General features: G+C 40.0%; 1 protein-coding gene, 1 long non-coding RNA gene and 1 pseudogene across 5 annotated transcripts; 2 read left to right on the top strand and 1 right to left on the bottom strand.

Annotated features, from left to right (window-relative positions):
• Nucleotides 1-36978: 36978 nt before the first annotated feature.
• On the top strand, nucleotides 36979-45886 carry LOC122218533 (annotated as a pseudogene).
• A 7450-nt stretch (nucleotides 45887-53336) lies between these two features.
• Nucleotides 53337-187732, bottom strand: ADGRA3 (adhesion G protein-coupled receptor A3). The gene is made up of 19 exons (XM_042936795.1): nucleotides 187488-187732; nucleotides 150970-151041; nucleotides 139558-139629; nucleotides 133669-133740; nucleotides 126497-126568; nucleotides 124507-124667; nucleotides 121192-121405; nucleotides 115835-115999; nucleotides 113204-113405; nucleotides 112118-112273; nucleotides 91587-91748; nucleotides 88132-88335; nucleotides 79568-79781; nucleotides 79148-79356; nucleotides 69065-69189; nucleotides 67862-67985; nucleotides 58634-58779; nucleotides 55054-55149; nucleotides 53337-54914 (listed from the first exon to the last, which is right to left on the bottom strand). Exons 1-19 carry the CDS (start codon nucleotides 187730-187732, stop codon nucleotides 53672-53674), a joined length of 3954 nt encoding a protein of 1317 aa, XP_042792729.1. The 3' UTR covers nucleotides 53337-53671.
• A 4675-nt stretch (nucleotides 187733-192407) lies between these two features.
• Nucleotides 192408-232799, top strand: LOC122218575. Of its 4 annotated transcripts, none has more exons than XR_006202010.1 (6): nucleotides 192408-192876; nucleotides 195768-195863; nucleotides 209909-210167; nucleotides 211691-211757; nucleotides 219149-219293; nucleotides 232342-232799. It is a non-coding gene; the product is annotated as an uncharacterized LOC122218575 (long non-coding RNA). The 4 variants fall into 4 exon arrangements; XR_006202009.1 differs by lacking the exon at nucleotides 232342-232799 and adding an exon at nucleotides 220814-221093; XR_006202008.1 differs by lacking the exon at nucleotides 232342-232799 and adding an exon at nucleotides 220778-221093.
• The last annotated feature ends 29996 nt before the right edge of the window (nucleotides 232800-262795 follow it).

Raw genomic sequence — 262795 nt, 5'->3', positions numbered from 1 at the left:
TGTGCTGCCTTTCCCAGATGACCGGAGGCCTCTGTCACCAGAGGAGAGAACAGGCTTCTCCCAAGAGAAGGACCCTGGACTCGACAGCCAAAGTAGGGCCCCAGGAGTGGGTCTTCCTCGCTGTTGCCCACTCACCCAGTTTGTGATGGTCCCAGGAGGGTCATACCTCCTCCCGGCAGCAGGATCTGAAGAGTTGGCATGGATTTGGGTCTGAGTCCTAATCTGGTGGCATCTGTTGAAAACTGGGCGCCCAGGTCGCCTCCTCCGGGCGGGAAAGTTCCCATCCCTCTCCCACAAGTCACACCAATGAGGCCCGGCCTCAGGCCCTGACCCTCTGTCCGTGGCACAGCAGCTCCTGGGGGGACTTGTGGCAGCTGTCACCGCCCTGGCTCCCCCCTGAGTGGACACTTGGCCAAGAACAGGGTGATTTAAGGCCCACAGGGTTTTCTGATTTCCATAAACAGAGTGCAGAGAGGCAGCTAGCAGCCTGATCTTCCAAAGTGGGAGCCCCTGAGACAGTGTGTGGCCTAGGTGTGGCAGCTCGCAGGGGTTGAGGTGCCTCAGGGAAGCGGTCTCATGGAGAAGTCCACCGGGGCCTGCTAGGTGTCGCAGGGATATAGAAACACTCATTTCCGAGTGACGTTTGGAGTTTCTTGATTCCCTTTGGTTTTGGTTTTCAGTCTGGGTGACCCAGCACCTGACCTGTGCGGTCTGGTTCCAGGCAGAGGGTGACCAGAGGGCCATTTTTCATAGATGGCTCCGCAGCCACCGTGTGTGAAAGGGTCTGAGAGGGCGTGTTTGCTTCCTGAACATTTCCAGTGGTGACTTTTGTGTCTCTTCTTTCTTCTGTCACCTTTCTGTTCTTGCCTTTGACTTGTGGGTATGAAGACCCCATCGGGCAGCCTGAGACTCTTCCCCCAGGGTCCCAGGCAGCCTGCGATGACTATCCTGTTGGGTGGGCTTCCCTGATCCTCTCCTGGACTTGTCGGGTGCCCAGGCTGGGAAGGAGAAGCAGACCCGTTTCAGGGAGACGAGGTGGGGACCCAAGGGTCCTCAGGTGAGAGAAAGCAGCAGGGGCCAGGGGTCCACTCCAGGCAAGTGACACCAAATGAATGGTCTGAGCCACAGGCTGGGCAGCAGAGGAGAGGGTTCCAGGTCCTGCTGGCGGGGGTGTTCCTCCCCAAGGTGGCTCCCAGACAAGTGGGCCTCCAGAGCACGCCCATCCTCAGCCCTGCACACAGTGGGGCTGTGCCCTCTGCAGTCACACGCCTCCCACTGGTGTCCCTCCTGATCTGGAGTAACATTTTGATGCCATGAAGACACTTTGTTTATATACTTTAAAGACTGTTTCTAAGAGAGTATTATTTAATATGAAAATGACCAAAAAGAAACCAAAGAAAGAAAGAAACTCTTGGGGTTTTTAAGCAACTAAAAACATTTAGGTTTTATGGAGTGCAGCATCCTGATTTGGTCTCTCTCTCTCTCTCTCTCTCTCTCTCTCTCTCTCTCTTAATCTCTTTGAACTAGTCAGGACCATGATGAAGAGTAATGATGGGAGTAGGGATCCTCATATTATCAAATGGTATTACATAATGTTTGTAGTAGGCTTTAATCAAGTTAAGTAATTTCCATTTATTTCTAGTTGTCCAGATTTTTTTTTCAATCATAAATAGGAATTGGATGCTATCAAATGCACTTTCAGCATCTATTTCGTTAACATGTGATTTTTCTTCTTTAATCCATTTGGTGGAGTGAATCTCAGTTATAAACCATATTTGGATTCCTGAGATAAACCCTACTTAATCATGATACATTGTTACATCGTAGGATTAATATCTCATTTGCATTTAGGCACTTCTATTTGCAAGTGAAAAGGGTCTATAATTTTCTTTCTCATTTCTTCATGTTTGGAAGAATGGTTTTTCTAGTCTCATAAAATGAATTGGGTCTAAACAAAACCATCATTCTATACACCTTCAACCTACACAGTGATGTTTGTCAACTATTTCTTAATAAAACTGGAAATAAATGAATTGGGCATGTCTTTCCGTTTTCCAGAAATAAATCACTAGGATAGGAATTATCTGTTCCTTGGTAATCTGCTGAAAGGCAATGCAAAAATTAAAAGATCTTATTTATTTTAACATTTTTAAATAAACTATTTTAGTTTTTGGTTTGATTAATATTCTTTATTACTTTGACTCAGTGATCTCTGCATGTATCTTTATTATTGTGGATCAAGTGAGTTAAGCATCAATAACAATGCCTGGGTCAATAAATGTTGTAATATAAATGTTAACTTATTGTCATAATTTTTGTTTTATTTCCTATCTGGGTCTAACATTGCACATCACTAATTCTTTTTTAGTTGAACAGTTTACTTGACTTCAGTTTTTACTATGGTAAAGATCTTTAAAGCTATACATTTTCCACTGAACACTGCCTTAGCTATATTCCATAAATTCTGTCATATAATAATTTGGTAAATCCATTCTAGTTATTTTATCAATTTATCATTATTGGTCCTTTCCCCAAGGGTTATTTAATATTATGATTTTAGTTTCCAAATCTGTGCCAGCTTTCCAGCTTTCCTTTTGTTACTGATTTCTAATGTGATTGAGTTTTCCTGTTGATTCTTTTATTGGTTCAAACTTCTTTGTCACATAGCATTTTTATGGCTTATGAGTGTTTGATGAGCACTCAGCAATGCTAAAAAATTTCTATGTATATCTTATATTTATATTTCTGTATAAGTCTATTATCAAGGACATATTAATTATGTTACTCAAATCTTCTAGTACACTTAATTTTTTGTCCATTTGGTCAGTAAGTTTCCAAGAAACGTGCTAAATCACTACCCCACTGTCTTCTTATAGGCAGTGTAATTGGACTCAGCTCCTTTGCCTGCTCCTAAAGTTCAGTGCTCCCCAACAAGCTAAATGTTAGCACCACTTAACATTACTCCACAAAGCCTGGCCAAGGCTGAGCTGAATCTGTGGGTTTGGGGCCTCACCGTGACTCAGGCATAGACAACAGACCACCAAGGAAAAATGAGTACAAATTAAAAAGATTCCCCATGCACGGTACTCTGTGCTCTTCCTTAGATCTCCCGGGAGATTCTTACAATTTGACATGAGCTTCCCAGTTCCCAGTACAACCTGTGTTCCACAGACGCTAATGTTCAGCGGGTCACAGTTACATCCCAATAAGCATAGAAAGGCCTAAACGGTGATTGAACAAAGAACTGAATACATTCCTCCAGTACGTACTCACCTCTGTAGCATCCCCAGATTTGAGATCAGGTTAAGAAGGTACCGGCGCAGGTAGGGTTGACGTTTTGTCAGCTAGGACACTTTGTAAGTCTTTGCTCCTTTTCCCCCGTTTTGGTGTAACAGGTGTCTCTGCTGAGATACCATGATGCTTCTCCGCTCTGGGCCTTTGCTCCAATACTTAGCCCCTTTGCTTTTCTTTGTATCATAATTTTCTCTGCTGGCTTCATCTCTTCAGCCTAAAAGCATGTTCAGTATCCTTGTACCAACCTTTTTGTTTCTTTCCTTTCCTTTCCTCTGGGACTTCACTAACTTGTTTTTGAAACACTGACTCTACCACATCACTCCTAGCACCTTGTATTTGGACTAGAGCCCCAAGATGGGGCAAAGACGAAACAAAGGGGGAATCACCTTGGAATATGGTATTTCAATGGTCCAGGGGGGAATGGAAGCACCTTTGCACAGGGATGGGGCAGTGAGAGTTGAGAAAGACTGGAAAGGCAGGAGAAAGAGAGTCTAGACAAGGCAGAAAATGTATAAAATACTTATTCCAGAGAGTTAGTTATTAAAGAAAGCAGTGCTGTGTATCCATTTGAGTTTGACGAACAGGATCTATCAATATAGCAATCTGCCCCACTGTGTGATTTCCTCAAACAAATCTCAGATGTGTGGATACCGCCTACCAGGAAACTAATAAATGATCTGTGGATTCCTGATGTGCTACCAACTCTCTAGATTAATCTTCTTAAATCAGTGTCAGGTTTACTTTACTTCTCTGAGGAAATATGTACAGTGGCTATCCATTGCCTACATAATAAAATTTAAAGGGGCACTGGGGGGTCAGTCAGTTAAGCATCTGACTTCAGCTCAGGTCATGATCTCACGGTTCATGAGCTCGAGCCCTACATTGGGCTCGTGTGCTGACAGTGCAGAGCCTGCTCAGGATTCTCTCTCTCCCTCTTTCTCTGTCCTTCCCCGGCTCATGCACAAGCTCTCATTCTCTCTCTCTCTCTCTTAAAATAAACATTTAAAAATTTTAAATATTTCTCAGGCTGGCATTCAAGGTCTCTCCATAATCTGGCTAAAATCAAACTTTTAAGATTTACCGACTCTATTCCATTTTCTTCCTGTAATATTGAACATTTGCCCTTCTCAGAACACATTTTGTTTTGCTTTATATGGCTTTAGTATCGCCTTTCCATACACCAAGAAGACTTCTGTCTTCTCTGTTCCCCAGCCTTACCTCTCAAATGTACCTTTAAAATCGAACTCTAGTCCCAATTTCTCCAGCAAGGACTCCTTCTCTGACTGCCCAACTGGTTTTCACACCTTCACATGCTTCTTTTTTTCTAGTTGTCTGGGTACTTGGCTTGGTTAGTCAACATATCACCTGGTAATACAGGGGCAAGAGATCTAATGTTTTGCCCTCTTTTCTCCTAGAGGCCATCATCTCCCCTCTCTCTGGCAACTGCATTTAGATGTTCCCTTGGAAAACCACCTCTCCTATACACTTAATCCATATAATTTTGGGAGGCACACCCTTGGGCAAGGGATGCATAAATAACCCAGGCCTACAAGCAGTGACTGGCTCAGGAAGTGGATACATCACTGAATCCATGGAAATTCAAATCTGAGACCATCCTGGAACTGCTTCTAGAAACATGGAGGTGGAAGAGCTCATTACTGGGGGTATAAAGCTGGCAGAATGTACTCCTGAAGCCAGTAGGGGCAACCTGGCTTGCATGAAGAGAACTTTGCTGAGAATTATGCCGACAGAAGAAAGGAAACCCAGAAGGAAAGACAGATACTGTTGATATCATCATTTACACCTTGGGATGCACGCATGCCAGATGCACTCCTAGATTTTTCAGTTAGGTCACCAACGAATGCCTTTTGTTCCCAGAAGTTTGAGCTTGAGTTTTGAATCTTTCATTTCCTATCACCTCTCCAAATAGCTACATACAAGCTTCTCTCCCTGGAGCCATACAAGCTCCAGGCCCCCGAGTCATCTACTATGTAGAACACTAATTCAATATTTAGGACAAAGTGAGTTATATGGTCATTTACACGGTTAATGCATTTCCTACCTCTCCACCCAACAGCAGATTATTTGAGGGCAGTTTTGTGCAGACCCTGAAGCCAGACTTCCTGGGCCTTGGATGCTGGTTCTACCACTCACCTGCTGAGTGACACTGAGCAGTGAGCTGGTTCTACCACTCACCTGCTGAGTGACACTGAAGCATTTCACCTTCTTGTGCTTCAGATTCACCATCCACAAGATGGGCATTAAAATGGTAACAACTGAGAAACTAAAATAAACAAAAACAGTGGTTACACCTCAAAGAGTTGTAAGGAGTTAATATACGTGAAGCCCTTAGAAAAGTATCTGGCACGTAATATACACCATACGAGTAAGCCCTATGTAAGTGTAAGCTATTTTTATTACTATTATTATCACAATGATGCTGATTATCATTATTATTATTTGTAACCTCATTGCCTACTGCAGTGCCCCTCAATTATAAAGAGTGAATCACCCTTAACTATTATGTAAGAGGATTTTAATATAGTACTTGTTTGCCTGGTCCCACAGTTTTAACACAGATCAAAACACCAAGGCATTGAAAGGAAGCCCTTGCCAGCTCAGCTCAGAATACTGCAAAGGTCCCAAATCTTCCTGCCTCATTTCTGTCCCTGTCTCACCTTCCCTTTCACCCCTGCCTGTGCTCACGTCCTGCCCTATCAGTTTCATCTCTCATGCCTGGCATCCAACAGGCCCTAGAACCTGACAGTTTTCTCCTTGTTCATTTTTGGGTATCAACTCTCTTCCCTTAATCTGCCTCTCCATCCTACAGTGGTTTCTCTGCATTAGCACACACTGGGCCTTCGATACAGGGGGCATCAGCTAACACTTTGTACGACAGCATCCATTCTACTGTAAGACTTTATTGTATGTAACCTCCAAGATACAGGAAATAACTAATACTATGTGTTTTGAAAGGACTAAGAAAGAAAATACATCTTTTCTTCCACTAAAATCCCCCAGCCTCTGCCATGTCTGTTTTCCCTCCAAGTTCAAGGAGAATTTCTAGGTTAGGTAACTCTATCCCAAGTTAGTCACCTAAGCAGGACTAGGATGTTGATGGGGCCACATTAATCACATACAATGCAGTAATTTACAGTCTAAGGCTGGAAGGGAGAGGAGCCAGTTAGTTTTCAAATCATGAGCACTACTGAGCTCTATTTAAAGTGTATTTATTATGACCTGGCCATTTTGAGAGCCGAACATCATCACCAGTCTGGAGGCACAAAAACTGCTAGCATTCAGAATGTTACCTGAAGCAAAGTGGGAGATAAAGTTAGCAAAAGGCACACAAGCCATAAAAACATCTATGATTTAAACATGAGACATTTCCAATGTGCTAAATTTGGAATGATTTGCTTATCCATGGTCCTGTTGGAAGAAATAAAATGCGCAGCTTGGGAAATGAAGGAAGAAAACATATCAATGTTTTGCTCATAATGCTGGAAGAAACAGAATTATCTGAACCATGTGAATTCAAAATGTACCCATTTTTAAAAAGCACATTGGCTATATTTGGAATACAACTTAAGAACTTAGATTTTCAAACTCCTAAAAATTCAATAGTGGAATTTTTAAGGCAACTTCTAGTTTCCATTCAACAAACACACATAAGCTGCACTTTTGTACATGAACACACTCAGCAGAAAACTTTTCTGCATTGTTTGCTACAAAAAGTACCAAAGGTCAAATAAAATCTCAGAAAAAGTCGTATGATAAGAGAAGGGATCCTAACAAATCACTGCATGTGATGTTGGTCACTGATTCTTACAAAGACATACACACCATGTTAAACAATGAAAAGAAAGAGGAAAAAAATAAGCAGACTTATTAGATTTTAACGTACAGTTTTCCCAGGTCAACTTCCCCAGAAGGCAGATCCCGAGATGAAGGTTCACCTGCAAGGGATTCACCAAGGGGAAAAACAACAACAAAAAAAGGCTGAAGGAAAAAGGACAGAGAGGGGAAGGAAGACAAATAAGGGTCTGATCTCAAGCAAAATCACACAGCCTAGCCCCACAGAGAACTAAGAAGAAAAAAATTATCCCTGAGAGTTTTCCTGAGTCAAGAAAGCAGGACTTTAAAACTCCATTGGCATTAGGTATTGCACAAGGGTCAACCCGGGGCGGGGGAGGGGGAGAGGGGGGCTACGTTCCCACGTGTTCAAAGAAGTGTCCAGTAGACCGAAGAAAATCCTCCCCCTAATTGCTATAGCTTAGGAATGATGGGAATAAGAGCACACTGAAGTCTGGAGACACACAGAAACGGTGAAAAGGGAATTATGGGATCTAGGTAGAGCACTGACATTATTTACTATCTGGTTCTTTCATGATGTTCATTCATATAAGTAATACTTCCTACCACTATTATTAACTTTATTATTTGAAAATATTAGATAGACACATGTGTACAACTCAGACACAGGATATATCTTCCCAATATGAATGAATATGTTTACTGCCTATACAAATCAAATCAAATCAAAACAATTTATTTTGTGACCCACCATTTTTATTTATCCAATCGTTCAAAAGTATGTGTTGATTGGCCACTATGGAAAGTCCATTTAACAATGTTGTTAATAACTTTGGAGTCACAAAGAACTTATTTTGAATCCTGGTTCCACTGGTTACCAACCATATGATTTGGAGCAAAGGACTAAGTTCTCTAATTCCCTGTTTACACATTTATAAAATGGGGACAATCACAAGGATTCAATGAGATAGTACATATCATTGACTTTGCATTAGTGTCTAACACATAACTGCTCAATCAATGTTAGTTAATAACAATGAAAATTATGATAATGTTCAAGGCAGGGTGATAACTTCTGTGTATGTGATAGTATGCTTGAAAGAAAAACAAGATGTGTCCCCTGTCTTAAATAGTTTATCTTGGAATCCAAGGGATAAATATTTAGCACAGAAGAGATACGTAATCCAAGAGGGCAATGTATGATCGATGCTGAATGAGATACACAAGAAAATAAACAGATATCCCACCACCAACCTCTTCTACCCACGAACGTGTTCTCCACACTGACACTAGACCTCTTTTTCTAAAACATAACTCTAATAGTGACATTCTCATGTTCCTAAATTGTGATGGCTCCTTTACACTATCTACATAAGCCAGTTCAGGTTCCATAGCATTCACCCATGGTCTATGTGCCCCCTGTCCTCACCAATCTACTGTAGTTCATATCTTCCATTTCATCCCTGTGATAGTTCAACCCAGAACAGTTAAGAACATATAACATCTTCTATTTCTGGGTCACTGCTCAAGCAGTTCGATCCATGTGGAATCTTTTCTCCACTTCTTGCCAGTGAAATTTCTCCATCCTTAGATCTCCATCCCAAGGGTCATCTCCTGTATAAAGCTTCCGCATCTCCTCCATTCAAATTACTTCTCCTCTGTCCATGCTCTTATAGTACATTTATTTACTGCTTAATGGGTACTGCTGGGCTTTACACTTATTTACTAATGGACGTGTAGAAGGAAATGGCTGGGGAGAAGTGGTCTATGCACTGAGATTGGGCCAGCTACTTAGCAATGTCTGCCAAAATGTTGGGCTTGGCACTAGACTGTAAGTTTCTTGAGGCCAAGGATGACCCCTAAGATATCATAGATGAATTATAAAGAAGGGAAATTAGCATGCTGAAATATTATGGAAAAATTTTTTAAGTTTATTTCTTTATTTTGAGAGAGAGAGAGAGTGGGGAGAGGGGAGAGAGAGAGAGCGGGGGGTGGGGGGGAGGGGAGATTGAGAATCCCAAGCCCCAAGCCTGACGTCAGGCTCAAACTCACAAACCATGAGATCATGATCTGAGCTGAAATAAAGAGCTGGATCCTTAACTGATTCAGATACCCTGCAATATTGTAGAAATTAAGGAAATATAATTTCAAGAAAGTAGACAAGGGATTTGTTGTCAAATACTTCTGAGAAGTCAAGGAAAACAATGGATGAGACTTGTGCAGATAAGGTCATCAGTAATTTTGGAAAATGCAAATAAAAGTTATGAGACATGGTAACTGGTGGTGGGAGGTTGAAGAGATTTATGTCATGAGAAAGTAATTTGTAGGAATTTTTTAAAAACTGTTTTTGTTAAAGGATAAAGGAAAATGATTCATTTAAGAGGGACATTAAAAATTCGTGAGAGAAGAATTACTTGAGAAGGAACTGATATTTTAAACCATACTCAAAACTTTGCTCTATAATTAAATAATATGGTTGTGTAATTCCTATAATTCCAGAATGTGGTCATTAATACCACCCAAACTCTACATTGACCTTTTTCCAATTTAGCATGTTCCTATTATGTAGAAAGATTCACATATTTGAATCACAACAGCCATTGTATGCCTACTGCTCCATTCCTAGGGAAGTTCCCCACTGATTCTACACAGTTCTACCTTGTCTGCAAGTTTGACATTCTCCCTTCAAGGTCCCAAACTCACTTAGGATGACCAGATTCCCCAGCCTGTGAGCAGAAGCTTCTAGGTGCTCAGGACTGCTGGAGAGTAGCTTCTCTGTCATGGGAGGTCCATTGATGGGTGAACACACTGGATGGTGTGCTTATCACGGGTCATTTCCAGATGAGGGGCCTTTTCTTTCCCTCCCTTCTTCCAGCTCTTTCCCTCCAGAGTCACCATCCTGCCTTTCCTTTCCTCTTTCCCAGCCCCAAGCCCTCAACCTTATGATCTATGAGGAAAAGAAGACAAAAACAAAAACAAAACACAGACCCAAGAATCTCTGTTTAGATTTAAGTCAATAGTTAGCTTGAATCTTTTTTTTTTTTTTTTTTGGCATTGTGTGGGATGAGGGAGGAAAGATGAACCCTCAAGAGATCCTGAGAACTTGGGTGCCTGGGTGGCTTAGCTGGTTAAGAATCTGACCCTTGATGTGGAGGAGGATGTGGAGGACGCTGGGCTCACCGCCTCCTGCTGATCACTTAGATTCCACCCACCCACACCTGCCTAAATAATCCAGAAAACCACCAGAAGACTAGCAGAACGGATTCTCTGGAGCCAAGCGTAGACAAGAGGTCCACGGAAGAGGGTGGAGAGGCGGTGCATGCTACACGGACTGGCGGGAGGGAGCCGGGGCAGAGGGACAGCCCGCTGGCCAAGCAGAGCCCCCGAGTCTGGCTTGTAAAAGCGGAGGGGCCAGACGGAGTGTTTTGGGACAGCAAGCGGGACTTGACATCTGGAAGGTTATAAGCTAACAGCTCTGCTCGGAGAGTGGGAGGGCTGGAGGACAACGGGAGGGAGAATTGTTGAGCCCTGGATGACAAAGCTAGCTTGGCAGGGAACAAAGGCATTCGCCCGTGCCATCACCCTCGCCCATCCCCCAGCCAAAATCCCAAAGGGAACCAGTTCCTGCCAGGGAACTTCCTTGCACCCAAACACCCAACGCTGTACTTCTGCAGATCCACCCCTCCCTCAGGCGGTGGGTCTGACTCCCTCCAGTGCCACAGGGCCCCTCCCGAAGCAGATCACCAAAGGAAAAGCGAGCTGAGCCTACCCCTCCCGCCCCCGTGCATCTTGCCTACCCACCCAAGCTAATACGCCAGATCCCCAGCACCACAAGCCTGGCAGTGTGCAAGTAGCCCAGACGGGCCACACCACCCCACAGTGAATCCTGCCCCTAGGAGAGGGGAAGAGAAGGTACACACCAGTCTGACTGTGGCCCCAGCAGTGGGCTGGGGGCAGACATCAGGTCTGACTGCGCCCTGCCCACCAATGCAAGTTATTCAAGACAGCACAGGGGAAGTGCCCCGCAGTCCCGCACCACTCCAGGTACTACCCAAAATGACGAAACGGAAGAATTCCCCTCAAAAAAACGTCCAGGAAATAACAACAGCTAACGAACTGATCAAAAATGATTTAAACAATATAACAGAAAGTGAATTTAGAATAATAGTCATAAAATTAATCACTGGGCTTGAAAACAGTATAGAGGACAGCAGAGAATCTATTGCTACAGAGATCAAGGGACTAAGGAACAGCCAGGAGGAGCTAAAAAATGCTATTAATGAGCTGCAAAATAAAATGGAGGCAACCACAGCTCAGGTTAAAGAGGCAGAGGAGACAGTAGGTGAACTAGAAGATAAAATTATGGAAAAAGAAAAAGCTGAGAAAAAGATAAAAAAAAAATCCAGGAGTATGAGGGGAAAATTAGAGAACTAAGTGATGCACTAAAGAGAAATAATCTACGTATAATTCGTATTCCAGAGGAGGAGGAGGAGAAAGGGAAAGGAGCTGAAGGTGTACTTGAAGAAATAATAGCTGAGAACTTCCCTGATTGGGGAAGGAAAAAGACATTGAAATCCAAGAGGCAAGAGAACTCCTTTCAGACGTAACTTGAATCGATCTTCTCCACGACATATCATAGTGAAACTGGCAAAATACAAGGATAAAGAGAAAATTCTGAAAGCAGCTAGGGATAAACGTGCTCTAACATATAAAGGGAGACCGATAAGACTCGTGACAGATCTCTCTACTGAAACTTGGCAGGCCAGAAAGGAATGGAAGGAAATCTTCAATGTGATGAACAGAAAAAATATGCAGCCGAGAATCCTTTATCCAGCAAGTCTGTCATTTAGAATAGAAGGAGAGATAAAGGTCTTCCCAAACAAACAAAAACTGAAGGAATTTGTCACCAGTAAACCAGCCCTACAAGAGATCCGAAGGGGGATCCTGTGAGACAAAGTACCAGAGACATCACTACAAGCATGAAACCTACAGCCATCACAATGACTCTAAACCCATATCTTTCTATAATAACACTGAATGTAAATGGACTAAATGTGCCAACCAAAAGACATAGGGTATCAGCATGGATAAAAAAACAAGACCCATCTATTTGCTGTCTACAAGAGACTCATTTTAGACCTGAGGACACCTTCAGATTGAAAGTGAGGGGATGGAGAACTATTTATCATGCCACTGGAAGTCAAATGAAAGCTGGGGTAGCCATACTTATATCAGACAAACTAGACTTTAAATTAAAAGCTGTAACAAGAGATGAAGAAGGGCATTATACAATAATTACAGGACCTATCCATCAGGAAGAGCTAACAATTATAAATGTCTATGCACCAAATACAGAAGCCCCCAGATATATAAAACAATTACTCACAAACATAAGCAACCTTATTGATAAGAATGTGGTAATTGCAGGGGACTTTAATACCCCACTTACAACAATGGATAGATCATCTAGACACAGGGTCAATAAAGAATCAAGGGCCCTGAATGATACATTGGATCAGATGGACTTGACAGATATATTTAGAACTCTGCAATCCAAAACAACAGAATATACTTTCTTCTCGAGTGCACATGGAACATTCTCCAAGATAGATCACATACTGGGTCACAAAACAGCCCTTCATAAGTATACAAGAATTGAGATCATACCATGCATACTTTTAGACCACAATGCTATGAAGCTTGAAATCAACCACAGGAAAAAGTCTGGAAAACCTCCAAAAGCATGGAGGTTAAAGAACACCCTACTAAAGAATGAATGAGTCAACCAGGCAGTTAGAGAAGAAATTTAAAAATATATGGAAACAAACGAAAATGAAAATACAACAATCCAAACGCTTTGGGATGCAGCGAAGGCAGTCCTGAGAGAAAAATACATTGCAATCCAGACCTATCTCAAGAAACAAGAAAAATCCCAAATACAAAATCTAACAGCACACCTAAAGGAAACAGAAGCAGAACAGCAAAGACACCCTAAACCCAGCAGAAGAAGAGAAATAATAACGATCAGAGCAGAAATAAACAATATATAATCTAAAAAAACTGTAGAGCAGATCAACGAAACCAAGAGTTGGTTTTTTGAAAAAATAAACAAAATTGATAAACCTCTAGCCAGGCTTCTCAAAAAGAAAAGGGAGATGACCCAAATAGATAAAATCACGAATGAAAATGGAATGATTACAACCAATCCCTCAGACATACAAGCAATTATCAGGGAATACTATGAAAAATTAATATGCCAACAAACTGGACAACGTGGAAGAAATGGACAAATTCCTAAACACCCACACACGTCCAAAAATCAGGAGGAAATAGAAAGCTTGAACAGCCCCATAACCAGCGAAGAAATTGAATCAGTTATCAAAAATCTCCCAACAAATAAGAGTCCAGGACCAGATGGCTTCCCAGGGGAGTTCTACCAGACGTTTAAAGCAGAGATAATACCTATCCTTCTCAAGCTATTCCAAGAAATAGAAAGGGAAGGAAAACTTCCAGACTCATTCTATGAAGCCAGTATTACTTTGATTCCTAAATCAGACAGAGACCCAGTAAAAAAAAAGAACTACAGGCCAATATCCCTGATGAATATGGATGCAAAAATTCTCAATAAGATACTAGCAAATCGAATTCAGCAGCATATAAAAAGAATTATTCACCATGATCAAGTGGGATTCATTCCTGGGATGCAGGGCTGTTTCAACATTCACAAATCAATCAACGTGATACATAACATTAATAAAAGAAAAGATAAGAACCATATGATCCTGTCAATCGATGCAGAAAAAGCATTTGACAAAATTCAGCATCGTTTCTGAATAAAAACCCTTGAGAAAGTCAGGATAGAAGGAACATACTTGAACATCATAAAAGCCATTTATGAAAATCCCACAGCTAACATCATCCTCAATGGGGAAAAACTGAGAGCTTTCCCCCTGGGATCAGGAATACGACAGGGATGTCCACTCTCACCACTGTTGTTTAACATAGTGTTGGAAGTTCTAGCATCAGCAATCAGACAACAAAAGGAAATCAAGGCATCAAAATTGGCAAAGATGAAGTCAAGCTTTCACTTTTTGCAGATGACATGATATTTATTTTACATGGAAAATCCGATAGACTCCACCAAAAGTCTGCTAGAACTGATACATGAATTCAGCAAAGTTGCAGGATACAAAATCAATGTACAGAAATCAGTTGTATTCTTATACACTAACAATGAAGCAACAGAAAGACAAATAAAGAAACTGATCCCATTCACAATTGCACCAAGAAGCATAAAATACCTAGGAATAAATCTAAGCAAAGATGTAAAAGATCTGTATGCTGAAAACTATAGAAAGCTTATGAAGGAAATTGAAGAAGATATAAAGAAATGGAAAAACATTCCATGCTCACAGGTTGGAAGAATAAATATTGTCAAAATATCAATACTACCCAAAGCTATCTACACATTCAATGCAATCCCAATCAAAATTGCACCAGCATTCTTCTCGAAACTAGAACAAGCAATCCTAAAATTCGTATGGAACCACAAAAGGCCCCGAATAGCCAAAGTAATTTTGAAGAAGACCAAAGCGGGAGGCGTCACAATCCCAGACCTTAGCCTCTACTACAAAGCTGTAATCATCAAGACAGCATGGTATTAGCACAAAAACAGACACATAGACCAATGGAATAGAATAGAAACCCCAGAACTAGACCCACAAAAGTATGGCCAACTCATCTTTGACAAAGCAGGAAAGAATATCCAATGGAAAAAAAGACAGTCTCTTTAACAAATGGTGCTGGGAGAATTGGACCGCAACATGCAGAAGGTTGAAACTAGACCACTTTCTCACACCATTCACAAAAATAAACTCAAAATGGATAAAGGACCTGAATCTGAGACAGGAAACCATCAAAACCCTAGAGGAGAAAGCAGGAAAAGACCTCTCTGACCTCAGCCGTAGCAATTTCTTACTTGACACATCCCCAAAGGCAAGGGAATTAAAAACAAAAATGAACTATTGGGACCTCATGAAGATAAAAAGCTTCTGCACAGCAAAGGAGACAATCAACAAAACTATAAGGCAACCAACGGAATGGGAAAAGATATTTGCAAAGGACCTATTGGACAAAGGGCTAGTATCCAAAATCTATAAAGAGCTCACCAAATTCCATACCCGAAAAACAAATAATCCAGTGAAGAAATGGGCAGAAACATGAATAGACACTTCTCTAAAGAAGACATCCTGATGGCCAACAGGCACATGAAAACATGCTCAACATCACTCCTTATCAGGGAAATACAAATCAAAACCACACTCAGATATCACCTCACGCCAGTCAGAGTGGCCAAAATGAAGAAATCAGGAGACTATAGATGCTGGAGAGGATGTGGAGAAACGGGAACCCTCTTGCACTGTTGGTGGGAATGCAAATTGGTGCAGCCGCTCCGGAAAACAGTGTGGAGGTTCCTCAGAAAATTAAAAATAGACCTACCCTATGACTCAGCAATAGCACTGCTAGGAATTTACCCAAAGGATACAGGAGTACTGATGCATAGGGGCACTTGTACCCCAATGTTTATAGCAGCACTCTCAACAATAGCCAAATTATGGAAAAAACCTAAATGTCCATCAACTGATGAATAGATAAAGAACTTGTGGTTTATATACAAAATGGAGTACTACATGGCAATGAGAAAGAATGAAATATGGCCTTTTGTAGCAACGTGGATGGAACTGGAGAGTGTTATGCTAAGTGAAATAAGTCATACGGAGAAAGACAGATACCATATGTTTTCACTCTTATGTGGATCCTGAGAAACCTAACAGAAGTCCATAGGGGAGGGGAAGGAAAAAAAAAAAAAAAAAGAGGTTAGAGTGGGAGAGAGCCAAAGCATAAGAGACTCTTAAACACTGAGAACAAACTGAGGGTTGATGGGGGGTGGGAGGGAGGGGAGGGTGGGTGATGGGTATTGAAGAGGGCATCTTTTGGGATGAGCACTGGGTGTTGTATGGAAACCAATTTGACAATAAATTTCATATATTAAAAAAAAAAAAAGAATCTGACCCTTGATCTCAGCTCAAGTCTTGATTTCAGGGTTGAGAGTTCAAGCCCTGTGTTGGGCTCTGGGCATGGAGCCTACTTAATAATAATAATAATAATAATAATAATAATAATAAATTTAAAAAAAGAAAGATACAAATATGGATGGTTACTAGAGGTAGGGGGTATAAAGTGGGCAAAAAGGGTCAAGGGGTCAATAGGTATACATTTCCAATTATAAAATGAATAAGTCATGGGGAGGTACCATACAGCACAGTGACAATAGTTAATAATATGATACTATATTTTTGAAAGTAGCTGGGAAAGTGGATCTTGAAACAAGTTCTCATGATTTTCAAGACTGGCAAAAAATTGTAACTATATATGGTGATAGATGTTAACTGGACTTACTGTCGGGATCCTTTTGCGCTATATACAAATACCAAATTATGTTGTACACCTGAAACTAATATAATGTTATGTCAATTATAGCTCAATTAAAAAAAAAAAGAACCCTCAAGTTACTGGTGAGAGCAAAAAGGAGTACCAAAACCAGATGAATGACCTGGGACACAATTCTGGCATGTTATCAAATAGATTAATAATAATAACGGCTGGGGTGCTTGCTAGCTCAGTCACCTGAACATCAGACTCTTAATTTTGGCTCAGGTCATGATTCCAAGGTCATGGGATTGAGCCCTGTATCACACTCTGCATTGAGTGTGGAGCCTGCTTAAGATTCTCTCTCTCCCTCCCTCTGCCCCTCCCCTGCTTATGCTCTCTGTATTAAAAAATAAAAATAAAAAGTAAAATAATAATAATAATCATGGCTAACTTCGAGTGTGTTATTACGTACCAGACATTGGTCTCAGCCTTTACGTATATAACTTATGTAATCATCCCACAAACCAATGAGAGAGGTGCAATTATTTTGCCATTCTACACATAAGACAACTGAAGCACAGAGCAGTTAAATATTTTGTCAAAGGTCACTCGGCTAAGAAATGGTAGAACTGGAGTGGAGTGTGGACTGTCCAGTTCCAGAGTCTACACTTGTAATCATCACACCATACTCCTGGGATATAATGTTCTTACTTTCTTAGTTTAGCTTAGCTTTCTTAGTTTCTCTAAAATAAAACACCACCACTTTTAGATAAGATTTCAAAAATAGATCTTGTTTTTATATTATTACCCTGTAGAGATTCTTTCATGCAAGTCAGGGAATTAAAAAATTAACACTCTTTGGTTCCTATGTTGGTCCAGCTATACAGGTACAAAGTATAACTGTAGGCGTCTAGTGATTGCAATACTGAGAATATTATCTGTTAGATTCTAAGTAGAGTGACAGTAACTGGTTACATTTATTACTCTAATTTACACTGATGGTTTAAAAAACCGCATATAATTTGCCATGAGAGTATGTAGGTGGTTGTTAGATATGTAGAGAAATGTGGGAATTGACAAAATAGATTTGTCTCGGTTGTACGATTCCAGTTAAGTTTTCATATAACTACTTTACGCATTGCTTGAGTAATTTGAAAATCATCTGCAGGTATACAGTATGGTCATGTCATATGGGTCCTCAGGTAGGTAATTACAATGATCCCCATAAACATACTATAAATAATCTCAACACCCAAATAAGCCTTCCTAAGAATCACCTATAGACACAAATAGAAGCATTACTAAGGAAACATTAAAAACCGGTAATTATCTTTTGGTTTCCTATGAAATTTCCATATAGAATTCATTCCCATTAATGTTAATGTCTAAGACAGTAGTTTTCACTCATTCAAAGTGGCTAATTGTGTCTTTAAAATGTAGATTCCCGGACATCCCCAGAAATTCTGATTCATTAAATCTGGACATAGCCCCAGAATCTGTGTTTTAAACTCTGGGAGTTCTGATACAGATGATCAGCCTACCACACTTTAAAAAACACAGATCGGAGACAAACGAAGTCAGGGCAATGTCCGGCTATGTCCCAAAGACATGTATGTATGCTTTGCTCAGGTAGCACCTGGAGTGAAGGCCTTTCACCTGGTCTGATCCACAGCCATTGCTGAATGGTCAGTTTGTATCTACACAGTTGAGATACTGCCTTTGACCACTGTCGAGGAATTCAATGACTTGGGATTTCAAAAACTACTACAAGGAGGAGTTGAAACTGAACCTGGTATAGAATGAACTATCTGCTACTTACTCAATAGTTAATGTCAAGTTACTATTTGCATTATGTAAACATAAATACAGTAAATTGTTACAAGAGGTTATTAATATCTAATCCCTCCTCATCTAAGATATATAAAAATTATATCTAGATGAGGTTAGAGGTAATGTTTTTGTCCTGTTAATGCACAAATCATCCCTTTTCATTGTCTTCGTTTAATGGAATCTGCTGCTTGCCTTCTTGTCTCTTAGTTAATGCTGATTCTTCCACCTACCTATTTAAAAATATTTTTATATTATCTGTAATCACTCATTAAGGCCATCACCAATTACACATCTATAATTGTGATTATTCCTTCTTGGCTACTGCACAGATCTGTGTAGAATTGAAATCTGTTTCTCCTCTGACTTAGTGCACATGTTCCCATGTCCAGTTATGACAGTATGGGGACAGATACCATCTTTGCTGTGACAAAGTGAAAATAACAGAGACAGCCTCACCCTTTCACAAGATAAGAAGGGCTGCCAAACTGAGAAATGTCCAAAACAGTTTCCTACAATGGGCAGAAGGTTTTACTTTTTCAGTATGTGTTACATAATCCAATGCCCAAATGGATGCTGCTATTTAAACATACCATTTCCTCCTCTGTGTGGGTTTTACGAGTTTAGTTTATATTACCATGTTGGTTCTTTTGTGACACAGAGTTGCATCAAAATCTACTTGTTGGGGTTGCAGTTTGTAGTGGAAAATACATTTTTAGTATCTTTGGAAAACTTGGAATTTTACCGAGTAGTTTGTTTTTTTTTTTTTTAAGTGGGTTTAGGAAAAAGGATAGGTCTTCAACATGCCAAGACCTAAGAGAGACAGTTGATAATTTTTTTCCATTTATTTGTCCAGTGATCATTTCCTAGGAAAACAAATGAACCTCAGGATAAAATCTTTCTTTATATACTTCCTTGTATAGTCTTTAATTCTAAAACTTCTTAATTTGTAAAGACTATGAAAGGAAGAGTCAGGAAGTTACTCATGTGCTTCTGCACCAGGCACCTTTTTTAAGAAAGTGGGGGAAGGAACACCTAAGGGGCTCAGTCAGTTAAGCATCAGACACTTGATTTCAGCTCAGGTCATGATCTCATGGTTTGTGAGTTTGAACACCACACTGGGGTCTGAGCTGACAACCCAGAGCCTGCTTGGGATTGTCTCCCCTCCCCCCCCCCCCCCCGCCTCTCCCCTGTTTGCTCTTTAGCTCTCTCTCTCAAAAATAAAAATAAACTTAAAAAAAAAGTGGGGGAAGAAATCATGTTATCCTTAGTACAAAGAAAGCAAAGTAAAATCTGTCTTTCCCATTATGTTTTTCAACCAAAACAAACATTCTGCTCTAACCTTAAATTCATTCTAGTCACATTCTGACTGATAACAGAGTTTCAGAAGCAGCTGTCTTGTTTTTATCCCCTCAGACACATACTTTATTCCTTAAATTCTACACTACTTACTATTTTGAGGTATCTGCCCATTCTCAAGATTCTATAGCTTTTGTTCTGCCCACTTGTGTGAAATTTGGGGAGTACATTTTTGCTTTAGCCTTGAAATTTCTTTGCTCAGTTGAAAGTTTCAGAGCCAACATTTGTATTTTTGACAGTTATTTTCAGAGCAAAGAAACACTTCAGTTTGATTAAAGACAAAATAAAATTGCAATTTTTTCTAAAAAACAAAAAAAGGGTTCAAAAGATCAATGGAATATTGGTTCATTAGTTATGACAAATATGCCATAGTAATGTAAGATATTAGTATGAAGGAAAACTGGCTGTAGGTTTAATGAAACTATCTGTACTATCCTTGCAACTTTTCTATAAATCTAAACTTATTCCAGAACAACAATCTTTTTTAAAAAGCTCAGTGGGTACAGAGAGCAGAGATAAGTGAGGTAGGAATTGTGTGAGACTTTAAAGATTATCTAGGCTACCAACTGCTGAGCATTGAAGTCTAAATTCCATTTGACTTTAATTACCTGTTTAAAGGCCTTATTTCCAAATATAGTCAGATCGGGGGGTGGTTAGGGCTTTGACATGTGAATGGGGTGTGGGGATGGTGGGGCACAATTCAGTCCATAATATCCCTTTTAAACACTAAAGCCCTTCACATATTGGAAAACTGTAGTGAGATTTTACAGTACATGTTAGGAGTGTGGACCTGGGATTAGTCCTGGGTTCAAATCCCAGCTCAGGCACCAGTTAGGAACATGTCTAAGTGCCGCTGTTTAACCTTATGGAGTCTTCATTGTCTCCTATGGAACATGACGAGAATAAGGGTAATTACTCGATATGGTACCGTGAGAATTTAATTCATAATTCATGCAAAGCACTTAACATGATATCTAGCATATAGTATAGGGCTTTACGAATAATCCATCTTGATTCTCCTCTAGCCTAAGAAACCCTTACTTTTTAACGTGTTTCCCATCTCCTGAACCTAAACTGTCTTCAAAGTGACTGTTCAGGTGTAACATGGGTTACACTAAGCATGTCACTATCCATGGGGTTGGAAACATACATCCTAATGCTAGAAGCGACCGGCCTACGTACTGTTCTGACTCTCAGATCACCATACATTCACACTAAGCTATCCAGGAAAACCCTCGGGTCTTTTTGACTCACCAGTGTTTTTCTTTGGAGAGTTCTGCTAAGCCAGGTCCCACTCTCACCGAACTGGAAGGCCAGTTTCCTAGAACAGAAGTCATGATGACACATTCATTCATATCAAATTTGACCTTGTCAGCATCACATCTTCAACTCATTCTCTCTTTAGATGTTCATAGATCATCTTAGTTTTCACATCAATGATCTGTTTAAGAGTTTTGTTTAGATCCACCCAAGTTTGCCGATTCACACAGGGGAACAGCTCCCCACTGGTGACCCTGCAGGCATCCGGATAAACAAAGCCCGAGCTGCAGCCTGGCAGGACACCATCCTGAAGCGCAGAGAGGCTGGGCGGCCTCTAAGGAGCTGGTAGGCAGTCATCTCTCACCCACCTCTCTGTCTCCCTGCACGGATGTTACGAGACAGTGTCTCATCATCTCCTGGGTTCTGATGGACAGGCAGCTCCGGACAGGTCACCCGCAACTAATCCTGCAATCATTGTCTCTTGTTTGGATGTCATCCTTTTTGGTGAGTAGAACAAGGAGCCAGCCCCTCTGACTTCTTCCTGTGGTTTATAACGAACTGTCTAAACCTAAAAGTGGCTCATTGTATCTCAACTGGTTGACCAGTCAAGATTTGGCTTATCTTCTAAGGGTGGGTATGCCTCACAGTGTATGGAGGCTTCTCATTCTTTTTTATTTTTTATTGTTATTATTAAATAATTTATTGTCAAGTTAGCTAACATATAGTGTAGGCAGTATAGTCTCAGCTTTGGGAGTAGATTCCCATGATTCATCACTTACATACAACACCCAGTACTCATCCCAACAAGTGCCCCCCTCAATGCCCATCACCCATTTTCCCCACCCCCACCTCCGACCCCTACCCCCATCTCCTACCCCCACCCCCACCAACCTTCAGTTTGTTCTCTGTATTTAAGAGTCTGTTATGGTTTGCCTCCCTCTCTGTTTGAAACTTATTTTTCCTTCTCTTCCCCTATGGTCTTCTGTTAAGTTTTTCAAATTCCACATATGAGTGAAAACATATGATATCTATCTTTTTCTACCTTATTTCACTTAGCATAATACCCTCCAGTTCCATCCATGTTGTTGTAAATGGCAAGATTTCATTCTTTTTTGTCACCGAGTAGCATTCCATTATGTGTGTGTGTGTGTGTGTGTGTGTGTGTGTGTGTGTGTGTACACCATCTTCTTTATCCATTCATCAGCTGATGGGCATTTGGGCTTTTTCCATAATTTGGCTAACATTGATAAGTGCTACTATAAATACTGGGGTACATTTACTCCTACAAATCAGCACTCCTGCATCCTTAGGATAAATTCCTATTAGTGCTATTGCTGGGTCATGGGGTAATTCTATTTTTAATTTTTTGAGGAACCTCCACACTGTTTCCAGACTGGCTGCACCAGTTTGCATTCCCACCAACAGTGCAAGAGAGTTCCCCTTTCTCCTCGTCTTCACCAACATCTGCTGTTTCCTGAAAATTTACCCAACTCTGATTCTCCCAGAGTTTTCTATTCCTCAGAATTGAGGACAGAAGTTACTGCAGACAACAGGCTATAGCTTATAGCAGCTGTTTGTTGCTTGTTGTCTTATTATCTTTTCATCCATTTGAACTTCCCTTTCACTCTTATCTGAGTTCATGTTATACTTATGTTTGTTTTTGTTGTTTTTTAATCTGGAACAATATGGGCTCCTTTAACTCTAAAGATTCTTCCTGTTTGTCCAAAAAGCTCTAGCCTTCTACATTTTTACTTATGAGGGGTCCACTATTGCCAAACTCCATGAAAACAGGATTTCTATACTAAATATGAAAAGAAACATAATTTCTAGCAGGCTCTTTGATTTCTCTAAATAAGTGAATTAATTCCAAATCAATGTCCCCTCAGGGTCTTTAAATAAAGCTAAAGAAAGAAAAGAAATCTGTATCACTTCAAATTATAAAAATTGATCCAGAAAACTACGGGTTTCTAAAAGCTGTGTAAACCAAGAATTAATAGCTCTACAAAATATAATCAAGTTCAGCCTTTTGAAAATGATAAAAATCAGTGACATTATTACAAGGTATATGGACAATGAAAAAAAAAAGTTCTGTCAAATTCAGAAGAGAACAAAATTGCAGAGATGCACAACAATGCTTCCTCAACCGATCTAATGGTCTTAATTATATGGTTTTGTCTCTTTAACTGAGAAACATGCTTAATAGCTACTAACAGCTCCGTTTCTACCTTAAGAGCTGTAGCTTTATCACAATCAGCTCTTCTAATTTTCAAAAGAGTTGATAAAATTTGCATTTCATGAATAGAAAATATATTTTGAGCAAACAGTTGAATATACCTTGGCTACCTCTAGAGGGACTTAACAAACAACATTATCAGCTGTCTTAAAAACTAATGGAGTAGAGGGCTTCCCTTCAGCAACACTAGAGTAACAGATCAGATTTGTCTACCCACCATAAAGAAGTAGGGACATGGACAAAACATGTGAAACTGTTTATGGACATTATAGAACATGTAGCCAAGGACTACAATCTCTAAAGGAAGAGAAACATCTAGAAGGGTGATACAGTCACCACAGCTTTCTGCCTGGAGGCACTTCCTAGATTATGCTGGAAAAGAGAACCCCAAGCAGAACACAGGTGTGCCACTTTGTTCATGAAGACTGGAAGTCAGCAAAGCCATGTGGTTGCATTTGTACAGAAGAACCAGAGATGAGAGAAGCATACAAAGAAAGAGCTCCAGGAATCTGCATGGGGATCTGCTCCAAACTATAACTGAACACTAACTTATGTATGCATAAGGTTAAATTTCACAGTCAGGAAAGACCAATTGAGAAACTTTAAGACCCCTTTAAAAAAATATTTTATTTATTTTGAGAAAGAGCACACAAGTGGGGGGAGGAGCAGAGAGACAGAATCCCAAGCAGGCTCTGCACTGTCAGTGCCAAGCCAGACACGGGGCTCGAACCCATGAACCATGAGATCATGACCTGAGCTCAACTGAAGAGTCAGATGCTGAACCAACTGAGCCACGCAAGTGCCCCTGTAGGAGCTCTTACATAGACCTGAGAGATGTTTGAGTTTAAACCAGGCACAGCAGGGAGGTCTCAATACCCACCAAGACTAGAGACCTGAGAGTTATCACTAAATGGTAGGGGTAAACCAGGCTTACAGTGAAGTCTATGCAAGCCCTTAAATGCCAGCTTTTAAGTACCAAGAAAATCCACATGTATCTAACCGTCTGCTAGAAAAAAAACTCCAGTGCTCCTTAAGACAACAAAATCTAACACTCAACAACAAAGGATCACAAGGTACAGCCTTCAAGTAAAATCAACAGACTGAGAAGTCAGAAAATGCCACCCAGGAATGAGGGGGTAAAACTCAGTCAATAATAGAAAATACTTAGAAATGACATAGGATGGTACTATCAGACAAGGACTTAAAAGAGGTACTGTAAATATGCTCAATATTTTATTTTAAAGGAAAACATACACACAATAAAAAATATAAAGACTAAATTAAGTCCTGGAGATGAAATATACAATATCTGAAGTGAAAAACTTGATGGGGTTAATAGAGATAAGACTCTTTAGAAGAAAAGATTAGTGAACTTGAAGACATAGAATTAGAAACTATCCAAACTGAAGAGCAGATAGAAAAACAGGCAAAAAATGAAAAGAACTTCAGTGTTTTTAGACAACATTGTTCTAACTTACGTGTAAGAAAAAGATAAATCAAAGGAATAGCCTGCAGATTTCACAAATTTTATTGATAAAAACAATAAACACATAGATCCAAGAAATATATACACAAGGAAAAGCACAACACATAATGAAATTGTTGAAAACTAATGATAGAAATCTTAAAAGTAGTCAGACAGAAAGACAAATCTTTTATAATAAAATTATCAAGTCATCAACAGACACAACAGTCCTAAGTTTATATGCTTAGTTACATAGTTTCAAATACATGAAGACTATAATGAGAAAACAGAAAGTAGACAAATTCAATATTATCACTGGAAATTTAAACATCCCTTTCTGAACAAATAATAGATCAAGTAGAGAGAAATCAATAAGAATACAGACAACCTAAAAATCTGTCAATCTAACTACTCTAACTTACATTTATAGAACATTCTACCCAACAGCATTAAAATGTGCATTTGTTACACATGGTCATCAAACATTCAATAAGAGAGATCACATGCTAAACAAAGCAACAAATAATTGATAAGGCCTGAAGACTTACAAAGCATGTTCTCTAATGACAAAGGAATTGAATTAGGGATCAATAATAATAGTCATACCTGGAAAATCTTCCAACATACTTTCCAAACACCACATGGGACAAAAAAGAAATGAAGAAAATTAGAAAATATTTCAAAAGGACTTAAAAGAAAAAAAAAATTAGGGGATCCATGTAATGCAGAAGTTTGAAGATGAATTTATAGCTCTAAATGCTTACTGTAGGAAAGAAGTGAAATTTCCATTTAAGAATGGAAAGGAATAACCATGGTGAGATATCACCTCACACCTGTCAGAATGGCTAAAATTAACAACACAAGAAACAACAGGTGTTGGCAAGGATGCAGAGAAAAGGGAACCCTCTTGCACTATTGGTGTAAATGCAAACTGGTTCAGCCACTCTGGAGAACAGTATGGAAGTTCCTCAAAAAACCAAAATAGAACTACCCTACGATCCAGCAATTGTACTACTATATATGTACCCAAAGGATACAAAAATACAGATTCAAAGGGGTACATGCACCCTGATGTTTATTACAGCATTATTGATAATAACCAAATTATGGAGAGAGCCTGAGTGTCCATCAAGTGATGAAAGGGTAAACAAGATGTGGTATACATACACAATGGAATATTACCCGTCAAAAAGAATGAAATCTTGCCATTTTCAATGACGTGGGTAGAGCTAAATGTATTATGCTAAGTGAAATAAGTTATTCAGAAAGACAAAGATATGATTTCACTCATATGTGGAATTTAAGAAACAAAACAGATAAACACATGGGAAAGGGTGGGGGGAGAGAAGAGAGGAAAACAAACCACAAGAGACTCTTAATGACAGAGAACAAACCGGGGGGTTTTATGGAGGGAGGAGGGTAGGGGATGGGCTAAATGGGTGATGGATATTAAAGAGAACACGTGTTGTGATGAGCACTGGGTGTTGTATGTAAGTGATGAAGATTGCACTGTATGTTAACTAAAATTTAAAAATATGAATAAAAATAAAATAAAATAAAATAAAATAAAATAAAATAATAAAATAAAATAAAAGGGATTGGCCCATAATATATGTAGTAAGCCACTGGTCTTTACACATACCACGTCATCTCAAAGTATATCTTTATCTCATTTTGACAAGGTAGATTCGGGCTAATCTCCTGACAATTTTGTTAAATAGTTCTCTGAATGTGGGAATTAAATTTGCATGGCTGTGATTCCAATTATGAGTCCCTTGTAATAAATTAATCCTATACTGAATTTTCAAAAGAAAAAAGAAAAAAGAAAGGAATAACTTAGAGTTACTAAAAGGCATCCAAAAAAAACAAAAACAAAAAAACCCTACACCTAACGCCTATTTAATGGTGAAAGAATAAGTGCTTTTCCATTAAAATAGAAAATGACATCAAGAAAAAGAAAACACATACAGATTAGAAAGAATTAAAACTGTCTTTATTTGCAGGTAACATGATCACACATGCAGAAAATCCTAACAAATTGGGACACCTGGGTGGCTTAGTCGGTGAATCGTCAATGGTTTGTGAGTTCGAGCTCCGCATGGGCTGTCTGCTGTCAGCACAGAGCCACTTCAGATCCTCTGTCCCCTTCTCTCTGCCCTTCCCCCACTGGTGCACACACATGCTCTCTGTCTCTCAAAAATAAATAAACATTCATACAAAAAAGAAAATCCTAAAGAAGCTACAAGAAAGTGACGACCATAATCATCAGGTGAATTTAGCAAATTTGCAAGATCAATCCATAAAAATGTATTGTTTTCTATATGCCATCAATAAACAATTAGAAACTGTCACTTCTTTCCCTTCCTGTTAATCCTGTTTTGCTTTGTTCCATTACCAATTTCCAACTGTTAATTTGTTATCTGGCCTTTTCAAATGTACTACATTCAAAATAAGGCCCTCAGTTAATCGTACCTTGGGAAGAGCCACACATTACCTGTAGATTGCAAAAATGGCCACAAAACCTCTTCCCATCAGGAAGAGTCATACTCCTTTGAAGTATGACTCTGTAGCCCTTCCCATCAGGAGACAGAGTCCATTTTCCAGGTCCCTGCAGTTGGGCTTGCCCATGTGACTTTATTTTATTAAAAAAATTTTTTTTTAATGTTTCTTTGTTTTTGAGACAGCGTGAGTAGGGGAGAGGCAGAGAGAGAGGGAGACCGAATCAAAAGCATGTTCCAGGCTCTGAGCTATCAGCACAGATCCCGATGTTGGGCTTGAACCCACAAACCACGAGATCATGACCTGAGCCGAAGTCATACGCTTAACCGACTGAGCCACCCAGATGCTCCCCATGTGACTTACTTTAATGAACATCTGAGCAAATGCATCAGAAGCAAAGGCATGACAAGTGCTTGGGCAATGAAGTTTACGCTCAGCTTTCGAGTTCTCTGGAACCGTGGGACGACTGTCTGAGGAATCCAGAGCTAACCTGCTGATAGATGAGAGAACACGTGACACAAAGAGGTGATGCCAACTGAAGGCCTCTTGTGCCATCCAGCCACAACCATGCCCATCCAACCCTCAGAATCATGAGAAATAATGCTTGCATTATAGCCACTAAGTTTTGGAGTGGTTTATTACACAGTAATAGCTAACTGGTACGGGTTACTTCTGTTCTCATTTTGGCAGTGAAAGCAAATCACATGCCCACAACTCAAATCAATGTCCAGCGTACCTAGAAGGTGCGGGAAGTCCTCTCCTCATGAACAGTGATGCTCTGTGCCCCAGTGGTTAGGCTGTGTCATCTTTGTTCTTTACAGACATATATGGATATATTTAGAGATAAGAGTGACATGATGTCCAATTTTAATGTAAAATAATCCTTAACGGAAAAGGGGGAAAGGAGGAAGAAGGAAGAGGAACAGATGAAGGAGGCACGACATGATGGTGACATTTGCTGAACATGGGGGATGGACAGACAGTGCATTCATCTGCTTGGGCCGTCATAATAAAATGCCACAGACAAGTGGCTTCAACAACAGCTATTTATTTTCTCACCGTTCTGGAGGCTGGAAGTCTGAGATGAAGGTGCCAGCATGGTTGATTTCTGGTGAGAGTCTTTACAGCTTCAATATAGATGAATTTGGGGAGGAGGGAGGACATAATTCAATCCATCACAGGGGGGTTCACTATAATATTATTTCTAATTTTTTCCATGTTTGAAAATGTTCATAAGATTTAGAAGATGTTGGGGCGCCTGGGTGGCTCAGTCGGTTAAGCGGCCTACTTCGGCTCAGGTCACGATCCCGCGGTCCGTGAGTTCGAGCCCCGCGTCGGCCTCTGTGCTGACAGCTCAGAGCCCGGAGCCTGTTTCAGATTCTGTGTCTCCCTCTCTCTGACCCTCTGCCGTTCATGCTCTGTCTCTCTCTGTCTCAAAAATAAATAAACGTTAAAAAAAAAAAAAATTTTTTTTTAATTAAAAAAAAAAAAGACTTAGAAGATGTAAGTGTATTTTGGTGACTCTGTGTTTATACTTTATTTAGTGAGAAACAGAAAGTGCTGGAAGGTTCTATGGTCCCCTTTATACTCTTAAAATCTGTTGACTAGGTACTTAGAAATTGCGGCTCAAGGTAACAAAGCTGTGAATTTGCTTTAATGTCTGGTCGTCTGCTTTCTTCCAGGTTGCTGGTATTACTGTAGGTGCAAGTCTGCAGAGAGAAAGAGATGGTAACCAGCTTCTCCATCGCCGCATCTCGTCTCCCCCATTTATCTAGAAGTGGCTTTCACTTCGGTCAGAACTGACGTGCTGGGGGAAGGGCTTATAAAAGGTTTCACACGATTTGGAACTGTCCTTTGTCGGCCTTGAGCTCTCTGGGCCTAACGCTGCTGCAGCTTCCTTGACACAGACGGACGCATATGGTCACTTGGAATTCCTTCCTTGACAACAGAAGGTCTATGGCCTACTTCCAGACTCTTCTGGTTGAGACTCCCTATTCCCACAGAGGGCAGTATTGGACAGGCCTCACAGAAACCTCTTGCCAGCAAGGTCTACTGTGAGGTCTGTATCCAATGCACAGAAAATACTTACCCGTCTTTCCCCCCCCCCCCCCCCCCGAGTCTGTGCCTCTCAACTTCTATCACAACAGCAGCACTCAGCTCTGTCACCCAAGCAGCAATCTGTGTATTGGTTTCCTATTTCACGGTAACAAATTATCACAAATGATTATTATTTTACAGTTCAGGAGAGGAGATATTCAAAATCAGTTTCACTGAGCTAAAAATTAAAGAGCCAGAAGGGGTGCATTACTTCTAAGGGCTCTGAAGAAACAGAGAAAACCCATTTCTTGCCTTGTCTACCTTCTAGAAGCTATCTGTATTCCTTGGCTCATGCCACACTGGTCTGACCTCTACTTCCATCGTCACGTCACCTCTGGCCGACCATTGTGCCTCCTTTTCAAAAGGATCCTTGTGATGCCACTGGGCCCACCTGGATCATCCAGGATAATTTCACCAGCCCAAAGTCCTGTTTGCCAAATGGGGCAACATATTCACTAGTTCCAGAGATTAAGATGTAGATACCTATGGGGCACCTGGGTGGCTCAGTCGGTTAAGTGCCTGCCTTGACCTTGGCTCGGGTCATGATCTCACGGTTCATGGGTTCAAGTCTTGCATCGGGCTCTGTGCGAAGCTTGCTTGGGATTCTCTCTGTCCTTCTCTCTGCCCCTACCCTGCTTGCTCTCTATCTCTCTCAAATAAATAATCTTTTAAATTTTTTTTTTAATAAAAAAAAAGATGTGGACATATTTGGGGGAATACATAGTAGCCTTCCCTGTTTCCTCACAGAAGTCTCTCTCACCAGGCTCGAGGTAAAGAAGGTAGCACTCTACTAGAGAGTAAATTCCATCCCTCCAGGGATGGCAAGAGGCCTCCAAAGAATTCTCTTCTCCAGGCCCCACACAAAGAGCTATCAGACCTCTTCTTTGATCCTTAGTCTGTCAGACAGATACAGAGTTGTGGAACAGGTGCCTTTACATTTCTTTTACAGAGTTTGCATGCACTGCTTTCTCCCCGTTCAGTATCTTGATATTCACAGAATCATCACCTTAGTTGAAACCGAGGCATGGAGAGTTCCATTCTAACATCCTGTACATAACTATTTCCCTAAAGCAGAAACATGAAATTATAAATAGATCCTCATGAATTGTTAAATTCTTAAAGCTTGTCTTCTATTTGGTGACAGAATGTATTTAATGAGTCAAAAGGAATTTCAATATTCAAAGGTGAATATTAAATGAATAACATTCTGTAGAACACAAAAATATTTTTAGGAGAGTATTTTTGCTTCTGAAAAGCTTTTCAGTCAGTTTTACTGTGCCTTCTTGAATGAAGAACTATCACTCAACCAATCTTCTGTTCGTATGAAAAAGAGTAATTTTAGCTGGAGCACAAACGTCACCTGCAGAATAGTAAATGTGATAGGTGAGGTTGGCATACTCTATTTTGCCTAAAGAAATGTATTTTCTCATCCTTCAACTTCTCCCTCATAGTGTAATAGCTAAAGGCATTTATAAAATCCACAATATAATGGTGCCATAATTTATATAAATACATTATTAGGCATTTCTACTTAAATAAGGAGAATGAATCAGAGTGTTTACACAAAAATGAAACTGTAGCATTTGATTGTCAGATCTGGAATATCTCTTCCATCAAACATTCCATCAAAACAGAGATGTCTAATCCCTGAGAGCCCACAAAAAAAATGAGGTGGGGACTCTATTGGTATATCAGTTTGAACTCTTCTGGGATGAACTATAACCTCAGCCAAAGTCGAGGTAGGGGGAGAAGGTAGTGGGGGAAGAGGGAGATCCAATGATAGAATGTATGGCACAGAACTCACTGGTAGGGAATGCAGCTAAACTTGAAATTTCTAAACCCAGGCACTCACAGAAGCCTTTGGGACTCTGTTTCTTGTCTCCTCCCCCCTGTTTTTCTGCATTGTTCTCTCTGGCTGCAGGGTTACATGAATGAATATGTAACAACCAAAGGATCCTGAGTCTTTACATTACCCATCAAGTGACTAGAAGAGATTTCTCTTTAGTTCAAATTCCCCAAGAGACGGCCTGCTTTGGCTTGGGCCATGTACCCATTCCTGGAGTAATTAACTACGGCCAGGAGATCACACTACGTGAGGATGGCAGCCACTGTAGACGAGAGTGAGACGGAGGGGTGCAAAAACACAACTATAGCAGGTCATTCCAAAGTGTTGGGAGAGCACAGTGCTGAATACCTAAGAGACGGTTGACATCTGGACTCCTGAATCCTATAGGTCATTGAGAATGTGTACTTTCAGGCATGTATTATGTTAGCTTCTTGCATCCACTGGAGTGGCATCTAGCAAGGCCACATTTATTTTACCATCTCTGGCTGAGGATATTCATAGAAGGATGCAGGCAGTAAAGATTTAAATACTAACCCATGTGGTTATACACTCGCAGAGGAGATAAACCAGAGCCCAGGCCATGACTTATAAACTCCCCTGCTTTCTATCTCTAAAAGTTGGTAGATTTCTTCCTGTGGCTATCGCCCTGGGGGACTCAGTTTTGTGTGGTAATCTTGGCTGCAAATTCCTGTCTCTGTAGGCACCAAGGCCTTCTGTCAATAAAACCAACCAAACCTTCCAGGCCTGCCATGGTGTCAGCTTGCAAATGAAACCCTGAAGTCAGTACAATGTATGAAGTCTCGTAAAACACCACTTCTCAAACATAGTCTGCATTCAATGTTAAGAACTTTTAAGTTATAATGAAAAATCTGCAGTGCCTGGGTGGCTCAGGAGGTTAAGCGACTGGCTCTTGACTTGGGCTCAGGTCATGATCTCACAGTCCGTGAGTTCGAGCCCCACATCTGGCTCCATGCTAATGGTGCAGAGCCTGCTTGGGAGTCTCTCTCTGCCCCTCCATGCTCGCTCTCTCTCTCTCAAAATAAGGAAAATACACTTTAAAAAAATCTGACTCAAACCACTCCCTCTTTTAAAGTTTCTGGGTTTTCTTTCCCTATAATAATTCTAAGGCTACAAAGTTTTCTTCACTTTTTCATAAAACTGAACTATTTCAGGGGATATTTTATGAGAGAAAATCATCTGCACGTCGCCTGAATCATAGTTAGAACTGTGCTACGGCAAGATACTCTTGTAGGGTTTTGCCTACACTGAAGAGTCTTTCAGGCAACGTATCCTCATATGGAAGCACATTTAGACATTTAACCCCATGGAATTCACCCCATAAATGTCTACTGGCAATGAAAAAGAAGAAAAAACAGGCAAAATGAGAAGTTATGAAACTTCAGCAGGTAAGAAGATACTTAGCGGAAGGGTTAAAAACAGAAATAATGAAGAAACTTTAAACATCAGTTGCTCACTAGACTCTAGGGTAAACAGAAGTTGCCTATAATTTTATTTAAAATAAGCAAAAAAGAAAACATAAAGGTATTTATACAAAGTTTTGGTTCTCATTATTTCCAAACATTCACAGAGAACTACATAGCTCTAAGTGTAGATTTTTAAAAAATGTTTATTTATTTTGAGAGAGAGAGAGAGAGACAGAGAGAGAGAGAGAGAACGCACGAGCAGGGGAGAGGCAGAAAGGAAGGAGGGACTCTTGCCAGCACAGATTCCACCACAGGGCTCGAACCCACCAACCGTGAGCCTGAGCCAAAACCAACAGTTGCACATTTAACCAACTGAGTCATCCAGGTGCCCTTCTAATAGCAGATTTTTAAAAAAGGGAAGGTTAGGAACCTGTTTGAAAAAGTCAGAGAAAGAACAGCACCGTAAATCACAAAAACATGAGAAGATATAATGAAGAACAAAGGCAATAGCAGTAGGAAGCAAACAAAACAGACAAAATGAGCGACACCAGAGTTGGTTTTCTGAAAAGGTTAGCACAGGTGACAAACCTCGAAGACGACAGAATCTTTTAAGTGGAGAAAATACAAAGTAGCATTATCAGGAATGAAATAGGTGAGATTAGTATAATCTACTTTACGGGATGATGGATATTAGAAAGGTGAGATCTTTAGGACAATAAATTAGTCAACTCTGATGCAGTGGCCAGACTCTTTCAGAAAATAATACATCTTACACAACAAGAAAATAGAGACAAATTTTAATAGTTCAAGATCTTTCAGAAAACTGAATCTGTAACTAAAAACTACCCATGAAAGATAACTTGAGACCAGGATAATAACTTCACCCCAAAATTCTTTCAAATATTTAAGAAAAGACTAACCAATCTTACAAAAACTCCAAAAATTTCAGAGAATGACTGAAGTACCACAACTCGTTTTAAGTGGCCAGGATAATTAATATACATCTAAAACCCTATAAGGAAAAATCTAGACCAATTTCTCTAGTAAATGTAGATGAAAAACCCAAAAATTACATATGCACATAAAATGCAGTTTTATATAAAATATGTAAAATGCAGATATTATATGACCAAATAGCATTTACCTAGGAATACAAAGTTAGTTTAACATTCAAAATTCTGTCAATGTGCTTGACTATAGTAATGGAATAAAGGAGAACATGCATTTAAATACAACAAAAGGCACTTTATAAAATCCAAATCTCATTCATGGTAAAAACTCAGCTAACTTTGTTTAATTAAAAACTTTCTTCATCAAACTCAACACCCAAAAAAACAAATAATCCAGTGAAGAAATGGGCAAAAGACATGAATAAACCCTTCACCAAAGAAGACATCCAGATGGCCAACCGACACGTGCAAAAATGTTCAACATCACTCATCATCAGGGAAATACAAATAAACACCACAATGAGATACCACCTTACACCTGTCAGAATGGCTAACATGAACAACTCAGGCAGCAACAGATGTTGGCAAGGATGTGGAGAAAGAGGATCTCTTTTGCACTGCTGGTGGGAATGCAAGCTGGTGCAGCCACTCTGGAAAACAGCATGGAGGTTCCTCAAAAAACTAAAAATAGAACTACCCTATGACCCAGCAATTGCACTACTAGATATTTATACAAGGGATACAGGTGTGCTGTTTCAAAGGTACATGCACCCCAATGTTTATAACAGCACTGTCGACAATAGCCAAAGTATGGAAAGAGCCCAAATGTCCACTGATGGATGGATACAGAAGATATGGTATGCGTATACACATGCACACACACACACACACACACACACACACACACACAATGGAGTATTACTTGGCAATAAAAAATAATGAAATCTTGCCATTTGCAACTACGTGGATGGAACTAGAAGGTATTATATTATTCTAAGCAAAATTAGTCAGAGGAAGACAAATATCATATGATTTCACTCTTATGAGGAATTTAAGATACAAAATAGATGAACGTAAGGGAAGGGAAGCAAAAATAATATAAAAACAGGGAGGGGGACAAAACATAAGACACTCTTAAATATAGAGAACAAACAGGGTTGCTGGAGAGGTTGTAGGAGGAAGGATGGGCTAAATGGGTAAGGGACATTAAAGAATCCACTGAAATCATGTTTACACTATATGCTAACTTGGATTTAAATTAAAAAATAAATTAATTAAAATGTTAAAAAAAAACCCTTTCTTAATATCAGAGAGAGTATCTACAAAACACCTATTCCAATATCATTATTAAAAGGTGGAAGACTGTATGAGTATCAGTGCAAAAATACTTAACACAATACCAGCAACAAAAACTCAACAAAAAATTGAAAGGATTCTACACCATGACCAAGTGAGATTTATTCCTGGAATGAAACAGTGATTCAACATACGAAAAACCAGTGTCAATATACCACATTGACAGAATGAAGGGGGCGGGGAGGGGGGGAGACATGATCACTTCAATTGATGCAGAAAATGCATTTGACAAAATTAAGTACGTTTTCTAACAAAAAAAATGTAAAAAAGAACTAGGAACAGGGGCGCCTAGGTGGCTCAGTCGGTTGAGTGTCCAACTTCAGCTCAGGTCATAATCTCACGGCTCTGTGCTGACAGCTCAGAGCCTGGAGCCTGCTTCAGATTCTGTGTCTCCCTCTCTCTCTCTCTCTCTCTCTCTCTCTCTCTCTCTGCCCCTCTCCCACTCACTCTCTCTCTCAAAAAATAAATAAAAATATTAAAAAAATAATAATAATAAAAAGAACTAGGAACAGAAGGAAATTACTTCAACATAATCAAGGCCATCTACGAAAAGCCCACAGCTAATATCCCACCCAAAAGTGAAGAAAAATGGAAAAGTTTTTCCTTTAAGATCAGAAACAAAACAGAGATGCTAACTTTTATCACTTCTATTCGACATAGCACTAGAAATCCTAGCCAAAAGCAATTAGACAAAAAACAGAAACAAAAAGGCACCCAAATCTGTGCTCTGGATGACATAATATATAGACAAAACCCTAAAGATTTGAGGGAAAAAAATAAAAATCCCTGGTAGAATAAACAAATTCAGCAGAGTTGCAGGATACAATAATATCAGACACAAAAATCAGTTGTTTCTATACACTAACAACGAACAATCCAAAAATAAAATTATGAAGATAATCTCACTTACGATAGCATCAAAAAGAATAAAAATACTTAGGAATATATTTAACCAAGGAAGTGAAAGACTTATACACTGAAAACTAAAAAACACTGCCAAAAGAAATTTTTAGAAAGACACAAATCAATGGAAAGATACTGTGTTCATGGATTGGAAGGCTTGGTATTGTTAGGATGTCAATATCATTCAAAATGATCTACAGACTTAATGTAATCCCTATCAAAATCCTAAAAGTATTTTCTGCAGAAATAGAAGAATCCACCCTAAAATTCATATGGAATCTCAACGGGTCCCAAACAGTCAAAGTAATTGTTATCTGCTGAATTACGTACCTTCCCAAATTCATGTTAAAGTTCTACCCTCCCCCCCACCACATCCCTTCCAATATAGCTCAGAAAATAACTATATTTGGAGAGAGGACCATTAAAGAGGTGATTAAGCTAAAATGAGGCCTTTGGGTGGGCTCATCTGACCAATGTCCTCGTAAGAAGAAATTTGAGTACATACAGAGACACCAGAGATGTGCATACTGAGAGGAAAGGCCATGTGAGAACAGAGCAAGAAGATCATTTGAAAGCCAAGAAGAAAGGCCACTTAAGAAACAAAACCTGCACACACATTGATCTTAAACTTTTAGCCTTCAGAACTACAAATAAAAGTCTGCTGTTTAAGCCACCCAGTCTGTGGTATTTTGTTATGGTAGCCCTAGCTAACTAACAGAGTAATGTCAAAAAAAGAACAAACCCAGGAGCACCTGGGTGGCTCAGTAGGTTGGGCGTACCACTTTGGCTCAGGTCATGATCTTATGGTCTGTGAGTTTGAGCCCCACGTCAGGTTCTATGCTGACAGCTCGGAGCCTGGAACCTACTTCAGATTCCGTGTCTCCCTGTCTCTCTGTCTTTCAACCGTTCATGCTCTGTCTCTCAAAAAACAAACAAACAAACAAACAAACCTGGAGGTCTCACACTTTCTGATTTCAAAACTTTTTACAAAGGACAGTAATCAAAAGAGTACGGTACTAGCATAAAGATAAGAGATATAGACCAATGGAGTGGAACAGACAGACCTGAAGTAAACCCTCAGATTCAGGGTCAAATGACTTTCAACAAGGGTGCTAAGACATCCAATGGGGAAAGGACTGTCTCCTCAACAAATGGTGCGGGGAAAACTGGATATCCACAAGCCAAAGAAATAAAGTTGGATCCTTACAAACCACACAAAAATGGCTCTTTCATCTGGGCTGCCAACCAGACTGTGGAAGACCTGAAAACCGGCAGGCCGTGCAAGTCAAGGCCACGGCCGCCCATCAGCAAACACCAGAAGCACTCAGGAGGCCAGGGTAATGCATCACTATAGGATGAACTTTGACAAATATCATCTGGGTTACTTTGGAAAAGTTGGTATGAGGCATTACCACTTAGAGAGGGATAAGAGCTTCTGCCCAACTGTCAACCTTGATAAACTGTGGACCTCGGTCAGCGAGCAGACACATGTAAATGCTGCCAGAAGGAAGACCAGCGCTGCTCCTCTTGTTGATCTCGTGCAATCGGACTACTACAAAGTTTTGGGGAAGGGACAGCTCCCAAAACAGCCTGTCATCATGAAGGCCAAATTCTTCAGTATAAGAGCTGGAGAGAAAATTAAACATTTGGCGGGGGGGGGGGGGAGGGGGGGGAGGGAGGGAAAGGTGGGGGGGGTGCTGCTGTGTCCTGGTAGCTTGAAGCCACAATAGATGGAGGTTCATCAAATGCTAACAGATGAAAAAGAAATACAAAACTGAACTCAAAATGGATCAAAGATGTGAATGAAAGATTTTATTTTATTTATTTATTTTTTTTATGAAATTTATTGTCAAATTGGTTTCTGTACAACACCCAGTGCTCATCCCAACAGGTACCCTCCTCAATACCCGTCACCCACTTTCCCCAACCTCCCACTCCCCATCAACCCTCAGTTTGTTCTCAGTGTTTAAGAGTCTCTTATGCTTTGGCTCTCTCCCCCTCTCTAACTTATTTTTCCCTCCCCCTCCCCCATGGTCTTCTGTTAAGTTTCTCAGGATCCACATAAGAGTGAAAACATATGGTATCTTTCTCTATATGACTTATTTCACTTAGCGTAACACTCTCCAGTTCCATCCACGTTACTACAGGCCATATTTCATTCTTTCTCATTGCCAAGTGGTATTCCATTGTGTATATAAACCACAATTTCTTTATCCATTCATCAGTTGATGGACATTTAGGCTCTTCCCATAGTTTGGCTATTGTTGAAAGTGCTGCTATAAACATTGGGGTATAAGTGCCCCTATGCATCAGCACTCCTGTATCCCTTGGGTAAATTCCTAGCAGTGCTATTGCTGGGTCATAGGATAGATCTATTTTTAATTTTTTGAGGAACCTCCACACTGTTTTCTAGAGCGGCTGCACCGTTTGCATTCCCACCAACAGTGCAAGGGGGTTCCCGTTTCTCCACATCCTCGCCAACATCTATAGTCTCCTGATTTGTTCATTTTAGCCACTCTGACTAGCATGAGGTGGTATCTCAGTGTGGTTTTGATTTGTATTTCCCTGATGATCGCATTCACAATTGCACCAAGAATCATAAAATACCTAGGAATAAACCTAATCAAAGCTGTAAAAGATCTGTATGCTGAAAACTATAGAAAGCTTATGAAGGAAATTGAAGAAGGTACAATGAAATGGAAAGACATTCCATGCTCATGGATTGGAATAATAAATATTGTTAAAATGTCAATACTACCCAAAGCTATCTATCTGCACATTCAATGCAATCCCAATCAAAATTGCACCAGCATTCTTCTCTAAGCTAGAACAAGCAATCCTAAAATTCGTATGGAACCACAAAAGACTCCGAATAGCCAAAGTAATATTGAAGAATAAGACCAAAGCTGGAGGCATCACAATCCCAGACTTTAGCCTCTACTACAGAGCTGTAATCATCAAGACAGCATGGTATTGGCACAAAAACAGACACATAGACCAATGGAATAGAATACAGACTCCAGAATTGGACCCACAAAAGTATGGCCAACTAATCTTTGACAAAGCAGGAAAGAATATCCAATGGAAAACAGTCTCTTTAACAAATGGTGCTGGGAGAACTGAACAGCAACATGCAGAAGGTTGAAACTAGACCACTTTCTTACATCACTCACAAAAATAAACTCAAAATGGATGAAGGACCTGAATGTGAGACAGGAAACCATCAAAACCCTAGAGGAGAAAGCAGGAAAAGAGCTCTCTGACCTCAGCCACAGCAATTTCTTACTTGACACATCCCCAAAGGCAAGGGAATTAAAAGCAAAAATGAACTACTGGGACCTTATGAAGATAAAATCTTCTGCATTGCAAAGGAAACAATCAACAAAACTACACAGCAACCAACGGAATGGGAAAAGATATTTGCAAATGACCTGTTGGACAAAGGGCTAGTATCCAAAATCTATAAAGAACTCACCAAACTTCACACCCGAAAAACAAATAATCCAGTGAAGAAATGGGCAGAAAACATGAATAGACACTTCTCTAAAGAAGACATTCAATGGCCAACAGGCACATGAAAAGATGAATGTAAGACTTTATAAAACACTTAGAAGAAAAAAACTTCATCACATTAGGTTGGCACGTATAATACCAAAAACATAAGGAACACAAATCAAAATTGATCAATAGGACATCAAATTAAAAACTTCTGTGTGTCAAAGGACACAATCAACATATTGAAAAGTCAGCCTACAGCATGGAAGAAAATATTTGTAAATCATACCTTGTATGAAGGTTCACTATCGAACATATAAAGCACCTGCACTTCCACAACAAAAAAACCTAGTAACGCAATGAAAAAATAGACCAAGGACCTCCATATTTCCCCACCGACACATAAATGGTCAACAAAAATATGAAAAGATGCTCAATATCACTTATCATTAGCAAAATGTAAATCAAAACCCAAATGATATATCACCTCACATCCTTTTGGAAGACTACTAAGAATCAAAAATAGAAGTAAAGAAGTTTGGATGAGGATATGGAGAAACTGAAATCCTTGTGCAATTGGGGACAATGTAAAATGGTACAGGCTTCAGGAAAAAATATTATGGTGGTTTCTTACAAAATTAAAAATAGAATTGCCATATGATTCAGCAATTCCACTTCTGGATATAAATCCGAAAGAATTGAAAACAAGGCCTCAAATATCTATGTGTAGTATACTGGTCTTCATAGCAGCATCATTCACAAAAGCCAAAAGATGGAAGCAATGCAAACAAATGTCCATCGGCAGATACACACAGGTAAAGAAAAGGTGGAACATACATACGATGGAATGTACACACATGTATACACACAGCATACAGCCTTAGAAAGGAAGGAATTCTGACGCATGCTACAACATGGATGGATCTTGAGGGCATTATGCTAAGTGAAATAAGCCAGTCACAAAAAGACAAATACTGTATGATCCCACTTACATGAGGTACCTAGAATAATCAAATTTAGAGGAACAAAGTAGAATGGTAGCTGCCAAAACCGGGCAGAAGGTAAAATGGAGAGTTGTTTAATGGGTGTAGAATTTCAGTTTTGCAAGACCAAAAAGTTCTGGGGATTGATTACATAACAGCTGTAAATATATTTCAATTTCGGCAGAAGCGCCTTGCAATATAATCATTGCTAAATAAGAATATGAAGGACGCAGATCAGAAAGGATACCGAACTTCCCCCTATTTACTGAATTCTTTTAAAAATGTTGGCCATTCCTTTTGTAGCAATGTGGATGGAACTGGAGAGTGTTATGCTAAGTGAAATAAGTCATACAGAGAAAGACAGATACCATATGTTTTCACTCTTATGCGGATCCTGAGAAACTTAACAGAAGTCCATGGGGGAGGGGAAGAACAAAAAAAAGAGATTAGAGAGGGAGGGAGCCAAAGCATAAGAGACTCCTTAAAAACTGAGAATAAACTGAGGGTTGGTGGGGGGTGGGAGGGAGGGGAGGGTGGGTGACGGGTATTGAGGAGGGCACCTTTTGGGATGAGCACTGGGTGTTGTGTGGAAACCAATTTGACAATAAATTTCATATTTTAAAAAAAAATTAAAAAATAAATAAGCTTTCACTAAAAAAAAAAAATGTTGGCCATTAAAGTCCCCATATGAGTGAAGTCATATGATTGAGGGGTTGTGGGAGGGGGGAGGGGCTAAATGGGTAAGGGGCACTAAGGAATCTCCTCCTGAAATCATTGTTGCACTATATGCGGGGGGGGGGGGGGGGGGGGGGGGGGGGGGCTAAATGGTATGCTAACTAATTTGGATGTAAATTCAAAAAAAAAATAGTTGGCCATTACGTAATTTAGAAACTGATGTAAAATCTAACATCTTTGTTTGGAACTCATAATGGATCAGTGCTTTTATAAAAGTAAGATTTTCAACAGGTAGGAAGACAGGTGGGAATAAAGTTCACTGGTGTACATCCTGGGAATCTATTCCTGTGGCTGTCTGGTTATTTGTTCACCAAACCATCTCCCCTTCCTTCCTGGGCACACAGCTCGACTTCATTTCCCAGCTTACTCTGCAGGTAGGTGTGGCCACAACTGCACTCTGGCCAGTGGGCTGGGGCAGAAATGACATATGCCATCTCCTGGGCCTGATTCATAAAACCCTCCCCGGTGCTACCAACCATTCTCTGAGGAAGGACTTGGAGCGGGCAGAGCCTGGGTAAGAACCCCTGAGGAGCACTGCCAGGCTAGTAACATACATACCAGACCACTGCTTCAGCAAGAAAGCCTTACTGTGTTAAGGTACTAAAATGTACATTCTTAAAATACAAAATTTAAAAGGAAATACTTAACTAAGCAGTAAAAATTGTTAATCATGGTTGCCCGCTAAACATTTTTACTCAGTCTTATATAGGAATGGATACCAGTAACAAAACAAACCTGCTTAGTAGTGGAAATTCATTACTTTCGTGTAGAGTATCTTCCTAGACCCAATCTTCTTTGAGTCATGACTCAAAGTCCCCATGACTTTGGGAACTCATGACTACTCCTGGCTTTGTGACCAATCATATTCTGCATATCTATTTGTTCATACGAACACTCTGATTAGCTGGATTCTTTACACAGTGAATGTGTCTCAAGAACCCTCTAGAAACATTTTGAACTTTTAAAAACATGCCTGGAATATTCTTTTAAAAAAATATTTATTTGAGAGAGAAAGAGTGTGCACACATATGCACGTGACAAGGGAGGAGGGGCAGAGAGAGAAGGAGAGAGAGAATCCCAAGCAGGCTCCGTGCTGTCAGCAGGGAGCCCAACACGAGGCTTGATCTCACAAACTGTGAGATCATAACCTGAGGCCAAATCAGGAGTCGGACGCTCAACTAATTGAGCCACCCGGGGTCCCCAAAATGCCCGGAATATTCTGATAAGAATTGTCATCAGTACCTTCTCAAACTGGATAATGGCAGCAGTAATGGATTAAACACATGCACTCACACACACTTTTCTTCCACTGTTTTGTAGACATAACAATTAGAAGGACAATACATATTTCAAACAATATAAAGCTTGCTGAAAAAGTTTGCTGAAAAAAATCTAATGAGATTATGGCTAGGAATTAATTCTGAGCATCCAACTCTAAAAGCGTAGGTAGTGGTCTGTCACTGACTATAACGGGGGTCCTGTAAGTTCACACTTGGTATCCACCTTTGAGCCACTGGCATCCCCAGTGAAAAGAAGCTGAAGGAAAGCTACGTCCAAGGGCTGCTGGGGGTTTCATCACGTGTAGCACCAGGTTCACCAAGAAGGTGGAAAGACAGGGAGAGTCAGTCTACAGTAACTAAGTGAACACACAGAACGGACACTTACACATTTCTCCTTGAGGAGCTGGCTTCATTTAGCCAAAAAAAATGTACTGGATTTACTGTTACTTGCATTTCATTGAAAAATAGGTGAGTTGACCCATATGACAGTATTACTATAAATATTAGGAAGATATGACAAAATCTTGGCAAGAATAATGGAATGGCCCAAGTTTGGGAAACACTATCATAAGTAGCTATAAATAATCAAATCGCCTCTCAGATGAAAGCACTGGAATGAATATTAAAATAATTAAATGATTCTGGGAATCTGAAAAGAAAAAGACAATTAACATTTGCTTTAAATTTTGGATTGCTGTTGTAGGACTCACTTTTCTTGATGGTTTAGTTTAACTCCTAGATCAAATGCTTTCCGTTAATTTTTTTACTTCCTCATTTTTTATGGTCTCAACCAACTTCAGCTTAGGCATTCTGATCTCAATGCCTGAAACACATAGGTTTAAATGTTTTAACTTTCTTACTTTTCAATAATGAGCAAAATCTATGCCTAAGCATCTATATATAAGTTGCCATCTGTCTGTAACATTCTATCTATTTATAGAAATATATTGAACATGGATACAAAGTTACATTAAGTTGCATGTGCAAAAATTCCTGTTATCTAGAAATTAATTAGTTGCCACCGATTACAAGCTGAAATATTAATATATGTTTATACATGTATATAAATCTAGTCACACAAATACTCAAACACAAACCTGATTTCGAACTGTTACCTAAAATCAGAGGTTGGCGTTTAATACTAGCAAATAACATCATGTTATTATATTACGCAGTGTGTGACAACATGATTAAAAACCTTCCGTGGAATAAAAGAGTAAATCAGGTGTGTTTCCTTAATCAGAACACGACCAGTTATACCTTATTATGAAATTAAAACGCAAACAAAAGAACTGGGATGAGAATAAAGTTTGGGGAAACTACAGATCATAAGCACCGTGAGGGCATGAGTGATTGCCTCCAGAGAAGCTACGCGATGTGTTGCAAAGCATGGTGGCCGCAGCATGAGGAAACAGGTCATGCTCCTAGATGTGGCACAACCCGCCAACATGTTCGGCATGGCAGAAATTCTTTGAGCCTCACTTGCCAACATTTTTGAATCGGGAAAATGAATGAGCCAATTCTCTGAGAAAACTGAAACCTCTCTTAACAGTTTTATGCTCCTGTGAAAAATAAAGAAACCTCCACCAGCCACAAGCCATAAATCAAAAAGGACAAAGGTAAGGGGATACAATGTGTTCTTCATTTCCTACACGCAAACATCAAACGTTAACTCAGTCAAACACTAGGAGTATAATGCACAAAGTCATTGCTCATCACTTTCTACGCTTGGAATATCAACACATTCCAAATATTTTTAGTAGAATCTTCATTTTATTCCAAGTATTTGATGTTTTCTGTCTTCCACCCCTCCCCTAGGCCCAGCCTTCTTGTCTTCTGTTATCTACACAAAGTTATATTTAAATTAACAGATGCTTACTGAATGGTGAACGTTTCCAGGAGGGGAAATTCCTCACTTCCTGTGAGGTAGGAAAAAGCAGAGGAACAAAGTTCTTTTCCCTATGTGGAGTCAACCTATGGGTCAGAGAAAGACGTTACACATTGTTGATGCTTTACAAAATACAAGAGCAAAATTAAAATAGCAATAAAGAAGTAGGCATTATCACTCCATTCACTTCTTTTTAGTTTATCTTTACCATTTCTACACGTCATCCTGCATACATATATCAACTTACCAGGAGACCCTGGGCCAGGCAGTGGTCCAACGTGCAAGTGTTGAATCCATCCATTTGGTCAGGATCTATCCATTGGTTTGCTTCCCCCACCAAAAGAATGTCTCTAAAACTGACATTTGACAAAGGCTTAAACAGAACTACCAGTTTTATTATTGCAAAGCAAAATAATTTATTTCTAATGCGGTAATCCAATGACAAGTGAACACTTACCCTCTAATAAGTGATCTTGTGGTGTCCCTGATATTCACTCTATAGAAGTTAAGTGGTATCTCTCTCAGATTTGGGGTTTATCAAGCTAAACTTGAGTCAATATTTCTTGAATGTACACTTTGAATCTGATCTGATTCAAACCTTTAGGCAGTTGTCACAAACAGATCTGAGCTGTGCCTCACTTCTCAAGCATTGCCTCACCTATCAGAGGGACCGGATGCACAGAGTCAGGGCAGACCCTATCTGACCTTCAAAACAGTTCCAGAAATGAACTTTCATGGAAGATGGTGGAGTAGGAGGGCCCTAAGACCACCTCATCCCTGGATACAGCCACATCAGTGTAAATAACCCAGAAAAGGACCTGAAGGCTGACAGAACAGACTCTCCACAGCCAAATGTAGAGAAGAGGCAACAATCAAAGAGGGTAGGAGGGCAGAGACAAGGTCAGGAGCTAAATACACCCACAGGACTGTCCACAGGAGGGAGGGACACCACAGGTGTAGAGAGGGGCAAAGAAACACTCTCATACCAAGGAGCTTGCATGGGAAACATGAATCCCTATTTTTGGCTTTGAATACCAAGAGGCCAAATTTGTTGAGTTCTTACAACCAGCAGGGCTTAACACTCAGAACTTTAAAAATCAGCAGTCTGGGCTCTATGAGAGCACAGGATAGAATCACCACCCTTAAGAAGACAGAACTGCAAACAGCCCTACTGAGATAACAGCACAGAGGCAGTAGTCTGAAAAATTCCTGGGGCATACGGGAGAGATTTGCTTACTAATCTCAGAGCGTGACTAATCACAGAGGAGCAGGGATCTTTGGGAGACTTTCCCAGGAACAAAGAAGCTGGCAGGTGCCATTTCCCTGCCCTGCACCCCAGTCTAGATACATGGACACCTGTGAGAATCAGCACAGTGTCAACACTCACTACCTAACTTGCTAACACCATGCCCCACCCAGTGTTTTTCCCTGTGGACACACCCCCTGCAGCCAGGCCTCTCCGGCAGCAGACCCATACAAGGCTTGCTATCAGCACAAAGCCCACCCTCTGCCCCACCCCACCCCTCACCTTGTACTTCTGCAGATCCACTCCCTCCACCTGACCTGCCTCGATCCTTTCTCACAGGAGACCAGGGCAGACCTAATGGGCACCATGTGCCCCACCACCATGTTCTTCTGCAGATCAATCCCCTCCACTTCACTCTTGTCTGGAGTTCATCCAAAGCCGTGCCACAAGCCTGCCAATGGGCAAGCAGCTCTGAAAGGGGCCAGCACCACTCCAAAGTGACTCCCACCCAAGGGAGAGAAGATAACCACACACTAGTCTGAATACAGCCCCAGAGGTGAAGGCAGACATTTGGACCTGTTCTGTTGAACTGCGGGCCCTATTCAACAAGGAGAATTTCTCAGGAGATAAGACCGAGAAAGCACCCAGCAATTCAGTGCTATTGCATCTCTGGCAAATACTTGGTCCAACTTAAGCCCAAGGTTGCACCACACTGGCCCACTAACAACACAGGGACCAAAACCTGCCCACAACAGGCAAAGAGAACCATCGCAGATGACTGAAGGAGAAAGTGGCTCAGCCACAACATTGTGTGCGCATGCAACACAAACAGGAGACACCATTGAAGTGCCAGGTTCTGGAGACTGCACTGCAGGACAGTATAGGCCCTCTTCTCCATAAAGCCACTACTTTCAAGAGCAGAAGACAAAGCTGACTTTCCTAACACATAGAAACAGACAGAGAGAATTGAATTGGACAAAACAAGGAGACAGAGGAGTATGTCCCAAATGAAAAAAAAAAAAAAAAAAAAAAAAGGGACAAAATCACAGCAAGAGAGCTGAATGAAATGGAGGAAGTAATATGCTTAACAGAGAATTTAAAGTAAGGGTCATAAAGATACTCACTAGACTTGAGAGTGGAGGACTTCAGTGACACCCTTGACAAAGAGAGAAAACATAAAGAACCAATCAGAGATGAAGAACTCAGTAGCTCAAATTAATAATATGCTAGAGGAAATTAATGTAGACCAGGAGAAGCAGAACAGACTAGTAACCAGGTGGAAAGAATAATGGAAAGCAAATAAGATGAACAGAAAACAGAAAAAAGTAACAAAAAATGAAAATAGACTTAGGAAACTCAGTGACACCATCAAGAGTAATGACATTTGCATTATAGGTATTTCAGAAGGAGAAAAGAGGGCAGAAAATGTATTTGAAGGACTAGTATCTGAAAACTTCCTGAATCTGGGGAATAAAACAGAAATCCAGATCCAGGAGGCACAGAGAGCACCCAAAAAATGAACCTAAGAAGGTCCACACCAAGACACATAGTAATTAAAATGACCCAAAGTAGGGATGCCTGGGTGGCTCAGTTGGTTGAGGGTCCAACTCTTGATCTTGGTTCAGGTTGTGATCTTACTTACAGCTCATGAGATCAAGCCTTGCATCAGGCTCTGTGCTGACCACTCACCACAATCCCTGACTAGGATTTTCTCTCTTCCTCTTTGTCTCTCCCTCTCTCTTTCCTTTCCTTGCTCTCTCTCTCTCTCTCTCTCTAATAAACATTTAAAAATAAATAAAATAAAATGGCCAAAAGTAGTGATAAAGACAAAAATTTTAAAGCAGCCAGAGAAAAGAAAGCAGTTACATACAAGGGAAACCCCATAAAGCTATCAGCTGATTTTTCAGCAGAAATTTTACAGGCCAGAAGGGAGTAGTAGCATGATGTACTCAAAGTGCTGAAAGTAAAAAAAAAAAACTACAGCCAAGAATACTGTATCCAGTAAGGTTATCATTCAGAATAGGACAAGATCAAGTTTCCCAAACAAAAGTTAAAGGAATTCATCACCACTAACCCAGCTCTATAAGAAATGTTAAGGGAGACTCTTTGTGTGAAATGGAAAGACCATAAGTAGTAATAAGAATACGGTGCACAAAAGCAGTAAAAATAAGTATATCTACAAAAGTAAGTCAAGGGATTCACAAAATAAAAGGATGTAAAGTAAGACATCAAATACCTGAAATGTGGGAGGGGAGAGAAGTTAGAAAAAAATGGGTTCAAACTTAAGCGATCAACTTAATATAGACTGCTACATGCATATTATATACAAACCTAATGGTAATCACGAATCAAAAACTAGTAATAAGAGCAAAAAAATAACAACAAACTAAACAACAGGAGACAAAGAGAGAAAGGAATCCAAGTCAATCACTAAGAAAGCAAGCAAACCATGACAGAAGAGTGCAAGACAACAAAGGAACAGAGAAAACTACAAAAGCAACCATAAAACAAATAGCAAAATGGCAGTAAGCACATACCTATCAATAATTATTTTGAATGTAAATGGACTAAATGCTCCGATCAAAAGACCTAAGGTGAAGGGATGGATAAAATAATAATAATAATAATAAGTCCATCTATATGCTGTCTACAAGAGACAGGTCAGACCTAAAGACACCTGCAGACTGAAAGTAAAGAGATGGAGAAACATTTATCATGTAACTGCATGTGAAAAGAAAGCCAGGGTAGCCATACTTATATGAGACAAAATTGACTTTAAAACAAAGTAACAAGGAGTGCCTGGGTAGCTCAGTCAGTTAAGCGTCCGACTTCAGCTCAGGTCATGATCTCGCTGTCTGTGAGTTCGAGCCCCGCGTCGGGCTCTGTGCTGACAGCTCAGAGCCTGGAGCCTGCTTCACACATTCTGTGTCTCCCTCTCTCTCTGCCCCTCCCCTGCTCATGCTCTGTGTCTCTCTGTCTCAAAAATAAATAAAAACATTAAAAAAATTTTTTTTTAAAAAGTAATGAGACAAAGAAGAGCACCATATTATAAGGGGACAAATCCAATTTACGATTGGATATATCAATTGTAAATATTTATGTACCCTACATGGAGCACCCAAATACAAGAAGCAGCTATTACAAACATAAAGTAATAGATGGTAATACAGTAATAGTAGGCGACTTTACCACCACACTCACATCAATGGACAGATCATCCGAACAGAAAATCAACAAGGAAACAATGGCTTTGAGTGACACACTGGACCAGATGGATCTAACAGATATATTCAGAACATTCCATCCTAAAACAACAGAATACACATTTTTTGCAAGTGCACGTGAGACAGTCTCCAGAATGGATCACATATTAGGCACCCAAACAAGTCTCAACAAATTCAAAAAGATGCAAGTCATACCATGCATCTTTTCTGACCACAACGCTAAGAAACTAAAAATTTAACCACAGGGAAAAATCTAGAAAGAACACATATATATGGAGGTTAAATAACACACTACTAAATAATGAATGGGCCAACTGAGAAATCAAAAAGAAACCAAAACATACGTGGACACAAGTTAAAATGAAACTATAACAGCCCAAAATCCTTGGGATCAGCAAAAGCTGTTCTAAGAGAGAAGTTTATAGCAACAGAGAAAAGTTTACAGGCCTACATCAAGAAGAAAAACCTCAAACAACCTAACCTTACACCTAAAGGAGCTAGGAAAGAACAAACAAAAACCCAAACCAGTAGAAGGAAGGAAATAATAAATATTAGAGCAGAAATAAACTAAAAATAAGACAAGTATATTATTTAGATATTAGACAAATATATATAATATCTAAAAAACAAAACAATAGGGCAATGAAACAAGCTGGTACTTTGAAAACATCAACAAAATTGATACACCTTTAGCCAGAATCATAAAAAAAGAAAAGGATTCAAATGAACAAAATCAGAAATGAAAGAGGACAAATAATAACCAGCACCATAGAAATATAATTATAAGAAAATATTATGAAAAATTATATGCCAACAAATTAGACAACCTAGAAGAAATGGATAAATTCCTGGAAATATAATCTACCAAAACTAAACCAAGAAGAAATACAAAATTTGAACAGACCAATTACCAGCAATGATATTGAATCAGTAATCAAAAAACTCCCAACGAAGAAAAGTCCAGGACCAGTTTCACAAGTAAATTCTAACAAACATTTAAAGAAGAGTTAATAGCTATTCTTCTCAAACTTTTCCAAACATAGAAGAGAAGGGAAAGCTTCCAACTCATTCTATGAGGCCAGTATCACCCTACCAAAACCAGATAAAGACACTACATAAAAAGAGAACCATGGATCACTATCTCTGATGAACAAAGATGCAAAAAGCCTCATCAAATTATTAGCAAACCAAATTGAAGAATACATGAAAGAAATCATCTTCCATGATCAAGTGGGATTCATTCCTGAGATGTAAGCATGGTTAAATATTTGCAAATCAATCAACATGCTACATCACATCAATAAGAGAAAGGATAAAAAAACATATGATCATTACAATGGATAGTATAACATCAATTCAGGATAAAAACCCTCAAAACCAAGTAGGTTTACAGGGAACATACCTCGACATAACAAAGGCCATATATGAAAAACCCACAGCAAACATCATACTCAGTGGGTAAAAATGGAGAGCTTTTCCCCTAAAGTCAGGAAGAAGACAAGGATGTCCACTCTCACCACTTTTATTCGACATAGTACTGGAAGTCCTAGGCACAGCAATCAGACAACAGAAAGAAATAATAGCCTTCCAAATTGGTAAGGAAGAATAAACCTTTCACTATTTGCAGATGCCATGATACTAAATCTGAAAGATTCCACCAAAAAACTACCAGAACTGACACATGAATTCAGTAAGGTCACAGGACACAAAATTAACTTATACACTGCATTTCTATACACTAAAAATGAAGTAGCAGAAAGAGAAATTAAGAAAACAATCCCACTTATAATTGCATCAAAAATAATAAAATACCTAGGCATATACTTAAGTAAGGAGGTGAAAGATCTACAGTCTGAAAACTATAAAACACTGACGAAAGAAACTGAAGACAACACAAACAAATGGAAAGATATTCCATGCTCACGGACTGAAAGAACAAATAGAGTTAAAATTGTCACACTACCCAGAGCAAGCTGTAGATTTAATGCAACACTTATCGAAGTAACAACAGCATTTTTCACAGAACTAGAAGAAACAATCCTAAAATTTGTATGGAACCACAAAAGATCCCAAATAGCCAAAGCAATCCGGGAAAGGAAGAACAAAACTGGAGGTATCACAGTCCCAGATTTGAAGATACACCACAAAGCTGTAGTAATCAAAACAGTATGACCCTGGCATAAAAACAGAAATAAACATCAATAGAAGAGAATAGAGAGGCCAGAAATAAACCCACAATTATATGGCTGATTCATCTTCCACAAAGGAGGCAAGAATATACAATGGGAAAAAGAAGTTTCTTCAACAAATGGTGTTCAGAAAACTGGACAGCCACATGCAAAAGAATGAAACTGGACCACTTTCTTATACTATACTCAAAAATAAACTCAAAATGGATTAAAAACCTAAATGTAGGACCTGAAACCTTAAAAATCCTAGAAGCAGAGGCAGTAATTTCTCTGACATCGGCCATAGCAACATTTTTCTAGGTATCTCTCCTGAGGCAAGAAAAACAAAAGCAAAAATAAACTACAGGGACTACATCAAAATAAAAAGCTCCCACACAGGGGTGCCCGGGTGGCTCAGTGGGTTAAGTGACTCTTGAATTCAGCTTGCGTCATGATTTCACTGTTGTGAGATCAAGCCCTGCAATCAGGCTCTGCACTGGGCATGGAGCTTACCTAAGATGGCCTTTCTCTCCCTCCCTCTGCCCCTGTCACTGCTCCGTCACACCCTCTCTTGAAAGAAAGAAAGAAAGAAAAAGAAAGAAAGAAAGAAAGAAAGAAAGAAAGAAAGAAAGAAAGAAAGAAAGAGATAAAACCTTTTGTACAGCAAAAGAAAAAAATCAACAAAACTAAAAGACAACCTACTGAATAGGAAATATTTGCAAATGATAAATCAAATAAAGGGTAGTATCCAAAATATATAAAGAACGGATACAACTCAATACCAAATAAAACCTAAAAAACAAAAAACCTCCAATTAAAAAATGGACAGAAGACATGAATAGACATTTCTCCAAAGAAGACATCCAGAGGGCCAACAGATATGTGAAAAGATGCTCAACATCACTTATCAGGGAAATGCAGATCAAAACCACAATGAGGTATCACCTCACATCTGTCAGAATGGCCAAAATCAAAAACACAAGAAACAATCAGCATCGGCAAGGATGTAGAAAAAGGAACACTTGTGGATTGTTGGTAGGAAGGCAAACTGGTGCAGCCACTGTAGAAAACAGTATGGAGGTTCCTCAAAAAATTAAAAATAGGATGATCATATGATCCAGTAATTCAACCACGATAGTATTCACCCAAAGAATATGAATACACGAATTCAAAAAGATATATATCCCTCTATGTTTATTAGACCATTATTTACAATAGCCAAGTTATGGAAGCAGCCCAGGTGTCCGTTAATAGGTGAATGGATAAAGAAGGTGTGGTATGAATGTGTGTACATGTATATATATCACCTTATATACACACGGCTCAGGTTATGATCTCATGGCATGTGAGTTTGAGCCCTGCGTTGGGCTCTGTGATTATATTACACACGTATAATTTGATACTAGTCAGCCATGAAACAGAATGAGATCTTGCCATTTGCAACAACATGGAAAGAGCTACAGAGTATAACGCTAAGTGAAATAGTCAGAGAAATGACTATGGTTACCAGAGGGGAGGTTGGTGGGGGGATGGTTAAAGTAGGTGAAGGGGAGTAAGAACACACTTATCATTATGAGCACTGAGTAACGTATACTAATGTAAACTAATACAACACCGCACATGAACTATGCTGAAATTAACATTTTTAAAAATAATGCAACACATTAAATAACTTTAAAAAAAAAAAAAAAAAGAGTTCCAGGAATGGACTCCATTGAGACTAAGGACCAAACATGGTTAAGGACCGCAGTGCATCAATGACCAAGGGGAACATTTGGATCAGAGCAGCTTTTGCCCTCAGACTGTAATTTAAAGATCAGTACCTGAGGAACTTTATCTGAGAACAAAGTAACAGCCAACAGAACAGCCAATACTGAAGAACTCAGAGTAAGTGAATGTGAAGCTGACTTGTATGGTTGTACTTCATTTACATTCAAGGATAATGTATGTGCTGGGGGGTGGGGGGAAGGAATGATTAAGAAAACTAAACCTAAATATAAATCACTGAAAAGCCACAAAAGTGACAAAACAATATTAAGAGGACCAAAGTGATAAGACAAAGTAATTCAATGTAGAGACAGCTTTTGAGGCATTTCCATTTCAAAAAAAAAAAAATTCCGTGAGATCTTTTTACAAACTTGTAGCATTTAAAACTGTATTTATAAAATACATCAATCCAAACAAGTTTTGATTTATATGTCATAATCAGTGGAGTTAATTATGTAGGAGTCTGCTAATTGATTTACATAGAATTCTCATTAAAATATCCCCATGTATAAACACAATTAAAATAGAACTACATGCTTCTATTATAAAATACAAAAATGTATGGGGCACATGGGTGGCTCAGTTGGTTAAGCATCTGACTTCAGCTCAGGTCATGATCTCACGGTCTAGGAGTTTGAGCCCAAGTCGGGCTCTGTGCTGACAGCTCAGAGCCTGGAGCCTGCTTCGGATTCTGTGTCTCCCTCTCTTTCTGCCCCTCCCCCACTTGTGCGCGCATGTGCTCTCTCTCTCTCTCTCTCTCTCAAAAGCAAACAGTAAAAAAAAAATGTGAGACTGAAACAATGACAAACACCTATTTATTATATTAAATACAAGCCTGAAATGTTACGTAGATACACAGATTCCAAGAAATTACATTTCAGATGCTCAAAGTCCTGCTGGTGCTTTGACAATGAAAACGATGCTTTAGAGGGCTTTTCTTTTTAATTCATAAAAAAAGCAACAATCGGGGGGTATAAAATAAGACCCCAAACTTCAAAGTTTATTCAAAATTGTTTTGAATCCCTAAGGTGGCTGCAAACAGTCTGTTTTTACATAGTCCTGGCTTCAAGGAATGTGGACAACACGGTCTGTACGGATTTGTGCCCAGGAAGCCCACCGCCGCTACCCTACACAGTAGTCTCGTGTTTCCATAGCCCAGTCCTGACGTTGCCGGTGCTATCTGTACCCAGCAAGGGGCCCTCCTGCCCACTGCTTTTGATTGGTCCATTCTGGATGGCCAAGTTGAGTCCGTAAGACTTCTGCTGACTTTCAAGCTCAACTACAATTGGCTTCCTTAAGGCATCTTTTTTACTACTATTTGAAATAGGCTTTTCAAAATTTCTGCTGCTCTTGGGAAGCGTGCTACAGCCGTCGCTGCTATCGGGTTGGGGCGGGTTGTACTGTCTCTCTCTGTAGGCTAAATAAGCCCTTCGACTCCTCGAGTGTCCTTCATTGTTGCCCGGCCGGCTTTTAGGTAAGCCGTTCTGCACGCTGCCTTCCACGCTGGTTGGGACGTCATAGGCATACTCTCTTAGGACGGCGAGTCTGCTTGCCCGGTGTCCTTTACTTCTGTTTTTATGATGGCGGCTTGGGTGCACATTTGTTCGACACTGAACTTCTAAAGGTGCCACATGCATTTTGATATCATTGTCCATTGAATGTTCCGTCAGACTATTATCAAGCTGAGGCGTGGAGTTCAAAGGCAGGGAATTGGTGTGGCACTGAGCCGCCGCAGCCTGCAAGTTGGTTAACTTGCAGCCCTGGGAGGAATTTTTGAAGCTCGATGTACTCTTGTTTGTGCATGAAGATTCTGCACTACTGTTGGTGCACTTAGGCGCCTCTCCGTTCGCGCCACTGGAGCTGGGGGGCTGTACATTAACCTGCACGGAGTACGAGCTCCGGCCGGGGCAGCAGGTCATGATCCACGCAAGTCTAACATCCTCCCTATTGACGCAGTGGTGAACCACGATGAATGCGCTGAGACTCAAACACGTGGCTCCAAAAAAGAAGCTGAACACCAAGTCCAAAGGGTAATACAAGGAAACAGCCAAGGCCCCAAACATCCACAGGGCGACATATAAGAGCAAGGTAAGACTGGCCCCCAAAAGTTGAGAATGAAAAGTGTGCTCATTTTCCAACGCTGACGTCGAAATCAGAGACAGAGACAGGGAATCCTGATGGTTGACTTCGCCATTTTCATTGGCCGCCAGCCTCTGCTGCTCCTCCGTGGGCTCCTTCAGCTCATATTTGCGCTCAGGGTGTCTTTTCAACTGAATAAATATGCTCAGGAAGTACATACAGTTCACAAACGTGATGAAGCTGGCAGGCCCGTAGAAGGCTCCCAAGGAGGGTTCCCACGCCATCCAGCAACTAGGAAAGAAAATGGGAAACCAGTTCAGATGCTGCATGGCAACTAACTGTGCCAGGAACTGCAAGAGAGTCAGGGCCTGGGAAAGCATTAAAAGAGAAGCAACTGGGGTCAGGTACGCAGAGAACACAAAACACTCACTAGGGCGCATGTGGCCGACTGCCGTAATTCTTGATGTTCGCGGCCGCTGTTATACCACAAACTATGATGGGTATGCCACCGCCGATCAGGTAGAATCTGGAAGGAGGGACAATGTGAATGTCAGCTCATCATTCCCATTGATTAAGGTGCACACATCCCGGTATCTCGGTATTGCAATAGTCCTTCCTCAATGATTAATTATTATAAACTGGAGGTTAACTTTTGGAGGCTGCTTTGTTAACAATAACTTTTTAACAAATTTTTAAGTTTTTGTTCGGATAGGTTTTTTTGAGTAGGCTACCACATTTCCACTTGAGGAAAGCTGATCAGCTTCTGCCACCCTGTGGACAGGAAGAGATACTGCAGGTAGGGTTTTACCCTTTCCACGGGAATTCAGCAGGCAAACCAGTAAGTTAGTCCATTACAAAATGGACTTTAAGGTCTCGCTGTGCCATACAGTTCACACAAAATATGTAATAATATTAACTACTGATTAATGTCTGCCTATGCCTGCGTGTTGCAGGCCACCTCACTGCTGTGTATGCTTATCCCTAGTCACTGAGGCAAGGAAGGTGCCCCATCTCAGGCTCACACAGTGCCCAGGCCCCTCCTGACCTCCTTCCCATGGACTCACTGGGGACAGCAAGAAAAAGGATTGTGCAGTAGGAACTGAGGAGACAGAATGGCGGTGAGTCCTACCAAGAGAAACTTCTTTTCTTGACCAGAGCTTCTTTGAGCTCCCTGATTAGAGAAAATAGGAACTTTGTGCCCTGGCCGCATCCTGCTGGGTACAGTCAGAATCTTAACTCTGCATCTGCCAATTCTAGAGACACAGCCCCATTCCTGAGCTGGCTGGATAAAGGCAGTGCAGTAAAGCCTTGGATTGTGAGTAACCTGTTCTGTTGAGTGTTCCACAAGACGAGTAAACATTTCTAATAAATTTTAACTTGATAAACGAGTGATGTCTTGCAATACAAGTAGTCTGTGTTGCCGAATGTCACATGATCACAAATGGGCCAATGGTTCTCTCTCTCTTGCTGGGGGATTGTGGGTGATCATCTCCCATGCTCAGATGCTCGGTCTCAGGCTGCTGTGTTTGGCAGAGATCAGTGATTTTGCAGAACATCAGAAAGTACCCACAACAGGCCCAGTGTATTTTTTGTCATTTCAAAGCACTTACGGACAGTCCTTTGCTTTTCCATACAAGAGTAAACTTAGGAATACTTTGCTTCATTCTAAGTCAGGCTGCTTGCAGATATAGACCCCTTCCTCTGCTGCCTTATTGCCAGTTACATTAAATACAGTACATGACAAAAGTTTATTAATACTGTACTGTAGTCAACATCCGTTAGTGATAGTGAAAGTCGTCTGACACAATAACCCTCCTCTGGCTGGTCTCCCTCACACCAGCCACGAAAGTTCAGGTTATTTTATTTTTCTTTATATTTTGTATTTTATTATTTTGGATTATATTGCAGTAATGTAATCACTTTTATATGACTATTTTTGGGTTGTGGAACAAATCATCTGAGTTTCCATTATTTCTTATGGGGAAATTCACTTTGATATACAAGTGCTTTGGATTACAAGCGTGCTTCCATAATGAATTATGCTCGCAAACCAAGGTTTTACTGTATTCAAAACTTTTACTTAATGCTTGGGGTTATTATTTATTTTCTCAGAACCTAACAATAGGAAGGAATAGCTCTGAAGGATGGGATCCCTAAATCTCTTAATCAAACACCATCTCTCAGTTCTTTTAACCCAAGTGACAGAGGTGCCAACTCGCATCCTGTAACCTGACTCTGGTCAAGCACTCCTGTTTGTCCCTTAATCGTCCAGAGAACCATTCACTCCCTGAATCTTTTATGTTCTCAGGCATTCTCTTTCAGTTCTTCCCTTTACTTGCTATGGCCCATTTATTAAATATCAACATGGCCCTTGGGGCGCCTGGGTGGCTCAGTCGGTTGAGTGTCCGACTTCAACTCAGGTCATGATCTCGCGGTCTGTGAGTTCGAGCCCCACATCGGGCTCTGTGCTGACAGCTCAGAGCCTGGAGCCTGCTTCCGATTCTGTGCCTCCCTCTCTCTCTGCTCCTCCCCTGCTCACACTCTGTCTCTCTCTCAAAAATAAATAAAGGTTAAAAAAAAAATAAAAAAAAAATATCGACATGGCCCCAGGACCATTTTTTAACCAACTTCTCCCTGGGGGATTTGGTTCATTATCCTTGTCTTCAATCACCACACATGGAAAATGTCTCCTGTCCTGTCTGTAAAATGCCTAGCACGTCTTCCCTACTGAGTACCAGGTTTTCAAAAATGTACACTTCTCACAAAAAGTACTAGTAAGCCTGCCTCCCCTGTGCTTACCTGCCCCGCCCCCATTCTACATTTCCTGTATTATTTTCTCAGTTGACAGAAGCACCATGTGCCAAACTAAACTAGAGCAATTTGTAACCATCTTGGAATTCTCTCCCTCCCACACGTTTTAGATCCAGTTGGCCATCAACCCTAGAGAAGTTGCCTCAACTGTCTTCAACACACACACCCTCTATTCTCCATGATGCTGTTCTGGTTTCAGTCCTCATGGGGACTACCCTAATGACCTCAGCAGAATTCCTTACTCTCAGGCTCTCCAATTTTTACTCTATATTAATGCAAAGCTGTCCTTCTAAAGAGATAACTAGTCAGGCCACTCCCTTAGGTAAGTCTTCAATGGCTGCCCACATTTTAACATGGCTTCCAAAGGCCTGAAACGGAACTTTCACTCGGAATTCCGGCAACTCTCCACCACATACCGTAGGTTCCCGCCAAACTGCATTTCTTGAAATTTCCTCAGCTCACTCACCACATAATCCTGTATCTGGAGTGTCCCCTCTCCCCTTTGCTCTAATCCCTAATGAAGGATCATCACTAATGGTCAATACTTCCTAACACCATCCCCCCAAATTAATGGTGCCTTTGTTTGCACTTTCAAAAGACCGTATCTCCACTGTGCAACGTTCTTACACAGCCTGCAGCTGGTTTTTTACGGTCTCCTCACGCAGACTGTAAACCCCTCAAAGGCAGGACAGCTTAAGTCTCTGGTCCCGTGCCAAGTACACAGCCAGCATTCAGTAAACTCAATCACCATTGGTCAATTTTTACTCATCCAGCACGATAATCCATTATTTTCTTCTTATAATTTGAAGAAAGGTGTAACTCCAAAACTATGTTGTCCTTTGTAGGGAATCATTAAATTGAAACACACTTAAGTAGGTTAAAAATCTCTGACATGGCCTCAAGGAGATAAAAACAGTTAACATTTTCTTAGAGCCGATTAGATGCTGCTTCACACATTACGGCACTTAGTTATTCCCACTTTGTAGATGAGAGAGGAAGGCACGGAGAGGGTACAACCTCACGAAGGGCTTCCAGCTGGACGGCTGTGCAGCCAGTGCCCAAACCCAGGAAGCCCGGCTTCCAAGTCCATTATGTACTCCCCAAAACTTACTCAGAATTGTTTTGCTATGATGAAGCTTCAGCTAAACTGATGTTTCATGAACATTTACTATGAAACACTGAACAAAGATACCAAATACCTGAGCATTGGTCTTGGTGGAGGTGGTAGTTCATCAGGATCCTGGCATCTTTTAGCCTTTCTAGTGACTTGTTTGTAGATATTTCGAGCCGTCACTCCCACCCATAGTACTGTAGCAAGAGTGGAATAATGAAGAATTATTCCAATCTAGAAAGAAGATTGAAGACTATATGTAAGCTAAAAGGAAAAAAAAAAAATTCCCCAGTAGTAGCTGCCACCAAGGTTTACCAAAAATAACCGGTAAGTAACTTCCAAAAATATGATTCAAAACCAGTATGACAGTATCTTCTAAAGATCAGTTCCTCTACCCACGAATCAAACAGAGGACCCTAACAGACATGTGACAGAGGGTTATGTCCCCTAACAGACAAACCAACATTTGGATCTCGGAGGCCCACACACTACGTACAATTTATACCCAAGAAAACCCTTCATACACCACAGAATTGGCTTTTCAATATCTTTAAACCAAAGGTGTGTGTGTGTCAGGGATGCAATGTCATAAATTAGAGTTCAGTTTCGAAGGCCCGTTTTAAGGAAGAATGTAGAAGGCAAGGGTAACCAGAGACTGAAAGTCACAATACACAGAGAATAAGCTTTAGTGTGACAGAACAGAGTTGTTCTAATTCAGAAGTATTTACTATATACGGTGACGGTAAGACAGCAAGGTAATACACTGGTGGTTAAGAGGGTGAGATCTAGAATCAACAACTTCTGCCTGGTTTTAAAACCAGGATCCACCCCTTACCTGCTATGATACCTTAGCAGAGTCACATAACATCTCAAACATTGGTTTCTTCGTTGGTAAACGGAGAGAGATATGAAAGTAGCGGGAGACTAACTAAGAGAGCCTACATAAAGCATTTTGCACATTGCCTGGCATATGGTAAATAATCAAGAAAAATGGTACCTGTATTTTAAGTATTACTATTAAGAGTGTGCTTTTAAGTAAATAATGTCACCTCTCTAAATTAATTTTCCTCATTTGAAGAGTGGGAAGATTATCAATAACCATCTCTAGCAATTTTGTGGGGATTATATGGTTACAATATTTAAGACACAATAGGTACCCATTTAAGAGCAGGTAACTGTAGCACATGTAATGGTCACACTAATTATGTTTCTTCCCTCAGAGGGGTGATGGAGGGTATGTTTACCATGTGACTTGAGTGTGAAGCAACTCTAGTTGAAGATCAAATTCTAGGTGAGGCTATGTACTGTGGCTAAGAAAGCCTTAAAATCCATTTTAAGAAAAATAAGTGTGTCACTGGGGCATCAAGGACATAATTCAGCTTTCTTGTCTAACTACCATATTTTAATGTTTCCTTTTTAAACAATTATCACGGGTAACATCCTATTAATGAAAATCTTCAAGAAAAATTTTTTCATTCTAAAAAGATGGCTCTCCGATCTCAAGAGAATCGATCTGACTGCCATCACCAAACCTGTGTCAATAATACATGCATTTAGATTGTTGCCCAGAAATTTTAATGAGAACCAGTGAGCGCCAAAATCTGGAAAATGAAAACCCAATTCTTCTTTTGCAGGACAAAAACGAAGGTAGTCACTGTCCAGCCTGAACCTTACAGTGACTTGGGAAGGGCCGGCAGGCTGGATCCAGCTCGGCCAAATGAGAAAACTCAGATTGATTTTCTTTGTAAGGAGAGGAGTGGCTCCTTGGCTTCCATTAGTTTTACTGACTGTACTGTAAAAGCAAAATTTACAGAGGAAAGTGGAACAAAAAGCAGAAAATAAACCTTAAGCTATCTGGAGTCACACCAAATACTAGAAGTAAAAATAGTGTAAATGAATTTGGTACACAGACACCAAAACATTCAAGACAAATCACAATGGTAGGCTTTATGAGTGATGCTGAGGTCAGAAGAATAAGACTGAGCTGTGAAGTAAGTTTAAAAAATAGGAGTAAAAATGTTTTCAACATAGGAGGTGCAGGATGGAGCATTTTCTTGGTTTAGATCCAAGAGGGAAAACTCAACCTTTAGATTTTGAAGTGTTTTCTACGGCATTTCAAAATTTCCAGAAGTATTCATGCTGGAAATTACCGAAGCCTTCAGTCAAATATTACCAATAGCAGAATTTTAGGAGCCTGATGTCTCCTAGTAACCATCATGGAAGCAAATCTCCTGATATTCCACAAGAACTGGAATAAAGGAGAGACTGAGAACTGGCAGAGAGGGTATTCCTAGCTTTTGGAATGGGGTACTTCCTACTGTACTCTCTATCAGACCCTTGAAATACAATCTCACTGTCAAATTTCTTCCACTTGCGTTAGAAATGCATGTGGAGGGGCACCTGGGTTGCTTAGTTGCTTGAACGTCCAACTTCGGCTCAGATCATGATCTTGTGGTTCCTGAGTTCGAGCCCCATGTCTGGCTCTGTGCTAACAGCTCAGACCCTGGAGCCTGCTTCAGATTCTGTCTCCCTCTCTCTCTGCCCTCCCCCAGCTCACACACACACTCTCTCTCTCTCTCTCTCTCTCTCAAAAATAAATAAGCATTAAAAAAAATTAGAAATACAAGGGGAAAGTTTGTAAAGTTTGGGAATAAGTAATCTAATTTATAGGGCATGCAAATGATTAGTGAGGTCACCTGATCTCAGGATATCAATTTCCAAAGCTGTAAAATGGATATAAAATAATCATCCTAAAGAGTTGCCCTTGAGGGGAACCTGTGTGGCTCAGTCGGTTAAGTGTCCGACTCCTGATTTCAGCTAGGTCATGATCTCACAGTTTGTGAGTTCGAGCCCCACGTCAGGCTCCGTGCTGACACTGCAAAGCCTGCTTGGGATCCTCTCTCTTTTCCTCTCTCAAAATAAATAAAAAAATAAAACCTTAAAAACAAAGAAAAAGGAGTTGCACTTTATATATAGGCTACCTAACCACACTCACAAACTAGAGACCAAACATTATAACAACCATGCTTTTAACCACCAGTAAACCCAGTAAACCTAAGATATTACAGCATGTACAGCAAGTGTGCAAAAAAATTATCTTTAATATTCATATAATAATGTATGAATACATACGAAATAATAATAGTTTCCACTACTGAATGCCTGCTATGTGCCAAAAAACGTATTTAGACAATTTGTACGTGCTTCCATTTATCCTCCTAATGTCTCAACCACACCTGTTGGCTTCCAAATCCCATGCCCCTTCTATTGTGCTGTGTGTCTTCACTGAACAGTGAAGCACAGTGGTGAGGGGGGAGGGCCACCCGAGTCAAAGAGACTGGCATCTGAATCACACCCCTGCCACCTAACGGCCCTTGATTTGGGGCAAGCTGTTTCAAATCCCTACGACTCAATTTCTGTATTGATAAAATAGATGAGTAAGAAGTACCTCCCAGGGTTAACATGAAAGTTAAGATAACACATTTGCAGTAGTTGGCAAGTCGACTCTCTTAATATTCACTGATTAAATTTCCCCAATGCATTTCACGTGTCATTGCAGAAGAACTCTAGATAAGAGATACAAAAGGACACCAGAGAAGGTCAGCCAGCACTGTGCTTAATAGATTAAATCATGGATGGAATGGTAGAGGAACAAGGGGACTTAGGTAAGATCCAGCCAAATCTTTTCTAAGGAAAACCAGGGAAACCAAGGCCAGAAGATTAATTATCAAACAATTATCCGGCAGTGCATCATGACCCAGAACCCAGAACCTTTCCAACTGGGAGTCAATAGCCCTGGCTCCTCTGTCACTCAGCTTCTTATTCTCCTTCGACTCCTTCTGCCAAAGAGAGTAAAAGGCTGTAGAATGTACCCACGGTACCCCCTGGAACAGACAGAGTGGGAAGGACCTGGCTGGTGCCTAGTGGCACCTTGAATAACCTCAACCAATCACTGTGGGGTGGAACCTATATTAGAACCTGTTCTTGCAGCTCATAAAATATATGAGCACTAAAAAGGGAGATAAGAAACATAAAAGTACATTGATCAGGTACACATATCAAACTGCATGTAAGATACGTACACCTTAGGGTTCCGTTTTAGAACCTTAGGGTTTCCGCTGGAGGAACCTTGATGATCATTTAAGTTAATTAGCCCAACCCATTATTGTACAGAAGAAGCATTAAGTCCCTACCAGGTTAAGCGGGTAGTCATACTAGTCATTTGGCAGACACCGAATTTGAACCTACCTACTAGTGTCCAGAACCCCAGGCCAGTCCTGCATGCCTTCTACCAACCCCCCCGCTCAGCTGGCTTCTAACTGAACTATCACAACAGCAAAGCAAAACCAGGCATGTCTGAGTCAGAAGCAGCAAGAATGTCTTTCATAGAAGAAGGGGAAAACATTGTAAAAACAGAAGAACACGACATACGAAAACATCTAAAGACTTGCCTTTCCCTTTTTAAAAAATAAATAATTATGTAATGGACCTTCAGTGTAGAGGCCCCGGATAACTCCATGCAAATTCATCTCCTTTTCTTTCTAGAAATGGTATAAAATGTCATTCAGGGCAACGAAAGGCAGTCATCTTCACAAAGGCCTCTTTCTATTCATCTCCTTAGTGAAATAAATGTGTCTGCTTTGTGAAAACAATGACTATTTTTAGACAAAAGTGAGACTACCACTACCACCGCATGTGCTGGGCACGCTCCTAACAGCCCATGCTCAGGACGGCTCCAGGGTTGAATGTTTTCTACTATTTGTAAACAAAGGCCTTTTTCTGTTCGTTCACCCAGTAAGTACTTGCTAAGCATCTAGTATCACCTACTCTGGGTCAGGTCCTGGGCTGATCCCTGGATAAACACGGGTGAATCAAATCCAGGGGATTCCTGCCCCTGCAGAGCATCGCGTCCAGAGTCAGTAAACAGGTAAACACCAGTCGACTGCAAAGTTTCGGAGGCATCATGGAAATGTAATAAGTACCGTATGATAATGAGGGGAGGGGAGGGGAGGGACAGTATCTCTCAAACAGTAACAGTAAAACTGAGGCCCCCAAACAAGATGAAGAGAAATCAGAAGCGGGGAAGGACTGAGAAAACAGGAGACTATCTTCTGTGCATGGATTCAGTTGACCCAAGTCCCATTATCTGACCTGTCGTAGGCTCCAATCAGGTTTGTTTCTCAATGTATACTAATGGCCTACAACAGAAACATTCTGCACAACTGAGAGGTGATTTTGTCACTAGTGACAGCAGTAATAATAGCTACTATCTACGAGCACGTTCTGTATACCAGGTATTCCTGAGTTCCTTAATCCTCTCCATGATTCTTATACACACTCCTATTGTCAGTTAGAGGTCAGCTCTACAATACTAGATTAATTGCCAGCCTTAGGTTCAAGACACATTCTAATGACGAGACCAAGCATGGCCTGCTTTGATTTAATTAGTTACTGTTTGCAAGCATCTAGGAATCTTGATCAAAAGGTGAGACCTTGATCAAACCTGTATCAAATAACATAATCCCCTTCACCCCAGGTAACCACCCTATACCTTATGTTTACCATCTCTTTGCCTTCCTTCCTCAGCTTTACCACATCTACATATTTCCATTAAAAGCGAGCTGTTCCCATATTACTTTTTTCTTTACAAAAAAAGACGGCGGGGTGGATGTAATTTATGGGACTTAATTTTTTCACATTATGTTCCTAAGACTTACCCATATTGTTACACATTGTTGTCATTCATTAGTTCTGACTGCTGCATGATATCACAGTTTATTCATCCGCTCTCTCACCGATGGGCATTTGGGTTGCGTCCAGGTTTTTTCTATTGTGCACAGCGCTGCTATGAATATTCATGTGCATGCGTATACTCCTACACATGTACGTACACACGCGCACGTGTGCCTGTTGCCTACGGGCAAGCTCACCCTCTGATTCCAGGAGTGGGGCTGCTGGGTCTCAAGGTGTGTGCATGTTTAACTTCAGATGGCAAAGCCTCCCCAAATCATCCACTTACATTCCCACCCACTATGTATAAAACATGTGGACCCACATGTTCTTCATGACCCAGCAGTGTCAGGCTTGACTTCTGCTGACAGAAAAGGCATAAATATTACCGCATTGTCTTAATTTGCATCTCCATGACCACCCATGCTGCTGAGTACCTCTTCCCGTGTATACGGACTCCCTCAGTGTATACATTCTCCTCTATGAAAAGCCTGTCCGCTCTCACCACTTTTTCTACTGGGTCGGTTGGGACATTCTCATTGATTACAGTTTTTAATGTATTTTTTATCCTAATGTCCTTTCGGTGGTATGTATTAAGAAGAATGTCTTCCAGGTCTCCTAGGATTTCACTCATGTAGAATTTGAGAAACTCACCAGATGATCACAGATGAAGGGAGGGAAAAATAAGATAAAAACAGAGAGGGAGGCAAACCATAAGAGACTCTTAAATAGAACAAACTGAGGGTTGATGGGGGGGGGGGGGGGGGGTGGAGGCCAGGGGAGAGGGCAAAATGGGTGTTGGGCATTAAAGAAAGCACTTGTTGGGATGAGCACTGGGTGTTGTATGTAAGTGACGAATCACGGGAATCTACTCCTGAGGTCAAGACTAGACTGTATGTTAACCAAATTGAGAGTAAAAAAAAAAATTAAAAAAACCAAACAAACAAAAAAAGGAACAGTGTCTTCCAATTTGTTAGCTTGTCCTTCCACTTTCATTAAGGAATCTTAACAAAAGCTCTTATTTTTAATTCAGTTACAATTATCTCTCTTCTAGTCAATGCCTTTTAGTGTCATAATTAAGAAATCCCTTATCCCAAGAATGGGGATATTTCCCACTATGAATTTTAGCATTTTGGCTTGACCATGTTAGTTTTTAATCCACCCAGAATTGACATCTTATAAGGCACAACTGTAATGTTTTTCCACGTGGATTTTCCCAGCTCCTTTTTATTTTACTGCAGAGGTCTCTCTTTCCCTAACTGATGAGGCGTGCAGCCTCAGTCTCACACCAAAGTTCCACATGGGTCTGCCTTGGGGTCTCCCTTCTGCTTGCACTGGTCTGTGTCCTTCTCCCTACACCAAATGCCTCGGTGTTCATGACAAGAGCCTCACAAGCTCTGATGATCAGAAGGGCAGTCTTCTCGCTCTACTCTTCCCGTGCAGAAAAGTCCTGGCTATCTTTATCTTCGGTCCTTTGCTTTTAATGTAGATTTAAAAACCATCTTACTGAGTTTTGTAAAAAAAATTATTTAATGTATATATTAATTTCAGAGGAACCACCACTTTTCTGATATTAAAACTACCTTTCCTTCAGCCTAGTATATCTTTCCATTTACTTAGGTCTTCTTTTAATACTTTATTACTATTTTGCCTGTAAATCGCGAACATCTTTTATTATTTCTTGGTACCTGATATTCTCTGATGCCACATAAATGGCACCTTCACATTAATTATGTTTTCTCAGAGTTCTATTTCTGCAAGCTAGCATCAAACTCCTGCATGTTCCCCCTTGGCTAAACCTTCCCATTACTTCAAATAATTTATCTGTGAATTACTGTAGGATTTTTCGTATATAAATAATCACATAATCTGATAACTCAATTATTATCCCCAATTTATGGGTGAGAAAACTCAAACATAGAAAAGCTAAACACTGAAATCACAGGATCTTAAAGAGATATCTACACCCCCCACCATGTTCACTGTAACATTATTCACAACAGCCAAGAGATGGAAATAACTTACATGTCCATCAACTGGTAAATGGATAAAGAAAATGTGGTGCGTCCATACAATGGAATACTATTCAGCCATAAAAAGGAAGGAAATCCTATCCCATGCTACAACATGGATGAACCTCACTGAAAGACTTTACACGAAGTGAAATGAGCCAGTCAGTTGCAGAAGGATAAATACTGCATGAGTCCATTTGGATGAGGTATCTAAGTGGTCAAGCTCATAGAGGCAGAAAGTGAAACAGAGGTGGCCCAGAGCTGGGAGGAGAGGGGAGCAGGAAGTTGCTGTTTAACAGATACAGCATTTTAGTCATGCTAAAACAGGTTTCAGTCATGCAAGATGAAAAAGTTGTAGAAATCTGCTATACAACATTGTACTTATATTTAAACTGTACACTTAAAAGTTTATGAAGAGGGTGTATCTTTTTGTTATATGTTTTTTGCAATTAACAGACAAAGTTAGGGGTGCCTAGGTGGCTTGGTCTGTTATGCGTCCAACTTTGGCTCAGGTCATGATCTCACAATTTGTGAGTTCAAGCCCCACATCGGGCTCTCTGCTGTCAGGATGGAGCCCACTTCCGATCCTCTGTCCCTTTCTCTCTCTGCCCCTCCCCTGCTTTTGCTCTGTCTCTTTCAAAATAAATAAATAAACTTAAAAAAACAAACGTTAAATAAACTGTCCATCAAAACAGTAAACAGTAAACCTGAGATCCAAATCCAGGCAGTCTGACTCTTAATTACGATATGGCACCACTTGCTATCATGCATACAGAAAAAAATATGCAAATATAGGAAATACGGAGAATTTTAGGTCTATTCATATGTTGAATAATTTTGTTTTTTTTATACTTATCCTACAAGAATACTGTACTAAGCTTACATATAATAATTTACTTATTTGAAGTTACAAGTCGCATATTTTTAAACATGCTTTTTTAATGTTTATTTATATTTTGAGAGAGAGGGGGTGGTGCAGAGAGAGACAGAGACTGAATCTGAAGCAGGCTCCAGGCTGTGAGCTGATGATCCAGCACAGAGCCCGATGGGGGGCTCGAACCCACAAGCCGCGAGATCATGACCTGAGCCAAAATCGGACACCTAACTGACTCAGCCACCCGGGAGCCCCAAAAGTTGAATATTTTTTAAATTGTTCATATTTACCATACCTCACAAGTTTCTGATTTTTATATCTTCCAGTTAAATCTTTTTGAAGTTCCTATTTTTGTCATAAATAGGTGAAATAATTTTTAAAACTCTACTGTCAGAAAACATACTTTTCTCTTAGCTGAAGTCAGGGTCTTATAATTTTTTTAAATTAGATGTCTGCCACCATAACAGACATAACAAGTAGCAATGAATTCCCAAGGATAAAGAGACAAGCTCCCTAAGTCATGTGTTCAATTGTGAACTAAGAGTTCAAAACCTGAAATCTGGTAAGTGCCACTTGGCTTAACTTTCGTTAAAGAAAAATAACCTGAAGAAGCATTTTTTCCTTTTACAATTAATAAAACATGAAATTACTTTCTAATACCAGTATTTTTTTCCCATTCCAGTTTTTCATTCTGACTTACCGCTTGGCAGACACTGGCATTTCTGGTTTGGGTCACTCCTCCCACAAAGACCACACAGGTCAGGAAAATATGAAAGCACAAGTTCACAAGCATATGCCAGCCCTTGAGACTGATCCTAATCAGACTGTTGAAAGAAAGAAACATTAATATTCAGGCTAGTCCATGTGAAGCAGGATACTATGATATTCATCCACAAGTCAGCAATTCCACCAACACAAAAGGCCAGATGTAAAGGTTTCATGCTTAAACATTTTACTTAGAACACATACACTATCACACACACACACAGGATTTGAGACATTTAAGTCAATACAGTGTCTTAACATTTAACTTTATGACCAAAAGAGACAAGTCGTTTATGGAACTACTGCACCCACGAAAGGCTAAACAAATTCTCCATAATAAGAAATATCTGGGCTTCTGTTAGTTATGATGTCTTCTGACGGCGGGATTACTTGTTTGCTTCCTAGAGGTTTCTGCAAGGTGCCAATCTCTACTTTTTCTGACCTACTAGGATAACGCGTCTAAACGCCCAGTGCATTTCTTCCTGGCCTTTCGTAACAAAATGCTGAAATCTTTCTTTTTTTAACATCAAAATCTCCTTTTGTTTCTTAACTAAATGTCAAGAAATGCCATATACGTCCAGCTTAAAAAGGAAAATACATTCTGGCAAAACCTCTTGTGAAGTGAATTTCTGCTTAGCAAATCCCTCTAGTTCCTACCATAAAATAAAAGTTTCTGTAGCTCTGCCTCCAATTAACAGAAACCATATCCCACACTGAAATGCCACAAACTTTCTTACAAATGCCATCTTTAAAATAAAGAATATCGCAACCTGCAAAAAGTCATAAAACACACATACCACCACAGTCTGGAGCTGGACGACACGGCTACGGGTAAGAGGCCTCCGGCTCCCCTCACCCACGGTTGTCCCCAAGCCTCACCTCCCCGCCTCCAACACATCCCTCCCATGTTCTTTCCCAGATACAAACAGACTGGATGCTATAAAAGACGAATTTACCACTGCATGGACTAATTACTTATGTCTCAAACTGCGTGAAATGAAGGAGGCTTGATGCGTTCTCAAGGAACTGCTCTTACTTTGGAAGGATAGCACGGTGTTAAAACTCAGCTTTATCCTCATTCAAGGTGAAAAACACCCTCCAAGTCAAAGTCCTCCATTCACCAAGTTCCCCTTCTTACCTGCGATGGTATATGTAACTGACGATGACCGTCAAGAGGCTCAAGAGAAGAATGACAGCGGTGGTGTAAACCACGGGGTGCAGAAGACTGGCCGCCTGGGTGTAGAGTTCAGATCCCGTCAAATCCTGGGGGGAGAAAAGAAAGGACCATTCTGGGAGCACTGTTCTGGACACGCGGAGATGTTCTCCAGAGACTAAAACACTCTGACCTTTATGACGTCTTCATTTTATTCGAGGACCAATGTTTCATGCTGCTTTCCTCACACCTTACTCTGCCTGACTCCCACCGTGTAAACTACTACGGTGTGTGCACCTAGGCTGTGTTCGTGTATGTGTGTATGTGTACACACACACATGCATACATACATACACGCACACACGTACCTTGTTCTACGTCGGCTTTGCAAATCTGCATACTGACTTTGCTACAAGGGTGACGGACAGCAGCAGCCTTGTGATAAGGCACAGCCCAGCAGTACCTCTGAGACAGCCTAGCCCAGACAGACGTTCCCAACCTGTGCAGGCAAGCTTAGCTCCAAGGCCAGCAAACACAAGTGGACTAAACACCGTGTAAGGCGCTGGGGACACAAGGGTCAGACATGGGTCCTGCCCATGAAGAAATGCAAGTCACGGGGGAGAGGGATGCACGATCAGATCACAACAACGTCCGAGGACGGTAAAGGCAACACGGTTTTGGGAGCGAAGAGCTCAAAAATCAATACCGTAAAATAACGGCAAATCACTCATTTGGCATTTATGATAATCCAGGCACTAGGCCAGCACCTCACAGCAAGTTAACTCTATGAGGTACACAAATCACGGGCCCCATTTTATAGTTTGAACAACTGAGGAGCAGAGAGGTTAAGTTCCGTGAGGATTAGGTCCAAGAGAACGTGGCTGCCAAGTCTGTGTTCTCCAACACCATGCAGACAGTGCCCCCACTACAATGAAAACAGTAGACACATAAGGCTTCTTCCTCGTAACGGACCAAAACAGGCTGGGAACGCGGCTTCCGTGCCGGCCACAGCCACCATGCCAGACAATAAGGGTTGTAGAAGTCCAAGCTGTAGAGTCACCAGATCCCATCACCACATGATCCTTCTAGACAGACTCTGGAGGCTACAAAATGACAGCTGGATGCAGGAAGTAGTTCACAGGAAACACATCTTTAATCCGAAGGTGCCGGACACATCCAGAAAAGCTAGATGGAAAAGGGGGCAAATTTTCCCACAGAAGAATGGGAAGCCGACACAATACAATTATGGATCTAAAAAGATCTTATCAGAACACCTTAACAAGCCCCTCACCGTAACAAATGATGAACAGAGGCCTGACAAAAATCACAGTTAATAGGAAACTGGAGATGCAACAAGGGAAATTGAATTCCAGTCTGAGTGTTCCACTACGCTGTGATGAGTCTCAAACCTGCAATTCATCTATTTATTTGACAAACGTTAATTGGGTACCCGCCACGGCCAGGAGCTGTGCCAAACCCCGGGTATTCAGCGAACCGCGGAACACAGTCCCAGCCCTCAAGAGCTGACAGGCTGTAAACTAAGTACCAAAAAGAGAAAATACAAGAGAAAAGTCCTATGGCCACAAAGTCTGAGCAACCAGCCCTTGCGAGATGCCCACGAGATTAGTCAATAGCACAGGGCCTCAGTGTGTTCACATTTTGCCACAAGTCCAGAATATCAATGGGAAAACTCAAAAACACACTGGGGCAACGAGAGCCAGTTAGATGCTAGTAAAAGCAGACACGTTTCTTCTTCATTTCTACAGGAAACTACTATTCCAGTGCACGATGAATAACTGAAGATAAGCTTTCAGTAGCCAGGGTTTGGTCTTCAGACTCCTTCCGTGCACCACTCATTGTACGTTCCTCTAGGAAACGTTCAGTAACACGTCCCCACTTACGTGCTGGCTACGTGATTCCGGAAGAGTTACCCCACTATACAGTGAAGACACCACCAATCACCTGGCAAGGTCTGGGTAGGAGCCGGCGGGGGGCATGCAAACGTGCCATCCATGGGCCTTGTTGAGAGTAACAACACAGGTGGCTGCATAATAGCTAATGAAACTTTGGGGAGCCTGGGTGGCTCAGTCAGTTGGGCATCTGACTTCGGCTCAGGTCATGATCTCACGGTCCATGAGTTCGAGCCCCGCGTCAGGCTCTGTGCTGACAGCTCGGAGCCTGGAGCCTGCTTCAGATTCTGTGTCTCCCTCTCTCTCTGCCCCTCCCCTGCTCATGCTCTGTCTCTCTCTGTCTCAAAAATAAATAAAAACATAAAAAAAAAAAAAATTTTTTTTTTTAAATAGCTAATGAAACTTCAAACTTCGAATTCAGTTCTCAAAATATACCGTGTATAGTAATTACATTTAAAAGCCAGCACTGCGGAGCCTGGGTGGCTTGCTCAGTTAAGCGTCTGACTCTTGATTTTGGCTCAGGTCACAATCTCACGGTTGGTGAGATCAAGCCCTGCATCGGGCTCTGTGCTGACAGCATAGAGCCTGGTTGGGAGTCTCTCTCTCCGCCCCTCCCCCACCCTCTCTCTCCTCAAATAAACAAACAATATTTTAAATACAATTTAAAAAATAAAAGCAATTAGTATTTTCAAAAGCCAAGTAAATAAAACACAGTAGATGAAAGAAACTAGAGGCTGAAATAAAGGGCAAAGACTCTTATAATTCCAAGTTATAGCTAGAGAAAGGCACAGGTGCTACCGTCACCGGTTTCACAGGGCACTGCTTCTATTGGGGCATATTTACGCATCTTGAGAGACAGAGAGCCGGAGTTGGGGGTGTGACCAGAAAGAAAGGGAAAAAGAGAATCCCAAGCAGGCTCCGCTCATCAGCACCGAGCCCGACACAGGGCTCGAACTCACAAACTGCGAGATGGGGATCTGATCTTACAACTTAAATGACTGAACCACCCAGAGGTGCCCTACTGGGGCATTTTTGATGGTCACAATGAACTGACCTGCCCAAATGGAAAAGAACTCCTGCTGAGACACTGACCAAGGAAAGGGGTAAAGTGCCAGGCAGTAAACAGTTAACTTTAGGCTTTGAGGGCCAAGGGAGAAATTGAGGCTATTCTGCAGGTACTTATGAACCACTTAGTATATAACCATTTAAAAAAAGCAGCTGACTGCTCTGGGCCACCATGATTTACAGATGTCAGGTATAAAGGAAACAAAATAAGGTAAGAAATCCTCCTATCTTGATGGCATTAAAATCCAAGAATATAAGACTACTGAGACAACTGAGGAGATTAGGATAGTATAGAAGTTAAATATCTAAAGCAACAAAATACAAATCTGAATTAAAATTATTTTCAGTTATATACATAAGCTTTGTGATACAATAGCACAAAGATCACTAATACACCGCCCAAATATGACCACCAGGAGGTACCTGTGAGAGAAAAACTCAACATTTGCAAGTGTACATAACAGACCCTCAGAGTGATACTGTTCACTCTTTACGGTACAAATTTTAAGAAAATAATGGAGAAAGGAAGTGAAAAGTATAGTTTTTCATAGAAGCTAACTTTGCCAGAGCAGGCAGAGGTATCCAAACACCTGAAGGTGTTCCAAAAAAACAAAACAAAAAAAAAACAAGAAAAAAACCCCACACAAAGATGATGATTAAGGACCCAAATAAAGGGAAGAAGAAGAGTTTTTGAAAATCTTTGTTAACTTGATAAAAATAGATTCATACATTTGTATGTTACTTTTAGCCCAAGACTTACTAAATATAAAATCACTGGCAGTTTTAAATAATCCATTGTCATTATATTAATAATAAGAGTAATTATAGGGGCACCTGGGTGGCTCAGACAATTAAGCATCTGACTCTTGGTTTCAGCTCAGGTCATGATCTTTTTGTGAGTTCCAGCCCCACATCAGGCTCTGCGCTGGCAGGGTGGAGCCTGCTTGGGATTCTCTCTCCCTGTCTGCCCCTCCCCCACTTGTGTTCTCCTTATCTCCCTCATATAAAAAATAAAAAAGTATAAGATTAACTATCAATCTGTAATTATGTAAACTCACCATGATCTGAACAATGGAATCAAGTTCAAAGAAAATACCACAGGCTATCCCGTTTGTCAGACTACAAAGAAGTATTAAAAAGCTCACCAAAAATAAAATTTAAAAGTAGCTCTAAAATAAAAAATGAAGAATTAATAAAGGATATGACTTCTTTGCTGCTTTTAATTTTTCCCCTATGGAACAAAAAGGAATGTTACGATTTTGCTCCCCCTACCTCACACCATATACAAAGGTCAATTCCAGTCGAAATCATGGACCTATATGTAAAAGATAAAAAACATTAAAGCTTCTTAAAGAAAACAAAGAGTGTCTTCATAATCTTGAGATAGGAAGAGTTTTTTAAAAGAGGAAATAAAAAGCACTAACTATAAAAAGCAAAACTTTAGAAAAATTAAGAAACTCTGTACATAAAAAGACAACATTAAAAGAAAAAGGAAAAAGTCGCTTTTAAAGACTGAATGCTTGCACCCCTCCCAAATCCATATGTTGAAATCCTAATTCCCAATTTGATGGTATTAGGAGGTGGGGTCTTTGGGAGGTGATTAGGACAGGATCGTGGCCTCATGACTGAGATTAGCACCTTTATAAAAGAGACCACAGACAGCTTCCTTGCCCTTTCCACCATGTGAGACACCATCTATGAACCAACAAGCAGGCCCTCACCAAACACTGAATCTGCTGGCACCTTGATCTTGGCCTTCTCGCCTCCAGAACTGTGAGAAATCTGTTGCTTATATAAACAGTACTCTGTTACAACAGCCCAAACTCATTAAGGCATGCATGCCCTGGGAGAAAATACTTTTTTTTTTTTTTTAATTTTATTTATTTATTTTGAGAGAAAGAGCACACACACGAGGAGGGGAGGAGCAGAAAGAGAGGGAGAGAGAGAGAGAATCCCAAGCAGGCTCTGTGCTGTCAGTGCAGAGCCTGACGCAGGGGTCGATATCACAAACCATGAGGTCAGGACCTGAGCCGAAATGAAGAGTTGGACGCTCAACCGACTGAGCCACCCAGGAGCCCCTGGGAGAAGACATTTTAAACACATAAATCCAACAAAGAGCTCCTATTCACAATTCATATCAGCAATTCCTATAAATCGTAAGAAAAAAACAGATACCAAACTAAAAATAGGCAAGATTTATATGTAGAATCTTAAAAACAAACAAAGCAATATAAATGAACAAAATACAAACCAACCAACCTCACAGAGAGAGATCATTTTTGTGGTTACTGGAGACAGAGCATGGAAGGAGGGAGGAGGACAGCTGAAGATGGTTAAAAGGTACAAACGTCCAGTTATAAGATAACACTACTGAACAGTATATTTGAAAGCTGCTGAGAGAGTAGAGCTTCAAACTTTCCTTTCTTTCTTTTTTTAGTTTCTATATGAGATAACAGATGCTCATTAAGCTTACTGTGGTGATCATTTCATAATATATGGAAGTCTAGTCATGCTGCACACCTTACACAGTGTTGCATGTCAATTATATCTCAATAAAACTGAATGAGAAAAATAAAAGCCAAAGATAATGAAAACAAAGAGGCAAGATTTGAGCAAGAACTTCACAATAAGGGGATACCCAAACTCACAACAAGAAAATGGAGAGGTGCTCAGCATCACTAGTCAACAGAGAACGACAAATTAAAACCACAACGATATATCATAATACCCCCACCAAAGGCTAAAATTAAAGACTTAACACTAGCAACCACTGGCAAGGATGTGGAGCAACGAAAACTCTCATTACTGGTGAGACTATAAACCAAAATAACCACTCTGGTCAACTGTATGGCATTAGCTACCAAAGCTAAATATACGGGTACATACAATCCAGTAATCCCACTCCTGAGTGCCTCTGTCTGCCAAAAACCAAGTATGTGAATACTCGTAGCAGCTTGCTTTGAATGCCTGAACCTAGCAACAGCTCAAATGCCCATAAAGAGTAGAACATACAAGTTTTGGTATTTTCCTCCAAAGAACTATGTAGCATGAAAAAGAATACGCTGCTGCCATATGTAAAAACAAAGATGCATTTCATAGATGTAATGATGGGAAAGGCATCAGATATAAATGAGTACATGCTGTAAAATTCCCATTTTATGAAGCTGAAAAGCAGGCAAAACTGATCTATGGTGATAGACATAAGGGGGTGGGGGGATATTTCTTGAGATGATGGTGGGATTAGCTAAAAAGAAGCATAGAAGAGCTAACAAGTGCTCGAGCAAAAATCTTGATCTTGATGGTAGCCAAATGTGCATATTCACATAAAAATATCATTAAGCCAGACACTTCAGATCTATCTGTGCACTCTGCCCAATACCTCCACGGAACACAACTGGTCCCCTTTGATTACCAATCCCACTTTAGAAAATTTATCCTGCAGATTTTCTATTAAATGTGCAAACTAATATCGTGCACGGCAATTACTAGAAACAAAAGAGAGGAATACCTAAATAAATCATGGTAGGGGCATAAATAATATTCAACAGTAAAAAAGAATGAGGAAGATATAGAAAGATTTCTGAAAGGAGATTTAGTAGAGCGATTAAGAACACAGATTTCTGGACTCTGAATTCAAATCTCAATTGCGACACTAACTTTATCAAGTTGGGCGGTGCTTAACCTCGCTATGCCTCAGGTTCTCCATCTGTCAACTGGGGGTAATGATAATAGTATTAGACCTTGTGAGGTAGCTCTGATGACCAAATAAGTTGATGCATGTAAAGACTTCAGAAGAATGCCCAATACATGAGCACTTAATGAAAATTAGCCACCAGAATCATATCATCCTAAGGTATCATCATAAAGATATCTTTATTATAAGATAAATTGTTCCGTGGACATCATCATCATCATTAGATACACAGAAAAAAAGCATGGCCTGAAACAACATTTGCAGCATGCAGCCTTCATGTAAAAATGGAAGAAAAGAGGACTACCTATTCATTTTGTTTCAACATACATGAACATCTCTTCAACAACAGGAAAGAAACTTTTATTAGTGGCAGGTTACCTATTTGGTGCAGAATGACTGTGATGGGGGAGAGGGGTGGAGGTCAAGTTTTCACTCTACATTAATGTGCAGAAATAATCAAAACATTTGATCTGTGTGAATGTAGAACCTATTTAAGAATTATAAAGAAAAAAAACCCAACGGTGCTAACATTCACGTTCAGTTATAGAGTAGACAAAGCTGTAGTTTGCTTTCATTCAGCAAGTTTTATACAAAGATTCAAACCTGCACTAGAAAGACGTAAAAACAAATGAGTACTCTTTAGTTTCATGTATTTCTGTGTGAATACGGTAACAAAAAGGAATCAAGGCACTGAGGTTATTACACATTTTTGTGCCTATCACCGACTAAAGTATTAAGTGCTATGTAAATTGTCTGACCCTACTCATCGCCTCCTGGCTATTCAGGTTTTTTTGTCTCCTACTCACCCCAACTTCTAGGAATCTTCCTGCCTCAATTCCTATTTTTCGGATCATATAATTCCAACAAACCCAATTTCTATGTAAGTTTTTTCTCTCCCATCAAGACTGAGGATAGACACGATTGGTTACCACAGGACATCTACTAAATCAAACTACGGTATCTATTCCAGATTTGCAAACCAATATATTCTTTCTGTCTCATTTTTTTAAATACAAAGTTATTTAAAACCAGATCAGAAAAAAGATTTTTAATGCCGAATTAGGAATTTAGATTTTCTCTATAAAGCCATGTATTTTAAGACAGTTTTCAAGAAAAATAGGATTTTATCTATTATTCAAAATAGTGTCAGGTAAGGAAAAAAGATGCTGCCTTCCATTATTTTGAAGACACCACTTTTATCTTAGACATATATTTACTTAAGAATAGGTATAATTTAATTAGCTCTGCCTTTATGTTTAATTAGCAACTCTAAAAATCCCATATACTAACTTTATTATAATTTTGTCAATAATTTCAGATACATTTCACTTTGCAGCCTCTAGATGGCACAGTTATATTTTTAAAAAGCAAAAGAAAGGGATATTCTGTGAAAATAGAAAAATATCTCAATACTGTATTTTAGCTTTAAATAAGAACTGTGTATTACATTTTTTAAAAGATGAAAAGCATGAAAGATAAAATAGCTTATTCTTTCTAGAAAAGGATTATACCAATTTAAATAGTTTAGAAGAACAACTAAGGAAGTTAAAAATAGATGCTTTAAACTAGTATTAAGTAAAAATAAAAGTTTCACACGTGCAGTATCATGTCATTAACAGTGAAGCTTATAAAATGCCTTTTGTGTGTGTTTTGTTTCATTTATTTTACCCAACTTTTTCTGATTATTATATAAAGTTCAGACAATGCTGTATCTCTAGTATTTTTCCTCCAGTACTTTCTAGTTTCATGTTATTTTATAATCAAAACCTGAATGACAACACTTTCAAAGTGAAAGAAAATGCTTCATACGTTAATTAATGCTTCATGCTTTAATGTGAAAGGTTACTACAAAATAATAAAATGTGAACTTACAGACACCAGACTTACAGACATCAAACATCTTCTATTTGTCAGAAGCCTAAACTTATCAACAAGAACCATGCACAAGAAAAGGATCAATGACTTAAACAAATATGGCTGAGTCTGACTAGTGTAGACTCTATCCACCGTCAGCCAAGCTAAATAACCCACATATTAATGGAGGTCACTGAAAGACCATCTTTACGCCCTGCTGAACAATATAGTCACTCCTCTACGTGTCTGACCAGCCACTGGGTAAGTATATGCTTAGCAGAGGTACAAAGAAAAAAACAAAAAAGGAGTTCAGGAAAATTTATCCTACTTCAAGCTTGCTTCAAGATCACTTCTAGTGGTAAATGCACATTTGTTAAGAAAAGAAGAATTTACAAAAATTAAGATATATCATGTTTCGGCGTGCCTGGGTGGCTCAGTCGGTTAAGCATCCGACTTCAGCTCAGGTCATGGTCTCACGGCTCATGAGTTCAAGCCCCGTGTCGGGCTCTGTGCAGACAGCTCAGAGCCTGGAGCCTGTTTCAGATTCTGTGTCTCCCTCTCTCTCTGCCCTCCCCTGCTCGTGCTTTGTCTCTGTCTCAAAAATAAACATTAAAAAAAATTTTTTTTAAGATATATCACGTTTCGAGATCACTCAGCTTTGATACAATATTGTCTAGATAACAGATTCAGAGCTGGGGGCAGGAACATAAACATAAGCTTCCTCACTCCCAGGCTAGTCCTGTATGACTTCTTGGAAATGCCTTTCAGATTCGTAAGTAATTCCTTCTACTGTTCTCCAAATCCATGTGTACTACTCCATTTGTATACTGTAATATAAAAAATACAAATAGCATGGCTAATTTCACAATTATCAGCTCAGGAATCCGACTCACTTAGGTAAGTCACTAATAATAAGACCTGTTCCTACACATTCATATACACATCGATATACATCCATACATTTTAGTTTCTCTGAGACTAAAGAAACTGGCTACCAAAGACTGACAGGTAGGAACAGTGGTAAGTAACAGAAAACAACAGCAGCTTGATTAGCATTAAAAGTGAAAAGGCCTTAACTATGTCAATACCGTCAGTTACAGTAACTAAACAGAAACTGCCACTGTTACTCTAAATTGAAGAGTCTAAAAATTATGATGTATAGTGGAAGAAGGTGCACGATGGCAAAAAAGGAAAATCCCTCACTATCCACTGTGTATCTCTGGGCAAATGAGTCACTCTTTCCTGGTGAAGAGTTAGACTCTATAGACCCAAATGTCTCCAAATTTTCAGAAGGTCAAAGTTTAGTTGAACTGTCTCACTTATAAAGTTTACTGAAAATCCCTGTAACCAAATTCAATCCCACACACTGCATTTCGTAGTAACTTAATTTCCCTTTAAACTCAGAATTACACCAAGTATCACCCCTTAACTATAGGTAACAATTTATGTTAAAAGTTCTTTTTAAAAAATCTTCATTTAACTACGCATAGGGAAAAAAATGAGGAAATTTAGTGTTTATGTGCATAAAGTTAACAACTGCCGTACCATTAAAACTGCATAGTTACTAAGGGAGTTGCACTGCATGGTGGTGATATTTTCATCCGAGTAGAGTATATAGCACCCATCTGACTTCCAGCCTCCTTGTCCATTCAGCAAATCGAAATCCCACTGGGCGGCCACAGCATCTGCTCCGTGGGCGATTCGACGCAGTGTCACATTAACAGGGATGTGGTGGGTATCTACATTCACACCATCTGGAGGAAACGGGAAATAACAATATTTCTGAAACAAACTTCATAAACAATAAAATGTCAGCTTACACTCTAATGGGTACTCTGCAGTGTCTTTTTTCACTAGTGACTCATTAAAATGAGAAGGAACAGAATTAAGCACTTTCAGGTACAGTGTATCATTAAAGTCACATTGTCCAGCAACTCCAGGGTAACATATGCCTACGTAACAAACCTATTTTGGTGAGGATCACTGGGGTAACCACCGTACGCCGTTTTCCATCATCAGCCAAATTTGTTGAATTCCCAGTGGCTGGGAAAAGCTTTCCGTTGCGGAACGCGAGGAGTTGAAGCTTGTAGAGAGAGTCATCAGTTGGTCTGACTTCCCTTTTTTGCTTTGGTGAGAAAAGGGAAGGAGGAAGCTGAATGGAAGCTTCCACGATAGTATTCTGAATACACACAAAAACAAAAGCAAAGAAAGGTTGCCACATTAGCACGCAGAAACCAGGAAGAATATTTTAGACAGCTACGAATGTTTCCTATTTGTACACTGAACCATTTCTTAAAATGTATACATATGAAATTTAATAGTTAAAATAACTTATCGGTTAAGTGAAGTATCTGAACACCACACAAAAGCACAGAGGAAAAGAAGCGTAAAAGACAGAGAAATGGGAACTATAGTTCAAAGAGTTGAAGTAGTAAATAAGGAATTATTTCCAACTACAAAGTGAATTTTCCCATGATAACACATACTGCTGAAGTCGATGCATTAAACAGATCAGGGACCTCAGTGATCACTCTTTGCATCAATTTTATAATGATCAATTACAGAAATAAGCACCAATGCAGCATATCACAAATCTGAGTTTAATTAATTTGGACTTACGGAACTCTAAAGGTGATTTATGACGGATTCGAACTGTCAAACAACAACAAAAAAAGAAATTCTACAGACTTAATAGAAATAGATTCAAACAAACTCTCATTTTAGCAGAAGCATCCCTGAGACTAAGAAACACATCCTGTTGGAAAAAACACAGTAACAAATAGAAGAGCTAGTAATGCTGGCTGATCGTGGAGTGTTTTACAGGATTTTTAAATTATAAATTTCTCGGCATTCAATAAAAAATAAATTCATATGCCAGGCAGGCAAATAATTAACCATCTGAAAAAAATCCCTATTTTAAGAATTTATCACAAAGTTTTTCTCTTGGCATCAATCTCTCTCCAATCCAATGTCCACGCTATCAACAGAATTTCCTCTTAAGAAATACATCTCAGGGGGCACCTGGGTGGCTCAGTCGGTTAAACGTCCGACTTCGGCTCAGGTCATGATCTCACGGTCCGTGAGTTCGAGCCCCGCATCGGGCTCTGTGCTGACAGCTCAGAGCCTGGAGCCTATTTCAGATTCTGTGTCTCCCTCTCTCTGACCCTCCCCCGTTCATGCTCTGTCTCTCTCTGTCTCAAAAATAATAAATAAACATTAAAAAAAAAATTAAAAAAAAAAAAAAGAAATACATCTCAGGGGCGCCTGGGTGGCTCAGCTGGTTACGTGTTGGCCTCGGCTCGGGTCATGATCTCATGGTTCACGAGTTCGAGCCCTCTCTCTCTGTCTCTCCCCTGCTCACACTCTCTCTCTCAAAAATAAATAACATTAAAAATTAAAATATATATATACATCTGACCTTGTTATTTTAAAGAACACCTTGGCTCTCCAATGTTTAGGGATCACTGCCCCCAACTGTAAGTACATCATATAATTTGGCTAAAATCTACATCTCAAATTCACCTTCTAAAATCCCCTATATCTCCACCTTGAATTTTTCGATCTTCAAGATTTCATATGTGTTTTATGCCACTGTGTGTGCTGTACGTGCCAGGACCCCTTGCTGAAATGCTCTACCATTCTTTTGTCTGGACAACTCTTGAAGTGGGCAAATCTGATTTCTAGCAAGATCAAAGATGGCCCAGGGTTAAGAGCGGTTGACAGCCAGGAGAAAGACATCCTTAAAAGGGGGCTTTTTTGGATGATTAATTACATGACTCCCTATCACACTGCTTTTCCAGTTAGCTGCTCCCTCTTGTGGCCTCATGCGGGATTCTGCACACACATCTCATTGCTAGTATGTGCGCTTTTCACAGTGTAACTCACTGTCTGCCCCTTTAACCAGAGTAGCAGGATTTTTGAGTACAGATAATCTCCCTTATGTTTCTGGACCCTCTACACTAATAATAGTTCCTGGCACTTGTATCGGTAAAAGTAACCCATCGTTTGTAAAACTAACAAAAGTCTGTGTGGCATGATTGTATTTTTAAAAAAGGATCTATTTAAGCAAGTGATTAACTTTAAAATTAGTTTTTAACTGCTGTGCTTAGAACAATCTTGGAGCACACTGGACACACACAAATGTCTGTTGAATAAAGTATTTTGAAAAGTATGAATAATGGAAGTTTGAATATTTCTTTTGAATGGAAGATGCCAAGAAGGTATTTGGTAGAAATACTCTAAGAGGGGCACCCGGGTGGCACAGTCGGTTAAGCGGCCGACTTAGGCTCAGGTCATGATCTCACAGTTCACGAGTTCAGGCCCCGTGTCGGGCTCTGTGCTGACAGCTTAGAGCCTGGAGCCTGCTTCAGATTCTGTGTCTCCCTCTCTCTGTTCCTCCCCTGCTCATGCTCTGTCCTCTCTCTCTCTCTCAAAAATAAACAAACATTAAAAAAAAAAATATTTTGCCTAAGAAAAATACACAAAAAGGTTTCTACTGTTCTCACTTAAAAATATAACCTGATAGAGAAACAAAGTTTCTTATAAATTCACTCTCTAATCTAGTAAATTTCTACTATGTATGTAACTTTATCTTAAATAGGTGTGCAGAAAAAAGGGAAATACATCAACAGATCGATTAGTTAAAAGGTCAAATTCCTGATAAAGCGTTACATACTGGACATTTATTAAAACTTGAGAACTATAAAATTCAATAATATAGTTTTGTTGTGAACACAAAATGACTCAAAAAGCACAGGTCTCTGGGTAAGCATTACTTATGGTATATCAAATTAATTTTAAAAAGAAGACATACTGACATTTTCTGAAAGAGCTGAAAAAAAGGAAATGACATCTATAATTTCTAGCAGTGAGAAAATGTTTTCTATCCAAGTTTAAACTTGTAAAACCATCCAAACAACAACAAATAATAAAAACTCAGAGGAGTAAGAACAAATCGTTGACAGATGAAAGCTACATATTCAAGGCTGTACATACTGTAGCTTCTGAAATATCCTTTAAAGTCCAATAAGGAATATTGTTAAATATTATCACAGGTGACCTGGGATGGAGAGGGGACGGTTAGGGGTGCCCGAAAAGCTGTATCAGAATGTCTGGATTTTTATAGGAAGAATATAATATTTGTATATTTAATTTCCTTAAAAGAAGTGATCACTTATTATGGCAAAGCTGTAAATCTAATGAAAACAATCACTGAGAAACACTCATTTGTTACATTTACCATGATTTTTACCTTTTGCCGCTGACTGTCATTCCATTTAACCCTCTGTTCATTTTTAAATGTATGGATTGCAGCAATAGAAAGATATACACATGGGCAATTAGAGCTAATAAATTAGAAAAACCTCTCTTACAACCCTTTGGGAAATACCGTATATGTTTTTGGCGTCTAATTTTTATTACTGCAGATCATATGCCAACCCTGGGGAAAAGAACATAGGATCTGAAATAAGAAACCAGGATACGGGTCCCAGCCTCACCACTTAGTGGCCACTTAACACTGCACAATTTTGTTTATACTCTCTGGGTCTCATCTGTCACAGGCAGCTAATGATCTTTCTAACAAACGGTTGTAAGGACCACATGGGATCATGACCATGAAAAGCATAAGAGGCCACATCACTGTGGGTGGTATTTTTATTACTCTTACTACCGCAGTGTGGCGAATGGTTATCTGGAGTCTGGGGAAACAGAAAACGTCTTCAAGTAACTGACTTCCCAGCAATAATCTAGAACCTCATCATATTTTGACTTCTACAATTCACTTTTAGTATTAATACTAAAAATCGACCAAATATGAACACACATAAAATTAATGTTATCACAGAGCTCTTACTATTGTGTTGGCAAAATTCATGTATATTTCCCTATTTACAAGATATTAAGTCAAGAAGAACGTTAAGTATCATAAAGGATGTCAACTCCAATACTTCCATTGGATCTTAACATCTTTCCTTATGAAACAACCCGAACGTCTGCCACTGTGTAATTAGCAAGTTAAAATTTTCTGAAATCCTAACTTTGTTCAATTCTGCGGAATTCTAACACAAATTTGAATAAGTCAGAGAGGCACCACCTGCCTTAAAACAAGAAAATACTAATTGATTCATACTGTCTTAACTATCTACTCCCTTGATTTTAAAGATAGATATGATACACTCCAATTTTTTTATGAATAATTAGTTATTAACTACATACCACTTTTTGATTATCTCACTGCTAAAGATTAACAGGAATTATGTTTGACTTCAGAATGAAGTTTTTATTAACTGGCTTTCCTTGCTAATTAAGCTTTGGCTGTTAAATTTTATTCAACAGTATTTATTGGATATTTTGTTACTCTGTAGTGGGCACTGTGCAGGATCTGTAGATAAACAATGAATAAGCCACGGACACTAACTCAAATATTGATAATCGAACAGGGGAGAGATAACAACAATAAAACAATAATAAGAACTAACATTTATTAAGGGCTTACTCTGTGCTGGACACTACTGTAAATGTCTACATATTTGCCTCCTTCAATCCTCCAAGTAACCCTTTGATTTAGCTACTGTTTCCTGACGCCTATGTAACAAATGAGGAACTGACATTCAGAGAGGTGAAGGTGCTTGCTCAAGTTTGCACAGCTGTTAAGTTAGGGAGCAGAAAGACAACGTCTGGCTGCAGAGACCAAATTCTTTGTCACCATATCCCGTGGCTTCTCAGTCTAACTCAGCTCACCATAGTATCAGCTTTGAATTATTCTGGAGAACAGACGAAGCACTATGGAACAAACAGGCGGTGATGAATTCTCAGGAAGAGAAGGAAGGTACAATTTGCATGGAGTCTTAGAAACAGAGTAGCAAGGCTTTCACCAGGCAGAAGTGAGAAAGAGGGTGGGGTGGGAAAGGGGGCAGAAAGGAGGGCAGGGGGCCCGAAGACATACACCACTGGTGTGGAAAGTTAGAGAACCTCAGTTGGGGTCTCGGACAAGGGAAACATGGGATGCGCAAGAAAAACTGATTTCTAAATTCCAGTCGAGGAAAGTTTACAGAACCAATTCTTCCAGACTACATTACAACTGAATTCAAAACACCAGCAATTTCTAAAAGCTCTTAGCAGATTATCGAAAAACAGATACTGTTGGGAGAGCTAATATAATCTGTTATGGCACCGACAGGAGAAGGAAGCATTTGGTTAAGAAAAAAGAACAGATGTGGTGCTGTAAGAGTCCAAGGACAACTAATTCAGTCTCCACCTGGCCGGCCCGCATTGGTGCTCACTGGTGACTCAAGCACTCTGCCCTCAAGCAAGCTTCAGCCTCCCGTGTAGGAGGTGAGAAAACCATTTGGCCCCTGTGTGTAACATGCAATGACAAAGAGATGCACAGAATGTGACAAAGTACGGAGAAATAAAGGAGATAAGGGTGGGAGAGGATAGACAGGACGGTATTAGGGAAGATTTCTTGAAGGCAGTATTTCTGCATGCACAACCAAATTGCTGAGAAGGGGAAGGGGAGGAGCCAGGAATCCTAGCAGAAGAATTAGCATGAGACTGACCTAATAGGCTGGGAGAGGAACCATGGGGGGTTGGTTGTTAGTGGACAGAAGAAAGGAGGCAGGAAAAAAGATGGCGCAGGAGGGCAGATAAATGCCAGAGGATGAAGCTCCCTGGCAGCCAGCTTCCAGAGAGACATGAAGAGTATTTATCAGAGGATACGCGAGATAAATTTCCATGTTGGGTAGATCCAGGGATAATGCTAGTAACAACATTAACCAGGTGAAATGACACGGACACAGACAACTTGAACAGCCTCTGCAAACAGGAAGACTCCTGGAGACCCTCTGCTCTGCGGCCCTGGAACTTGTTACTAAAGGGTGGACAGACTAGGAGGTGTTCCCAGAAGGCCCAGCAGGGCTGAGGAGCCGCTCAGGGAACTGGCACGACAGCTCTCTGGTAGAGGGTAGGAAAGTATTTCAGTACTTTACTGTCATGGTTGAATTGCTACATGCTTGCTGAATGCCAGCCCTAGGTAGACAATCTATATAAGGAGGATGGATTTTTAAGGAAGAGCCTGTTGACCCAAAGACTAAATAGGAAGCCACAACGGTTTAGGTAATCTAGAAGTCCAAACCAGGCTGTGATGGTAGTAAAGACAGAAGGACAGCGATTGAAGAAATATATAAAAAGCAATTTAACGGGGCGCCTGGGTGGCTCAGTTGGTTAAGCGTCCGACTTCAGTTCAGGTCATGATCTCTGGGTCCATGAGTTCGAGCCTCGCGTCGGGCTCTGGGCTGACGGCTCAGAGCCTGGAGCCTGTTTCAGATTCTGTGTCTCCCTCTCTCTCTGCCCCTCCCCCGTTCATGCTCTGTCTCTCTCTGTCTCAAAAATAAATTAAAAAACGTTAAAAAAAAAAAAATAAAAATAAAAAGCAATTCAAGAAGCTCCTATTGCTAACGGAAAACTTCCTTGTTATAGGTTTAACTTTGTATGTTAGCATATTCTCCCATTCAAAAGTATATACATGGTATCTAGTTAGTATATGCAAGGCTTTAAAAAAAAAGGAAAAAGACATGCATAAAGAGTAAAAACCGCCCTAGTGTAAAGTTACAAATGTAGTTTCCTGTTACAGTCTAAAGCATTTTGCTCTGTTGACGTTACAATTTTTAACTAATTTTGTGTCACGAAGCACAGACTCCCTTTTCACTCGGTTTAATCATGTCCACCAAAGAAGCATGAATAATAGTGTAATGTGTCCTTGGTTTCTGGCCACAGATGATCTTAAAAGGATAGAATAGTATGAAATTGACAAATCTGAGTGTGTTCATTTAAAGCTTTCGACTTTGGCAGGTAGAAGCTCTCCTTACCCAGAGGGGTAGCTTGTGAAATTGATGAAATGTAGGGTTTCATCATTTGTAATCCCTTTCTACCAGCTCTGATCATCTAAGATAGAAGGGTTCATCAATTTTAAGTGCTCCTCAAAGGCACATGCCTTTCTCTCTCGGGTGTGTGTGCGATGCTGTTTCTCTGCCTTCTGTGGTATGTTTTACCAACGAAAAACACAACAAGGAAAGGAACAGGTCTGCAGAAGCAATGCTGGGTGCATTGAGTACCCTCACAGAACCAAGAGTAACAAATAAATCTTGCGAATTTTCCTCTGAGTATATTATATCAAGTAAATATATTATCACTAGACATTCTGGCCTGGTTGAGATTGTCCTGGGAAGTGGGGGAAGTTGGACTGCTTCTAAATTCAGCAAGCTGGCTCTCCTTATGGAGGTCACCAATAGCAAGGTGTAACAAAATACATTAATATTCTTTCTTTTTTCTTCTTTTCTTTGTTTTCTCTTCTTTTCTTTCTTTCATTCAATATTTACTGAGTGCCCATATTCATTCATTCATTCACTCATTCAATATTTGCTGAGTGCCCATATTCATTCATTCATTCAATATTTGCTGAGTGCCCATATTCATTCATTCAATATTTACTGAGCGCCCATATTCATTCATTCATTCATTCAATATTTGCTGAGTGCCTGTATTCGCTCATTCATTCATTATTTACTGAGTGCCCATATTCATTCATTCATTCATTCATTCATTCAATATTTACTGAGTGCCCATATTCATTCATTCATTCAATATTTACTGAGTGCCCATATTCATTCATTCATTCATTCATTCATTCATTCATTCATTCAATATTTACTGAATGCCCACAATGTACCAGGACACCTAACACCTATTTGATCAATTACTATGCAGCCATTAAAGTGAATGGAATATTGTTTGTGAGATAATTCAGGGACAAGCCAGAAACAAAGAAAGTCCTGTGTCATTAAAATCCACAGACAACACAGCTACACGTGGCCACGCAAAGCTAAATGAAAAAAATGTGGTTTCATTAGGGTGTTAGACTTGGACCTCCACTATTTGCTTCAATGTAGTCTTAATGAAACACATCTAAACCCCAAATTTTAAAACTCAATAAAAATGCTTTTCATTTTGCTTGCTGCAATAAAACACACATTTTCTGAAGACAGATCACATGTTTGCACTTCTTTGCCAAAACTCTTGATATACAGCTTGCCTGATTAAATGCCCAATCTCAAGGCTGGCTTTTCCATTAGGTCCAAGAGGCACAGAGCCAAGGACACACAATACTTTCAGGAGGTCTACGAAATGTTCTCATGTCTTTAAAATCAGGAGCATAAAAATGAACTTTCAGGTCAAAGAAAATGTTCTAATATGTATTAATATATCCATCTTTTTACCAGTGCAGTCATAAAATATAATTTTGATATTTTTGTATAGAGACAGGGTCCAAAGGGCAGAAGTGTCTAGGCCCATGAGAGGCATTACATGTCCCTTCCTGGTCTGAATTTCTTTCAAAACAACAGCAAAAAACAATACCAATACCTACCCCATCCCCAAAATAACTTCTAATTAGGTGATTCTTCAAAGCAAACCATTTTGAGCATTCTAACCTAACAATAAAGAGTCTTAAATGCTTATAAAATGTAACATACCTTTAGGGCCAGACTTGAAAACGTATTTGAAACATTGCACTTAAAGCTCAGTTGCTTATCCAGGTTTCCATCTGGATCCCGCCTCCCATACTCAGAGAGGCCTGTCCGGTCAGAGGCTGCTACCTTCTGGAACACGGTACACGTCATCCCAGTGAAGCCAGCAGCCTTGATGACATAAGCTTCCAGAGCAATATTGGGTGAATACTTCAAAAGTCAAAGAGGAGTTATGAAAGATTTACAGCATGAGGGAAAAGCACTTTCAAAGAGTCTTCAAACAAAAAACACTGTACATAAGCTAGAGGCAAAAAGCTCAAGTTCTTACATAACAAAGACACTGTGTAGGTAACTGGCACATAAAAAAAGATGCTGGAAACAAAAGGATATCCTAATCTAGAAAAATACCAACTGAGAAACATGCTTCGTGGGATGGAGCCCCACATCGGGCTCTGCACTCACACTGTGGAAGCCTGCTTGGGATTCTCTCTCTTCCTCTTTCTCTGCCCCTCCCCTGCTCGTGCTCACTGTTTCAAAATAAATAAACTTTAAAAAAAAAGAATTAAAATAATAAATAAAATAGGGACACCTGGGTGGCTCAGTTGGTTAAGTGTCTGACTTCAGCTCAGGTCATGATCTTGCGATTTGTGGGCTCGAGCCCCATGTCAGGCTCTGTGCTGACAGCTCGGAGCCTGGAGCCTGCTTCAGATTCTGTGTCTCCCTCTCTCTCTGTCCCGCCCCTGCTCACACTCTGTCTCTCTCAAAAATAAACATTAAAAAAAATGCTTAAAAAATAAAATAAAATAATAAATAAGTAAACTTTAAAGAAAAGTGTGTCTTATAAAAAAATCAGCTAGAGAAATCAGTGGACTCGCTTAGTAACACAAGAGGAGTGCTGGGGTTTGGGAAATACACTTTCAAAAGCTGCCTTGTTCTAAGGCGCCTGGCTGGCTCTGTCGGTAGAGCATGTGACTCTTGATCTTGAGATCATGAGTCTGAACCCCAAGTTGAGTGCAGAGATTACTTAAAAAGAAACTTAAAAAAAAAAAGGCAAGGTCCCATTTTAAGTCCCATGTATGGACAAAGTCCTCTTTTGCAGTTTTTTTTAAGCGTAAAACTTATGTGCAAGGTGTGTAAAATCTATCAGGAAGATAAGATACAAATTAAAAAATATAAAAGGCAAAGTAGAATTTGCCAAGCACCATATGTATGGAAGAAAAGAATTGGTGCTCCCTCAAATATTCAAGACTAACAAATTTTTGCATTAGCTTTTGCAACCCAGATGTCACATTGTGAAAACTCTTACTAAATTTGATTACATTTTTTTAAGCTTATTTATTTTTGAGAGAGAGAGCAGGGGAGGGGCAGAGTGAGGCACAAAATCCCAAGCAGGCTCGGCAATGTCAGCGTAGAGCCCAACGTGGGGCTTGAACCCACAAACCGTGACATCATGACCTGAGCTTAGATCAAAAGTTGAATGTTTAATCGACTGAGCCACCCAGGTGCCCCCAACTGTATTTGTTAACAAAGTATGCTCCATTTTTTTATTGACCAAAGACACAAATAATTAAGACAAATATGTGAAACCTCAGTTGAAAGGAAGAAAACAGCCATTTTGAGGTGCCCTGTAAGCTGTATCATTTGATAAGTAGATGCACCATTTCCGGGAACCTTTCCTACCCTTTGAAATGGAGGACAGGCCGCCTGGGGGGGTGCTCAGGTGGTTGAGCGTCCAACTTCAGCTCAGGTCATGATCTCACGGTTCATGAGCTCAAGCCGCAGGTCAGCTCTATGCTGACAGCTCAGAGCCTGGAGCCTGCTTCGAATTCTGTGTCTCCCTCTCTCTCTCTGCCCTTCCCCAATTTGTGCTCTGTATCTCTCTCTCAAAAATAAATAAAAAGCATTAATGTAATACTAAAAAATAAAATAAAAGGAGGGCAAATGCACTATGCACCTTTATTATATCCTTGAGTTCTCCAAAGAACCAATGAAGTTTAGAGAAAGGAAGAAGTTCTTTGAGCTTAGTAAGGCTCAGGCAAGGAATTTAAAATAGATCTAAATGACCAGGGAAGACCAAATGTGGTCATCGAAAATGGTGTGGGGCACCTGGGTGGCTCAGTCGGTTGAGCATCTGACTTCAGCTCAGGTCATGATCTCACGGCCTGTGAGTTAGAGCTCCACGTCAAGCTCTGTGCTGACAGCTTGGAGCCTGGAGCCTGCTTGGGATTCTGTGTCTTCCTCTCTTTCTGCCCCTAACCCACTTGCATTCTGTCTCTGTCTCTCTCAAAAATAAATAAATATTTAAAAAAAAAAATTTTTTTTTTTTAAATATGGCAAGCCAGTTTCCAGTAAGGCCATGTGTCTGAGAGAGAAATTACCCTGAAGTATGTTGTCAGGTCAGTAGCCATGGTAGGCCCACCATTTTATTTATTATTCAAGAAAGTAATCCTAAATTTAATTGAGCAAAAGGAACAATAAAACACAGTATCATCAAAAAGATCCCATCAACCTCTGGAAAAACAGTAACCCTGAATTGTATAAAATCCTAGGAGGAAGTAGAGAGTATTCTATGAACCGACTTAAAATAATTAGGAAATGAGAACCGTGGACCAGAGATCAGAGTATGAGTAGTAAGGGAATGACAGAGTATTTATCATATTTACCACATTTGTAGAAAAAGTCAGCAGTACACCAAGAAATTTAGAGCTGCTCAATTTAGCACAAATAAAATTTAATATGATGAGGGATTATTAAATATAAATACTCATTATTCCAAGAGTGAGACTTACTGGAAATGTCAACAGTGCACAAAGGTTAGAGGGCCTCCTTGTTCTCTCTCTTTTTCTGTTTCGATTTTTTTTTTTAGTAGTGTTTATTTATTTTTTGAGAGAGAGAGAGACACAGACAGACAGAGTGTGAGCAGGGGAGGGGCACAGAGAGAGAGAGAGACAGAATCCAAAGCAGATTCCAGGCTCTGAGCTGTCAGCCCAGAGCCCGACGTGGGGCTTGAACTCACAAACAGTGAGATCACGACCTGAACTGAAGTGAGACGTTTAACCGACTGAGCCACCCAGGCGCTCCCCAGTTCTCTTTTGAAATTGGAATCTGGGCAAACAATCACTTTCTCAGAACATCCTTCAGGGCCCAGAACAGAGTATCAGCTGGGAGGTACATGTGACAGTTACAGTAATCCTACAGTGTGCTTATTTGTCTTTCAAATTAAATGGCGATAACCATTCAAACTGCAAATTAAGAAAGTATTTTCTAATTACCAAGAAAACAGATTACTCAAAAGTGAAATGAGCTTTTAAAATGTTAGAGAACTGGAAATTCTGTAATAATCAGCAGGAACAGAAAATACCCACATCATAAGGAAAAAAAAACAAAAACTATCTTTTGTAAGTTCAAGATGCTTTCAATGAATTTCTTTTCTTAGAATTCTAGGACAGCGTTACACTTACTGTTGAATAAACGTGAGCTCCGTTTGCTAATCGGTACGTAGCAATGCGCTGTAGACACTGAACAATTCGACTGCAGGCCTTAGCTTCCCTCTGTGCCAGCCACAGAACACGCTCGTCAGCCAACATGATGTTGCTTGCAATGTCAACCATCACATCACCTAGCTAGCAGGTGTGCAGGAGAGAAGAGGAAGACCTTTAAAACCAATACAGGCTGTTTTACATAATCAAAATCACAATGAGACACCAAGATTGGCCTTCCGTCTAAATGTTCACCTGAAAACCCAACAGGCACTTATTTTTTCTGACTGAAACATTTTCAGATATGAATAGCACATTCAGTTATGACCGGCGGGTAACATTTAGCTCAGGGGCGCCTGGGTGGCTCAGTCAGTTAAAGCATCCGACTTCAGGTCATGATCTCACGGCTCATGGGTTCGAGCCCTGGGTCAGGCTCTGTGCTGACAGCTTGGAGTCCAGAGACTGCTTCAGATTCTGTGTTTCTGTCTCTCTCTCTCTCTCTCTCTCCCCCCCTTCCCCTGCTCACATTCTGCCTCTCGCTCTCTCTCTTAAAAAAAACACATTTCGCTCAAAACAGTATACTTGAATAACTACCAACTCATTGGTAAAGAATGACATGTGGTACTCATTTTCATAAGGGGGGAAAAAGGCAGTTAAGTTAATCAAGGAGAAGGGAAAGATATCACACGATTCCCAGAACAAAAAGATCTCAACTCTTTGGAAAAACATTTATAAAGACCTCTTTTTGTATGTTAACTCAGTATTATTAGTAAGAAATACACACGGCTACCTCTTTTGCATCCTGTGGTGTCCAAAACTCTAGGAATGTCCAGCTATCATGAGTTCCCCGCATATGCCAGGCCACTGGATGGGTCTTTGCACATGCGGTTTCCATGACCTCGAATGAACCTCTTCGGTTCCTCCCAGTTCAATGAATGCTTTACGATCCAGTGCCACGAAATACATGGATCCTAAGAGGTACTTTTCCACCACTTGTTTTATTTATTGAATTCCTTTTATTAAGTTCAGTCCATGACTTACAGATGTAAACATCTGTCAGGCAATGCCACCAAAAATGTCCATTAACTATGGTCGACACTGACTTGTATGTCCCATGTCAGAGAAATGCATTGAATAGCCCAGGCTAATGAGACATACTGGTGTCGAGGGGGTTTGCTATCAAGCAAAATGTTCCTGAGAGGGAGATCTATGGCAGAAACAACTACAAAAACATTCCAGAGGTAGGATCACAGGATTTACAAGCTGGCTGGTCCTCTAATCAAGAAACAAACAGCAAAGGCGTTAAGCCCCAAAGCCAAGCAAGAAAGTGAAGGCTATTTTAGCAAATGTCTTTTCATCATCCCAGAAGATCCCAGATGAGCTGTTCAACCCTGCTCTGCATCCGATACTCTTCCCAAGATGTACAAGATGTACAATTATGAGACTGAGGTGGGACTAGACAATGTTCAGTCCATCCCACCCACAGTTCACTTCACAAAGAAGACAAGCCTGTGGAAATGCACTGGATCCCAGCGCTGGAACACGATGGGTGAGGCAAGTGAGTGAGTACAGGGGTGAAGAGCAGGACTTCAAGTCCTGACCTCTAGCTGAGCTGGACACTTACCCTCTTATGCCTTCCTTTAATTGTAAAAGGCAGATAATAACAATCCTGTCTTTTCTGAATGTTGTGAAGATTAAGTTCCTATGATAAATACAAGGCTCCTAAAACCATGCCTGGTCAGGTGTCCTCATTATTGTATTTTATCGCTCCATTATTTGTTTAACATTTCAATTCCAGCATAGGCCCTTCTTTCAAGATAGCTCTAGGAGTGTTAAAGAGGGATGGTGCATTTATATGCAAAACTATGTAAGAACTCATATAAAAAAAAAAAAAATCTGATTAAAAATTCGGAAGAGGATCTGAATAGACATTTTTCCAAAGAAACATACAGACTGACCAACAGGTACATGTAAAGGTGCTCAACATCGCTCGTCATCCAGGAAATGCTAATCAAAGCCACGATGAGATGTCACCTCACACCCGTGAAAATGGCTATCACAGGGACAGCTGACGAGGATGTGGAGACGAGGGAAGCCTTGTGCGCTGCTGGTGGAAATGTAAATTGGCACAGCCACTTACTTCTAGAAAGCAGTATGGAGGTCTCTTGAAGAATTAAAAATAGGGTCTAGCAACTCCACTTTACCTGAAGAAAATGAAAATGCTAACTCATAAGGTTCTCACGCCCCTACATTCACTGTAACAATATTTACAGTAGCCGAGATTTGGAAGCAAGTCAAATGTACATCGATGGATGAACGATAAAGAGAACGTGGTGTCCACACACATGTGTGCATGCACACACACTCTCTGGAATTTTACACAGCCGTTAAAAAGAAGGATATCTTGCCATTTGTGACAATGTGGTTGGAACTCAAGTTGAGGTATTATATGCTAAGTGAAACAGGTCAGACACAGGAACACATATACCATAGGATCTCACTTCTATGTGGAATCTTCAACAAAACTGCCAAGAAGACAGACAGGGAGTTGCCAGAGGAGGGAGTAGGGGGTGGGCGAAATAGGTGAAGGAAGCCAAAAGGTACAAACTTCCGGTTACAAATAAGTCATGGGACGTAGCGTGGGGGCTGTAGTTAAAAATACTTATTGTATATGTGAAAGGTGCTAAAAGAGGAGATGCTTCTCATGACAAGAAAAAAAAATTTTGTAACTGTGCACTGATGGATACGAACTCAACTTATTTTGGTGATCGACTCACAATATATACAAATACTGAATCATTGTGCTGTACACCTAGAAATAATACAATGTTTCATGTCAATTACACCCCAACAAAAACCAAAAATTTAATTGAATTGAATTTAACTTAAAAAGAGGAGTGCCTTTTTAAAGTCTATGTTCAGGGCAACCGGATGGCTCAGCCAGTTAAACATTTTTTTAATATTTATTTATATTTGAGAGAGAGAGAGAGACAGAGTACAAAAAGGGGAGGGGCAGAAAGAGAGGGAGACACGGAATCCGAAGCAGGCTCCAGGCTCTGAACTGTCAGCACAGAGCCCGACGTAGGGCTCAAAATCACGAGCTGCAAGATCACGACCTGAGCCGAAGTCAGATGCTTAACCGATGGAGCCACCCAGGCGCCCCTAAAAATAACTTAAGTCTATGTTCATCTGTAAATAGCACAATGCATCCAGCAAAACTGTCTCTCTCTACTCTCTAAAGCACTGCTACCTCATCCAATTAAAAATAGTTTATGGGCTTCTTAATGCCTCTAACGTACTATATCACAACTCTTTCCTTATTTTATTTCCAATGTAAACATCTTAAGGGCAGAGACAACACAATGTCTTACTTATATTTATACCCTTATTCACTAGAACTCTTGGTATAAAAGCCAATAGCTACACAGTTCCATTTACTCACTGACTAAATATTTATTGAGAACCAAGGTGAGCCAGACACTGTGCAGAGCAATGGAGACACAGCAGTAAGAGAAACACACAAGGTCTATTAGGGGGCTTGTAATCTCTGAGGAAAATGCAAAACAAGTAAACACATGTTTTAAAAGTGACTAAGTTGTGATAACTGCAAAACTACCAGAGTGATATATAATGAAGAGAAGGGAATTTAATCCAAACACTCTATTTTAATGGACTCAGACATTCCCAAAGAGCATTTCCCTCCAAACCCAACACATTAACAAGATCAACGGAGAACCAGAAAGGCCTAGGCCTATAATCAACCCCAGTGCAACCCAGAGCCTATTCATTTTATACAATACATGGAACATTAGCATCCTAGTATATAGTCTATATATTCCTAATAACAAAGAGGTGAGGGTGGTGGATTTTATTCTAACAGAAGCTCTTGTTTCTGGAGCTATAAAGAAGGCAGTGGGGGGCGGGGGGGGCGGGCCTCGGTGGCTCAGCCAGTTAAGTGTCCAACTCTTGATTTCGGCTCAGGTCATTGACGATCTCATGGTTTATGAGATCGAGTCCTGTGCCAGACTCCACACTGACAGTACAAAGCCTGCTTGGGATTCTCTCTCTCTCTCCCTGCCCCTTCCCCCTCTCAAAATAAATAAAATAAACTTAAAAAAAAAAAAAAAAAAAAGGACAATGACTCCGATATGCCAATAACTGAACATGTCAATCAGCTATTTATACAGACAATTGGAATAGTAACTGCCAATTTTTAACAGGAATTCAGAGTAGCCAGAATAAATTGGCTAGGTTTGTGTCTCTTATTCTTACCTACTGTGGATTTTAAAAGATGCTCTATGGCTATCAAAAAATTCCCACTGGCTGCAAACACCTAAAAGATAATATGTAAGAAAACACAGACTCTAAGGTACTACAGAAATAAATATGGAGTATTCATAGATTAGCACCATTACAATTCAACTTGTCTTATACTTTTTTTTTTAAGTTTTAAACACATAGACTTTACGAAGATCCAACAGGAGACCTGACAGATACATCATCTCCACTGAGAAACTTTAATTATTGTGTGATCAAAAAGCTACTTACTGCTATGGCCACCAGATAATGCCAGCAATGGAATTTAGTGTGTTCTAATAACTGTAAAGAAAAGAAGTATCTTTAAGAAGGTATATAGGTAGCAAGAATGATTGCTTTAGCTGAGAATAATCTATCTTTCTCATTACTTCATTCCAAATGGCTAAGAACTCAGGAAAGGGATTTGTTGCCAAAATACTCCCCAGAGCAGGTGATCATAAAATGCTGTAAACTTCTGTAGCTTGGTTACAGAAGCAGTTCTGAATCCGTCACAGTGGCAAAAGAAGGACACAAAAAGGGTAACAGTGCATGAAAAATTAGATTGGATTAAAAAAGTATTCCTAAAATCTGACACACCAAGACAGTCTGGCAACTGCAACGAGCGTTAAAAAGCATTGGATCTCTCCTTGACCTCATTTCCTAAAGGCCACTCCAGCCACAAAAGGGTCAGAAGGAATCACACACCTGCTCTCCCACCTGTCACAGTGAATGGTTGAAGCTCAAATGAAAACACGTGTGAACGCACATTATCAAAGATAAAAAGGGTAAAGAAATGGAAATGCCACAATAACAAAGAAAGCATTAAATGTCAATTGTCATAAGAATATTTCATGTTCTCAATATATGTGTTTGGAATTCTGATCAGAATCAGACCAAATCACCTGTAAATTTCATGAATGTCTGATGCGTTAGCATAGGAAACACACGAGATGATGCATAACCTAAACTTGGTCTTTAATTGTAATGTAGGAGGACAGTAGGACAATGAAGGCAGAGTATTTATGTGCCTTCGAGTTACACACTCCTGGGTTGAGACTTCAAGTCTGTCACCTGCCAGTTAAATGCCCACGAGTCAGTTATTGAGCCTGCCCAACACTCAGTTTTCTCACTTGTAAAATGAGACCAAGAATTCTATGAGAAGGGCTCAGAAGGGTTCATGCCAGTAGGAAATTAAGAAAACAAAAGTTATCTTCATTAAGCAACTCACGTCATTTCTGAGAAAAGCCAAGGGATGTAGCCCTCCCCACCCCAGTTTGCATTTCCAAGCACAAGGAAGCAGGGGGTACCCGTTAAACCTAATAACCAGAAAATCAAGAATTACAGACTCATGTGTGGGACGGGGCAGCAAGATGGGCAGTTGTTTGGGGACAGCTAAGATGGTGACAGTTTGTAAAGGGATGACGTGCTGTCCAAACGTGACTAGGTAATAACAGGAATGAGGGCAGTAGCTGGTATTATTACTAAGTTCAAGAAGCCCTCACGATTTTCTCCTAGTTACACATTACGTATAAAACTGAGATCAAACCTATCTCAAAGTGTGTTACTGCCCTGCATACTTTTAACAAAGGGATTACTCCACTGTGAAAGCCAAGTTTTAAAGGTGTATTTACGTCCCTCTTAACTAGCTTCGGTGTCCTGAGTGCCTCGGGGTCCCACTGCAGGCTTCTCAGTTTGCTTAGTAAAGCGGTCAATATTCAGTGAGAGTCTCACTGTGATAATCATCAGGGCCTGTGGCAAAGATTAAAGATCTGATTTTATTGTGGTAAAGGAGCGAAGAAGATAATGAAGAGGAGGACGATGACCATGGGGGATCCGGGGAAACAGGTGAGAAGTGGGGGGGGGGGGGGGGGGGAGGCTGAGAATAATGTTATGTGGAATAAATGTCCCATTTATTCTGTTTCCTTACAAAACGGATTTGAGGTAGCTTAGCAAAATAAAAAGGATTATTCTTTTAAATTAAGAAAGCAGGGGCGCCTGGGTGGCTCAGTCGGTTGGGCGTCCGACTTCAGCTCAGGTCATGATCTCGCGGTCCGTGAGTTCGAGCCCCGCGTCGGGCTCTGTGCTGACAGCTCGGAGCCTGGAGCCTGTTTCGGATTCTGTGTCTCCCTCTCTCTCTGACCTTCCCCCCATTCATGCTCTGTCTCAAAAATGAATAAACGTTAAAAAAAAAATTAAAAAAAAATAAATTAAGAAAGCAAATAGTGGGAAATATAGACGTATAAGAAAAAGATACGCAAGTAAAAACTATGCATCAATGCACAGTTTCTATCACACGGGAAAAAATGGTATGTTTCTAGGCGAGGCGGTGAAGACCATACCACAATTATCAACACAAAGGGAGAATGCTTCCTCCGGGTCAGCAAAGCTGCTTTTATGAGGAACACTACTCAAGAGAGGTGGACCTCGACCGGCGGCCCCCTCAGCCACACCTTCACAACAAACGGAAGAGCCTAACTCCTCGGAGTCCTTCAGTTCTCCCGAGGGAAGCTCATTTTGTTTTTTTCTGATTACACAAACCTCTGTGCCTCTCCCATTCGGGGAGCATGGAGAACTAGGTACTCAGGAAGATTCCCCTGCTAACAGTGAAAACTGCTGAGCGAAAACTCGTCGACAGGAAAAAAAGAAAGGCACCACTGACCAGTCAGACAATAAAGACTGTTCCAGAGGCCCACAGCAAAACAGCAGCAGGAATCCAAGAAGCTCTGAGGTTGAACTCTGATGGCCGTGGCTTAGGTTTTGATTTCCAGGCAGGCCTACAAGGAGATCACTGCATTAAGCTGATAACATAAAGGGGACACCTCCAGGGTCAGGGCGAACCAGCAAGCAAAATTGAAACTGTCTTGACCTTGGCACAAAGTAGGAGGTGAAAAATCTCTTCCCTGGCAATTCGTAAACACAGCTGATCACACAGGACTAAGGTCAGGCATCACATTATTCCTGAGGTCTAAAAAACCTCAAGCTGAGAACTAATTTCAAAGCGAGCCCCTTACCTTGGTATTGCCCCTAGGCACTTAACAGAAGCAAACAAATATCACACTTCATAAGGATACATTAGACTATTCCCATGAAGACTCCTCGTCATCAATATTAATCAACATTGTTCTGGAGGTTCTCACTAACAGACAACCAGAAAGGGAAAAAATTTAAAAAAGGATACAATTTAAATAGGAACAGATAAACCAACTGTATTCACTGGTGACCTATGTCTAGAAAATCCCACATAACCAACTGCAAAATTAAGTGAACGAATTCCTTAAGGTAACCACACACATGATGCACATTTTTAAAAGCCATAATTAGGGAAAATTGAACAAGGACTAGATATTTGATGGTGCTAAGGTCTCAGAGCTCATTTGGGTAACACATTAACAGTATCACGGTTCTATTTTATCTTTTGTAACGTTTATTTATTTTGAGAGACAGAGACAAAGACAGAGACAGAGACAGACACAGAGAGAGAGAAAGGGAGAGACTGTGCATGTGAGTGCAGGTGGAGGGGGGCAGAGAGAGAGGCGGAGAGAGAATCCCAAGCAGGCTCCACACTGTCCACATGGAGCCCAACTCCCGGCTCGATCTTATGAACTGTGAGAGCACGACCTGAGCCAAAATCAACAGCCGAGCGTTTAACCAATAAGCCACCCAGGAGCCCCTCATAGTTCTATTTTAAAGTTCCTTTTATTTCAGGAAAATTATGGATGAAGCAGGACATCTAGAATTTGCTATTCAATGTTCCAGCACTGAAGAAGGAAAACAAGAAAGAAAGAAGAAAAAGATAAAGGAAAAGAAAGAGTGGGGGAATGGGGACAAAAGAAGTAGATAGATGAAACAAAACTGGTCAATACTGAAAAATGCTGAAGCCCGGTGAAAGGTAAAACACAGGTATTAATGATAACATTCTCTCTCCTACACTTTTAGAATTTTCCAATAAAAAAAGTTTCTGAAAAGTTTTTAGGAAGTTAAGACTAAAGTATACTTTTTTTTTTTTTTTTTAAAGCAAGACAGGGATAGAAAAGGAAGATACTATAGTGCTTCTCAAAGCTTGTGCCAAAGATAGGTGACTGGGCACAGTGTAGAAATGCAAATTTTCAGACCTCCTCATTGACAGACTGAATCAGAAACTGAGGGGGCAGGGCCACCGCTCTATTTCACAAACCTTGGGGGGATTGAGATATACACTCAAGTTTCAGAAACAATGTAACAAAGCCAGGGTAGCCATCTCTGAAAAGCTTAACAGTAAAGTCCGACAAAAATCAAGGAAAAAACATTAGTAATACTGAAAACAAAACAAAATGGTTAATACATAAGTGATTATATTTTAAGATAAGGAAGTGAAAGAACTTTACATTTTTAAAGATCTGGCCATAAAAACGTGCCAAATGAACTTTGTGGTAAACTAGCATTAGGGTGCATGCCTCGCTCAGACATTTAAAACTAGCTCACTGGGGCGCCTTGGGTGGCTCAGTCCGTTAAGCGACCAACTTCAGCTCAGGTCATGATCTCATGGTTTGTGAGTTCAAGTCCCACATCAGGCTCAGTGCTGACAGCTCAGAGCCTGGAGCCCACTTCAGATTCTGTGTCTCCCTCTCTCTCTGCCCCTCCCCCGCCCATGCTCTGTCTCTCTTTCCTTCAAAAATAAATAAACATTAAAAAAATTTCTTTAAACTAGAGCACACTAAAAAATTAAAAATTTTAGATATATATACATACATACATATATATAATTTTAAATATATAATTAATTACAATTTAAAACCAGAGCAGTAAAAGGACTATTATGCATAACCAAATCTGATCTTTATACATTCTCCTCTTCTGAAATGCACATATGTTTTCATAAGAGACATCACTAGTGTAAATATGGAACAGACACTTAAATTGCCTGACAGACAACCTTAAGCTGTTTTAAATTTTTTTTTTTTTAACGTTTATTTATTTTTGAGACAGAGAGAGACAGAGCATGAACGGGGGAGGGGCAGAGAGAGAGGGCGACACAGAATCGGAAACAGGCTCCAGGCTCTGAGCCATCAGCCCAGAGCCTGACGCGGGGCTCGAACTCACGGACCGCGAGATCATGACCTGAGCCGAAGTCGGACGCTTAACCGACTGAGCCACCCAGGCGCCCCTTCCTTAAGCTGTTTTAAAAAAAAACCCACCAAAAGGGCGCCTGGGTGACTCAGTCAGTTAAGCATCCAACTTCATTTCAGGTCATGATTTCACAGTTCGTGAGTTCCAGGCCCGCATCAGGCTCTGTGCTCATAGCACAGAGACCGCTTGGGATCCTGTGTCTCCCCTCTCTCTGCCCCTTATGTGCTCTGTTTCTCAAAAATAAAACAAATATTAAAACAAAAAAGAGTCCACTAAATACACCATTTGGATCTGACGGCTGGAAAGCTTTCAGCACCCACCTTAAGATCACAGAGCACCAGCCTGAGCTGCCTAGACTCAATCATAGGTTAAAAAGCAATTGCCTCACAATATTTCCCTTATGAATTATTCATAACAGAGTGACTTTTTGGATATAATGCAAAAAATCAATTTAATTATTTGTCCAACTAAGCCATATGCATTTCAGGATACCTTAGAATAATTTCATGGTAATTAACATAAAACGAAGCCCTTAAACATCATGATTTCTTTTTACTGTTCTAATAAATGGTGACAGCTATGGCCTATACTTTAACTTTCCAGAGAATCTGATAGGATGCCTGTCACGACCACAGGTGATGATAGTACATTTATACCTCAATTATTCAATCCTAAATATTTTTCTTCTGTTTCTCCTATTTATACTTAATAACTTGCCATCATTTGTTTCCAAAGTTAATTCACACTTTACCGCTAATGTCACCAGTGAAAGTGACAGTTAAGTAATTAAAGCATTCTGGTGATTTTTTTTTTTTTTTTTTTTTTAAAGAACCTACTTCTCAGCTTCAGAGATAAGAATGTTAAATTTCCTAACTTTATGAAAGTATAACATAGCTTTCAATGATTCTGCAAAACAGTTTCGCCTCTATTTTCTCACTTGTGCACACAAACACTGCAAGTTAAAGAGGGCAAATATCATCCCATTTCAAAAATAAAGAAAGGGCCTCAGGTTAATAAGTAACTCATGAAACCCTATGCACTTCCTGTCCTCAACAAGATGCATCTACCTGACAGCACACCAAAGTGGAGACGTTCACCGCACGCAGTGGGGGAATGCACACCTCTGGGCACCATGTGACTCCTCACGAGTTGAGAGGCGCACAAAGCTCCTTCAGGCCAAACAAGGACAGCATGTGAATAAACAGGGCAGCATGGGAATAAACAGGGCAGCATGGGAATAAACAGGGCAGCACGGGAATAAACAGGCAGCGTGGGAACAAACAGGGCAGTGAGGGAATAAACAGGCAACGTGGGAATAAACAGGGCAGTGAGGGAATAAACAGGCAGCGTGGGAATAAACAGGGCAGTGAGGGAATAAACAGGCAGCGTGGGAATAAACAGGCAACGTGGGAATAAACAGGGCAGCACGGGAATAAACAGGCAGCGTGGGAATAAACAGGCAGCGTGGGAACAAACAGGGCAGTGAGGGAATAAACAGGCAGCGTGGGAATAAACAGGCAGCGTGGGAATAAACAGGGCAGTGAGGGAATAAACAGGCAGCGTGGGAATAAACAGGGCAGTGAGGGAATAAACAGGCAACGTGGGAATAAACAGGGCAGCACGGGAATAAACAGGCAGCGTGGGAACAAACAGGGCAGTGAGGGAATAAACAGGCAGTGTGGGAATAAACAGGCAACGTGGGAATAAACAGGCAACGTGGGAATAAACAGGGCAGCGTGGGAATAAACAGGCAGCGTGGGAATAAACAGGCAGCATGGGAACAAACAGGGCAGTGAGGGAATAAACAGGCAGTGTGGGAATAAACAGGCAGCGTGGGAATAAACAGGCAGCGTGGGAATAAACAGGGCAGTGAAGGAATAAACAGGCATTATATATTGGCAAAATATTTCTCAATGTCCACATTCCAGAAGATATGCCATTTATTCCCGGGACTCAAACCATTCCCACTTCCATGAATGATTTCTCATCATGTAGCAGCCAACCTGTGATTATCATCAAAATGGAAAGCAGCACTACCACAGAGCCAGAATCCAGACAGCTTCTCCCACCACTGGAAAATTTACCACCGGAAGTAGGCTGTGGCCCAGAGAGACCATCAAGTAGCAAGACAGCTCTTAAGAAAACTGTGGTCTGAAGTTCAGAGAGCAACACTAAAATGTTACCTCATTATCAAATGGTCCCTTGACCTGAGTCTCATTTAAATACATGTAACTGTTTTTCTTCCTTTAGTAACTACATCCTATCAAATAAAGCACGTAGGGTACTGGGGCTGTAGTTCCAAGTTCCAAAACTTATCACCAAAATGCAAGATATTAATAAGCAGTGTACCAAAAAGGGGGAAAAAAAAGTTCCTTGGTTTAAATGATGTAGAAGAACTAGGGACAGTATTTACCTTTGAACATTATTAATGAATCTGGGAGGTCCTACATCAAGAAATACATTAGACTTTGTTCAGTCCAGTGTTTCTACACAGCTGTGTGCTGTGTACTTTGGAAAACCACACAGGGCAACACTACTAGAAAGTAAACATGAGGGGTGCCTGGGTGGCTCGGTTGGTTAAGCATGTTTCTTGATTTTGGCTCAGGTCAAGATCTCACAGTTCATGAGTCCAAACACCCCATCGGGCTCCAAGCTGACAGTGTGCTGACAGAGCAGAACCTTTTTGTGTAACTGACTCTATCACATAAGAGCCACTAGTTCTCAAGTAGCTTGAAACTTAACGTTTAATACATTAATCTGCATCTAAAAACTTACTTGAAACATTATTTTCTGCTCATTCATTCTGAAAATGGTGGTTGTCAATGTTTTCACATAAAGGATATCATGTTGACAAGCATAGTTTTAAGAACATGGCCCTATTAAAATATACCTGTTGTCTTTTCTTTTCTTTTTTAATATTTTGTTAATGGTTATTTATTTTTGAGAGACAGAGCATGAGCAGGGGAGGGGCAGGGAGAGAGGGAAGCACAGAATCTGAATCAGGCTCCAGGCTCTGAGCCGTCATCACAGAGCCCAACACAGGGCTTGAACTCACAAACCATGGGATCATGACCTGAGCCTAAGCTGGACACTTAACCAACTGAGCCACCCAGGTACCCCAAAATGTGCTCATTTTCAAAGTCACCAAATTTTCCTAACTTGCGTATTACAATCATTAGGAATTTCAAAAAAGTTCCGAAAAATAGTCTCCTATTCCAGGATATTACGAAAGAAATTAAGCAATATAACAAGATCGGGGTGACTAAAACTCACAATAAGGATGGCTCTCCCTGGAGGGAAGCTAAACCATGGCCCCACCTACCCCGGAATATGGTATCCAGTCCAGACCATATCTAGTAAGTCTGACCGGAGAATTCGCGCAACCACAAAGCCTCAGCAGGGTAGGCAACCAAGCCAGGAGCACAAGTCCCTGTACCCATTCTCAGAGCTCTAAGAGCCGCCTGGCCCAAAAGTAGATGATAATAGCAGGTCCCACTTGCCCAAGGCCATTACCAGCAGACACACCCAGAAACCCAAACAGAGCTAACCAGTGAAAAAACAAAACTGGTAAGTCTAGAGGAGAAGCCCCATTACTCAAATAAGGAATCAAGGAGCACAAAAAGTCACGTAAATATGACACCACCAAAGGAAACTCATCGAGTTCCAATAATGGAGGATCCAAGAACTGTCCGACAAAGAATTTAAAATACTCCTCTTAAGGAAATTCAGTGAGCTACAAGAAAAGAGAGACACCACTAAATAAAACTTGGGAAACAATACATGAATAAAATAAGAAGTCTGACAAGAAAACAGCAACCATCAAAAAACAAACAAACTGGGGCGCCTGGGTGGCGCAGTCGGTTAAGTGTCCGACTTCAGCCAGGTCACGATCTCGCAGTCCGTGAGTTCGAGCCCCGCGTCAGGCTCTGGGCTGATGGCTCGGAGGCTGGAGCCTGTTTCCGATTCTGTGTCTCCCTCTCTCTCTGCCCCTCCCCCGTTCATGCTCTGTCTCTCTCTGTCCCAAAAATAAATAAAAAACGTTGAAAAAAAAAAAAAAAAAATTAAAAAACAAACAAACTGAAATCCGAGAGTTGAAAAATATAATGACTAAAGAATTCAACAGAGCTTCAAAGGTCGCTTCAGCCATGCAGAAAAAAGAATCAACAACTAGAGAGAATAGGACACTGGAAATTCCAGAGTCAGAGGAGCAAAAATGTTCTGAAACAGAGTGAAAAAAGCCTACAGGAATTATGGGACACAATGGGGAAAAAAAAAAACAACAAAACAAAGCAAAACAATATTCACATTTCGGGAATTCCAAAAGGAGAAAAGAAAGAGAAAGTTAGAGAAAGTATACTTAAAGCAATAATGGCTGGGGCACCTGGGTGGTTCAGTGAGTAAAGCATCTGACTTTTGATTTTGGCTCAGGTCATGATTTCATGGTTCAAAAGATGGAGCCAGCATTGGGCTCTGCACTCACAGTGCAGAGTCTGCTTGGGATTCTCTCTCCCCTCTCTTTCTCTGCTCCTCCCTAACTCTCTCTCAAATAAACATTTTTATTTTTTTTTAAAAAAAGGTAGTGTAAATCTTACTGGTAACAGCAAATATATGGGCATTTTCTATTCTGCAATATGGTAATAGTGGGGCATAAGTTACTTAAAACTAGTTTAAAAGTTAAAAGAATATACTTAAAACAACCATAATGACAACAATCTGTTATAATTTACATTAAAAAAAATTGTTTTACAATACACCCTATGCCATACATGGGACTTCAACTCACGACCCCAAGGTCAAGAATCGCATGCTCTAGTAACCGAGGCAGACAGGCATCCCTATGTGTTTTTTTGTACTGTATAAATAGTAACAGAAGTAACCTAAAACGTGAGGGAGAGGAGAAGTAAAACTGCAAAGTTTACAAACTCTACTGAAGTTGCCGTCAGTTTAAAATAGAGTGTGATAAGTTTAAGATATTTTATGTGAGCCTCATAGCAACCAGTCAGAAAAATCTTATACTAATTACACCAAAAAATACAACAAAGAAGTCAAAACAGTATATACTGATACCAAGAGATATCAAAACAACAAAAAGGACAGCAAGATAAGAATCATGGAATAAGGGATCTACAAAACAACCAAGAAACAATTAACAAAATGACAATAGTAAGTCCTTACCTATCAATAATTACTTTAAATGTTAAGAAGATTAAATTGTCCAGGGCGCCTGGGTGGCTCAGTCGGTTAAGCATCCGACTTCTTCTCAGGTCACGATCCCGCGGTTCGTGGGATCAAACCCTGCGTGCACCTTGGGCTCTGTGCTGACAGCTCAGAGCCTAGAGCCTGGAGCCTGCTTTGGACTCTGTCTCCCTTTCTCTCTGCCTCTATCCCACTCATGCTCTGTCTCTTTCTGTCTCTCAGAAATAAACATGAAAAAAAAAAATTTTTTTTAAGATTAAATTGTCCAATTAAAAGAAAGAAAATGCCTCAGTAGATTAAAGAAAAAAAAAAAAAGATCTAACAATATGCTGACTTACTTTAGCCTTAAAGACAAACCTACGCTGGGAGAAAAGGATGGAAAAAGACATTTTAAGCAAATGGTAACCAAAAACAAAACAGACTTTAAAAGTGGTAAAAGGGCACAGAGATCATTATAAAATGATAAAGTGGTCAATATAACAAGATCTAACAACTGTAAATACTCATTCACCCAACATTGGAACACCTAAATATAGAAAGCAGAAACTAACAGAAAAGGAGACAAACAGTAAAACAATAGTACTTGCAGACTTTGATACTTGACTCTCAACAATGGACAGATCACCCAGACAGAGAATCAAAAGGAAACAGTATATGTGAACAACATTAGAGATTAAATGGGCCTAACAGACATATACAGAACATTCTACCCAACAACAGAAGAACACACATTTCTCTCAAGTACACACAGAACAATTTCTAGAATGGACCTTATATCAGGCCACAAAACAAGTCTTAACAAATTCAGGAAGACTGAGATCAGACCAAGTATCTTTTCTGATACAATGGCATGAAATCAAAAATCAGTAGCAAGAGCGAAACAGTAAAATTCATGAACATATGGAAATCAACACTCTACTCAATAATCAGTAGATCAAAGAAGAAATTAAAGGAAATTTAAAAACAGTTTTTGAGGGGCACCTGGCTGGCTGGCTCAGTCGGTAGAGCATGTGACTCTTGATCTCAGGGTTCTAAGTTCGAGTCCCACATGTGGTATAGAGATTATTTAAAAATAATATCTTAAAAAAAAAAAAAAAAGATTCTTGAGACAAACGAAAATGAAAACACAACAAACATACCAGAACTTGGGAGATGCAGCAAAAAAAAAACAAAACAAAAAAAACATTCCTGAGACAAACGAAAATGGAAACACAACAGACATAGCAGAACTTGGGAGATGCAGCAAAAGCAGTTCTAAAAGCAAAGTTAAGGGCAATAAGCACCTACATTAAGAACAAGAAAAATCCCAAATAGCCTAATTCTATACCTTCTGGATCTAGAAAAAGAAGAGCAAAGTGAGCTCAATGGCGGCAGAAGAAAAAATGTATATAATGATGATTAAAGAAGAAATAAATGAAATAGAGAACAAAAAAACAATAGAAAGAGTAACCAAAACAGAGTCAGTTCTTTGAAAAGAAATCAAAACTGATAAACCCTTACACCAACCAAGAAAAAAAGAAAACTCAAATCATCAAAATTATAAATGAAAAAGGAGACATTACAACCGATACCACAGAAATTCAAAGGATCTGGAGAAAACAATGAAAAACTATATGCCAACAAACTAGACAACCTAGATGAAAAAATTCTTAGAAACATAAAACTTACCAAGACTAAATCAGATAAAAATAGAAAATGTGAATGGACCAATTACTAGTAGGAAGAATCAAACAGTAATCTAAAATATTCCAGGGCACCTGGGTGGCTCAGTTAGTTAAGTGTCCAACTTTGGCTCAGGTCATGATCTCACAGTTCATGGGTTCAAGCTCCACATCAGGCTCTGTGCTGACAGCTCAGAGCCTAAAGCCTGCTTCAGATCCTGTGTCTCCCTTCTCTCTCTGCCCCTCCCTCACTCACACTGTCTCTCTCAAAAATGAATAAATGTTTAAAAATTAAAAAAAATATATATATATATTTGTGTGTGTGTGTGTGTGTATGTATATACACGTATAAGTATACATATATGTGTGTGTATATATATACATAAGTATACGTATGTGGGTGTATATATGTGTGTGTGTGTGTGTGTGTGTGTGTGTGTGTGTGTGTGTGTATTCCAATGAAAAAAAGCCCAGGATGAGATGGTCTCACTGGTGAATTTTACCAAATATTTGAAGAATTAAAACCAATCACATGCAAACTCTTCCAAAATACTGAAGAGTTCCCTCTTCTTCTTAAACTCATTTTACAAAGTCAGCATGATCCTGATACCAAACCAGAAAATGACACTCCTAGAAAAGAAAACTACACACCAATATCCTTGATAAATGTAGATGCAAAACTTCTCAATAAAATGCTAGTAAGTCAAATACAGCAGTACATTAAAAAGATCCCACCATTATCAAGTGGGATTTATCTCTGATCTCTGGGATGCAAGGATGGTTCAACATATATAAATCAATCAATATGATATATCAAATGAATGGAATAAAAACAAACCATACGATCATCTCAATAGATGCAGAAAAAGCATTGGACAAAATTCAACATCTATTCATGATAAAAACTCCCAACAAATTAGGCATAGAAGGAATGTATCTCAACATAATAAAGGCTATAGATGACATGCCCACAGCTAACCTCATACTCAATAGTGAAAGATTCTAAGATTATAAATAAGACAAAAGGACCCACTTTTACCACACTTATTCAATATAGTACAAGAAGTCCTACCTACAGAAACCAAGCTAGAAAAAAATTAAAAGGTATCACAATTGGAAACAAAGAAGTAAACTGTGTCTATTTACAGAGGATATAATTTTATATACAGAAAATCCTAAAGACTCAACAACAAAAAAAAACTGTTAGATTTATCAGGGAATTCAGTAAAGTTGCAGGACACAAAATTAACATTAAAACTCAGTAGTATTTCTACACACTAACAATGAATTTTATAAAAATGAAATAAAGAAATCAATCCCAGGGCACCTGGATGGCTCAGTCAGTTGAGTGTCCAACTTTTAGTTTCAGCTCAGGTCATGATCTCACAATTTGTAAGTTTGAGCCTGTCATCGGGTTCTGGGCTGACAGCACAGAACCTGCTTGGGATTCTCTCTTTCTGCCCCTCCCCTGTTCACTGTCTGTCTGTCTGTCTCTCTCCCTCTCTCAAAATAAATACATAAACTTAAAAAATGTTTTAATTAAAAAAATTTTTTTAAAGAAATCATTTCCATTTACGATAACTTCAAAAACAATAAAATACTTAGGAATATATGTAATGAAGTGAAAGTTCTCTACCTTGAAAACTACAAGACACCGATGAAAGAAGTCAAAGAAAATACAAATAGATGGAAAGGTATCTCATGTGCGTGGACTATAAGAATATTGTTAAAATGTCAACACTACCAAAAGATATCTATAGATTCAATGCCATCCCTATCAAGATTCCAATGGCAATTTTTACAGAAGTAGAAAAAAATACTCCTAAAATTTACATGGAAACACAAACGACCCTGAATAGCCAAGAGAATATTGAGAAAAAACAAAGAAGGAGGCATCATACTTGCAGATCTCAAGCTATACTATAAAAGCTATAGTCATCAAAACAGTATGGTATTGGCATAAATACAAACAGACCAATAGAACAGAAACAAGAGCCCAGCTTATACAGTCGACTAATATTTGACAAGGGAGCCACAATACTCAATGAAGAAAAGACAGTCTCTTCACAATGCATGGTGTTGTGATAACTGGATATTAAAATGGAAAAGAAAGAAACTGAACCCCTATCTCACATTCCTCACAAAAATTAAGTGAAAATGGATTAAAGACTTAAATGAAAACCTGAAACCATGAAACTCCAAGAAGACAGAAATAAAGCTCCTTGACATAGGTCTTAGTAACGATTTTTGGATATGACATCTAAAGCACAAACAACAAAATCAAAAATAAACAAATGGGACTGCATCAAACTAAAAGGCTTCTGCATAGCAATAGAAACCATCCACAAAGTGAAAAGACAACCTAGTTGCTCACAGAATGGGAAAAAATATGTGCAAACCATTTATCTGGTTAAGGGGTTAATATGCAAAATATATAAAGAACTTCCATAACTCAAGCAAAGGACCTAATAGACATTTCTCCAAAGAAGATATATGAAAGGCCAAGAGGTACATGAAAAGGTCTTTAACATCACTAGTCATCAGGGAAACGCAAATTAAAAGCATAATGAGGTACCACTTCAGACTTGTTAGAATGGCTACCACCAAAAAGACAAGAAAACACTGGCAAAAATATGGAGAAGGGGAACCTTTGTGCACTTGGTAGGAATGTAAATTTGTACAGTCACAATGCAAAACAATATGCAGGACCCTAAAAAATTTAAAAACAGAACTACCACATGATCCCAAAATTCCACTTCCAGAAATATATCCAAAGGAAACTAAAACCCTAGCTTGAAGATGGCTCTGCACTCCCACGTCCATAGCAGCATTATTTATAATAACACAACCTATGATCCATTGAGGATGAAAGGATAAAGAAGTTGTGATATATATATATACACAAAGGAATCATATTCAGCCATTTAAAAAATGAGGAAATCCTATCATTTATTCCAACATGGAGGGATCTTGAAGCCATTATGCTAAGTGAAATAAATCCGAGAAAGACAAATACTGCCTGATTTCATTTACATGTGGACAAAAAGAAACCTCACAGAAAAAGAACAAACCTGTGGTTACCAGAGGCAGAGGGTTGGGAGGACAGGGGGCGGAACTGGAGGAAGGTGGTCAGAAGGTATAAATTTCCAGTTTTAAGTACCAAGGATGTAGCGCACAAATGAAAACAGCTAACAGTGTTGCATGGTATATAGGAAAGTTATTAGAGTAAATCCCAACAGTTCCCATCACGTGAAGAAATTTGTTTTCTTCTTTTTTCTTTTTCTCTTTCTTTTCTTTCTATTGTATCTATATGGGAAGATGGATGTTAGCCTAACCTATCGTGATGGTCATTTTGCAATATATGTAAGTTAAAGCATCATGGTGTACACCTTAAACTTATGTACTGATGAGTGTCTATTGTCTCTCAATAAAACTGGGTGGTGGGGGAAGAGAAAGAGAAGGATAAACACATGCCTGTGTAGACAGGAGAAATCCCAGAATGCCTGGGAATAGTTCTAGCCAGCCCACAATGTGGAGGCAGGAAGTTGCTCTCTCACAGGCTGGCTCTGCTCTATCACGATACCTTAATTCCCAAGAACGGATTGTTCACCTCTGTTCTAACAGATTACTATAGTAAATGCAGCATACATTTCTCAATACTTTGGAAATTAAAAGGTATACTTAATTAAAATAGAGCAAACATAAAGATGCTTTAGAAATACAGATTCAGGGGCGCCTGGGTGGTTCAGCTGGTTAAGTGTCCAACTCTTGGTTTCGGCTCAGGGTCATCATCTCAGTTTGTGGGTTTGAGCCCCGCACCGGGTTCCACACTGACAGTATGGAGCCTGCTTGGGATTCTCTCTCTCCCTCTCTCTGCCCCTCCCCTGCTTGCTCTCTCTTTCTCTCTCTCAAAATAAGTAAACTTTTATTTAAAAACTACAGATTCAGGGGCGCCTGGGTGCCTCAGTCGGTTAAGCGTCCGACTTCAGCTTAGGTCACGATCTCACCATTCTTGAGTTCGAGCCCCGCGTCAGGTTCTGAGCTGAGAGCTCGGAGCCTGAAGCCTGCTTCGGATTCTGTGTCTCCCTTTCTCTCTGCTCTTCCCCCATTCATGCTCTGTCTCTCTCTGTCTCTCAAAACTGAATAAAAGAGTTTAAAAGAATTTTTTTAAATAAATACAAACTACAGATTCAACTCTATCACATGACTATTCATTGACATGCTATATGCTACAAATGTGAACCAGAAAAATACCTCTTTGGACTTCTCCTCTTTGGTAAATCTTCCAAACTTTTCTATCATCTCAGCCACAAATATAACATCCATCTTGTCAGAAAAATTGGCAGCTTCCACAGTGTAAGCCAGTAACTGTCGGGCTGTGGCCACAGCATTAGTAAGATTGAGAGGCATCTGTATTTAAAAAGGCAAAAAATCTGGCGTTTTATCTTTGCATTCAAAACATGGCAATGAATTCAAAGTCTTTATCATTTATCACCAGGACCTTCTAAAAATGCTTTTTCAAAGCGGAGAAAACTGGCATTATAATGGTAACCAACCTAAAGGCAAATTTTTTTTTTTTAACTTTAAATGAAACATAGTAATACATGAAAACACGTCTGGTAAACACACAACACCATCTCTTCTTTTCTGCTTATCCAAATTCTACACATACTCAATTCCAATTGCTTAGTAAAGCCTTTCCTGAGTATTCCAACTGGGAGGGATCAATAACTCCCCTGGAGCCCCAATGCACGAGAGTATGAAGCACTTACTAAACATGTATCTATACTGCCATGCTCTGCCGGTAATGTTTTACATTTGCTTATTTATTGACTTAAACACAACTCAGCACCAACCATTACACCAAGGACATAACAGCTACCAAGGAGCATAAGAAAATGTGTCACAGGGAGGCCATGTTCCCGCTGCTTACAACGTGGTCAGGTTTAAAAGGATGCACAGGAGAGAATACAAGAAAAGACATATGAGTACAAGTGTAACAAGGGATCACTCGTGACAAAGAGATTATAAAAGGAATCCAACAGGTGGCTTCCCAGATGGATTTGAAGGATGGCTGGGAATTCGGTCTAGTGAATATAGATGATAAAGATATTCAAACAAAGGCACTGAGTCAGGCAGTGACTGGAAAGGAAAGTCGACACCACAGAGGGCCTTGAATACCGGTTGAGGTGACAAAGCCTAATCCCCAAGACAGAGCAACTGAATGGAAACACCAAATCCTTGTGCTTTACTCGTATTTAACACACACACAAACACACACCTGGCATTTCAACGAAAATAAATTAACCACCTCAGTCAACGTGAAGACTTTCTAGTTACCTGATTAAACATATAAAGAACTCTAGTGACATCATTTGCATACTGGCAGCGAGAATAATCATCATCCGCCCAGAAGCCGCCTCTATCACATCTGCGCCAAGCCTTTCTCTCATCCTGCGGGTTTCCAGGGTAGATCCCACTGCCATGGATGTTCCGAGTACACTGAAGGTACGCAGTGATGCCTGCCAACGTTCTGGGCCATCTAGAGAGACGAAGACAAAACTGTATGAAAACACTCACGTGGAACACAAGTAATAGGGGGAGAAAATCAAGGATGACAACAGGTCACGTATAATCAGAGAGAAAAATCAAGAAGAAACAAATTCCTCTCGGAACGAAGACTTTACAAAAAAGGTTAGCATGAACTGAACTGTTTTAAACCATCAGCCACATATATTTTAATACCATAGCATACTTCCTTAAAATATTCTAAATATTGCTATAAACACACAGGAAAACTGTCTTAAAAAAGAAAATCCCACATACGGCACAGAGTCAGCAGATGTGCAGACAAGAGTCACCACAGCAGGGCCAGGATGGCTCTCCTTAGAAAGGCCTGCTGGGACAACTGGGGACTTGGGAGTATTTGGGACTTGCAGTATTCCCACAAACAGTGAACTGGAGGGCTGTTCACCGTGCCCAGGCTGTTGGGACACACCGCAGGGATTATGCTGAAACTTGCTTTCTTCCTGGGAGTCTGAAATTTTGGTACATGCCAGGCAGAGGGTGTCTACACGGCCAGCAATAAGAACTCGGCGTGCTGAGTCTCCCACGGGCTGCATAGAGGCTGCTGCCTTTTCATGGCTGAAGGAGGAGCATGCTGTGTGTGATCTTCATGGGAGAGAAAGAGCAGGAAGAAGCCTGCACGTGGATCTCTCCAGAATGCACCTAGGTCCGTCCCCTGGTTATCCTGCTATGTGTCTTACTACATCACTATAATGCATCTTAGCTGTGACCGCAATGACAAGCTGAGTCCACGCGAGTCCTCCTAGCAAACTTCTGCACTTGGGGGTCGCCCAGCAGACCTCCAACACGACACACGAATGAATTTATCTGGGAGAAACTGCTCCCTATGCAACTGGCATGGATTGCCACTAACAGCTAGGAGAAATCTTTGTCATTTGAGCTCCATTTCTCCAAAAGTGGGACTGAAGTGAATATATTTAATAAAAGTTACAGCTGACCTGTAACACAGGAACTGATAAATTACAGCATCAGTCATGCCGAAATATAATTCATCACCAAAATCTGCATAAACAGACTAAGCAACACTAAACTAAATCTTATTAATGCAGTGAAAGTCCAATCATGTAATATACTAAGGAGTGTTGAAAGCTAATTCATTAATCAGTTAAATAATTAGATTCTTCTATTTTTAAATTTGTAAAATACTCCAATTAGATTCTCCTATTTTTAAATTTGTAAAATACTCCAATTATGAGTAGGAAGAGAAAATCCACCATAAATAGAAAACACATCATGAGCACGTAATAAAAAATGCAGAATAGAACAAAATTCCCAAATGTTGTCTATTTTGCTTTAAAGTATACAGTGTAAATATTATCTGTTAACAGTTAATCTACATAAAGGACTTAGCTCCTGGCAATAATAAAATGCTAATTTCCACATACTCAGGTCAGAGAGATTTTTTTTTAAAGGACAAAAAGACAGTTTTTTAAAAAAGCCATGAAGAAGCAGCTGAGCTAAAGATGTTGCATTGCTTCTTCACCTTGGGTTTAAAAGACTAATATCCAAGGGTTTTCTTACCCTTAAAAGTTGGGCAAAAGGAGCACCAATCAAAGACAGTGCAAACTGGGTTTTCAACACACTATTTACGCTGCTTTCAAGAGCAGACATATTTCCCTACATTTACATCAACTATAAAGTCATTATTAAATTCCTGAACATAAAGAACATTAAATAAATAATATAAAGATGCTTTTTAAAAACCTTGAAAAGTTAAGGAGAGTCTAAGGTAAAAGTTGTTACCTCCCACAAATTCTAAATTTTGTATTTAAAAAAAAACTGTAATATTTAACTCCTTCTGCTTATCTCAACACAGAGTCCACCACCAGTGGCTCCCAAAGTTTCAGGCCATCTGAAAAGCTTTCATTCCCCAGTGTCCTTCTGGCTTAATTGTCAGAAAAACCAAATTGGGGAGGAAACAGGGACATGGGTTTCTCCTAATTCTCATGTCTACTAAACTGCCAATAGGTAAAAGTAACTTAGCAATATGAAGCAAAGTTCATCCATAAAAGAGCCCCTGAAAAAAAACAGGACATACCATTAGCCTGTCTGGATTTCATAGTTTTAGTAGAATTTCCAAAACGTTTCCCTAAAGTAGTGGTCCTTAACTTTTACAACAAACTATTAAACATGAAACACTCTGCCTGCAGAGGCTGTTAAATCCACATATCTGAGATAAAATGCAGGCACATTTTTTCTTAATCTTCATAAATGAGTCTGGAATCACTGTTCTAAAGGGTAGTCCTAAGATACGTAAGGATTATGTATATGAACATGCATGTATTTCTCAAATTTTCTTCTTCAGAACAGGAGACCATGATGCACCTTTAGGAATAAAAACAGATGTGGGCAAATCACTTTTCCAGCACTTTCCATGTCACTGACCTGAAATCACCTTTATTGTTTACCACCCTCTCGGGAGGACAGTACTGTGCAGAGCTTTCTAATACCACAATATCGACGGTTCTCGTATTGTTCCCGCGTTTGGTCTGGACATGACAGCCCCAATTTCCAGTCGATCCAGCCTGAATGTTAGAAATGGTGAGGGCACTGCATGAAGAAAGATTTTAAAAAGAGAGAAAATATGGTTAGACCAAAAAAGGGAGACAATCAGGCTTCTATCATTCACTTAGCAAATATGTCTGAATACACACTGTGGGCAAAGCACTTGCCAGATTAAAAACAAATTTAAAATGATCCCTCCAGGGGCGCCTGGGTAGCTCAACTGGTTAAGCACCCGACTTTGGCTCAGGTCACGATCTCGTGGTTTGTGAGTTCAAGCCCCGCCGTCGGGCTCTCTGCTGTCAGCACACAGCCTGCTTCAGATCCTCTGTCTCCCTCCCTCCCTCTCTCTCCCTCACATGCCCCTCTCACCATGCTAGGATAAATGTTAAATATTTATATATATATAGACACACATATATATGTATATATGTACATATATATGTACATATGTAAAATATATATATAAATGTTCCCTCCATTTAAGTACTTCAACAGCAAGTCAAGATGAACAGATAAAAAGCTCCTGAAAACACTAGGTTTAGAGCTGTACCAGAAGTATGAACAGGGTGCCTGGGTGGCTCAGTCAGGTAAGCAACCAACTCGACCTCAGCTCAGGTCATGATCTCACAGTAGTGAGAGAGAGTGCTGACAGCACAGAGCCTGTTTAGGATTCTCTCTCTCTCTCTCTCTCTCTCTCTGCCCCTCCTCGTTCTCTTTCTCTCAAACAAACATTAAAAAAAAAAAGCTACGAACAAAGTGACAGTGAGATGGGACATCATGCCTGACACTTCTTCCACCAGAAAGAGGAAACCAGGATGCAGCCAGGCAGGGCAACAGCCTAAGTGCAAAGGCAGAAACATGGCGGCACATTCTTCGGCAAAACTAATGGAGACGTTTCCAGGTTACATGTACCTTTCCACTGATTTGAAGGAAAATAGTCAAGCATGAAGGAAGGAGATTAATATTATGAAGTGAACAATTAAGAAAATATTTAAGGTAAAATACTTTGTGGGAAGAATTCATTAAGTCTCTACAAAGATTTAATAAATTACCAACTAATGGTTTCACAAAAGGAGTTTTCCATGTAAAGGTATACTTCAATTTATAAAACAGCTATATTTCTAAATAGCTGTCAGTAAATTCAATTTTCAAGATGAAATCATAACTCTCTACTATAAAACCTATTAATTAAAGAGCAAATGTCAGAACCTTCAATTAGCCTTTCTCCCCACCATATGACCCACTATGCTATGCTTTTATGTAAATAGAAAATTAAGAGATAATTAGACATAAAGGATGTATCATTTTAATTAACTGACGAAATTATGTCTTGAAGTTAATACACGTTTTTCCAGTCTCCTAAATCATTAATGGCTATACAACATCATATGTTCTAATAAAGACTTTGAGGCACAGTTACTCTGAATCAAAGAAAATGTTTATCATCTTTGTTAATTCAGTGAACAAACCAGCACACTGTAATAAATATATTCCAAATAAAGTACTAAAAGTACTAAATATACTCCAAATAAAGTCCACGAAAAGTACCTTACATTAAATTTAAATAACCAAATTCTAAAATAACCAATCACTCTCTAATCCAGAGGTCCCCAAACTTTCTTGGTTCACAGCACCTTCACTGACAAGAAAATGTTACGCAGAGCCCCAAGCCCAAAAGAAATACCTACAATGGTCCAATTACTAAATTAAATCCCAGAATTGTGGATCGATGTCCTAATATCTTAAGAGCCATTTGAAAAAATAATGCACAACAATCCGAGGTAAATATTTCATTCTTCAATGACCACAATTACTTCCTGATGGGTTGCGTCTGTCTTTTGAGCACTCCAAAATTAACCAAATGTCAGATACAGATCAAACGATACCCTTATTTCACGTTCCACGATGACTTTCACACAGTACCTGCTTTGCACCATATTAATCACCCAAAACTCGGTACCCTTAAAGTATGGCGCCAGAGAAAGGAATCCAGCATGATCGAATGATACTGTAACTGCCTCAAGTTGGTCCAACAAATGTCAAGTATCCCCACGCTTCTTCAAAACCTTAAAACAGGGGCGCCTGGGCGGCTCAGTCGGTTAAGAACCTGACTCTGGGTTTCGCTCAGGATATGATCTCACGGTTCGTGAGTCTGAGCCCCATGTTGGGCTCTGTGCTGACAGTGTGGAGCCTGCTTGGGATTCTCTGTCTCCCTCTCTCTCTGCCCCTCCCCGACTCTCTCTCAAACACAGATAAATAAAGTTTAAAAAAAGAAAAAACTTACAACACCCCACAGCACCTCTGTAAACTCACTGTGATGTCCCAGGGCACTTCAGCACACCCGCTGGGAGCGAAGGTCCTAACACATTCTGCCAACATGCTTTTAAAGATAACCTTTAGCAACACCTTCAATGCTTTAAACCAATTATCAGAATAAACTTTTCGGGAATCCTCAAGGCAGCATATTTGGAGATTTAAGGAGGAAGAAGCAGCTTCAATTTTATCTTTGAGGAAAAGTGCAAACTCTGATTCTTACCAAGAGAGAATGGATAACATGAGAAAAACCACTGAAGAACAAACAAGTATCTCAGGTTAACCAAATTGATAACCATCATTTCCTTTTCCTGCAACTTCTTTACTATTTGGAGGCAAATTTTGGGTAAAGGACTTCATATGAAAGATTTTCACATTAGTCAAGTGTCCCTCCCAAAAAAAACTATTAGGCAAGGATGCTGACCTTAGAATTAATTTTTGGTCCTGCTTACAAAGAATTTAAAGTATGACCTGCAGAAATAAATGTATAAAGTTAATCTAGTTACTTTATAATTGCAAAATGTAAAGAGTACTAAATGATTGAGAGCCTTTTTATTTAAAAAAAGGTTCTATATATTTTAATACATTATTGTTGCTATATCATATCTCATTTATTGTCTATTCATATAATAAACTGCTTAAAGCACATAACTCCATGAGTTTTAACATATGTACAATGCTTGTGAAATTATCACAACACAAGTGAGGTAACAATTAGAGTCTTCTCACTGGGACCTAACAAACTGTTTCTAACAGTCTCACTCCCTAAAAAAAACAAAAAACAAAAAACAAAAAACCTCTGATTCTGGGAAGAGCAGGGCAGCTCCTATGAAACTACCCTCCTTGCAGTTAACAATTATACACTCTGGACAAACTACAACATGACGCCTATCTCAACACACGGTCAGTGATCCAAGGCAAGCAGAAACCGGAGAGAAGCTGACACCTGGAAGAAGGGATCAGCACTGGGGAGTAAGACCGGGAAAGTGTTTTCAATGGCTTTTGCCCAAGGACAGGCCCCACTCACATAGAAATTCACAGTCTTACTTGTTGAAAAATCAGAGGACAGAGGTAGACAGGAACCTGGCTGGAAGCCCAAACTTCTGCATAGAACATCTACCCGGATCTCTAACTGGCCCCTGACAGAGTGGGCACCAACCAGACTTCAGATGCTGCCCAGCACAGAAAAGACAGAAGTAGGAGTTTGAGTTTAGCCAAACTAAATGCCCGAGGGAACAAAAACCAGCTGACTTCAAGCAAATGGAAGAGAACCCAGAGTCAGGGGTTTGTAAACTTTTTCTTCAAAGGCCAGACAGTAATTATTTCAGGTTTTGCTGGCCAAGAAGCAACATTGAAAATATTATATTGGTCCTTATGTAACTATTCACAAACGTTAAAAATATTCTTAGCCCACAGGCCCATCAGGCCAGGTGTGGACCATAGGCTGTACTTTGCCAGCTTCTCTATAGTGAATCATTCACACTGTCCAGGATAGAATCCAACATTACTAGACACATGAACAATATTTTTTTCTTATTTATTTATCTTGAGAGAGATGGTGCAAGTGGGGGAGGGGCAGAGAGCAAGAGGGAGAGAGAGAATCCCAAGCAGGTTCCCCATGCCAACCCAACAAGGGCTTGAACCCACAAACCATGAGATCATGACCCAAGCCAAAGTCAGATGCTTAACCAACTGAGCCACCCAGGCACCTCAACATTTTTTAAATAATAAAATATAAAACATATTCAAAAGCAAAGAAGACAGTGGTGATGATTCCAAGATAACCTAGATACTGGAAATAGCAGGCAAGAATTTAAAAGCATCTATTATAAATATGTTAGAAGACACAAAGAAAAATATGCTTCTAATAAACAGACAGGAAATCTCAGGAGGGAAACAAAAATTGTAAAATAGAATATTCTATCCCCGAAATTCTCAGACAGGATTCTCAAGTCAGAATGCCTTTATTTCCTTGATAATTTTTTTTTTGGCACCTCTTTGAATCTGCAATGATATTACCCTAAGTTGCTCTAAAAGAGTTTGGAAACTACAGACCTATTCTTAAATAGATAGAAGTAGGAAGAATAAATAGTAAGAAGGGTGGCTCAGTCGCTTAAGCATCTGACTCTTGATTTCAGCTCAGGTCATGATCTCTCACAGTTGTGAGACTGAGCCCCACGATGCACTCTGCATTGGGTGTGGAACCTGCTAAAATTCTCTCTCCCTCCACTCTGCCTCTCTCCCACTCACACCTGTGCACACACACTCTCTCTCAAAAAAAAAAAAAAAAAAAAAAAAAAAAAGGAACGAAATTGGTAGGAAGGAAAAAAAGAGAGACACAAGAGAGAAGAAAAAAGAAAATTCAATGCCTACAGGTTAAGATTTTACCAAAATAAAATATATAGTGATAATATCATATATTTTCACTCTGTTTTTTTATACTTTATAACACTCATTCAAATCAATGATTTTGGTGATCATACCAGTCATTGGGTTAACAGGACAGGTGTTAAAATCTTTTATACTGATGGAGTAGAGAAAGGAAATACAGTATCTTAAACTGTAGCATTAACCTACAGTGAAAATTAGGTGATTGCTAAATGTGAAAATCTGAGTTTAGCAGCAGTAAATGGTTAGAAATTAAGTTTGGCACAAAAAGTTTACATTTTTCCTCCTAAAACTTTTAACAAAAACAGTCTCCAACGTTTTAACAGTGTTTCCCTTTCTTCCTATACTTTTCTGCTCCACAACTGGATGACAAAGGTAGCTATTTAATTTCCGGAAATGAGTAACAATCAGGAAAAGGAAAACCAAATGTTTGTATTTTTAAGTGCAAGAAGATAAAATATTAGTTCAAATTCTAACACTTCAATTCTGAAATACAGAAAATCCACAGAGACGATTCCTCATCTAAAAAAGTTTACCTGGCAATCAACGAGCAGTTGTGAATCATGTTCTTTTCCACAAAGATACCTTGAGATTCATCAGTTTCAACTATGCGTCCATCCTGATACCACAACACTTGCATGTCCTGATCAATATATGAAGCCATACACTGGAAGGGAAGGCTGTCTCCTTCAAACACAACTTGACGATGAGAAGGAGTCATGTAGAAAGATGGTAATTCAAGGGGTGGATCTACAGACCATAAAACAAAGACTCAGGAAACAGATACCATACTATATTCACTCTCCAGAGTTAAAAGCTATTGAAACTCTTTTTTGGGGGGTGCCGCTGGGGTGGCGCAGCCAGTTAACCTTCCAACTTTGGCTCCGGTCATTCATGATCTCACGGTTCATGAGTTTGAGCCCCGTATCAGGCAATGTGCTGACAGCTCAGAGCCTGGAGCCTGCTTCAGATTCCGTGTGTGTCTCTCTCTCTTTCTCAAAAATAAATATACACAGAAAGAAAAAACTCTATTATGAAAACAAAATTTTTTTTAATTTATTTTTAACGTTTATTTATGTTGAAGAAAGAGAGAGAGAGAGAGCGCGCGCAAGTGTGCGCATAGCGGGAGAGGGGTAAAGAGAGAGGGAGACACAGAATCCAAAGCAAGCTCTAGGCTCTGAGCTTGTCAGCACAGAGCCTAACACAGGGCTCCGGCTCCAATTCACGAGCTGTGAGATCCCAACCTGATTTGAAGTTGGATGCTTCACCAACTAAGCCACCCAGGTACCCCCAAAGCGATAGAAATTCTAATTAAAATGTTTTAAATGAAAAAACAAATTTTCCCCAGTGACCAGCATTTTCATGCTAGCACCAACAAGGCTCCTACAGAGATAAGTGGCTCCTAAACGAAAACAAAATTAGTAAAATTAAAATGAAACCATTTCATAATCAGTTCTGACATTTAAAGTTGTTCCTGTTTTGTGGTATCTAAGCAATTACTAAGAAAACAAATTGTAAAATAATACTTAAATCTGGAGAATGGAGCTGGTGATAAGTAAATACTGATAGACATACAATTTTAGAATACATTTAGAAGACAGCATTTCCTTTGATTAAACCACTGCTTTCTGCTTACATAAGTGATGAATACTCACTGAGAAAACTTAGAACATTTAAAGAAAAGGGAAGGAAAAATCTTTTAAGATCCCACATATCATCATCATTTTAACAAGCTGATATGGGGTGCCTGGGTGGCTCAGGTGGTTCACGTCCAACTCTTGGTTCTAGTTCAGGTCATGACCTCATGGTTTGTGAGTTCAAGCCCCATGTCGGGCTCTACATTATCAGCATGGAGCCTGCTTGGGACTCTCTCTCTTCCTGCCCCTTTGCTGCTCATGTGCACTCTCTCTCTCTCAAAATAAATAAACTTTAAAAAAAAAAAAAAAGATTAAAAAAATAAAAGCTGATATATTTCCTTCCAGTCAGAAAAATAACAGGGAGGAATTCTAAATATATGTGCAAACTATACACAAATACCATGGGCTCATTAAAGGCCTTTAGAATACTTAGTCCACTGTCTACTACTTTTACCTGTATGTACTCTATCCTCTCTTTTATTTTTTTTATTTTTTTTATTTTTTTAAGTTTATTTATTTATTTTGAGAGAAAGAAAGAGAGAGAGGAGAGAACACAACGAGGGGAGGGCAGAGAGAGATGGAGAGAGAGAATCCCAAGCAGGCTCCGCACAGCATGGAGCCCAATGTGGGGCTCAAACCACGAACCACGAGATCATGACCCAAGCTAAAGTCAGATGCTTAACCAACTGAGCCACCAGGTGTCCAAGCTGTGGTCTATCCTAAAGAGTAACAGCACATATGCAAACAGGCATACAAAGAAATGAATCCTTGGAAATTATTAACAAACTAAATACGCAGTAATAAGGAAGTGGTCAAGTTACAGCTACATCTGTATCATGTACTGGTATGCATCTCTTTTATATGATGAGGAAATGGGTTTACATCATCTCCAGTTTTAAAAAGTTATAAAATATTATTAGAGTATGATGAGGTTTTGGTCAAAACACAGGAAAAGGATGAAGAAAATATACTGAGTTATCGTTGACAACAGCTACCTTTGGGAATGCAAGCATGGACTTTTTTGGGTTTGTTTGTTTTTAATTTTTTTAGTGTTTATTTCTTTTTGAGAGACAGAGCACAAGCAGGGGAAGGGCAGAGAGAGAGGGAGACACAGAATCCAAAGGAAGCTCTAGTCTCTACACTATTAGCACACAGCTCGTTGTGGGGCTTGAACTCACGAACCATGAGATCACGACCTGAGCCGAAGTTGGATGCTTAACCAACTGAGCCACCCAGGCACCCCATAGGTTTGCTTCTTAGTGTCTTTTCTCTTCCAGCTTTATTGAGGTATAACTGACAGAACTATAATATATTTTTCTGTTTATTTTATTCTTCCCACCCATGTTTAAAATTGTAAGATATTTAAAGTGTACATCATGATGATTTGATACATGTATATGTTGTTTCTTTTCACAAATCTTAATTTTCATCTAATGAGCATATTTTACTTGTGAAACTACAACAGTAATGATAATAAAGAAAAAATGTAAACAAGTATAGAACTGCTTATTTCCAGACACAAAGTCTGGAATCTCCTCTTATCATTTTAAGGAATATTTTCGGTTTATGTGTATTTTTTTTTCTTTTTCTTTTAATAAATATGTTGTATTTCCCTCAAGTCTTCAAATACTCTTCAAAATTATGAATTTTAATAGCTGCATTATTATAAATAGATGTGTCACAAGTAATTCAGTCAATCCCCTATTTTTGAGGATTGAAGATATGCTTATACTTAAATACTGACTAACATAGCTGATCATTTCCTAAGAATTACACCCTCCTATAGAATCACTGGATTAAACTGTATCAAATTTTTGAGAACACCAATACATACTGCCAAAGTATATGTCAAAAAGGCTCTATTAATTCACACTCCTACCAACAAGTAGTATGATTGCAACCTCAGATTTTTTTTTTTACTATCAAATTCCTGTTTTGCCAACTGATAGAAAATCTGAAGATTGCCTGAACTTGCTTTTCGTACAGAAAGCCGTTCAAAACCTAAGAACTTTAAACACCCATCCAAAACTGTTTTATCCAGTTGACTTAACTATTCACATACACTAAATATGTATTATCAGATCCAAGAAGAGTAACGGTTGTAATCAGTTCCATCACAGTGTGAAGAGAACTTCACAGTTTGTCAAGAAAAAGACAGTAGCAAGTAAAATATGGCAAACACTTTCTCTCTTTCTCTTTCTCTTTCTCTCTTACCACACGTCAACAGCTCCTGCTTCACACCCGTGACTGGCTGGGCCTGAAGAGACTTAGGATAAACACACCGCGTGTCCCGGACAGTGATGTTTCTCTCCTTTACCCAGCGATGCATCCACAGTATGTTACAATCACACAAAAGATACTCAGTCTGAAACTCTCTGTAACATACAAAATTCAAATTAGTGATTACAGTGAATGTAATAGAATGGCATGTTTGCTTTATATGCTGGCTTCTGCTTTGACAAGCACACCAGTGCTCACCCTGGGATGCCTGGGGCACAAACCACCCACCGGTTGTGTTCTCCTTGCTAATGAGAGGACAGGAGGAATGGCTGACCCCAGCCCTCCCCCCCTGCTAATCCTGAGACTGACCGCTTCACATCAAAGCTGGTATGCAAACAAAATCTACACATCATCCCTCTTCTATGTAACAGGCTCCTGAATCTCAGGGTCTAGAATAGCAAACCTCCACCTTCTGGGCCTATCAAACTTCTACCCATTCCTCAAAAAGCATGGGGACACGAACACATTACGTAGTAGGGGGACAAAACATAGATACAACTAACACAGAACCTAACACATCCTGCCCAAATAAATCAAAGTGCAAAGAACAAATATAACATGTGTGTTCCTAGCACGGACCGTGCATCAGCACAGGCTTCATCTCATTAATTCTGGCAAAAAAAAAAAGGAGGTGGGATGAGTGATACACAAAAGAGAAAGTAAATTTTAGAAAACACTACGGAAGGACGACTGGACTGACTTCTAACTCCTAAGCACCACTTTCTGGTTGGTTTCCAGCATGCGGAGGTAAAAACACTAGCCATTTTTCCCCATTTTTGGATAAAAATACCTCCTGCATTCCTACTGCCCAAGGTCTCAAAAGCCAGATTACTCTCTGTAGTCCTTATTTTCTAAACTTACAGAAATGGTTGACTTGAGCCTACTACATATGCCAAATAGAGATGTTTTCATTCACTAAACAATGGTAATGGCAACAAAAAGAAAGACGAGACAGACTTTGATCCCCCGTGGCTCTTCAAGTGGATACATGTGTCCATATCTATAATGGTGAGGAGCCAGACGAATGCCTAAATATTAGCTACATCTCAGTGAAAACTGCTAAACAGTACACCTAGAAAATTAAAGGAGAAGAGCAGAGAAGAGACAGGGAAGGAAAGGTTAAAAAAAAAAAAAATGGAGAAGACAAGGCACAGTAGGGAAGAAGACAGCATACACCAGATAGCATCTGCAAGAGAAGACATTTTTCCCTGGAAAAATAATCAACCCCATAAATTATACGCAATAAAGATTTGAAAAACATTATATTTAACTGTATCTCCAATAGAAATTAGTATAACTTACAGTTTGAAATATATTATGGTTTAATGTGGAAATACAATTACTGTCAAAAGGAACTCCCATACAATCTCAGTTAATAAAACTGTTTTGGGAGGAAAAAAAAGATCAGCTAATTCTAAAGCTACAGAGAGCTATGTCAGTATGATCTTATGTTGGTTTCATAAAGCAGGCATTCTACATAAACAATCCTAGAAATTTCAGTAATTAGTTGTGAATTCAGTTTGGGGAAAGGGTTACAAGATAAAAGTAAAACCCTAAAGTATAAAATATTCTTCACAATAGACTTTCATAGGGAAGGATATTTTATACTTTGAGGATTCAACTAGTCAAACAATCTTTTCTAATTTGAAAATAAAGTGAAAGAGAATGAATTGCCCATTTATTTACTCTAAATATAGAGAGAGACAGTATTCTAAGGAGAAAATGGCTGTCCCAGTCTGAAACACATTACTCTGGTTTATAGTATGCTTTTCAATGAGAATTCATGCTCTCAATTGAGAATCTAACTTCTGCAAAATTTCACATTTTCCCCATGAAGTCTCTTAAACCATATAATAACTGTTTTTAATTCTTAAAAAATCAAGATTTATTTTTCAAAACAGGAAAAAAATTTTTTCTTACTTACAATGACCGTAATGAACCAAGATAATCAAAAGTTCCTTGAGATAATGAAGAAAACAAATTCCCTGAAAGGTTTCTGGGAAAGAAAAAAGAAAAAAAAAAAAAGGAAACAATTTCATATAAAAAATACAATTATGTATCATTTTATACAATTTTCTAAAGTGTCCTATAATCACTGAATAATGTTATAAAGAATTTATGAAAGTTGTTTTAAATCTTATAAAAAGGAGCAAGTAGTAAATACTTTATCCAAGGATGAATAACTTTGTTCTCAGCCTATCTCAAGTAATAAAATTAAAGTTATTACTATCACATAGGATTTTCTACCAAATACCAGGCGAATCTAAAAGCTACCTTACCAATAAGGTAGAGCCTTAGTCATGCTCTCATTTTAAGTAAATCAGTCTTCGTGTGTTAACTCCGCATCATGTAAGAAAGCAGAAATTTAAAAACCAGAAAAGGACAAGGACAAGGATGATCTGAATAATTATCAGCAGCAACCCACAGGAAGCGGATAAAAAATGTGAACAGAGTGGAAAGAGTCCAGGGTTTAAGACGGACATAATTCAGTGTGGGCCTTGGGCAAATTACTTAACCTATTTTGTTTCCTCCCCTTGTATCAGATGACTTTAATAAATACCTAACCCTTGCTGAGTTTTGTATGACTTAAACCCAGAACGTCCCATGCTACAATCTGAGTGGTTTGGTAAACCCAGAAGGATTCCGTGCTTGACCATAAGCTCTGGGAGCAGCAGGACTTGTGCGTCTTATTTATCAGGGTACCCCTGGCAGCTAGTAACAAGCTGTGGTACACAGTAGGTGCTCCGTGGTGGTGGCTGACTATTCGGGATGTGGACTCCACTTCAGGAGGCTCTGAATACTACATCAGGACTGAGGGCTCCGGAAAAATGGCAGGAAGGTCAACCCCCACAAGATCTGAAGATCTGTTCTCTGTCTATAGTACTATCAAGAATAGATACAATTTAGACCTAGAATTCTCAAAGGAGATGCCCTGAGACTTGGGAAAAAGCCTGCCTCTCACTGGGGTCTGGACTGAATCCCTCCTGTGTGGACAATCAGGTAGATGGATTCCCTGGTGGGGAGAGGGAACAGAACTGATCTGGGAAAGGTCAGCCATTCCTGTGACATCTGCAGTCGTGTATTCCTGGATGGGAAGACTTAATATGACACAAATGCCAATCCTTCACAAATTAATATACAATGAAATTCAGTAACAAAAACAAAAACAAAAAAAAAAAAAAAAAAAAGACCTCCCTGGATTGGCTTTTAAATATAATATACGAATTTTTGATAGAAAAGGCCTGGATAAAAGGGTTCAGATTCTCATAGGAGAGCTGCCTAGGAATGTAAGCAAGCAAACAAACAAAAAAGGAGATTTGCCATTAAAAGAATGATGAAAGAGATGCCCTTCTCTTTTTTGGCCTATCAGAAGGGATACTGAATGTGGATTTTGAAAAGGGTATTACAGATGGAAGTGTAAATCATTATTATATTTTTAAAAAGTAACCTAGGGGCACCTGAGTGGCTCAGTGGGTTTAGCGTCCCATTCTTGATTTTGGCTCAAGTCATGATGTCACAGTCCTGGGATCGAGCCCCACACAGGGGTCTGCACTGGGTGTGGAGCCTGCTTAGGATTCTCTCCCCCCTCCCTCCCCCACCCGCATGTCTGTGCTCTCTCTCTCTCTCTCCTCTTGAAATTAACTTAAAAAAAAAAGTAACCTACATGCAATTAAAATGAACAACAGTACCTGTATGAAGCTACCCTATGTGGAATTACATGATTACTTGGATCTGTTTAAACCAATATAGGCAGGAAGGCAAAAGAGATGGGAGGCATAACTAAAACAAGACTGGTTATGAAGTTGCTAAGTGTTAAAACAGGAGGAAGGGTACGTGGAAATTCCTTACATAATTGTCTCTAATTTTTTTTTACAAGCTTGAAAAATTCCTTAATAGTAAGTTGGAAATAAAGCTCTATCCTGTAAATATAGGATTTAAGTATAAACAAAATAAAAGCACCTTACAGGGATCATTAGATTCTAATTATTAGGTAATTTTATTCTAATTATTAGTTATTATTAGCGATTTCCTCTTGGAAATCACAGAGGAAGGAATCACACTGGGGTGAGACATGCCATCCTTCCAGTAAATCCCAACACAAACCAATTTTTCCTCCAGCGTTCAAACAGACTGGCTGAACACCAAACAGAGTGACTGGCTTCGGTTTGGGGACCATAAAAACTTACACGTGTTTTAAAACACTACAATCACACTTCAGCTCTGAGAGGCTTACACAGAAAAAGCAAAAGGGAAATGAGAATGACAACAGCACAGCAAAGTCATTGCTCCCCAGTCTATCACCTCACTGAATGGAACAGCAGGTGACTTATCCATCCATCCCCCACTCCCACCCTTGCATTGTTGTTTCTTAATGTCTTAATTTTTATTTACTTACTTTTTGCTAACCAGATACATCTGAATTCCTATAAGTTAAATATATACATCACCTGTGTATATACAGGGATATTTACCAGGGCCAATGGATTAAAGCAAGGGAAAATGCAATCAAATAGAATCTCCTTCAACAGAAGAACAATTGACTAAATTATAATCAGTTCTACACTAGGGATATTCTGTAACTATTAACAAACAAGGACTACGACAACATGTACCCCCTTGAAAAGAGATTAATGATATATGGGTACTTTTTTTAAGTAAACTGCTGAGTACAGCACACATTTAAAGCCCTATATGCATGCCCGTACATTTGTGGGAGCAACAGAAAATATGAAAATAAGACAGCCACGTAGTGAGTACAGGCGACCTCACAGTGGTATGTCTGAGGTGATGGAAGGAGGCTTAACTTTTCCTTCAGGTCTCTAAATGGTTTTATTACTTAATGACATCACTAACTGTTCAGTTGTATAAAGGAAGTTTTCATAAACACCACTTACCAATTATTTCTAATAGAAAAATATTAAATGTGTAATTCTTAGGAAAAAAAATATCAGATTTAAATTGATCAAAATTCATAAGAAAGAAAAAAGGAGAAAGCTTTTGATTTGCTGATCTCCTAACAATTTCTCTGGAAATTAACCTCCTAAATGAAGGAGAGAGACTTATAATGAAAATATACAATGCAATTCAGAGAAAAAAAAAAAAAAATCTCTGGTTTGGCTTTTAAATATGGTGTCCAGGGTGCATCTGGGTGGCTCAGTTGGTTGACTGTCAGACTTCGGCTCAGGTCATGATCTCACAGCTCGTGAGTTCAAGCCCCAGGTTGGGCTCTGTGCTGACAGCTCAGAGCCTGGAGCCTGCTTCGGATTCTGTGTCTCCCTCTCTCTCTGCCCCTTCCCCAGCTCACGCTGTATCTCTGGCCTTCAAAAATAAATAAGCATTAAAAAATAATTTAAATATAGCATCCATTTTCAGCTCCTCATCTTCGGTTTGCCGGTTATTTCCACTGTTGAGCGGGATAGGGTGGGAACCTCTGGGAAGTTAAGCCCTCACTTCTCTGAGACGGTTCTCCCCAGAAATTCTCCATCAACAAAGGCTGAGATCCACAGACAGAATTAATCAATTTTACCCTCCACATCCATGTCCACTGAAGCCTCAGACTATTTAAAGTTATTTTTGAATTCTTAACCTAAGCCTCTAAAGCCACAGCTTGTTTCAAAACAATGAGAAGCCAGGGCAAGAAGGCTACAGTCTGTGTGCCAAGGTCTCATCCGGCCTCCCTGGCAAGAGGCCTCCATTCCAGCCTCCTTGGCTAAGAAGCCCAGCCAGTCCCAGATGCCAAGTTCCAGGGCAACCCAGAGAGTCCCCTGAAGCAGCAGCAGAGGAAATATCTACAAGAGTGATCCACTGGGGATTCCCTTCTTCTGTATACCTGGTCTTTTGGGGGGGAGACAGATCTTATGTAAGAAATGCACTATGTGCCCCATTGCCAATCAAATTTTTTTTCCACTTGTTACACTAAGAAAATACTATTTTGGGGTGCCTGGGTGGCTCAGCCAGTTAAGCATCCAACTCTCAGGTCAGGATCTCTTGACAACGCAGAGCCTGCTTAGGGTTGTCTTTCTCTCCTCTCTCTCTCTGCCTCTCCCCAGGCTGGCGTGCTCTCTCTCTCTCTCTCTCTCTCTCAAAATAAATAAACATTTTTTTTTTTAAATATGTTTTTCAGGTGCCTGGGTGGCTCAGTCGTTTAAGTGTCCGACTTTGGCTCAGGTCATGATCTCAGAGCTCATGGGTTCAAGTCCAGCATCAGGCTCTGTGTCAGGCTCTGTGCTGACAGCTCAGAGCCTAGAGTCTGGAGCATGCTTCGGATTTTGTATCTCCCTCTCTCTGTCCCTCCCCTGTTAGTGCATTCTCTCTCTCTCAAAAATAAACATTAGAAAAAAAAAATTTTTTTTAAGTATGTTTTTCTTCCCAGGGGGAAACACAAATTGTTTTTAGCCTTCACAACCAGCACACAGGGTGGCTCAGCCTAGAAACAGGGAAATTGCTGTTGCCCATATAGAATACTTGTCCAAAGTTTCTTGATCCACAGCTCTAGACCTAGGTCAACCCAAATTATTATAGGCATCTCCATTACAATGCATTTCTGAACATTAAGAAGCTACCTCAATTGCCAATTTTTCTTAGAACAGTATTTAAAGGATGTTAAGTCAGGTTTACTTCTGTATGTGCCATCAACTGTTGCATTTAAAAAAGCCACAAAGACCTATTACTACATGGGCTACAAAATTATCTCAATCAAATCTCAAAGTAGGAGACCTGGTAGCACTATTCTTCTGTTTGAATAATTCACCTGAATAAATGTCCTGTAAATTCTCACAACAAGTATCAAAGAATTAATTAAAAATCTAAGAGATGTGCCCGAGCTTTAAAACTTCAGCTTTTGAGGCAGAGGACAGGACAGGACAGGACACGAAAGGAAAAGAAAGGAAAGGAAAGGAAAAAAAGGAAGAAGGAGAGAAAAGGAAAAAAAGGAAGGAAGGAAGGAAGGAAGGAAGGAAAGAAAGAAAGAAAGAAAGAAAGAAAGAAAGAAAAGGAAAGAAAGAAAGAAAGAAAGAAAGAAATACAAGGAAAGAAAGAAAGAAAGAGAGAAAGAGAGAAAGAGTGAAGGAAGTACAGGGAAAGAAAGAAAGAAAAAGAAAGAAAGAAAGAAAGAAAGAGAAGGAAATACAGGGAAAGAGAAAGAAAAGAAAGAAAGAAAGAAAGAAAGAAAGAAAGAAAGAGAAAGAAAGAAAAGGAAAGAGAGAAAGAAAGAAAGAAAGAAGAGAGAGACAGAGAGAGAGAAAAAGAGAGAAAGAGAGAGAAAGAAAGAAAGACAGGAAGAAAGAAAGAAAGAAAGAAAGAGAAAGAAGAGGGAGGGAAAGAAAGAAAGAAAGAAACAAACAAACAAACAAACAGTAAGGAAATAGTAAGGAAAGGCCCTAACATAAAGACTGCCCCTTCTAGTTCTTTTGCCGAAGCTATAAATCCATCTGGAACCCAAGTCAATGAAAACAGTAGACTCCAGACTCTTTTTTGTTACTTGAGTCATAGCTATCCAAAAATATAACAGATTTTTCTCCATAAATGCCTCATTTTGCCAATTCCTGCACAGTCCTCAAAAACCAAAAATACAAAACCCTCAAGAAGAGATAATAAAAGCACTGAAATAAAAGTGCTGTGATACAGCCTCAAAAAAAGAAAAAATGCAATTGGTTTCATTGATTTCCAGTTGTGAGTAAAGCTGTACACCAAATCAGTCTTCTATTTCAACACAGGAATATTGGCCATATACGTCTCCCCCTAAATTAAAGGGCTCACTGAAAAGTATTGAGTTTGCTAAGAAACAGGAATCCTCTGTGGTCTTCTAACAGGTGATCCTAAGTCCCCTCCCTTCCTGCTACGGTGAACTCATCTCCCTGGGGAAGCCCCCTAACAGCTTTTTCAAAGTTAACATGAATGAAGTTGTAGAAACATTCCGAAAAGCTACAAAGAGACAGAACCAGACACAGACAACCCTCGTAACTAGACCTTCTACTGTAAATCCCGAATTTCATCCTGCACCCTATTCCCAGATTACTATTCTCTAAAATAGGATTTTATGCCATCTTCCCAGATAAATGTCCTTCAGTGCATTCCTATTGTTAAATCGGATCTAAGCCTCTATCTGCTTCTCATACGCTCCCATATAAAGTTCTATTATAAGGGCGCCTGGGTGGCTCAGTTGGTTAAGCACGTGACTTGGGCTCAGATCATGATCTCGCATTCATGGGTTCAAGCCCTGCACTGGGCTCTGTGCAGACAGCTCAGAGCCTGAAGCCTGCTTCAGATTTGGTGTCTCCTTCTCTCTCTGCCCCTCCCCTGCTTGCAGTCTATCTCTGACTCTCAAAAAATAAAATAAAAAAAGCATTAAGAAAAAATTAAAGTTCTATTATTATAGGCCTTACTTCTAGTTATTCCCAAACAGAACCTCTTCTTCATTTTAAAAAATAAAAATTAAAATTAAAAAAAAATGCATTTGAGGGCTTATACAAAGTTCTTCTGCATTTATATCATGTGTAAATTTTGAGATAGATACAGACAATTCAAATTTTAATTCATCTTTGTAATAACCTTGAGGTATATTAACCTATATTAACAGATGAAAAATAATCGAAAAGCTCACAAAAGTTAACTCACCCCAAATCACAAAGTCAGAGGCATCACAATTCAAATGGCTATTTTATTCTTCACACCAGTGGCCTTCCCCTTGACAATGGCTTTGCTCCTATTTCCACTTTCATGCATCATTTGTTCCGCTTCTTTTCCTTTCTAACTAACCAAATCTTTACAATCTCTGGGCCATCAGCTCACGTTTTACCTCTTCGAGGAAATTTATCCAGACTGGCAAAGCTTCCGACCATCTCTCTCCACACGAACATGTCCTCTGAGGCACATACCACATTGTGTGGCTCTGTGTGTACATGTGTGCGTGCGCACAGTAACAGAGTATTAAGTTCTGAGGACAATATGTCTCCAGGATTGAATTTCCAGCTATCTGCTTCTCCTTCTATAATCCCAACAGTTGCTACTTTACTATTAAACATGTCACGGGTATCTATAAATATCTGAGCAATAGTTCACATGCTTTCTTACATTTTAATAGAAAAGCGTACTTACAGCCTAACCAGATTGGTGAGTCCTCGAAATATGTCTGCATTCAGACATCCTATTCGATTGTTTGTCAGATCCCTAAGGAGAAAGGGGAAAGAAAAAATATCTTCAGTGTGTTCTCTTGGTTAATGAAGATTTCATACATTCAATATTCAGGAACAGCACCCAGGTAACATACAAGATCTTTTCAGCATCTCTGAGAAGTTTACCTACCTCAAGTGAGTTAAGGGTAGCACTGAGAAAAACGAAGTCTTGCTTTCACTTATTTCTGGCACTTACAGACTACATGCTGTCTAATTATAGGTGCCCTCTGTATTTCAAGCATTTACTCCTATAAAATGACTCAAGATAAAACTGGAGTGGTAAAAAGGAGACTCCATCTACCTTACTGTCTGTGATAGAATTCCTTAGATGGCCTACACAGTTCACGACGCTGGAGAAGTTAGGGACAGAGCTCAGTCTCAGCGAACATCTAACAGACAATAAAGGGGCAAATAACCAAAATATTTGAACTTTTATTTCCTCAAGAATACCTGAAACTTACTGCTTTCTAATGTCATTCCTTAAACAGTCAGAAGTTTTGAGTGTATTGAGAAAACGGAATTAGCTCTTACTCCACGGATCTATCATTCAGTCTCTAAGCCAAATTACTTCAGCAATAGCTAGGTAACAGCCTAGTTATTTTTTCCCTTCACTATTAACTAATAGTTACGGTCGAATACTACTTTCTAAATATGTTTTTCTCCTCAGTCCATGAAACGTTTTCCTTTTTATCTACGTAAAATGTTTAGTAGATATTGTTTTCTTCTGCACTGTGTTCTTTCCTCACACCACAGTGAATACAATTTTACATTTTAATCAGATTACATTTAAAAAAATTATTTTTAACATTTATTTTTAATTTTTTTTAATGTTTATTTATTCTTGAGAAATATAGAGACAGAGTGTGAGGGGGACAGGGCAGAGAAAGAGGGAGACACAGAATCTGAAGCAGGCTCTAGGATCTGTGCTACCAGCACAGAGCCCCGTATGGGACTCGAACTCACAAGCCTTAAGATCATGACCTGAGCCAAAGTGGGATGGTTAACTGACTGAGCCACCCAGACACCCCAAGCATTTATTTATTTTTGAGAGAGAGAGAGAGAGACAGAGCACAAGCAGGGGAAGAGCAGATAGAGAGGAGACACAGAATCTGAAGCAGTCTCCAGGCTCCAAGCTGTCAGCACAGAGCCCGATGCGGGGCTCGTACTCACAAACTGCGAGATCATGACTTGAGCCAAAGTCAGATGCTTAAAAGGCAACTGAGCCACCCAGGCACCCCTGGGAAACCGCATTTTAATTGGGAGATAATAATTGACAATTTCTGTAACCTTCAAATAACATAGCATGGCTTTCAGCATTTTTTCCATCACAAGACTTAGTAAACTATATACAAGAAAACCCTAAAACAATGAATCTTAATTTTTATCAGTTCTTAGATTTGGAACCATTCATCCCTTGGATGTTGACAAAAGGGTTTGAACAAGGTTCTAAACCAAACTTCCAGAAATATTTTTAACACATTTTCTTCAATGTCTGTCTTATTCTTTGTAATGGAAAAGTACCTATTCTTTGAGCCACACTCTAAGCTACTCTTTAGAGAAGGAATCTGCACCAGCCGTTTCTAAACTAAAACTGTTGGATTCTCAACCGTATGCTTGGTAACAGCAGAAACTTTATTAGCCAGACTAGAAATTAGAAATGGTAAGGATCTAGCATCTGAACCAGGTACTTACTCGCCAAGTGTCTCCCTTAGATAGTCCAAAAGCTAGCTTAGGTAATCCTGAGGTTCCCTGACTTTACAGCTTTGCCTTCTCTTACAGCAACTTTTGATAAAAGAATCTTAAGCAGTTCAAAACTAAAACTTTATCTGTGCCTGCTGGGCTCCAGGACCCTGCTCCTCACAATGTTAAAGTGAAGTATTTAATCCTGTGGGATTTTTTATTCCAGCCGATTTTCCTTTTATTTCTGGGTTTTACTGTTTAAGAAAATTAGGCATCATTTTGTGAATTGTTGCTTAAGCAAGCATTTCTGGGCTCTATTCATTATCTTGTCTCTCTTCTGAGCTTTAACTGGTGTAATTACCACTGATTCTTTGGGAAACAATTTCATTATAGCTATACCTATTTAAAATAGTATTTAGGTATTGATAATGGGTTTCCATTTAGATGGAGAATCAGCCTGAATGTGTTGATAAAGCAAAAGACAAACTGAATGGGTCTGGGTTTTACCTACTTTTGGTAGTTTATTCTTCAGAAAGCCACTTAATCTTCCTGATTCAAATTATCTATAAAATAAAGGCAAAGGCACGGTACACTTACAAAAACACTTTATGTGTGGCTGTCGAGGGAGATGCACAATTGAAATGAATGATTTAGGGCCTCATAAGAAGCAGCGCCTGTATCCATAAGCAACTAGCAAAAGTTACTAACACAGAATATGTTTGTTTCTCATTGAGTTTCATACAGGATGCTCTCAGCCAGCAAACCGTATACCGTAAGTTCCATTACAAGTCAGCTGTTTGAAATTAAGAATGTATCTTCTAGTGGGAAGATTATTATAAATGGCAATTACCTTCCTGGGCAAGAACACAAGAGACTACTTAATGTGTAATGCAATAAAGAAATGCTCAGGCAATGCAGGGGGCAATATTAGTAATTAAATGCTACCAATCAAGAAACTTATTTATTTATTTTGGACGGAAGTACTTGAGAAATTATTTGCTAAAGGATAAAGAACTAGACAGAGAATCTAAGATATTCTGCATTATCCTTAAAACAGCCTGATGAAACTGCTTTTTTATTCACAGTCAAGTTCCCTTCAATTCCCATCTCTACATGGAGATATTATTAGCATTTATCTTCCTAAAAAAGAGCTTCCCTCCCAAAAGGCTGGGATCCAGTGGTGTCAATCACAGAGGGAGAGAAGTTGTCTTATCTGGCAGTATGAGGTCACACCCCACCCGCAGAGGGAAAAAAAAGCTGGAGGGAAAGCTATTCTAGAAGTTCCCCAACTTTAGCATCAGAATCGCCAGGAGGGAAAAATAAAACAAAGATGGTTCAGCCTCCGCCCCAATTTCTGATAGGGTGAGTCTAATACCAGCTCTCTCGCTTCCTACTTGAGGACTCCCGTTCCTACACCTGGATTCAAACTGACCCATCCAAACATGGTGTCCGTGTGCACCTGGTAAGAAGCACAAAGAAAGGGCCTCAGTAATAAAACAAGCGTATTAAGCTGCTGCTCCTCTCCCCAGTGACCGGTTTAGAGGTGCCTGCAGCCCTTCAATGGCCAAGTTCCACACCCTCGTCTGGGTCGGAACGGCTGAGTCCTAGAAGCTCTTGGAGCTACACTGTAGCTACTGCTCCAGCTCTCTGTAAGAAGATCCCAAGCCCACATCCAGGCTCCTGGTCGGTGTATATGATTCCACTAGTCTGCCAACCTCTCTAGGGATTCCTGAGTTACCTGTGCATCTCGGAGCTGGGCTCACTGTTGAGCACCCACAACATACTCCATTTTTGTTTAACGGAACTGATGGTGGTCTCTGTCTCACCACCTGATCCACTGCTGTGCTCAGTTACTACTTTTACTGGGCTGGAAACCTAACTCTACACCTTGATCCTCTGCAACTCTGATGCCCCACGTAATGCCCCTCCCCTCCAATGCTTATCTTCCTCATCCAGAACTCCAGTCTCCATTAACACCACTGACCTACTCCAGAAGGGCCAGTTTTTCTGACTTGTCTTGTTAAAAAGCCTTAACTGGAAAATAATGGAGAGCAAAGTGCACGAGGAAGAAAACTGATCAGGGGCAAGACCTCCTCCAGACATCCCTGGGCGTCCTGAGTGCACGCATGGCTGATAAAAACAATGAACCACCATCTAGGGCCCTCAACGAAAACCATGGTAATAAAATTTCCTCCTACAGAGTCTGACTGAGATTTTAAACAATTTTACAGAATGAAGAAAGAGAGAATCCTTTAACTCCTACTATGCTTCATCTTCCAGAATTCTGAACACTAAGAAACCCAAGAGAGGAGACTGAGAGGAAGGGTTTCAGAGGATACGTTTTAGACGGAAAAAAAATTTATTTGTAAAAGTAATTTTTTTAAATATGCAAAAGTAGCATGGCCAACTCTTACAACTGGCTCTGACTGTAAAAAGGAACGAGTTTTGAATGAGAGAATGATAGATACCGAACGTCAAAAATATTGGGAGGGAAGGTCACTGCCAGCATTGAAGTCGTGACATGATTCAACTAAGAACAAACAGAGCTGATTTTACTATACAAATAATATGGAAAACAAAGACATAAAAAAAAAAAAAATGAACAGGCACCCTCAATACCTTAAAAATGTTAAATAATAAAAGAGTATGATAGGGGTGCCTGGCTGGCTCAGCCCGTAGAGGATGCAACTCTTGATCTCAGGGTTGTGAGTTCAAGACCCACATTTGGTATAGAGATTACTTAAAAATTAAATCTTAAAAAAAAATAAAATAAAAGAGTATGATAAAACCAAAAAAAAAAAAAAAAAGAGAGAGAGAGAGAGAGAGAGGGACAGAGGGAGGAATGAAAGCAGGTCTCATCCCCAATATCCTTTGTCCCCACCACTCTGTGCTTAACCGGTTTCTCCTTCGGGCCATCAGAAATACGATGTCAACTCTGTATTCAAAAAGTCCTCCTAGCCCCACACTTTTTTTTAATGTTTATTTTTATTCTGAGAGATAGAGAAAGTGCAGCAGGGGAGGACAGACAAGAGAGGGAGAGGGAGAGAATCCCAAGCAGGCTCTGTGCTGTCAGTGTAGACTGGGCACGATCTCAACCGTGATGAGCCAAAATCAAAGTCAGACCGAGCCACCCAGGCACTCCTAGCTCACCCTGTCTGAAGAGATTCAGAGTTCTTTAACGTGGCAGGTCATCAAAAGCCTGACAAACTTAATCCCTCCATGACCAGCCCAACTTCCAAAATTCATCTTTTCCTGCTATATACTTCATGCTCTGGCCAAAGAACTCAACCCCAAGAGACATATTCTCCCACATTGTCCATTCTGCTTAGAACACCCATTTTGTTATTCCTCAGTATGTATTATTCATCCCTCAGGAGCCAGGTCAAATCTGAAGGTCAACTGCTCCTGTGACAGGCCATTCCCCTCCCAGGTGGCCGCTCCTGTCATTGGTGGATTATTATTGCTATAACTTTATCTGTGACAGCTCACATGTGCCTGTGTTAGGGTATATTTTCATTGTCTAGTTGCCCCCAAGAGTCTGTGAGCTCTTCCCAGGAAGTCAGACCATGGTAAGCAGCCAGTACTTAATAATAATTAAGCTCATATGCTCAAATATGAGCTCACGGGGCAGCTGTGAAAACAGCAAAATAAGGGGTGAGGGGAGTTATTTAGCCTCAAAAGTACTAAAAACCTGCTCTGTAGGTTTTGAAATAATAATACACAGATAAAATATACATGCTAATAGTAAGACTTTGAATCATTAATAGAAAGGGGCCTCAACTGATACGGATATACAACAGACGGAGCTTGAATGCAGTTATAACTTAAAATCCTTCCTTCACATATTACATATTATGATCATTGGCAAAGCCAGTAATCATTTTATTAGCATATGAAGGACACAACCATCTCCCATGAAACAAATCAAATTACTGTACAAATTAACCACTTTTTACACGACTTCTATTACTCTTTTCTCCCACCACCCCCCCCCCCCCCATCACGGTCCTGGCTAGTTAACTAAAAATTGTTAAAAACCCACCTTTTTTAATCATGGTAAAGCTTAAAGTAGGTTAACAGTTACTTTAAAAAGAAGAATTTAAATTCATAGGCAAACAATTCAAATACTTACAATCTTTTTAGCGATGACAGTCCCCAAAAGGCACCTGGATCTATGCTACTTATAAGATTGTTTCGGAGGTCCCTGTTAGAAATAAAAGTTATTCATATATCAGCACTGCAACAAATAGTTAGGCAAACTACACTTACCTGCTATACAGAAAACAACAATGGGAGGAAATTAACGCCAAAAAGGTTAACCCCAGCAGTAAGGAGTAGAGCCAGAATTCAAATTCAAGAAATCTGGTTCCAAAATCACTTTTTTGGTGAATACAATAAAGGCATATGTCAAAAAAAGATATGTATGTCCTTACTACTATTCAAATTCAAAGTTATGACTAAGCTACAATCCTATACATTATTTCTACAATTTCTTCCTTAGTATGCTATACTTCAGTTATCGAAAGAAATCAGAGATTATATGTGGGAACATAATTAAACTTAATTTTTAAAAACCATTTTCAAAAATACACACTCTAACGTTCATGTCATTTGGTCTTTCAGATTTTTCCCTCCCTGAGCTTCTATGGTTAGGATTCCTGTAAAATAAAAATGTGATAATTCACAATATGTATCTCAAAGCAAAGATCCACCAGCCCCCAAGGCAATGAATGGCAGCTGATGGCATGCACAATTTACTCCCAGGGTCAAGTGCACAGCCACGCCATGCCAGCGCATCGCCACTGGGGGGCCGGTGGTGAACGCCACAGCCACATCCCTCCACCCGAGGGGATCTGAGCCACCTGCTAATAAGGCTGCTGCTCTCCAGTGGGTGCCTGGGCCCAGCTGGGGACTCAAGTTGCCCCCTACAGGTGTTCACACCGACCTCAAAGACAGCTGACAGTCAACTACAGGAGGACTTAGAAAAGCAGAAGAGCAGCCCATTTTTCCTGACCACATTCCTGCCAGTGGCTGGCCCACACTGGAGCTTTGCCAGACCCTCGAGCCAGACTCACTCATAACCTTGCCCACTGAAGTCCCAAGTGGTTTCCAGTCATCTCTCAGGGCACCGGATGTCAGACTAAGGACAGAAACTCTCTGCAACTTCTCCCGCCCTTCCCTTCTTCCTTCTTCCCCTAACAATGGCAACACTGCCCTTTGCACATGTGACACAATTATACGTGGCACAGGGATGCACACAGAGTTAGGGAAACAAGACAGAAATGCAGAGCAACACCAAGATAAAACCTAGCAGGGCAGGTGCCACCTCAAAGGATCCTTCAGTCCCTTACTTACTGGAGATTTAAAAGGCCTTCCTGGAAGTAGATCTTGGACCACTGGTGCCACCTGTTATCATGACACTGAGGTGACAGGTTTCTGGGACCTTTATGACTATTGCTCCATCATGGGATTTTAGCCTGAGCCCAGGCAGTCTATAAATTAGAGGAGAACCCTATGTTTGACTTTTCAAACTGCTCTAACTCAGAAAGCGTGTGACTTCCCTTGCCTGCTTGTGTTTAAGAAAAGACCCCCGAGGAAGTCTTACTGTATGTAGTGAACGCTGAGCCACGGATTTTCTTCCATCCAGTGAAGGAAGGCACATTCAATTTCACTGTCCCACCAGCTAATGAAAACTGGTATCTGGCCTGCTTCATAACATGCTGGGTTTTTTTTTTCCAACAGCTCATTCCAACTATTGCCATATACCAGTTACAAAGCTGGGGTTAGTTTCTGAACACGTTTTCTGGAAATTTCACAAAAACATCCTGATAAGACTGGCCCTATGCACAACATGGTAGTAGTCATTCACTTACTCTAAGCCCGCCATTCTTTTTTTTTTTTTTTTTTTAAATGTTTATTTTTGAGAGAGACAGAGTGTAAGCCAGGGAGGGGTAGAGAGAGGGGGAGACAGAATCCAAAGCAGGCTCCAGGCTCTGAGCTGTCAGCACAGAGCCCAATGCGGGGCTCGAACTCACAAGCCGTGAGATCATGACCTGAGCTGAAGTCAGATGCTTAACTGACCGAGCCACCCACTGGCCCCAAAGTCCGCCATTCTTGATACGTCGCTGACACTGGCCTCCCACACTCTCCGTGCTGTTTAATATGGGGTGACAGACACTGACCAGAAACTCTCAGTAACGCTTCTCTGGAAGTGCAGTCTGTGAATTCTGGGAGCAGCATGCTCTCCAGCAAATCCTGTTCTGCCTTTCTTGGGTCTTAACTCCCATTGTAACACATCAGGTATTCTTCTGGAGGAACAGTTTCAATTCCACCCTCCTCCCCAAATCAGAGCCAGGTTTTTCTAACTAAAACTGAACCACCACCACCACCCCAGTAATCCGCAATCTTTTTAATTTATTTTTTTATTTTTTTTTTTAAATCTATTCATTTTAGAGAGACAGAGTGCAAGCAGGAGAGGGGCAGAGAGGGAGGGAGACACAGAATCCAAAGCAGGCTCTGAGCTCTGAGCTGTCAGCACAGAGTATAATGCAGGGCTCGAACTCCTGAACTGTGAGATTACAACCTGAGCTGAAGCCGGATGCTTAACTGACTGAGCCACCCAGGCACCCCTGCAATCCCTTTTTAAAAAATAACTATTACACATAAAATCTATGCTTGGATTACCATTACTAAGTAAGAGTATTTCATTAATCAGAGCTCAGACGTTATATTCCACAAGAAAACTGCTTTGCCAAAGCAGGCAGCTGACCTTTTTGGTTTTTTGCACCATAGCCTCAAAGACATTTTTTTTGTAAATAAAGTAACCCAAAGTATCTGAAAAGGCCAGGTAGCTTCACAAAATGTAATTGGATGATAATAAAAGTTTCAAAAGATATTCAGGTCAATTCACGAATCCTACCCTTTTCTGGAACTTCCAACCAGCTTTTAGGTCCTCTAAACTAGGAGTGAAAAAGAGGTCTTTGGTGCAACGATTTCCACAGAAAATCAGGGAGAGAATAAGTTCCAATTACAAACGCCATGCCCCCACCATCCCTTATCCCCAAACTCCTGCCCAGGGCAGACGGATACTAAAGCAGATTGTGACAGCAGGGTCCAGACCTGTACCTCCCCCCACACGCCTCTCTGCCCTGTGGGCTCTCTCCTGGCTAGCTCCTAAGGGCCACTCCAGGGAAGTCAGAAGTGAAGGGTGTGACTGGCCCGAGAAGAGCTCTTGCCCCATGAGAGAGGCGAGTGGGAGAATCCTCTGCCTCCAGGGGGATGAGGGTGACGTGTGTCCGTGCAGCTCCCAGCGGGCCGGGTCCAGGCTCAGTTCCCTGCAACAAAGCTGCTCACAAAGGCACCAGGCGTTGGCTTCCTCCCTTCCCTCCCTAATTTGTGAGCTTTCTGGGACCACCTCTCAAATAAACCACCTGAACTCAAACTTCATCTCAGGACCAGCTTCTGGAGAAACTCAGGTTAAGATACTGGCCCAATGGGAGCACCAGGGAGGCTGAGTCAGTTAAGTGTCTGACTTGATCTCAGCTCAGGTTATGATCTCACGGTTTGTGGGTTCGAGTCCCCCATCGGGCTCTGTGCTGATGACACGGAGCTTGCTTGGGATCTGTGTCTCCCTCTCTGCCCCTCCCCAGCTTGTGCTCTTTCTCTCTCTCTCTCTGAAAATAAATTAATTGACTAAAAAAAAAAAAAAAAAAAAAAAGATACTGGCCCAGTAATGTGAAACCCACCAGTACTCGGCCAAGTGTTAACATCAGTGCAGAAACCTAAGGAGACACTCTACCCATCTGCTCCATTTTGAGGGCACACAGCAGAAAAGGAAAGACTTAGTCATTCAAAAATTCAAAAACTTAAGTTAAAAGAAAAAAATAAAATTCATTCCTAAGGAAAAAGGAATTCAAAAACTTTGGAGTAGATGGAGGTGAGAAAGGAGAGCTAGCATGAAAGGTCCCGGAATTTAACAATGAGAACTCAAACTATGACTGCTATCAATCATTTAATGTTTAGTCATTGTGCTAAACATTTTTTTGGTTTTTGGTTTTTTGGGGTTTTTTTAGTTTTGGTTTTTTGGATTTGTTTGTTTTTTTTTTTTTTGCTGCCTTCTCCCTTGCTCTTCTCACAGACCTACTTCTTTCACACACCATATAGGACGGACAGTGCCCCAGAGCCCCCAATACCACCCTTCCAGGTATGGCACTTGATCAACCTCCATCCAGATTCTTCAAACACTGTGGTCTCAGTAAATGGTATGATTACATGACCCTGGTCCAACTAAACCTAGGGCCTGGGGTAGGGAGGAAGAGACAGACGGGGATTGGGAATGGCCATTTCCAGTGGTTTGATTAGAGGTCAAGAGGTAACCTTAGAGCCCTCTTGCTTCTATGATATAAGAGCCTGGCTAGGGGGTGCCTGGCTGACTCAGTCAACAGAGCACACAACTCTTGATCTCAGTGTCATAAGTTCAAGCCCCATTTGGGCATTGAGACTATTTAAAAAAAAAAAAAAAAAAGTAAATAAGAGCCTGTCTAATGAAGCCAAAAGATAGGAAAAGAGAATTAATGCTGAGCCCCTGGATCCAGTTAAGCCTGAAGTCCAGCTCTAACTCTCTGGGCTCCTCAGTTACACAAGTCACTAATTTCAGCAAGTTGTTGTCTGTCACCTGTCATCCCATTAAGAATTCACAACCAATCCTAGGACACACGACAGTTGCTACACGACTGTTGCTACAGCAAAAAAGATTATGAAACCAGGCCAAGTTCTTGGTATTAATAAGTGGCCAAGCCAGAATTCAGGATTTAAACACATCTTTCTCATTGATACAGTGGAGATTTTCTAAAGGAACTGAGTTAATTTACACCTAGAGCAAGAGGGAGACATATAAAGCAAACATGCCAAAAAGTTGATAATGGTTAAATCAAGGTGCTGGACATAATGTTCCTTCAAATTCTGGGTTTGATAAATTTTATAATACGAAAAAAAGTTATCAGATGTGCTATCGTCCAGCCTTCCAATGACGCACAGAGCCATGCACCTCTCTCTCCTCCTCTCCACTGTGACCCCCACACAGTTCCGGCTGGTGCCCTGGTTTCTCTCATCCACTCTCCATTTAAAGTGATCTTCCTAAGCATAAACCTGAATGTGTCTCTGTGCTGGAGAAAACATCTGAAAGCTCTAGTTCCCTCAGAATGAAGTCCAAACTCTTTAACTTCCAAGGTCCTCCATGGCCCTGGCCCTCTTTCTTTCCTACCCTAACTCTGACTTCCCATGCTGTCCCAGACGTTGCTTTAACCCTCATCTGGCCTCTCTCTCTCTTCATATTACTAGTCATATTTCAAGATGTTTCTATGAAGAGTCCTATTTCTCTCACCTCTAGACCTTGGCACGTGGTTGCTCTGTCACTGATACACATCCCAATAGCCCCCAACATCTACCCTTACCTCCATCCTGGTTTTCTTGCATAACTCCTACTCATTCTTTACACCTTGAACAGCATTCCTGTTTCTAGAAAAATAATTGTGAACAACAGTGCCCTGTACTTGCCCTGATGTGGCCCTCAGGTCTCTCTACTGATTGCTTCAACCACCTTCACTGAGAGACCAGAAGTTCCACAAGGGCAGAGTCCACGTCTGTCTATTCAATGAGAGGGACAGACACACAATATAGAGTATAGATGGAATTGATATGGTCTGAATGTTTGTGTCCTCCAAAAATTCATATTGAAATCCTAACTCCCAAAGTGATGGAATTAGGAGGTGTGGCCTCTGAGAGGTGATTAGGTCATGAGGGCACAGACCTAATGAATGAGATTGATGCCCTTATAAAAGACACCCCAGAGAGCTTCCTCCTACCGTTTCACCAAGTGAGGGGACAGTCAACCAAGAAGCTGTCTCACTAAACAATAAATCTGCAGGCACCTTGATCTTGCACCTCCCGGCCAGCCTCCAAAACTAAATGTTTGTTGAAAAATAAATCTGTGTTGTTTGCAAGCTACCCAGTTTGTGGTATTTTGTGATAGCAGCCAAAATGGACAAAGACAGATGATAAATGGATAAGAAAAAATTTTTTTCAAAAAGTAAACCATAGCTGAGAGACAGAATTCCATTAGCTGACCTTCACTATAAAAATCTTTTTGGTAAATTACGGTTAGCTACAGAATCATTATGATATTCATAAACTCAGGCAACAGAGAGACGGCTGCATCGCATTCATAACCACTTACATTTCTTAATACAGGCAGAGGGTCATGATGCCTGCAATTGACCTTCAAGTAATTCAGCAAACATGTCTATGTGTACACATGTTCCAGTATAAAGAAAAAAAAAAAAAAAATGACAGCAAATCATTACTTCTTCTCGCATGCAGGTTAAGTGACTTGGTGATATGGGAGATTACTACATGATTCTTTAAATTTTTCTGTATGATTATAAATTTTCATTATAAAAATCATTTTTTATCCCCAGAAAATACAATTAATCATTAGGCCCAACTTTTTAGTCCCTATCTCCCCCCAGCCCAACTGTCCACAATCCTACACCTCAAAGAGAAACAATATTTCGGGAGAAAATTCGATCGGCATGTTTTTGTGTTTTTTTAAGCATTTATTTATTTTGAAAGAGAGAGCACTCGTGCAGGGTAGGGGCAGAGAGAAAGGGAGAGAGAGAATTCCAAGCAGGCTTTGCACTGTCAGCACAGACCCCTAACACAGGGCTCGAACCCACAAATAGTGAGATCAAGACCTGGGCCAGAATCAAGAGTCAAACACTTAACACACTGAGCCACCCAAGCGCCCCCAATTGGAGCTAAAAAGCTCTGCAAACAAATATATGTCAGTTTCATTTTTTAAAAACATAGGTTTCCCTTTTCATATTTTAAACCGCATCTACAACAAGTACTGATTTAGCTACCGCAGTACATAAATTTGTGGTCAATGATGTACTACATGTGTTTCTACATTATACCTCTCATGAATAACGGAGTACTGTAATATGATTTAAAGATACACTTTTCCTTTAATAATAAACACGCCTTGACATATTATATAATACTTACTAATAGTCATATTAATCAGGCATTGCCAAACGATATTTATAGTCAGATTCTCTCGTTTAACATCTCTCCTCTTTCTTACCAAACACAGCTTCCCTAGGGAACAGGAGTCTAACTTTAGGGTCTATAGCTAAATCTAAATATGTTGGGTCATTAAAAAATAAATGAAAAAGTGCACAAGAATTGCTTTAACAAAATCAAAGGAGTATTTTAACAGTGCTTGGAAAAAGAACACACTTCTTTAGGAAAGAATGCCAAGCGTATCAGAAAAGATGCTTTTTAACTGAAGTATCCGAAATTTCTACTCAAAAAGGCCTCAGCAATAAAGGAAATTCTCTGGCATTAAGGGAAATCAAGACACAGGACAGGCTAAGTGGTCAGTTCCAACCACCTCTGGAGTCTGCCCTTCTCAGAATGTCAACTTGGCCTTCGAGCTGACCCTCAACCATGATAGGATATCCCAAGGTCCACAAATTATCTCCAAGCACAAAGTCATGAAAAAGAGTGAATTCTTTCCTCCTGTAATTCCTTAGGAGCCATACCTCTTTCTCACAGCTAAATACCCCTCATCACTCTTACTGGCTCAGGCTAGCTCTAGCAATAGCTACAAAGAGATGCCATCATGACCTGGACCCATCTTTTGGGGTGGAATGGAAAGTGGGGAGTTAAACACATTCCCTGGTATGTAATTTTAGTGTCAGTAATTAGACTATAGAGGAGTGTCACTAAATAGTGGCAAATAAGAAGAATCACAATACTCTAAAATGAGTATGTGTACCCAGGCCAGTTTTAATATATCAGAAAGAGAGAGAGAGAGAGAGTGAGAATTAATCCTCTTAAGAAGCTATTCTTCAAACAGGGGCGCCTGGGTGGCTCAGTTGGTTAAGTGTCCAACTTTGCCTGAGGTCATGATCTCACAGGGTTCGAGCCCCACATCGGGCTCTGTGCTGACAGCTGGGAGCCTGGAGCCTGCTTCAGATTCTGTGTCTCCCTCTCTCTCTCTGCCCCTCCCCTACTCACCTTCTGTCTCTCTCTGTCTCTCTCTCAAAAATAAACAAACAAGGGGCGCCTGGGTGGCTCAGTCGGTTAAGCGTCCGACTTCGGCTCAGGTCATGATCTCGCGGTCCGTGAGTTTGAGCCCCGTGTCGGGCTCTGTGCTGACAGCTCAGAGCCTGGAGCCTGTTTCAGATTCTGTGTCTCCCTCCCTCTCCCCCCCCCCCGCCCCTCCCCTACTAATGCTCTGTCTCTGTCTCAAAAATAAATGGTAAAAAAAATTTTTTTAAATAAATGAATAAAATAAACAAACATTAAAAAAAAAAGCTATTCTTCAAAAGAACTGTCAGGGACAGCTTGGCCTGTAGGTTTCCTCAACCTCTGGGGCATATCTGCCAGTCAATTCAACCCAGCCAGCCCTTAATGAGAAGGAAGCCAATACAAGGGGCACTGGTGAGGAGATCTCCCCTGGGGCACAGCAGAGAGCATCACCCCTTCTGAGAGGGGAGGTGGTCAGGTGGTTACCCACCATCTACTCTCGGTCACTGGTTGAGGGTCCCTGGGGCAATGGCTTTCCTTCCAGTGCTGGCGCACAAAAGGCTCTCAGGTTCACAGGGGGAAGACACAAGGAGAGATGCACCAGGAATGACCAGTGAAGGAATAAAATCAGCTACACTGTATTTTCGAGTAACTCTGAAAATTTTGAAAATGATGTCATTCATAAAGACCTTAAGTCACTTACGTGGCTAGCTATGTCTTAGGCTGAGCTCCCCAGAAGTAGCCCAAATCCTTCTACCTTCTTTTAGAACAACCCATCCCTGTGTTCAGCAAGGGCCATTCTGCTGTTCCCTGGGAAACTCTAACAGAATGACCTAGCCCATGTGCCTCAATGGCTGTGTGACCAGTTCTGCTCCTAGATCACACTGGGTCCTGGGAAATTTGGGGGTTTGCTTCCTCTCCAGGAAAGAGGACTCAGAGGCTCTTTGCCCTTAGATTCAGAACCATCCATTCGTTTTATATGGTCATTTTCCCTGTCCTTCCCCTAAACCTGGTAGGGGTGGGGAAGCAAAGACAGAGACCCTTCTCCAGGACCCGCCAGCATAAACACTCTTTCTACATTCCCTCTAACTCTCCACTGAGCCCACAGAATGTGTATCTAGGAAAGGAGGAAGTTTCTCTTATGTTATCTTTTCCCAAATCTCTTTTCTATACTGGACTAGGACTTCTGAAACTCAACATCCAAACACTGAATCCTTTTTTCTGTTTTGTCATTCCTTCCAAGGCAGAGTAATTAGTAAACAGGCAGGGAAAACACACATAAGTAAACTTACAAAAATGCTACATCATTGTCACAGGATGAATCGTGTCCTCCAAAATTCCTATGTTGAAGTCGTAACCCCTCTTATCTCAAAATGGGACTTGGGATTTGGAGATGGGTTCTTTAAAAAGGTCATCGACTTACAATGAGGTCACTGGCATAGGCCCTAATCCAATATGACTAGTGTCCTCGTAAGAGGAGGAAATGTGGACACACACAAAGGGGAAAAACCATGGGAAGACACAGGGAGAACACAGCCATCTACAAGCCAACAAGAGAGGCCTGGAACAGATCCTTCCCTTAAGGCCCTAGAAGAAATCAACCCTGCCAGCACCTTGATCTTGAACTTCTAGCCTCCAGACCTGGGAAGAAATAAATTTCTGTTGTTTAAGCCACCTAGTCTACAGCATTTTGTTATGGCAGGCCAAAGACAACCACTGCACTCACACAGCTTGTGTGTGAGGCACTGAGAGCCCAAGACAAAGTCCCAAAGTCTCTGCAGAGTCTGAGAAGAGAAGCTACCTAGATACTTCACAGATAGCATGAGGAGAACCCAAAGCAAACCAGAGTCCATGAGGAGAATCTTACAGTGAAGAAAACCACAGAAGAATACAAGGTATAGCTGACAGACATAAAGGAAGGGCAAGATATTGTTTGGATTCCATCACAAGGAGGGGGCAGTGACACACAGAGACAGAGGACATTACTTAGGTGTTCCAGAGTCAGTTAGGTGACCTGGTAGAGAGGGAAAATGAGAAGAGCTCTAAAAACAGTAGAAAGCAAGAATCAAGAGATTATTCAAGGAGTTGGTATGGAAATTACAAAAACTATAGAGGTTTTAGCTTTAAAATCAGTAAATCAGGGCACCCGGGTGGCTCAGTCAGTTAAGCATCTGACTTCAGCTCAGGTCAGGATCTTGCAGTTGGTAAGTTCAAGATCTGGCTCACTGCTGTCAGCCTGTCAGCACAGAGCCCACTTCAGATCCTCTGTCTCCCTCTCTCTGCCCCTACTCCACTTGTGCTCTCCCAAAAATAAATATTAAAAAAAAAAAAAAAGACACATGATGAATGAAAAGAACAGACACTTTTAAAAGGACAAATAAAAACTCTAGGTATATGTGTAAATAACACATCAGTGACCAGAGCAATAAATGTCCTGTGAACGTTTGACCGTAGAAGCTACTAGGTAAAACGGTCAAGAAAGACCACACAGAAATAGAGAAAGTAAAGCAAAGAGAACTAAGAAAATAAGGAAAAGTCTATTATTCAACAGAAGTGGAGAGGTTCACGGTCCAACTTCCTTATAGATCTATGCCTTATATTCATCTGAAAAAATGTTATCCCAGAAGTGCCTAGCAAGCTCAGTAGGTAGAACATTGGACTCTTGATCTCAGGGTCGTGAGTTCAAGCCCCACGATGGACATGAAGCGTACTCAAAAAAAAAAGAAAAAGAAAAAAAAATGTCTTGAGATGTTATCCTAAATGTATGAGTAATAAGGGAATTTGAAACAAGAACCAAAAATATTATTCATAATACACACAAATTAAATATTCACTGTGCAAACTCCAAGGCAAAAAAAAAAAAAATTAGTGCTACTTATATCTGATCATAAGCAAAACTAGACCTAATTTCTAAGCAAAACAAAATTACCACATTCAATAAAATATCAAAATTTATCCAAAAGTTACCCCCCTTGATGTATTTTTTAAATTCTACTTATTTTATAAGACATCCACGTCATGAAAGAATTTCAAAAGAGCATCTATGCTCCAAAAACCAGTGATCAGCAAACCATGACCTCAGCCTGCGTTGCAAATAATTTCGCCTCCACAATGATTCGTGTATTTATTGTCCCTTGCTGCTTTCCCACTACGATGGCAGAAAACGAGGCACTGTGACAGAGACCATATGGCCCACAAAGCCTAAATTATTTACTATCTGGCCCTTTTTCGGCAAGTTTGCCAACATCTAATTAACGAATTGTTTTCTGACATTAAATTCTTGAAATTTTTTGAAATAAAATGCTGGGAAAACTCAAGTTTTTAGTAACAGTCTTATAACGAAAATGCACTTAGTATTATCTTTCACTCAAGTAAAGCTCATAATAAACAGCAAAAAAAAAAAAAAATGCAGTAAGTGAAATAACAATAAGAGATAATAAACAATACTCACAATCTTTCAAGGAGACTTAACCCAGAAAATGAGCCATTCTTCAGCTCAGATATTTTATTGTTACTCAGAATCCTAAAAATGACAGGGAAAAAACAAAAGACAAAAAAACGTAAGTTGTGGAATATACATACACCAATAATATCAAAATAATTTAGTTCCCTATGTTTAAACCTATGAGAAATTCTAGAAAGTCATTTATTACCCAAATAATCTTTGAGATGCCTGAAAAAAAACAGGACCTTCTTTCTCTCTGAGAAACTACCTAAAATAACTTGCGCACACGTCTTGTTGCCTCTTAAATTGTTCCCATCATTTTAAAGTAAAAAGGGAGAGAAGTGAACACAAAATAGCTCTAAAGTTCAATATGAGAAGAACAGCACATACGTTTATATAATTAAACCAATTTATGTAAGTTGAAGGCTTATTTAAAAACTAGAAACTTAATAGAAAAACGTGTAACACTCTATAAAATACTGATCTTACAAAGAAATAAAGCAACCTCTAGATATTATTTCAAAGCTGAATATTATTTGTAATTTAACGGTATGCAAATGTACTGCGCCTCTGTGTGTGAAAATAAGCTTTCTGCACATCCTCACATACAGAGGGCACAGGTACCTGTATCACAGTATTCTATGTCATGTATCAGGTACAACGTTCATAAAAATACAACCTAAAAACAAGAACTTATTGCAAGAAGTCAGTCAAGCCACCCCCACAGTAGGACTTGCCCAAGAAGGCACTTGTGTGTACACGATCTTGCTTCCTCTCCAGGCATTGTAACTGTGCACCGTTGGCAGCTAAAATACCAATAAATATTTTCCATAAAGTGAAAATGCTAAAGCTACTTGATTTGGAGGAATGGGGACATCAAATAGTAAAGTGAGAAAACCAAGGTAGAGACGAATTAGTTAGGTTAATGACCCAAAGTTACACCAGCAAATGCCAGAGTCAGATCACAAACCCAGAAAATCTCTACTCTACACCCCACATTCAACACACACCAACATAGGTCAAGAAACTCACTCTTGGCCTCATGGACAAGAAAGTTCTCCATCACACACTTCACGTCACGCACATCACACACATGCCGCACTTCAGGGACATTCTTCACAATGGGCACAAGGTTGAGCAGTGGCCCCTCCCTCCTGGAAAGAGCAACACAGCAATTCTGTGTACATACAAATAACAGAATGCCTCTGGGTCATACGATTTCAGGCATTCATTTTTATTTTATCTACTTTTATTATTCTAAATGAAGAATTTTTTTTTTTTTTTTTTTTAGGCAGGCTTCCCCTGCATGGAGCCCAGTGTGGAGACCAACGCAGGGCTTGAACTCATGACCCTGAGATCAAGACCTGAGCTGAGATTAAGAGTTGGACGCTTAACCCACTAAGCCACACAGGTACCCCTAAAAGAAGCAGCTCTGAGTATTTGTCTTAAAACAAACAAAAATAGCCATTTGACATCTGAATTTCTTTTGATGTAAGTGGAATTAAAAAAAAAAAAAAGCCCTGTTCATGTAGATTCATATTTCAGAGCCTTTTTTGGGAATGATTATTAGGAGCTTCTCAAGTCAAGGATACCCATGTTTAAAACTCAGCTCTACTGTTTTCAAGTTACACTGATCTTGGGGTAAGTCAGTCCACATCTCACACATAAAACGGGAAGAATAATATCTACTCATAAACACCAGAAGGAAATCAGAAAATGCACGACACACTCAACGAGCATTCATCAAATTTCAGATTCTGTTCCCTGCGTCTAAGTCGCACATCCTCCTTCATTTTTTTGTTTCTGGTTGTTTTTTTTTTTTAAAGAGAGAGTGCAAGCTGGGGAGACAGGTGGGGGAGAGAAGACAGAGGGAGAGGGAGAGGGAGAGGGAGAGGGAGAGGGAGAGGGAGAGGGAGAGGGAGAGGGGGAGAGAGAGAGAGAGAGAGAGAGAGAGAGAGAGAGAGAGAGAGAATCTTAAGCAGGCTCTATGCTCAGCGTGGAGCCCAACACGGAGCTCGATCCCACGATCCTGGGATCATGACCTGAGCTGAAATCAAGAATCGGACGTTCAGCTGACTGCACCCCCCAGGCAGCCCCTTCCACCATCGTTCCAATATTTCTTGCAATCCAAGTGTATTACCATGTAACCTCTTGCTTCTCAAAGCTGTTCCTAAAGCAAAGACAAGGCATCAACCATCGGGACCAAGAAAACATGGTGGTCAAATAAACTGCCATTAAAATACAATACCATTTTCTCCAATCAAAATTGCAAGTGAGGTGGTTGGCTCGAGCAAAAGCAAACTAAGTCTTGCCCACCTTTGGCCACAAAGATCACTGAAACCAGCTTTCTCAAGCAGCCTGGTGGTGCACCTTGCTCTCCAAAACATCACTCCTAAACATGTCACCAAATCCAACAAGAAGGATATCCATCCAGCGACCTCATGTCAACATTATGTAAGAGGAAGAGTTAAATGATGGCACATCCAAACAAAATTTCATGCATCCATGAAAAAAGAATTCTTTCAAAGGAAACTTGATAAAAAGGAAAATGCTTACACTCAGTTCAGAAGCAAACACCAAAAGTGATATTGCTGACTGAAAAGAATCTATACAGAGATCAAAAAGAAGAAAAAAAAGACTGGGAAGAAACACATCCTAATGGATCACTACCTTAGTGATGAGCCTTCTATTAGTTTCTCTCTTATTCCCTATAATTGTAGTTTTTTTGAAACATCTAGCAGACTCCTCTTATTTTTTAAATATTTTTTTCTCCTGATGATAAACATAAGAATCTTCGTAAGCAGGTATAACTTGAAATTGCGTTAATTTTGCATAGAATTATATCTTAGAAATAAAAACCGAAGGAATACTTGAAGCTTTGAGATTAAAGACTCATGCTTATTTATTTATATTCAAGAAATGTTTACGTAGTGAGAGTTTGCAACTTAGCAGGCACTATAAATAGGCACTGGGGCGCGCCTGGGTGGCTCAGTCGGTTAAGCATCCGACTTCAGCTCAGGTCACAATCTCGAGGTCCGTGAGTCCGTGAGTTCAAGCCCCGCGTCGGGTTCTGGGCTGATGGCTCAGAGCCTGGAGCCTGCTTCGGATTCTGTGTCTCCCTCTCTCTGCCCCTCCCCCATTCATGCTCTGTCTCTCTCTGTCTCAAAAATAAATAAACGTTAAAAAAATTTTTTTTAAATAAATAAATAAATAGGCACTAAAAGTAGAGCAATGAACAATGTGCAGAGATCCAGAGCCTGGAGTTTTAACAGAGACCTCACCAGCAATAAATAATTTCGTTCACTTCTCTAGTTAGACTTCAATTTCATCACCTTTAAGATGGAAAAAAATTCAGGGGCGCCTGGGTGGCTTGGTCGGTTAAGCGTCCGACTTCGGCTCAGGTCATGATCTCACGGTCCGGGAGTTCGAGCCCCACGTCAGGCTCTGTGCTGACAGCTCAGAGCCTGGAGCCTGTTTCAGATTCTGTGTCTCCCTCTCTCTCTGCCCCTCCCCTGTTCATGCTCTGTCTCTCTCTGTCTCAAAAATAAATAAACGTTAAAAAAAAAAAAAAATTAAAAAAAAAAAAGATGGAAAAAAATTCGGACCAGAGTGACCACCCAGATCCTTTTCTAGCCCCTTTTAAATTTCTGTATCCATGTTTCAATGAGCAAAACTGACGAACTTTACAGTGACTGAGAATTTATAACCGATAAACCAAAAGTTAGAGAAACAAAGGAAAATGACACAATCTAACAGGTAACAGGCTTGGTGACATCAGTACCCTGTGTCTGAGTGAAGAATGAAACCCATATATGGAAGTAGCTTGTGAAAAACATCCAGGGCTCTGGCTGAATTACATTCACTGCAATCCAGTATTGCTTCAGCGAAAGGACTGTCATTTTGCTCAGTCATAAAGGCTTTTAGTACAATAAATGATAGATTTTATTGAGAAGAGTAAAAAGGAAGACATTTTATCACACTTAAAAAGTTATAACTGCAACCTTAAAAATACAGTTTACAACCTCATGTTAATATATTCAGTCTATACATAACTTGATGTGTTTAAGGATTTTGTGTAAGAAAACAGGATCAGTGTGAATAAATTTACTCTGCAGACAGTTTTTATACTCAATTTTGAGACTGGGGACTGTGAAGTTAGCAAAGGCATAATATCATGTATCATTATAAACCTAAAACCCATTCTAATCAATATTTTTGCTGACATCTCTGAAACTTCAAACTTTCCAGGAGGTAACTAAATAAAAAGTATAAAACTTGACCAAGGTTATAAAGCTTATGTATACCCATTTCTGTTCTATACTAACGATATTATAACACTACCATATCTACAGACAATGCTTAGGAGCGCTATTCTGGGCTCATGCCTCTTGAATTTAAACACTGCAGGAAGCCTTGGATGCCCGTTATCATTGAACACAGTAGCAAGTTAGTTCAATATACCATTTATGCTGAAACATGAAAAAAGGAGTAAGACTTAACGCAGACATGTTTAAAAAAAAAAATCAAAAGTTTATCGAGTAGAAAAAAATAAAAATTAAGTATTACACGTTCTCAGCCACTTGCTATTCCAAGTCCCAGAATGGAACGCTATGCTATTCATAGCACCCGCACCCTGTATGGCAGAAGGCACAGAATAATTTTCCTTCTGAGAAGAACTGAAAATATATTTCAAGAGCTTTAAATATTCAGATCAAACGTCAGGAATCGAATTCTTGAAGTCAACACTGGAGGGAAAAAAAATCAGAAAAACAATCAAATGGAGTTCTTGTAGTGGGATGAACAGTGGCTCTCCAAAAGATATGTCCACCCAAAACCTAGGAACGTGACCTTAAAAAGAAAAGGATGTTTGCAGATGTAATGAAGTTCAAAGTTTTGAGATGAGATCATCCTTAATTAGTTTGGGTCCTAAATCCAATGACAAGTATCCTTAGAAAAGAAAGGGAGGGGTGCCTGGGTGGCTCAGTCGGTTAAGCGTCCAACTTCAGCTCGGGTCATGATGTCACAGCTCATGGTTCAAGCCCCGTGTGGGGCTCTGTCCTGGCAGCTCAGAGCCCAGAGCCTGTTTTGGATTCTGTGTCTCCCTCTCTCTCTGTGCCCTTCTCCTACTCATGCTCTCTCTCTTTCTCTCTCAAAAATAAATAAACATTAAAAAAAAAAAAGGGAGAAGACTAAGAGAATGTCATAGTTAAAACAAAGGCAGTCTCATAAAGACAAAAAAAAGGGGGGAGGAGGGCAGACAGATTTACAAGTCATAATAACTAAAGATTTTAAAGAACTAAGAAAAGGAGTAAACAGGGCTACATTTTTAAAACGTTGGTACTTTTAAAATCATAAGCAAAGTTAAAAGATATACAACACTTGGGACTACCATCAAAAACAAAGGACTAATTCCTCAAACATATAAAGAGCACTTAAAAAAAAAAAAAAAAAAATCCCCAATAGAAAAACTAGCAAAGGCCATAAAAAGACAGTTCACGGAAAATAAATACAAATGGATCATAATCATATGAAGGGATATACAACCACAATCATGACAGAAATGCAAATTAAAACTAAAACAAGATACCATAATTCACTTAATGAGCAAAAACAAAAATGTGACAACACACTTTATATTCAGAGGGAAACAGCCACTCAAATTTGGTATCAATCAATACAATCACACTATGGAAGGCAAAAGTTCAAATGCATATACAGTATTTGATCCATTAATTCCACTTCTGGAAATTTACCTTAAAGACATACTTGTAGTTGTGCAATATACATTTCATGTTATATGTTAAATTATGCAATTGCATATTTATAGAACAAAAGTATTCATTGCACTATATTCATAAAACTTAACGACTGGATATTTAGGTTCGTTCCAGTAATACAGGATTGGTTAGTTATCCACAAAATGGGATACCACGCAGAGGAGGGAGAGAGAGAGCTTTTCAGGTATTCATACAGAAAGAGCAAAGACATACAGAGGGCCAAAGGTATGCATTTTAAATATGTGTACTAAAATTTTCCATCCCTTGACATTTCTGATTTGCTCAAGCAATACAAACTGGTAATACAAACTGATTCTGCATTAGATTTATTACGTAGAGTAATACTTGTTATTGCTACATCTTTATCAAAGACAAGAAAAACAGACAATATGGCTAGGCTAAGCTTCTGAGTCACTAACCTCAATCGGCAGATGTCCTAAAAATTTAGGAGCACCTGCAAAAAGCTAAAATCAGAAATGCTAACTCCTCAAAAGTGAATTTTAGTGCTTTGCTTCATTTATCCCACTAATGAAATCCGGTTACTCCTACGTTCTTCAAAGTTCTAGTCCACAGGGTGGCCAAATCCAACCCACCACCTGTTTGGACAGCCGGTAGGCTCCAAGAATGGATTTTATATATTTTTAATGATTGAAAGAAAATCAAAAGAATGGTATTGTTGCGACACATGAAAATCCTATGGAACATAAATTCCAATCTTTTCAAAATTTTATCGGAACACAACCAGGCCCATTTGTTCACATGTCGTCTGCGGCAGCTTTCATGCCAGGACGGCGCAGGTGAGTGGTGTCGACAGAGACTGTGGCGGCCAGGCAAGCCTAAAATATTTACTATCTGGTCCTTTACAGAAAAAGAGAAAGTCTGTCAACCCCCGTTTTAGCACAGTCTGTCCCAGTTTATCCTTTGGTTTCCCAGCAAATGAAACATCGTGTGCTCGTTTCGAAATTAATTCTTCCCAGCAAGTAAGAATAAGAATCTCCTAGACTGCAAAACTCATCAATCTGAGTCCCCTTTACATTGAAATCACACCTAAGTCGGCATGCCAGAGGCGCTGTGCACATTTTGTCCGAAGTATCATTAGTCCGTTCGTCAATGTGTCCTCCGAACCCTGCGCACTGGTTCATTCAATTCTGCAGAAAACATTCCGCGTGGTAGGCTTCACAGCTCCGGTGCGTGAAAAAACGTTTTGCGCGCAACACTGCCGCATCACCTGGTTTTAATGAGCAGCTCTCATGCCGGGAGGCTGCCGTTCAGGTATCTGTGTGTTTACCGTGTCTGCCATGACCGGGTGAAACCCGCACAGGGACCTTCTCGAATCTGACCATCACCGCGTCCCCACAGGAAACAGACCAGAACGCCGAACGTGTGAGTCAGACCACTGTGCGGTGAGACTTCGCGAAAACCCTACGATATCGGCATTATTTTCTCCAAAGCTAAAATCTGCAAGTTAGGCGACTGGTCCAGGTTCCGATTCAAACCAAGTGGCAGAGTTAACATTACAACAACTCCTGGTACGCGGCAAGGGGCTCTGCTGGCTGTTGAGACGCACTCCTCAGATCATCCTCTAAGACCCTGCACAGGAGGCCAGTGAGCAGAGAGACTCCAGCTGCCGCTGTGCAGAGGACCTGCCTCAGTTTCTAAGCAGAGGCCGCCACTTTGTAGGCAATGCCAGCCAAGGACAAAGCACAGCGGGGCCCAGAGGGCTCTCCATTCCCGGCCAGCACAGACTCGCCAGTGGGCAATCTCTACAGCAGGGCGGGCCCAGACTTCCGTACAACTGCACCGTCGTCTACCCAGTCATCCTCCCTTTCCCCTCTCCCTTCACAGAGACTACACCTGCATCCCAGTCTGAAGGATCCCCGGGCCCACTTCTGCTTCGTTTCCCTTCATGTACTGTATTTCCATCGGTAAAAATCTTCTACTTCTAACCCCGTCTAAGCACTTGGCATGTGCTTCCCAGAGGACCCAACTGGCAAGATGCCCAGAATATCTGTTCAATAAATGAATAAAATAAAAATATAGTTGGGTTTAAGGATCAGCAAAGATCCTTCTTAAGGAATTCACCCACACCTACAATGTACCAGCTTCCAGTGTTACAGATGAGGAAGGAGTAAAAACCTCAATGCTGTTCTCATTACTTCTTCTCTCTGAGGCTTATGTAATTTAGGGGGCAGAAGGGAATCCAAAATTCTACCGGAATACATCTCGCTTTCTTCTTTTAATATTGCAATAGAAGTGTCCTAAGATACTGTTTTCCACATTTTCACCCTTCTAAAGTTAGGACCATCTTCAAATTGGTATCAAAAGAAATTTCCAGCTGCTAGGAAAAGAAATTAAGAATTTATCAGTAGCTGTCATTGCTGGCATACACACAAACTGGGGTTGAATTTTAAGTCTGGATCCTTAATCGCGGCTTAATGTTTACACATTAAGGTTTCACTATGATACAGCACTGAAAAAAAAGCTGTGTAATAGACGATTGCATATTATACAGCAGTCAGAGTAATTAAAGGCAGCAGAAATGCTAAACCTCTCAGATTTTAACATTTAGGAGAGGTTGGTGGGATTCATTCAGGTGTCACGGAGAACTATCACTCAAGCAGCCGACAGATCTCATAAGCTGCCAGCTCATTTATAAGGGAAGCAGTTAAACTTCCAGAGATACATGATTAAACTAAAATTGGGCAGGGGGAGCTTTTTAAATTAACCAAGTAAAAAGTACAAACGAAAACTGATCTTCACAGATACCCAAATTATATTATCAAGACTAAAGATGAAAAAAAGTCAAAATCACCCATATAAAAAGATCAGTGGGTTATGATATAGGCACCATACTGTCAAATGGTCAGATTTAAAATACATTTATCACACACAGAAAAAGCAACTGATGAAGGGGTAAAATGTTATTAATAGCAAAAGCTCCAGGTCAACCTGGGTCACCTCCTGCCTCTGCATTTGAAAATCATAAGCAAAACTAACCTCATTCCCCAAAACTGACATGAGGTAACCACTAACCAATTCCTTTACATTTAAGAAAATTCTATTACTATAACCAATCACTGTAAAGAACACTCACTGCCCTCATGCGATATAAGCCACCGTGGAGCCTCATTCCATGTTTCGGTTTGAGTGCTCATGGTTGGCAAACAGCCTTTTGGTGTGTGCACAGTAAAGTTCTACTGATTACCACTTTGGTGATTCACTGGGTTTTTGTTTCTTATCAACTTTTGACACAGGTCATTAGAAGCAGACTTCTGGGGGCGCCTGGGTGGCTCGGTCGGTTAAGCGTCCGACTTCAGCTCAGGTCACAATCTCATGGTCCGTGAGTTCGAGCCCCGCGTCGGGCTCTGGGCTGATGGCTCAGAGCCTGGAGCCTGCTTCCGATTCTGTGTCTCCCTCTCTCTCTGCCCCTCCCCCGTTCATGCTCTGTCTCTCTCTGTCCCAAAAATAAATAAACGTTAAAAAAAATTTTAAAAAAAAGCAGACTTCTGGATTGCTCCCTTGTTCTCTCTGGCCACTGGGTCCTCTGGAGTGGTCATGGTTTCCCTTTTTCTTGCCATGGCCCACTTCATAGTTGTGCTCAGCTCAAACCCCTCACTGTTCTTGGGGCAGCTGGAACCTGTGAGTGGCGGGAGGGCTCAGCAGTGGTCTCTTACGGGCTGGTGACAGAGGCACCAGCGAACCTCACCTGAACAGTCAAATGTCAGACCCCCATGTCCAAAAAACTGAATTAACAGATTTATATGGTTGGGGAAGACAAAATTTATTTGACCTCTGAATTTAGGAAGTAGGTAACTTGCCAGGAGATTTACAGAGTCAGTGTCTCCTAAGAGACAGGCGTGATTTTTGGAGAAGAGGGTAAGGGCCAAAGTTAAGGGCGCTGATAAAGGAACTCTTTGGACTGGACTCCTATCGCCAAACCAATTTTATTACTCTGAAGAAGTTCTTGCTGTACCATGGTGGAGTTAAAAGGAGAAAGAGTCCCTCTGGTATCTACCAGCACAGTGCAGATTTCTCATTTATTTCAAGTTTCATTTCACCCTGATGAGTTACAGGAATTACTGGGAGTGGCTTACCAGATGATTCCTCAGCCCCATCAGTGCTATCTTGAGAATCTGAAGGTGGAGTGTTTCCTCTTCTTGGATAATCAGGTTGTTTGAGGGCAAAGTCCTTTATCCAATGTCCCTTTTGCTTCTATCTTGACAAGTATCTCCTCAACAGAGGCAGGTGCAAAGTTAGTTCTAAAGTTTGGTCAAGGCCCCTGTAGTTGTTATAACTGTAGGGCCATGAGTTTATTTGCTGGATAACCCCTTTTTCTGTTCTAATATTCTTTCAAAATGCTCAGCAAGATGTGGGGAGCTCAGAAAGGGGAGTGATCTCCCGTCTTATTTTATGTTTCTTTAATAAATCATTAAGCTCAGGGAGAAGCCCATTAACAAAATGAGCAGACAAGGCAATATTAGCTTCACAGTCCCTGAGACCAAAATGCTGTCTAAATATTTCTTCTAAGCAAATTCGAAAGTCTGCAACTGATTCATCCCTTTTTTGTTTACAAGACTGTATTATGGCCCAATCAATTCTCACAGAAGCCCTGGGTATAGCTTCAACCACTGACTGACCTACTTTTCTCACTTTCTTATGGTTGTTCTTCTTTTGAGACATGCTTGGTGGGGTCCTCAAAGTCTTTTAAAATTTTTTAATGTTTATTTTTGAGAGAGAGACAGAGCATGAGTGGGGGAGGAGCAGAGAGAGAGGATAGAGAACCCAGAGCAGGCTCCAAGCTGTCAGCTCAGAGCTCGATTCGGGGCTCAAACTCACAGACGGCGAGATCACGACCTGAGCCGAAGTCGGACGCTTAACCAACTGAGCTACCCAGGCACCTCACCTTGACTTACTTTTAATGCACAATCCTAGCCTTGTTATTACTGAGCTGTAACATACATATAATAAAATGTACGGAAGCATTCAGTTTGATGCTTTTTGAGTTTTATACACCTTTATATACAATCACCACCCAAACAAGACAGAGAACACTGCCATCCTCTCAGAAAATTCCTTCCTGCCCTCTACCCTGTTGAAATCACTTTCTGACTTCCCCCACCATCAATTAAGTTGGTCTTTTGGGAATGCTTATCACAGTTTGTGTCTTCAACATCATTATTTCAGATTCATCTACACTGCTGTATAATTTCTCCCTTATTTCTGAGTAGGAGTCTACCATGCAAATACACACACCTCCATTGGTTTACTATCCCTGTTGACCGGTATCTGGGCTTCCAGTTCCTCACTAAGTGATGAAGACCACGTACGTACTTTTTGTGGACGTAAGTTTTCTTCTCTTAATTAAATATCTAGGATTGGAATTCCTGGGTCATAGGGCTTAGGCATTAATAAATTCAAAGTGGTCGTAGCCTTTTATAGCCCCACTTAGTTCCAGTTGTTCCACACCCTCTAAATTTGATATTGTCATTTTGATTTGGGCCTTTCTAGTAGGTATGATGACGTATCTCTTTTGTAATTTTGTTAGTATAAATGTCGAGCTTCTCTTTATATGCTTATTTGTCATTGATAAATATCCTTTGGTAAAGTGTCCATTTAAATTGCTTGTTCATTTTCTGAGTTTGGAAAAGTTAAACACATAAAGTAACCAAATAAAAGGCACCTAGCACAAAGGCTTTCCAGCACCCAAAATGCTATTCCATATGTGTGGTGGGTAGGGAAACCAGGAGAGCTACAAGAAAGATGATTTCTAACCCTTGGGAGTATTATAGGTGATAACTCATCATCACAGCCCCCGCCTTTTTTTAACATATTGGGACATTCATCTGTGTTGCACACGTCAGTAGTTTGTTCCTTTTTTCTTGCTGAGTAACAACAATCCATGGTAGAGAGGGACCACGGTTTATCATTTACCAAGCTGAAGGACATTTGAGAAACTTTCAGATTTCGGTGATAGGACTACAGCTGCTTACAAATATCTGAAGACAGGTTTTTGTGTGAACATATTTCTTTTAGTAACTAACTCTCTGGAAGTGTGATCGCTGGTTCGTGCATGTTTAACTTCATAAAAAACTTACCAAATCATTTTCCCAGAGCAACTGCACCATACTGCACCCCCACTGGCATTGTGTGAGGGCTGTGGCACAGTCTCCCCACCGGTGGGGCTGTCAGAATTTTATTTTTATTCTTTTTAATATCTATTCATTTCTGAGAGAGAGCACGAGCAGGGGAGGGGCAGAGAGAGAGGGAGACACAGAATCCAAAACAGGCTCCAAGCTCTGAGCTGTCAGCACAGAGCCTGATGCGGGGCTCAAATCCACAGGCCGCGAGATCATGACCTGAGCCAAAGTCGGACGCTGAGCCACCCAGGAGCACCCAGAATATTTTTTATTTACACCGTTCTAGCGCAGTGGTAACTAAATGTGGTTTTAATATACATTTCCTAATGAATAGTGATGTTGATTACTCTTTAATGCCCATCACCTATTTCCCGCCCTCCCATCACCACCCATCTCCCCTCTGGTAACCCATCAGTTTGTTCTCTACAGTTATGAGTCTGTTTCTCAGTTTGTCTTTTTCTCTCTCCCCCTTGGCTCATTTGTTTCTTAAATTCCACATATGAGTGAGATCATATAGCTTGACTTTTTAAATTCAGCAAATAAAAATCAAGACAGACACCAGTGGGAGGCAAATCATGAAATCTGGAGTATTTGTAAGTAATACAGATTCCAGAGGGTAAAAAAAGGAACAGGTAGTGGGGGCACCTGGCTGGCTCAGTCGGTGTGAAGCATGCAACTCGATGCTGGGGTTATGAGTTTGAGCCCCATGTCAGATGTAGAGATTACTCAAAAATAAAACTAAAAAAAAAAAAAAAAAAGGAACAGGTATAAAAATGACTACAATTAAGTAAAAGGAAAGATCTCTGCAGAAAGTAGTACAGAGGTTATCAGGGTTCAGGGGAAGGGGGGTTTACGGAGTTATCATGCAGTGGGTACAGGGTTTACACTGGAAAGGATGAAAATGTTGCAGGTATAGTAACAGTGGTTATAAACACTGCAAATGTCTTTAACGCCACTGAATTATACTCTTACAAATGGTTAGAGATGTTATGTGTATTTTACCACAATAAAAAAGTAATGTCTGATAAAGATATATATATAAACCCCTCAAAAAGGGCGGGGGGGGATATCTCCAGTTTGAAGACTTATAAAAAACTAACCACATGCCAGGCAAATCAATTTTAAACACACACACACACACACACACACACACACACACACCCAGGTGTATTCTAATAAAATTTGTGAATTCCATGATAAAGAAAAAAAAAAAAAAAACCCTGTAAGTTTCCAAACAGACACGAAAACGTGGGTGTTTTTATCATTCAGTTTTAATATCACTTCCACAGATTTGGCGAGTCCGGGAGGAAGTTCAGGACAGTCTGCCTGCCTTCTTGAAACCTGATGCTGTACAACTTCCAACTTCAATCTCTGGGAGGTGAATAATTATTAAAAGGAGACGGCAAGTCAAAGACATCAACCGCTAACATACTATTACAGGGTCACAATATAATTTATCATCAAACAGACACTTGAGAATAAAACAAGGTGCCATTAATAATTACAGTAAGACAACAGGTGTCATCTTGGGCATATGGTCATGCTTAACTATTCAAATGGTTCGTTAAATAACCTTTCAAGTTTCCACTCATTCTTAATCAAAGACCTGACATTTCTTCAGGCCTGTTCCTTCTTATAATTGTTTCAGATTCTTTATTCAGCAGTTTCATAAACAAAAGGGAAATCATCTATTTTTATGCTTTAGCATTAAGCAGGAAGTCTACATGTATTTAAATAGCAGTTGGTTAAGAAAAACTAAACGGTTTTTTATGCCAGTCTAGATATACGTCTAAAATGCCCAAAAATGAAAAACCGTTTATTAAAGAACACTTCATCTTATCTCATGAACACACCAGCTCCGTGAGAAAAGGGAGCCCATTTTTCAAGGTGTCTATACATCATAAAGAACACTGGACATTTAATATTTATGAATACAATAAAAGCAAGTTATTTGGCATTTTAATCAAATAGAGAGCTCTCTCCTGGGACCATACTGAGGTCCTTTCAGAATTCTGAATCTTTGATTTTTAAGTTAAAACTCCTGACAGACCTACTACACATTACTTGAGAATATATTTGAGCACCTACTCTGTGCTAGGAGGGACACCAAGGATACACAGCTAGATTCATGTGTAGAAATAATCCTTGTGGTCTAAATGTAAAGTGCTACGAAAAGGGTGCATGACTGATCCAAACACAATGCAGTTTAAATGTTGCTGAAATGCAGAATGATCAAGCGTTTCTGAACTTTGTGTAAAAAAAAACAAAAAAACAAAAAAACAAAAAACTGGGCGGCTCAGTCGGTGAAGTGTCTGACTCTTGGTTTCAGCTCAAGTCATGATCACACAGTTCAACAATTCGAGTCCCACGCCGGGCTCTATGCTGACAGCGCAGTGCCTGCTTGGGATTCTCTTCCTCCTCTCTCTGCCCCTCCCCTGCTCTCACTCTCACAAGCTCTCTCTCTCTCTCAAAATAAATATTTTTTTTTTAAAAGGGAGTAGAAATTCAAAGGGCAGACAGGAAGGGGAAAATCCTTTCAAACAGAGACAACCCCTCAAAGTTCTTTGTTAGTTTTCTACTGCTGCACAACAAATTTTACAAACTGAGTGCTTTAAATCAACACCGGTAAGTTGGCACACAGGTCAGAAGTCCAGGCACAGGGTGGGCGGGTCCTCCGCTCAGGTGGCACTGGGCTGCAGAACACCTGAGCTCCAAGAGCAGCGAGGCCAGAGTGAGCGGACGTGGGTGGAGGGAAGGAGGGATTTAAGCCTACACGTCAGCTATGAAGTAGTTCCTACCAAAGTCACACTTGAATCTAAGTAGTGAAAAGTGGTACCTCAAAATTCCAATTTGCATTTCCGACTGAGAATCTGTTTCCTTCCCTTGAAGGTCTGGAAATGCCCCTTGACCATTACAACACACGGGTTACAAACATGAGCTCTAGAGTCAGGCTGTCTGGGCTCATGTCCCGGTTCCATCACTTACTGGCTAGTGACCTCAGGGAAATCAATAAGCCTCCATGCCCCACATCCTCAGACACAAAGAGGGATCAGAATAATGATATCATCAGGGAACTGTATGAATTAACTAATACAACACTCAAATCACACAGGACAGGATCTGGCACACTCTGTAGACATTGCCTGTTATTACTGCCCCATATTTCTAATAGATCATGTCTGTTTTCACTAATTTGTAGTTCTTAATATATGAGAACCAGCATTCTCCTCCAGTATAATCTCCCAAAGATCCTTAGACTGCTGGTCCAAATGCTAGGAGCCATGCTATTAGAAGATATTTGGAAAGTACATTTTAGAAACTATCACTGAGGAGTGAAATCAATATTTTTGACAAGGAGAGAGCTTACTACTAAGTATAGAATCTAAATAATTCTTCCAGTAAGAAATCTCCTGAGACCTTTTATAAATGTATGCCAAGCCACTCTTAAAGTAGCTGTTGAAAACGCTCTCAAACAGTAAAGAACATGGATATGCACAAAAAGCCATATGATCCTAAGATTATAAAAGAAAAAGAAATGATTAAGAGCCTTGGGCTTCCGGGGCGACTGGCAAACAATGGCATGTGTGCCATCACCTCCCCATCCCGGGGCAGCTCATTAGTGGTCCCCATCCCAGGCCCACGGCAGCCCTTGAGTGAGTCCTAGCTCTTTCCTGATACACTTACTCGACACTCCTGATGACTATTCCCAATTCACCAGTGCAGACACTCAAGAAATCTATCTGTCATACTGGCTCCAGTGCAGAAGTAGATCATAGACAACTATGACCCCACATGTAGTTTTATAATTGGTGGAGGGATCATGACCAGAAGCTGGCCTACCCACTTAGAGAGAAGTTAGGTATTCAGAGTCAGTGGGGACTGCCGTGAAACAGCATCAGCCAGAACACTGGCATTGAAAGAGCTGTATTAAATATGTGGTAGAGCACCTGGGTGGATCAGTCAATCGAGCGTCTGACTTTAGCTCAGGTCATGATCTTGCAGTTCGTGGGTTCCAGCCCCGCATCGGGCTCTGTGCTGACAGCTCAGACCTTGAGTCTGCTTTGGGTTCTCTATCTCCCTCTCTCTCTGCCCCTCCCCTGCTTGCACTCTGTCTCTCTCTCTCAAAAATAAACATTAAAAAAAAATTTTAATAAAAAAATATGTGGTAACACAGGCAAAGCTGTAAAGGGTAGGAGAGCATGCCAGCAAGAAAATAATTGTGTGGCACACAATCTGTAAGATGCATAAAGTCTGGGGGCGCCTGGGTGGCTCAGTCAGTTAAGCGTCAGATTCTCGGTCTCGGCTCAGGTCATGATCTTGCAGTTCATGAGTTTGAGCCCCACATTGGGCTCTGCACTGATAGTGCAGGAGCCTGCTTGGGATTCTGTCTCTCCTTCTCTCTGTCCCTCCCCTGCTTCTGTTCGCACACTCTCTCACTCTCATAATAAATAAACATTAAAAAAAATTTTTTTTAAAGATGCACTAAGTCTGGAGATAAAAGGAAAAAATACGTGACTGTGTGTATGATGTCATGAAGGGTATCTTCACTATGCTAAAAAGAAAGTCTAGGGGCACCTGGGTGGCTCAGTCAGCTAAGCATCTGACTTCGGCTCAGGTCATGATCTTGGGGTTCGTGGGTTCAAGCCCCACGTCGGGCTCTGTGCTGACAGCTCAGAACATGGAGCCTGCTTCGGATTCTGTGTCTCCCCCACTCGGGCTCTTTCTCTCTCTCTAATATACAAAAGAAAGAGAAAGAAAGGAAAGGAAAGGAAAGGAAAGGAAAGGAAAGGAAAGGAAAGGAAAGGAAAGGAAAGGAAAGGAAGAAGAAAAGAGAAAAGAAAAGAAAGTAAGATGAGGTTTCCAAACATTATGGACACCCTGTCAATTCCTTTGAGACTCAAAAATTCAGACAAGCAAGCTGGCCGATTCATTGAGCTGGGAAGTTAAAAATCTATATTCCTGTAACAGAGGAAGGAATAGGGTTACACAAAGAGACAACCGGAGTTCAGATGCTAACAAAGTCTACCAAGATGTTAAAGATGGGAACTAAGAGTCAAAAAAGAAATCCAATTAACAGAAAGGGAGTGCACGGTCCCAAGGCTGGCAGTAGCCCTAGGGAGAGGGCAGGTCTCAGCCGGTGAGGGGCAACTAGCCCCAGGAGTGGTACGAAAACGCCCAGGTGGGGCGCCTGAGTGGCTCAGTCGGTTGAGCGTCTGACTTAGGCTCAGGTCACGATCTCGCAGTTCGTGAGTTCGAGCCCCGTGTCGAGCTCTGTGCTGACAGCTCAGAGCCTGGAGCCTGCTTCGAATTCTGTGTCTTCCTCCCTCTCTGCCCCTTCCCCACTCATGCTCTCTCTGTCTCTCAAAAATGAATAAACATTTAAAAAAAAAAAAAAAAAGAAAGAAAGAAAACGCCCAGGAGCTCAGGAACCACACAGACCAGACTCAGGACTTGAACAGACCCAATACTACACCCCCTCCCCCAAGAAAACAGCTGCTGCACCTATTATAATGCAATGAATCAATCCTAATAAAACAATTTGAGCTTCCTTCAACGTGCATGGATTTTTAAATCTACCTCGTGATTTTATCAGGTTTGGTCTGCTTTAGTGGGATATATAAAATCATACAACTTTACCTGTTCAAGAGCCCTTGAAGATCATCTGCTTCAAAACCCCATTTTACTATTCAAGAAAGGGAGGGCCAGAAAAGTGAGGACTGGCTACGGGTCACCATTCTGCTTGGTATCAAAGCTACCGTAAGCCACCCACGCAGCCATCCGGTCTCATTGCTATTTCTTCTGTACCCTCCTTCTGGTCATCCTTATCAAATAGGGAATAAGAATGCCAGAGCCCTGCTTACCCAGCGCAACTGTGACACGTAGGTGTGGACCCTCCCTAAAAGTGGAAACCTACCCAAATGCAGCTACTTCCCTTCGCTATCACTCCTTTCATCTGAAAGTGGCAGCCAGGCTTGAGACAGGGTCAATTAGCATTCCAGGGTACAATTTCCAACCTCAAGAATGCAGACAAGAAAAGGACTGATTATTTAATCATCAATACTACTCCACGGCCGTCCTAAGTGCCACCGCCCTAGTCACCCCCCAAAACCACTCGATGATAGGAAAATAGGACATTAAAATTCTTTCCTTCAACAGTTAGTTCCTTGGACAGAATATGCACCAGGTGAGAATTCTCAGTTACCTTGTTATCTCATCAGCCAGCCACTGCTAAAGAAATGGTTCAAAGTAAAGAAGTCCCATATCTTTTGTTCGACAAAGACTTAACCCCCAAGGGCGCCTGGGTGGCTTAGTCGGTTGAGCATCTGACTCTTGATTTTGGCTCAGGTCATGATTTCTCAGTTTGTGAGATCAAGTCCCACATTGGGCTCTGCGCTGACAGTGCACAGCCTGCTTGGGATTCTCTCTCTCTCTCCCTCCCTCTCTGCCCCTCCCCTGCTCTCTAAAAATAAGTAAATTTCAAAAATTAAAAAAAAAAAAGATTTAACCCCAATCCCACTGCCTAAGTGAGCACCTAAATTGTCTGTTTTATCTTTTATGGACATGATACTGAGAATTACAGGCCCAGAGGACACAGACGCCAGAAACCTACAAAGCCTGTAACTTGAGAGGATCGATTTACCTGTCCACACTTCAGCTGGCACACCTGTCAGATGTTGGGGAGGGGCGGGACCACAGCAACCTCATGAACTGGTTTTCATGATTGAGCTGTGGTATGTGAAACATTTCGCACAGTACCCGGTACATGAGAAACATCTGAATGCTGGCCGTCATTACAACTCATAACTCAGTGAAAGGTTCTTGTATATAAAGGTAGTTCTGAAGGCTGAAAGGCTCTATAGACAGCTTAAGGTTCTCCTGTTCTCCAGTATTTCCTGGTAATTACAAAACCGGTTTTGGGAGAAAGTTAAACCAGCAACAGAAAGAAACAGTTTGTAACCATGTAACTCAATCATAAATCTTTAGGCGACATCCAAACTGGAAGCAGCAGGTCTATCAAATTAATTTCATCAGAAGGCTTGGTAGTGTTGTCCAATTCCCATGCTCTTGAAAGACAAGACGACCAGAATCTCTAGATTGACTTTACTATCCCACCGCCTCCCAACAGAAAAATAAATGCATCCCTAAAAATAACCAAACCTAACCTAAACTAAAACTAATCCCTCAGGGTCAGAATAAAATATAACCACTAAGGCTCAGTTTCATAGATTAGCAAGACAAAGAAGTTTAAAAGAGAGGGAACCTGACTGGGCCAGATTAGGTTCACCTCCCAGGTATATCTTCCAGGCACAACAGGAGCCTGGTACTCCCAGACTGCACGACCCCTACACCTTCCGTTTGAAAGGTGCCACCATCCAGTACTACTCAACGTACCAGGACCACGTAGAAGGCCTCCATAATCCCCCCTCACCTTTGGTCACGCAGTGCCGACAGGACACCCACAATTTAAAAGGTTTAAAAAATCACTCAAATGGGAAAAGATGTAAACGTTAACTCAAGTACCTGAGAACGTCACAAAGCTTAAACGAGGAAAAGTCTGACAAAGTTTTTATGCTCAGGGTCCCGGTCTGTGGTTGCTAACTTCTAGCCAAGCTGATGCATAAGTGTTTCAACTTTACCCCTGCAGGAACTCCAATAATTTTATTTAAGTAAGGAACCCTGAAAACTGGTCACACAGGTACCCAGGGTGCTTTAAAATGGCAGTAATCTCAAGTGGACAATCTCTATTTCTCATGGGTTCGGATCAGATGACACCCATTCTCAGCACTTCAAAAAGCATTATTTAGGACAAGGCTCTCCATGGTCTATATTGACAGAGAAACCACACAGCCAAGCTAACCATTTCTTCCTAAGAGCTTCATGGCGCAAACTGTGTGAACTGCCAAGATTCAATCATTAGGGGAGCTTGATAACAGGTGGTGGCCATCAAAGACCAGAAGTCAACACACGTGGTGGTGAATGGAAAATGTCTACATCTAGACAGACTCAGGCTGGGCTCCGTACAGACACGAGACAGTAATGGGTTGAAAGTGAAATGAAGAGTAAGGAGATGAAGACAATGGATTCAAGCCCCTTTTCAAGAAGCTATATTGTGAAGGAAGAGAGTGACCCCTCCAACATGGTGCTACAAGGGGGTGTTTGGGGAGAGGAGAAAAGGACACGGCGGTGTATGCCTAGGAGAAACGTCACAAAGTAGGAGAGAAACTCAAAACACAGGAAAGGTAAGTGATGGGCTTCTCAAGAGGTAGTGGGGAGTGGGATCAAGAAGGGAGGCGGACAAACTAATCTGGGAAGACATTTTTCACTAGCAAATGAAGAGTGGGAGTCTAAGCCCTAATCTTGTAGGTTGGGCATTCTGCTTTCAAGAACCTGAAGCTTATCCATGATAGATTCATCCCTCTTAAGGATGATGCAACATTCTGTTCCCAGTCCTACTTAAGGAAAGAAAGAAAAAAAAAAAAAAATACTGGGGAAGGGGCGCCTGGGGGACTCAGTCAGTTAAGCCTCTGACTTCCACCATGATCTCATTGTTCAGGAGTTCGAGCCCCATATTGGGCTCTCTGGTGTCAGCACAGAACTTACGTCAGATCCTCTGTATCCCCCCCTCTGTCTCTCCCCCACACTCTCTCAAAAATAGAAACATTTTTAAAACTTAATTTAAAAACCAGTGGGGGGAAATGAGAGTTCTTTATACAAAGATTTACTGAGCGCTTACGGGGGAGACATTGAAGACACAGAGATAAGTATCACCATCAAGAGTTCACAATCTGGTAAGACAGTGAGGATTATAAATAGTTCCACACAGTATGACGCCTGCCTTAATGCAAGCAAACGAGAGGCAGGACCCAGTCACAAGGAACGAAGGAGCAGCCTGGCATTGTGAAGGTGAACTGCAGGCCCACAGTACTGTAATGACTTCAGAATTCTAGTCGAGTCTTGGGCATTAAGGGAGAGTTTATGCTTGGTCTTGTTTAAAAAGAAAAAAAAGGCAGGTTAAAAAAAAAAAAAAAGATTAATCTAATAGAAAGCACATCTGTCTTAAACATGGTCCTGGAGATGAATACAACACTCGTCAATTTCTCTTTGCCTCTTCGTGAGAAAAAAGCTGGGAAGCATTGCACAATAAAACAAAGGATGCTTTTAAGTCTTATCTTGATGGGAAATGAATCAATTTAATTAGACTTAGATTCAAACAGACTTAAAAAAAAAAAAACTTTAACAGTTGCATTAAAGAATCTCTATCACACTTACACCTCTGAGGCCACTCTAAGTTCCCTTCAATTAAATTTAAGGAGGGTTTAGACTGAAGGGCCGTCCCAAACACAATCTACAACGCCCTGTTGGTCCAGCCCACACTAAGAGGCCATCACAGAAGTGCATGTGCAATACAAGTCCAGGTGCTACAACTGAAGGAAGGAGCAAAACAAGGGTCTGTGACCTCAAAAGAACAGACCTTCTAGACCTTCTATGAGCCCAGGTCACATATTCGGAACGAGGTATTATAATTCCGAAATGTCCTCATATGGGGAGTGAATTTAATTCGCAATCACATCCTGTGCATTATTCCCTGTACTAGGGATGTGGGAAGTGGGAGGCAGGGGGCTCGGGGAGCTTCGATTACGCCAGGGATTCTCTACTTCTCCCCAGCCTCGGTAGGCGGCGTGCTTATTCCTCTTTTACAGGGACATCTTGACTGCAAAGACCATTCTTAAATAGGGAGGAAGCAGCGCTTTTTCACGTAGAGCTAGCAATTATGCCAAAAGATTTCCTTTATGCTCATGGCACTGTCATCTAAAAAGGTTGAGCAAGAACTCTAAGATTCTAAGGGTCTGGATAATTCAGCTTTCTTTGTATAGAATATAGAATTCTGTAGACCTGCCCCACTCCCACAGGGGCAGGTTGGAACAACCAACCAAAAAAAAAAAAAAAAAAGATTTCAAATATGCCCAATTCAAACACTATGTAATTTAAACTTAAGGCAAAATATCGGGGTGGCAGAGAAGGGGGGGGGGGGTCAAAAGATGTATATATGTTATTTAAACTAAGAACAGGAAGGTCAGTCATCTGAATTGATAAAGAGCTAAAAGCAACTAGCAAGTGCCTCCTATAAGAGCCCGTTCAGGGTCACAGCCTAGGATACAGAAAATCTCTTGTCCTGGTCTGCCCAACATGCCGATCACTTATAAAGTCAAGGATATGACAAGGATGCCCATCGTCCAGCCTCCATTGTCCCACCCAATCAGCAAGAAAATAATTTTTAAAATGTTATCAGATGAGGGGAGCCTGGGTGGCTCAGTCGGTTAAGCGTCCAATTCTTGATTTCGGCTCAGGTCATGATCTATCACACGGTTTGTGAGATGGAGTCCCGCAACGGGCCGTGCGCTGATCACTGATGGCACAGAGCCTGCCGGGGATTCTGTCTCTCCTCGTTGCCCCTCCCCCACGTGCAAACACATGTTCTCTCTCCCCCTCAAAATAAACTTAAAAAAAATTTTTAACTGAAAATGTTATCAGATGATTAGAAGGTCTCTAAAAATCTCAAGAGTATCAAGTGGGGAAAATGGTATTAGAAAATAAAAGTGTACAGAGAAGGTGGTCGAACACAAATGAGTTTTGTAAACACATCAGATTTATTAATTTTTTTAATGTTTATTTTTGAGAGAGAGAGAGAGAGAGAGAGAGGGCAAGAGAAAGAGAGAGAGAGAGAGAGAGAGAGGGCAAGAGACACAGAACCCGAAGCAGGCTCCAGGCTCCGAACTGTCAGCACAGAACCTGACATGGGGCTCGAACTCACAAACCACAAGATCATGATCTGAGCCCAAGTCGGATACTTAACTAACTAAGCCACCCTGGCACCCCAACATGTCAGATTATATTAAACTTCACTAATAATCACAATGCAAAGTAAAATAAGACTTTTTTTTTTTTTTTAACTAGTAAGACCTCCCTCCCACCAAAATTCCCAGAGCAGGTATATACCTGGGAAACTAGGCCTCTCCTCATTCCTCCATCATTTTATGTTAATAATGCATTACGACCAGATTTAAATCTCTACTTTAAATCTAAAGTAATGGGTTTAAGGTACACTCAGGCAGGGGGCTCCACCAGAGTACCAGGCCCTTAAATACTGGTTTGGACAAACGCTCACTGCTGTTAGGCCCTTTCAGCTCACTTGGTGCCACAACACACTGCTACAACCTAACTGTCCTTAACCCCACGACCTGACATTAAATCCACCTGCAGCACATCACTCCCTACCTTACAAATGGTCACTTGTCTTGTCTCCTGTGAATAAGGCCCCCTAAAGCTCTCAGCTACCTAAATGTCTCCTCGTTTTCATCCACCTTTGCTCCACTTAAAACACTCCCTCCCTCCCACGTGAGGCAGCTGTCCCCAATGTGTCCCTCTATTCTTTTCTCTACTTTTGTGGCAGTGGGTGACAGCTGGTCAAGATGGTTAACCCTCAGGTCGCCGGGCTACTAGACAACAAGTTCTCAACCCAGGTGACATCAGACTTGCCTGCAGAGGTGTGAAAAATACCAACATCTAGGCCTCATTCTGGAACAATTAAATCAGAGCGGAGGTCTGTGGCCCAGGCATCTGAACTTGTAATGCTCCCAGGTGACTCAATGCGAGGTTGAAAAGCCTCAACAAAAAAATCCACCGACCAGATTATAGGAAAGCTGAGAGAACCGCTCCCCTCAACCCCTGGGGCTGGGATGCAGAGCCTGGGGCCTCATTCACACAAACATCATCACTACCTATACAGGTCATGGCATGAAAGTTCTTGGAAAGAATTGCTATAAATAATGGAAGTGATTATGTACCACAAGAGATCTGAGACACACTAGGTTTGGAAAGGTTTTGTGCCCGGCAGGTGGACTTGAGGGAAAACAATGGTGGTCACTGAACAAAAAGGTCTATGAGCCCCTCTCACAAGGTTTTCCTAAGCCAGTCTTACAAATTTCCCTTAGAAATGCCTATAAGAATTTCTACAAATCCACCTGTTAGCCCCCACTCCCGCCTTCCACCCCTGCCACCTCTAGCTCTCTTAGCAGAGCACAGCAATGGAGGGAGATGCAGGTTAAATCACATCACAAAGAGCCAGTGGTCAAGTCTGGTAGGAGAGATACTGGACAGCTTAAGGGCAAGAAATGGAGTTCCAGAAAGGGATACGAGCATACAGGACTAGGATAAAACTGGTCTGATGGCCAAAGAAAAAGTCATGCCCAGAGATAAAAAGTCACAGAAACCCACCTAAGTCTACAACAAACAGAGTAGGCAGTGAATAACTTTGTTGAATGAATGCAAAAGCAAGCCATTTTTAAAAACAGGATGGGAATCATCAGAAATGCCACTAGAACTAAGCCATATGCTACTAAACAACCAATGTGTCAAAGAAATCAAAGACGAAACCCAAGAAGAGCTGGAGACAAATGAAGGCGGCAACACAATGATCCACCAAAATCTTTGGGACATAGCAAAAGCAGTCTAATAGGAGAGCTTACAGGGATACAGGTCCACCTCAAGAAACAGGAAAAAAATCTCAAATAAATCCAAACTTGCACCTAAAGGAACTAGAGAGGGAAAAAAAATAAGCCCAAAGTTAGAAGAAAGGAAGTAATAAAGACCAGACCAGAAATAAAGGATTCCAAAAGAAACAATAGAAAAGATCAATGAAACCAAAGTCCTAGTTCTGTGAAAAGATAAAATTGATAAACCTTTAGCAAGACTCGTCAAGAAAAAAACAGGACATATATAATAAAATCAGATATCAAAGTGAAGTAACAACTGACATCATAGAAATATAAAGAACTGTAAAAGATTACTGCAAAAACATTAAATGCCAAACTGGACAACCTAGGAGAAATGGATAAATTCCTAGAAACATACAATCTTCTAACACGGAGTCAGAAAAATGCAAAAAATCTAAACAGAGTACTAGTAACAAAATTGAATATATAATTAAAAAACTCCCAATAAACATTCAGAATCAAACAGCTTCACAGGTAAATGCTATCAAATATTTAAAGAGTTAACAACTATCCTTCCCACACTATTCCTAAAATTAGAAGAGTAAGGAAAGCTTCCAAATGCATTCTTCAAGTTCAGCATTATCCTGGTACCAAAACCAAAGAAAGACATTACAAAAAAGAAAAAAAGAAAAGTAAAGTACAGGCCAAAATCCTTGATGAACATATGTGCAAAAATCAACAAAATACCAGCAAACTAAATTCAACAATACATTAAAAGGATCATTCACCACAATCCGGTGGGATATATTCCAGGAATGCAAGGATGGTTCAATAGCCACAAGATCAACATGATACACATTAACAAAATGAATGATAAAAATCAAAACATCTCAGTAGATGCAGAAAAAGCATTTGACAAAGTACAATATCCATTCATGATAAAAACTCTTAACAAAGTGGGTTTACAGGGAACATGCCTCAATATAATAGAGGCCCACAGCCCTATTTTATTTATACGTGTGTGTGTGTGTATATATATATAATACAGCTACATATTAATAAATATTAATATAATGACAAACCCACAATGATGAACAGAAAGCTTTGCCTCTAAAATCAGGAACAAGACACCGAGGTGACTCTTACAATTTTATTCAACATAACGCTGGAAGTCTTAGCCACAGAAATCAGATAAGAAATAAAAGGCATCCAAATTGGTAGGGAAAAAATAAAACTGTCATTATTTGCAGATGACATATTATATAGAAAAAGTCCCAAAGACTTTACCAATAGTAAATTGGAACTAATAAATTCAGTAAAGTTGCAGAATACAAAATTATCATACAGGTATCTGTTATATTTCTATACACTAATAATGAAGTAACAGAGAAGAGAAATAAAGAAATCCTTTTTACAACTGCAGCAAAAAGAATTCCAAAGAATAAATTTAACCAAGGGGATAAAACTTCTGTAATCCGAAAACTCTAAGACATTGATGAAGAGGACACAAATGGGAAGATAATTCCACATTCACAGATTGGAAGAATTAATATTGTTAGATGTTCATACAGTCCAAAGCAATCTACAGTTTCAAAGCAATCCCTATCAAAATACCAACAGGGGGCACCAGGGTGGTTCAGTCAGTTAAGCATCTGACTCTTGGTTTCAGCTCAGGTCCTGATCTCATGGCTTCATGAATTCCAGCACTGCATCAGGCTCTGTGCCGGCAGCATGGAACCTGTTTGGGATTCTCGCTCTCCCTCTCTCCCTGCCCCTTCCCCACTCATGCTGTCTCTGTCTCTCTCAAAATAAACAGACGTAAAATATGTATATATAATATATATATATTATATATATATTATATATATATATATCAATAGTATTTTTCACACAACTAGAATAATTGTAAAATTTGTACAAAACCATAAAATACCCCAGATAACCAAAGCATCTTGAGAAAAAAAAGGACAAAGATGTAGGCATCACATACCAGATTGAGGACGATTTTAAAACAATTTTAAAACTACACTTACCATGATGAGCCCTTAGTAATGTGCAGAATTGTTGATTCACTATACTGAACACCTGAAACTAATATAATACTGTATTTTAATTAAACTAGAATGTTTTTTAGAAAAAATATACTACAAAGCTATGGTAATAAAAACAGTAGGATACTAGCACAAAAATACACATAGATCAAAGGAACAGAAAAGAGAACTCAGAAATAAACCCATGTTTATATGTTCAATTAATCTACAACAAAGGGGGCAAAAATATACAATGGGGAGAAGACTTTTCAATAAATGTTGAGGAAACTGGACAGATACATGTGAAAGAATTAAACTGGGCCACTTTCTTACACCAAATGCAAAATTAACTCAAAATGGATTAAAGATCTAAATGTAAGACCTGAAAGCATAAAATTCCTAAAAGAAACCATGGGCTGTAATCTCTTGGACAATGGCCTTAGTAATGTCTTTCTGGATATGTCTCTTCAGGCAAGGGAAATAAAAGCAAAAATAAACCATTGGGACTACATCAAATTAAAAAGCTTTTGTACAACAAAGGAGACCATCTACAAAGTGAAAAGGTAACCTAATGAATGAGAGGAATATTTGCAAATTATATATCCAATAAGGGGTTAATATCCAAAATGTATAAAGAACTCACACAACTCAATACCAAAAACAAAAAAAAAAACCTAATAATTTGATTAAAAATGGACAGAGAACCTGAATAGACCAACACACAAGAAGATGCTCCACATCACTAGTCCTCAGAGAAATGAAGTCAAAACCACGATGAGATGTCACCTCACACCTGTCAGAATGGCTAGTATCAAAAGACAAGAAACAGCAAGTGCTGGCAAGGAAGGGGAGAAAAGAGAATCCTTTTCCACTATTGGTAGGAATGTAAACTGGTGCAGCCGCTATGGAAAACACTAGGAGGCTCCTCAAAAAATTAAAACTAGAAATTCCATATGATCCAGTAATTCCACTGCTGGTTATCTACCCAAAGAAAACAAAAACACTAATTAAAAAAGATATATGTACCCCTATATTTACTGTAGCATTATTTACAATAGCCAAGACATGGAAACAACTTAAGCGTCTATCAACAAATGAATGGATAAAGAAGATGTGGTTGGGGTGCCTGGGTGGCTCAGTCGGTTAAGCGTCCGACTTCAGCTCAGGTCACGATCTCGCGGTCCATGAGTTCGAGCCCCGCGTCGGGCTCTGGGCTGATGGCTCAGAGCCTGGAGCCTGCTTCCGATTCTGTGTCTCCCTCTCTCTCTGACCCTCCCCCGTTCATGCTCTGTCTCTCTCTGTCTCAAAAATAAATAAACTTAAAAAAAAAAAAAAAAGAAGAAGATGTGGTATAAACCATAAAGTATTACCCAGCCATAGAAAGAGTAACATTTTGCCATTTGCAACAACATGGATGGATCTAGAGGGTATTATGCTAAGTGACATAAGACAGAGAAAGACAAATACCATATGATTTCACTTCTATGTGGTATCTAAAGAAAGAAATGAACAAAACACAGAAACAAACTCATAAATACAGAGAACTAGTGGTTGCCAAAGGAAGGAGGGGCAGAACAGGTGAGAAGGATTCAGAAGTACATACTTCCGGGTATAAAATGTTACATGGGTAAAAAGTACAGCATAGGGAATATAATCAATAATATTTGTAATAAGTTTGAATGGTGACAGATGGTGACTGTAGGGAACACTGCATAATGTATAGAATTGTCCAATCACTATGTTGTACACCTGAAACTGATAACATTGTATAGAAACTATACATCAATTAAAAAAAAATACATTACTTCAGCAAATATCAAATCCCATTTTAGGTCTCTTCAAAACAAGATCATGTCATCTGAAAGACGGTTTTTCCTTTTCTTTCCCAGTTTTGATCTCAAGGAACTTTTTTTTAACCTTCCCTTTTATTAAAGATTTATAAGATTACAGTTCACTAGGGAACATAATTTCTTCCTATATACAATTTACATACTTTTCTTTGTATTTTTAAAGCAACGAAATGAATAATGAAACCCAAATATTCACTGCCATAAGAAAATGTGGTCAAGAGGCACCTGGGTGGCTAGTCAATTGAGCATCCAACTCTTGATTACGGCTCAGGTCATGATCCCAGGGTTGTGGGATTGAGCCCCACATTAGGCTCCGTGCTCAGCATGGAGCCTGCTTAAGATTCTCTCCCCCTCTCTGTCCCTCTCCCCACTTGTGCTCTCTCTCTCTCAAAATAAACAAACATGTTGAAAAAAAAGAAAGAATATGTGGTAAATTTATTAAAGTTGGATACTAGAATCAACTTAAAAAAAAAAAAAAAAGAATGCCAGTACAGAACAGTAAACATCAAAAGTAGATTTGGGTCTTTGGACAGACCCCGCTGTATGGGGAAATGCACAGATTTAAGCCTGGGCTTGCAACTTACAGAAAGGAAAAGGGAAGACCAGAGCACTGGGGGGAGGGGTTGTTCTGCAGACTTCTTACACCAATCCCTAAACTTTCCTTTTGTTCCCTTCAGACCCTGAGCAGGAGGGAATTGAGGACAAGAAATGCTTCCCTGGGTGAACTGCCATGTACTCAGCATGGTACTGAAAAGTGGCCTTCTGTGAGATGCCCACTCCCTCTCTGTTCACCCCACGCCAACACGCAGGATATTCCCCTACCAGAAATTTCTGAGAAGTTTAGTCATGAAAAGAAAAAAAAAAAAAAAAAAAAACCTTGGGAGAAGATGCTTACTTTCTCTAAAACTCTCTCCTCAGACTAAAATTGCACAGGAACATTAATGCAAGCTAAACCACAAAGCATGAAAATTACATTAAGTTTTAAAATAAATTTAGTCTGGCAACAATTAAAAACTCATTGAGCAAGCCTGCATCTATAGCTTCCTTACCTTTGCAAAAACTGACTTAACAAGCTACTAAAATGTAAAAGAGCTCTGTATCCTAATTTTTGCCTATTTACAAGGAAAATGTTCACCCAACAATAAATTAGCTGTGTCTTCACACAGCTAATTGTGAAGGGATTGAAGACCCCTTCACAGGAATGCAGCCAATACAGAAAACAATGGCTTTCAGACAGGCAGCTAAATAGCAAAGAATAATAGTAATAAATCACTGATTACATACACTAAAACTTCACACTGTCATTTTCTGACTTTCTGAGAGCTTTTACTTCTGGGGTTTTTTTTTGGGGGGGGGGGGTGTTTGTTTCGTTTTGTTTTTTGGTGTGTTTTGTTTTTGTTTTTGTCTGTTTTTTAAAACCATCTTTACAGGCTCCTGGGAAAAGTGGATGAACTGGGACAAGGATCTCCAAACATTCCTGTGCTCTTTTGTTCCTGGTATTTTAATTTCTGGTTTGTTGCCAAACCCACCAACCTCTCTCACACACTCCTGATGCTGGAGCGCTCCAAGCAGGCAAGAAGCAACAAGATTCAGAGTCTGGATCATGTAAAAGCTTCCCATCCTGTTGGAAAAAAACTTAAGGTTTGCGTTCATGGACCAAACGCCTAAGTCTGCCCAAAATTCTGCACTATTTCTGAGCAACCTGCCACCACGCCGCCTTATGTGTGTACTCACCAGACACATAAGATCACTTCTGTCAAATGTAACTAAACAAGTTTCACGTACCCTTCTTGAACTGGGGATCCTACGGCCATGAAACGCGGACCTAAGTAAACAAGTGTTCTCAGGGCTCCTGGGTGGCTGCGTTGGTTAAGCGTCTGATTTTGGTTCAGGCCATGATCTCACAGTTCGTGGGTTCGGGCCCAGCGTTGCACTCTGTGCTGACAGCTGGCAGCCTGGAACCTGCTTCAGATTCTGTGTCTCCCTCTCTCTCTGCCCCTCCCCTACTCACGCTCTGTCCCTCAAAAATAAATAAAACATTAAAAAAAAACCCTAAAAATAAATAAATAAGTGTTCTCATTTGCCATAATAGGGTGAAAATCTGAATTCGCATCCCTCTTCCATCCCTCCACTGTCCTTTTGTCGTACCACATATACAGTATTATCTTTGCCAGTATGACTCATGCCCATTAAGAACAATTCGCACCCCACAGTCCAGGCACGGTATTAAGACAGGTTTCCCAGTCCTTCCCTTCAAGGGTACGTGCTTTAGGAGAGCAAGTGTCATATAAAGTGTCACAGAGGGACATGGGAGCACAGTTAGTTAAGCACTACCTGGCTTCAGAGAAGGGACGGATCCAAAGCCAGAAGGGTGACAAAAAAGCTCACAGCAGCTGAGCTGGATTGTGAAGGACCCAGAATTTACCAGAATAGGATTTCCAGGCAAGAGCGACAGACTTACCCTTGATGCACAGGAAACCAAGTCAGGGGGCAATGAGAGGCACACTTGGGTTACGCAGAGACTTCGCACATAGCACTGATCCTTAGATGAAAGAATCACGTCTTACGTTATCCCTGAACACCCCTAGCACCCAGCCGAGTGCCTACAGTATTAACAGTGCCTCAACTGATATGCACGTGAAGAAAATATAATTGGTGCCAAGTATTGGGAAATAAGGCTACAAAAGGTTTGGATGGCCTCGAATTCAAAGATAAAAACCTAACCCTTGACACACAGAACTTCAGGCCACAGCCTATGCCTCTCTCGCTCTGTGGCACTGCCCTGGCAAGAAGCAGCCGAGCCAATCCCAACTATTTACACCCCTGGGCTGAATGCGACTGGAGAAAGAACTGTGGTCATCTATGTGCCTTCGAATTTGATCACAAGGCAGAAATGGACACAACTCCACTCTGCTAACTTTTCTACAATCCCCAGCGAGCGAGCGAGCTCTCCCAGCTTCCAAAGGCCAGCCTCCTGTTTCTCCTTCCTCCCTCACCCTGCCTCCACGTCTATGGGAACATAAAAGAACCCCCACTTCAACCCACCTGCACTCCCAAAGCCCTCCTGCCTCACCACCGCCTTCTTCGAGAACGAACAGTGCCTGTTGCCAGGAAAACCCTGTGCCTACGCTTAGCTCATCTCATCTTCCATCCACCGTGTGCCCCACACCCAAGTTACTGTCCAGCTTACTCCGATGTGCTCTCATGGTCCTTTGCTCCTAAGAAACCTTCCTTTGCACCGAAATTCTTCCTCGTCTAGATGCTACCACCACCATCCTCACTCACCCCCTTCTCCCTCGAAGCCACCCCAACCTCCCCTCATGGCCTCCGACCCCCAGAGGGCACCAAAGCGCCAAGCAGGCCAATCCAGTGCTCAGCTCGTTGGCCTTCCTGGTCCTGATTCCCCAGCATCTCTCAACATGGGCACCCGCTCCTTCCTTCAAACCTGAACGTGCCTTGGCTTCTACGACCGCATGCTCCCCCCTCTGAGTCCCCCACTTCACCAGGCTCCGCCACTGCTCCAGGGAGCTTCTGCCTGGGCCACACCCCCACCTCCTCCTCCCCACCTGCACACGCTCCCCTACTCTAACTTGACCTCCACCACACCTGGGTATTACATACCTGGTACAGACCAGTGGTTCTGAAAACCACCTGCCTGCTTCAGTAGAACCACTCCGTCCCCACCCCTGTCAGTAACTCCCCGATGTCCGCACAAAATCCAATCTTTCCCTTCCCTCAGGCCTTGCTCAAGTCCAAACTTCTCCAGGAAACCAGAAAATCTCCCAGGGCGTCCGCAGCCCCAACTGATCTCCAATCTTTTCAGACTTCCTAAAGCATTTAAACAGTTGGCAGTACAGGATTTATTACTTAATTACAGACAGTCTGCAATTGTTCCCTAAATGCTGCTTTTGTGCAAATCCTTTCTTCCAACCAGGTTGAGGTTTCAAAACAATACAGCATTCCTTTTTGTCTCCCTGACACTGAGCTGGGCACACTGGTTGATGTCTGTAATCAGGTCTTTGATAGCAAAAACAAACATTTTGTAGAGTAAAAACCAAACCTCCTACATTATCTGATTGTTTTAAAAAGTCTGAGAAACATCTAGACATTGTCCCTAAGGTACGATTCATGACAAATCATAAATTAAAAAAAAAAAAAAAAAAAAAAAAAATTACCTAGAATCTCCATGTAGCATTATGGGAAAAAAAAAATCTGAAAAGCAAAGTAAATGTGTAAAACTTTCTATAACTGAAGTCCTCATTATTTTTAAAACTTAAAATATCAAATAAGACAGGCATAAAGTTAATAACTTGTATTTCAGGGCACCTGGGTGGCTCAGTTGGTTGAGCATCCAACTTTTAGTTCAGGTCATGATCTCCAGGTTAGTGAGGTGGAGCCCCACATCGGGCTTGCAGCTGCCAGCCTGTCAATGCAGAGCCAGCTTCAGATCTATCTTCTGTCCTCCTCTCTCCGTCCCTCCCCCACTTGCACCCTCTCAAAACTAAACAAACATTTTTAAAAAAATAGTAATATATATTTCCAACAAAAACCTTAAAAGTCAAATTTTAATTCAATCTCGCTGTAAATAATAAATGCAATTTACTCCATTAATACAAAAGACTACATGACACATGAAAGAAGTGTGGTCACGCGGAGGCTTTCTGCTGGACCTCTCCATAACGAAGGCTATGAAAATAGATGTTGTTCATGAAGATAGCTGAAGGGCCTGAGCTCTTGGCTATGGTGAAGCCTAGTTCATTCCCCAAGGCAGAAATTACCTTACTTTTCATTATTTAAAAAAAGAAAAAAAATTCTATCCTATCCTTGCTATCCTTGCAAGCCCCATCAAATTTCCTTGCAGCAGCTGAAAATGGTTGGCCACACCTAAGGAATTAAAACTCAAACCAGAACCAGAAAGCCTGTCTGTCCTTGACCAGGCGCTTGCGGGCTCCCCTTGGACCACTCCAGGGAGTAGACACTTGCCCTTGACATCCAGCAATATAAACTGCACCGCATAGCAAGCCAACACTGCACCCTCCAAGCCCATGGGCATGGGGTGGGAAGTAGGGAGTCTACCACAGACCAACTCCGCATTTCTTCCCCCTCATCTCATCACCTTTTTCATTCACAGGTATCCACCTCATCCTTCTCGAATTGGCTCAGGATCCTCAGATCCTGGATCCCACCAACTGTGCCCCAAGGGGGCTTTGGTTGCCCTCCTCTGGGTTCCTTTTGCTACATGTACACTCCAGGATTAGAGCATTTACCATACTGTTCTGAATTCATGAATATTTCTCTCCTACTGCCTGTGTGTTCCTAAAGAAAGACCATGCTTTATTTACATTCTGTAGTGAGTTCAATAGTATGCCCTCAAAAGAGGTCCAAAGCTCTAAACCCCTGGTACCCCTGAAAGTGATCTTATTTGAAAATAGGGTCTTTGCAATGTAATTAAGTTACATATCCTTGGATGAGATCATCCTGGACGTAGGGTGGACCCTAAATTCAATGACTGGTGTTCTTACAAGAGAAGGGGCAGTATGTGAAACCCAGAGACACCCCGGAAAGAAGCGACATGAAGACAGGGGCAGAGATTGCCACTGGGGTGGCACAATCCAAGAAATGTCAGAAGACCCTTCCGGAGAAGACAAAGCTCTACTGACTCCTTGACTTGCAACTTCCAGCTCCCAGAACTGTAAGAAAAGAAATTTGTTGGTTTTATGCCACCCAATGTGTGGTAATTTGCCACACCCGGAGGAAATTAACACCTAGTCTAAACCTCAACATGCTGCTACTACCTAGGAAACACTCAAAAACAACAACAACACACACACACACACACACACACACACACACACACACACAACTGTTGAACTAATAAGATGATGAAAGCCTTGGGGGGGGCAGGGGGGGGAGACAGTTAAGAAAGCATCTGAACTGCACATCAGGAATCTGGGACATTGACCCTGATGCTCAATCACTATGGAACTTGGGCAAGTCACTTATCCCTGCAGGACTCTCCAATGTACTCCCTAGCAAAGTAAGGGAACTGGTCCGATATAACTTGAACCAACGTAATCCAGAACATTAGCTGATTCTTAAGTGAATTATAATTTCTCCCTATTCACTACATTCTATTATTTTCATCTAAAGAGGTTTCAGGTGCAAAAACTATTGGATTAATAGGACATTGTAGGGGCGCCTGGGTGGCTCAGTTGGTTAATCGTCAGACTTCAGCTCAGGCCATGATCTCACAGTTTGCGAGTTGGAGCCCCACATCGGGCTCTTTCCTGCACGCACGGGAGCCCGCTTTGGATCCTCTGTCCCCCTCTCTCTCTGCCCCTCCCCCACTAAGGCTCATGCTCTCTCCCAAAACTAAATAAATGTTTTAAAAAATTATGACATTTTAAAGGCACTAAGAATTCTTTGAAACAGGGGCGCCTGGGTGGCGCAGTCGGTTAAGCGTCCGACTTCAGCCAGGTCACGATCTCACGGTCCGTGAGTTCGAGCCCCGCGTCAGGCTCTGGGCTGATGGCTCAGAGCCTGGAGCCGTTTTCCGATTCTGTGTCTCCCTCTCTCTCTGTCCCTCCCCCGTTCATGCTCTGTCTCTCTCTGTCCCACAAATAAATAAACGTTGGAAAAAAAAAAATTTAAAAAAAAAAAAAAATTCTTTGAAACAGCTTAACTGATAATGTGCTGAAAAGTGATTTTCTATGACACCATCTTTTTTTTTTTCTGCAAAACGAAAACAACTTACAAATAGCTGACTTAATACAGCTGAAACTGTTGACATTCTGAAAAACTCGACCTAAACTTGAATCAGCTGGAGCACCACCGATTCAGAACCCAAATGTATGATGACTAATTTCCGCAAAGTTATAAAGGGATATCTCCAACATGGGGTTTTCACTGCTTGACTCAAGACTGTAATTAAAGGTCCCATCCCAAAATTTCCACTTCAAAGAATCTGGGTAAGAAATAAATAAATACAGCTGCTGCCACTACCAAATGGTCAGTAAACGAGTCAAAGAAAACTATTTTATCCATTTTCATGCCTCCATAGACAAAAACACTTTTTCCCTGTGTTAAGCCTTTCTTAATTCAAACAAATGGAAATGGAAGAACAAAGGTCTTAGTAATGAGGTTTATACTTCTCTTACCCCTAGCCTCCTGCTTAATTTGGGTTAAATTAAAAATCGTACTTCAAGCTTTTCATAAATCATGCTGTTCCCCCTGCCTTCGTGTTTTTACAGTGGTAGCCTTGATTCTTTTTTAGGAAACAAACCAAAAGAACGGAGAGGAACACGGGACAGAGAGGCTCACGTTTCAGTTCGACAAAATATCCCTTAGAAATACTTGAACTTTTGCAAGCCAATTCATCGTTCAGAAAATCAAGTCAAGATTTCAACTGTCCAGCTAGCATGGGCAGAACCACGCCTGCAAAACTGGACCGTGAATCTGAGCACAAATGGAGTCCTGAGACCAAAAACTCTTCCTTCCAGGTCGGAAACTCAACTATCAAGTGCCTCGACATGGGAGGCTCAACAAACCCAGTTTTCAATTCCAAAATTCTCGGGTTTTTAAGTATGAACGCGCAAACACATGAAATCCGGGCTGGAAGGTGCACGGTTCGTCTCAAACGTATTTCACGCCCTTAATAACAACTCCATTTTAAAAGGTGTTCTTTTACTGTGTGATAAAACTAAGGGAGCGAAAGGCAAGGAAACAGTCTGGGGGGTAGGGGATTGTACACACAGGCGTTCCAAGTCCCAGTGTTGTTTTGGTATTCTGCAAACATTCATGCAAACCGCATGGAAGTGTAAGTTAATGTGCAGAAAAGCTGAAGGACCGGCGCTTCTACGGAGCACCGTGTTTTCTGGAAGCCCAAGCAAAGGATGGGCCATCTACAACTTCGCCGACTGCGTGTTTACTTGCATCCTCACGTGGCACCGCGCAGCCACAGAAGCGCTGCGCCGGGACAGCGCGGGGCGCGCCAGGGAACCCGAAAACTTTTACTTTGCAAACTAGCGGAACTGGAAAGCGGCTCCGGGGCGGATTCACTTGCCTTCCCCGAAACGCGCCCCTGCCAAGCCAACCCCCCCAGCGCCATCCCTGCCTGCAGCTTCATTCACACAAAGGCGCGTGGGTGCCGGCAGCACCCCTCTCCAAAGTTGCGCAGAGAGAGGCGGCCCGACGAGAAAGCGCCCCAGGGAGGGGACCCGAGGCGAGGGCTACTCACAGGGTGACCGTGCGGTTGGGCAGCGTGTCGGGGGGCAAGACCTGCGCGAGCTCCAGGCTGCTGCACACCACCTTGCCCTCGGCGGCGCCCGCCGCCCTGCCGGCCCCTCGGGGCCGCCCGTCGTGCTTGCAGCCGGGGGGCAGCGCCGCGGCGCCGCCGCCGCCTCCCAGCAGCGCGAGCAGCGCGAACGGCAGCAGCAGCGGCGGCGGCGGCGCGCGGCCCCGCCGGCGCCCGGGCGGCTCCATGCTGCGCGCCGGGGCCTGCGGGCCGAGCGGCGACGGGCTGGCCTAGCGGGCCGGCCCGGCGCCCGGGCGGGCGGGGGCGCGGCGCGGGCCCGGCGGCGCCCGGAGCCTCATGGCGGCCGGAGGACGGGCCCTCCTCGGCGCCAACATGCTCCTTTGTCCGCTGCGGCCGCCCTCGGCGTCCGGGGAACCGCGGGGTCACGGCCGCGCGGGTCCCAGCGCTGCTCTCTGGCCCGGCCGGAGCGCCGCCTCCTCCTCCTCCTCCTCCCTCGCTGCCGCCGCCGCCTCCCCCGGCCACTGCCCGCGGCGGCTCCTCCCCGCCCGCGGCCGCCGCCACCGCCCCTTCCCCTCCTCCCGTCCTCCTCCCCCTCCTTCCCTCCTCCTCCTCCTCGCGCCTCCCGCCGCTTTCGGCTCGGGTTAGGAAGAGCGTGCTCCGGGATCTACGCTGCCCGCCCTGGTCCGGGACCCGACCCCCGACCCGCTGCACGCCCGGCCCCCGGCCTCGGCCTCCGGGCAGCAGTTGTGAACGCCCCGCGAGAGTCCGGTAACTCGTGGAGAGGGCGGAAGAAAGTTCTCGTCCAAACTCCAAGCACGGTAGCCACTCTCTCGCTGGATTCCCTCGGCCGCCCTGCAGACAAAGCCGCCCTGTGCGCCCCTGGAGGCCGCCCATTCCGCCCGAGGAGCCCCTGCCGGGAACGTGGAGCGAGGGAGACGAGCAGGGCTGTATTTCCTCCGAGAAAGAAAGGAAAGGGCAAGGGCCCCCAAACCGAGTATACGTTCCCACCTCATCCCCGCCCCCCCACCAAGGGATTTCATGCCTTCTCTTGGCACACGGTAGCCTCATTTGTCCCAAATGCCCCAGAGCAAGAAACAGGTTCCCCTCCTGGTCCGGGGACTCTCAGAAGCTGTTTCTGGCCTTCAGCAACTCCAGCTGTGAACCCTGGAAAGGATGCATCGGGGTCCCGCCTGACCAAAAGCCTTTTGAAAGAAATTTTCCACTGACAGCAACCAGTTAGATGTAACCAGTTAGACCAATAGTGACCAAACTAGTCAAGAAACCCCAGCTGAATCCATCACTCTACGATGTGGAGCTGCCAACCCCACCCTAATATTTGCAAGGGCTAACATACTCTATGTTTAAATACTCTATGTTTAAATATTTACAAGAAATATGTCAAGCTAACTAAATATAATCTATTCTCTTACCTTGAGAAACATACCTTAATAACAACCCACAAGGCCAGGTGTGTGTACAGAGATCTCAGAGGCCTTTAGTTCCACCCTGAAACATGGCGGGGAGGAAAGAGCCAGACCCCCAGCCCTTGGCCTACGCACTTCCACACCCTTTGCTTCCTGTGCCAGCTCCATTCATAAACAAGGGGGCTTTCCGCACGTGTATGGATACCAGAGCCCATTCAACCAAGCTCTGTCCACACCCTCAAACAGCCACCCCTTGGCGTAGCAGTGCGCACATCAGTTGTTTGGTCTTCCCTTGGGAGGACAATTCTGGAGAGAGGCCTGCTGAGCACCTGGAAGTAGCCTTGGGAATTTTTGATCAGTGAATTCAAGGATTCTGGGTACCTTGGACAAGGTCTACAATCAGGAAGCGGACACAGGCTCTTGGGGAACACATCCGTTGGTCTTGGGGAATTTTTCCCTTTGGGGAGGTGAGCTAAAATGGTGGCCTCTAAAATGCAGAACCCCGGGGCTTTTCTTGTCTGGGTCTGGGGCCCCTGCAGAGTTTATCCCAGGGACCAATTCCCAGAAATCTATGACTAGAACTTTCGCATTGGAAATAAATGATATAACGTACAGTCTTGCAGTCATGTTTGAATAGCACTTCATCTGACCAACATTTTTTGAGATTCAACCATATAAACCCAACAGTATCCATTGCTAATAGTACATTAGGTGATAGAAATATTCCAGGTCTGTGTTGTCCAATATGGCAGCTGCAAGTGGGTGTTTAACACGTGATATGGAGCCTGTGTGAGGTAAGATAATGTTTCATTTTGTTTAAGTTTAATTAATTTAAATTGAGTTTAAATAGCCCAAGGTGCCTAATGGCTACTCCGTTGAACAATGCAGATCTCCACACTGATGGGTACAAAAAGTGGCAGGTGACATTGAACAATGCAGATCTCCACACTGATGGGTACAAAAAGTGGCAGCTCATCATCAGCATGAAGTAGCTTTCAATCTGTAAATCAGCTAGAAGGCAAAGAAAAAAAAAATGCCTCTGTGTTAAGTAGGCAAAATTGTTTACATTTCTTTTGAATTTATATAAAGAACTATTATCCACTAACAAAGATATTATCATCATCATCCCTTTTCTTTATAAAAGTAAAAACTTCTTAGGGCACCTGGGTGACTCAATCAGGTAAACATCTGAATCTCGATTTCGGCTCAGGTCATGATCTCAAGGTTTGTGGGGTCGACAGCAACAGCACACAGCCTGCTTGGGATTCTCTCTCTCTCTTTCTCTCTCTCAAAAATAAATAAATAAACATAAAAAAATTAAATACTTCTTACTGTGGCAAAATGGAAGTTTTTAATAGTCATGCTACTATTGTCATAGCTACAAATTGTCATTTGAACTTAGAATCTGCATATTTTCACATACTTTATGTCAGTCTATAGTTGAAATAAATGTGCATGTCTATTTTGAAATTTGCCACAAGCACTAACATCAATTTGGTACATAGCCTCTGTTTACTTCACTGCAGTTGAAAAAGTTATATAAAGTATAGAATTTAAGAAAAAGAATCTCAAGTGGGGGGCACCTGGGTGTCTCAGTCAGTTAAGTATCTGACTCTAGATTTCGGCTCAGGTCATAATCTCACGGTTCATGAGCTGGAGCCCCGAGGTGGGCTCTGAGTTGGCAGTGTGGAGCCTGCTTGGGATTCTCTTTCTCCCTCTCTCTACCCCTTCCCAGCGCGCTCTCTTTCTCTCTCTCTCTCTCTCTCTCTCTCTCGGTAAATAAACAAACTTAAAAAAAAAAAAACAAAAAAAAACTCAAGTAGTACCACTCATCCAAGGAGAAATACAGAGGAAATGAAATGTTTTACTACATGGACAATTTCAGCCATTCTTGTACAGGAATCACTCATACTATCTCTGAAAATTAAAAATCATTATAGATCACAAGTTAGTAGTGTATTAAGGCTGGCAAGAACTTTAGAAAAAATATCTCTCAACACTGTAGTCCTTTGAACCACAGGACCCCTTGTTATTATCATTTCTGTACCACTATGGGTTTGTAAGGAAATGGCAAGAAGTCCCTTCCACATGTACAAAAATAGAGGATGATACTGTCTGAAACTTACCATCACTTACCCTGCGTCAGATCAAAAACCGTGCTTTAATTATTCTACCCCAGGCCCGACAGCCTCTTGCCAGACAGGTCTATCTACTGCTGATCCCCCCTCAGGCATCATGAATATCATAGGATTTGAAGTTGTAGGACTTAAGAGATCCTTTCAAAGTTTTCACTGTGTTTGTGATTTCCCACTTTAGAACATCCTATAGAAACTGAGAAATTGCTCATTAACCATATTCATGTACCCACAGTCCAGTAGTAAAGCTATGTTGCACCAACTGTTGCTTTAAGGATGGTAGGTGGACCACATTCCAAAGCTTCTATGCTACCAATCTTGTCTTGCTATATTATGTAAGGCTTGTGGGAGACACCAGAGAAACACTCCAAAATACTTTGTTTCTCCTCCTAATAGGGACAGTGTATAACTATGTATGTGTGAATATGTAATAAATATGTGTGTATATACACAGATGCCACCCTGTTTATTGTTAACAATTTATTTTACATGCTTTGTCTTCCTCCTCTACCAAACTATTAGCTCCTAGAGGCTTTTCCAACCGCCTTCTTAAATTACGCCCACCTCTAATCACTCCCTATTAAGTTACTCTGAAATCTGGACCAATCATCTAAACGGAGTCTAGATAACATGGCTTGTTCAAACCTGAAGATAGCTACCTTTTAAAATTTATTTGTTTACATTTTTCTGTCCTTAGTCTCCCACATGACACCAGCTCTATGACACTGTCTTATCTCCTTTTTATCACAGACACTTGTTTCTGCCAAGCATCCATTCCCAAATCTTTTCTCCCTTAGAGACTGAAAAAGCTAATCATTTTCCCCGCCTCCCTTGCCCAAACTTTTGGTGACCTCATTCTAGCCAAAAAGAATCAGAAGTTATGCTGTCCAATATGGTAGACATTAGATACATGTGAGTATTTAAATTTAAATTAATTACAATTAAACTAAAAATTCAGTTCCTTCAACATGCTAGCCACAACCCAAGTGCCCACTACCTATATGTGGCTGGTGAACACCATTTTGGACAGCACAGACTATAGAATAGTTTCAACATCACAGAAAGTTCTCCTCGTCAACACCAATGTGAGGGGATGTCTGCAGAGAAACCTCAGGACAGGAATTGTCTGTGTGACAGACTTTTTCTTGCTTTCTTTCTTGCTTTCTTGCTTTCTTTCTTGCTTTGAGACAAAGAGGGTGCAAATGAGTAAGGGGCAGAGAGAGAGAGAATCCCATGAGGGGCAGAGAGGGAGGGAGAGAGAGGGAGAAAAAGAAGCAGGGCTCACCCAAAGTGGGGCTTGTGTTCACCCCAAGCAGGGCTCAAGGTCACCCCATGCAGGGCCTCAACTCATGAATTGTGACATCATGACCTGAGCTGAGGTCCAATGCTTAACCCAGCGAGCCACCAAAGCAGGGGCCCTGTGTGATACTTATAAGAGAATATCTCTCCCAGCACCCTCATTCTCCCTGCTTTAGAGATCATATTGTGGGGACAGGAGACCTGGAGCTGAAGCATGTATTTTGTGACCACTAGGCAAGAAGTCTGAAGGAAAATTCCAAAATAATAGGAGGAATCGGAAAGAGAAAACCACCATTTGGGTCATTGAGATCATACTTGGGCTGGCAATCAAGCCTTATTTTTATTGGTAATGAATATTCTCTGGCTTAATGCATGGTTACTGTGGTTTTCTAGTTCCTAGAACAGTGTCTGGCACATGGAAGGAAATCCAAAGTGTTTGTTGATTCAGTAGCTTAAATTTTGGTCATTTTCATGTTCCAAACATCCAATACGGTTCTTCATATGCATTAGCTGGTGAGTAAAAGCTTTTGTGAATTAAATATTTTTGATAACTGGGCAAGAATGTCCAGCTAAAATCAACTAACTTGAGGCTGACTAAAGTTCGGTCTTCTAGAATCAAAGGGCAATGTGTAATGTCATGATTAAGTTGACAGCTATTTGGGAAAGAAGAGAAATTTTAGGGACTTGAAATGTCTCAGTGATACCTCTATAAACCCTGTTAATAAACAGACATTCTCTGTATATTTTTGCATTATTTAGTGTTAATCTATTGGAGCTCCTGGGAGGCTCAGTTGGTCAAGCGTCTGACTTTGGCTCAGGTCATGATCTCACGGTTCGTGGGTTCGAGCCCCAAGTCGGACTCTGTGCTGACAGCTCGGAGCCTGCAGCCTGCTTCGGATTCTGTGTTTCCCTCTCTCTCTGCCCCTCCCCCACTCACCCTCTGTCTCTCTCTCTCTCTCAAAAATAAATAAACATTAAAAAAACACACATAATGTTAATCCATTAAACTCACAGCTGTAGTTTATATTTTTAGTCGTTACATAACTTGTGCTGGAACGCATGCTCAGTCATTACCCAGGACCCAGATAGGAACAGCAGTAGTGTCTCAAATCACCCCCTAGCCTCTTTAGACAGCATTGGCTCCTGTTCTGGCTTACTAGTTACTAGAAATAGTGATCTTCGACAAGTCACTAAATCTCATCTTTTGAAATGAGTTTGAACTAGAACCAGCTTTTAAGCACTATGATTTTATCCTGCTGAACCATGAATTCTTTTCTTGTTTGTCTGCTGCAGCCAGACTATTATTGGAATGTATCGCCGTGACAGTTAAATGCTCTCTTTAGATGACCAAATATCTTTCTGAAATAGTATATTCTTTGCCCACTCCAGTGTAATTACCATCAGTTGTAAATACAAAGAAGAAATATGAGGCAAAAATTGGCCAGCCGTGCCATGTGAGGAATTACCTAGTAGCCTCCAAACACACGATGAGGTCGGTTACACAGAGTTTTGTGGAAGGCCCACCATTCAGCTAAAGACACTCAAATCACGCAGTTGATTACATTCATTTAAAGCACTTGGTGAGAGGGGCACCTGAGTGGCTCAGTCGGTTGAGTGTCTGACTCTTGGTTTCCCAGGGTCGTGGGACCAAGCCCTGCATTGAGCTCCCTGTTGAGTGTGGAGCCAGCTTGGGATTCTCTCTCCCTCTACCCTCTCCTCCTGTCTCTATCTCTCTCACAAAAAAATTAAAAAGAAATATGATAAAGCACTTGGTGAGAAGCAGGGGAAAGAGGTGGGGTTGGTCAACCCACATAGAATAAAATGTGACAGATGGAACACCCCCTGGACCCTGGGCCACATGGTGTTCATTTGAACTGTTGGAGTCCGTCTATCCGTCTGTCTGTTTTCTAACTCAGACAAATCAATCTTCCCACTGCTGGTATAGTTACAAGGAGCAGAGCTGAAGTTTGAGCAAAGAGATCCAACAGACGGAACGTATCTGGGGCCAGCATCTCCCTTGTTCTATTAGAGGGATGTGGGGACAATTGTGCCTGAGCACAGTTACGACTTGTCTGCTAAGCAGCTGTGGGTCTTATCTGTGCTGCTTGGACAGAGGACACGCAGGGTCAGATTGGGTATCGCCAGGGGGTAGCTTGTTCTCAACCCGATAAATATTGAGTGCCTTATATGCCACCCCTGTTTATTGAACCATAAATATCTGGTGCATCCTCAGTTCTTCAATCCTTTTCTGCCTAGAAGTCATTTTCTCATTTGTCCCATCATTTTTATCTGTTTTCTGCTCATGTTCTCTCCTTTCCTTTCCTGAATCTATCATGTCTCATAAGCGATTTGCTTCTCTACCTAGTGTCATCTACTCTCCTTGTTTTTCTGTTTTTATAGCAGAGTTAAATGTTTTAAAATAACACAGAAAACACATTACATGACAGATGAAACAACAGACTTTGGGGAAATTTAGAAATATAGCTCACACCAGAGATGTGGCTAGCTTCTTCAAATAGCAGTATTGCCTGAGACCTACCTCCCAAAGACGATGTAAATAACCTGCCTTGTTATATCACCTATTTATGTTATTACAAGTTTTGGTCCTATGTGCCAACTATAATGGTCAAAACCTATCCACCAATTACTATTAATCATAGACATAGTAGGAGATAGGTCAGTCATAAATTTCCATCTATATTTTTAAGAACCCAGTAGCTTCCTTCTTCCTTAGTGTTAGTTAACATGTCAAAATCCATTTGTTGAGCTGTACAGAATGGGAAGATATATTTGAAGTTATACATTTCTCAACAAAATAATCATTACTTTGAATCAACCTCTGAATCAGTATATCGATAACACATTGAACATTGTGGTATTTGGATTTCTGTAACGTGCTTTTTTTTGTAACACATTTCTAAACACCCTCCTATGTCACCCAAAAGCCTCAAACATTGCTAAATCATAAAATTAGGTTATATAAACTCAGTCAAATTTTTAACTTTTAATTCAGATATATTAGTTATTGCTCTCCTTACGTTACCTGCATTTGGGGTAACAGGACTGTTTTAGTTTATATGTCAATGAGTCAAAATGCATGTATAGTTTGTATAACTCTATAGCATGCTAAAATACAGAAGAAGTGTGAAAATACGGAGGAAAAAGTGAAGTCAGGAAGTCTGGATTAATATACCGACTCTATCCTTAGCTGGGTTACCTTAGGCAACTTACCTAACATCTTGGTGCCTGAATTTCTTCATCTGTTGCAAGATTTAATATAAATTTAATTTAAAATTTAATTTAATTAAGTATGACAACACTGAAGGCACCTGGCACATGAGTTGCACGATCGGTGCCTATTGAACCTACTGAACCTGAATCTAGCCCATTGCCTCATATTCCAGATGGAGAAGCTGAAACCTACAGGCTGTACAGAGGTATCTCAGGTCATACCTTTGGTTCAAATAAAATCCAGAACAGAAGAACTGGAAAGACTGCAGGTATGGTTGGTTTCCCTTATAAGCCTATAATGAGACTTTCTTATAATCTGGTCACAAGTTATGATTTAAATAAGTCACTCACTTAATGTCTCAGTTTCTCTACCTGCAGAATCGAGGGACTAATAATTACCTCCTATATTCTAGGAATATTGGACAGGCAAAGAAGTAATGCCTGGAAGAAATCACTGGGAAAAACTTTCTATGTAACCATAACATATCATTATAAACATTAGAAGCTGCAAAAGCATCTCATTGTTAATAACACCACATTACAATTACATATATACAGCTTCTTTCATCTCTGGATCTCTAGATTCCAGCAAAATTAGTGCAGTGGACATTTTTAGACAGTGATTCTACTAGGAAGGCAAAATGGAGAATTGAGGGAGGGAATCATACAGAAAATTCAGGAAAAAGCAAGCCTGTGTTCTCCACACGGACTGAGTTTTACAGTTCTATTTATCCAGGTAATTACCTCAATTGTCCTCATCTCTCTGCAAGTGAACACTTGTCATACAGATACACGTATCTTCTCTCTCTCTCTCTCTCTCTCTCTCTCTCTGTTTTAGAGAGAGAAAGGAATGTGAGAGAGTGGGGGAGAGTGGCGATGGGGGGGTGGAGAGAGAGAGAAAGAGAGAGAGAGAGAGAGAGAGAGAGAGAATCACAGGCAGGCTCCATGCTCAGCATGGAGTCCAACACGGTTCAGGATCATGACCCAAGCTGAAATACAGAGTCAGACAGTCAACGAGCCACCCAGGTGCCCAGATGTATGTACATTCCAAGTTCAGTTCAATATGACTGAGATGCTTCTGAATGTCTGTTCCAAGAAAGAAATGCCTTTGTCTTCTGTATTACTGTAAGCCCAGCACCTGAACAATGCCTAGTATTCCATAGGCACTCCATAAATATTTGTTGAATGAATCGATGGATGAAAAAATAAGCCAAAGAATGGGTAACATTTCTCCATTCATGAATTTGTCTTTCATGACGATCAAATAACTGCAACTGAGTTGCCGTATGGAAACTTAAGGAAAACTTTTATTTATGAACTCCACTCTCAGCTCAGTTGACTGTGCATTGAAATTTCTCATACTTGCATTTACCTCTTAAAACTATATGAACATATCATGCTATCATTGCTAGATTATAAATGATAAAATTCCAATAGTATGACTCCTGTCTGTCCCTATCAGGACAAGTTACTCATCTATTTGGAGCCTCTTTGGCTGTAAAACCTCTGTATATTAAATTCTAAATCCACTTAATTAGCTTCTCTAATCTTCATTATATAAAACTCAGTCCCATCTGATGGGGATATAAAATAAAAACAACCTGACAGCTAATATTGCAATATATAGAGTCTCAAGGGAAGAGAGAGATTCTGTCTAGGGCACTGTCCAGTCCCTGACTCACTTTTACCTGATCCCCTCAGGAATTATTCATTACCCAGTGAGCTAAAAATATTTTCTGATTTTATTCTTCTTTTCTTTGTGTATTCATATCCCTAACCTCCTCCCTCCAGAACTCTGAAAGGAGGAAGTCAGGAGTCAGGTGTTTGTAGGTCCCTGCCCATAGCACCATGAAATTCTATCGAAACTACCCCTATTTTAGTTACAATTATTTCAGGTGAAAGTGACAGAAACACAACTCCAACTAGGTGAAACCAAAAAGGAACATATTGGTTCACATAAATAGGAAGTTGTTTCAGGCATAGCTGGATCTAGGTTCTGAAGCAATGTTCCCAGGTCTCTCTCTCCATCTCTTTGCACTCTGTGGGCTTTGTTCTGTGGGCAGGAACTATTCACCCTGCAGCTGGAGAGCCACCAACAGCTCCACCTTCGTATCAACCTCACATTACTGTAAAATCCCAGTAAAAAATAAAAATAGCAACAAAACAATCCCCTTTCCCAGCATTCCCAGGAGAGGGACTAACTAACCTAGTCTGGGTTGAAAATACACTTACCTCACCTAAAACTAACGTAATGTGTGTCAATTGTACTTTGATAAGGAAGAAAGGAAGGAAACCGAGTTTTAGAACAACTCATTAAAAGAAAAAAAGAGGGGTGCCCGGGTGACCCACTCGATTAAGCGACCAACTCTTGATAACAGTTCAGTTCACGATCTCACAGTCATGGGATCGAGCCCCGAGGGGGGCTCCAAACTGAACATGGAGCCTGCTTCGGATTCTCTCTCTCCCTTTCTCTCTGCCCCTTCCCTGCGTGCGCGCTCTCTCTCACACATACACAAAATAAACTTTAAAACAAATAAAAAATAAAATAAACTTTAAAAAAAGAAAAAGAAAATACACATACTGAACAAGTGTGGGATAAGGTGAGTTCCCCAAATACATACTTGATGGCAGAAAAAACAAAACTGTCTGCTATGCTATCTTTACCCCAATAGTATATGACATAGACAAAATGATAGGAAGGACAATTCGCTGAATGTTAGTCACAGTTATTTCTGGATGGCTTGCAAGCAAATTTGAACATCTTCTTTATGTTTCTCTTTATACTGTTGTTATTTTCCATGTTTTATAATGTATATGAGTTACTAACATAATTTTAAAATTAAGTGCTATTTTAGGAATGTATTCATTTTATCAAATAAATGAATGAATATAATTCCTGAGTCTGCTGCGTGTGAAGCACTTTTCTGAATGCTAAGGACAAATTAAATGAATAAAATAGGCTTGGCCACTACCACCAAGGAATTTGTTGTTACATAGAGAGGACAAACACATACTCACTTAATCACTGTTGTAAACTCCTTAAATTCCTTTGGTAAAAGGATAATTGCTATTTAAAACTTACCAGCTATCATTACTCACTGCTTATCACCAAATCCCTCTCTTTCATAAAAGAGACATCAAAGATTTAAATATAAAAATATAATCATGGGGCCCCTGGGTGGCTCAGTTGCTTAGGCGTCTGATTCTTGATTTCGGCTCCAGTCACGATCTCACGGTTTATGAGGTCCAGCCCCGCACGGGGCTCCAAGCTGACAGCACGGAGCTACTTGGGATTCTCCCTCTACCCTCTCCCCCTCTCATGCTCACACTTCCTCTCTTTCAAATTAAAAGATAAACTTAAAATATATACAATCATAAAACATTTAAAAATGACATTTATATGCAGGTATATAATCACCTAGGTGTATGTGTGTGCATACATGTGTTAGAGGGATAATGAAATATAAAAAACTTACAAATTAGTGAGAAAACATTCAACTACTTAAGAAAAACAGGTGAAATATCTGAATAGCTACTTCACAAAAGGATAAATATATGGTATGATATGATATGAAAGTATGATATGAAAGAATACTCAGCCTCAGGCGCCTGGGTGGCTCAGTCGGTTAAGCATCCAACTTCCACTCAGGTTTGGGAATTTGAGTTTCTGCTGTCAACTCAAAAGCCTACTTTGGATCCTCTGTCCCCCTCTCTCCCTGCCCCTTCCCCACAAGCGCGTGCACACTGTCTCTCTCTCAAAAATAAACATTAAAACAAATGCTCAACCTCACTAATAATTTTTTTAATGTTTATCTTTAGAGAGAGAGAGAGAGACACAGCCTGAGCAGGAGAGGGGCAGAGAGAGAGGGAGACACAGAAACTGAAGCAGAGTCCAGGCTCTGAGCTGTCAGCACAGAACCCAAATCAGGACTCGAACTCATGCTCCATGAGGTCAGGATCTGAGCTGAAGTCCAATGCTGAGCCACCCTGGTGCCCCAGCCTCACTAATAATAAGAAATGCAATCAAAGCAACCTACAAAAAAAAAATATCAAGATACTAATTTTTACCCTTCGAACTGGAAAAAAATCAGAGAGTTAGATAATATCCGATGACTTTTGGAGAAGTCAACTGTTCTCCTAAGTGATTAGAGGCACTATCAATTGATAGAACAAAAAACCATTTTGCTTCCTGTCCCAGGTTTATTGAGATGTAATTGACGCATAACATTGTGTAAGTTTAAGGTGCCAGTATGATAATTTAATGCATTTAAAAATCGCAAAATGCTTATCACCATGGTATTAGCTACCATCTCCAACCTATCACCTAGAAGACACTTCCTTTCAAGTGAAGTCTTGAAGTAAGGAAATGAGAAAGCCGCTGTGTGCTGATCTCCTAGTTAGGTGAAAAGAGGGATATAGTGGACCCCCATTTCTATAAATAAATGTGTGTGTGTGTGTGTGTGTGTGTGTGTGTGTGTGTGTGTGTTTTATGCTGTGTATACATACAGTATTTCTGGAAGAATATAAAGAAACGGTAAGTAATGAAATCTTACCTCTGGGAGAAGGATCAGCAGTGAAGAAACTTACATTTCATCCTGTAAATTTGTTTATTATTCGATTTTTAAAAGTTTTATACATGCATTTACCTTTTATTAAAAAGGCAGACTAAAAAAAAAAAAGACTGATTTTAGAAACAGACTGAGCAAAAACTGTAAATATGTTTTTCAATTTTCTGGCAGCAGTAGACAGCAAAGCATCACAGAATATGTCTTACTTGTTCCAGGAAGGTTGTCTTGAAGGAAGACTTCTAAAGGTGGATGTGTAAAAACTGTAACGGAAGAAGGTACCCATTGTCAGGGAAGCCCCACCTCCCCGCCCCGTTTTTTTTTTTTAAATGGTTTGAACAAAACTGCTCTTTTTAATATCCCTTCAAATGTAGATCAGTTCTCTGAGGGCAAGGTGGGTAAATTTGCATAGGATCAAAGGAGATTCCTGGGAGCTTAGGGGTGGAGACTGAGGACCTGAACCCTTCTGAGGCTCAATGGCTTTATATCTCTGATGGAGTTAGTGGTCTCCAGGCGGTTCTATCGTGAGTAACGTTATAGCTGAACTGAGAGCTGTCTGTGGAAGGCTCCTGCAGCCTGAAAGAAAATAGAACATTTGGGAAAATGAGAAAAGACCAATTTGGCAGGGACTGTAACGGAGGGAAGATTGCCATCCCAAGAGACGTGTGAGGCGGGCAGAGGTCAGATCTTGCAGCGCTTGTGGCTTTGGTCATTAGGAATGTCGTTCACCTTAATAACAGTTGGAAGCCATGGAAGGATTTAAAGAAGAGTGAAGACACAATAAAAGTTGCAGTTTTATATGCTTCTTTTGGCTCCTGCACAGGGATTGGAGGGGAATGGAAACAGCATACGAAAAGATTATGGTGTCTAAAGACAAAATTAGGTGTCTGTAGCCAGAGATGAGGGATTATTCTGGTAGCTTTAAACTAGGAGGATGGGAATGGAGGTAAAGAGAGGTGGGTATCTATGACTGACACCATGTTTAAGAAACTACGAGCCTCATTTTTGCTTATTTGGACGGAGGGCATGCTTATTTGGACGGAGGGAGAGGGGGATGTCAAGGATGAGTCCCAGTTTTTTGGTTTGCCAAGCTGCATAGGGATGACATTTACCAAGACAGGAAGCCCTGGAGGAAGACCAATTTGCATGGGAGGATCAGGAGTGTTTGCTGGACGTGTTGAGATTGAAGTCTCCTTTAGACGTTCAGGTGGCAGTGTTGAGAAGGCACTGTTACAGTCTGGAGTTTTCAGCAAGGACTGGAGGTTAATTTTTTTTTAAGTTAGAGCATAAACATTTTATTTGAAGCATAGGTGAAGATGAACTTTCCTAAGTAGAAAAATTAAAGTGAGAAAGGAAAAGGGATTGGTGAGCATCTATCCCAAAGAAGTCAACTTAAAAAAATTTTTTAATGTTATTTATTTTTGAGAGAGAGAGAGAGAGAGAGCGCGCGCGCGCGCAAGCTCACAAAATGGGGGAGGGGCAGAGAGAGGGGACAGAGGACCCAAAGCAGGCTCCCCACTGCCTATAGTGTCTCAAACTCATGAACGAAGAGAAAATGACCTAAGCTGAAGTTGGAGGTTTAACCCACTGAGCCACTCAGGCGCCCCAAGAAGTCAACTTTTAAATGTATGGGAGGAGAGAAGGCAGCAGAGAAAGAAAGACAAGTAGAATAAAGCCTTTCAAAAATGAATAATGTAATAATAGGGATTGCTGATTAGTCCCTATGATCATTTACTTTCTCCTTGTTTTACAAAGTTAATAAGATCACTTAGAGACAGGAAGATTCGTTATTTATCAAGAACAATATCTATTTTAAATTAACCCTTCTTAAATTGCCTTCTAGAACACCAAAGATGCCGAACACCAATTTAAACACCAAAGTTACTACAAGCAGTAACACTAAAAGCACAAAATCACCTGTCCTGCATACCACACCAGCCACATTCTAGCCTCCACCCCGCTGCCCTACTAGTGAGTTAACAGAACCCTTTTCTCCTTTATGGCACAGCTTTTTATGACATTGTCTCTGAGTTTTACTAGAAAGTATGGCAATTCCAGCTGACTTCTCTAGAGCGATTGCAGGAATCCAGGAAAATTAGTTTTTTTCTTTTGTGTCACTACTCAGCTTTTAGAAGACGGAGCTAAATATTCCATGCTAATGGCACCCGAGGAGGCACTTCTAAGGATGCTGTTGTTACCAAGTCATCATGGAAGAAGATCTTATCAATCAATCGTTGAATTGGGGCCTTTTGCCCATATATGTCTTTTAAAGATAAATACCTAGTCTAGTCCTTTATAGTCTCCAGCAAAATTTTGCCCGTTGGCAAAAATAGGTAAAAATATGGAACTGATTTCCAGAGGGAGTTTTTCTTTGTCTTCAGCATGCTAGAGCAGGGGCCAGCCAATTTTTTCTGTAAAGAATCAAGTGGTAAATATTTCAGCCTTTGCTAGCTAGAGTGTCTGTTACAACTACCATGGTGAAAGTAGCAATAGATAAAACATAAATTCATGAGTGCCACTGTGTTCCAAGTAAACTTGATTTATGGACACTAAAATTGGGATTTCATATAATCTTCATGTGTCATGAAATGCTATTCTTCTTTGGATTTTTTTCTATCCATTTAAAACTGCAAAAACCACCTTAGCTTGTGGACTTCGTAAAAATAGATGGTAGACTGACTTCTGCTCTAGGTGAGACCATCATAACATGTCTTGAATTATCACCACCTCCTTTCCTCCCCCCAATAATTAATTCAGAAAATTCAATTCCAGTTGTTGAAAATGAAAATGTTAACCCTGGGGCCAAAACAAAATCTGGGGAACATTGGAGCCCAGTTCTTCCAACATTCTTATTTAAGGCAATCTTAGTAGACTGCACCATCCATCTGGGGATGGCCATTTGCTTCGAGTTGATAAGACATAATGGTGACAGCTCAGATAAGGTTCCCAACTACAAATTCTCACCACTCATGCTGAGGTTGAATCAGAACTATTGTCAGTAAGGATGGTGTCTGTCAATCCATGTGTTGCAAAAACTAGCACAGACCTGATTATTGCAGCAGATGTTTGAAATGTAATTATAAGCACTTAGAGCCATTTTGAGAGAAAGAGTCTAACCCAAGAAGTTCTTTTGGTATCAGACTGCAAAATCAATATGAATTCTTGAAATGCATTTTGAATGCTTCTGGAGCCCTTAGCCTGAAGTGACCTTGGGCCAATAACATCAAGTAGGCCAGAATGTGGTAGAACCCTTTTACAGTCTTTCATTGTTTGTATTTGTCCCATGCTACCTGACATAAGTTTAAGTAATAAGGTCATGAAAATTTCTTCTAAGTGTTTTACACCCAAGATGATCTGATGGCCCCCTTTCAGAAAGACAATATTACATTTCTACAAAATATATCCTTTATGTCAAACTAACTCATGCTGATGACTTGGGATCAAGCCTTTATTTCATATTCCCACTCTTTACCTAATTTGAGACATAAACCAAATGGGATCGCCTAGAAAGATCATTCTGTAACAGGATCAGCCAAAAGACATAAACATTTAGAGGCCCTCAGACATTGATGACAAGGACATGATAAAAATCTGTAATTCCCAGGAATTCCAAGAAAAATTCTTAAAATCAAACCTCAGACTAGTAGCCAGACTCCTGAAAGTAAACTCCTTGGTTGACAAATACACTAACACAACTGCTTTCCAAGACCCCTCTTTCTCAACTACCCTCCCTGCCCCTCTTGTTCAATCTCCTTTAGACACAGAAACTCTTAAGGAATTTAAGGCATAGGAACTGGTAGCACCTGAAGTTGAAAAGGCTAATTATAAACAGGGGGGATTTCTATCTTTATTTATTTTTAGCTTTGGAGACACCTGCTTTGGTCTGTCCTCTTCTCTTGCCTGCAATTTAGTCCATAACCTCTGTGAGATTAGACACTATGGCAAAGGAAATAAAGTTCTCCTGCACAAATATTAGTGGGAGTGCACCTGCCTTCATATTGAGTAGGTAACCTCCACTGGCTCAATCTACCAGGAACAGAATCCTGGTAAAAATGTAAATGTGGGACAAGGATGAGAGCCAGCTCCTTCTGTCTCATTTCTCCACTGGTAAATGGATCTTATTCAATTCTTAATGTTTCATGGATAGGAATATGTTCTAAACCATAGTCTGCATGTTTTCAGGATGGTTGGAAGCTTTTCCTTGAAAATAGGCACTGCCACCATTGTAGCTAAGAATAACCACTTGGGCAGTCCCTTGGTTCCCCTCTAGTAATAGAGGCACTCAACTCACTAATGTTCAACAGATGCTTCTACTCTCACAAAACTGCATCCTTCTTACCATTCTCTGGAAAAAGGAATGGGCCAAAACAACCAAATTCCCTGAGGAACTCGCGTTTGCCTGGGTTCAAAGTCATGCCTTTATCTCTGATCATTATTTGCTCCTCCCACTTCAGCCCTTATGAAATAGTCAGGACAGGGAAGATCTACTATCCCTCTTGGACCTTAGGAGATCTAATATGATTCAATCCAATAACCTTAAATACTGCCCAGGTCTTATTAAATACACTCATACTTATGACTAGCAGGTCAATTCTGTTTTCGCCCAGAGTTCCCACCTCAGCCTTTACATGATTTTCAGGTCAGATACCTAGTTTTCTGGGAAACACAGGTCTGAAAAACTGATCCTGAATCCAAGTAGAAAGGACCTAACTCTGTCCTTCTAACCACCAGTATTGCTGCAAATCTACAAGGAATACAACCTTGAGCTCATGTTGCACAATTAAGGAAGACGGCAGCCTCACCTAAATAGAAATCTGATCCAACAGAAGACCTTAAACCAAGGCTCTTTCAAGAGCTCCGAGAAGCAGAGAATAGCATGAAGTACCCTGCTTTCCCAAGCCCCACCAAACAGGCACAGAGCATCAAAAGGTGGTCAGCTTCAACCCCAGATTCCAAAACAAGATCCTCCAGGGGTTCCCTGCTTAATCCCTGCCTTCTTTGTCTACTCTTCGTCAAACTGTTTCTTCTATTTCCATCAATCTTGGAACCAATGCTCCCCTTATTACACAATACCTTGAAATGATTTTGCCCCTCTTTGTTCTGTCCTGTCCTGTCTCACCATATAAACAAAAAGAGAACAAATCTCCCTCATTCAATTTGTTCTGGTTTTTTTTTTTTCAACTGTCCCTACACTCTCAACCCATCCCTCACCTGACCACTGGGGTGGACACTCCATTGCCTTCAACACATCCCAGGAGACTTTCTCCTTAATGGTCTATATGGGTAATTCAACCACTTCCACTTCATCAACCCCAACTTCTCAGCAATTCCCAACATAATCAAGACATCTCTTAAAATCTCCAAAACTCTAGGCACCTAGGTGGCTCCGTCGGTTAAGCATCTGACTATAGCTGAGGTCATGATCTCGCAGTCCATGAGTTCAAGCCCCACGTTGTGCTCTGTGATGACAGTTGAGGGCCTGGAGCCTGCTTTGGATTCTGTGTCTCCCTTTCTCTCTGACCCTCCCTCACTCATACTCTGTGTCTCAAAAATGAATAAATGTTAACAAAATTTTTTTAAAAATCTCCAAAACTCATGACTCTACTTTGCCCATAACAGGTATAAGAAAAAAAACACATCAGCACTTTCATTTCTGATAACCATCTTCTCCTTCACTACTTTTCAACTAACCTTGCAAACTTTGTTGAATTCTAAGTAATGACTATGGCCTCCTGCCAGATCTACCCAATGGTGAACTACAACTATTATTATTAATTACTACACCCCCCAAAGTGCCTGTGTCCCCCTGCCAAGTATATTACATTTTATGTGGTAGCAAGCCTACACCTGCCTTCCCCACATCATTTTTTCCCTTACATCTTCAGAAACCTTATCTGGGACTTCCAGTTATTTAAAATCACTAGTACACCTGTTGGCCATGTGTCCATCTGGAGATTTAAATGGTCACTTCAAAATGAGGCAAATATAAGTTATTCAGGAGAGTTCATAGAGAGGTCATTAATTCTCCCTTTATGTGTGCTGTGGAGGCTATTATATCCACTATGGAAATTATAAATTGGAAAAAATAGAAAGGTCTCCAAACTCATACGGAAGTAATAAATGATACCATTTCTGCCATAGAAACATAACAAATAAGCTTAAACTCACTGGCTCCTGTTGTTATAGACAATCATATAGCTCTCAACCTCTTCCCAGATGGTCAGGGAGGCGTCTGCTCCATAGCCAAAACATCTTGTTGCACTTGGATTAACATCACACACCAAGTAGAATAGTCAACCACTAAACTCAAGGAAAAGGCTATTTGGCTCTCTAAAAGTTGATCCAAATGGCCTATCAGACATGTTGTTCTGGATGGGAAATGGAAATCTAGGATCCTGGATTTGGGATATATTGCAAGAATTACTCACCCTTCTTGTAATCTTATGCCTTACAGTTAAATGATGCATCCTGTCCACAGTCTTAAATGCTACTATGTAGTTATTGTCTCAAAATATGATTCAAAAATGTGTATGATCCATCAGACTCCAAAACAACTCCACTTCCAACTAACTTCTCACTCAGAGGCTGAATTTGAGCTTTAAGTACCAAGATCAAATCTGGAATGACAAAGGCGTAGATCTGTACATTCCCCATCGCTTTGTTTCCCTTGCAGTTATTTAAGGACAACTTTATGGTTGTCTTCAATAAGAGGAAAGGTGATGTGACAAGGTCAAACACATCGCTTTTCTCTATTGCCTGAACCTACTAACAAGGCCAGACAGAGACCTTTCCCCTTTTGCCCCTAGTCAATTTCTAATTCTTCGTCTCATGAGTGATTAGCTAACATTAAAAGTATGTGTCTTCTGGGGTGCTTGGCTGGCTCAGTTGGAAGAACACGTGACTCGATCTCAAGGGTCATGAGTTTGAACCCTATGTTAGGTATAGAGATTACTTAAATAAATAAAAATTAAAAAAAAAAGTATGTCCTCTGAAGCTAGCTAGACATAGACATAAAAATTTCCTGTTGAGATGACTGAGACTTTGTCTGATTGCAAAACAATTCCAACAGCAAATCACCCCATCTGTCACTTAGCTACTGCTCTCTTTAAAATGTCTAGGGTGAATCCACCCTACTGAGAAACTCATCTTCAGATCTAGATGCTGTCCCTATTGCAACAGTATGAATAAAATCATTCTCCTTAGTTGTTCAGTTTTTGTCTTATTTTTTAAAGTTAATTTATTTAAGCAATGTCTACTCCCAACATGGGGCTCAAACCCATGACCCCAAGATCAAGAGCTGCATATTCTACTGACTAAGCCAGTCAAACACCCCCAGTTTTTGTCTTTAACATGGCTTATGCAGATGGGAAAGAAAATTTTCATCCTCCTTTGGGAATTACATCTGGTCCCCAAAGAGTCCAGTCATGCATAGTTTATTTCCAGGTAGTGAGAAGAAAATGACCTTTGCTCCATCGAGGCAGACCTGGGGCTGGGCAGAGACTAGGAACCAGGCAAAGAGAAATTTCTGCAATAAACACCCAGTAGGAGATAGATAAATAGCATATTGTAATATTGATTATTTTTTAGCAAGTTACTTCTGTTATTTCTATCACTGTTAGTACCTTCTCACTCTTAGTACTCAGTAAATTATTTTTAATTTTTCAGTCTGGGTCTAGCTGCACTATGGAGAATTAAGGAAAGAGTCCTGTGTCCCATCTTGGAAGAAAATGTCAAAGAGGAAGCAGCACCTTTTTTTTTTTTGAAGTAATGTCTGCACTCAATGTGGGGTTCAAACTCACCTCAAGGTCAAGAGTTGCATACTCTACCGACTGAGGTAGCCAGGCACCCTGGGAGCAAGACCTTCTTTAAGTAGCAGAGGAAATTAATGAGAAATCTCCAAGAACAAGTCTAAAAGTCTTTGAGACCTGCTTCTCTCCCCATCAGATATTCTTTCTGAGTTGCCAATTTGTGATAAGCTGAGTTTGGATTTTATTGCAAGTAGTTTGCTTACACAAGAAAAGAACAGAGTTGGTGGCCCCTTATATAGAGCATGCATTAATATGAAAGTCAAGAGCCAATCAACAGGGAAATGTTGGCGGTTTGGAAGCAGGCTCTGACTACTAGGGAGAGTGAGAGGTTGTGCAAGATAAATACAGAACAGATGGTCAGATAATTGAGAGTCTATGGTCTATTAGTGGAGGAAGATTGTTAGGGCGAAAAGCTAGATTAGTCAGTCGGGTAAGGCAGCCGAAGGGGCTGCTGTGGAAGATGTTCACATTAACCAGGATCTTACTCCACTGGAGCCTTGAGGGTAAATTGGTTCAGAAATCGGTAAGAGTCTCACCTCAGGAGTCAGTTCTCCTACGATTTAAGAGACCAAATCCTCCAGGTGAATTAGACTCTAAGTAAAACACTAACAACCTAAAGAAAGCTTGGATTTTCTGTTCTTTCAAGGGTAGATGGGAATATATACTGCACAATCTCATCTTGAGTATGGGTGAACACTAGCCATATTGATATGATCGCTTAAGGAAATGACGCTGGAAATTTAACTTTTCGGATTTTTCCCACTCATATAACTGCAAGATGATTTCGGACCTCCCAAGTGTTTCTGTGATTCATCATCTGTTGATACTGTTGCAGGGTCATCAAGCATGACAGCCAAGAAAGAATTCTTGAGACATTGACAGTACAACTTAGTAAGTTCATTTAAGTAGCACAGAGACAGGACCTGCACTTTTGCTGTATGAAGCTGGTGGTTATGATCAAGGGGGAGGGAATGTGCCAGGAGTATTAGATCATAAATGGCTTCTTCAAATTTCTACTTGTAAAACTACTTTCTCAAGATTTCTTTGGTGCTTATCATTCAGTTCGATATTAACTATTGGTGAGATATACAGGCAGTCATGAAATTCTTTAAGGATGTAGCAACCAGCAGTATTTGATCTTTATCAGAACTATGCAGGGTATAGGTCAGCCTTCTGGGCTAAAGGTGAATATTTTCTGCTTCTATCTCTCAACAATATCAGAAATATGGTGCAGAAATATTGGATTAAAACTGAGAAGTAGAAGCACTAAATTCTAAGCCTTACATTGCAACTCTTGGGTAGGCTTCATAGTGTTAATGGCCATGACATCTCAGAAATACTGCATAACACAGGAATGAAAAAAAACAAAACAAAACAAAACATTTCTGAGTCCTAAGTAATTAGGGGTAAGCATTAGGGAGAGAGAATTAGATAAAAGACCCAACTTTTACTACAGTTGATGATGTGTCTGGGTTAACCACCTGAACTTTGAATGATTGCGGGTGCAGTGACCGGAAGTTCTCTACAATTGCTAAGAAGACTCTAAGGATATTGAAAGTTAAGTAGGGCCACACCTCAGGAGCCACAGGAAAGATTGGCTGAACTCCAAAATGAAGAAGAAAAATACATAATGAATCATTTTCAGTCTCTACTGGCACCTTCACCACAAATCTAGTAGACTAATTAGACACTCTATGGATTACATTATATTAAAAACATGTATGTATATGGAGAGATTATCTCATATATGGCTTATTTACCTAACCATGGCCTATTTGAAGACGACTTATTTGACTTGAAGATAAAGGTTGAGAACTGAAACTACCAACCCTTACCCACAGTTTGGACACTAAGGAATTAAAATGCCTATTTTGCCCTCACTACCCACAGATAACCTAACCATCTACTTTACATGACTTTACTACTCCATTGTCTTCACAGGTGTGACTTTCAAAAGACTCATCAATTCTTCAGTGGAAAACATCAACACACAGTCTGCATCCTAAGATTCTTGGAATGTCTTGCCTGAAAAATCCTTGTCTGCTGTTTTTGACAACCCTGGACTATTGTCTCTTAATCTTTACCCAGTTCTCATCAAGCTCCCCAGCGAACTAAATCTCTGATTCTCAATTAATGCTGAATTCGTTCCCCCACAGAGACATTACCAAAGCTTTGCAGAGGTTGTGTTCTTCGTTAATATGTAAGCAATATACTTAACTTTGTCTTATCCACAGGTTGTGTTTGGGGATATTTGAGGAGCCAGCAAACAACAGATCTTTTTTAGTTGTTTTGCATAGAGCAAAATTACACTTCTGGCTTTCAAGAACATCTACAAATGGTTAGTTTGTGCTGGCTTCTTTAAAAGATAGACTATAACTTCTCCCTGCACACTTAAAAGACAGCTTCCAACAGTAACAGCTGTATCATTACTGTAGTCTTGGGAAATGTATAATGGTCTCAGTAACAAACAGGTATAGGATCTTTCAAGAATATATGGCAGATGTTATATTTATTATTTTTGTTGGCACATCATGGCCTGGGTAGCTTTCTTTCTTCCCCCATGTTCCTTTATTACTTAGACTCTCATTCTTGACCCCTGGAGCTTCAGTGGTAGAGTAATTGAAATCACTTCCTACCACATGATACGAACTGTTATAACAGTTTCTGAACTCTTTTCCTAATGGACTTTTGAACAGTATGTTCTCTTAAACTGACTTTTTGATGGAAAATGTAGTATATACATTGTCATGCCAGAAGCAGAGACCTAGTATAAAACCAGAATTTGAGCAGACTTATAGGTCTGCAGATATTAAGGAGTATATAGTTTTTATTACTGATAACCTATTGGTCTGTGTTGAAAACCACTTTTAGTATTTATGGCTGAAATGATATGATGTCTGCAATGTGTTTTAATTCTTTTTATTTTTTAACGTTTATTTATTTTTGAGACAGAGAGAGACAGAGCATGAACGGGGGAGGGTCAGAGAGAGGGAGACACAGAATCTGAAACAGGCTCCAGGCTCTGAGCTGTCAGCACAGAGCCCGACGTGGGGCTCGAACTCACGGACCGCGAGATCACGACCTGAGCCGAAGTCGGACGCTTAGCCGACTGAGCCACCCAGGCGCCCCTGCAATGTGTTTTAAATGGCTTGGGGGTGGGGACTGGGGGAAATAAAGTGTATAGATGAGATAAAATTAGTCTCAAAGATAATAATTTTGAACCTAGGTGATGGGCGTATGGAATTTGACTTAACTGTTCACTCTATATATTTTGTGTCTATTTGAATTTTTCCTAATATAAAGTGAAAAAACCCTGAATGTGGTTAGGAATAGTTGTATTGGGTAAGAATTGTCTTAATTCTTCCAAAAGGTCAAATCCGGGACTGTCAAGAGATACCACTTAAGGGATTTACAGTGATTTGAGAACAATGCTGAAACTCCAGGGAGGAAAAAATAGTAAAAAAGAACACTATGGGGGCCATTGGGTCATTTATTACATTTTAGTTTCTGAATAAAAGAGTACACCCGAAAGCCCCCAGCTTTTATCTCATCACCCAGTGTTAAGTGAGGGGCCAGATTTGAGTCATGAGATGGAAATTACACACGAGATGGAAACTGGCAAGATACTCAATTGAAAGAACATTACAGAATGGTTTCTACTAGGGCAGAGGTTTGCAAACTTTTCCATAAAGACACTGATAGTAACTGTTCTCTGCTTTGCAGGCCATGTGCTTTCTGTCACAACTGCTAGACTCTGCCATTGCAGTGCAGAAGCAGCCATGGACAATATGTAAGCAAACATGCGTGGCAGTTCCAATAAAGCTTTACTTGTAAAAATAGGCAACAGGCCGAATTTGGCCTGTGCTATGTAGTCTGCCAAGCCCTGGGTCAGAATAGGAGCTTTGGAATTACACAGGTCTGAGGCTGTATCCTGATTTTCCACTTAACTGTGTGACCTTGGGCAAATCACTTAACCTTTGAGGTCTAGTTTCCTCAATTGTAAAATGGAGAATTTCAGTATCTGCATCCAGTGGCTGTTAGAGAAGAATAAGATGATACATGTGAAGCATTTAGCTAAGTATCTAGGGTTCCTTAAATGCTAAGGAAACATTAAGTATTATTAAATCGAGGCTCTTTTGGTATATAATTTATTACTTATTTAACCACCATACATTTAACCATCTTCTTCAAAAGAATGCAAAGATTTTGTCATTTAAGGAACTGTGATCCAAGTGTAAAATATGTAAGAATTATCCCAATTTACTAATTTTCTCATCATTGTTGTTAATCATCTTTGTTGAGGTTCCAGCTGGCTGACAACACTGTTTTCTTCACCCGAACCCCCAATTTTTCCCCCTAATGATAGTGAGACAAAAGTTGGGATGAAGATCAAAATAGCAACTTTTTTTTTTAACGTTTATTTATTTTTTGAGAGAGAGACAGAGAGAGAACAAGTTGGGGAGGGGCAGAAAGAGAGGGGAGATAGAGGATCCTAAGCGGGCTCTGTGCTGACAACAGAGAGCTTGACACCGGGCTGCACCTCATAAACATGAGATCGTGACCTGAGCCAAAATTGGGATGCTTAACCGACAGAGCCACCCAGGCGCCCCGAGATCAGAGGATCAGCTTTATTGTTGATAAAACTGAAGACGGTGGTTCAATCTGTGGCCACTGGGGCTTTCTGATAACCTCTTACAGTAGGTCATTATATAGGCAGTGTTGGGCAATCTTAGGCCTCCCCTTTGCATAAGCTGAAACTGCCTGAGTAAGCTTTCTGCTCGGCACAGAAGGCAACCCGAAAGCACACATCCTTTAAATAGGCTAGCTCCAAAAGAGCAAAGGGACTGCACTGAGAAAAAGGAATATGGAAGTAGAGAAATGCAGAATTTCCACTTACACTTAATACCAAGTCAAGTGTGTGTCAAAAGTTACGCGAGGCGCTTCACTCGGATCAGCCTACAAGACCCTTACAACAGCTCCTTGAGGCAGTGTTATGAGTAAACAAGACAGACAGAAAAAGGGAGAGAATTCCCCACAATCTCCCAGGAAGAAAGTGGTAAGGCCAGGATTGAAATCCATATTCAGTTCCCTACCTCCAAAGCTCAGGAGCTCTTTTTAGCAAATCTGGACCTAAAAAGAAGGCAAGCAACAAACCCAATCAAAACAAGAATGCAAATGAGTTTAGTTTAGACCTTGTGGTTGTAAGCCTTTATTGGTGCACAACCATCCCTACATTACTTCCTAGATGTTTGAAATGCATATGCTTAATAAATCCACTCTTAGATTTTGCCTACAAGCTATGTCTGCTACTTAAAACAAAACAAAACACTGCAATATTCCTATTAAAAAGAGGAACATGGAGCCACCTTCAATTTCCTGGCTTCTACTCCTTTCTTCATACCAAATAGTGGTGCTGAGATCCCATCTACAAATTCTTTCAGCTTCTGAAGATGGAATTGGCTTGGTCTTACAGACTTAAATTCACTTAAAGTGGTTATGTGCCCTTTTTTACTATCTTCTCAACTATCTTGGGCTATAATTCCTTTCTTTAAATTGGACCTTTTCAACTTGAAGGAGACCGAATAGAAATATTTTAGTGTCCTATCACCTGTTAGCATTATATTCTTTAAATGGTAAGCCTATCCCATCAGTTTTTTTTCCTCTAGCTCCAAATAGTTGAAAATCCCTTTCTGTCATCTCTAATGTCTTTTGATAACCTAATGTACTTAGCTTTTTACTTTCCTGACTGTTTTTAGAGGTTCTTCTTACTCTTTTCTATTCATCTTCCGGTCTTAAAACATTATATCGTAGGATTGATGTGCTGGTAATTTCAAACAGGGCCATATATTGTACCTTTGACCCATTTTCAGTATACAGTTTTTGTACTGAAGGGAGATTTGAGCCAAATTGTTAGATTCCATAAAAAATGAGTAAGGTTTTCTGACATTTTGATAAAATACTGTTCCCTTAAATAGCCATATATTTAGACGTTCTATCAAAACAACCAACAAGATTGCCTTGCGTGATTTGTTCTTATGCTTTTAATTCGCTTGCTTTCCCAATTGCTGCACTTTCTTTCAATGTTAAATCTGTTGTTTTGCTAGATGATGTTCATTTTAGCAGAGAGGAGTTATCAAAATTTTGGTGCATTTTAGGGAATTTGGTTTGGATTGCCCTTCAAATACAAAATTGATGCTACTGACCCGCCATTAGTAGGACACGAAATTTGAGTTATTTCCCCTGTGTTGGTGATGGATTGTGCTGCCTGAGCTACTGGCACTCCCTTTCACATTATCCATTGTGACTAATCGCATGCATTTGCAAGATGATTAGCCAAGGTTAGGGGTACAGTCTGTGATTATGGAACAGATTTTTTTTCTTTATGTGAAAAATTACTAGCTTATAATAGCATTAAATTATAATTTTGCTTCCTATCCTAACCAATGGTAGATTGTAATAGCAATTCATATTCCTATGGCGTTTTGTGTATTGTTTGCTATACAGTTCCTGAGTAGGGCTCTGTCTCATCCTTGTTTTTCTCCCATTAAACATTTACATCTTTCTTTTTTTAAAGTTTATTTTTATTTATTTTGAGAGAGAGAGAGCAAGCGGGGGAGGGACAGAGAGAGAAGGAGATTGAATCTCAAGCAAGCTCTGCTTTGTCAGCACAGAGCCCACTGTGGGGCAGAAACTCATGAGCCGTGCAATCATGACCTGAGATGAAGTCCAGAGTCAGATGTTTAATCAAATGAGCCACCCAGGTGCCCGAACATTTACAACTTTGAAATGTACCAACTCCACCTCTAAAGAACCAGAAGCTCACTCATTTGTTCAACAAACTGAGAGCTTACTATGTCATAAGTTCTGTTCCAGTGCTGGAGATACAGCAATGAATAAATCAGTCCTTTTCTTCCTAGAGCTTTTCTTTTAGCAAGGGGAGAAGGACAATACACAAGTATACAATAAAAGGTGTAGGTCATATGCTAGGAAAGATAAAGTAAGGAAGGAAGATAGGAAGTATCAGGGAGGGAAGTCATTGATAATTTATAGGGTAATCAGGGAAGTTCTCACTGATAAGGAGACATTTGAGCAGAGGTGAAGAAAAGGAAAGGAACAAACCATGTGGCTACTAGAGAAAAGTCTTCCAAGCAGATGAGCAAGTGTAACTACTCTGAAAAAGGAGCATGCTTGCATGTCCAACAAAAGTCAGGAGGCCATGTGAAGCTATTGTAGGGTTTTTGCTTATACTCCAAGTGAGATTGCAAACTGTTGAAAGATTTTAAGTGGAGGAGTGCCTTGACTTTTAAAAAAAGTCATCTGCTATTTCAGAATTGACTTTGGAGAGAGGTGTTAGCTGTTGCCCTGTAACAAATTGCCTCAAAACTTAGTGAGCTAAACACATTCGATTTCACATAGTTTCTATGGCTCAAGAATTGAGCCATGGATTAGGTTTCTGCTTTAGGGCCTCACAATGTTACTGTCAAGGTGTTGGCTGGGGTTACAGTAATCTCAAGGTCAAGTGGGGCAGGATCTACCTTCAAACTCACTCAGAGTTGTGAGCGGAGTTCAGTTATTATGGGCTGTTGGACTGAGGGCCTCGGTTCCTTGCTGGCTGATGACCGGAAGTGTCCACAGTGCCATCCCAGGTAGTCTTAGCCATCAGAGCTAGCTAGCATGAAGAACAAAGAGAGAAATCTCAGCACGATGGAAGGCAGAGTCTTGTATCTTAGTCACAGAAGTAATATCCCATCACTTTTACTATGTTTGATTCGTTAAGAGTAAGTCATTAGGTCTAGCCCACATTTAACGGGAGGGGATTACAGGAGGACACGGCTACCAGGAGGGGGGATCAGTGGGAGCCGCGTCAGAAGCATCCTATCAACACAAGATCAGTTAGGATGTTACTGGGGTCTTGTTAATGGCTATTGATACTTCTGTGGCTATTTATGGTGTGGGGTGCTAAATAGTTTCAAAAGCCTTGCTTCTTCTACAGATTCTGGATATATATTAAAAAAAATTTTTTTTAATGTTTATTTTTGACAGAGAGAGAGAAAGAGAGAGAGACAGAGACAGAGCATGGGGGGGGGGGTGGGCAGAGAGAGAGGTAGACACAGAATCCCAAGCAGACTTCAGGCTCTGAGCTGTCAGCACAGAGTCCAACGCGGGGCTCGAACTCACAGTCCGTGAGATCATGACCTAAGCTGAAGTCGGATGCTCAACCGACTGAGCCACCCAGGAGCCCCTGGATATACATTTTTAATTAAGTTTTTATTTTAATTTCAATAGTGTTAGCATATAGTGTTATATTCATTTCGGTTGCATGATATAGCAAATCAACAATTTCATGTATTACTCAGTGCTCACTACAAGTACCCTCCTTAGTGGATTCTTTTGAAGTTCAAACTAATAATATTCACTGAGGCATTGGATATGGAGCAGGGGAGAAAGACTAGAATCAAGGATGACTCTAACATTTTTGGTCTGCCCCCCTGGAAAGATGAAATTGCCATTTTCTGAGATAGAAACAACTCTGGGAAGAGACAGTTTTGTCGAGGGGGAGGAAATAATCAGGAGTAATGTTTTAGACATGTTGACTTTGAGATGCCTCTTTGACACAAAAGTGGAGGTGTTGATTTGGCAGTAGGATATACGAATCTGGGGCTCAGGGTAAAGGTTTGAGCTGTGAATAAAAATTTGAAAGTCATCATCATCTACATTGTGTTTAAAACCATGATACTAGATATGGTTGCTAAGTAAGAGTATATACCAGAAGTTCCAGAGACTGTGCCATATTGGGAAAAAACATCTTCATGAGAGATATTCATGGATAGAGAAAGCCAGTTAACGCTCTATCTCTGCAGTCGCCTTTTAGCCCCTAACAAAGACAGCAATGTTTTTCATTATGCAATTAGTCTAGCTTCTTATGGGCATAAACTTCCAGAACAGGACTTTGGCTCCACCTTTACATTTTTTTCTAGCCAACGCCAAACCGAAAGGATTTCCGAAAGGCAAAAGCAAGCCTACATTGAGTATACTTATTGTGGTGAGTACTGAGTGATGTACAAAATTGTTAAATCAGGGGTGCCTGGGTGGCTCAGTCAGTTAAGCATCCAACTCCCGATTTTGGCTCAGGTCATGATCTGAGCCCGCATCAGGCTGTAGGCTGATGGTGCAGAGCCTGCTTGAGATTCTGTCTCTTCTCCCTTTCTCTGCCCTGCCCCTGCTCATGCTGTCTCATAAGTTTGTTTATTTATTTATTAAATAAACTTAAAAAATTTTTAAAAAGAAAACAAAATTGTTGAATCACTATATTGTATACCCGAAACTAACACAACACTGTATGTTAACTATACTGGAAATAAATAAATAAATACATTTAAAAAAAGCAAGTCTACACTAATACAAAGTGGAAGTTTTGAAATGATAGACGTTTCTCTCTTTTTTTTTAAATGTTCATTTATTTTTGAGAGAAAGAGAGAGAGAGAGAAAGAGAGTGAGAAGGGGGAGAGGACAGAGAGAGGGAGAGAGAGAGAGGGTACCAAGCAGGCTCTGCTCTGTCAGCACAGAGCCCAATAAGGTGTTGAACCCAAGAATCATGAGATCATAACCTGAGCCAAAATCAAGAGTCAATCGCTTAACCAACTGATCCACCCAGGTGCCCCAATGATAGCCCTTTCTTAAAAGAACTTCAGAAATAATTCTTTTTTTTTTTTTTTTTTTTTTTTTTTAAGGCAAGGCTCAAGGTCACTTAACATGAGTTCAGTTCTTAGAATGCTTTTTCTGGCTCTTCTGTCTTTGACTAATTCCATTCACTATTTTTACTTCAAAAAATCATTTATATACTGACAAGCTCTAAAATTTGTATGTTAAACCATAGACTCTCTTTCCCAAGTTCTTGGTCCATGTTTTCAACTGTCCCCTGGACATCTAGACCTGGAGTCTTATAGAGACTGAAGATGAATTCATGCTTACTTCCAAGAACATATTCTGTCACTTGTCTAGTTCATGACACCATCCATGACACCATCCATCTATGTCAAAAACCTAGAAGGAGTTCCAGGATTTCCCTCTCTCTCATACTCTGATTAATCATCATCATCATCATGAATAATCATAAAAAACTAATGATATGGAGGAGGCTTATAAATATTATATCTAATCATCACAATAACCAATTAGGTAGGTTATACGTACCTAATAAATAATAAGAGTAAAATTGGGGCATCTGGGTGGCTCCATTGGTTGAGTGTCCAACTTGGGCTCAGGTCATGATCTCGTGGGTTGTGGGTTTGAGCCCCATGTAGGGCTGTCTCCTGTCGGCACAGAGCCGACTTCAGATCCTTTGTCCCCCTCTCTCTCTGCCCCTCCTCTGCTCTCTCTCTCTCTCTCAAAAATAAACATTAAAAAATAATAATAATGGTAAAATAACTTATGAGATCAGAAAGCAAGTTAATGGCAGGACCTGGCATCCACCCAACTCTTCCAGGCTGCAAATCTGGTGTTCTTTGTCGTCTTAACTGTTGCTTCTTTACTCACCTACCTAGTCTTTTTAATTGTAAATTCAGAAGCGTCTCTGCATTCAAATATCTCCTTTCTGAACTCTCGCCATGGACTTAATCCAGAACTTGATTATCTCTCACCTGGACTTTAAAACCTTATCCTAGCTGGCCTCCATCTTTATAGCCACACTCTACCATGGCCATCCTTCTGAAAAGCAAAACCAATTGCACTACTGCCCTTCTTAAATACTTTATCGACTCTCACTTCATGTAAAATTGAGTCTCAAGCCTTAGCATTTTCAGAATCAGTGTCATTTGCAGACTCCAACATAATTCTGGGTTCAGAGATATCATCCAAGTACCCTTTGCTCCAGAAATTCCACACTTCTTTTTATTAACCTGGGTTTGGCTTTCTTCTTAGAATGCCATGACTTCTTTCTTCTAACTATAAAAGTGTTACCCATAATTTAAGATCTAGTTCAAGTGTTACCTCCTCTGTGTGCCTTTTATACATTTAGGCAAAGCTAATCCCTCCATCTCCTGGGATCTCGGGGCTAATTTCTGCTTACATCTCTGCCTTGAACAGTAGACTGTGAGATCTTTAAATACAGAGACTGTCTTGTTTGTCTTTATATTCCCAGTGCTACCACATTGAGACATTGTTTAAATATCTGTTTTACAGATGTTAACATCATCCATATATCTGATTCAGATTTTTAAAAATGTACAGATGAGCTGTTGCTATAGGAGAAAAGGCCACATCTTGACTGAATTTCATAGATTCCAGGAAGGATCGTATTAATCATCCTTGTTTATGTGCACCTAAGGTATGCTTTGAAACTTTTTGTTAGGTAGAAATCCTTTCTGTTCTTTTCAGTATGAATGAATTAGACAGATAAGAATAATACAATTAAGTTACATATTTTATACCATGACAATTTAAAATTGGTTAAATGCCATGCCATCAGCACTGACTGGAAGTAGCTAATAAATTCATTTGTTAGATCTTAGATCCATAGAAAGTACTCAGTGTTTAGGGAAGGCTAATAAAGACATTAGGAAGGTCTTGAGGCTGTTCTCTTTGTTGTCATTGCTCCTTTTTTCCCCTTGCCTTTGACATACTGCAAACATATCACCTGCATCTCGTTTGGTCCAAAGATTTGAACAGCTAAACCCACATAAAACTGACACTATCGTTTATTGAGTGTTTCAAGTCACCTCCTGTCACCAACTTATTTTTAGGAATGGAGGCGGCTGAGACACTTTTGAAGTTGCTATAATCTTGTTTAGGTTAATTCGCCCAGTAGTACTTTAAAAATTTAAAGTCTTCCCCGCACCCCTGCCCACCACCAACAGTGATTACAGTGATGATGTGTTTTATAATTTGATGGCAAAGCAATTTTTTGTAAAGAAACACTTTATTTTTTTTTTATTTTATTTTATTTTTTTTTAATATATGAAATTTACTGTCAAATTGGTTTCCATACAACACCCAGTGCTCATCCCAAAAGGTGCCCTCCTCAATACCCATCACCCACCCTGCCCTCCCTCCCACCCCCCATCAACCCTCAGTTTGTTCTCAGTTTTTAACAGTCTCTTATGCTTTGGCTCTCTCCCACTCTAACCTCTTTTTTTTTTTTTTTTTTTTTTTTTCCTTCCCCTCCCCCATGGGTTTCTGTTATGTTTCTCAGGATCCACATAAGAGTGAAACCATATGGTATCTGTCTTTCTCTGTATGGCTTATTTCACTTAGCATCACACTCTCCAGTTCCATCCATGTTGCTACAAAAGGCCATATTTCATTTTTTCTCATTGCCACGTAGTATTCCATTGTGTATATAAACCACAATTTCTTTATCCATTCATCAGTTGATGGACATTTAGGCTCTTTCCATAATTTGGCTATTGTTGAGAGTGCCACTATAAACATTGGGGTACAGGTGCCCCTATGCATCAGTACTCCTGTATCCCTTGGATAAATTCCTAGCAGTGCTATTGCTGGGTCATAGGGTAGATCTATTTTTAATTTTCTGAGGAAGCTCCACACTGCTTTCCAGAGCGGCTGCACCAATTTGCATTCCCACCAACAGTGCAAGAGGGTTCCTGTGTAAAGAAACACTTTAAATATGGCCCTGAAATAGTGGTTGTGCAAAATGTTGTACTAAGTAAGCAAGCTAGGAGTAGTGACAAAATTTGTGGTTTGTATGTTAATTTCTGGACCAAATAAAAAAGGTACAGTCAATTCTGTATTGCGCAATTTATTTGCCATCTTTTCGTAACTCCCCGGTACCCATTCTCCTCTTCTCAATAGACTCTGACTTCTATTTGGGATATCATGTGGTTTTAGGAGGATGTAACTCCAGCCATCAGCTTAAAGAATACAGCATCTGACCTGGACCAAGCCAGTTGGAACAATAAACTCCTCTAACCACCATGATTGGTTTAAGAGTTGGCCTAATCAGAGAGAGGGAATTTTGAGACAGCCAAGACCTTCTTTTGCCTCAGGTAGGATGACCCACAGATGTGAAGTCTAGAACTCTTGAAGCCATTGTGTTTTATTCACAGAACCTACTTACGGATAAGAAGGGCACACAAAGAAAGAAAGGGGTGAAAAATTGAAAACAAGACTGAGACACAGACCAGTTACATTGTACCAAACCGTGCCTAAAGCCTGCCCTATGTCTTGGTCTGTCATTTAGAGTAGCTAGTAAATTCTTCTTATGTTAGTCACTTTGTGTTCAGTTTTCTCTTTCTTGAAACCGAAAACATTCTGATATATCCATTTTCATGTGTGGCAGAGTAAGATTCTTTGACTATGAAAAATAGGTTTTGGTATTTATATTTGAATACAAATGTGTTTGATCCATACATTGCAATAAATAATAAAGCCACATTAGTAAGTCTTAACTCTGTAGACCATGTAGTCAGATTTGCCCATCGTACTCTTGCTCAGGATCCATTCTGCCTTATTAGGAAGACTCACCTTGACGAACTCAAGAGTAGGGGATGTCAGAGGTGAACTAGTTATATTGCTTGTTATGTTAGATGACCTGGATGCATCAACGGGGGTGGGGGTGGGGCGGGGTGGTATCAGGAGCTCAACTGAGCTGTGGAAAAGAGAGCTGAGAGGCTACGTATCAGAGTAACTGACGAAAGCGACAAGCCAAAAACGAAAGAGTTAAGTTTTTAATCATTTACTGAGATCATGTAAAAGGCTACAACCAGACAAAGTGCCAACTCCTGCTCTTCAATTTTCCCCCACAAAATGGCGTACTGGCCCAGGATCTGCTAGGTCACTGTGGTATGGGGTTGTCTCACTGTTGATGGAACCCCGGACAAAAGTGTGTGGTATTTTTACAGACGCCAGGGGGCGGCATGGGGGGTGGAGTGGGGTGGGGTGGGAATATTGAATACTGATAAAGGGGAAGAATATCTTCAAGGTTTGTCCCTTTGCCCAATAAGAAGGATTTGGCAGAGGCGCCTGAAGAGGCCCTCAGCCCAAGGCCTCAGATAAAGACACCTAGGAACACAGAAGCTTGAGCTAGGAATGCAGATAGAGATGTAAGAGCCACCAGCCAGGGGAGCCCGGGACCTTGACTGCAAGTCCCTTCAGAGATTGCAATGTACCGACTCTGCGTCAAGTCCGGCATGGGGAGGGCGGCTTTCCCTTGTGAGGCCTGCCACTTAGGGTCTTTGTGATTGGCTGCGATCAGGACTGAAAAATCCCACATTAGTTTTTTAAACCAGGAGCTGGACTCCTCAAGAGGAAAGCCAGATTATTTTTTAACTCTCAGAGCCTGAGACTTTTCATAAAACTATTTAATGTTGTATATAAGTACCCGATGTATCACATGGATCAGAGTTAACTTATCCATTGTTTGAGTCCTTTCGCTTTTGTGGGTTTTACTTTTCCTTGTTGGAAACCTTTAGGTTCAAAGACTTAAAAAAAAAAAATTTTTTTTTTTAATGTTTACTTATTTGTGAGAGACAGAAAGAGACAGAGCATCAGTGAGGAAGGGGCAGAGAGAGAGGGAGACACACACACAGAATCCAAAGCAGGCTCCAGACTCCGAGCTGTCAGCACAGGGCCCGATGGGGGACTCAGGCCCATGAACCACGAGATCATGACCTGAACTGAAGTTGGACGTTCAACCGACTGAGCCACCTAGGTGCCCCTAGGTTCAAAGACTTTTAAGTGTCTTACAATTTACGTGGGAAAGTAAAATTTAACAGGCAATGCTCAAGAGGAAATCAGCTGCTCGGTATAATCAACAAAACTTGGTGTCACATATTCTAAAATTTAGAAATCTTGAAGAACAAAGAGATCCTTAAGTATTTGCTTCTTGGACAATCATGCAACTCCTAGATCATCAATGTTTTATTTCAGTGGGCAAATACTGTAACCTCTTTTATGATCCTGAAAGTTTTACTTGATAAGTATTATAAACTCATCTAAATATATGACATCAGGGTACCTGGGTTGCTCAGTCAGTTAAGCATCCGACTTTGGCTCAGGTCAGGATCTCACGGTTCATGAGTTCGAGCCCCACGTCAGGCTCCATGCTGATAGCTCAGAGACTGGAGCCTGCTTTGGATTCTATATCTCTCCCTCTTTCTGCCTCTCCCCCACTCACGCTCTGTCTCTGTCTCTCAAAAAATGAATAAACAATAAAAAAAAATTTCAATATATGACATCAAATGGCCTTTTGCTGTTTCTCAACTCAAGACAATAAGTCCTACTTTCCCTATTCCTTGCTGAATGCCACAATATCTCAACTTTCTTGAGGGTCATGAGGCCACCTCCTATTCTGGTCACAAGGCAAATCTTAAAGGGGGTGGGAGTTCTTGGGTACACTGCGCCTAAAAAACAAAAGCATAAAACCAACCAAATAGGGGTAGCGGAGTGGCTCAGTCAGTTAAGAGTCTCAATCTTGATTTTGGCTCAGGTCAAGGCACACTTCGTGAGATTAAGCCCCGTGTCCGGCCCAGCACAGACAGCATAGAGCCTGCTTGGGATTTTTTCTCACTCCCTCTCTCTCTGCCCCTCCCCCAACTCAAAAATAAAGAAATAAACTTAAAACAAACAAACAAACAAAAACCTTCTGGCTTTGATATGTTAAAAAATTGAGATACTCTCTATATGTGAAACAAAAACTGGGATGTGAGATAAGCCCAGAATATAGAATGAATGTACACATGGTAAGGACCATAATGTTTCTGTATGATACTAAAAAAGTATAGAAAACAAACTGTTTTTTTGAAACAACATTCTATTTTTCTCGCTGAATTTCAAACTCAAACATGACAAATACAGCTTTCAGTGGCTAACAACAAACCATGGACCAATTAATTGATAAAAGAGTCATAAAATGATCCCAGAAAAAAAAGACATTTTAAATTCTTGTCTAGGTTAAGGTGGTATGTATTATGTTATGTGTATTTTACCACAATGAAAGAAAAGAAAAAAAATCTTGTATGATAGCAAAAGTTCAGATTTTAGAATGAAGATAACAGAAGGTGAGTAAAAACGGAGAGTTGGATCAAACAAACTTTCCTCCTTTTTTTTTTTAAACTTTATTTTTTTATGCTTATTTATTTTTGAGAGAGAAAGAGAGAGCGTGTGTGTGTGCGAGTGGGGAAAGGGCAGAAAGTGAAGGGGAGAGAGGATCTAAAGCAGGCTCTGAAGCTGACAGCAGAGAGACCGATGTGGGGTTCGAACTCATGAACCTGAGAAATCATGACCTGAGCCAAAGTTGGACGCTTAACCCTTAACCTACTGAGCCACCCAGGTGCCCTGAACAAACTTTCTTTTTACTTGAAAGACTCATTTTAGAATCTTCTTCCTCACAACAATTACTTCAAATTGAGGTATTCCAAAGATAAGTGTTTTATTTTATATTTAATTGTTTTTTTAATGTTTATTTTTGAGAGGGAGAGAAAGAGAGAGACAGAGCGTAAGCTGGGGAGGGTCAGAGAGAGAGGGACACAGAATCCAAAACAGTTTCCAGACTCTGAGCTGTCAGCACAGAGCCCGACATGGGGCTCAAACTCACGAATTATGAGATCATGACCTGAGCCACAGTCAGTCGCTAAACCGACTGATCCACCCAGGCACCCCAGGATATTTCAAAATCTGATTTTAAAAATTGGCAATTTTATTGTTTCCATGGTGGCAAGAACAGTTATTACAAAATGGGATGTGTATTTTGGGGTATTGTGTATTTGGTTTCATGCAACATTTTAAAATATTGCCCTAAAGTTAATACTGTCTATTAATTTGAGCAAGACCTGGTTGATCTGGAAAAGAATGCATGGGGAAGTTCCCTTGACCTTTCTTGGAAAGGTATATGATTGCTCTGGCTGCCATAACAAACTAAGCTGAGGGGCTTAAACAACAGAACTTTCTCCCAGTTGTGGAAGCTAGATGTGCAAGATCAAGGTGTCAGCAGGGTAGGCTTCTCTCGCTGCCTTTCTCCTTGGCTTGCGGATGAAGGCCTTCTCTGTGTGTCCCCTTTTTTCTGTGCACACACATATCCCTGGTGCCTCATGTGTGTGTCTAAATTTCTTCTTCATATAAGAACACCAGTCAGATTGGATTAGGGCCCACCCATACGACTGTATTAACCTTAATTACATCTTTAAAGGCCCTATCTCCAAATACAGTAAAACCTTGGTTTGTGAGCATAATTTGTTCCGGAAACATGCTTGTAATCCAAAGCACTTGCATATCAAATCGAATTTCATGAACCATTGGCTCAGTTGCGATCATGTGACGTTCAGCGTCAGGTACCACTCGCATTACAAGACTTCGCTCCTTTATCAAGTTAAAATTTATTAGAAATGTTTGCTCGTCTTGCAGAACGCTTGCAGAACAAGTTACTTGTGATCCAAGGTTTTACTGTACAAATTCTGATGTATTGGGAGTTAGGGCTTCAACCTATAAATTTTAGTGGGTCACAGTTCAGCCCAGCAGTATGGTATAATTGTGTAATATCTCTCATAATTTCCAGTTTTTAAAAGTTCAATTGTATTTTATTTTGAGGTACTGTGGTTAATATTTTAAAACATTCTTAATCATCAAAAACGCATTTGTATAAGATGCACATAATATTTGTACATATCCAGTGGCTTCTGAATTCTACATTTGGTTTATTTGTAATTAAAATAAGAATATATATATATTCTTATATATTCATATATATATGTATGTGTATATATATATATATACGTATATATATATGTGTGTGTGTGTATATATATATATATATATATATCTATCCATAAAATCTTACAGTTTGATCCTGAGTCAAATAATGTTTGAGGCAAAGTCTCACCAGCCTACATTTACAATGAATTGTTCACTGTTAATTATATGCAATTCTAAGATGCAGGGGGTATCCAGAAAGATGTGGAGATTGCTTCTAGTTATATGAATTATTTATAGTTGCTTAACAAAGAACCCCATACCTTAAGGCTAGAGATGACAAACATATGCTATCTCCCAGTTTCTGAGAGCCAGAAATCTGGGAGCAACTTAGCTGGGTGGTTCTAGCTCACAGTCTCTCACAAAACTGTTGTCAAGGTGTCAGCCCAATCGAGGGTCATCTGCATGTTTGACAGGGGCTCGGGGCTAAAGGATCCACTTTGGAGACAGCTCCTCTCTCAAGGAGCACTTGGCTGGATGCCTCTTCTTCACTGGCTGGTGGCAAGAGGCCTGAGTTCCTGGCCATGTCACTCTGTCCCTGGTGCTGCTTGAGAGTCATTTCAGCATGTCAGTTAACATCCTCCAGAGTGAGTGATCCAAGACAGAACAGGTAAAAAGCCACATGCCTCTTATGACCTAATCTTTGAAGTAAGAGTGAGGCTCTAAGTCCAGCCTCACTCAAGGGGAAGGAAATTAAGCTTCAGGTTTTAAAGTAAGGAGAATCAAAGACTTTGTGGATATATTTTTAAAACTACCACATATGGGGCCCCTGGCTGGCTCAGTCAGTGGAGTGAATGACTCTTGATCTTGGAGTCCTGAGTTTGAGCCCCTTGTTGGGTGCATAGAGATTACTTAAAGAAAAAACACACGTTAAAAAAAAACCACGTGCACGCACACACACACACACACGTACCTACCACATATTACTGGGTAAAGATAATACTGATTTAGAGGATTACTTGGATTTATGTACTGCAAACCTTGGTATGATAATCCAGGGCATGAATAATTAACATTGTAAGGGTAGTCCCCCAAAAGAGCACTGTTAAATCATTAATAGTGACAACATCAGTTAATTAGGATGGTTACTCTCAACCTTAAGACTTAAAATTTTAAGTCTGGAAAATTTTTAAATTAAGTGTTAAAACATATAAGAGAATCAGAGCCTTGTGTTAACAGTTTTTATTAAGAAAATGGGAATGTTTGAAATTTCATATGCTATAATGTGTAGTAGTGGCTTATTATATTCATAGCTCTTATGAATTTGAAATGTGCATTTAAGAAATACATTTAGACTTATGATTTTAGGTAAAATCTTACAAGTAATTCTTAGCAATGAAATAGCTAAAAGAATTAGGTTCATTATGGTGAACTCTGAAAAAGTAGGATTAAAAAACTATGATATTAAAATGACTGTGTACCTGTCTCGATTAAAAAATAGTCCCCCTAAATATATCAGAGCCTAATCCTTAGAGCCTGTATATGTTACTTTATATGGCAGAATCTTTGCAGAAGTGATTATGTTAAGAATCTTGAAGTGGGGAAAGAATTCTGGGTCATTCAGTGGACCTTAAATGTAAACACATGTATCCCTATAAGAGTGAAGCAGAGGGAGATTTTACTACCCACAGAAGATAAGGCTGTGTGAAGACAGGGCAGACAGGGAATCAGCTGGCCTAGCCAGAAGTGATCTGGTCATAAGCCAAAGCTTACAGGCAGCTACCAGAAAATGGAAGGAACAATAATGGAGTTTCGCTTTCAGCCACTGGAGAAAGAATGTCCCTGTGGACACTTTGGTTTTGGCTCATTGAAACTGATTTCTGACTTTTGGCCTCCAGAATTGTGAAAGAATAAATTTCTATTGTAGGCCACTATTTGTTGCTAATTTATTACAGTAGCCACAGGAAACTAATACAGCGACTTTGTAACAAAGCAGGTTGGAGAGTCTTGAAGCACTTTCAACCAACTTGGTGAACTTAACATGGCAGTTATAATTCAAAGGACTGTAGGGCTCAGATCATATGAAACCACCGCAAGATGGGACTCACTGGTTCCAGCTCATATTTCTATTGTGTCCTTTTGACACCTGGTGGGCAACTTGCTGTTACTGTCAAAAATGGATCGTCATTCCAAGTTCATTTTCAGTGTGAATGTGGATTGGTCAGTACTGGACTTCATATCAGTACATCTCTGCAGCCATGGTCTATATAAAAGAATTCCAGAGATACACCTGCCTTGCACTGGCTGGCTGGTCCCTATGAACCCCCAGAACCGTATGGTGCAGCAGACCATGACTGTGGATATATAAATCTCACCGCAAATCTGCTCTGTGTAAGAGAGCCATGGAAAACAAGGCAGATTATGTTGCCACCACCATCAAAACAGGGTGCAAACAAAACATGACCTGTAAGATCCCCAAAGTTATGAGGGAACCGTCTTGCCGCTAATACTTGTGTAGTCCTGAAGCAGAAGTGCAAATGCAGGTCTATTTACCATAGGTCTAAATATTTAAAGGTTATAAATCAAGGCAACAAACTATTGTGTAAAACATGTTCTAATTGCCTACCCTGACAAATACATATGTACAATAAACTCAAAAATATGTGCAAAACTATGGTTTTTATATGAATGTTAGCAAAATAGTGAGAACTACTCAATTTAAGCATTAATTATATATGTCTGGGTCTTGCGTTGATGGAATAATGCTGTTTGGAGGACTGATAAAATAAAACTTCATAAATTACTATGTATTTATTCCATTAAATTTATTTTTCTTGCTTCCATTTCAGCAATATCAATAATTATGTTATTATAATATTTTCCCTTGAGTTATGTTCTATTAATAGCAATTATATAAGTGATTAAACAATTCTAGTGTATTCAAAGTGAATACATTTCAATATATTTTCATACAAATAAATAGAAAATGTCAAAAAATTAAAATAAGTTTCCCAAGTTTTCAAAAAGTTGTTTCTATTGTAGATGATTCAAAACTACAAATAACAATAAACTTCAACATTTTCACTCAAAATTATTAAAGTTGAAATTTATTCATTTTTAAAATATAATTGTCATATTAAATACATGCACAAAAATAAAACTATTCCCATCCTTGAATTCATTGTCTATCAAATCGCTAATATAAAGATTGTCAAGCTTCACACATATTATGTCTTAAATTATGTAATGCAGAGTTAAGTAATATTAATTAGTATTACAAAATGTCCATCAATTGCCATGTGCATTGTTGCAAATACTATGCTAATTAATTCGTAAGTACTTCCTGAAGCACGGTTTGGAACATTGATAGGAAATGATACTTTCTTATGCAAGTATGTATGGCATTTATGTTGAGAGGAAGGATCTGATAGATTAATTTGTTGGCACTCTTAGAGGAAATCCTTCCTACACTCTGAAGCATTGTCTGTCTTCAACATCTTTAGCTTTATAATCACAATTTTCAACTCTATCCCAACCACCAAGGACACAAAAGAAGAGAGATGGAAAAGCATCCTAGGCCCTGAATAGCGTTATTCACAAGAGAGGCTGTTTAGCATCTGGTCCTAAAAGACACAGAAGCCCACGTGCTCTTTAATGCCATTGGGAGTTGGAGTGTTTTGTGATTTACTGTGACCTTCTAAACCATGAGGCCAAGGGCAAGGGCCCTTACTGCCTGGACCTGAGGGCAGCGCTGGAAGAGAATTCATTGTGTTTTCACCTCTGCGCAGCACACAGCTCTAGCACAGAAGAAAGGATGCCCTGTGGTTACTCAAAATTTCAAAGACCTGCATGTTGACATAGCACAAAGAATCTCAGAACTACTATACACACTAGAAAACCACTATGGATTTCATAACATGTCTTTATCTTGCTTACACTTGTAGTATGCTGGTCTCTACAGAAATACTCTCTCCTACTCCTTCTCACCATGCCTGATTTCTTTAAATTGAACACGTTGGTGAGAAACGACAATCCTCGGAAAGACATGTCTGTAGTTAAAGAATCTATTGTGGGGAAAAAAGACTATATGTGGATTTGTACATTTCTAGAGGGGAGACTGGCAGGGTTATTAGCTCTTTTATAAACAACAGAATTACAAGTCAAGTATTTTATTTTATTTTTTTTAATGTTTGTTTATTTTGAGAGAGAGTGCACATGCACATGAGTGGGAGAGGGGCAGAGAGTGAGGGAAAGAGAGAATCCCAAGCAGGCCCTGTGATGTCAGTGCAGGGGCTCCATCCCACGAACTGTGATATCATGACCTAAGCCGAAATCAACAGTTGGATGCTTAACCGACTGAGCCATCCAGGCACCCCATAAGTCAAAAGTCAAATATTTTAAAAGTTAAAAATGTCAAAAAAAAAAAAATTAAAAATCTCAAATAACAAAAAGACTCTTAGTATTTTACTCCCCAGGACGATTTCAAATGTATGTTAAAATAACTCTTTGGAGGTTTGATTGTTTTTGATGAGAAGATTAACTTTCCCTCCCTTGATGAGCGTCATGGTGTCTCATTTCTCCTCCTTCAGTGACACAGTGTGGTTAGCACACTACATGACAAATCTTGAAGAAGGTCTTGGATATACACTAGCTATAAATAAACATTTATAATTTTGATGTGGTGAGAAGCTAGGAGATGGATCTAGTGAGAGCAATAATCCTTCTTCTCTGCAATGCAGTTCTTGTAATGGGACAAGTCAATTGTAAATGTTTTTAAAGTGTAGCCTTTATTTTTAACAGCTTTATTGAAATGTAATTTGCATACCATGCAATTCATTCATTTAAAGTGCAAAACTAAATGGGCTTTATTATAATCAGAGTTGTGCAACCGTCATCACAGTCAATTCTAGAACATTTTCATCCTCCCAAAAAGAAATCCCCTGTATAGTAGCATCACCCCACTTCCCCACCACCCACCTCGGCCCTTGGCAACCACTAATCCACATTCCATGTATAGATTTGCCTATTCTGGACATTTAGTATACATGCAATAATATAATATCCTCAAATAAGGTCACATTCTGAGGTACTGTGGGTGAGCACTTCAATATATAAATTTTGGGGGGACACAACTGAATCTATAAGAGCTACCTTCTGAGAATTGAGTAAAATTGTTTTTAAAGCCTTCCTGGAAAGCCTTAAAGACGGTCTTAAAATAATAAACTTGAAAATGACATCTCTGTATTTTCAGTATTAATTCTTATTCATGAAATAGAGTTGAAGTCTGACTAATTTTTACGTATTTGAATTTTCTTGTTTGGTTCTAGAAACAGCCTGGATTACAACTACCATACACTCCCAACCCATTATTTCCTTCTGTGGCTGGGGCAGATATTTCTATCTATTTTTCCATGAAAGAGAAGCCTTTAATTATGGAATTCTAGGACATCAGGTATTAGGACCTGTGGTTTAATTAAGTAAGCTTTTTTTGGCATTAGGAGAAAAAAAGGAAAAAAGGACAAAAAGAAAGTGGAAAGGTGGAAGGAGAGAAGGAGAAAGGATAAGAATGGCATATAGAAGAGGGAAAGAAGAGGAAGAGACAGTAACTCTGATAGATTAATTCTTTCCTGGTGATATGACTGTCAGAGACAAATGATACAGAATTACCATAGATTTTAAAGTCAGATTCAAGCAAAACTCTAATAAGTCTGTGTTCTGCATGGATAAGGCTTTTGAGATGATGTGGTGTGTGTGTGTGTGTGTGTGTGTGTGTGTGTTTTCCTTTTTCACTTTTAGGATGCTGTCAAAAAGGAGTCAAATCCTTTATATCTACTTCCAAGATTTACACATTCAACCATACTGACATTTACTGAAATGCATTATCTTCTTCTCTCCCACCCTGATAAACAAATTTATCAGACATTTTGTTTGGAAATTTAAAAATTGAGCAGTAAATTAACATTTTAATTATAAACAATTACATAACTGAGAGCATTTTATTGTTCTAATCATGTATACGTAAACTAATTATATGAGCTAATCTGCTAAATAAGATTAATTGTGATTTATGGAACATTAATTTAAATAATTGTCCAAAGCATGACATTCTCCAAAGAGTCAATTTCCTTATATAACTCTTTTAAGAAATAAAAGTGGTGTTAGACTATGTAAATTTACTTAATTTTAGAATTTTAGTTACTAGCAATTTAAATGACTTCAGAATAATATATTCCTAAGCTTTCCTTTTTTTTTCTTCAAGCTTTCCTTTTAATAGATACATTAAGAGTTGCTTTTTCCTTGTCATTTTTTTTTGGCAATTGGCACTACTTGTTCATTATAGAAATCATATATTTATTTAAAAGAAAATCTCTATTGAAAATGACATTTTCAGAGGTTCACAAAGATCAGAGTGCTAAGCTCAGCCCTTAGGGCATGCACATTTTGGGAATGTATAAATAACTAATTTGCAAAACAATGGGTAAAGTGAAGAGGTGTACAATACATACATTTAAAAAATTATACATAAAGTAAGGTTGTTTCTGAAAATATCCCTTACACCTCACAGATTTTTAGAAAAATAAAATTTGAGGCTTTAAGGCAATAACTCAAGGCACTAATAGGGTTATGAACTTTATTACAATTTTTTAAGCTTACATTTGAGTCAAATTTTCAGTGCAATATATCTTGTAGACTATGATATTAATTTCTTCTTTTTTTAAAATTTCTTGTAGGTAAGAAGAGAAGGAGTAGAAATTAGTGCTTCTTGCTGGAGGAGTTGCAGAGAGTGGTTTTGGGGGATTTAAGAATTGCAGGTGTTGCGGAAGGAAGGGAGCCCTGATTATGAGGGAGGAGCAAGAAAGAAAGAGAGAGAGTGAAGTCACATGCAGGGGATTGCACAAGAAAAACTCTTCCCTAAAACCATTGACTGGGAAAAGGAGAAGGGCTGAGTACCGCAAGTTTGTATAAGCAGTGGAGCACAAAGTCTTGAAGTTTTACAAGTCCAAGCCATTGCCAGGGCAGTGCTTGGTGGGTTTAACGGTGCTCCAATGGGGAAGGAGGACAGAGACCCAGGTGTGGGCAGCATGGTCTGAGGATACCCTGGGTGGCACAGGGAGACGTTCCCTTCTTGGAGTCCATTTGGGAGAGGTGGCATGGCCACTCTGGGGACAAAAGAATTGGCGGCGTGAACGTGCTGCCCTATTCACTAGCATAGGAACAAAGACCCTGGCTGAAGGCAGCAAACTTTGGTCCTGGCTTTTTGCTGTGCTTTAGCATAAATTCTGAACCACTGTGTAGTCCTGCAACTGTTTTCTGGGACAAACTCGCGCCAGCCACAGTGCAATAAGACCCTCCCCCAGAGGATCAGTGTGGGTCCATGCCATATAGGTCCCTAAAATTTGGAGTTTTGAAACCCAGCCACGTACCTGAGATAAAGCACAGGTACTGTGTTGCCTGGCAGGAAGATACCGCAGACACAGACAGGTGAAGGCGGGGATCTGACCGAAGCTGGGAGCACAGAAGGGGTGATTGCTTGCTTCTTCTAGAATGGCAGGTACTTATTCCCTGCTCCAAGAATGAGACAATGGAGCAAAGTCATTTTCCCCCCAATCCATCATCACTGACTTCAGGGAGCAAAACAGTACCACACAGTAGATGCCAAAGCCACTTACACCAAGCCCCACCACCCTGAGCCCTGCAGGTGCGTTTCCATGAGGGCAAGTATTCATCTGAGAATCCGTGCAGCAGGCCCCTCTCTCAGAGGACCAGCACAAACCCCTCACAAGCACCAAGTCTACTGATCATAGAGTGCTGCAAAACTTCAGCTCTAAGGGACATAGGATCTAGCTGCTGCTGCTTCTTTTTTCTTCTTCTTCGTCTCCTTCTTTTCTTTTTTATCTAGCTTTTTTTAACAAGCAGACCAAAATACACCTAGTTAAAACTTGCCATACAATGGACAAGGTCCAAATACTCCCTACTGTAGGCAAGGAGAAACTGCAGAAGACTGACCTGAGGGAAGGAGCAGTCAAAACACATCAGCAAAGTGCACACTGTGAAACACTTCCTTAAGCACCAGGCCCAAACAGTATATGACCTGTTTTTTTTCTCTTCGTTTTTTCTTTTGGACCTCTTCTTTCTATTCTATTCTACTCTATTCTATTCTGTTCTATTCTATTCTATTCTATTCTATTTTTTGAGGGAGAGAGAGAGAGCACATGCATGCAAGAAGGGGAGGGGCAGGGGAAGAGGAAGAGAGAGAGAATCTTAAGCAGACTCCAAGCCCAGCACAGAGCCTGACACAGGCTGGATCACATGAACTGTGAGATCATGACCTGAGCTGAAACCAAGGGTTGGACACTTAACTGACTAAGCCACCCAGGTGCCCCAGTGGACTTCTTAATACAGGCATTACTCTTGGAAGCAGGAATATAACAAGCTTTCCTAACAATCACTCAAAAAATAGTGACTTAGACAAAATGACAAGAAAAAGAACTGGAAGAAGTAATGTCCAGGAATTTAATTAATACAGATATAAATAAAATGCCTGAACCAGAATTTAAAACAAGAATTTTAAGGGTACTAGCTGGGCCTGAGAGAAGTATAGAAGACACTAGAGAATCCCTTACTGCAGAGATAAAAGAACTAAAAATTACTCATGTCAAAATAAAAAATGATGTATCTGAGATGCAATGACAAGGATGGATGAAGCAGAAGAACGAATCAGTGATATAGAAGATAAAATTATGGAAAATAATAAGGCTAAAAGAATAGAGAAAGAAAGGTATTGGATCACAAATTGAGACTGAGAGAACTCAACAACTCCTTAAAGCATAAAAACATTCATATCTTAGGAGTCTCAGAAGAAGAAGAGAGAAAAAGGGGCAGAAAGTTTATTTGAACAAATTATAGCTAAAAACTTCCCTAATTTGGGGAAGGAAACAGACATCAAAATCCAAGAAACACAGAAAACTCCCATTAAATTCAACAAAAGCTAGCTGTCACCAAGACATATCATAGTCAAATTCACAAAATACACAGACAAGGAAAGCACCCTGAAAGCAGCATGGGGAAAAAAGCCCTTAACCTACAAGGGAAGACAGGTCAGATTCAGAGAAGATCTATCCACAGAAACTTGGCAGACCACAAAGGAATGGCATGATATATTCAATGTGCTGAATGGGGAAAATATGCAGACAAGAATATTTTTTCTAGCAAGGCAGTCATTTAGAATAGAAGGAGGGATAGATAAAGAGTTTCCCTCACAAACAAAAGCTAAAGGAGTTTGTGATCACTAAACAGCCCTGCAAAAAATATTAAAGGGGACTCTTCCACTGGGGAAAAAAAGACCAAAAGCAACAAAGACTAGAAAGGACCAGAGAACATCACCAGTAACACCAACTGTGCAAGCAACACAATGGCACTAAATTCATATCTGTCCATAATCACTCTGAATGTAAAGGGACTAAATGCTTCAGTAAAAGATATAGGGGATCAGAATGGATAAAACAAGATCCATCTATATGCTGTCTATAAGAGACTCATTTCAGACCTAAAGACACTTGCAGATTGAAAGTGAGGGGATGGAAAAAGTATCTATCATGCCAATGGGCATCAAAAGAAAGACAGAGTCACCATACATATATCAGACAAACTAGATTTTAAACTAAAGACTATAACAAGAGATGAGGAAGGGCACTGTATCATAATTAAGAGATCTATACTTCACAAAGATCTAACAATTATAAATAATGTCCCCAAATTGGAGCCCCCAGATATATAAATCAATTAATAAGAAACATAAAGGAACTGATTGATAATGATACAGTAATAGTAGGGGACTTTAACAACCCACTTACCTCAATGGACAGATCATCTAAGCAGAAAATCAACAAGGAAACAATGGCTTTGAATGACACACTGGACCAGATGAACTTAACAGATATATTCAGAACATTTATCCTAAAGCAGCAGAATGCATGTTCTTCTCCAGTGCACATGGAACATTCTCCAGAATAGATCACATATTGGGCCACAAATAAGCCCTCAATAAGTGCAGAAAGACTGAGATCACAACATGCATATTTTCTTTAAAAAAAATTTTTTTTACATTTATTTATTTTTGAGAGACAGAGTGAGACAGAACATAAGTGGGGGAGGGGCAGAGAGAGAAGGAGACACAGAATCCAAAGCAGGCCTCAGGCTCTGAGCTGTCAGCATAGAGCCCAATGCAGGGCTCGAACCCATGAACCACATGACCTGAGCTGAAGTCGGACACTCAACTGACTGGGCCCCTCAGGTGCCCCACAACATGCATATTTTCAGACCACAACACTATAAAACTTGAAGTCAACCACAAGAAAAAATTTGGAAAGACCACAAATACATGAAGGTTAAAGAACATCCTACTAAAGAATGAATGGGTTAACCAGGACATAAAAGAAGAAATAAAAGAATACATAGAGGCACATGAAAATGAAAACACAACAGTGCAGAACTTTTGGGATGCCCCAAAGGCGGTCCTAAGAGGGAAGTTTATTGTAACACAGGCCTATTCAAGAAGCAAGAAAAGTCTCAGATACACAATCTAACCTTATACCTAAAGGAGCTAGAAGAGTAATAGAAAAGAAAGCCTAAAGCTAGTAGAAGAAGGGAAATAATAAAGATTAGAACAAAAATAAACAATATACGGGGACCTGGGTGGCTCAGCCAGTTAAGCGTCTGACTCTTGGTTTCAGCTCAGGTCATGATCTCATGGTTTTGTGGGTTCGAGTCCCACATTGGACTATGTGCTGGCAGTGTGGAGCCTGCTTGGGATTCTCTGTCTCCTCTCTCTGCCCCTCCCCCACTCACACTATCTCTGTCTCTCTCAAAAGAAATAAACTTTAAAAAAAAGAAAGAAACAATATAGAAATAAGAACAAACAAAATCCCAGTAGAATAGATCAATGAAACTAAAGCTGGTTCCCTGAAAAAAATTAATGAAATTGTAAATCCCCAGCCATACTTATTAAAAAAGGAAAAGAGCTAAATAAATAAAAGCACAAATGAAAGAGGAGAAATCACAACTAACACCAAAGAAATACAAACAATTATAATAGAATACTATAAAAAATTATATGCCAACAAACTAGGTTATCTGGAAGAAATGAACAAATTGTTAGAAACATACAAACTATCAAAATGGAAACAGGAACCAATAGAAGATTGGAACAGACCCACAACCAGCAAAGAAATTGAATCAGCAATCAAAAACCTCCCAGCAAACAAAAGTCCTGGGCCAGATGGCTTCCCAGGAGAATTCTATAAGACATTTAAAGAAGAATTAATACCTATTCATCTCAAACTTTTCGAAAAAAATAGAAGTGGAAAGAAAACTTTCAAATTAATTCTACAAGGCTAGCATTACCTTAATTCCAAAATCAGACAAAGACCCCACTAAAAAGGAGAATTATTGGCCAGTATATCTGAGGACCAGGAATGGAAAAATTCTCAAGAAGGTGTTAACAAATCGGATCCAACAGTACATTAAAAGAATTATTCACTACAATCAAGTGGGATTTATTCCTGCACTGCAGGGGTGGTTCAATATTGGCAAATCAATCAACTTTAATCCAATAAAGGAAAGGATAAGAGCCATATGATTCTCTCAATGGATGCAGAAAAAGCATTTGATGGAATATGGCATCTATTCTTGATAAAAAAAAAAAAAACCCTCAACAAAGTAGATATAGATGGAACATACCTCAACAACATAAAAGCCCTATATGAAAGGCTCAGAGCTAATATCCTCAATGGGGAAAAACTGAGAGCTTTTCCTCTACAGTCAGGAACAAGAGAGGAATGTCCATTCTCATCATTACTATTTAACACAGTACTGGAGGTCTTAGCCCTAGCAATCACACCACAAAAAGAAATAAAAGGCATCCAAATTGGCAAGGAAGAAGTCAAACTTTCACCATTTGCAGATGACGTGATACTTTATTTAGAATACTTGAAAGACTCCACCGAAAAATTGCTAGAACTAATACATGAATTCAGCAAAGTCAGAGGATATAAAATCAACATACAGAAATCTGTTACATTTCTATACACCAATAATGAAGCAGCAGAAAAAGAAATCAAGGAATCGTTCCCATTTGCAACTGCACCAAAAACAGTAAGATACCTAGGACTAAACCTAACCAAAGAGGTAAAAAAAAAATCTGTACTCTGAAAATTATAGAACACTTATGATGGAGATTGAAAAGAACACAAGGAAATGGACAAACATTCCATGCTCATGGATTGGAAGAAAAACATTGTTAAAATGTATATACTAACCAAAGGAATCTACTTATTTAATGCAATCTCTATCAAAATAATACCAGTATTTTCACAGAGCTAGAAAAACAATCCTAAAATTTCTGTGGAGCCAGAAAAGATCCAGAAAATATAGACAAAACAATCCTGAAAAAGCAAAGCAAAGCTGGAGCCATCATGGTTCTACGATTCAAGCTATATTACAAAGCTGTAATCATCAACACAGCATGGTACTGGCACAAAAACACATAGATCAATGGAACAGAATAGAAAACCCAGAAATGGACTCACAAACATATGGCGAACTAATCTTTGGCAAAGCAGGAAAGAATATCCAATTGAAAAAAAGACAGTCTCTTCAACAAGTGGTGTTGGAAAAACTGGACAGCAACATTCAGAAGAATGAAATTGGACCACTTTACACAAAAATAAATTCAAAATGGATGAAAGACCTAAATGTGAGATAGGAAACCATCAAAATCCTAGAGGAGAACACAGGCAGCAACCTCTTTGACCTCAGCTGCAGCAACTTCTTACTAGATGCATTGCTGGAGGCAAGGGAAACAAAAACAAAAATGAACTACTGGGAATTTAAGCTTTTGCTTTTTCAAGAAAGCTTCCGCACAGTGAAGGAAACAGTCAACAAAACTAAAATTCAGCCTACAGAATGGGAGAAGCTATTTGCAAATTACATATCTGACAAAAAGTTAGTATCCAAAATCTATAAAGAACTTATCAAACTCAACACCCAAAGAACAAATAATCCAGTTAAGAAAGGGGAGGAAAACATGAATAGACATTTTTCCTAAGAAGACACCCAGATGGCTAACAGACACATGGAAAGATGTTCAACATCACTCATCATCAGGTAAATATAAACCAAAACCATGATGAGATACCACATCACACCTGTCAGAATGCTAAAAATTAATAACACAGGAAACAACAGATGTTGGCAAGGATGTGGAGAAAGGGGAGCCCTCTTACACAGTAGGTGGAAATGCAAACTGGTGCAGCCACTCTTAAAAACAGTATGAAGTTTCCCCAAAAAGGTAAAAATAGAACTACCTTATGACCCAGCAATTGTACTACTTGGTATTTACCCAAAGGGTACAAAAAAACAGATTTGAAGGAGTATATGTACCCTGATGTTTATAGCAGCATTATCAACAATAACAAACTATGGAAAGAGCCAAAATGTCCACTGACTGATGAATGGATAAAAAAGATACGGTACATATATGTGTATATATATATATATGTATATATATGTAGGTACATATATATATGTACCTATACATATATACATATATATGTATAGGTACATATATATACACACACATATATATACGCGTATATATATATATATACATATATATATACACGTATATATACATATAGATACATGTATATATATATACACATGTATATATACATATATACATACATATGTATATATAGGTACATATATATACATATATACATATATATACACATATATATGTAAAATGGAATATGACTCAGCCACCTAAAAGAATGAAGTATTGCCATTTGCAATGACATGGATGGAGCTAGAGTGTATTATGCTATGCAAAATAAGTCAGTCAGAGAAAGACAAATACCATATGATTTCATTCATGTGAAATTTAAGAAACAAAACAGATGAACTTATGGAAAGGGAAAAATAAGAGAGAGGGAAACAAACCATCTATCGTAATGATAGAGAACAACTTGAGGGTGATGGAGGTAGATGGGTTGTGGATGGGCTAAATGGGTGATGGGTTTTAAGGAGGGCACTTGTTATGATGAGTGCTGGGTATAATATGTAAGTGATGAATCACTAAATTCTACCCTGAAACCAAGATTACACTATTTGTTAACTAACCAGAACTTCAATAAAAATTTGAAAAAAAGTTATATAATTAAAAGAGATTGTCAAACTAGATTAAAAAGCATAATCTAATTGCCTGATGGTGATAAAAACTCAATTTATATATAAGAATGTAGATACATTTAAAGGAAAAGGATGAAAAAAATATTGGCACGCAGACAGTGAGATGAGAAAGTAGGAACAGCTATGTTAGTATCACATAAAATAGACTTCAGATGAAGGAATATTGCCAGGGATAAAGGCTGACTGTTTATCATGATAATAAGGGGTTCTTCCATCTTAAAACACAAAAATCATCAATGATTATATAACAATAACAGAGTTTAAAGGACATATAGCAAAATCTGTTAGAACTTAAAAGAAAAACAAAAAAAATCCACAATTATAGCTGGCGGTTTCCATTATCCTCTCCCATTAGAGTGAGATCAAGTAGTCACAATTGGTAAGGATACAGAAGACCTAAACTATTAGCAACTATTACTCAAATTCACCTAATGGACATTTGCGGAAGGCTTCATCCAAAAAATCAGAACACAAATTGCTTTTAAATCCACACAAAGCATTCACTAAAAGGGGTCACAAACTAGTACATAAAATAAATGTCACTACATTTCCTCTGAGCTTGTAGATGTATAATTGACATATAACATTGTGTAATCTTAAGGTGTACAATGTGATGATTTGATATAGGTACCTATTATCAAACGACTTACACAGTAATGTTAGTTACCACATCTATCACCCACATAATTACTTTCGGTGTGTGTGTGTATAGTGAGAACTTTTAACATTTGCTCTCTTAGAAACTATCGGGTATACAACACAATATCATTAAAGTCACCATGCTGTACATTTGATTCCCAGAACGTATTCCTCTTATAACTGGAAGTTGGTACCTTTTGACCACCTTCACCCATTTCCCTAACCCCACCCACTGCCCTTGGCCATCACCAATTTCCTTTCTTTCTATTAGTTTAGCTTTTATTAGATTCCGTGTATAAATGAGATCACATAGAGAAAGTGATTTCATTTCATTTGGATATATATCTAGATGTGGGATTGCTGGATCATAGGGTAGTTTTATTTGTAATTTTTTAGGAAGCTCTACACTTTTTTTCCATGGTGGCTGTATGAATTTACAATCCCACCAACAGTGCACAGGGTTTTCTTTTCTCCACATCCTTGCCAGCACTTGTTATTTCTTATCTTTTCATAGTAGCCATTCTAATAGATGTGAGGTGATATCTCACTGTGATTCTGATTTTCATTTCCCTGATGATTAGTGATGTTGAGCATCTTTTCATATACTGTTGGCCATTTGTATGCCTTCTTTGGAAAAATGTCTATTTAGGTCTTTTGCCCATTTTTAATCAGATTATTATTATTTTTTCTATTGAGTTGTATGAGTTCAGATATATGATTTGCAAATATTTTGTCACATTCCACAGGTTGCTTTGTCATTTGTTGATCATTTCTTTATTTTATTTTATTTTATTATTTAAAAAAATGTTTATTTTTGAGTGAGAGAGCTAAAATGTGCAAAAGAGGGGGGGGGGCAGAGAGAAAGCAGACATAGGATCCAAAGTAGGCTCTGCACTGACAACAGAAAGCCTGATGTGGGTCTTGAAGTCACAGACTGTGAGATCATGACCTGAGCTGAAGTCAGATGTTTAACCAACTGAGTCACCCAGGTGCCCCATTTGTTGATCATTTCTTTTGCTGTGCAGAAGCTTTTTGGTTTGATGTAGTCCTACTTGTTTGTTTTTGCTTTTGTTGCCTGTGTTGTCAATACATTTTAATGAGTTGAAATCATATATTGTAATAAATTGGAAATATATGTTTAATCTTTGTTCCTGTTCCTGGTACATAATTTCTAAGACTCTTGGAATTTCCAGAATGATAGTGTCTTTATATGTTAATGAGATGACTGGTGGCTGGGGGTCCCTAGATAGCTTCAGGATGGGGGCTGGTTACCAAAAGTACCAAGACATGGTTGGAGGGTTAGAATGTTCAGCTTCACACTCCAACCTTTGGGGAGAGCAGAGGGTCAGGAGATTGAGTTCATTGCCAATGGCCAATGATTTAATTAATATATCTGCATAATGAAACCTCCACAATAATATCTAAATGTTGGCATTTGGAAAGCTTCCGGCTGGGGAACACACTCGGGTGCTGGGTGTGGGTGCAGCTGGAGAGGGCATGGAAACTTCATGCATCTTTCCCCATATCTTGCTTTATTCATCTCTTTCATGTGGCTCTTCTTGATTTGTATCCTGTATAATAAATTATTAATAACAAATAAAGTATTTCTCTAGGCCATTACAGAAAATTATTGAACCTAAGGAGGGATTATGGGAACCTTTGATTTATAGATGACCAGTTATAAGTATAGGAACCTAGGACTTATGATAGGTAAGTGAAGTGTGACAGTCTTGTGGGACTGAACCCTTTATTTGTGGGGTTTGTGTTAATTCTGGGTAGTTAGCATCACAATTGAATTGAATTGTAGGATATCCTATTGGTGTCAGTTGGAGAATTGATTGGTGTGGGAAAACCCCCACACACATTTGGTGTCAGAAGTGTGAGTAAAAATAGTTTATACATAATATCTTCTCTAACTTCAACAAAATTCAATTAGAGGACAAAAATAGAAGAGATCTATAAAATCCCCAAATATATGGAAATTCAACCAATGGGTCAAAGAATAAATCACAAAAGAAATTAGAATGGAATGAAAAAGAAAAAAAAAGCATATCAAAATTTGTGGGATGGGGCACCTGGGTGGCTCAGTCAGTTGGGCATCTGACTCTTCATCTCAGCTTGGGTCATGGTCCCATGGTTTGTGACTTCAACCTCCACGTCGAGTTCTGTGTTGATGGCACAGAACCTGCTTGGGATTCTGTCTCTCTCTCTGGCTCTCTATCTCTCAAAATAAATAAATAAACTTAAAATTTTTTGTGTAGGATATAGTTAATATAGTTCTCACAATAACATGTATAACTATTAGTAAAGTAGGAAAACCTTAAAAATCAATAATTTAAATATCCACCATAATAGCCTAGGAAAAGAAGAACAAATTAAACCAAAACTAAGGAAAAGAAAACACATATATAAAATAAGTAAAAAAATAATTAAAACAAATTAAAAACCCAATGAAACCAAGCTTAGTTCTTTAGGGATAAAAACCTAATAAATTGATAAATCTCTGGCTAGATAAGAAGACCTCTGGCTAAATCAAGAAAAAAAAAAGATAACACAAAACAGTAATATAAGAATATAGACATTGAAATGAAAATAAAGGAGTATTATGAATAATCTCATGCCAATAAATTGAGCAACCAAAACAAATGGATAAATTCCTTGAATACATGTTACCAAAACTTATTTAAGAAGAAATAGAACATAGGATGGCCCCATATCAATTAAATAAACTAAATTTATCATTAATACCTTCCCACAAAATAATCTACAGAGACAGATTCCTTCACACAATGCCATCAAACATTTAGGAAATAAATAATTCCAATCTTATAGAAAACCTTTTAGGGAGGAGGAGAAGAGAATACTTCCTAACTTATTTCATGAAATCAGCATTACCATGATACCAAAACCACACAAAATGATTACAAGAAAGAAAACTGGGATGCCTGCGTGGCTCAGTCAGTTAAGCATCTGACTCTTGGTTTTGGCTCAGTTCATGATCTCACAATTTCAAGAGAGAATGAGTGGAAGCAAGAGAGACAGAGAGAGAGAATCCCAAACAGGCTCCACTCTGCCAGCACAGAGCCTCGTAGGGCTCGAACTCATGAAACTGCAAGATCATGAGTCGAAACCAAGAGTTGAACACTTAATTGACTGAGCCACCTAGGCCTCCCTAAAAAAAAAATAAATAAATAAAATAAAATAAAAATAAATAAATAAATAAATATATACATGTATATATATATTTATGTACAAAAAATAGTAATAAAATAAAACTACATGCCAACATCCAATATGAGCAAAGACAAGAAAATCCTCAACAAGATATTAGCAAATTAAGTCTAGCAATATATGAAAGTATAATATAGTGTGAGCCAAGAATGTATGGTTGATTTAATATTAACATCTAAAAATCAATCAATTTAATTAGTTATATTAACAAAATAAAGAGAAAAACTAAAGTGTTTTTAGATGTAGAAAAAAATTTTTGAGGGGCGCCTGGTGGCTCAGTTGGTTAAGTATCTGACTTTGGCTCAGGTCATGATCTCCTGATTTGTGAGTTTGAGTCCCATTTTGGGCTCTGTGCTGACAGCTCAGAGCCAGGAACCTGCTTTGGATTCTGTGTCTCCCTCACTCTCTTCCCCTCCCCTACTTGCATTTTGTTTCTTTCTCTCTCAAAAATAAATAAACATTAAAAAAAAATTAAAAAATATTTTTTTAACAAAATTCATACCATCATGTAAGAAAAATATCTCAGCTAATTTGGAATAGAAATGAAGTTCCTTAGCCTGATGGAAGGCATCTATTATCAAAACCTACTGACATTTTTAATGGTGAAAGGAAACACATTTATAAAAATCTTAAGATTGGGAATAAGGGGGTGCCTGGGTGGCTCAGTCAGTTGAGCATCTGACTTCATCTCAGGTCATGATCTCAGGGCTCATGGGTTTGAGCCCCACATGGGGCTCTGTGCTGACAGCTCAGAGCCTGGAGCCTGCTTCGGATTCTGTGTCTCCCTCTCTCTCTGCCCCTACCCTGGTTGTGCTCTGTCTCTCTCTGTCTCTCAAAAATAAACAAACAAAAAATTTTTTTAAAAGATTAGGAATAAGATAAGAATATCCACCCTTAATATTTCAATTCAGTTTTGAACTGTAAGAATTAGTCTGTGAAACAAGGCAAGAAAAATAAGCAAAATATATATAAATCAGAAAAGAACTATAATCTTCATGTCATGATCATAAAGCGGGTAGGTTGTAGGTACAAATTCCTAAGGAATCTACCCAAAACTTCTAGAACTAGTAAGCGAATTTAGCAAGTTCTCAGGATACAAGGTTATTTATAAAAACCAATGTTACATTTATATTAATAGAGGACAATTGGAAGTAGAGATATAAATATCATTTGCAAAGGTATCTAAAATCATATAAGACTTGGGCATGCATTTAACAAGGGAGTTTAGCAAATTGGGAGGATATAAGGTCATGAGACAAAAAAAAAATTCAGTTGTATTTTCAAATACTAGCAATGATCATTTGGAAATATAAATTTTTAAATTACTAGTTTGAATAGGATCCCAAAACATGAAACTTGAACATAAATTTAGTAAACTTCTGCCAGATTTCTGCAATTGAGAAGTATTACTGGGGAAAAATAAGGAAGACTCAAGTAATTTGAGAGAGATACTACATTCAGGAGTTGGAAGAGTGAGTACTGTTAAGATGACAATTCTCTCAATTTGACCTTGAGTTTCAGTGCAATTCCAGACCTCTTTGTAGAAATGGGCAAGTTGATACTAAAGATGATGGAAAAGAAAAGGAGTTGGAATCGCGAAAAAAAAAAAAGCCTTGGAAAAACAACAATGTCACAAGACTTACATTTCTGATGTGAAGATTTACTATAATTCTACAGTAATCAAGATAGGGGTGTTGACATTAAGATGTAAAAATAGACTAATGGAATAGAATGGAGAGTTCAGAAATAGGTCCACACAGTCATATGGTCAAATAATTTTCAATTAAGTGCCAAGTAATCAAGGGGAAAGAACAATCTTCTCAATGGTGCTAGAATAACTGGATATGTATAATGGAATAAATAAAACCCAACTTTTATCACACACCATACACAAAAGTTTACTTGAAATGAAACATTAAATACAAAGTTCTAAAGCTAAAATCACAGTCGATGATCCCACAGTAGTGGGATAGATAAAATATTGAGTTAGGTCACAAAAATCTTGAAATATAGAAGGAAAAATATGGGATAAATTTGACTTCATAAGAATTTAAACCTTGTGCTATCTATCTATCTATCTATCTATCTATCTATCTGAGAGAGTGCATGTGTATGTGTGCGGGAGAGGCAGAGAGCGAATCTCAAGCAGGCTCCATGCTGGGCATGGAACCTGATACAGAGCCTAACACTGAGCCCCATGGGGTGCTCCATGAGGGGATCCACGTGGGGCTCAATTTCATGATTATGAGATCATGATCTGAGCCGATATCAAGAGTTGGATGCTTAATCGATAAGCCACCCAGGCACCCCAAACTTTTGCTCTTTGAAAGACACTATTAAGAAAATAAAAAGGCAAACCCTGAACTGGGAGAAAATATTTCCAATACATATATCTGATATATGTAGGATGTATATCCAGAATATACAAATGTATAAAGAACAGTAATTCAATAATAAGAACGTGAACAATTAAAGATGCCCAACAAAGAATGGGCAAAGATTGGAACAAACATTTTGCAAAAGAAGTTAGGCCAAAGTCAACAAGTCTATGAAAAGGTCTTCGACATTGTTAGTTGTCAGGGAAATGCTAACTAAAAACACAATGAAAGACAAGTCACTCTACATGCACCAGGACGGCTAAAATTAAGTATACCAACAATAGCAAATATAAGCAAGATTGTGGAACGACAGTAATTCTCACACACTGCTAGACAGGATATAAAATGATGCACTCTGAGAAACTGCCAACCTCTTAAAAATGATGTATATATTTACTGTAGGACCCAGCAATTTTACTCCTGACATGTGTGGCTGAATGTTCTAAGCTTTGAATCAAGATTTGTTCTTTCTGCAGCCTAGCCTCCCATCTTAATGCTATCTAGGGGTCCACCAAGAGTTGTCTCATTAGAACAAATCATTTCTATCCCTTCTTTCACTCTTTCAGAACCTGGGGATAAATACCAAACACATATACTATTTCTATAATATTTGAAAAGATGATATATTTCTTTAAAAAATACAGAAATACCAAAAAGATTAGCAAGAATTGTTCTTTTTTAAGTTTACTTATATTTATTTTGAGAGAAGGAGAGAAAGAGAGATTGTAGAGAGAGAGGGTGAGAGAGAGAATCCCAAGCAGGCTCCGCACTACCACTGTGGAGCCCGACACGGGACTTGAACTCACAAGCCTGAAAATCATGGCCTGAGCCAAAATCAAGAGCCAGACACTTAAGCAACTGAGCAACCCTGGTGCCCCTAGCAAGAATTGTTTTAATTCATCAAATGTGGCAATAATTTCATTTGACCTGTCAGTAAAAGATGTCAGAAGCATAATTCCTCCAACAAGGAGAATTGTAGCTGGTGAAAGTACTGTACAGTTTTTGTTTCAAAATCTTAAATTCTTTTTCAAAAATCCATGAATCACTTTTCATTATCTCTTGTGCTTTGCACCGGTTTGTGATTCTTTCCTTTCTGTAAGCATATGAAATATTCTTTTTTTTTTTATAATTAAAAAAAAATTTTTTTTTAATGTTTATTTATTTTTGAGACAGAGAGAGACAGAGCATGAATGGGGGAGGGTCAGAGAGAGGGAGACACAGAATCTGAAACAGGCTCCAGGCTCTGAGCTGTCAGCACAGAGCCTGACGTGGGGCTCGAACTCACATACTGCGAGATCGTGACCTGAGCCGAAGTCGGCCGCTTAACCGACTGAGCCACGCAGGCGCCCCAGCATATGAAATATTCTTATTTTATATACTCTATCTTGTGATTCAATCATATGAATCCTTTAGGAGCCTAACTGTGCTGTTTTCTACTGTGCTGTTTGTGGTTTGTTGTGGGGTTTCTAGTAGCTCATGGATATGGGCCTTTATCTAGTGTTGTGTTAATGAAGTCACAGAAATAAGATCCAATTGGTGGTGTTTGTCAATTTCTGAGGGGGTAACTACTTCTATCACAGCCAGTTTCGAACTACTTGTGTGGTGTTGCTGAATGCGGAGTTAGGAAGACGTGTGGACAATGGTTCTTGCAAGTTGGTACAAGTCCGCTCCAGCCTGCTACTTCCCTTATTCGTAAAAATGTGAACTAGATCATGATCAAGCATCTATTCCTTAGAGGCGAACTGCCTTGATTTTTGTTAGATACCTGAAATTGTTCCCAATTTCAGACCACTTTAAGTTAATTTCTTAGCTTTTTTGGGAGCGTGCAGGTAATTTTGAATTGCAGCCTCAAATCCATTTGAGGACTGCTTCTATTAACAGATTCTCAGAAGAAATCTCTTTGTCTTTTCCTTCACTGAAGGCCAAAAATAGTTTCCCAGTTATATCCCTTTGCAGAGCTTATATTTTTCTATTCAGTCTCTCATTCAGAGTATAACCGTGTAGGCTCTTGGCTTACTCAGCACCTCCATTCCAATTGTCTATTTTGTGAAGGTCCAAGACTCTCAGCCACTAAAACCCAAGGCTCTCGCTTTTTGGAGCCAATGTCCTTGGACAGCTGCCAGCGTTAGTCCTGCTTACTAGTCCAGATTCATCCTGGGCTTCTTCACTTCTGAATACTTTTTTATCCCTAGTGAGCTTAGCTATGCATTTAAAATAATTTTTCAAAAAATGTTTTATCCAGTATTTTAAAGTGTCTTGTAGTGGGTGGTTTTTTCAGGATATGTAGCCTATAATGTTACTGGAAGTACAGTTCAAATTTTAAATACCCCAAACTCGGTCTACTTTTTCTGGTTATCGATTTCTGTGTAACAAACATTCCAAACTTAGTTGTTTGTAAAAACAATCAATTTATTGCGCTCATGATCTGTGGGGTCAGGAGCTTGGACAGCACTTTGCTGAGTCAGTCTTCTACTCTTTATGGTACCAACTGGGTTCATCTAGTGGTTTTTGGTGGGAGGCTAGTCTGGTCTGGAGGGTCCAATGAGGGTTTCACTTACATATCTGGTGCCCTAGTGAAGGCAGCTGCAAGTCTGGGTTCAGTTTACTTGTTTTCTCTTTCCATGTAGTCTCAGGGTCTATTTTCAGTATTTTTCCAGCAGTCATCAGACTTCTGATGGGGTAACTCAGGGATCCACTGGTCCAAGAGGCCAGGGAGTAGCAAATGTCAATCTTTTGGTCTGAGAATTAGCCCATTATCACTAATATCATATTCTATTGGTCAAACAGCCCTTTAGCCCATCCAGACTCAAGAGGAGGAGGCCCTATTGTCTGTGGAGGGGATGTCAAAGAATTAGTGGCCTGATTTAATCAAACCACATTACTGCATTAAATCTTTAAGCCTTCTTTATTTATTCTACTGATTCTACTTATTTATGTTGCTGCAGAAACAGAAATTTGATTAAACTGACATGTTTAGGGCTCTCAGGGAATTGATGTGCTCAATCACCAATTTCCATTGTCACATCACTGCATTCACAGCATATCACTTTTACTTGGATAATATATTCAGTTTGTTAAATGGTTCACCTAATTTACATGAAAATGATAGGCCATAAAGGTTTTCTAAACAATTGACATTATACTACCCACAGAAAGCCAATTAAAATAAATTATTGTTTTTATCCCACAAAGTTTTAAAATAGTTTTCAGTTTTGTTGGTTTCAATAGGTATGAAAGGAGACCATTTTGTGACAGATGACTGCAGTTGATTTTTAATTTTCACTAAGTTGAAAAAATTTTGAATATTAGTTAAGAAACATTCTAAGAAACATTTCAGAAAAGATATATTATGCTTTAATTAAAGAAATATAAATTAATATATGTCAGAAATTTTAACTTGTCTTTATTTTCCTATTATTAGAACAATATTTGGATATATGTTTCTACACTTAAAGAATCATTTATATTAAAATTTAAGAAAAGTAACATAGCAATTTTGATTTTACTTGTAACTGTTTTGAAGCATCAGACCATGACAGAGACTGTTAGCTGTCCACAAAAATCTGTCCTTCTCTTCATTATGGCATGAATTCATGTTAATCTTTCTAATAATATAGAGGTCCTATTTAAACTATTTATTACTTTTCTTTCTTCATTCAGCAGACACTTAGATTGTTTTCTTATTTTAGCTATTGCGAGCAATGTGGCAATTAACATAGGAGTACATATATCTATATCATATGTATACAATGGAATATTATTCAGCCTTAAAAAAGAAGGAAATCCTGTGATTTGTGTCAACGTGGATGAATCTGGAGGTTATGCTAAGTGAGTATGACAAACATAGACAATTACTGCATGATCCCACTTATATATGCATCTAAAATAGTTTCATAGAAAGTGAGAGTTGAATGGTGGTGACCAGGGGTGGGGTGGAAATGAGGTCAAAGGTTACAAAGTTTAGTTATGCAAGATAAAAGTTCTGGAGATCTAATGCACTGCATAGTGACTAGAGTTATACAATCCAGTTAACAATACTATATAGTATACTTGAAATTTGCTAAGAGGGTAGATCTTATGTATACTCTATTTATCACACAAAAGACAGAAAGAAAAGAAAAGAAAAGAAAAGAAAAGAAAAGAAAAGAAAAGAAAAGAAAAGAAAGGAAAGAAAGAAGGAAAAAAAGAAAGAAAGAAAGAAAGAGAAAGAAAATAGTAACTGTTAAGTAATAGATTTGTTAATCTGCTTGATTGTTGTGCTTATTTCACAGTGTTGTACACCTTAATTATATACAATTTCTATTTATCAATTTCACTTCAATAAAGCTGGAAAAAAAAAAGAATCCATGTCATTCCTTGGGGGAAATACAAGATTTTTAGCCCTGTTTAGTGACATGGCCCAGGAGCAAGGTCATTCTGTGATGCACACTAGTGCCAAAAGCAAAGCACCCCTTGGAGAAATAGTTGATTTTTACATCTGTGGTGGAAGATTCGATGTGAGACTGAGCATCTAGTTGTGCCAGAAAGCTTGGGAGCTTCAGAAGATTAATGGTGTTGTGTCAAAAGACCACAGGAACCCATTTAAAGGGTACTTGAAACAATTTAAGCACCAAAAGGAGGATAATGGCTCTGGTCAACTGACACACTTTAAGGCTGGAAACCTGTTAGTATATAATTTTGTGCAAAAGAGAAAAGCTAACTTAAGGTGTTGACTCTTACTACGCAGTCATGTTGGTGTTTGTGACCAATTTATTGTACTGTTAAAGGGTATAGAACAAAAAACATAGATACTTCAGGGAAATGTATTTTCTGATTAAAGGGAATATGAGTAGAATGATACCATACGTTGTGAATTTAAATCAGATATGAAATATTCAAATTAAATTATAGATATACATATATTAGCATATATTAGTAATAGAAAATATATAATGATACAATATACAGTTGACCCTTGGAACAACACAAGGGTTGGGGCACTGACTCCCCCCACACACAGTTGAAAATCTGCATATAACTTTTGACTCCCCAAATCTTAACTTCTGATAGCCTACTGCTGACCAGAAGCATACCAATGACATAAAAGGTAAATCAACACACTTTTTGCATGTTTATATGCCTCATGTACAGCATTCTTACAATAAAGTCAGCTAGAGAAAAGAAAATGTTATTAAGAAAATTATAAGGATGAATAAATACATTTATAATACTGTACATGTATTAGTATTTTAAGGAATTTATGGTTCCAAGAATGAAAAACATGCAAAAGCCATCAGATCCAAAGAATTTAGTGTGTTACTTCTCAGGATCCCATCAAATGTGAAGCTTTCTACAGTTAGAAAGAGAAAGACACCAACTTGAGTGACAGAATTGTTAGCAGATTAAAGAATTAGATCACGTAGATAAGTTGAATCTATAAAAGCAATTAGCTGATCCTCTTAGATTATGAAATCATTGATGTAGCGAACAAAAATTGGGTCCAATAAGTCACAGAAGAGTAACAATGTTCTTCTGGAATAAATCTCTTTTAATAATATCAAGAAATGGGTATGATAACTGTTTTCCTTAGTGAATTAATGTTTTTTCAACTTGAGAAGGTTTAGTATTATGTACAGAAAAGTTTAAGAAAGCTACACCTTTAGAATTAGTGTTTTCGTGTTATGACAGAAGCTGTGCCTACCTGATACTGTATATGCTAAGAATAAATGGGAGAATTTGGTCTAATGGAATGACAGTCTTTTAACTATTTAAATAACATATTTATCAGGGTACCTGGCAGGCTCAGTTGCTAGAGCGTATGACTCTTGATCTTAGAGTTGTGAGTTTGAGCCCCACACTGAGTGTAGAGATTACTTAAGAACAAAAATCTTTAAAAAATAATAACTTATATATATCTTAGTTATATCTCATTTAAGATATTAGGCTTACATTATTTATAAGCTTTGTTTATTTAATTTATAAGAATTATTTAATACCCAAGAAAGCTTTATGTCTTTTTTTTTAATGTTTATTTTTGAGAGAGAGAGAGAGAGAGAGAGAGAGAGGGAGAGAGAGAGACAGACAGACAGACAGAGCATGAGTGGGGTAGGGGCAGACAGAGAGGGAGACAGAATCCAAAACAGGCTCCAGGCTCTGAGTTGCCAGCACAGAGTCCAATGTGTGGCTTGAACCCATGAACTGTGAGATCATGAACCCATGAACTGTGAGATCATGACCTGAGCCGAAATCAGACGCTTAACTGACTGAGCCACCCGCAAGCCCCTTTATTTCTTGAATTAGCCAATTGTAGTATTTCAAAGGGAAATGCTTGAGGTGATCCAGCTGCAAATGTTCTTCGATTCCAGAGTATCATATACCACCACAATGTCACTCATATTTTGTCCCCTGACATCTAACTGCTTAACCTACAAATTGGATCCTTAATTCTTAAAAGTCTACCTACACACATAGGTTACTTAGTGCACCCTGTTCACAGGCTTTGGTTGTATGCAGATTAGTTTCCCATGGTCTCATCCTCTGCTCCTTGTTCTAGTCCAGGCTTTCCACTAAGTGACACACTTGGGGGATAACAGAACAACAATAATAACAACAGACTGATTTTCTCAAAAAGCAGGACTTCATTTTGTGCTCTGCTCCATTTTTGCCATTTATAATACTTATAAAGCAGGGAGGGGCGCCTGGGTGGCTCAGTCAGTTAGGCACCTGACTCTTGATTTCAGCTCAGGTCATGATCTTATGGTCATGAGATTGAGCCTCACATTAGGTTCTGTGCCTGATAAATATCCAAGGAAAAAATGATGGGTTTGTTTATGAAGACAGATAGAGAGGGGCTCATTATGTGGAACTTGCCCCCTCCACAACCAACAGAAATTCTTGCCACATGTTCCAAAGGTTAAAAACAAAATCTCAATTATCAAAGAAATCCTCAATGTTAAACATCTCTGCACAAATGCTATAATCCCTTAGAGAGCCTAAATGTTTTACCAGATAAGTAATGCGTACATTATTACCACTTTCAAGTAGCCTTTTCTAAGACCTTTCAAAGTCCATGTTTCTCTCCCCTGTTAAACGCCAAAGTGTCTCATCTTCTATGTCTGATTGGCAAGAGGCCCTTTCCTTCCCTGCTGCCACAGGGCAGCCTTGAAGGGGAGGGTATCTTACATGTATCTATATTTAGGTATCAGTGAAAGCCATTTTTTTTTTTAATGTGTTGACCCACTGGCATGAGGTGGTCTCCAGCCACAGGGTGGTGAGACTTCTTTTTCCTTCCAACAATGGAATTCTTATAAATAGCCACATCTTATATATATAAAATTCTGAGTCTGTGGGGTCTTTTTAAATAGCTCTTGTCCCCAACAATAATTAATATCCTCTTTTTTCCATCTTCCATCTATTGTTATCATAGCCCCTCTACTTGTAGATTATGTCTCTCAGATTCTCCCCTCTGCAACTCCTTCTTTATCTATGACTCACAGGACTTTTCCTTCTCCTTCCAGAATCTGTCCTAGCCTTTGGTTATATAAATCACCATTAAGTTGTTTCCCTGCATCTAACACCATTTCAGCCCTTTATGCCCATTCCTAGGTTGGTTTGAAACAAAATTATCTGCTTAAGGTTTTTTGGACCACCCAGTTTCAACCTACATAGGCTGCAGACCTGTGTAAGAACTGGTTACGGTGTAAACTTGTTAGAAGTGTTTTTCCCCTTTGCAAAAGGAACCGACTTCAGGCAGGCACTTTTCCTTGTAGACCTGAGGGTGTGAAATAGAAGTTTTATTTCTAGTTCAACCTTATTTTGAAGATGAGGCCCTTTGGAGTCTCAGCTTTGGGAGAAAGTGTTTCCTATTATTTTTCTTATTTTGGGTGGCCCTGGGCCTAGTTTCCTATACCTGTAAGGCTATGACAAACCAAAGATTAATCTTGTAGGATTCAGTGGGTGCCCTCATGTTGAAGGCTAGCTTCAATGTTCTATTGCTCTCTGAGTGTGTCCACATACCTTCAGTCTCTGGTCAGAACATTACTTGCTTTCTGTCTAGCCCTTTGTTGCTTGGAAGATGATTTTTAAAAATCCATTATCTAGAATTTTCAGTTGGTTTCAGGGCAAGTGTCAGTATATAAACCAGTCTGCCATGTTGCCAGAAACTGTTCATTACAAGATTTTCTAAAGTTGAACCAGATGTGTCTCCTATAAGAAACCCACATGGGGCGCCTGGGTGGCTCAGTCAGTTAAGCGTCCGACTTCGGCTCAGGTCATGATCTCACGGTCAGTGAGTTCGAGCCCCGCGTTGGGCTCTGTGCTGACAGCTCAGAGCCTGGAGCCTGCTTCAGATTCTGTGTCTCCCTCTCTCTCTAACCCTCCCCCATTCATGCTCTGTCTCTCTCTGTCTCAAAAATAAATAAACATTAAAAAAAAATTAAAGAAAAAAATTAAAAAAAAAAAAAGAAACCCACATGGGTCATGATAAATTTTTCTACTTTTTCTATTCTTTCATAGAATTTGTGTAAGAGTGAAATGAAAATTTGATAGATCATGACTGTAAAACTGACACAGAACTTCTTTGTGGAAAGGTTAAAAATGAGTGATTTTTAAAATTGGTCTTAGGATCATTTAGGTTTTCTATTTCTTTTTGAGGCAGCTCTGGTAATGCAGTATTTTTTAAGAGCTTGTCATCTCACTTAAGTTTTAAAATTTATTTGTCAAAAGTTTCTAAAACCTTGTGATATTTTCATCCCTAATGCATCTGTAATTTTATCTCTTTTAAAATTCCTCATACTGTTTATTTTTGCTTTCTCTTTTTGTGATCAATCTTTCTAGCGGCTTGTCATTTTTATTAATTTTTTCCTGTAACATACTTTTGGCTGATTTGAATGCCACTACTACGTATTTGTTTCCTATTTCATTAATTTTTTTCCTATGTTTGCTATGTTATTTTTTCTATCCTTTTGGGTTTATTGCATTCCTTTCCTTATCGTTTTACTTTGGATGTTTAGGGCTTTAAGTTCTGTTTCTCGGGGCACCTGGTTGGCTCAGTCAGAGGAGTGTGGGACTCTTGATCTGGGGGTCGTGAGTTCAAGCCACACTTTGGGTGTACCTAAAATAAATAAATAACTTTTTAAAAAAGGTCTCTGTTTTTCTAATTATATATACATTTGGGCCTATAAATACCCCTCTAAATACCACTTTAGCTGTATCCTTCAACTTTTGTTATATAATATTTGTGTTTATTCATTTTGATTATGATTTCTTTTTGTTCTTATAGGCTACTTAAAATTTGTTGTCATTGATTTTTATATTAATTATCTTCTGGTCAACTAATGTGGTCTGTATGATACTGATTATTAAAATATGTATTGATACTTGATATTTTCTTTATGATTCAGTACATGTGAAGTTTTATAAACATTCCATGTCTTCTCCAGTTGCTGAGTGCAATGTTTTACATATATTCATTAGGTCAAGTTTGCTAATAACATAATTAGCAAAGTTTTTGTTTGCTTGTTTGTTTGTTTTCCTACTTTAAATATTATAGGAGAAGAACAATCTTTTTCCTCTACCCATTTTAGGTTCATTGGCTGGGGATATATAAGTTAGACTGACAAAAGACAGATTAAGAAGAGAAAAATGAGCAGAAGTTTAATAGTATGTGCCTTACACATATACCCTGGAAGCATTCAGAGATGAATAACTCAAAGAGTGGTTAGAATTGGAGGTCTACATACCTAAGTACTAGGAGTAAGGGAAGGGGAGAAAGGGTACTTATGGGAAAGCAAATGACTTTTTGGAAAGAGAAATGGGTCCTTGGGAAAAAAGATAGGAGATGTGATCATGTGTGACATGTCTGTCAGGGTGTGGATGCCAACTTCTCTCTCCAAGAAGAGACGATTAGAATTTGGGGAGGGTATTTATGGTAATTGAGGTCCTTTGGGAAGCTCTGCTTTTAAGCAGGTAAGGGATTTAAAGAATTCCAATGCCATCAACACAAAATAATTCCTATGTCATAATGTCATATTTTGGGGTGGCAAATCCTGATCCCCTTCACCATCAATTGTTGAGAGAAGTGTCTTAAAATTGTTTACTGTGATCATGTTCTTGTCAAGTTTGTAACGCAGGTGTAAATCTTCTTTTATGAGATTTTATAAATCCTTATTTTTTTTCCAGGTACAATAGTAATACATAGTAGTTAAAAAAATAACTTCAAACAATACAGAAAAAAAGATTGAGAATGAATATCCCCTGTATATCCACATAATCATTAACAGTTTGGTGTACAACTCTTCCATAATGATTTTTAGATGTGTGCGTGTGTGTGCGTGTGTGTGTGTGTGTGTGTGTGTGTGTGTGCGCGCGCGCGCGCGCGCGCATTTTCCTGGAAAGTATTATCATTTTTTAAATCAGAAGATTGCATTCAGAAGCTGTTTTAAAAGGAATGGCTATCATACCATTTCATGAAGAAAGGTAATTTTAAAACCAACCAATCAGCCAAGCAACCAACCAACCAACCAAGCATATTTCATATATCAGCTGGATTCTCTCAGTTCCTTGAGGATTAGATGAACCTAACTTACACTTGCCTTCAAATCCATGTAGAAAACTCTAATACCTTATTCTAGATTTCTTTGAATTTCTAGATGGCTTATGTTCTCATTGCTACTTTTCTCCAAATTGGTACTCTCTTTGTTTTGTTCACAGTCAACCCGAGGTAAAACCTGGCTTCTTCCAAAACAACAGCAAACACTACCACCACCACAATAATCTACTCACACCATTTGAGGGTACAACAGGCAAAATTGAAGGCTGTGACTGGTGTAGGTGGATTGGTTGTAACAAAGAGAGTAGAAGAAAACAAAGGGGTATATATGGCAGATAAGTAAAAATATCATATGGAATACCAGATAGCACAACCCTGAGCAAGTCCTTACTCATTTAAACCACTTATTCATTCAAACCTTTGTTCATCAAATCTGTATTGAGCACCTCCAATCTGTTGAGTGTAGTTCTTCTACAGGTCTTTGTGAACCCTTAGGATAAGCTATCTATAGAGCTTTGTCAATATTATCACCTTGCACCTCAGAGCATGTGGTACTCTGCTGGAGAAGAATATACCTTTTTGGAAATACAAGACTTTGTCTTGGATAACAGAACCACACCCAGGTAACAGAAATAACATCTGTTTGAGGGAGAGAAGCAAGAAGACAAATATTCCTTTATTTGGGGGATCTTTTAATATTTATACTGTCTGAATTATATTATTTCTGGCTAGTTTGCCATGGACTATATCCCATATGGGTACATACTTGCTGCTAAGGGAAGAGTGAGGACTGATAATGACCGTTTTATCATTTTTGTGGTGCTAGTCATCCATAATTATTTCCCCTTTATTTTGAAATGTTACAGCCCATTTGCCCATAATTGGGAGGGCACTGTGATGTCAACAGAATGGATTTTTCTTTATGTCTTGTGGGTGGAAGATAGTAGAACGAAGTATAGGAGAATTAAAAAAGGAAGAAGTTTTAGGAGAAGTAATAGACTAAGAGAATGGGATAGAGATAATGGAGAAGAGAAAGATAATTAAGAAACTCAAAAGTGAAAGGGCTCTTTCCATTCCATAGTATGCTGTTTCCCATAATGCAGTTCTTCCTCTCTTATCTGGCCCTTCATGCCTGAGGCTGTGCCTTCATCCCCAGGCTATGGTACCCCTTAAGTCAACCTCTTTCCTCTCTCCTGGGCTCATGAATTCTACCGATGGCTTACACTGCAGACATATTGTAAAGGGTCTGTTGCCTTCTCTGATAGGTTCTCTTGCATTCTACTTCTGGTACAAACATTTTGGTTTATTTGGCATCTTGGGCTCCTTTGACATCTAAAGTTTCTCTTTACTGAGAGACACTGGGAAATTCAATTTTCCTATTCTTGAAGGACAGAGCATCCCATTCCAATCATGGTCTTATAATGACCTCAACTCTGAATCACAGACCAGTGTGTTCTAGAACCACATAAGTGTGCTTGCACTTTTTTTTTTTTTTTTTAAACTGGTCATTGGCTGTGGATAGCACTCAGCCCTACTAGAGGAAGGTGAGGTTAAAATTGTGCCATTGGAAAGGACTGATGAGGGGTTTTCCCATAAGAATATGTGACATATGAGGCCAGAAAATTATGCTGTATAAGTAAGTAGAGTAACTTTATAGTAAAGATTAGATACTAAGTGTATTTACCTACAAGGTGGTTTCAAGTACATTATCTAATTAAATCCTCCAAACATATGAGTTGTGTTGTGTGGACGATTGGTATAATGTTAATCTTGCTATACTTCTAGAATTTCTGTCTCTGATCAGCATTTCCTTCTGATCCATGCAAGCCACAAGGGACTTTTAAAAAATTATTTTATTTTTAATTGTGGTTATATATATATACATTAAATTTAGCATCTTAAGCATTTTTAAGTGTACTATTCAGTGGTGGTAAGTATATTCACACTGTTGTGCAACAGAGCTCTAGAACTTTGTCAGCTTGCAAAATTGATACTGTGCATATTAAACGTTAATTCCCCCTCTCACCTCCCTCAGTCCTCAGAAACTACTTTTCGACTTTCTATTTCTATCAGTTTGATTACTTTAGATACTTCACACAAATGGCATCATATAGTATTCATCCTTTTGGGACTGATCTACTTTACTTGGTATAATGTTCTTGAGGTTCATCCAAGTTGTAGCATGTGCCAGAAACTCCTTTGTGGGGAATAAGCTTAGGAATTTCCTGAGCCTGCACAGATAGGTTAACAAGGCATAAAGAATTAGAAAGCCATAGGATGTACACACCCAAGTTTGGGTAAACAAGATTAGGTAAATAAGATTAGGTAAATGGGGCACAGGCCCCAGTATAGGACTAGCGGGGCAAAGGCCCCCAGTATAGGTAAGTGGGGCAAAAGCCCCTAGGATAGGTAAAGCGGAGCAAAGGTCCCAGTATAGAACAAAGGTATAGCAGTAGGGAATCTCAGGATGAAAATATCCAAGATGAGGTAAACAAGATTAGGTATTCAGGGTGGAAACGCTACCCCCCCCCCACCTCAATTTAGCACAATAGCAGAAAGCTGCTTTCACAGGAAGGAAGGACCAAATGAGGAAAACAGGTAAATAGGGCTATAGACCACTGAGGGGGCAAAGTTGCCCAGAGCAGGGCTAATTAGCAAAAGAAAGGTGTCTTTTTGACCCTGAGGTAGCTTGCTCCGTCTTTCTTGTTCCCTAGGTCCGTTTAGGTAAACAGAGGTGTCTGTCAACAACCTTCCGCTGGGCTCCCAGTTGCCAGGACTTTGTTTTTATTAACCCTAACCCCTAACACCACATATCTTCAAACCCCCTTTTCCCTCATGCCCATGAGTTAATGTTCATGATTTCACTGTCTTTTTGTGCATGCCCATCACCATGTTGGTAAGCCTTCTGATCTTAATAAAAATGGAGCAAGGACCCTTATTTGGGACTCTTGTCTCCTCCTGGACATTAGCCTTGCTTGCATTTGTAATCCTGCATCCCCTTTCTTGCTGGACAAGAGAGAACTCTGGACCCTGAGTCTATGACACTCCTTCTCTAAGGCTGAATAATATTTCACTGTACATATAAGCCACATTTTGTTTATCCATTCATCATCAGTGGATACATGCATTTCTTCCATCTCTTGGCTATTGGGAGTAGCACTGAAATGAACATGGGTAGGCAAATATCTCTTTGAGATCCTGCTTTTGATTCCTTTGAATATATACCCATATGGGGGGATTGCTGGATCACATGGTAATTCTGTTTTTATATTTTGAGGAACAGCTATAGTGTTTCCATAGCAGCTGCACCATTTTACTTTTCCACCAATAGTGCACAAGGCTTCTTTAAGCAATGCTTGTTTTCTTTTCTTTTGATTAATGGGTTTGAGGTAATATCTCATTTTGGTTTTGATTTGCCCACAAGAGACTTTTGTATGAATTGGAAGGTAAAAGTAAAGTAACATGCATAATCTTTTTAGATTCTGAGGGCCAGAAAAGGTAGGGTTATCAATAAAATATATGATGCCCAATTAGTTTTGAATTTCAGATAAACAAAAATAATTTTTAGTGTAAGTATGCCCCAATCCTGCATGAAACATATTTACATTAAAAAAGTATTTATATGTAATATTAGGCATACATTTATACCTAAAAAATACTTATCTGAAAGTTAAATTTAGCTAGGCCCTTGGCATTTAATTTGCTAAATCTGACAACACTAAATGCAAGACACCCAGCACTGTTGTGGCTTGTGTGCATTGCTGAAGATACGTGGGTTCACCCTTTGGCGTAAGAAAGTGGCCAGATCTGTAGCAACTCCAAGCAATTGCTGTGTCTCCTCCTCCAGTTTCACTGATTCCTTGGTCAGGTGTGTGTTTAGCTTAAATGTTCATCGATGGATGAATGGATAAAGAAAATGTACTATATTCACATGGTAAAATATTACACAGCCTTTAAAAAAGTGATGTAGGGAGTAGCTTCCCCAGCAGGATACCCCCATCATTGATGTTGGAGGCTTGGAGACTACAAGAGACCAACAGGAGATCCAGAACATTCTTGTGGATTCTCCTGAGCCTCGAAGTTTCCTATTTGTCCTTAATCCCTACTTCATGTTCATTTCTTCTAGACTGCTGGCCCTGCTGACTTTGGGCTACAGCAGCAGACACCACAGCAACAGCCTCACCTAGATGGTCCAATCAACACACAATTGTGTAAGATCCAATCTCTGGAATAAATCACATCTATATCTATATTTGTATCTCTATCTTCCTCCAGTAATTCTGCTTCTTTGAACAAACCTTGACTGATTCAGGCTGAAATGTGTTTCTATACATTTTTACATGAGGATGCTGGATCTCCCAGATGTTAAGTACTTTGTCCAAGGTTATACAAATAGCAAGTGGCAGAAAGAAGCAATATTTGATCTTAGTCTATCTACCTCACAAAAGCCATCATCAGACTAATCTGTCTTAGGGAATCCAATGAGGGAACCACACTTATGTGGAATATTAATTGATTGATGAGTGTCACATTCCAAACAAGCAAGGTAATTAATCTAATTCAGCACAAGTGATTAGGTCTCGTTAATACTATATTTAGCAAGTGAGCATCTAATTTCTTTTAAGAGACATAGATAAATTGGAGGAATTTTTAGAAGACCAACCAACCAAAGAGGGATTTAGAAAGAGGAAATGTTAATGAAATAATACAGGCAATGAAGTATACAGCAAAGAATAGAAGTCCTGATTAGAGCATAGGGATATAGCACAGTTCACACTGGGCAGAGAAAATTTTTAAATCTCAGAGTACTAACAAAGGATTTTTAAGAGGAGCAGATCCCTTACACATCATCTATTCCAGAGAACTATAAAAGGTAGTTACAATTCTCAAACTACCAGCTAAATACTCAAGTTCCTTAAATTATTTAAATAAGTAAAAATGCCCAACCCAAAGGCCTGGCTGGTGCCACTTATTTCTTATTGCATCAATTCTAAGATGCATTTCTTCTTCTTCATTTCTAAAAAGTAGAACTGAGGGGCGCCTAGCTGGCTCAGTCTGTAGAGCATGCAACTCTTGATTTCGGGGTCTCTGAATTCAAGCCCCACGTTGGGCACAGAGCTTACTAAAAAAAAAAAGAATAGAACTCTTTTTTTAGAGTAGTTTTAGGTTCACAGAAAAACTGAAGGGAAGGCACAGAGATTTCCTGTATATTCTGTGCCCCCAGCATGAATAGCCTCCCCCATTATCAACATCCCACTCGAATGATATATGTGTTACAACTGATGGGCCTACGCTGACACATCATTATCACCCAAAGTCCATAATTTACATCTTAGGGTTTATTCCTGGTATTACATATTTTATAGAATAATTTCATTGCCCTTAAAATCCTCTGTGCTCCACCTCTGTATCCCTCTCTCCCTCCTACCCCTGGGAACCACCAAAACACAAAACATGCATTTTGTTTCTGTTTTTTTCTTTTTTCTTCTCTTTTCTTTTCTCTTTTTTTAGGTAGGCTCCACACCTAATATGGGGTTTGAACTCACAAGCTTGAGACCAAGAGTCACCTGCTCTACCTACTGAGCCAGCCAGGCACCCCTGTTTTTCATATTTTGGTATCTCTGAAATTAGGATGCATCTTATAATAAGCTGTACTCTTTGTCAGTGGTATATAAAACAATAGTGCATCTTATAACTGATAATATAATAAGAAAAATATAGTAGTTTTGTGATCTTAGGCAAATTAATTTATTTCTCTGTGCCTCACTTTCCTTATCTCTAAAGTAGGGTAAGTATAATACCTCTCATATAAGGCTATTGTGAGGAGTAAATGAGAAAATCATATGACATATTTAGAGCAGAGTAACAGTTCTCTATTGCCACAAAAATGTTGTGTAACATTTAACCAATACTTAGTGGCTTATAATAACCCTGAATTATTTCAGCTTGGTGGTTCTGCTGTCTGAGCTGGACTCCAGGGGCCTCACTCGTGTGTCTGTGGCTAGCTGTGGGTCAACGCAGAAGCTTTGCTAATCTTGGCTGGGCTCTCTCACATTTCTGGAGTCACGACCAGGAGAACTGTTTCACATGTTCTTTTATCTTCTGGCAGGATATCCTGAGCTTGTTCTTCGGGGGCAGCAGAGTTCCGAGAACAAACAT

This window comes from Panthera leo, chromosome B1 (assembly GCF_018350215.1).
Source record: "Panthera leo isolate Ple1 chromosome B1, P.leo_Ple1_pat1.1, whole genome shotgun sequence".
In the NCBI taxonomy this organism is placed as follows: domain Eukaryota; kingdom Metazoa; phylum Chordata; class Mammalia; order Carnivora; family Felidae; genus Panthera; species Panthera leo.
This window is presented reverse-complemented; position numbering and strand designations above follow the sequence as displayed.

Bases quoted from the DNA above. Each gene is read 5' to 3' on its own strand.
- ADGRA3 (XM_042936795.1), bottom strand. From the start codon at position 187,732: ATGGAGCCGCCCGGGCGCCGGCGGGGCCGCGCGCCGCCGCCGCCGCTG. The intron at 124,668-126,496 runs GTAAGTAAGAAA...TGTATGTTACAG, and splicing joins CTTGGTTCATTACGGTCATT to AGAGTTTCAGACTGAGTATC. The intron at 67,986-69,064 runs GTAAGAAGGGGA...TTCTTTCAACAG, and splicing joins AGTTACATATACCATCGCAG to TCTGATTAGGATCAGTCTCA.